The sequence below is a fragment of the Harmonia axyridis genome, chromosome 7, assembly GCF_914767665.1.
Source record: "Harmonia axyridis chromosome 7, icHarAxyr1.1, whole genome shotgun sequence".
In the NCBI taxonomy this organism is placed as follows: domain Eukaryota; kingdom Metazoa; phylum Arthropoda; class Insecta; order Coleoptera; family Coccinellidae; genus Harmonia; species Harmonia axyridis.
In genome coordinates, this window is record NC_059507.1 from 11,741,152 (window position 1) to 11,997,783 (window position 256,632).

General features: G+C 34.2%; 18 protein-coding genes across 37 annotated transcripts; 9 read left to right on the forward strand and 9 right to left on the reverse strand.

Annotated features, from left to right (window-relative positions):
* Positions 1 to 4,048: 4,048 nt before the first annotated feature.
* LOC123685245 (galectin-8-like) lies at positions 4,049 to 11,446 on the reverse strand. 5 transcript variants are annotated; one of them, XM_045624884.1, is made up of 5 exons: positions 11,293 to 11,446; positions 8,812 to 8,918; positions 8,155 to 8,563; positions 7,853 to 8,018; positions 4,049 to 4,434 (listed from the first exon to the last, which is right to left on the reverse strand). In XM_045624884.1, exons 1-5 carry the CDS (start codon positions 11,305 to 11,307, stop codon positions 4,169 to 4,171), a joined length of 963 nt encoding a protein of 320 aa, XP_045480840.1. In that variant the 5' UTR covers positions 11,308 to 11,446; the 3' UTR covers positions 4,049 to 4,168. The 5 variants fall into 5 exon arrangements, with proteins under 5 accessions (XP_045480840.1, XP_045480836.1, XP_045480838.1 ...); XM_045624880.1 differs by lacking the exon at positions 11,293 to 11,446 and adding an exon at positions 11,108 to 11,263; XM_045624882.1 differs by lacking the exon at positions 11,293 to 11,446 and adding an exon at positions 9,330 to 11,240.
* A 1,913-nt stretch (positions 11,447 to 13,359) lies between these two features.
* LOC123685244 (signal-induced proliferation-associated 1-like protein 1) lies at positions 13,360 to 62,021 on the reverse strand. Of its 3 annotated transcripts, none has more exons than XM_045624877.1 (12): positions 61,666 to 62,021; positions 27,407 to 27,708; positions 22,567 to 22,918; positions 21,823 to 22,399; positions 19,976 to 20,479; positions 19,588 to 19,850; positions 19,287 to 19,527; positions 18,974 to 19,231; positions 18,638 to 18,882; positions 17,611 to 17,958; positions 15,151 to 16,328; positions 13,360 to 14,859 (listed from the first exon to the last, which is right to left on the reverse strand). In XM_045624877.1, the coding sequence occupies exons 2-12, from the start codon at positions 27,697 to 27,699 to the stop codon at positions 14,646 to 14,648; spliced, it is 4,473 nt and encodes a 1,490-aa protein (XP_045480833.1). In that variant the 5' UTR covers positions 27,700 to 27,708; positions 61,666 to 62,021; the 3' UTR covers positions 13,360 to 14,645. The 3 variants fall into 3 exon arrangements, with proteins under 3 accessions (XP_045480833.1, XP_045480834.1, XP_045480835.1); XM_045624878.1 differs by lacking the exon at positions 61,666 to 62,021 and adding an exon at positions 57,782 to 57,937; XM_045624879.1 differs by lacking the exons at positions 27,407 to 27,708; positions 61,666 to 62,021 and adding an exon at positions 24,249 to 24,885.
* Positions 62,022 to 62,330: 309 nt separating this feature from the next.
* Positions 62,331 to 62,920, forward strand: LOC123685247 (mitochondrial import inner membrane translocase subunit Tim8). Its single transcript, XM_045624885.1, has 2 exons — positions 62,331 to 62,576; positions 62,633 to 62,920. The coding sequence occupies exons 1-2, from the start codon at positions 62,475 to 62,477 to the stop codon at positions 62,804 to 62,806; spliced, it is 276 nt and encodes a 91-aa protein (XP_045480841.1). The 5' UTR covers positions 62,331 to 62,474; the 3' UTR covers positions 62,807 to 62,920.
* Positions 62,921 to 63,860: 940 nt separating this feature from the next.
* On the forward strand, positions 63,861 to 65,852 carry LOC123684182 (insulin-like). The gene is made up of 4 exons (XM_045623350.1): positions 63,861 to 64,080; positions 64,496 to 64,571; positions 65,305 to 65,473; positions 65,578 to 65,852. The coding sequence occupies exons 2-4, from the start codon at positions 64,569 to 64,571 to the stop codon at positions 65,775 to 65,777; spliced, it is 372 nt and encodes a 123-aa protein (XP_045479306.1). The 5' UTR covers positions 63,861 to 64,080; positions 64,496 to 64,568; the 3' UTR covers positions 65,778 to 65,852.
* Positions 65,853 to 69,349: 3,497 nt separating this feature from the next.
* Positions 69,350 to 70,828, forward strand: LOC123684457 (probable insulin-like peptide 5). Its single transcript, XM_045623729.1, has 3 exons — positions 69,350 to 69,398; positions 69,632 to 69,797; positions 70,548 to 70,828. The coding sequence occupies exons 1-3, from the start codon at positions 69,396 to 69,398 to the stop codon at positions 70,739 to 70,741; spliced, it is 363 nt and encodes a 120-aa protein (XP_045479685.1). The 5' UTR covers positions 69,350 to 69,395; the 3' UTR covers positions 70,742 to 70,828.
* A 9,638-nt stretch (positions 70,829 to 80,466) lies between these two features.
* On the forward strand, positions 80,467 to 86,311 carry LOC123684530 (LIRP-like). Its single transcript, XM_045623823.1, has 3 exons — positions 80,467 to 80,682; positions 85,050 to 85,221; positions 85,533 to 86,311. Exons 1-3 carry the CDS (start codon positions 80,668 to 80,670, stop codon positions 85,724 to 85,726), a joined length of 381 nt encoding a protein of 126 aa, XP_045479779.1. The 5' UTR covers positions 80,467 to 80,667; the 3' UTR covers positions 85,727 to 86,311.
* Positions 86,312 to 87,807: 1,496 nt separating this feature from the next.
* On the forward strand, positions 87,808 to 91,183 carry LOC123684616 (iodotyrosine deiodinase 1). The gene is made up of 4 exons (XM_045623937.1): positions 87,808 to 88,011; positions 88,076 to 88,291; positions 89,936 to 90,252; positions 90,904 to 91,183. The coding sequence occupies exons 1-4, from the start codon at positions 87,816 to 87,818 to the stop codon at positions 91,084 to 91,086; spliced, it is 912 nt and encodes a 303-aa protein (XP_045479893.1). The 5' UTR covers positions 87,808 to 87,815; the 3' UTR covers positions 91,087 to 91,183.
* Positions 91,184 to 91,328: 145 nt separating this feature from the next.
* Positions 91,329 to 94,796, reverse strand: LOC123684617. The gene is made up of 4 exons (XM_045623938.1): positions 94,551 to 94,796; positions 93,540 to 93,686; positions 92,532 to 92,655; positions 91,329 to 92,417 (listed from the first exon to the last, which is right to left on the reverse strand). The coding sequence occupies exons 1-4, from the start codon at positions 94,617 to 94,619 to the stop codon at positions 92,257 to 92,259; spliced, it is 501 nt and encodes a 166-aa protein (XP_045479894.1). The 5' UTR covers positions 94,620 to 94,796; the 3' UTR covers positions 91,329 to 92,256.
* Positions 94,797 to 96,639: 1,843 nt separating this feature from the next.
* Positions 96,640 to 130,257, reverse strand: LOC123684578. 7 transcript variants are annotated; one of them, XM_045623880.1, is made up of 11 exons: positions 130,106 to 130,257; positions 123,752 to 123,864; positions 122,806 to 122,956; positions 106,616 to 106,848; positions 105,514 to 105,675; positions 99,408 to 100,151; positions 98,674 to 99,349; positions 98,399 to 98,621; positions 97,983 to 98,137; positions 97,247 to 97,899; positions 96,640 to 97,166 (listed from the first exon to the last, which is right to left on the reverse strand). In XM_045623880.1, exons 2-11 carry the CDS (start codon positions 123,827 to 123,829, stop codon positions 97,002 to 97,004), a joined length of 3,240 nt encoding a protein of 1,079 aa, XP_045479836.1. In that variant the 5' UTR covers positions 123,830 to 123,864; positions 130,106 to 130,257; the 3' UTR covers positions 96,640 to 97,001. The 7 variants fall into 7 exon arrangements, with proteins under 7 accessions (XP_045479836.1, XP_045479833.1, XP_045479834.1 ...); XM_045623877.1 differs by having other exon boundaries at positions 122,806 to 122,959; XM_045623878.1 differs by lacking the exon at positions 130,106 to 130,257 and adding an exon at positions 127,014 to 127,084 and having other exon boundaries at positions 122,806 to 122,959.
* An 891-nt stretch (positions 130,258 to 131,148) lies between these two features.
* Positions 131,149 to 131,789, reverse strand: LOC123684579. Its single transcript, XM_045623884.1, has 2 exons — positions 131,727 to 131,789; positions 131,149 to 131,669 (listed from the first exon to the last, which is right to left on the reverse strand). The coding sequence occupies exons 1-2, from the start codon at positions 131,736 to 131,738 to the stop codon at positions 131,205 to 131,207; spliced, it is 477 nt and encodes a 158-aa protein (XP_045479840.1). The 5' UTR covers positions 131,739 to 131,789; the 3' UTR covers positions 131,149 to 131,204.
* A 6,971-nt stretch (positions 131,790 to 138,760) lies between these two features.
* LOC123684582 (zinc finger protein 502-like) lies at positions 138,761 to 143,436 on the forward strand. The gene is made up of 8 exons (XM_045623891.1): positions 138,761 to 139,637; positions 139,885 to 140,218; positions 140,340 to 140,590; positions 140,771 to 140,922; positions 141,458 to 141,673; positions 141,751 to 142,005; positions 142,697 to 142,955; positions 143,219 to 143,436. Exons 1-8 carry the CDS (start codon positions 139,063 to 139,065, stop codon positions 143,304 to 143,306), a joined length of 2,130 nt encoding a protein of 709 aa, XP_045479847.1. The 5' UTR covers positions 138,761 to 139,062; the 3' UTR covers positions 143,307 to 143,436.
* An 841-nt stretch (positions 143,437 to 144,277) lies between these two features.
* LOC123684585 (39S ribosomal protein L53, mitochondrial) lies at positions 144,278 to 145,249 on the reverse strand. The gene is made up of 3 exons (XM_045623897.1): positions 145,018 to 145,249; positions 144,783 to 144,905; positions 144,278 to 144,721 (listed from the first exon to the last, which is right to left on the reverse strand). The coding sequence occupies exons 1-3, from the start codon at positions 145,161 to 145,163 to the stop codon at positions 144,577 to 144,579; spliced, it is 414 nt and encodes a 137-aa protein (XP_045479853.1). The 5' UTR covers positions 145,164 to 145,249; the 3' UTR covers positions 144,278 to 144,576.
* An 813-nt stretch (positions 145,250 to 146,062) lies between these two features.
* LOC123684580 (adenylate cyclase type 9) lies at positions 146,063 to 188,565 on the reverse strand. 5 transcript variants are annotated; one of them, XM_045623887.1, is made up of 7 exons: positions 188,109 to 188,565; positions 187,700 to 188,055; positions 156,184 to 157,430; positions 154,312 to 154,803; positions 152,220 to 152,562; positions 150,903 to 150,999; positions 146,063 to 150,064 (listed from the first exon to the last, which is right to left on the reverse strand). In XM_045623887.1, exons 2-7 carry the CDS (start codon positions 187,993 to 187,995, stop codon positions 148,367 to 148,369), a joined length of 4,173 nt encoding a protein of 1,390 aa, XP_045479843.1. In that variant the 5' UTR covers positions 187,996 to 188,055; positions 188,109 to 188,565; the 3' UTR covers positions 146,063 to 148,366. The 5 variants fall into 5 exon arrangements, with proteins under 5 accessions (XP_045479843.1, XP_045479844.1, XP_045479842.1 ...); XM_045623888.1 differs by having other exon boundaries at positions 146,063 to 150,043; positions 188,109 to 188,564; XM_045623886.1 differs by having other exon boundaries at positions 146,063 to 150,043; positions 150,903 to 151,080; positions 188,109 to 188,564.
* Positions 188,566 to 188,835: 270 nt separating this feature from the next.
* Positions 188,836 to 200,732, forward strand: LOC123684583 (bestrophin-2). Of its 4 annotated transcripts, none has more exons than XM_045623894.1 (12): positions 188,836 to 189,188; positions 191,118 to 191,228; positions 191,282 to 191,453; positions 191,769 to 191,971; positions 192,074 to 192,242; positions 192,345 to 192,569; positions 192,858 to 193,170; positions 193,366 to 193,535; positions 193,709 to 193,821; positions 194,505 to 194,675; positions 194,742 to 194,813; positions 198,813 to 198,895. In XM_045623894.1, the coding sequence occupies exons 1-11, from the start codon at positions 189,118 to 189,120 to the stop codon at positions 194,779 to 194,781; spliced, it is 1,758 nt and encodes a 585-aa protein (XP_045479850.1). In that variant the 5' UTR covers positions 188,836 to 189,117; the 3' UTR covers positions 194,782 to 194,813; positions 198,813 to 198,895. The 4 variants fall into 4 exon arrangements, with proteins under 4 accessions (XP_045479850.1, XP_045479849.1, XP_045479848.1 ...); XM_045623893.1 differs by having other exon boundaries at positions 188,837 to 189,188; positions 194,742 to 194,786; positions 198,813 to 200,732; XM_045623892.1 differs by lacking the exon at positions 194,742 to 194,813 and having other exon boundaries at positions 188,837 to 189,188; positions 198,813 to 200,732.
* A 314-nt stretch (positions 200,733 to 201,046) lies between these two features.
* LOC123684584 (39S ribosomal protein L22, mitochondrial) lies at positions 201,047 to 201,832 on the reverse strand. Its single transcript, XM_045623896.1, has 2 exons — positions 201,564 to 201,832; positions 201,047 to 201,508 (listed from the first exon to the last, which is right to left on the reverse strand). The coding sequence occupies exons 1-2, from the start codon at positions 201,738 to 201,740 to the stop codon at positions 201,074 to 201,076; spliced, it is 612 nt and encodes a 203-aa protein (XP_045479852.1). The 5' UTR covers positions 201,741 to 201,832; the 3' UTR covers positions 201,047 to 201,073.
* A 257-nt stretch (positions 201,833 to 202,089) lies between these two features.
* Positions 202,090 to 241,583, reverse strand: LOC123684474. Its single transcript, XM_045623756.1, has 12 exons — positions 241,051 to 241,583; positions 236,581 to 238,859; positions 228,283 to 228,586; positions 227,117 to 227,408; positions 225,378 to 225,540; positions 221,408 to 221,489; positions 219,666 to 219,956; positions 213,846 to 213,960; positions 205,053 to 205,311; positions 204,135 to 204,619; positions 203,561 to 203,882; positions 202,090 to 202,793 (listed from the first exon to the last, which is right to left on the reverse strand). The coding sequence occupies exons 1-12, from the start codon at positions 241,160 to 241,162 to the stop codon at positions 202,353 to 202,355; spliced, it is 5,145 nt and encodes a 1,714-aa protein (XP_045479712.1). The 5' UTR covers positions 241,163 to 241,583; the 3' UTR covers positions 202,090 to 202,352.
* A 1,807-nt stretch (positions 241,584 to 243,390) lies between these two features.
* On the forward strand, positions 243,391 to 246,661 carry LOC123684320. The gene is made up of 3 exons (XM_045623537.1): positions 243,391 to 243,578; positions 245,057 to 245,187; positions 246,364 to 246,661. Exons 1-3 carry the CDS (start codon positions 243,512 to 243,514, stop codon positions 246,610 to 246,612), a joined length of 447 nt encoding a protein of 148 aa, XP_045479493.1. The 5' UTR covers positions 243,391 to 243,511; the 3' UTR covers positions 246,613 to 246,661.
* Positions 246,662 to 248,586: 1,925 nt separating this feature from the next.
* On the forward strand, positions 248,587 to 252,166 carry LOC123684289. Its single transcript, XM_045623484.1, has 2 exons — positions 248,587 to 248,755; positions 249,418 to 252,166. The coding sequence occupies exons 1-2, from the start codon at positions 248,696 to 248,698 to the stop codon at positions 251,872 to 251,874; spliced, it is 2,517 nt and encodes an 838-aa protein (XP_045479440.1). The 5' UTR covers positions 248,587 to 248,695; the 3' UTR covers positions 251,875 to 252,166.
* Positions 252,167 to 256,632: the final 4,466 nt, after the last annotated feature.

Genomic DNA, 256,632 nt, shown 5'->3' on the forward strand with positions numbered 1-256,632 from the left:
TAGGGCTTTTCTAGATATCCTACAGCACAATGACGGACGAATACCTATCAACTTACAATCTGATCAAGGAAAGGAATTTTTCAATCACCAATTTCAAGAACTAGTTATTAGAAAACATCACATAAATCATTATAATACGTATAGTGATAAGAAAGCAGCAATAGTGGAGCGAGTCATAAGAACGTTGAAAGAAGCGCTTTTCAAACAATTTAGTTTGAGAGGAACTTATCGATGGATCGACATCCTTCAAGATGTGGTAAATGCATATAATAATAAAAGGCATCGGACAATTAGAATGAAACCATGTGATGTTAATACGAAAAATGAGAGTGACATATATAAATTTGCATACAACCACATCAAAATAGCAGGACCTCATAGATTTCAGAAGGGTGATATTGTACGTATAAGTAAATACAGACATGTTTTTACAAAGGGATATCTCCCACAATGGACTACTGAACTATTTAAAATCACAAAAGTTCAACTGACCAACCCAGTAAGTTACCTTCTTGAAGATTTTACCGGTAGACCTATAAGTGGAGCTTTCTACCAAGAAGAGTTGCAAAAGACAAAGCAGCCCGATGTTTACTTGGTTGAAAAAGTATTGCGCAGACGTGCAGACAAGGTTTTGGTGCGATGGTTGGGGATGAGTGAAGAACATGATTCCTGGATTCAGTCAGAAAACAAACTTTGAGCAATCATGCAACCACAACAATACAATGAGCCATCGCTAAGCGATGTTGAATCAAAGCATAATGATGATGAATCATATAATGCTGCAGTGAAAAACGAGAAGCACTACCTGTTGAACCAACAATTTCGTCTGGAAATAGAATGTAGATTGGGATCTGCTTCTCTATACATTGATTGTGGCATAAGTCCAGCAAGGCAATTTGCCCCTGCCGTCAAGCTGAGCTGCAATAATTGTGTAATATCGTTTGATGATTGGGAATGGGAGTTGTTTATGTCACAAATCGAAAATGATTACCAAAGAGAATGTGGAGCAACAGTTGTACGATGTGATTGTGAATGTATGATGACTAGAGTTAAAAAATGGGGGGACTGCATATATTTCAGTACATCTGACTTGAATAAAATATCTGAATTGAATCAACTGCTAATTATCAATCGTCTTGAGATGCTGAAAAATCTACGAATATCTCTGTATTACTTCAAATTCGTGGACACCATCAAAGGATTAACATCACAGAACAAACAAAATTCTGTTGAAGATTATATAAATGCTTTCTGTAGAATTAATCCATGTGTTCAGAGTTATGCAATTTTAGAATGTATGTACTTCTATAAGAATAAATTATTGAACGATTTAGATAACATAACGTTGTGTCAATAAAAAATCATCTTCCTCTGATATTATTTTTCAATAACCAAACCAATTCCCACCCCTCCTCAAAACGATCACATGCTTGTTGACAAAAATTCCTTCAACAAAATCGCTTTCAGACAATTTGGCTAAAATATTTTCCCACAGCGAAAAGCTACCTAGTTAAAAAGTGTAATTTGCATATCACATTGAATGCCAAAATGTATCATCCCCCAGTACATTCAGACCCTATAAATGTGAATGCAACACACCAAATAAAACACGCTCAACATAGTATGGAAAATTCCACTGCGGATAAATCCAATCTACCATCTATTTGTACCACTAATTTACTTCTTTACAGCATCTCTCCCCTATAGCTTAACCGTTAAGAGTCTGGATCCCAATCCAACGTCCCGGGTTCGAATCCAACTCAGATTTTTTATCGATGGTAAAACAGTTTCCACCACCCAAACTATCCACCACAAGATGGCGCCGCGAACGGTAAAACAGTTCCCACCACTAGCTTCCAAAAGCCACCACAAGATGGCGCCAATATTCCGAACCCAACTAATATCCAAAAGTGAGGTTATGCTCGGATTTGAGCTAGAACCCGCTTACCCCTAACTACTTACGTTACTCCGTTTTTCGTCACACATGGTTTTCGACTCGAGAAAAAAACAAGTTCATTTCAAATCGCTACTGCACAAATACAATAATAGTGACGAGGACGTGTTTTGGTATGTGCATAGACAAGATATATTTCTTTTCCCCACCTCTTTTAATAGCCAGACCTCGTATATCTCAATAAAAAAGCGCTTGTGGACCCATATTTATAGAATACTTTTCTTAATTTATATTTTGTATCTTCAATTCAGGATTACCCTGTGTTCTTCATGTTTTTTCTTTTGTATATCTATATTTGTATTTTTTTTCCTTCTGGACCTATTTAGGAAGATAATCCTTCATTATACATTAAAATTTACTGGAAAAAGAATTTTACGGCAATGCGAAGTAATTTTGACATTCAAAAATTGCGAAAATTACTTTGTTCCATTATTTTATCTATAATGATTGATTGATTTTCCATCGAATGCATTAAATATGGATATTTTAGCAATTTTATGCATATTTTAATCATTTTGTTATATTGCAACGATTTTGGACGCTTCAATTTATTTTACGCTACTAGAATTCTCAAAGACGCAGTAATTTGTCGATTCGTCGTGTGTGATTGGTCGCTAATGAAACGCCAACGGATCTGCGTATCTAGAGAAAGAAACAGAGAGAATTTTCTGAAAGACTTTCAATAATTACCGAGACTTCAGGAAAGATATGTACCTTGTTTTCTATTTCAGCCATTTATTCACCAAGTTTCTGGGCATCCATATTGACGAAAATTTGGGGTGGGGTTTGCACGTTGATGTTTTGTGCAAACAACTGAATAGTTCATTTTATGCAATTTGTAGGGTCAGAGATTCAGTACCTCTGGGGTCACTGCTTAATATTTATTATAGCCTGGTCTATTCCCACTTGTCTTACAATATTCTTCTGTGGGGGAGCTCTTCATCTGGAGCCAGTAGAGTTTTTATATTGCAGAAGAGAATCTTGCGCATGATCTTCAGGGTGGGTCCACGTACTTCTTGCAAGAGTTTGTTCTTGGAAAATGACATTCTCACATTGCCTTCTATTTTCATTCTCAAATGTCTTATCTATACTAAGGAGAACGAAAACAAAATAAAAAAACTTTCTAGTTTTCATGGTTATAATACAAGAAATGAGGGAACATTATTTATACCTAAGCATAAAACTAGTAAATTTGAAAAATCTCCATTATATCAATGTATAAAATTGTATAACCATGTGCCAGATTATATAAAATCTCTTAATGTAAATAAATTTAAGAAAGTTGTTAAAGCATTGATGTTGAAAAAATGTTATTATTGTGTAAATGATTATCTTTGTGACTCATTTGAAACTGGTTAATTATGTTTTTCACTGACTTGTCCTATGCACTTGTTTGTTTTACAGGATTAATAAACTATTATTATTATTATTATTATTATAGTTCAATTTGAGATTCAGAATTTAATTTATCGGAGATAATTCTGTCGGGATTGTCGCACCTCCCGTGGGATTGGGACAACAGAAACCACTCTTGGGACTGAAAAATATCAAGAAGTACAACCTTCCTTGGGATTAAAGAATAGAAATATCTATTGGGATTGAAATATCGTAAAGAGGAACTTCCTTGAGATATAAAAGTTGGAATAATACGTACATTAAATCACTTTAGTTCCTGAAACTGGGAGAATACCTGTGTAATACCTGGCGTTATTACATCAACTTCGCTGAATGGGAATTGGAGTACAATAGTTTCCTGCTAAGATCTGGTGTTTAGAAGGCTGAAAATAATTTACAGAAGAGGTTCCATCCTAATAGCACAGTAATTCATTAAAAATTGCTTTAAATTAAGTTTTTATTTCAATATTATTGGTTTAGAATGAAAAGGATCGATCTTTGTATATTTCAATTTTATTAAATTTGTAAAAACTTGGGTAGAAGTTTTGTTGCCAAATAAGCCAAACCACCCCTAGAAATCAGTCTTAGAATCTCATGGGCAATTGTAACGTTACAATATATCTATCTCTTTTATGCTGCATATAATTCGGTTTCCATATATAATTATCTTGGAAACAATACAAAATACTAAAGCATTAGTTAATGAGTAAAAAGTATACTTTATTAGTGAATCGATTAAACTTTATATACGATCATAAGAAAATATCCATAACAAAAATAAAAAATATTAAACGACACATTAAACAACCACATATAACTTCAAAAATACATCTCAGGATTCTTATTGACGTAGATTCCACTTATAATAACATCTCCTTCTATATGGACCGCTTTCACTCCTTCCGTCTCACCTCTACAAGCAAATTCGGCCTGCAACTTTTCGTTCACCCAAATACTGAATTTCCTAGAACTCCGCCTTATCCACAGCGAGAAGGGGGTGAAAGGGAGAAACTTGAAACCTCCAGCTCGCTCCTCCATACCCCATTTATTATCGATAAAGGCATTCCTCACCAATATATTGTTGCCTGTAACAGTAATATCAGCTTTTATATTGGCCTTCAGGAATGTGTATCCTCGAAAAACAATTGTTCGATATAAAATCGAATTGTCGTGGAAAATGGCTTCGACTTGGTATGGATGGAAAGTTTTTCGATAAAGGGGCGAACGTTTCAGAAATTACGGAACGTTAGAGCCGTTATTCTCCTCGTCCGAAAACAGCGAAATGATGTCAACATCAGAGGCAATCAGTTAATGCAGTTTTTCAGATGAACAGGTGGTCCAACGAAAACAGGGATATAGATTAGTTGGAGATTCGTGCAGCGCCAGACGTTACTTATTTTCTGATTAACAAAATGTGTCGAACTGGGCAATACATATTAATTTTACTATATCATTATGAATGTATATTATCTTGAATGAAATACACTGATCAACAATTTCTAGGGATCACTTATGAACTTCTCTTCATTTGTATTTTTTTCAAGTTATCTCGTGAATATCTGTACATTATATGTTCTCTAAGGAAAAAGTAAGATGTTTTGAGTTGATTATATCAAAGTCTTCCTCACTTCATCGGCTCTTGTTCACAAAATCGATTATTATCTGTAGGCTGTTACAGGTGGAGTGAAAAGCAATGTGGTATTTGTTATTAAATCTGTTTTTTTCTCTCGTTCAAACACATAAGGTGACAATAATTGAAGAAATGAGAACAATATCAGCTTATCAGTCATGCCGAGAAGACGTTTGGCTCCTGTGCAACTGAACCAAATCATACGGTGGATACAGGAAGGTTTGTCCCAGCGAGAAGTGTCCCGGCGGTTGAATGTTTCGCAAAGTGTCGTGAGTCGGGCTTGGAATAGGTTCCTCCAAAACGACTCAGTAGCTTATGTTCATGGGGGAGGTCGGCAGCGCAGTACAACGGCTGCCCAAGATCGTCTTTTGATCCTCAATGCTAGGAGAAATCCCACTTACCCGGCGTCGCGGCTCAATAGATCACTGAGAGTTGCAACAGGAGTTCTAATTTCGAACCAAACTGTAAGACGACGACTACATGTTCGTGGTCTGAGAGCACGTACAACATCCCCGTTTGAATAGGGAACACCGGGCTCATCGACGGCAATGGGCTGAGGAGCACCGCAATTGGACACTTGAAGATTGGAGCCGATGTTTATTTACGGATGAGTCTAGATTTCGTTTGGTTAACTCCGAAGGACGTATTCTTGCTTGGAGGGAAAGAGGTCGAAGGTATGCAGAACAGTTTATGGTACCCACAACAGCTTTTATCGGAGGTTCTATATGTGTATGGGGAGGCATTTGTTTGAACCAACGCATAGAGTTGGTTGTTCTGCAGAACACCACCATGACCAGCCAGAGATATCACGATATGATTATTGAACCCATAATTGTTCCGTTTGCGGCTGCCGTGGGCGAGAATTTCATTTTAATTGACGATAATGCCCGTCCACACCGTAGTCGTCTGGTTAATGAAGCGCTAGAAACTCATGCTATTGATAGGATGGACTGGCCAGCTCGCTCTCCAGACATGAATTGCATCGAACATGTCTGGTCTGAGATGTCTAGACAATTGTCAACCTTAGAACAACCGATCAATAACCTGGAGGACCTTTCTAACGCTTTACGGGATATTTGGACGAATTTGCACCAAAATTTTATAAATCGTTTGATCGAAAGTATGCCTCGTAGGGTAGAATGCTTGAGACGAGCTCGTGGGGGACCAACTAGGTACTAGCTTAACCGAAACTTCAGCCTTCTTGTGGTTTCATTATAAAATTTTTATGTTATTCAAACACAGAATTTTAAGTGTTCCTAATAAAGTCTTTTTTTCTCTCCAACTTTCCATTTTTTCATTCTTTTCTCAAGTGAACCATATTATCAACTGAAAATACTCTGATATCTGACCAAATTTATAATCTTGGAGCGAATATTTCAGAAATAAATTTAGAACAAGTAAGTGATCCCTATCAATTGTTGAGCAGTGTATATTTATTTGAGTGATTCCTGATTAAATATGCGAATTTAAATATTTGTAATCCGATATTTTTCCTAATCTTCGAATTTATAATAAGCAGAATATTTATTATTTATTGTATCTACTTGCTGACATCCACGGTTTGGCAACTTTTGCTCTCCTAATGTCATAGATTGTTTCACGTCGTTTGGCGCGCTTGAAGTTTGTTTTCTGAATTTCAGATGTATTCAGTTATTCATTTATATATTTTGAGTTGATATGTAACGTTGATTTACTATGGGATACAAAAAGTGCGTTCGTTGTGGAGAAACTCGCGAATTGAGTGAAATATCGTATCACTAATATGTTTTCATTTGATAGTTCATGTTGGGGAGAAAATTTGCAAACTGAAAATTACTTATGCCCTCCCTTTATCTATGTTTATTACTCTGAGGAATGGCCACATGCAGCAGACAGAACAGTTGTCAATATTCTATGGGTTTTTTGCTAAAAGTATTCTATCAATATTGGTTTCCGCTCCGTAGCGGTCGCCATCTTTGGTAGCGAATTTATCTTATGCTACTTTTTGGTAACATGTTGAGTAACCGACAAGTGACAGTGGTGACAGTGGTTTTGGGACGAAATTTCAAATATAGCAATAACGGAAATGAAACATTTACCTTTAATAACATTCTGAAATATTTTCTGAATGAATCTCCTATAACAGAGGAATTGTATTTGCATAAAAATGTTCATTTCTGTGAATAGGTTATAGGTAACTGCTCTATTTTCATTTTCCAAATTACATTTTGGCAATTATTTTGCTCTTCTCTATTCAAAACCATCAATGAGACAAAGAAATGTGCGTACCGAAGAGAATATTACTGCTGTAGCACGAAGTGTTGACGAAGAAATGTCGATACGTCACCGTTCTCAACTTGTTGGTCTTTGTCATTCGACTACGTAAAAATTTTTAGGTGAAGATCTTGGTTTTCGTGCCTATAAAATACAGCTCATGCAAGAATTACGCCTCTCAATTACTTTTTATGGGGCTTTGTTAAGTCTTTGTTTTATGCCGACAAACCAGCAACTCTTGAAGCATTGGAAGCCAATACGCTCAGATTTATTGGAAAAATAGTGAACAATTGGAGTGATCGATTGGTATGTAACTCATAGCCGCAGCGGATATATGAAGGAATCCATATTTAAAAAATAAATGCCATAAAATTATCTACCAGGTTATAATAATGAAAATTAATATCAAGAATATTTCTGTCTTGTATTACGTTTATGATAGAGTTTAAAATTGTTACCAATGAACTCGTCTCGTCTGATATAGTCTTAAGGCGTCGCAAGTGGCCTACCTCGAAAGCTAAACAATAGATTGAAATAAATTATATGTTGTGTTTCATTAATCCCGATATTTTTTCGTCAAAGTTCATCCACTTACAAATAAAAGCGATTCGAATACTCACCAAAATTTGCAGTTAACTTCAATGGAATAGTACATAAAGGCCATAAATAATTCTCATTCCTCAAGCTTACTGAAAAGGACTGCGGCAGAATTTTTGGTATTCCTAAAATTTCAATTTGCCAATCTTCTTGAAAACCATCAGGCAATTTTGATCTTATTGGTGTTTTCTGTAAATTAAAGAAGTTATCACTACTAAACATGACAACAAAAATAAATATAGAGAAGTATGTCCACTATATATAATAGTGACACAAAAAAACACAAAGAAACAAATAGTAAAAAATAATAACAAGCGAAACTCACCATAATTTTATCATTTGAATTATCATGATGCCTATGGATTACTTCGGCAACATGCAAATCATCCCCATTTGCAGGATAAGACTGAAAATCCTCCATTTCGATCTTATACAAATCTATCATGCCACAAATCTCGACGTGTGTGATGGTACTAGTAGGTATACGGAATGCAAAACTGCAAATGTGATGACCATTGTAAGAAACAAAGAACTGATTATCAGCCACATGAATTTTGAGATTAAATTCCTCCCCATGTTTCATTTGATATCCTCCCGTTGTAAGCAACTCTTCTTGTCCCCATTGACCTTTTATTCGAGCATTTCTCACCACAGTGTGCTGAAGAAGACGTGGATTGAAGTGGAAAGCTATATCGGAATCGTGGGTACTTCCACACAAGAGGTTGATGGCCCATCTAGAAATAAAATTCCCTGGAGAAGCAATAAAAAGGTGAATAAGAAATTATATTGCTACACTATGCCTTTTTTAGTCCCGAGTTACAGCACAGAAAAAGGAACGAAAAAAAGCATAGTGTCAGAGCCCCTCGCGAAATGAATCAAAATATAATGTTACGCCTCTGACTTTCGAGGATTTATACCGGTTTTTATAGTTTTTAGAACACCTAAAGCCATCTGTACCAAATAAGCTGAACTATAATCTTACCTTTGACAATTTGGTGTGGTGGATGCGATTATACACAGTACTCTCCCTCTGCTTAATCTGTTTGGTAGGCTTTCAATTCTAGTTATGTTCAGTCCAGATATTGACCTCTGTTCAACAACGGAAAGAACGTCAAAACCATATTCAATAGCATCGTCGCAATCATCAATACAGAAATCTGCACACATATTTACATAAATATTCGACGTTGGTCAGATGTGTGAATTCTTCGATAAAATACGAATATTAATAGATATTAGTGCTCATTATATCAAAAAAAAAAAAAATAAGAGTCCCATAAAATGAGTGATTGGAACCAAATACTTATGGTTAATTAGTTACATATTCACACGAAAAAGGAATTTACTTTACTGACTCAAATTCTCCATGAACAACGAAATGAAAACATAACCACCCACGATATCACAGATACAGCAGACTCATTCACTATTTGCTTATATACATTCAATGTAATAATTTGATTCAACTCTTACATACAACAATGCATGTCAGTGACGTACCCTGAGGGGTTTGTCTTTGTCTCCTTCAACTTCAAGATAACTGCAACACTGAAAGCAGCTCTGGAACAGACCTCTACCCATTCTTCCCTTATCACCACCGTTCTCACATGCACTGTACTATTACGAGGACATCCCAGCGGCGTAACACGCAACCCTTTTCGCTCCGAATTTAAAGGTAACTGGTTGACTTGTACCGAGTTACTCAATTACTACCTATTTTGTTGAATTTATTTTGTAGATAATGAAGTGTGAGTCACTTGTGTATGTGGAATATCACGTAATCAATGAGGAATTTAATATAGGTATGGTCTCATATTCTGTGCGTGTCGAACATCTTAATTTATTTGGAAAGTATTATTGTTTTGATAAAGAAATAACATCACTGACATATATAGTTTAACGCAACTTTAATTTTATCAGTTTATTTATCTCTATACTGAAATTTATATGCTGCAAGAATTTATCTACAGACATTATGAAATTCACCTTGAGACTGTTTTTCTTTCTCTAATATAAATGTCTCAATTCAATTCTTCAACTAGAAGAGTCTATTTGAACAGTTTATGTTAAAATATTCTGAAAATATTGAAAAATGCCTGGATTGCTCCTCAAAACTCTCAACATTTTAGATTCTGGAATATATTTCGCTGTTCCAAATGCATCCAATTATTTTGTTCCTTTCTTAAAATAATCTCAATTATCGTTTTTTTCGATGGAAAAAGAACAAAGACCTCAATCTGAAGTAAATAAAACATTCGAATAGAGGTGACTCACTACATTGAGTCATATACCTATTTATTAACATCGTCTATATTATGATTTTCTCATTCAAAAGTTGAAATGGAAAGTGAACATTATATTTACGTTTTTTTTAGTGTATAGGGTTGCCCACAAAAGCCTATTTCGCTCACAGCATTTGACTAGTAAATGGTTTGGAAAGGCTCATCAAATGACTTTTTGGGTAAATTATTTATTTCAGTTCATATCTCGTAAAAATATATTCTGAGGGAAACAAAAATGCCTTCCTCACAAAAAAATTGTACTCATCTGCCATCCATGCTTACAAACCTACTTTTCAACGAGTCGAATATAAATAAATGCTCAAAGAAAATTTTCAATCAAGAGGACGAAAAACAAAAGATATCACAGTTGAAGGAGAAAATAACGAGGGTGGTTTTTCAGATGGCAGAAAAGAGCATTAGCATCAGAGATATTCCAAATTCAAACTTTAAATTAAGAGGGAGGATTGAGTATTCTTATTTTGTGAAGGTGTCCAGTACACAGAAGAGAATCAAAATATTTGACTGTTTCAAAATTTCAATCAAATTTGCTGCAAAATTCATTTGACACTAAAACAGCTACCACATCAGTAATTTATGAATGAGATAGACAAGTCATAAGATTAAGGAAACGGGAACATGCAACTCAAAGTGATGGCATATTGAATAAGTGACTTGAAAAAGGAGTTCTAAACTTATTTGTGTATCCTAAGTATTGAATATCACAAGGGGTAGGTATGCCAAAAGCTCATTGAAGAAATGGGAAATCAAATAAAGAAAAGATGCAGGTAAAAGCCAAAAAAATCTATTTCAGACATAATGGAATGGAATCGGATGAAAGTATTCAAATACAAAAAACATACCGCATATGCTAATTCTTTCTTCTTCTGTTTCTTATTCATAATGTATAGGTAATTGACAACAAATAAGTACTCAGAATCACCAATCGTTGTTAAAACATAGAATTAATTGAAAAAACATGAATTGAAAAAATCTTACATGTTCTATAGGGCACAGATCGGAGACAATTTTTTTTCGTTTTTTCCTACCAAAACATCCACTGTGGTGTTTTTTCGTTTTTTCTGAAGTCATTGATAAGTATAACGAATTCGATAACTATTTGATTCTGAGTGCTGAGATTTGAAAGAATGCCACGAGTTAAAAATAGAGATGCTCCACATTACCTTGTAGCACACCATTGAAAATCCTAGATGCCAATTTTTCGGTTTTAGTTGTAGAATAAACCTTCAGATAGGATACAGAGGCTTGATATTTCACGGACTAGACGACAGTCTTATCAGCGAATAGGTTTTAATGAATGGAAAGGTTATTTGCTTAGGTATTGTTATATTCCAAAGGATAACTTTTCGACCTCAAATAACAGGAAATATTTGGCGATCCAGGACACATATGTATAATCTCTTTTGGAAGAAAGTCGTACTCGATCAGGGAAGGAAACAACAGTTACCCAATTTTCCTTATCAAACTATCAATAAAGCCGAATACGACAGAACCGGACTAGTCAACTTCAATTATCGTTTTTTTTTAATTATTCGACATAAAAAGTTATTGCCCATTTGATTTGGTGAATTGCACTTGGAATAATAGAAACGTGATATAGCAACCTAACCTTACCAATAGTATGATTGGAGTAGCTCAAGTATCTATTATTTCATGAATTATTTACTAAATGGAAGAAACAAATAATTTCTGAAAATTGTTGATAGTAACAACTTACAGAAGGGGAATAAAACTTTAAATTTTAAGTAGAACTTGGTGATTAGGTATCACATTACATATATGGAGGTATAACATTAAGTGTAACATCTCTTAAAATTCTTACAAGTATTAAAAGATCTCTCTCAAAAAAAGACATTAAGTCGGGAGCTTTTGCATACTTGTTTGAATTAGTGTTCTTCAAACAGAAATTCCTCAATGAAAACAAATAATGACGTCATATTCAACACATAATATCTTTTTTGGAATAATTTTTTCTGGAAATCATGAAGCTATTTTATTGGAGGTAGAACTATTGAGAGAATATTTGTTGTCAAGGATCTGCATATGAGAGCGAGTTGACTTTCAAACCAGGTATCCAGGCCATTTCTGCAGCAGATGGGATTTATTCCAAGGTGCCCAAGATAATTCAACAGACACTACACTATCACTATATCTGCAAAACAAATTCCTTAAATATATTGCAATCAAAATAGAAACATTTTCTTTCAAGTCTAATGGGTGACCCGCTTGGATTGTCTTCCTAAAGAGAAAAATTCCATACAGATGTCATCTTCGTCTTCAAACTTTTATGTGTTCTCTATAACTGTTATTATTATTTGAACTGGGGTAGTTGTGGCTCGGTAAGCCTTCCGGGAACTGCGACCATGTAGATCTTTTATTCTCTGCCCTACTCATTTATAGAAACCCAAGGAGGTCGTCAATGGCGTTGATGAAACTGACAACCTTCTTAGAGGCCTTGGCCGTAACCTCACGGGAATCCAGGACTGGCTTCCCCATATGAATGGTTCTTAGGCCAGCCAGCTCTGGACCCTTGCATACCATGTGTTCAGCTGTTTCTGCTTCTGATGCACAGAGCCTGCAAATCTCATCTCCTGTCTTTCCCATATGGTACAAATGATGTTTGAACGGACAGTGCCCCATCAGCAGGCCCACTATCATCTAAAGCTCATCTCGTAACAGCTTCAAGAGCTTTCTGGCGAATTTCTTGGCCTGAGTGAGTCCAGGAGAGTTTGTCCAGTGGGTTATTCAACGACCATTGCTGGATTGCTGCCTTATATCAGTCTTTTCCTAGCCCACAGAGAGGCTCAGGTCCAGCAGGTGTTAACCTTGATGCACTTTTTGCAAGTTCATCGGCTTTTTCGTTTCCTCCATAACTGTTATATCTAATCAATTTATAGGTTCCTCCAAGATTTATCTGGAGATTCGATTCATTTAGACCTGCTTTATTCAGAACAAATTACTGCTAACATTCTCCAGTTTTTTGGATGATGTGGAATGGAAATTGATTCTTTTTATTTAATGTGTCGAGTTCGAAGTTGAGAGGAGGAGATTTGAGGCATCTGATAGAACTACGATATTTTTGTATAGCTTTTTTATATGTATTTTTTTTCACATTGACTTTGTATGCTTGATAATTTTATGATATTCTTTTTTTGTAAAAAGCCAGACGAAAAAAAAGAATGTTCACTTCCTTGAAATCCAAAATTGGAAAGGAATAAAATAAATCAATGGAACTTGTCGATTTCTATAATCTCAAAAACAATGGAAATTATACTCTTAACTCTTATGATTTGTATTTAATCAGTATAATATTTCAAGTTCAATAAACTTACAGAATACTTAAATACATAAGTCCCTCTTGAAATACATTGCTGAAGCATTGATTAATGTAAATTTGGCTGTTGGGTGTCAAAATACTTCAGAAATGGATTGTAAGTGCTAACAATTAAGTTACAATATTCATTTCAATAACTATAATAATTTTATCAAATTTGGTGTTCATCCTCTTTATTTTTGTTGTAAATATTAACTCGCTTATAATAAGTTTATGTATAAAATTATGCAACAATGATAGACTTGATAAATTACAAAGAACAATGAGAAAATTTCAGAATTATTCCTGAAAATGACCCCTGATAAACAAGTGAATTCATCATTCTCAAGTAAATTATTGCTGTTCTACAATTCGATTTGTCTTGTTATGAAAAGAACTCATCTTCAAATGTTTTTGGTTAGAGTTTTTTATTGATAAAATGAAGTAAAACGTGATGAAAAAGAAAATTGGTAACCATTGATACAAAAGCTGAATCCATTACCTAATATTGGGAAATCAGGAAAATTCAAGAAAATACTGAGGTATGAATAAAATTTACAGATTTAAGTGATAATGTAGATATTGGAACAGATACAAGAAAACAATTTTTAAATGTCATAACATGGTCCATTATAAACAGAAAAAATAATAAATACATACATTATACTACATAACAATTTTGTACTGTATATAAAAATAAAGTATAAAATTACACTAAGACAACTAAGAAGTAAAAATTCAAAACATAAATATAGTCACAGTCAGATGGAGTGATATTTCAAAGGAAGATATTAGCTGTAGAGGTTCCTATTTACAAATTCTAAAATTACAAAAAGAAAAATTCATAACAATTATAATGCACATAAAAACATAACTGTTTTCAATTATCATCTTAAACTCTCTACATCAGGCTATCAAATTCTCTTTGGAGAATTCTTCCCAACACTGCCTTGAGATTTTTTTTAAATACTGCATAGGATTGTAAATCTTTGGTACTAATTTCTGAATCTAAACCAGAAATATTGAAAAATCAAAGTTTCTTATGCTTGACTTAATCTGATGTAGAGAAAACATCATGAAGTAATTTATAAACAATGTTTATCACATTTGCAAAACGATATATACTGGAAAATTGAGAAGATATTCGTTAATATATAATTTATCAACTATATGTTTGGTGTTCAGATACCTGTTTCGCACTTGTTATTGTCTTTGGACGTTTTTAAAAAACCATTCGGTGAATTTTCGTAGTTGCGCTAGAGCAGCCTGTGCCTGATCTTGCAGTTTACGATTCTCATCTTTCAAACGTTGTACTTCATTTTCCAGTGATAATCTTCTACGGGTTTCTCTGTTGACTTTAGCCTCAAGCTCAGAAACTGTGTTTTGAAGTTCTGGAACACTGGTGCTTGATCCAACACTACAAAAACATATATATACTGATATTTCAATTTATATTTACAGTATCATTTTTGAAGGTAAGAAATCTGATTTTGATGATAGTTAGAACCTAATTTCTAGAGGGCGCTTTTCCATTTTTTTTTAATCATAAATTGAATTTTTTGTATAAAAAAGCTGGAGTCAGAAGTGACAAAATCGAATTTAAGTTTGAGATTTCATCTGATAATGAAGATTATTACCACTACAAATGTAGTGTATTTCATGAAGAGTTTCTATGAAAAAAAAACTTCAATAAAATAAAGGAACTTACGAAGATGTTAAAGAAGCATCTATCATCCCGTCCAATTCCCAATGTCTTCTATCCCCATCGTAATTCCCACTGGTAGCTTCCTTTGGAGATATCAAACTTCTCACTCCACCTTCGATCAAACTTGTCCAATCCATCTCTTCGGGAAGTGTGAATTCTTCAGCCACAGCTGAGGGTTTTTCTTTCATCAAGTTATTCCTCCTAACTATCCCCAAAGAATCGTCTTTGTTCCTGAATTCGTTGAGAAGAGGACTGGAAGTTGTACTAGCATTTGAAATAACTGTAGCAGGTCGTGCCGTCGTTAAAATAACTTCTGCTTGAGTTTTATCGTGCACAGATAGTTTTTCTCTAGACAAATTTTCCCTAGAGTGATTTTTATCTTTGGTTTTTGGAGAGTCAGTCATAACATTCGAAGCTTCAATATTATCTGGATTAATAAGTCTCATAAGTTCTTCTTGAAAGTTACTAGAAGACAGGTTGGCACTGTTCCTGTTCGATGACCTGGAATTAACTCCAGGCCTCAGTTTAGTGTCGCTGTTTACAGATCGGGGACTTTGATTTCTACTGGTACTAGTTAAACTGTTGGTACTCGCGAAGGATTTAGCTTTTCTCTGAGGTCTAGGAGAAAGATTACCTCCACTACCATTAGATACTTCATCCTCACTGCCTAATATACATAACCTCTCACTAATCGAACTGTCAGTGGAGTGTCCGTCATTGAGATTCATTCTACTCAGTTCGTTATTTAAATGCTGCAATGAAGTATAATCCGTATTTACTCTACTAGCAGAATACTCTCCGTCTTGTCTAGATTTTTCGCTCTGTTGTTTGAGTATATTGTTTTTGTACCCCAAATCGTAATCCATGTTGTTCAAAGTAGAAATAGATGGAGTACTCAAAGGTTGCGTGAAATTGACGTGTTGCAAAGGAAGGGAATGGCTAACAGACACTTTGCTGTGTTGCAGTTGAGGTTGGATGAAATGGTTGTGTGACTGAGACAGCTGTAGTTGTGACGTTTGGAGGTGATGATTGTTGCGTTTTGGGGTTGATGGAAATGTGTTATTTGCGTGAACAGTACGATAGGTGGATTTCGTTGGAATCGGTGGAGGATCAAAATCATGAACCGCATCGTACCATTTTTCTTCTGTAGAATTGGCACTAGACGAGCCGGTTGTAATGCCCTATAAAAAAAACATGGTAGAAATAACCAAGTTTGTGATCTGGAGCACATTTTTTTTTCATGCATATTTCTCTATCATTTAGTATTATTGCCTAAATTTCCACCAATGTACACCTTCCTACGAATATAACTTATTAATCCCAACTCAAAAAATTTATACATGCTCTGAAGAAATTGAATATTTAAAAATTAAACCCTCACAATCATAATTTCTCAATTAATACGCAAGTTGTATACCATAAAAACATAGAATTATGTGGAACTTTCAACACAATATCATTCAACACCATTTTGGAAGCATATAAAAAGAATAAATGCATGCTTAAAAGATTAGATTTTCTTCTTTAGATATATAACAGCATATATTTGCACCAAATTATCAATTTATTCCTTATTGAATTTTTTTTATTACAGATTGAATCAATCTCTTTATTTGAATTTACAAGTTTTTGTAAAATGATTGATACTTCTTTCCAAGAACTTGACACCCAACAAAGATTCCTTCCTTTTTGTATCTTCTTATATCTTGGCTTTTCTTGGACCCTCCTCGTAAAAAAATTGAATCCGTTCTCTAAAAAATATTCTGTACTAAAAAGGGTTATCTGAACATAAAGACTCAATTATTGCAAAGGTTATGAAGTTAAATTTCTGGATAACTTTATAGATGAACTTTATACACAAACAAAATTTCAGTGAAATCTAATGGGATTTATTGAAATATCAAAATATTACAATAATATTTTTTGAAACTTTTTTTAATCATATGATTGATAATTTTTTAATTATTGCGAAAATGAACCCAAGGATTTGGCCTATTATAAACACAACCCTGATATTCGCTAACCAATTATTTAAGATCACATTTGATTTAAAATTCGACATTTGGGACGGTTCTTAGCCCGCTGTTCCCCTGGAAACAAGAGCCTAAAAAGGAAGTGTATAAATACTTTGTTTCCTAACTTATCACAGATGTCCTCTATACACACTCATAATATCCACCAAAATACACAAGTCTATATGTTGCTCTATAAGTGTAGTTGTTTACTATTGTCTTAATTTTCTTCAGAAAAAGAAATAAAAAGCAAGCAAAGAAAAATTCAAACAAACAAGTAACTCAAACAAAACTCCAAACTTGGGGATACAAAATAATATATAAAAAAAACCGTTATTACATGCACATTCACATCTGCAAACTCACCTATTCTAATCTGTTCCATTAGTAACGAATCAAAAAGAACAATCGAGTTAGTATAGCATTATAATATTCAAGTGGGCCAACTTACCTCTATGTTCATATTATATTTCGAATCTGGCCCGTGAAACGACTTGCTACTGCTGCCAGTGCCATACCCAGAACTGTTGCTAGAACGGGGGGGGCTAAAACTCCTCTCGTACACTCTTTTATGGTTGCCGGCTTGTTGAATTTGCGGAGCTTTTCTGTATTTCCCTTCGTCGGTACCAGTATTTTCGTAATCACCCTCATAATTGTTTTCGTTGTATTTACAGTTAGGCAGGGTGCAACCTCTACGGGGTGAACCGTCTGGCAACGGAGGAATGACAGTCAGCGTCACAAGTTGTGATGTCTTCAGCAAATCCACCATTTGATCGTAAGTCAGAGTAGAAACGGCAACCTTCAATCAAAATAAAAACATGTTTAAATAAAAATTGGCACTTCAATTACATATTATATTCTTTTAACATAATAATATTATGGCTAACATAAACTAATCTGTCAACTAATAAAGAATAAAGAAATATAATAAAACTGTCGTTACTAAATTATTTTTTTAATATTTTACTTCCTTGTCTCTTCAAGCAAATTATTTAAATTGGACGCCTTATTGGATGTCATGACAAATGGATTATGTTACGAAAGATAGTTGGTGAATATGGTGTGACACTTGAACACCGCCGTCTTTATAAGGTAGCCTGGAAGGAGAGGAAGTCTGGCAACGTTGTACTGAGGTATAGGGCAGAGGGTAGAGTTCACCCACAGCTGCCTGACCGAGAAATTCAGTTCAACAAGTTATATGTAAGTTACGCACGGGTTTTTATTTGTGTTGTGATTTTATGAATGAAATGAGTGCAATAAATTACAAAATGAAGTGCAATATTGTTTCAAAGTGAAATAAAATATAATTTTCACTAATTTTTGAAAGTATATTTGAGATCATCTAACAAAAAGAAGGTGTGAACGATTCAAGTTCGTTTCTCATCATTTATATATAGCATTTTCAAAAGTCTAATCTATGATACCAGATGAAATTTTTTTTGACCTGAGAATTATTGAGGGAAAATAGTTGAACCAACCTTACAAATTTCAACAAGCCTCGAATTTTGCCTCAGACCAGCTTGCCAAGCTTGCCCTACACTCTCAACTAATGTCACAATACCATCCGGTTGAACGTGAAATCCCAATTGTCCCATGATATTCCTTTTTAGAGGAAGCTCTTGTGCGAAGACCCCCTGAGTAACAGCCTTCAGACGTTCCATAATCTCCATAAGTTCGTCTCGGTCACCATGCGAATCTCGCATATGTATCGTCATGCATTCACCTAGAAATAAAGATCAAAATAAATTCAACTGACCTATTGAGCTAAACTTGATTTTTATAAATAACCTCAAAAATTCATTATTATTTTATACCTTGATGGTGATAAATTCTGAGGCTGTTACTCTGCGGTGACCATCCTAATACTGATTTACAAGGAGTTACAAAAACAATCTGTTTTGTATGTTCGTCAATAAGTACTAAGCTATCTGTGGATATCCCCAAAAAACATTCGATCTGTTGTGAGAGGCCACTGTCGTCTAAAAGAACCTGCCAAAGTATGGCTCCCCTTTGACAAGCATCTGGAATGAAACGTGGACGGATCTTCTCTTTCTTTTTACTACTGAAAATGGCTGGAAAATAACTTATCGTCAGTGAAAAAAATTAAATACTTCTTCAAGTACTCACAGAACTTCTGTCCAGTGTCAATAGTTGTGTGAGTGGAAAAGTTTTCTACAAGGTCTTTAAGATATTCTTGCCGCGTTCTAGTAGCCATCAAGACGAATTTTTCACTTCGATGGGCTGCATTTTCCGCATTCACTACCTTAGCAAGCAGAAATTCTGCAAAAGCTTTTCCTTTAGGAAAGACAGCGCCTTCCTTTATAGGCGGTCCAAAAACTTGTACATCTTTAGACCTACTTACAGCTACCTGAAACCAAAAATTTAAATTAGCATTTATCAGAAGTTAAAATCTTAAGAAGTGGTTTACCTTATAATGTGTATTTTCTGTACACGCATTTATTGCTTGCACTATGATAAAAACATGCTGGAACTGGGATCGAATCCCTTTTGGTGTGAAAGGTAAGGCACCAGGTTCTTGAAAAACAATAGTAACAATGTCATTTCCAATGTGTCGTTTTCTCAGCAATTGCTGTCGATTGTTTGGTGTGAAAGGCAGCATGGTAGAAACATGGAACATTATTTCACAATTTTGGTAATCAGCATACACAGAAAATAATCCTGTCGAATCAGCTAGAAAAGAAATTGAAATTTATTAATATTAATTCGATCAAAGGTAAATTTTGTAAATTTCCATTGAGCTATTCCATAATTGCAATTTCTAAGGGAAAGTTAATAGAATCTCATTGCATACTTACATTTGTTATCAAGCCCTGCTTTGTACTTCTGAAACCCATTTAACCTCACTTTCTTGCCGATTGTCTCTAGAAACTCGTTAAAAGCAGGTCCAGCTTCTTCGTTATTATACATCTCTTCTTCAGAGCTCTGTCCCGCTTTGCAGTACATTACACCAACTTTATAATTCGTCATGAGGCCCTGTTCGTCCAACTTGAGCAGTTGATCTTCAGTCTGGGATGTTTGAATGCCCATTCTCAAACTGCTGAGCTGTATTTCTGGAGCCACATATTCAAGTACCTCTTTGACATTCATAGTTTTACTACTATTCGATGTTTTTATGTTAGGTATGGCGTCTTCCAAGATGGCGCCTCGTAACGTTTGTAATTCAGATGTTCTTATGACTAGTCTATACTGGTATTGCATTATGGAAGATGATTGATTTTCTTTGTGTATCACTTTTTCTCTTCGTATGGATATTGCAATAGGACCTAGCTGCTCGTCCATACCAAACCAATTTTGGTGTTCTGGAAAATGCATGACATATAATATTAGTTTTGCTCACTACTACATCTGCTTGAAAAAGCTTCAAATGTCAATATTTTTTTTCCTTTTCATGAAACAAAACCAAATTAAGATCCATACAGAGCTTAATCTACAAGAAAATCTGTTGATTAGTTTTGGAGTTATTCGGATAGACATTTTTTAAGTTCTGTCATACATGGCCCACTCATGATTTGATGAGTTTTAACTGCTTAATTAATAATTAACCACTTTTTACATATTCAGAATTTCGATAATATATAAATTATGATATTATGAATTTTTTTCTTGAAAAATTGCAATTGGTGGGTTTGAAATTCAAGAAACAGAGGGCAAAAATATGATAATCAAACAAATCATCATGAATTTTCACACATCTGTATCTAAGTTAAACAATAATCTTAGTCATTATATTTTCTAATGCATTTAGAAATAACACTCCCTTCAAATATTATTAGAAGTAGGAGTTAGTTAGTCAATAACTAAATATTTGAAGTAAATATTGAATGATTCATTTGTCTAACAGAGTTAGAAAATTTCAGGGTGTTCTTGTCATTGTTTTTTCATCTGACATTTCCCTTACAACTGCGATAATCATTTTCAGGGATGTTGCAATCTTCGAGTGAGAAATAGAGTAATAAACATAGATAGAGGGAGTATACGGAATTTTTACATGGCCCCAACATGGTTACATTACGTTGTCGTCGGATTGTGATATATTTTCAAAGCCACAATTTTACTATATCCTTATGAATGTATATTATCTTGAATGAAATATATTTATTTGAGTGATTCCCGATTAAATAAGCAAATTTGAATATTTGGAATCCGATATTTTTCCTATTTGTCGAGTGTAGCTATAATAGGCAGAATATTTATTATTTTCTGTATCTACCTGCTGAAATCCAAGGTTTGGCAACTTTTGCTCTCCTAGTATCATCGGTTGTTTCACGTCGTTTGGCACACTTGAAGTTTATTTTCTGAATTTCTAATATATTTATGTATTTATTTCAATATATTCTGAGATAATATAAAACATTGATTCACTATGAGACATAAGAAGTGCGTTCTTTATGGAGAAACTCGCGAATTGAGGGAAATATCATCACTTATATGTTTTCATTTCCACGCGCTTCATGTCAAATTTGATAGTTTATGTTGGGGACAAAATTTGCTTTCTGAGAACGACATAAGCTCCCTCTGTCTATGTTTCTCATTACTTTTGAAATTTTCAAATATTTTTCAATTAAGTGTCGTTTATCTAACAATATTTGTAAACTGAAAGTATTCCTTAGAAAAAATTCTTTCATTCTATTCATTCACCAACCTTTTCCTGAGAAATATTTTCTAAAGTATAAAGCTCCTTGGTCCACACTCTCAATAGGCCTCGGCAATCTCTGGTAGGGGCACGTCGAATGCCGCCAATGCGTCTCACCCAACGGAAACTCCAGCACAGCCACCCCATAGGCCAACGGGGGCCTATGTAACGGTCTCTTGTTACCACCCGAACTACCACTTTGCACTCGAGTCAAACTCACTATTCTCTCTTCTTCACCGCCTATCTCGTTCCTGAAGAAAGGACAACTTTCCACCAAACCGTTGCTCTGGCCATCTCCAATGTCTTCGTCACCATTCTCTGCATCTGGTGTAGAAGATCTGGCCAGCATAGATGCAGCAGATGCTCCGGTGGCTGTGTTCCGCCTTTTGGCTAGAAGATTCCTCCTAATGCGGACCACGTAGCTCAAATTTGTGGTTAAAGACTGGCAATCGAAATGGGTGAAGGCCCTCCTTCGTGCTATCTCCTCAGACTCTGAGTTGACGTTTACACTTGTGCTACTGCCGGACACTATCGAACTGTCATCCATTGCTTGTTTTTGGTTCTTGCTGCTGCTACTGCTGTTGACCTGTAACATATGGAATTTAGAATATGTTTCACATCTGTCGAAGTGCAACCATAAGCTACAAAGCCTGCTTGCACCCACCAGAAGAGACTGGCTATTTACATATACTTTTTAGAGCTCTTTGGCTATACAACTCTTGTGAATCAAATAAAGAAAATAGTTTCACTCACATTACCACTTCCCCAAAACCTCGGCAGCTTAACCCTCAATTTGGGACTTTGAGGATTAGAATGGTACGAAGAATTAGCGTTGGTGTCGCCAGCGTAGCTGCTGCTACTTATACCGTCTGCCTGATCTACAGATTTCCCCCTCAAGTATTCCGAAGGCCCCGGAGATCTCTGGTCTGTTCCAATAGCTCCCAAAACGGCGGGTCTGTAATCTTGCAGCATAGCAAAAAACGACTCGCCAGTTGTTAGGTGTGTCCCATTTGAGGTCTGACTGGAAGATGGTCTGTCTATGATGTGATCTATGGACCCGTGGGAGCCGTATTCTCTCTTGAGGCCGGGCGGAGAACCATTCGTCCTAAAACAGGTGTTAGAATTAGTGTGAAGATTTGAGAAATGGCAACTAAGCAACACCGACAGCATGAAATGTGAATCAAAGGAACTTATGTTGAGATAGACTACATCATAATATTTACTATGTGGAAAAAGTACCAGGAATTGATCGTTTGAAAAAGCCCTGCTTAAAGTAATTGTCGTTTTAGCGTAACAATGTCTGTAATTTTCGAATTTTGAGCCGGAAATGGTCTTAAACAATAAAGTGCAACTTGGTGATGACGAATATGTCTGCAAATTCAAGTATAGGGTTTTACAATAAGATGTGTGTCATTTTGAATAGCTAGCTATCTGGACAGCTGTCAGTTTTGAAATTTGGCAAGTAAAAACCACGCCATTACATTATTAACATAATAATTTCATCCAAAATTGCGTCATCGGAGTTATAAAATACTCAATCAAGAATATCGAAAAAAAAGAGGAAGGCGCTGATGTGAAGTCAGAGGCTTTTTGAGCGCTCGATCCTTCATGTGCACTAAGCCCTTGGAAATCACAAATACCTTATACAGTTGTGCGGTCTCCAAGGGCGCAATTGGGTCATGAATGAACCAACACTCATACTACATATTTTGTAAACAATTCCCTGTACTTTTTCACATAATAGTGTTACATAAGTATTGTTAATATTTAGATAGTGGATGAATATTTTATTCCAATTTAATAATAATCTACTAATGTGATAATTTAGTCCAATTTAATAATAATCTACTTAGGTGATTCCATTTGATTTGATTTATCGAATCCTGAAAATGTAAAAAATTGAAAATTCATCTTAAAACATCATTGGACTTAATCAATCATGCTTTATCCTCTTCCCAACAAAATAATGTATATCATTTTTTAAATTGACTCGCACTGAGCTAACCTAACATAACCTCAAAATCTGAATGTTTACAATTTTGACAGCTGAATCACTCCTCAGTAAGTATGAAATTTGATCAGTAAAATGTAGAATTGTATTAGTAACGATATGTATAAAATAGAAATATTTATTCTAATAAACAAAAATACATTATTTCATCCATTCAGGGTCATAACTTATTAGGTATTCTCTGATCTTTTTTGACGTCTAGGACGCTAGGATGTTTTCGAACACTAAATGAATTACTTTATAAAGGTTATTTTAAATAGTCAATCTAAACATATGCTACTTTAAAATGACGACGATAAATCAAATGGAATAAATCAAATAAATACACAACAAACTTAACGATACAATCAAAACTAATATAATGAATTCGATGGATGGTTTTATTCTACTGATGCTATATAATTTAATAACGTCTTATATTAACCTGCTACTCTGAATAGTTCTTCTTCTTCGGCACCTCACGAATAGGCAATGCATACTTCACAATGAAAAAATCAACACGATAATTTAAGATTTGGACAGAATATTTCAAGGTAGGAAATCAAAATCAAGATCGCTTGCTGGAACTGAACAAAACAACATGATTCGAGTCGACGGTGGGTATTAACTTATTGAGGCAGGATGCTAGAAGGTTATTAATTGTGTATTTGTTAAATAATGCGGCAATTTCTTGAATGTATTCAACAGTGGTCATTGGCAACGATGAAATTCTCAGGTTATTAAAACACGCGCATTCAACAGGTTAAATGTTCTTCTCGGGAATGGTAACACTGGAACTATAACTGAAACTTTTTCAACATTCTGCAGACCCCTTCAACACCAAAACTACTAAGAATGATAAGGTGGAGTCAGTTCATTTCAAAACACGCTGAAGAGCAGTTTAGTATTTTCATTCATACTTGTGGCGCCAGTAGATAACGTAGTCTATGTACCTTCTTGGAAATTGGGTGCGAAATGAAAGTTGAGTATATTCATCTATTATTAGTCGACCACCTAGGAACACTTTAGGACATAACAGAAATTTTAATACATAACTGACAGTTCCAACTCTAGGTATTCGAACACTGAACTATCTAGAAAGTTAAAAGTTTATCAACTAGTCTATGTAAAAATCAACGAAGCGATTTATCTGAATGTCTATGAGGACCTTAACTACAGAAACGGAAGTAAGCTCGAGTCTTCACTCTAATTGGAAATAAATTTGTCTCGGATTCATAAGTTGTCAGTGAGACTAAAATACAAATAGATGAATTAGGTGTACACTTTAGAGTTTGTTGTACTTATAAACATCATTTCAACGCTGAATTGATCAGAAAGGAACATTAAAAATAAGCGAAAAGCTAATCCATATATTTGGGCTAATTGAAACTCTATTTTTGTTTTTTTTATGATTTAATATGTATCTGTCTTTGAATTTTATGGCCGTCGGAAGTAATATTTTCAACTGGATCTTTGGATTATCATATTAATCAAATAAATAAAACCCAAGGAATTAATAATAATTCCAATTGATGACCACAAAAAAAGAATTGCAACCGACAAACCTCAAAGGATGCAGATAATAGCCCGCTCCAAGAACGTTGAGTCACAATAAACTATATCAGTGAGATTGAGCGGGAATTTTTTAAATCACGTCCATCCGTGGATCTAACCACTGAATTCCAGATACATTTCTTATGAATTTATAGAATACGCGAATTCCTCCTTTGTTTCAAGATTCTTTGGCAAAGTTCCTTAATATTTGAAACAGATCAAGTTCTGCTTTCATATTTCTACTGTGTTCTCCCACTATGTAGTACTTTACGTAAGTATTTTCGCATAGAGAATTAAGCTTCATTTCTGTTGACACATATTTCTTATTCCTACTGCGTCATCCGAATATGCAGTCTTTATACAAGGTGTCTAAAAAAAGTTTATATTTGATAGCTTGAAACTGGCCCTTACTGTGATATTCTACTATGTAGTCCTTACACAATCTTAATATGGCCCACAAGAAAGTTTAGATCCTTTTGTATTGAAACAGATTTAGTATTCCTGCTTTATCCTATTATGTGTACAACTTTCCTTCCGCCGTTTTGCATTAGATGGCAGTAGTGGTAAGAGGCAGTCGAAATAAATAGATCGTAGATGTCCTCTAATAAGCTTAGGTATTTGTAAACATAACGCCATAGAAATATTAGTCGATTTGTGTCTGCATCATACAGTTATTCTCGATTAAACATGTCAGCTTACGAGCCAAATTCTCGTTATTTGCGGGAGGTTTTAATTTTGTGCTTTAATATGAAGAAATCTGCCACTGAGGCTCATCGAATGCTCTCAAATACCTATGGTGAGGCGCTATTAGCGAAAGACGGTGCCGCGAGTGGTTTTAACGCTTCGAGAACGGTGGTTTTGACGTTGAAAACCGGTGAAAGAGAGAAGTTTTTCGAAGATGCGGAATTAATGTCATTACTTGATCAAGACTCGTGTCAAACGCAACAAGAATTGGCAGGATCATTGGGGGTGACGCAACAAGTAATTTCAAAACGCCTGAAAGTCATGGGAATGATTTAGAAACAAGGAAATTGGGTGCCGTACGAGTTGAAGCCGAGAGATGTTGAGCGGCGTTTGTTTGCTTGTGAACAGCTGCTTGCAAGGCAAAGACGAAAGGTATTTCTGCATCGCATTGTGACTGGAGACGAAAAATGGGTTCATTACGATAATCTCAAGCGCAGAAAATCATGAGGATATCCCGGCCATTCTTCCACGTCGACGGTCAAACCGAATATTCACGGTTCCAAGGTCATGCTCAGTATTTGGTGGGACCAGCTCGCCGTAAATGTATAATGAGATGTTTAAACCGACTGAAACAATCACAGGCGATCGTTCTCGAACGAAATTAATGCGTTTGAGCCGAGCATTGAAAGACAAACGGCCGCAATACAACGAGAGACATGATAAAGTGATTTTACAGCATGACAATGCTCGACCCCATGTTGCGAAAGTGGTCAAGACATACTTGGAAACGTTCAAATGGGAAGTCCTACCCCACCCGCCGTATTCTCTAGACGTTGCTCCATCGGACTATCACTTGTTGCGATCAATGGCATACAGCCTGGCTGACCAGCACTTCCTTTCTTATGTAGAAGCAAAAAATTGTATCGATTCGTGGATCGCTGCAAAAGATGACCAGTTTTTCGGACGCTGCCCGAAAAATGGGTGAAAGTAGTAGTGGTCAGCGATGGACAATACTTTGAATCATAAATGTATAACCAGTTTTTTACAATAGAGCCTCGAATTTCGGAAAAAAAAAACAGTGGAAGCAAAGTTGTACGCCAATGTACTATGTAGTCTTCATACAATCATGGTCTACAGGAAAGTTGAGATCATTTTCTGTTGAGAAAGTTTCATCAGTTATTCTACTACTAGTCTTTATACAATCTCAATATGGTCTGCAGGAAAGTTAAGATCCTTTTGTATTGAAACAGATTCAGTATTCCTTCTACGTTATCCTACTTTGTAGTCTTTAGAGATTATTATTATTAATATGGTCCACATGTATCTCCCGTCTAACGAATAATTCGCTTCGAGAAATAGACTCACCTTCTTGAATGACCGTGATGGTGATCCAGCAGTTCCAAGCTCGAATTGCTGCGATACAAGAGGTCAGGAGTGCCGATGTTCTGAGGTCTGCCAGACGCGTTCTTCCCTACGGGACAGTTGTGGCTGTGACGGTCGCTGAAAGAGGCCCTTGCGGCTGAGGCCGACAGGCCCGCTGAGGCCCAGGCCCTATGCACGTGAGTGTTGTAGTACTCCACCGCCTGAGCCGTCCTGGCTCGGCTCTGGGATATAGGCGCCCTGGGTGGCGCTGGCCCGCATTCCTGCAGTCCAATCATCCCATCACGCTGGAAAAAATATTTATCTATCAATTGAAGTCCTTTAAAATAAATTCGACTCTTCCAGAAGAGATGTTTTGTCTGATGACTCATAACCTAACCTAACCTCAGAGTAATAATCATAGATAGAGGGAGCATATGTCGTTTTCAGTAGGCAAATTTTGTCCCCAACATGAACTATCAAATTTGACATAAGGGGCGCGGAAATGAAAACATATCAGTGATGCGATATTTCACTCGATTCGCGAGTTTCTCCACAAAGAACGCACTTCTTATGTCCCATAGTGAATCAACGTTCCATATTAACTCAAAATATATCGAAATAAATACCTAAATATATCAGAAATTCACAAAATAAACTTCAAGCGCGCCAAACGACGTGAACAACCGATGACAATAGAAGAGCAAAAGTTGCCAAACCTTGGATTTCAGCAGGTAGATACAGAAAATAATAAATATTCTGCTTATTATAAATTCGACAATTAGGAAAAATATTGGATTTCAACTATTCAAATCTGCATTTTCAATCGGGAAGCACTGAAATAAATATATTTCATTCAATATAATATACACTCATAACTGTAGGCTGTTTTTTTCGAGGTATATAACTTTAAGTTGGCATTACTGTTCGAGATGGCGACCGATTCAACAGCTGTCAAGTGATTTATTCTCAGTTTGGTTTGGCAATTCATCATTAATAGACTCACGCCTGAACAACGCTTGCAAATAGTGCAATTTCATTTTGAAAATAATGGTTCTGTGCGGAATACGTATCGCGCACTACGCCCATTTCATTTTGTTTAGCGATGAAGCGCACTTCTGGTTGAATGGCTACGTCAACAAACAAAAGTGCCGCATTTGGAGTGAAGCTAATCCTCAAGTGTATGTCGAAACACCGTTACATCCAGAAAAACTGACTGTTTGGTGCGCTTTATGGGCTGGTGGAATCATTGGTCCGTACTTCTCCAAAAACGATGATGGCCAGAACGTTACAGTCAATGGTGATCGGTAAAGAGCCATGATTACTAACTTTTTCATTCCTGAATTGAACAACCATGATGTCCAGGAGCTGTGGTTCCAACAAGACGGCGCAACATGTCACGCAGCTCGTGCCACAATCGATTTATTGAAAGACACGTTTGGTGACCGCCTAATTTCACGATTTGGACCTGTGAATTGGCCTCCAAGATCTTGTGATTTAACACCGCTAGACTACTTTCTGTGGGGCTATGTAAAGTCATTGGTCTATGCGGATAAGCCACAAACCCTTGACCATTTGGAAGACAACATTCGCTGTGTTATTGCCGATATACGGCCACAAATGTTGGAAAAAGTCATCGAAAATTGGACGTCCAGATTGGACTACATCCGAGCCAGCCGTGGCGGTCATTTGCCAGAAATTATATTTAAAATGTAATGCCACAATTTATCTTGCAGATAAATAAAATTCATATCAATCGAATAATCCATCGTTGTTTTATTGCAATTTAAAGTTCTATATCTCTAAAAAAAACATCCTTTATATAGTAAAATTGTGGATTTGAAAATATTTCACAATCCGACAACATAACCTAACCATGTTGGGGTCATGTAAAAATGTTGTAAACTTTCTCTATGTTAATTACTCTATGACACAAACCAATCACTACACTTATATGGGGAGACAGAGTTTTTGCTGAGGTTTTTATTTGGATTCTTATATCATATGCTGAATCGTATGATGCCGGTTTACAATTCCTCTGCTAATACTGAGATTCCATCTACACAAATGTAGATTTATAAATTTATAATTTCGAATCTACCAGCTACCGCGCTGAAATTTTGTTGAAGTATGAAACAACAAGCTCTACAAGACCATTTTGTTACCATGCATCAAATTATATATTGTTACATTTGTTTACCACTTCTAATGTCATTGATTGGATAAAAACCCAGTGATTAACCTCTCGAATACTAGAAAGATAAATGTTTCACAAACTCACATGTTGGTTTCCCCTAGATCTAACAATTTATCTTAAATTTATCACTGAAACTTATCTGGGGTGACAGTTATAAATATCACCAAATTAAGTAAATGTCAACGGCATCTTTAGATATCGTCAATTAAAAATGTTTCTCATGTCTTCGTTTCCCAAGTACATTTTTATTGTTCCTGATTAGGATATCCTCATGATTGTGCATCCGAGATAATTATCTGTTGTGGTACCGCCCAACGTAGATACGTGTAACAACTTGACCTTCCAAAAAACATCGTCATCTCGGTGATTCACTCACAGGTGTCGTCAAGATCATCGCTGCGGTAACAACGTGCGCATAATATTCGAAAAAAAAATTGATGATGGTGTGTATAACTTGCGAGGTGTAATTACTTGTCTATTAGAGGCGGGGTGGGGGTATATTTCTACGCAAGCCTGCATTTGCACTTTTCGTAATCCTCAGACCGAATGATTCGTTAGTTTTGATCACAATTTTTTTGTGCGTTAAAGGCGAAGACGAAGCGAATTTGATGATTGTGAGTTGTTCCGCTAGATGTTTTGTTGGGTTGTTCAGATGAACAGTTAACATTTATTATACGGAAAGTTTGGGCTCCGTTGAGCAACTACAAATGATTCAAATTTCATGAGATATCGCTATGAAAATATTTTTTCAAATGGGACACCCCGTAAATTACTACATACTTCTATAGAGCTGAAAATTACCACTCCATATAGTATACTTGATATTTTCTCCCACAGGTGGCCGGCAAAGTCGCCTGACCTAACGTCTATGGACTTTTAACTTTGGGGAAAATAAAAAGATACAATCTTCCCAATAGACGTTTATTCAGGCGACCTGGGACCGTATTCTCGACAAGTGATCTTTCAAAACGTATACGGGAGTCCCATTTGAAAAAAAAATCTTCATTTTTCATAGATTTAAATTTAATATGATTGAGAAACGTCAAAGTCAATAGGTAACATATGAAAATTACACATAAACAAACATAGCAAAGAACAACATGGACAAACAGAGTTACTTTGAGAACGCAAGTAGATAGTGCGTTTCACGGCCTCCGTGATTCACTTATCTAATCTCAATCGATTACTCATACAATCTATGTGAACTTGAAAATAGAAATAGATATGGCAGACGATATACCTCTCTTACCTACATATATTATCAGGAATCCCCGTACATACATATTCATAGTAAAGTAGGTTTGATATTTCAGAGGATCATTGGTCCCATATCATCTTGTTCAGAGTAGAAGTAACAAGGATGTCAACAAACAACTACACTAAGCTACACTCGTTCAGTTTAGTCAGTTTAGTGTAATAGGAACCCTAGTCGTTGATTTTTATTGTTTCATGTTATAAAATCGTTTAGCACTAAAAAATTCAAAATTAAAGTATTCAATAAATGTTTGAAACCTTTAATTTATAATCATTGTGGAAGCTTGATCATTATCTCAATCCTTTTTTCCGAATCCCGATCAGAATTTGGAGGCGTTAAAAAAAAATTCTGCCCTTCAGAACTCCCTATTTTTAACAAGAACAATAGATTCCTCTGTTGTATACCTAACATATGAAAATAGAGTAATCTATAGCTATACCCATACCATACATTCCCAGTGCTCCAACATTGAAACAAATAATAACTAGGTACTGATAAGCAGAAAGATATTTTTTTAATAACGAATTATCAGAAAATGATAAGTTCCTTTAAAAAATTCATGTGATAAGAAAGAAATACGATATTACTTTCAAATTATTATTTGACGTTTTTAATTTAGGTTATTTATAATTTATAACCATAAACATATAAACTGTAATATTGACATGTACTGAGCAGAGTGAACAGTGTGGTGTGTTTCAATGTAGCGTAGTATATTCCAAACTCTGCGTTTGGATCTCAGAGTAATAACATAGAGGGAGCATATGTCATTTTCAGTAAGCAGATTATGTCCCCAACAAGAACTATCAAATTTGACATGAAGCGCGGAAATTAAAACATATTAGTGATACGATATTTCACACAATTCGCGAGTTTCTCCACAAAGAACGCACTTCTTATGTCCCATAGTGAATCAACGTTTCATATTAACTCAAAATATATTGAACTAAATACCTAAATATATCAGAAATTCAGAAAATAAACTTCAAGCGCGACAAACGACGTGAACAACCGATGACACTAGGAGAGCAAAAGTTGCCAAACCTTTGATTTCAGCAGGTAGATACAGAAAATAATAAATATTCTGCTTATTATAAATTCGACAAATAGGAAAAATATCGGATTTCAAATAATCAAATTCGCATATTTAATCAGGGATCACTCAAATAAATATATTTCCTTCAATATAATATACACATTCATAACGATATAGTAAACTTGTGGATTTGAAAATATATCACAATCCGACAACGTAATCCAACCATGTTGGGGACATGTAAAAATTGCGTATACTCCCCCTATCTATGTTTATTAATTTATGACTATATTGTAAACTCTGCGTGTGGATACATCGATCATATATCCATAATTTTAGTGGCCTCAAGTATTTTCCGCCATTAAACTTATCAAATGTGGACATAACCTTTACAAATAATTTTTTCCGAATTTCCAGATTTAACGCCTAAATAATGACAATAGATTCTTAATCTGGTGTCAATAGAAACGAATCAGATAACCACTATGAATGATCAATTACTTTCTCACACTAACCTGACAAATGCAGAACGTTTTTAAAGATAGCTTTATCGAAGATTGAATTCAATCAGTTCGTTATGTCTTGGTTCTTTTGTTGATGTAATAATTCTTGAAACGGATATTGATTCACGTTACTGTATAACAATGGCGTTCAATATATGGGAAATGTTATTATCGCTTCATTCCGCAAATAATATAGATTTTCCGAGCATATCTTCAGCAACGGTGTTCTCAGACCATTACGAAACTGTAGAAGAAACTAGAGCAAATATGAGATAATATCGTCTCGATTATCGACGTCAGCAGTATCATTAAATTGTAAATGATTTCGCAAGCGTCGATGGAAATTCGAATTTTCTGGAAAGTGGAACGAATACTGCTAATGTTATTGGAAGACATTAACAGTGTACATAATTGACGAGAAACACGATACACTGCTTGCAGAAGGATGATTATCAAGGTTTAATGAACCAAGGAGATGTGTGCACGTCATTTTGGGTTTAATAACTTCCTTGGTTGTCAAATTTACAGCGGCAACACGTTTGAAGGAAAATGCGTGATATATAGCGAAGTGAAAAAGTTGATCAATTTACTTAAAAACGAACAAAAATAATTCGAGGATTTTCTGAATTGGTGAGTAACACGTCTATAGGAAGTTTGGTTGAGAAATTATCAGCTCCAACGTGAATGAAATATGTAGTAGAGATTAGAGATTCAACAAGCCAAGTAGCTTGACATTTTAACCAACTACTTGACTTGAAAATCAAGCTCGTGAAAACTTACATACTTTGGCTTGACTTGATTTTAGATATTTATTGCTTGACTTGATATCAAACTACTTGATATTACTTGAGCTTTATATGCACGCATCGCAAGGCATATATTTCTGCAATCTCTTGCGCGCTTAGACTAAATAAAGGGATTCCTTGAGCGCCGAGAGACTGAAGCATTCGCCAGTGTGACTTTATTAGTAGTTTTTTCACATTTCTATGAAATCTATTGGTATATTTTGATAGTTTCAGAAATATCTTCAAAAAACTTGGCCAAAATGGCGAAGGATTTTTTTATGAACGCCAGCATCTTCAGTTCCTGTTGAAAGACAATTTTCCAGAGCTGCTCTTACAGTAACAAAAACCCGCAATAGGTTAGGAGACAAATCTATAAAATGCCTTATGTGTCTTAGATCCTGGATGGAAAATTATGAAATCAAACAACGAAACCTGGAGGTTTCTCAATATCAAGAAACTTTGTTTTTTTATTATTTTTTATTATTTATTTGTTATTGTTATTCTTCATAGTGTTTTAATTCATGTTTCTATTTGAAAAAAGTTGATATTTTTGGTTGTTTTATACAATAAGTTCAATAAATAAAAGTGTTTTTTGCAAGGTTCCTTCTCATTTCATCCTTTTTTTTTTATTGATGTGACACTACACAATGAAACTGCTTAAAATCAAGTAGCTTGATATGATTCAAGTACTTGATAAATAACTTCTTGACTTGAGCTTTACTTCAAATCAAGTCGAGCTCTCATAGCTACTTCGCTTCACAAGATATTTAACTTAAGTTTGGCATAGATTTTCCAATTTCAAGTTTTAATCATGTGATATGCTAATTTTGATCGCAAATAGTGTGATTTTTTTTTCTGGAACAGTACCCGCTTCTTTTCTCCAGAACTTTTTTGTGGATCACTAGTAGAGAGTTTAGAGAAATGTAAACAAAATCTTCAAATTCAAATTATTATAAAATGCAGTAGGCTATGATGAATAAAATTAATTATAAATTTTGGTACTTATTTACCCAACTGTAGAGAAGATTTAAATGAAGATTCGATAAACTGGTATAATCATCACAAAAAAAAAGAGGACTACAAGAAACAACCTGTATCTCGAGCACCATGCTTTTGTATCGGACTTTTTTTCTTAAAATTATTCAAGGATTCTCATTTTCCTTTGTACCTCATAAACTACGAACACCATGTATATAAAAATAGATTTCTATATTTCCTCTCCAACTATGTTGCAGGACGCTGTATATGGCATTGTACAACATCCATAGATGCATTAAATAGATTAAATTATTTCAGCCATAGATAAGGAAATACATTTCAGTATTCAAATTCTGAGAATTTGATAAAATAGATTGTTTTATTTCAATAACCAGAATCGTTCCACCACACAGTACTTTTATCAGGTTTACGTTCAACTGATACTGATACCTATTCTACCCATTCACAGTTAAAACCAACCCCCTTAAAATAGCAAATCTCTAAAAAAGCTTCTTGTGCATAAAATGGCGGTCTCCCATCCAGATACTGACCCCGTCAAAAGCTGAACATATTTTCATTTAATATTCTAAAGGAATAAAAGTAAAAATCCTTTTTTTTTTCAGGACACATCCGCAAATTAGACTTTATGTCAAAAAAGACAGCGCCCAGATCCTAAGAACAATCGAGCAAAAAATCAAGTCGCAGTGTAGAAATAATAGGACAATATGCAATCTGCTGGTTCAACTACCATCACATCCTTGAGTTTGAGGAGGACGAAGGTGGAGGGAAAACAGCACCGGAAACAACATAATCCGCTCAGGCATATCTCCGCCTGCGTGGTCGGTGTACCTACTGCAAATACACATTATTGCACGTTTCGCCTCGTGTTTACGGATCTTCAGTGTGTTGTTGAGGGCAAGTCGCCAAACTAGTATCGTGGTTCGCTGATTGATTGGCTAAGTTCAGTGTTAAGGGGATACCTAGAGCCAGGGCGGGATTAAACATAAATTCGAGATGAGTTATTATTAGCTTGAAGTCGTTTCAAGATTTGAAAAGGTCGTCATTTACCTAATATCTTACGATATGGATCCTGAAGAAATGCATTATTTTTAATCTAGCGAAAAGCCGAGTATTTTTTTTTCTCAATTTCTCAATTTCCAAATTACGAAAGTGACAACTTTGAACGCTCGATAAATGGCTAAAACTGATTCAACTTTAGAAAAATCACCTGGTATACAGGTGATTGAAGGTACAAAGGAAAATGAGAGTTTCCTTGGATAATTTCAAGAAAAAAAGTCCTATAAACATGGGCCCGCAAACGTTGTTTTAAATATATGTAACAGACCAATTGAAAACTCCCGGTCTACCATAGTAAACCACAATTTTTTTTGGCAAAATTCGATTTTATTATTCAACAAAGTTGCCTTCGAAGGCGATACAGCGATTATAGAGATCTTCCAAGTATTCAATACCATTTTTGTAGTACGATTTGTCTTTCGCTTCGAAATAGGCCTCAGGCCTTCATTGGCGCTAAATTTCTTTTCAGCGAGCATTCTTTTCAGGTCTGAGAACAGAATAAACTCGCTGGGGGCCAGATCTGGCGAATACGATGAATGTAGAAGCAATTCAAAACCCAATTCATGCAATTTTGCCATGGTTTCATTGATTTGTGAATTGATCTGGCGAATACGGTGGAAGCAGAAGCAATTCGAAGCCCAATTCATGCAATTTTTTCCATTGTCCTCATTGATTTGTGACACGGCGCATTGTTTTGATGAAACAGCACCTTTTTTTCTTCAAATGGGGCCGTTTTCAACGATATCATCCTTCAACCTATCCAATAACGCTATATAATAATCGCTGTTTATGGTCTGGCCCTTTTGGAGGTCATCAATGAATATTATACCTTGCGCATCCCAGAATACTGATGCCATAACGTTGCCAGCTGACTATTGTGTTTTTCCTCGCTTTGGATTTGATCCATCGTGTGCAGTCCACTCAGCTGACTGTCGATTGGACTCCGGTGTGAAATGATTGTCACATATCGATGCAAAAATTCAGGTTAATTGCACTTAAACAGCTTCAAACACTGCTCAGAATCATCAACACGTTGTTGCTTTTGATCGATTGTGTGCTCGCGAGGCACCCATTTTGCACACAGTTTTCTCATGTACAAAATATTCCTGAATGATATAATGTACACATTGAGATGATATCTTCACAATGTCTGTTATCTCGATCAACTTCAATTTACGGTCATTCAAAATTATTTTGTGTACTTTTTGATTTTTTCGTCGGTGACTGCCTCTTGTGGGCGTCCACTGCGTTCGCCGTTTTCGGTGCTCATTTCACCACGTTTAAACTTAGCATACCATTCAATGATGGTTGATTTTCCTGGTGCAGACCCCGGAAACTCTTCATCAAGCTAAGATTGTGCTTCAACTGTATTTTTTCCTTTCAAAGAGCAATATTTTATCAGCACACGAAATTCGTTTTTTTCCCATCTTTTTTCAAATAACAAAACTAGCTACACTCACAACGCAATATATCACAAACTAATGGTCGGACTGCTTTCAAATTTTGACACGTATCGTTTGAAGGTTGATACTTACTAAAAATCATATGGATTCAATACTACCACCGCCATCTGTGCATCAGACCGGGGAGTTTTCAATTGGCCTAATAGAGTTTGATTTTTTTCGAGGTTTTTCTCAAAGCTTATTCCCTTCACAATTCAACATAATTTTGGCATAGATAAATTCTATCCTCATGCATTGAAGACTTGTATAAATTTCAGAAAGTTTTCTACAGTTTCTATGGTAACACACTGGTTACAAAAAAGACGAAGTCTAGCTAAGCTATACAAACTCAACCAAATCAGAGCAGGAAATTACACCAAATTTATAATCCCGTATCTCACAAGTATGGAAATTGACGACATTCACTAATATGGAATTCGGAACACCCTGCAGTATAGAAGTGCAATCAACAAAGAAAAAAGTTAGATCTAAGACATGAATAGCAACAGGAAATGTTTTTCCTGTTCCAAACGTTTTTGATTGTAATAAAAAAGTTGCGTTAAAATCAGTGACTCATTCTTGACATTTGCTACGATCGACTTCCTTTAGGTTCATATTCGATGAAGGTCGTAACGTAAGATATTCGCTAACGAATTGCATTTGGGTTAATAACAAGCGAAAATTTGCAATTGTAATTTTTTCGATATTTTGCGGTTACTCCGGTACTTAGCTTCGGTATTTTCCATTTTGTTTTTATCGTTAAACTTGGAAGACATAAGGTTTAATTTTATGCGAGTATATTCGCTCTGATAAATAAACAGAGTGTTATTTCTTCGCGTAAAGTTGAATAATAAGTAGTGGAAAAAACTTTTTTTTTTAATTCCGATTTCAGTTGTTGTATTCCGTATATTTCTTTGTCGATTTCGCATTGAGAAACGTATTTTTAATATATGTATATTGAATATATTCAACACCTGTGGTAACAATGATCTCATTTCACTTGCCATTTTTGAAAATTCAATGGGATAGTGAAATAACAACTTCCAAATTGTAACAATGTAATGTGGGAGGAAACATGATATAAATATGCAAAATATCGAGTGTAACTCAATACATGAAAGTGAATTTTTAATGATGCTCTGAATAATAGCGAGTGATATCACAAGAGTATTATGATTATCTTCGTCCGTGACTTTTATAATGAAGATTATTTGCAGAAACATGAAAACACAATTCGAATGTACAGGGTCCGGCAAAAAAACCTCCCTGATTTCAATAGGCATTTGCAAAAAGAATAAGAAACATATAGAACAATTACTTATATTTGTGAATAGCCTATATGATGCCATTTTACATCACTTAGTACACTTTACTTGGTTTTGAAAATTATGTCTGATAAATGATATCCCCCATTGTTAAGACATTCACGAAGTCGTTCCCTGAAGTTGTCCATAGTTCTTCGTGTAACTTCCCTTGGAATGGCTGCCACTTCCTGCCTAATGGCATCTTTTAGTTCTTGCAGAGTTCTGGGACGATGTTTGTACACTTCAGCCTTTAGGTACCCCCACAGAAAGAAATCACAAGGTGATAAGTCGGGTGACCTTGGGGGCCAGGAAATGTCTCCTCTTAAAGAAACAAGACGTCCAGGGAACAACTCTCTTAACATTTCCATGGAACGCCGAGCAGTGTGAGCTGTGGCTCCGTCCTGTTAGAACCAAACTTCTTATTCCTGATGGTCTAAAACAAACTGGTTTATCTTGGGTCGGAGAAATGTCTCTATCATGTGACAATAGCGATCGGTATTGACCGTTACTGTTTGTCCATCTTCTTCAAAAAAGTACGGTCCCCACACACCAAATTCCGCAACTGCGCACCAAACTGTGACTTTTGGGCTGTGTAGTGGTTGTTGGAGCAGTTCCCTAGGATTTTCTGTAGCCCAGTAGCGTAAATTCTGTTTGTTAACAGTTCCACATAAGTGGAAGTAGGCTTCATCAGAAGAAATGAAGACAGCATCTGGGGGAATGTTTTGCAAAATGTCATCACATGCAGCCGTGCGAGTTGCATAATCTAAGTGATGTAAAATGGCATCATATAGGCTATTCACAAATATATATAAGTAATTGTTCTATATGTTTCTCATTCTTTTTGCAAATGCCTATTGAAATCAGGGAGGTTTTTTTGCCGGACCCTGTATTAGATTAGGTATTCGAATGAAATATCAAACGACTATTCGATTTGTACATTTCAAAAATTCCGAGCCCTTCTTGTAATGGATGAGTCGATAGGGCGTTGGATCGATAACCTATCAGTTAAAATGTGACATTACTTGACGAAACCACAACTGTCTAAATTTAAATTGATATATTTTATTTCATTTGTAGTTGAATTGATATCAAGTAAGAACCGAATCCACCTAAATTAGATACAATGCAGATATACAGGGTGTTCCTAATTGGAGGTATTAGGCCATTGGAAAAGTCCCCGGTCTGATGCACAGATGGCAGTGCTAGTATTAAATCCTTATGATTTTTAGTTAGTACCAACCTTCAAACGATACGTGTCAAAATTTGAAAGCAGTGCGACCATTAGTTTGTGAGATATTGCTATGTGAGTGTAACTACTTTTGATTTTTGAAAAAAGATGGAAAAAAACTTCATGTGAAGATAAAATATTGCTTTTTGACGGAAAAAATACAGTTGAAGCAAACTCTTGGCCTGATGAAGAGTTTCCGGGTTCTGCACCAGGTAAGTTAACCATCATTGATTGGTATGCTAAGTTCAAACGTGGTGGAATGAGCACCAAAGACGGCGAACGCAATGGACGCCCAAAAGAGGCTGTTACCAGTGTTACCGACGAAAGAAATCAAAAAAGTTCACAAAATAATTTTGAATGACCGTAAAGTGAAGTTGTTCGAGATAGAGAACATTGAGAAGATAACATCTGAACGTGTACTTCATACTCGAATCATTCACGAATATTTGTACATGAGGAAGCTGATGTTTGCAAAATGGGTGCCTCGCGAGATCACAATCGATCGCAAGCAACAACTTGTTAATGATTCTGAGCAGTGTTGAAGCTGTTTAAGTGCAATAAACCTGAATTTTTGCGTCGATATGTCACAATGGATGGAACTTAGCGCCATAATTTCACTCCGGAGTCCAATCGACAGTCAGCTCTGAGTACTGCACACGAAGAACCAAATCCAAGAGGAGGAAAAACACAACAGTCAGCTGGCAAGGTTATGGCACCAGTATTCTGGGATGCACAAGGTATTATATTCATTGATTACCTCCAAAAGTGCCAGACCATCAACAGCGATTATTATATAGCGTTAGGATGAAATCGTTAAAAAACGGGCCCCAGGTGATATTTCATCAAGACAATGCACCGTGTCACAAATCAATGAAAACCATGGCAAAATTGCATGAATTGGGCTTCGAATTGCTTCAGCATCCATCGTATTCGCCAGATCTGGCCCCCAGCGAGTTTATTCTGTTCTCAGACCTGAAAAGAATGCTCGCTGAAAAGAAATTTAGAGCCAATGAAAAAGTAACTGCAGAAATTGAGGCCTATTTTGATGCGAAGGACAAATGGTACTACAAAAATGGTATCGAATAGTTGGAAGATCGCTATAATCGCTGTATCGCCCTTTAAGGCAACTAATTGAATAATTTTGCCAAAAAAATGTATTTTACTATGGTAGATCGGGGACTTTTCAATTGACCTGTTACAAATAATAATAATTTCAAGAAAAGTACTATAAACATATGCCCACAAACGCTTTGTTTTCGAGATATGTACAGCGTAGTAGAGTTTGATTTTTTTCAGGTGTGGAATTTCAATAGCAATCTGTTGAACGGACAGCTTCCTGTCGGAAGTAAATTCGATGCCATGCATTCGGACACCATTCAGGCCTGAGCCACGTTGCCAGGTTTGGGAGTTTTCCCCATTACAAGGGAAATCTGCGAACAACTTGATCTATGAAAATCATCTGGTAAAATGAAATCAATATTTTTTTCATTGGGCAAAAACTTGTTGAATCAGATTTGATATCTAGTTTCTACCTTTTTCAAGGAATTGTGCCAATTTGGCACCAAAAACTATAATATACGACAATAAGTCCCGTTTTCATTTCTTTCGTATTTCTATGAATAAAACATAGAGAAGAAAACAGGAGATTTAATTTAAGAATTTCAACTTCTGGTAGACTCTGGGCAAAAAAATTGTTTGCACCTGGCAACACCGGACCTGAGACAACTCCCTATCAGCGCGGTCCTCGACCACACATATCCGAGCCCTTTAAACTATTCACCAGAGAAGAATGACGGTCCTCCTAACCGCACTTCTCGAATACAAAGAAACAAATCGCCGCTAGTGTGCTCACCCACATTCCTCCGATCTTAGTCATCTTCTCTCGGCGAGCAACAGGGTTCTATGCGCTCGGAAAAGAGCTAACCGAAGAGTGGAACCGGCTGCGGTACCGTTTTGCCCGCGTCGACCGATTTCGGGCGCAATACCACCTATCAATTTTTTTGTTTTCATTTCGGCCGATGATGACTCAACCGGTACGAAACGTCGGTCAATGCGGTGTATCTTAAGATTTATGTTTCGCATGGGCTTAGTGGGTTTGTGAATGGGATCGTCGATAAATTATATGGTACGAAATATGCACTGTAGTAGGCTTATTTATTTTAGCAATAGAACGACGTCACTGATGACGAATCGTGGATGCCAAATCGATTCACATTGAAAGCGCGCATAGACCGGGCAATTTCTAAATTATTGTCAATTCTTCGCCATGTTGCCGAAGAACTTATTTTGATTGTGCGTATTCAACAGGCCCATGGAAAAGTCCCCGGTCTACCATAGCAAAACACATTTTTTTGGCAAAGTTCGATTTTATAATTCAACATAGTTGCCTCCGGGGGCGATACAGCGATTATAGCGATCTTCCAACTTTTCGATACCATTTTTGTAGTACGATTTGTCCTTCGCTTCAAAATAGGCCTCAGTTTAGGCGACTACTTCTTCAATGGTGCTTAATTTCTTTCCAGCGAGCGTTCTTTTGAGGTCTGAGAATAGAAAAAAGTCGCTGTGGGTCAGATCTGGCGAATACGGTGGATGCAGAAGCAATTCGAAGCCCAATTCATGCAATTTTGCTATTTTTTCATTGATTTGTTACACGACGCATTGTATTGATGAAACAGCACCTTTTTTTTCCATCCTTCAAACGATCCAATACTATATAATAATCGCTGATTTGATAGTATGGCCCCTTTGGAGGTAATCAAGGAATATTATACCTTGCACATCCCAAAATAATGATGCCATAAACTTGCCAGCTGACTGTTGTGTTTTCCTCGCTTTGGATTCAGTTCATCGTGTGCAGTCCACTCAGCTGACTGTCTATTGGACTCCGGAGTGAAATGATGGAGCCATGTTTAATCCATTGTCACATATCGACGCAAAAATTCAGGTTTATTGCTCTTAGGCCCAGTTTCACCAAACAGCACTTGATCCCAGATTGATTAAACTCCGCTTGTTACTAAAGCAGGCTTAACAGTGTTTTCTGTTTCACCATGCATCAACCCGTCCGAAGATGATCGCGATTAACCAAATCGCGTTTAAATAGTCAAACCATTTGGCAACGTTGTGAACAAAAAGTTATATAGTGTTCTGTATCGTATTAGCAGTGATGACCACCATTGGCGCTAGGTGTCAGGTGTCATTCATTCATAACTCATAATATTTCAAAACATTTGTCATCTTGTAAACAAAAAACAAAGTTAATTTTTGCCGAAAATGTCGAGTGATGTGCTTCGAAATGTCGGAAACCTGCAGAAGTTAAAAAGAAATTATCCCATTTCACAAAACCACATATTCTGGAAAAAAAACTTTATAAGTAATTTTATTAACTTATTTATTTTTATTAACAAGTTTAACTGCTTCTGAAATAATATTTCAATCAAACATATCAATAAATTATTCTTTGCAATAAATTTCATAAAACACAAAAACAAAGTTTACGTGTACTTATTTTAAATGGGAAATATTGAGCCTATACATATAGTCATATTTTGATAAAATTGACCCAAAAATTAGAAATTTCCGGAAAAATAATTACATAGACAAGAGTTCCATACTGATAAATAATTATTAATCTCAACTTGAAAGGTTGTAATCCTCCAAAAATGGCCGATTAGTGCTAAATCGCGATTGGTCGATTAAATGGCGCTTTGGAATGTGGTGAAACGCTACATTACATTAATCGTGATCTAAGGCCTCACTTAAGAGCCAAGTCAAGATTAAAGCATTTGGTGAAACTGGGCCTTAAACAGCTTTAAACACTGCTCAGGATCAATACCACGTTGTTGCTTTTGATCGATTGTGAGCTCGCGTTTTATCAGCACACGAAATTCTCTCACAATATCTCACAAACTAATGGTCAAACTGCTGTCAAATTTTGACACGTATTTCATTCGTAATGACAATTTGTAAGGATCATATTTCATATTCATATACAATGGAACGCGCGGAGAAGAGTTTTTTCAAACTTTAACATCCTGTATCTCGAAAACTAAGCTTGTTAGGATATATGTTTGTATGAACTCTTCTTCATGCTTCTTCATTCTATCCGACGCCAAATTATTTGAAATGAAATCTGGACCACCCTGTATATACTTCGAAATAAAAGATAAAATCAACCATAAAATAAAATCTTATTTGATCGAACTTTATTCTTCGAACGGCGGGATATCCTGTATATCCACTAACTATTCCTCACAAAAGAACAATAATACATTATGCCCAATTTTCCACCATACGCTCCAAATATTCTCCTCATGAATATTTTCGTACTTATACTTTCTCACACCGTAAACATCCAACACACACCTTTCTCCAAAAAAACCCACCGTGCTGTGGAATTTGATGCCATAGACATTCTTTGCGATCATTCTCCAACGATTGACTATAATGGAACCAACAATTAACCATGTGGTTCTGTTCTGAACTTGGTAATAAAACGATGAGTAAGACTTTTAATTGAGAATCCTATTGGCAATAATTACGGAGTGTCATGTGAATATAACTCTCAAATGAAAATAAGATTCATGAGATCGTCACAATCCGCCAATTTCTACTATACAGGGTGGAAGAGAGAGTAGTGTTGGTAATGGATTTTAAATGTACTATCTATCCAACTATATTAAATTTTTTCTCTATTTCAGTATCGTAATGAGGTCATTACAGTACTAAAAACAATGCTGTAATGAACTCATTACAGCATTGTTTTCAGTTATATTCTTCGTGTTGTGGTTGTCTACACTGACTTCCGATCCTATCAAATTTCAAGACATTTCAATCAATATAATATAATTTAGATATAGTGAAATGATTTGCAACATTATTCGCAATTTCTCTTAATTCTGGTGATATTAAATCGATTTCGTCAGACGTAATTCACCAATTTAATGCATAATTATAAATTATTTCAAAATTCTAAACGTACTATTCAAATTCCGTAATCTGTCAATTTTCGTAACAGTCACACCAACTGCCAAGATACAATACAAAAGTCACTACGATGTATATAATCTGAATTTTTCATTGAATTTCGACAATATTTCACAAAACTTGACTGAAATAGAGAAAATATCGTCTAATACTCGTTGCAGAACGCAATTCCAACACACATGCATTCGTGTTGGAATAGGAGCCCATTTTGCAACTTGTTTTAGAATATACTATTTCAAATCTTAAATCATTACGAACATTTTGAAGTACAACGTTGTCGAAAATGCACATCTTCCTCAGTAGGTTATTTTCGATAAGTACTTTTTTCCTTATTTATTGTTGTGAACCGTTATCACCACGAAATCCAGATATAAACTATAAAGAGTCTGCATTACAACAAGTATGTTTGTTACAGAGTTTCATTTGCACACCACCAACGCTCAATTTAAGGAACTCTTTATAGAGTTCCTTCAAATTGCTAGTCCTCTTGTGAAGTGTTGAGACAGGAATCTACCTGGGAATTTCTTCGCTTATCAAGAATTCAAGAGTGTACATCGGGTTTTTGGTCGTCTTCGTAGGTGTAAGGTTGAAAAATGTGTAATTTATTACCACCACAGTTACCACCTGTCCTATGGATCTGAATTGACTGTCCGTTTTTGAATGGATTTCAGGATTTTTCAGGTAGTTCCCCTAAGAAGAGCGGTCTTTCAGTTTACAAGTTGATTCTTTAGGGCCCATTGTTTTAGGGATAGACAACATTAGTGAATCCGACCAAAGGTTCGAAATTTTGTGATCCTGTAAATTTCAAAACGCCAATATCCATCGAGATGAAAATTTGCATTTGGATGTAAAATGGTAATTTTGAACCTCATACGAAATTTCATAATGATCGCGTAGGGAGAACATTCCTTCAACTTCAAGAAAAAATTAGCCAATATTTCAGTGACCAAAAAACTGATGCAGAGTTTTTGGGTTTCTTATGAAATGCCTATAATTTTAAGCTTCAATGAGAAATTTCAAGATAGTCACATCATCGGAGCCATAGAAAATGCAACACAAATTTTGGTAAAGAAATACCCAATATTTTTTAGATTGATGTTCCGATTGGGTTGAGATTTTGCTTGTTAATATAAAATGATCATTTAAGCTTTGTTCAACTCTAAAAAAGTTTTTCCCACTTTCAAAATCCTGTATCTCAGAAGTGAAAGTAGTTAGGACCATGTTAGCAGGGATTTTTTTTCTATATTCTATCCTACCTTCTACTATATTAGTTTGTTACACCTACTCTTAAACATCCGTATCAAATTCTTGTGTTTAAAACTTTCAATATGAATCGTCGACCAAAAGATTGAGTTTAACCTCTGTAACGTTGTCTATAATTTTTCAACTTTTTGTTATAAAGGTGTTGATTTCTTGAACGAGACGTATAAATTAAAATAACGAATAGTACCTTTCTGCAAGATCGATCATTGAAAACGATTCTTCTGTACCAATGCCATTTGTAATTATTTCGAGATTACACGGTTTGGGGAAAAAACGAAACCATTCAAGACCACTTCTTGTTTTTCTGGATCTATTCAGTTGTTAATGCGTGACTGAACTATCGTTGATACTTGATCCGACTTTCGATTTGTAGAGATTTGAAGGCTCATCCAAATGGGAAACCTAGATGTCAGGATCGTACAACGTTCTCAAATATAACTTTATAATTTGAGTAGTTATTCATTATCAATGTATTTCATTCATTTATACCAAATTGTTTAATTATACATAATAATATTATAACGGAAATTATATTTCCGTTTTTTGTTCGGTCAATTGAAATAGTATTTCTAGACGATATTGCTAAATTTTCTTTGAATACATGGTTCATCAAAGGAACATCAATGGAACCAGGAAAAACAATGCGGCATAGCAAATAAGTTTTCATTCAATGTAGTTTTTAAGAAACTCTCTTGAGATAATTTTTAAATCGTTTAAGACTTTAGGTAGAAATTGCAAAGCGTAACGTATGAACATTTCGAGTGGGATTAGAAACAACTTTTACCAAAAAGATTGAAAAGATTTGTAACGGATACTATACAGGTGTTCCTAAATTGGAGGTAGAAAGGAAAATGAGAGATTCCTTGGATAATTTAAAGAAAAGAACCCCGCAAACGCTTTGTTTTCGAGATGCAGAGTGTTAAAATTTGATTTTTTTAAGTTTCTTTCCTTCACAAAATATTCAACTCAAATTTGGTGTTTATTGTAGTATGTACATACTACTTTTTTGTAATGATTATACCAGTTTATCGAATCTTGGCTACACATTGGGAGTACAAAAAAATGTAATTAAGTTATCAATCACAGCTTTTTAACTGGATCTTTTTAATAATTTGGATTTTCCTGGTGATTACTAGAGAATTGTTTGACATTTTTTCTTGAAATCGGTAGCAGATACGACCAAACTACAAGAAACCAAAAGGTAGAGTATTGGACCAGTTTCTTTTTTTCTTTTTACGTTTTTCTAAACTACCAGTGGTCCACCAAAAAAAGTTCTGGAGGAAAGAAGAGGGCATTATTCCAAAAAATTTCAACCTGTAGATTTGCAATAAAAATTACCATATCAAAACTTTAAATTGGAAGATCTATGTCAAATGTAAATTAAATTTCTTGTGGAGGGAAGGTGCTTACCATGAGAAAAAAAATCAAACTTTACATCTTGTCCTTGGGCCATTGTTTATAGGACTTTTTTCTTAAAATGGTCTGTGGAATCTGTCATTTTTGTTTGTTCCTCAAATTTACCACCTTTCGACGAACCAAAAGTAATTCCAAAGGTATAAATTTGAGTAGAGGTGAGAAATGTTGTATTTCTTCAATATTAAATAATAACCTTTAATAAGTGGCACATAGTTGAATGTCACAGCAATAGTCCAGTCCACAGTGCTACGCTGAGCTTGAACCAGATCCTACTTATCCAGTGGCGTACCTCACACATTCGCCTCTATTTTATCGCAATATCAACACCAATTGCGCAATAATATTCAATTATATATTTACCAAACCCGCCTCAACGCCATATATGGCATATTTGAGGCAAGTCAATGAGCTGTACCGGTTGGCATTCCAGTTATTTAAGCGCACTTCTTTCTTTTAACACACATCTAAGCATTTTCAAGGTTCTGTTTGCCCTCGAGGTACTTTATAGACTCTTTTAAACGTCTTTAGAATCCAAGTTCAGCGGAGAAAGGTGAGAGATGCCTCGTTGTTTGTAGTACGATGGTCATGGTAATCGATATTGCTAGTTGGCGACTTCAAATCGAGTTCTGTTGGGTATTCCGGTAAATGTTACATAAGGCGCCTTGTAGATGTTTATCTACTCTGCACGATACCGGTACATTGGTCCTTGATTATCGTCAAGTTAGTGGGAGGATATTGGAACTGCTCTCAATTTGTAATACTTTCTATTCGATGCTATTAGTCGCCAGACATTTTTGCATTCGGCTAACTGGTTTATTTTTTACATTGAGTTGGCAAATTCTATACTCATTTAATAGTATTAGGAAAAATCGGAAAACAACTAACTTACTTATCTCATATATTTAACACTTTAACGTGAAGTCTACCCCTAAAATACAAAAACATAGTTTTTTTTATGCAGAACAAAAAACGCTAGTACTTTAAAAAACAGCGGAGGCATGTGGCCTAATTAACAGATAGAGGCAGTACTGCAGAACTTAATAATGAAAACTGTAATATTGGACGAAGAGAATAAATAAAAAAAATTACTCGCCAAATTTCAGAAAATTTCACTAATATAGGTATGAACCTAATAATTTTTTATTAATTGATATTAATGTATTAGGTTTTCACTAATTTTCACTTGTTATGTATGAATTCTGTTCAAACCACTTTTTGATTGATTTTTTTTTGAACAAATTTTTTTTGGATTAAGTACCTACATAGATTTTTTTTTCCAAATTTCGGAATAAAATACATTTTATTAGTCATTATATTCGTAACAAAGAGTACGTTGATAAAACAACTACGGATATTTTCGTGCTCAAAATAATGGACAATAATAGATCCCAAAATTAAAAAAAAATCTCAGAAGTTCCCTGTAAAATTTTCGAATGTTTTTAGCATTCCATTATTCGTCTTCAACTATCCTTAATTACGGAGGATCACAATAAAAAAATTTTACCGACAAGTATGTTATTACCTTTCATTGTAAGAAAATTTGGGCAGAACAAAAGTAAAACCAGCAGTACCATTTCAAAGCGATAATCCTACAATTTCCGGAAGACGTTAGCAATTTGTTCGTACGGTACTCGTATATACCGAAGTCATAATAATCATAGACAACCAGGAAATGGGAGGCACTAACCGATTAATATTACAGGGCCGTTTCAGAAAAATTTAGCCTTCGAAGACTACTGGATTGCCTACTGAAGATGAACTTAATTACGAAGAAATGAAACAAAGATGTACCTATGTAACTAGATTGTAAGGACCCAAAAACGGTACCTTGGGGAACCCCTGAAGTAAAGTCACTGAAGCTTCATTATATTTATCAAAGTAAAGGTTGTACCAATCTTCAAATTATAATTATTAGAACTCTTTATCACTGTACTCATGTTTTTACAGTAGCAAATACATTATGCAATGGATGAGCAACTCTTATATTTCAATAAAAACATATTTCAGTTTTTGAAACTTATTTGAAAAAGTTATAACAGAAGTCTCTTCTGCTAGAGATATGGGAAGATGAATCGAAAGAATAAGGTAGAAAGAGGAACAACTTCATGATCATGTCTATTAACCAAATTCAAATATTTTTTCGTAACAATGATGATAGATTCTGTTTTGTTAGTGTTTATCACAAGACCTATTTAAGGATTGAATACAATGTGCAACTTCTAAACTCGGATACGAATGTGGATTTGTAAATAATTATCCGCGCAAAAAATCTATATGGAAAGGATGTAGAGAGAGAAAAGAAGCAGCCCCAAAACACTGCCCTGCGGTACACCCGCTACCATCTTTATCCGCCCAGAGCACCTCCACTCCTCTCCCATCGATATTTCACGTTGAAAAAATCAATAGAATCAATTGCATCGAAAGCTACAATCCAAAAGTACCATGTTTGTTTTGTGTTTTACTGAATAGAAGTGATAGACGTGTGTTGATTCTTATTATGAAATGGATCATAAGTATACATTAGTTACATTATTAAGAGTTTCTCCAAAAACTAGCTCAATTTGAGTGATCAAGTAAAGATAGTTGAAATTTTACATAACTATTTTGGTTTATAATTTTCAAAACAAACTGCTATTACTTCGAATACTTAATATAGTCACTAAATTTTTTTACTTATATCCTGAGAATGGTTTAGTAGTTTTGTAATTCTAAATCAACGTGAGATTAATGAAGATATATGTATAAACCTTGGTGTAATCAAAACATAATTAACCACAATGGTATCTCGAGTGATCCAGTCCATCTCTGAATAAATAAAAACCATAATCATGAAAATAGCCAATATTTCACTTTTGACCAAATAACTCAATCAATCAAAGATGCCGCAAGCTGTCGATGGCATAACAACGACAAGAATCCTAATGCGAACGGTAAATCCAACATAATTTCAGCGACGCTCAAAGCGTGACAATATGATTAAAGATTTTTACAGTTAAATCATACATCGAGATAATTTCTGACATATATGGCAACCGGGCGATGCAAATAAAAAATTGAGGCTTCCGACAGCTGAACGCTTCATGAATATTCAGTAGGACCTTCGATTTTCAGAAATAATAACATCCTGCATGTCGACTTTTTTTATATGAAACAACTTCAACTTTAAGTTTTTAATTCCTATCCAAATAAGGTTACATTCCGACTGATTTTGACGTATTGGTTTATTATTTCTTGTGGTGAAATATGCACGCAAGGTGATAATGGGTTTTAATAGCACCTGTCAAAAAGATCATTATTATTATTTTCAAAGGAATTTTTGGAAATTGAAACACAAAAACGGCGAGGGAATTAGTTAAACAAAGAAAGTGTGATGAGATTATTTGAACAACCCCCTTTCCAACATCGCTTTGAGGGCAGGGGGTACACTAGGCGTGTTCAAAATGATTCAGTCTAGTTGATCTGAATTCTGATTTGCAGAGAGAGAGACAGATGTACTCTTCCTTCTAATTGGACGTTCATTGCTTGTGGAAGGGAAAAATGTTGTCGGTCTCTGTTTGACTTTCGGCATTCTTTATGCATTTCTTTCTAACACGTAGATATGATATCCCAAGATACTAACTTGCCAGCACTGAAGATTCCTACAAAACTTCGTTTTGATGGAAAAGTCGAGCATAATATCGAAAAGAGATTAGGAGAAAATCTCTGATGTGAAGTGATGAGCATTTGAGCGTTCTTTCATTCATGCATAAACATGATGGCCCACATAAAACAGTCTAGTCGAATATTTCCGGCGTATGATCCACTCAAAAGGGGTGGAAAAAAACACCAGCTTAAAATTTATATCCTATTAAAAGGTTTATTAAACGAAACGAAACGAAATATTAAAATTGAAGCATCTATCATTGAATTCAATTCACGTTGAAGTTTTTATGACCATAAAGATACAAACTCGGATGCAATATTAAATCGTAATAATGATGAATGCAACTCACCTACTTTCACTCTGAGATAAGATCAGACTCGGTTTTAACATTCATTTGTCGATCTGTGAAGATATCACCCAACCATGCGGTGCAATAACAATAAAATTTTTGTATTTTGCCCAGACAAACTTTCAATATACAACAACTATACAGGGCGTTACCAAAAAGTGCGAAATATTTTAGGGGGCATATCGTTGTCGAATTCATATCAAAGGGGATTCATCTAAACAAAAGCTCTTGAAAAATAAGAGAAAAATAAATTTACTTCATCAGTAAAATGCTGAGGAGTAGAAGAAATGTTTCGCTCATTTAAAAGATCACAACAAAATTGAGAAAATAGTCATAGGTAGCCTCTTCATCGGTAAAATATAAAAATCATAATTTTTTCTCATTTTTGGATCGTGTATCTCTTGAAAAAAGGCACAAGAGCTTTATTTTATATGAGAGACCCCTTAAAATTTCGACAAAGATTCAACTTCCACGTTCATTTGATAACACCCTGTATAGGACAAATATATGAAACAAATTAATTATAAAAATGAATGAAATTGGTCATTGAATGAAAATATCCATTACACCAGATGATTATAAATATTATGGTGAGCACCAATGAATCATCTGAAAATACATAATATGTTAGATGTCCTGTTTCATTGATTGATGAGAGCTGAAAATTCCGATTCAAATCTCTAGCTCCTTTTACGCATTGTTTCACTGCACACTATAAAATGAACTTTTGTAAATTGATAATTATATAATGCTTCAAAGAAATCAGAGCCTTTTTCAGAAACTTAATGGAATTTCCAACAGAAACATGAATATAGATAGAGGATCACTGCTGTTATTTCCAAAAGTTTTACCTATGCGAGGGCTGAAATGTCACCGAAAGGTTAATTATTCTTTTATCCTCTTCTTTATTAGGATTTCACGCACATTATTTGACCTGAATTCAATGTGTCACAATCTTTTTATTCGAATATCACTCGCATTATATTCAAAATAATATTCCAGAAAGCTTTTGAGCGATCGAAATGTGCCATTTCTGTTGTCACTGTAATATTTGTTTCTTTTTTATTTTCTGTTTAGAGGTTCTTTGGTTTCGATGGAAAAGTTCATACAAAATATTGCTTGAAATATTGATAATTCTTTTTCGGATATTTTTCTCGAATTTTGTCTGGTTGCCAAGAAGCAATGAACATTTCATTTGGATCGTATCTGTATTTTTTTAATTATTATAACCAAAAAATTTCGAAATTGTACATTTAGGGAACCTCTAGTTGTATTAATGAATTAGATCGCGGCTTTTGTGATTACCAAGTTCGAAATTTCACGTTTTTTTTTCGATATCGTCATTTTTCTAATTTTCGCTTACAACTCGAAAACAAAAAAGGTGACCCAAAATGAATACTATTCTTGTAAGTTTCTCAGAAAAGGAGAACGAGAATGGGGTATCAAAATTTGTCTATCTCCTCTGGTTTGAAAGTAATAGTGCTAAAACATCGAAACTTGCCCACCCTGTACAAACGAGAAAAAAACATTGAACAATCATCTCGATGTCCATTGTCGAATCAACTTCTCCCATTCAACCCCATTTGACCTCCTGATTCGCACCCCTCCCTAAAACACCAAAAAAACTCCCAAAAATCCTACAGACATAATTATAAAAAAAAAAAAATCTGGACAAGTAAAAGACCAACTACCATTCAATTCCGACCCTAAATGTCCAGTCTAACCCGTCCACATTGTTAAGGCCTAATCGCATTGATCACGCAAGAGCCAAACAATAAACGCATCGAAAGGATGGGAACCCTCAGCAACACATGAAAAGATTAATAAACATTTCATTGCACATCGAATACGTAATTATCTGACGGTATAGGCCAGAGTGAATTCATCGGGGTATTATTCATGCATGAGTACTGACTGTGTTTCTCTTTGTGAAACGCTTCTAGTCGGAAAACGGTTTACGTATTTGTTCAACAAGTTTTACCCATTTATTATACGGTACAGAACAGTAGATCAAAGTGAAGCTTAATTGAGATGTGCTTCAGCAAGTAAAGGGTTTAAGAGTATTTACTACTACTAGGAATTAATAATAATGTTTATTTGTACCAAAATAAAATTACCACATAATGTTTCAAACAATCAGTACATACAGTATAAAGTATCAAAAATAAACATTTTGTTGTCCACAAAGTTCAAAACATGTATTAGGCCAATTGAAAAGTTCCCGGTCTGATGCACAGATGGCGGTGTGAGTATTAAATCCATATGATTTTTAGTTAGTACCAACCTTCAAACGATACGTGTCAAAATTTGAAGTCCGACCATTATTTACTGAGATATTGCGTTGTGAGTGTAGATAGTTTTGTTATTTGAAAAAAAATGGAAAAAAAGAATTGCTTTTTGAAGGGAAAAATACAGTTGATTCAAAATGTTGACTTGATGAAGAGTTTCCGGGGTCTGCACCAGGAAAATCAACCATCATTGAATGGTATGCTGAGTTTAAACGTGGTGAAATGAGCACCGAAAACGGCGAACGCAGTGGACGCCCAAAAGAGGCTGTCACCGACGAAAAAATCGAAAAGTTCACAAAATAATTTGGAATGACCGTAAATTGAAGTTGATCGAGATAGCAGACATTGTGAAAATATCATCTCAATGTGTACATCATATCATTCAGGAATATTTGTACATGAGAAAACTGTGAGCAAAATGGGTGCCGCGCGAGCTCACATTCGATCAAAAGCAACAACGTGTTAATGATTCTGAGCAGTGTTTGAAGCTGTTTAAGAGCAATAAACCTGGATTTTTGCGTCGACATGTGGTAATCGATGAAACATGGTTCCATCATTTCACTCCGGAGTCCAATCAACAGTCAGTTGAGTGGACTGCACACGATGAACCGAATCCAAAGCGAGGAAAAACACAACAGCCAGCTGGCAAGGTTATGACATCAGTATTCTGGGATGCGCAAGGTATAATATTCATTGATTACCTCCAAAAGGGCCAGACCATCAACAGCGATTATTATATAGCGTTATTGGATCGTTAAAAGGATGAAATCGTTAAAAAACAGTCCCATTTGAAGAAAAAAAGGTGCTGTTTCATCAAGACAATGCGCTGTGTGACAAATCAATGCAAACAATGACAGACTGGCATAAATTGGGCTTCGAATTGCTTCTGCATCCACCGTATTAGCCAGATCTGGCCCCCAGCGACTTTTTCCTGTTCTCAGACCTCAAAAGAATGCTCGCTGTAAAGGAATTTAGCGCCAATGAAGAAGTAATCGCCAAAATTTTGAAGCGAAAGACAAATCGTATCACAAAAATGGTATCGAAAAGTTGGAAGATCGCTATAATCGCTGTATCGCCCTCGAAGACAACTATGTTGAATAATAAAATCGAATTTTGCCAAAAAAATTTGTTTTACTATTATGGTAGACCGGGGACTTTTCAATTGGCCTTTTACTACCTATGTGAATTTCTCTTTGTTTAGTAGATGAGCAACATTTGCAGAGGGCATTCACCTCTTGCTTTAGGGTGAAGTCTAATAGCATCAACATTTATATGAGGGTCGAGAAGACCTGTCCAATCTGGTATCATCGCATCATTTTCATAAAGGGGGAATACCAGTTTACGAAAACTTTAATTTTGTTAGAGGAACGGATGTTTATCTCTCCCAACAGATGATGTTACGAACCTGGGAAAAACTTTCCTCAAAATAATAATGAAAGTTGCACTGCGTCACACGGAATGGGAAAAGTTAAACATCATATCTTTGTTTATTATTTCAATAAGGTACAATTCAGGGTTGCCAGATTCGTTATTTCTTCAGAATAACACCTATGAAACTGATCAAGTTTTTCTAAAATAAAGGTATAGAAGAATTAAAAGAGCTTAATCCAACGCTGGTTTTAAGAAAATGAGTTAATAATAAGAAACTTCCAACTATGTAATTTCAGGCAAAATTATTCAGAAACTTGAGTACCCACTTTTTACTAAATTCTCTCTTAATATCAATAAAAGTGAAATCTACTGGCTACAATCTACAAGCATAGAGCTACTTACCCAATCGCTAAAGATCAGTGGTTAATTTAAAAGAAAGTAAATAAATTAATCAACATGTTTTCGAATGAAGGTTAAATTAACGCAATGGTCGTTTAACTTAAGTGTCTTAATGCCATATAGCCATTTCCGAGATAAAACTAATCTGAATGGTTTCCTCAGCGAATAAAGTGAAGAAGCGATCTATTCTATTACACCGTTCCATAACGACAAAAATGTGATATGGACTTTATCACGCAAGATGGAAATAATATCCAAGAAATAAACTAATTAACAAAACGGTTTTTGAACATAATATACCATTACAGAAAACGGTTGCCTCGATGTGATAATTCGAGTTTGTGTATAGAAGTTGAAAAAAGTCGACCGGAGCCATATCAGGGTAATATGATGGTTTTGCGATAAGATTTAATATCGTGGTGCTTAATATGGACTGGGTGTTTACCATTGACGCAACACTCTATTGCATTTAAGCGGTGATATTTTTTTCTGACTCAGTGCCATTATAGGCTGCATTCAAGCTACATTCAAACATTATTTTGGGAATGCACATTACACAGATTGTACCACAACAGTGTAAATGACTAAACATGTGTTTTTCTTTTTTGGAATGTTATTTATTGAATTTTCAAAATTGTATCGAATAAATGAACCAGAGATTCATATTCTCGAAACTTACATTTTTTGAATATTTCGATTTTTCTTCAATTGGAGCATCTTCTAACTGCGAAAATAATGGATTTATTCGATTGAGATTTTGAATCTAATTACAAGAAGAACGGAGCTCAGTACTGACTTCTTGATAATCGTTGAGAACTCTACAGGGTGTTCAAAATGATACTTTTCTTTGATAACTTATTCGAACGTTAAGAAGTAACACCACCACGTGACTGCTCAGTTACAAGTAGAAAAGTATCTTTACAAAAGGGGTAAAACTATTATTTTGCGAAAAAAATTATCGACTGTCGTATAATGCTGCCCTCTACTTCTACGTTTCGTAAAGAGAAAGAAGATAAAGTGAATGTACACCGTACAAAGTTTAGTCGTCGCAGGAGCGCCAGAAAGGAAATGAATGGACACCTAATGTTTGACTGATACGCTGAAAGCCGCGTGGTGGTAATCCCTCTCAATATCGGGCTCACTCCAAATGGCATACGCTATATTTTATTTGCTCGTCTGGTAGAGACATTTTCAAGAAGATGATAAAATGTGTTACCTAATTAAAACATAGAATACAGGGTGTGCTATTTGGAATAAGCCCGATATTGATGTTTTGTATGTATTGTCTCGTTTTGAACACCCAGTAGAGTTCTCAATGATTATCAAGAAGTCAGTACTCACCTCCGTTCTTTTAGTGTTCATTCATTTCGATATGTATGTATGAATTAGGTTTCTCCAAAGGCTCTCCAATATGATAAATCGAAATACCTCAAAAGTTTTAAGCATATAAAACTTTGATTAAACCAATTTCATTCCATGCAATCTGAACAGTGAAAAAAAATATGTTCCATAAAAAAAAATATTCTTCATAGATCTCCCGGTTTTGAAGAAATTTGAACTCGAAATTTGGGAAAAAATTGAATTTGCCTCTTAAAATCGTTATATCTCCTGAATTATTCGTCACAGACCCCTTAAATAGAAACGTTTTTCAAACTTCAAGTTCCGCTCTAAAACATAGTGAGGTTTCAAGTGCGTAGCCCACGTCCAGAAGAAATGGCAGCTTCGGAAAAATTATCAATTTTTCTTTGAAAATTTCAAATTTTTTCCTATAATTTATAAAATAATGTACTGATCGCCCAACTGCAAGCATTTTCGTAATCTACTTAGTCGAATCAATCAATAAAATGATACAACTTTTATTTTTTTTTAATTTTCTAAAGGTATGGAAAATTTCACGAAAATTTTCGGAAAAAAATTTTTTCAGGTTAGATCGAAATTCGGCTAATCAGAGATCGTCAATTATGGCACCGCTCACCGATTCTTCGTAGAGCTCCCGGTTTCGAGGAAATTTGAACTCGAAATTTGGGAAAAAATTGAATTTGCCTGTAAAAATCGTTATATCTCCTGAATTAGTCGGCACAGACCCCTCAAATACAAACGTTTTTCAAACTTCAAGTTCCGATCTAAAACATGGTGAGGTTTCAAGTGCGTCGCACACGTCCAGAAGAAGTGGCAGCTTCGGTCCTTTACACTTTTTTGGTTTATCCTGGATATTTTCAAACAATTTGATCAGTAGATACCGTAAGTAATCCAGAAAAGTATGAGTATGTAATTGAAAGTTCCCTTTGAAATATGAGAACATTTCAAAAGCCACTACGATATTCCAATTATTTATGGAGACCATGTTGTAGATACTGTAGTAAAAAAAATTGAATAAGAATTGATGATACTTTCTTAGATGATGGCCAATTTTGGAATTCTATGTTATACCTAAAATACGTTTCCATTATTAATAAAAAGAGGTAAAGATACCTCTACCTCAAATTCAGAAATTGGCAATCATATGATAAACTAAGTATGTGTTATCAATTCATATTCAAATTTCGTGAACTCCCCATTTTCCAAACCTTTGATAAGGATGAATGAGATTTCAGATGCCACTATGATGTTTCAATAGTTCATAAAGACCCAGTATTCATTGAATGTGTTGAGATTTAATATGATTAAAACAATAATAAAGCTTAAAACTCTTTTTGGTGTTATGATTTCCAACCTTCAGGTAAATTATAAACCAAACAAAAAATTAAACACTGCAACGCAAAGCACAAAGACAAAATTACATAATGACAACTTCAACATCCCAGTTACACAAATCGAAACATCGTCTCAAAGACGTCACGTGAACGTCATTATTACCAACTCACCGGCGAGAAAAATTTCCTGGAAACCTCTCGACTCAATCCACCCAAGTCATCGTACAATCTCGAAAAACGCGCGTTCAGCACTTCCGTACCACTTCACGCACAACTTACGGATATATGTGTCGGCTGGTCGTGCGAACCTAACCTTTACAGATTTGTCCCGTCTCGTCTGCTTGTAGGTAGGCCTTCGACGATATTATCAGGGCCTTCTTATCGTTCTGTAATAGCAGCGGGACGTGATAGGAACAAACGCCTAGGCTCGAAGCCTGGCTACGGATACACTCCAGTTGTCGTCCCACCATCCTTATCGCATCGGATTTCTGTAGTGCCGAACATCTGGTCCTGTGTTGTACGAGATGCCATGTTTGTTTTCGCGTGCGATACGGGGAAGAATTCACACCCGACATAATTTTATAGCTGTCGCTTGGTTCGCTACGGATTACACGAAAAATCTCAATCTGCAGATGTTAAGGCTTATACGGGAAAAAGAAGAATTTATCTGTGGTTCAACTCTACATCCTCGTCTATGTCTTACTCTATGCACCATAATATCTCCTGTATCGAGTGCTCTGCTCTCACAATAATTACATAGACGTACAACTTTGCGTCCGCCGTTTTATTCCGAAATTCGAGGCTTTATTGTAAAAAAACTGGTTATACATTTAGGATTCAAAGTATTGTCCATTGCTGGTCACTACTTTTTCCCATCTTTCGGGCAGCGTACGAATCCCGTGTTGAAAAAACTGGTCATCTTTTGAAGCGATCCACGAATCGATCCATCTTTTTACTTCTTCACAAGACCAGAAGTGCTGGTCAGCCAGGCCGTGTGCCATTGATCGAAACAAGTTATAGTCCGAGGGAGCAACGTCTGGAGAATACGCCGGTTGGGTAGGACTTCCCATTTCAACGTTTCCAAGTATGTCTTGACCACTTCCGCAACGTGGGGTCGAGCATTGTCATGCTGTAAAATCACTTTATCATCTCGTTGCATTGCTCGGCTCAAACACATTAATTGCGTTCAATAACAATCGCCTGGGATTGTTTCAGTCGTTTTTAACAACGCATATTACACTACGCCGAGCTGGTCACAACAAATAATGAGCATGACCTTGGAACGGTGAATATTCGGTTTGGCCGTCGATGTGGAAGCATGGCCGGGATATCCCCATAATTTTCTGCGATTGGAATTATCGTAATGAATCCATTTTTCGTCTCTAGTCACAATGCGATGCAGAAATCCTTTTCGTCTTTGCCTTGCAAGCAGCTGCTGATAAGCTAACAAACGCCGTTGAACATATCTCGGCTTCAACTCGTTCGGCACCCAATTTATTTTTTTCTGAATCGTTCTCATGACTTTCAGACGTTTTGGCTTGTTGCGTCACTCTCAATGATCCTGCCAATTCTTGTTGCGTTTGACACGAGTCTTGATCAAGTAATGCCTCCAATTCTGCATCTTCGACAACCTTTTCTCTTCCACCGCCATGCTGCATGCACCATTCTTGAAGCTTTGAAACCACTCTCGGCACGTTCCTTCACTAATAGCGCTCACCAAATTTTCATCTGGATCGAACCTACAATTTCGAAATTAACACGAAGACATTTCGAACAACCATACTTAAGGAACCCTGAGGTTCTTCTGTAAGTTTGTAACCATTTCTTGTTCAAAATTCGAAAATTACAGACATTGGCGCGAAATGGAACAATCTGTTTGGAAAAGGAGTGCTCAAAAAATGCCGTGATTTTCTTTAAAACTTGTATTCATGGCCGAAATAAGGCTTTTTTTCTTTTTGAAAAAAAGGAAATCTTTCAACAGTAGAAATTAAATTTGCGGATTTCATTTAAGCATATAAAACTGCCAGTTTAAATTCTCTCTATCCTAATTTGACCCTTGTAGCATAGAGTTAATAGTTAACCCAGTTTTCGACAAATGTTTACTACTAACGAAATCGACGAACGATAAAATTAAATGCATGATTAACATATGGCTGATAAACTTTGGTATGCAACGGAATCCTATTACAACATTTGAAGAATTCCAGATAGCATTCGTTCTCACTGGTTTTTGAAGTACAGTAACTAGCATGATTTATATGTGAATTTGACAATAATTTTATAAGATCAATGATATTATGAATTATGTATAGAACTCGGTAAAGAGTGCTCAAAAAGATCACTACAGAATGAATAGCATTCATGCTAATTCCATACCTCTAATCACCTTCAATTCTCATCCGACATTTCATCAAATGAGATGTTGATGCTTTCTCGACCTGCCCAAACCTTCAATCGACACAATGGCTATTGAAACATTTCAATATGTTCAATTGCAACATCCGGAAGTAGGTAGGTACCCTGTCAAGATATAAGCGATAACAGCACAATGTTGCATTTTCCTCCATGAGTGCTGGAAATGTCATCCATTTAAGCAACAAGTTATCTTTTCCAATTTACTTTCACGCCCATATGGGTTACTTCAACAATGGTGAAATTTTTCACTGTATTGTAGATTTATGATTTACTTTCGCTTCGTGAATTAATGTTTGAAAATGTTCGCCAAAGGATTAGTGCTATTTCATTGAAATTTCGAAAATATGATCATCCGAAACTATTGGGTTTGTTATAAAAAAGAAGTATGCATTTGATTGCATTGTACCTCATCATAATATCTGTAATTTCCAAAGTCAGAGCCAGGAACAAGAAATGAGGAAAACTCTGAACTGAAGTCAGGAGCTTTTGGGAGATAGCCATTCATTCGGGCGCCAATCTATAGCTGTATCACTTCGCCTCAAACTCCTTCTGAATTAAGTCTGATTCTCATGAACGTTTTGAACGATCAAAGACATTTAAATAATGAATACGCTCCCTTTGAGTGAATTAATCCGAAGAGATAAGATAAAAGGAATTCCAAACGATGAAATTTCTCAGTTAGGTCTACCAACAGTCTGGAAAACTAATTACTTAACAAATAGTCCATCATTCAAACCATAATTTCTCAACAGCATATCGCATTCATCCACAAGTTGCGCCTCAATTAAATATTACAAAGCACTGTGTGAAGATAATGAAACCATTGGTAAAGATCACTTATTTAATAACAAATTTCATCACTTGCACTCTTAACGGTGCGGAAAAAAAGGATCTTCAAGATTAGGTACTCAGGATTCTGAATTGTAACTGATCAGAAATCCCTCATTCTTGAATATGGACACCGCAAATTTTACGTATTGTTATGCTGTTCATCTTCAGAAAATCTTTGACAAAAATCAGATAATAATCAATGATTTTTGATCAAAAGATCTTTTTCCTTCGAAGGTATATATGAGGCAATAATCAAAGATTATTTAACAGTCAATAATATGAAACGGCTGAAACAACTCAAGTGTCTTATGTTATGACCCCCACAGTAGTATTCAAATCAGTCTGTAAGTAGGGCAGTTCAAATGGTGGTATTTACCGTTACTCAAGAACATAAACAATTTATTTTTGCGATTAAAATAATTATTTCTGAACATAGTCTTGAGAATGAAACTGCATAATGATGAATATAATTAATGAAAGATGAAACGATATAATTATTATTATATGTATATGTAATTCAATAAGCGCTAAAGTATGGAATATAAACATACGTTCTATGAAGTAATTTAAAATGCAGAAATAACTAAATAATATGAAAAATTAAAGCTTCACTGAATACATAACAGTCACGATTCTTCGAAAACACGATTTGTATGCTGAATATTTAATACCTCGGAATCTACCCTCACTATTCACAGAATGCCATAATACAAGATAGTGAACGTAGCTATTCCATCACCTTGGTCATCGATTACATCCGTTGGTCGAAAAAAAAATAAATTGAATGGAATACAATGAACTCAACTTACACTGTCGCTCTGTGAAGACTTCCGTTGGCGAGGCACACAAAATAACGTCACTTTAAAGCCTTTGCGATACTTTAATTGAGTTTCAATGATCCAAACAAGAGCTACACTTCACTTATTCCAACCAGTATTTTATTAGGGATGTATCACAACATAGTACACGTTATTGGTCCACAGCACAGAATTCCAAATTAAAATTTACACTTCACTAGTAAACAAATAAAATAAAAACAAATAAACCCAGCTCCTCACTAGTGTATCACTGCATTGTCAAAATACCTAAATCTCAATTGACAATTGAGACTTCGACTGCGAGTGCGTGGAGCGTTCATTGTGTTCAGTGATTCATGCCTTGTCTCGTCATGAAGCCCCTACCATTCAAAAAACGAAGCTTCTCAGCCTGCAGCACAACAGGAAATTAATAAATAAACGCTTCTGCCACCTAGTGTCAAGGTTTATAACTACCTTATTATAAACTACGAAACCTTTTTGAGAAGGATGGAAATACATACCTTTGGATTAATTAATGCTAAATATTATCTAGAAAGTATACCTCATTGCCATGAGATAATGATTTATAGAAAATGCATGGAAAATAAAAGAATCAAATGAGATTATGGAACTTAGTCTTATTGAACATAGAAAAAGTGAACAGTGTACACAGAAAAATTATAATATTTGGAGGTTAGAAATCAGTTTTTGGGAATCTGAAAGCATTTTCCGACAGTTTCAACTTTTTTTAATAATAATTGTCGAAAATCACTTTTGCAGATTTTTGTAAATTCTAGTTTTACCTTCAGCATAATACAAAAATGAGCTTCGATTCCTTCGACACAACCTTACCCAAAGGGGGAGATAAAGACCTGCAGGACTTTTTAATGATTGAGAAACAAAAAGCACAATTCAATGCACAGGTAATTGCATTATCGTTCTGTTTTTTACGAAAAATTTCAACTTAATTTATTTCCAGATCCACGAATTCAACGAATTCTGTTGGGAAAAATGTGTGGATAAGCCAGGAAACAAATTAGATGGAAAAACTGAAACTTGTTTAACAAATTGTGTTGATAGATTCATAGATGTGTCTCTTCTAATCACAAATAGATTTGCTCAACTACTACAGAAAAGTGGAGGAGCAATGTAACTGGAAATGTTAAAGATTGTTTTTAGTAGAAATGTGAGCTCAGGGTGATATTATTATGAGTTCGGTGTATTATGAGTAAAAGGAATTATTTATATTAAACTTTTTCCACAGTTACATATGCATCCTGATTTATACTTTCCATTGTAATTTGAACTCATGAATGAATAAAAAAGAAAAACAAAGCCTCCAATAAGAACCATTATAATTAGATATATTCCACATTTAGTTTGAGCTCATTCTTTCTTTTTTGATCAAGTGTAGGTATTTCAATAATCGCTACCTTATTTGACAATTGTTTTATAATATATGTACATTCATTGATGTGGTGGATGCGCTGGCACACCCATTTCTTAGTTTCAGTACAATTTATTAAATTTTTTATATGATTTTATAAAACCAGGTTCCTTTCCTGAGTGGAACAAAAGAAAAATATTCAAATTCACTCTTAATTTTGCTGAAAATATAAACATTTTTAAGAGCAATTAATTGGATATAATTCTAATTATTAGTAAAATATACATATAGCATCATAATTGATATGTTCAATTATTTACAATCAAGTCCCCTCCAAGGCCCAATTTGTTGTTTTCTGTGAATAAAAATAGTGGCAACTTTTTCTCTTTCCTATGTATATAAATATAAAGATGGAACTCTTATAGGAATAAAAAATTTTAGATTGCTTTTAACACATTTTATTATTTAATTCAAATAGTGATTAAGATAGAGGCATCTTTACTCTCCTCAACTTCTACACTCCTGTCCATATATTTTTTTAATATCAACGTGAAAATTTTTTTCGTCCTAATGCGATAGATAAGAAATATTGTAGCGTTTTTAAGAAAAATGCAAAATTTAAATTTTGTTGTACTCGCAGCATTACACGTATCAATCTAAAAAATGAGATGATTCATCCAAATAATTGAAACAATATTATATTAAGGTAAGTTGTTGTTTAAATGAAATTTTCTAAGACCAAGTTAATTATATAATTGCACACATAATGTTCAGTCAAAATAAGGGAATACCAAGAAATGTTTCCCAATCGGCGATATTCGTCGACTAAGCATTATACCATACCTATCTAGTTCTTTCTTTCATCCTGGTTTGGTTATTGACAACATGTGTATTTATTAATTTATTATTATTTATATTTGAACGGTATCATAGTGCTATCATTAATTCCCACAAGATTAGTAGGACGAATATTATCTATAAATGATGAAAAATATAAATTCTTAATTGAAGAAAATGGTTCACGTGTGTACTTAAGAGCGGTGAGTACTCCTTCTATCATAGCATTAATAATGAGAGATTATATGTATGCACATATCTTGCAGATATCGCCAAATCATAAGTTTTTTACAGCCGAAAAACAAGACATGTAATATTTATATCCACATATTTGAGCATTTTTGTATTTCATTTTCTTTCACTATATTTCAAAATATATATCTAGTTTCGGCGAGGATTGTAGCTATTTTCTTAGGCCACCCCTATATGCCGTTCTAAGCAACCCTCAAGATGAGTGCATTATGAATATTGAAGTGTCATGATGTATTATGGTAAGGTACACAAGACAGTGAATATTAATTAATTAAATGCTCATTCCAATTGACCTGAGATGTTGAGAAGGATTTAAATATTAGAAATATATTTGCATAATATGTGCCAAAAATATCCCCTCTGTAGGTGTTTCTTGGGGGCTCTTTTCCATATAAATGATGATGAGGATACCTAAGCCACCATTCCACAAACGTTCAACATGGTGAGTAAATCTTAAGAACAACTTCATTATTAAACTTATAATTATGGAAGTATCATACATATATTGACTTCATCAAATTTTCAAAATTTGGTGTATTTTTACTCAAATTGAATTGAATCCAGATTCTCTGTGGTGCCTACTTAGGTACTAGAAATCCTAGTATCACCTCAATCACTAATTGTCGAGTAGTAGTTTTTCTTTAATTAAGAAACCACAGAAAACTTTTAAATCTTCTTCTTCTTCTTAAGAATAGTAGGTCTAGATTATTGATCAGTCTTTTCCCAGTTAGATCGCTCTAGCTATCATTTCCCTACAATGCCAGTTTTATTCTGTGGTGCGGGCCTTCCGTCCAGCCGTAAACACGAAACTCTCGAACGGAACTACTTAGAAACTTGAAATCAGCAGGGTAAATTTAGGGGGGCTCCGTGAAAAAGGCTATTCAAAATATTGTTTTACTGTTTATTTCAAAACTACGGATTGGATAGAAATGAAATTTTGAGTTTAGATGTTAACTAACATGCTTCAAGCCCCATGCAAAATTACAGGTTGATAGCATTATCAGTACCACAGAAAATTCAAAGTTGTTTAATAATGTATAAAATATTGAATTCACGTAAAATTAAAATTACAAACTGAAGACTATCTATACCTAACTATGTATGAGGTTCGGTTATTTTTTTCAAGATATTCTATTTTGTTTGAGCACCTATACCATTCAATTTTTACTTTTCAGATCTCCCAACTCTTCTTCATGTTAGCTGCTTCTTCCATCTTTATATCTTACTCATCTGGTAGTCCATTCTACAAACACGAAAATAGAGGATTATGTGGATCACGATTGGTGGACACCTTGGCAATTGTTTGCAATTACCATTACAATTCACCAGTAAACAAGAAATCAGGTATTTTTTTGTTTTGTATTCTTATACAGATATTTTCTGATGTTTCCTTTATATTTTGATTTGAAAATTACAAAAAATTTTATATTTATCCACTACTTTTGCAGTGAAATGGAATCTTGAGGAAGCTTCTGACTACTCAGATGATTATAATACAAATGCCCTAACAGCTCCTGGTTATCATTGGTTAGATAATGATTTGAACTTATTCATCCCAGTCAGGCATCAGAGAGGAATTGTGGAAGAATGCTGTAAAAAGCCATGCTCACTAAGTGAGCTCAAATCCTACTGTTCGGCGGTCTTATAAATTCATACCAATATTTATATTATATTAACATAAACTCTGGACACCACTCTTATTAAATATAAAACTGTTTTTGAATTGAAATTTTTCTTTATCAACGACCAACTATTTGGTACCTACCCCTTAACATTATTAACGATTTCTATAAATCTAATAGCATTCAGCAAAATTTTTCGAAGGAAATACCGAACGAAAACAAGAGAGCTGAACAAAAAAAACGAATGAATTAGTTCATCAAGGCCTCTTGAGCGCTTGTTCTTTCATGCGTCATTTTCACATGTTTTATAGTTAGCTAAATTATATTAGATGTGATCCGAAGGCCAATTCACCGGATTTTTATAGGGTTTTCATATTATTTCCTCAAACAATAAACTTCATGGAAGATAATATAGATATTGTATATTTTGAATTTGCGAATGAAAAAAAAATTAAAATTTTGATAACTTTTCGTTTTCCGCAAAAAAAATTGATGATATGTACTATGTACAAGGCACTGATATAGTTTTAAAATATTCATGAAAAAAATCATTACAGAAGATAAAATGACAATTTCGTGAAAGTCGTCGCCCTCTTTTTATTTGCATCGAAAAAAGAATGAAGAGGGAGTGACAACGATGTACAACTTAGTACACCGTACAAAGTTTAGTCATCGCAAGAGCGCCAGAGAAGAAATGAATGGGTAGGTACCAAAAGTTTGATATGCGAAAAAACCACGTGGTGGTAATCCCTCTTCAAGTAAATATGTACTCCGTTCTCTTGCCATGAACTTGAGATTCCACAAAAAAGTCTATACTTTTTGCTTCTTATTTCATCTCGGCATCCGTTTAAACCTTCACAGCAAATAATTTCGAAGCAGTCCGTCTTCAGAATATACTCTTCAGAGTGTTATTAGATCCGAAAAACTAGATTATTTTCCCACGTCAGAAAACTACATAACTAAATTTTGGGATAACACATATTATGAAATCTGATGGAAATATTCTGAAATTCGTTTCAGTGATTTCGAATCCCCCCTGTAAGAAACGCGCAAAAACAAATAAAGATTAATAATTGATATCGGGAATTATCGGCTGTTTTTGAATAACATTGAATTTTTTTTTTGTGGATGGCAAACTGCATTTGTTTTTGATTACTGTTTAAAAATGATTTAATTCTGCCACTTGAATGTAATAAAAAAATCAATATTCTTGATTTCATTGCTAGAAAAAAAAATAAATGGAACCGGCTCTGCCCAAACTCCTGAATCAATTGGGAGGAAACTATATGTCTCTATGGCAACCAGAGAATTATGTCATATTAGAAAAGACATAATGGGTCAACTTCTATCAACTAGTGATTGATGTGTCGACTTGCAGGCTTAGAATAGGCCTATTAATAAATAGTTATTAGACGGTATTAGATGACTTACATTTTGAGGCCTGATTTTAGACACTGCTCGACAGCCTTATACCAAAAGGTCAAGTCTGCTCCGAACTGTCTTTTTATTAAATGTGGGAGAAGCCCAACACTTTTAATATTGCAGTATTAGAATGCAGATGTCATCAATGAACGTAAATTTTTATTACATGGATGGATTGAGGCTCTCGAAGTATCCACAAAATTTAGTGGAAAACTCCAAAAAATCATTCAATAGAATTATAATGAAATATCCCAGAAATTTACTATAACTAAAGTATTGAATAAACACTGCAAATTTCACACTATGATTTATTATATATTTTTTTCCTAAAATATCTCAAATCATCGCGTCAATACCTTAATCTCGAGCTATCACTCTTCACCGATAATAATATCGGAAAATAATATAGGTATTTAAAAACTCATGATTTCGAATAACAGGCCAATTGAAAAATCTCCGGTCTATTATAATAAAACACATTTTTTTTTATCAAAATTCGATTTTAAAATTCAACATATAGTTGCCTTCGAGGGCGATACAGCGATTATAGGGATCTTCCAACTTTTCGATACCATTTTTGTGGTACGATTTGTCCTTCGCTTCAAAATAAGCCTCTGTTTCGGCAATTACTTCTTCATTGGCGCTAAATTCCTTTCCAGCGAGCAATCTTTTGAGGTCTGAGAACAAGAAAAAATCGCTGGGAGTCAGATCTGGCGAATACGATGGATGCTGAAGCAAATTGGAAACCCAATTCATGCAATTTTGCCATTGTTTTCATTGATTTGTCGCACATTGTCTTGATGAAACAGCACCTTTTTTTCTCCAAATTCTCCGTTTTTTAACGATTTCATCCTTTAAACGATCCAATAACGCTATATAATAATCGCTGTTGATGGTCTGGCCCTTTTGGTGGTAATCAATGAATATTATACCTTGCGCATCCCATAATACTGATGTCATAACCTTGCCAGCTGACTGTTGTGTTTTTCCTCGCTTTGTATTCGGTTAATCGTGTGCAGTCCACTCAGCTGACTGTCGATTGGACTCCGGAGTGAAATGATGGAGCCTTGTTTCATCCATTGTCACATATAGACGCAAAAATTCAGGTTTATTGCACTTAAACAGCTTCAAACACTTCTCAGAATCATCAACACGTTGTTGCTTTTGATCGATTGTGAGCTCGCGCGGCACCCATTTTGCACACAGCTTTGTCATGTACAAATATTTCTGAATGATATGATGTAAACGTTGAGATGATATCTTCACAATGTCTACTTTCTCGATCAACTTTACTTTACGGCCATTCAAAATTATTTTGTGAACCTTTTGATTTTTTCGTCGGTGACAGCCTCTTTTGGGCGTCCACTGCGTTCGGCGTTTTCGCTGCTCATTTCAGCACGTTTAAACCTAGCATACCAATCAATGATGTTTGATTTTCCTGGTGCAGACCCCGGAAACTCTTCATCAAGCCAAGATTGTGCTTCAACTGTATTTTTTCCTTTCAAAAATCAATATTTTATCAGCACACGAAATTCTTTTTTTCCCACCTTTTTTCAAATAACAAAAGTAGCTACACTCACAACGCAATAACTCACAAACTAATGGTCGCACATCTGTAAAATTTTGACACTTATCGTTTGAAGGTTGGTACTAACTAAAAATCATATGGATTTAATACTAGCTCCGCCATCTGTGCATCAGACCGGGGACTTTTCAATTGGCCAAATATGAGCCTACTACATCAGCAATCATGCGTAGCTCTATCTCTTCGTAAGTGTTTGATTTTGGATCGAACTAAATTGAAAATTTATATATTTGATTTCACTCACGCTTTGCAGCACTGTCTACTAATCTCAAATAGTTTACGATCTGCCATTGCTATTTATGCCAGATAATATATTTATATTTTTACATTATATTTTCTTTCAATTGTTATAACGAAGACTTACTACGATTCAATATCATTTCTTAAAACATCCCCTATGTTGGCCGAAATACGAAAACTATGAATATTTGGTGTCAACTTACATCTACCCTTGATAGTGAAAATCATCTAATGGATGCACATTTCAATTGATTTGAGGTGTTGTGAACGATTAAGAGCTTTGGAATATATTTGCATAATATGTGCCAAAAATATATTCCCCTGTAGGTGTTTACAAGGGGTTTACTATATAAGAGAAGTCTAGAACATCTAAGATACCATTCCAGAAAGATTCAACATGGTGAGTACCTACAAGATATTATCCCTCAAGATGAATAGTTATAAATGTCATGGTAGCACTTAACTTATGAAATTATAAAAATAGTAAATTGATATTATACAAAAACAAAAAGATTATAGATATTAGATTAAAAGGGAAAATCATTTCAATATACATAATTACATAATATGTACATTCTGCCAAGAATTTACCAGGAAAACTAATTATATTAACAGTTATTATCTATGTTTCAGATTTCCCAACTCTTCTTTGCCTTAGCAATCTCTTCAGTATTAGTTTCGGAATCTTCTTGTGCTGCGTACGAACATGGGAGCATGAGAGTTTGTGGTTCACGATTAGTGACTATCATGTCTTTAGTTTGTGATGACCTAAACAATTCGCAAGGCAACAAAAGATCAGGTGAGAAACATTCCTTTCATAGTTCAAAAATTGTTCTGGTACTTTTTCAACGGAGTAGTTGGACTCTATATTTCTTCGTTGGAGTCATGTTTCTTCAATTTGATTGTTGTCTTATACCAAAAATAAAACGATAACTTAAAAAAAACTAATCCTAAAAAAATAATCTTTTTTATTACACCATAACTATAGGTATCTACCGAGTTATGGTATTCATGGTTAAGTTTTTCACACGTAGAAGCAATACTGTCTTGTAGAGCTAGTTGTTCTAACTCAGCCTGTTATACGGCACCGTTGATCAGTTGGCCATTTTTCTCCTGTATTTTAAACCTTACCCATGAATTTTTATCCTAATTTCAACGCTGCATGAAGGAAAAAGGTATATGACTTGAATGCAATGCGCCAAGGGGGTCATCATACAAGATTAAGACACTAGCCTCAAGGAAAGGGATAATGTTAAAACGATAGAAACAAAGCATGGCAAGTTATTCTCAGTCAATTTTTAAGATTCGTCCTTTATAATCATCCCGGGAACACTGATGAAATCCCTGCCATATACACCTCTCTTGACCAAGCGGAGCATGGTGAATTATACGTGAAACGGTTGGGTTTATGTCTCAAGAAGTGCTGTTCTACCAAGAGATATGCAGCCTATGATGCCATTTCTTTGGCAAGCAAAGAGCAACTACAAAAAGATAAATCCAAAGTATTCGATGATAACATAATCGATGAATAACCTCCTTTCTCTTGCAGTTAACTGGAGTCCAGAGGCCTCTTTTCAGTATCCAGACTTCAGATCTAATGCCTTGTCTGCTGCTGGTTATCATTGGATGGACAGTGATGTCAACTCCTTCATCCCAATGAGACACCAGAGAGGAATCATTGAAGCCTGCTGTGATAAAGCTTGTTCCATAGATAAGTTAAGATCTTTTTGTCCAATTTATTGAGTATTTAATTGATATAAATTTTAATCCGTATAATGCATTTAGGTTGATGAAATCACTTTGATGTACACAAATAAAATATGAAACTTTCTTAACTGATTATTTTTCTTTGATAACCTATTCCCAGTTTAACATCGTACTCATATTTCCAAATTAGACTTACATTTAGGGAATGAAATTTTTCAATCGGATCACTTAATCTTCCATACAAAGATGCATAGCTTTCATTTTGTAGCTACGATGAGGCACCCAAAAAATATATGAGATTATTCGCACCTCGTTTTTCAACCATCTTTTTACGTATATTTGGATATGAAAGTGCCTCAAAAGAAAGTTTGTATACATTGATGAGTTAAAAAGAAACACTTCGAATAACCGCACAGGAAAATGGTAATAGGGTTTAAATCAGGACTGCATGGAGGCCGATAGTGTTGTTTGTAGATGTAGACTACCAAACTTTCCTTAGTATGACCTCACATGTTCAATAATAATAATAATAATAATTCTTTATTGATCCCTTTGACATTACAAAGAATGTATGGAACAAGTCATATATAATGAAGTACAAATTAATAAGCTATTTAAGAGAAAATTAACACAAACATATAATATAATCTTAAAACATAATGAGTGAACAAAGATTATCTGAATTGACCATCTGTCATGTATTCCCCCACACTGTAATAAGCTTTTTCAATTGATATACGCTTTATGGCATCCTTGAATCTGAACTCATTCAAAATCTTAATTTTGTCAGGTAGATTATTGAACATTTTAATGCCCTTATAAGATGGGAACAGTTCAAATTTTGTTGTCATATGTTGAGGAAAACACAATGTTCTTTGGTTTCTCGTGAAATAATTGTGATAGTTCGACAATCCAACCAAGTTTCTCAGATTACGTCTTGTATTCATAAGACATTTGTATATATAAACACAAGGAACCGTCAGGATGCAATGTTCAATAAAGAGCGGCGTGCAGGAGGAAAGTGGGCTGACATTGAAAATCATACGCATTATTCTTTTTTGAGCTATAAATATTCTGTTTACGTCGATAGAAGCTCCCCATAATAAGATGTTATATTGTAAATGACTGTAAACTAAACTGTAATATACATCTAGAATAGAATTCAATGGCAGACATAGTTTTAATTTATTTATAGCGTAATAGGATGTATTGAGTTTTTTACTCAATACATCAATGTGTTAACACCATTTCAAATCACTATCGAGATGTACACCTAAAAATTTTACACTTTCTGTAGAAGAAATTTGTACATCTCCCAACTGAAGGGTCAATGGGACAGAACCCTTTATGCCAAAAGATAAAAGAATTGTTTTTTCAATATTTACAATAAGCGCATTTGCTCCACACCAATCAATGAAGCCCCTCAGTAGACTGGTACAGCATAATTGGAGCTCATTGATATCTCTAGATGCTACGGCAATAGAGGTGTCATCCGCAAATAAAACTAATTTAATTAATTTATAGCCATAAAGATATTCAGGCATATCATTCACGTATAAAATAAACAAGAGAGGCCCCAACACCGATCCCTGAGGAACACCGATATTGACACCATATCCTAAATTATATAATTTATCCATTATAAACGGTATAGTTATAATGGATATATAGTCTTTGAATTTTCTTAACCAAATTGATTTCCAGAATACTAATATACTCATTTGCCAATAAATAAATATAAGAATAAGTAGATAAGTACTTTGACACTCGATGAATATTCGATAAGAGTTTTCGAATCGATCCACTGAACTTTTTCTTGAGACGCCTTGTAGAGCGTACTTCTAGTGATTCCAAGATAGCTCCCGTACTATCACAGAACATTAATCTTCGTTGTATCATTTTAATGAGCATTTTGGAAATTATTTTGACTGAGATTCAGATTAAAGAGGTGGTACGTTGACTCCTTTCCATTTTTGATAACGATACGTTGAACGTTTAGTCTTAAAGGTTATGATTTCGAAAACACGGATTCATCCGTGTCCTCCAAGAAAATTTGTTGATTTATATAGAAAAACTGAAGATTACGTAGCATTCTTGTTCGAATATTCGACATTATGAGATTTGCTCAGTTCAAAGTCAATTTTCACCCAAAGAATTTGATAGGTATTTAGATTATAACGAAGAGGATGAGCACTAATCTTGTCTAGATGAAATTTCATATATCTAGTCATTTGACAACTCTTCAGATCTAAATATTATATAAAATGTTTTGAAATTTTAGCTGGATATATCTTCAAGAACTAACCAACCTGATTATGTAAGTGAGAAAGTTGTACCATGTTTGTATGTTTTTATTTTTATACAATTTTGGAAATAAAATAGTTACTCATTTTTTTTCTAGTTGAAAGGAAATTTGAGATGGGAATTTATATTCGTTCAGGAAAGTAGGAAGTAAAATTCTTTTTGTCTCTAAGTTGGAATAATTAGCCCTTTACTTAGGTGGGGGTTGATCGACGGCTGTCTTAGTTTATTATAGATAATTCTCTATTTCTCAAATCAATGTCTAGAGCATTTTTTTTGCAATTTCTATAAAGCACAAAATATTGAGGAAAGAACCTGCTTTAAATTTTGCATACATTTACATATAATATTTTACGTACCAGAGCGCTATAAATATAACATACTTTGGTACTTTGAAAAAGAGAAAGAGAACTTATATGCATCACGAATTTATTTCCACCTCATTTCTTTGATGCGACTCCAGCCGATTTTTTTTTGTAAAACTAAAAGGACGTTATCGAGTCAACCGTTTTCAGTAGAAAAATTAGTTGACTAAAAGAGAACTGCAGGTGAGTATAGAAGTCGCGTTCTGAAAATATGTTCAAAAATGTTTTGATGATTGAATTATTCGAATTTTGAGTCGAAAATGGTCTCAAACGATAAGGTGCGATTTGTTGATGACGAATTCGTTTTCAAATTTGATTATGTTCCTCCGTATACACGATCACTTTCGAACGAAAGGAACTAAAGACTTGAAATTTTCAGTGTAAGTTTGGATCTGAATCTGAATATGGTATGTTTGAACATTTTTTTCTCCTGTTAATTTCAGAACTTTAGATTCGATGTTCCGAGATTGACATTTAGGTCTCTTCGAAAATTTCATATAGATGGCGTAATCAGAATCATAGAAAATTCAAGAAGAATAATGAAAATAAACCAACTAACTTTTAGAGTCCACAAAATCGACAGAGTTGAGATTTTGGTTGGTGATATGAGTTAACTATTTCAATCTGTGATAATTATTTATGCACAATACAGGATGCAATGAAAAACTTTCATTTTTATATCAGATCATTATTTATGATAAGTCCTTACATTGAATTGTGCATGCAATTTTTCAATGTCGAAATACAGAAGCTCATATCTTAATTTTAATGTTTATCTTTTTCAATGCATAACAACTTTTCTTGTCAGATTGTAACACTACCCCGTTTTATGATCGACAGCAGAATGCCTGTCAAATTGACGTAATCTGCAACATCGATTGTCAAAGTCTCATATAATTTTTTTTTTTAATTTTCAATTTGGTACTTTTCGATAGTTCGGTCGTCAACGAATCCAACAAATCAGAGATCATAACAATCGGTCCATCCGTTCTTGAGTTATAAATGAAGTAACTAACCCAACTTTGTTGAATATAAATAGATTTTAACTAATCAATCATTTTTAGATTGACCTTTTTCGGATCTGAAGTATTCGATTCCTACCTCCTCTTCCCTCAAGTACGGCCTAAATTAATTTTTTTTTCAATTTTCAGTTTGGTACCTACTTTTCGATGATTCGGTCGTCGACGAATCCAACAAATCATAGATCATAACAATCGGTCCATCCGTTCTTGAGTTATAAATGTAGTAACTAACCCAACTTTGTTGAATATAAATAGATTTGAACTAATCAATCATTTTTAGATTGACCTTTCTCGGATCTGAAGTATTGGATTCGTCATAGGAGGTTTGAGGAGATGAAGCTGCAACTGCAGTTATCAATTTGAGATAAGAACAAACGAAACACGTGTCGGGAAATAATAATCATAGAAGACACATTCCTAAGTTCTTCTTTTTTATTTCAATACATTCCCACCTTGTTGTTGTCTCGAAATGTCAGTTTCAGAATCGATGTCCAAGAAAATATCTGTTGAAATTTGTCCTCTACATTGTGAAGCTATTGGCATCTACAATAACAATGCTTCGGTTTCTCCTTCACAAAATAAAGGTTATCTCAGTTCATGGCATGTAGATAAATTGGGTTTTTGATTACATCCACGAATATCTGTGTGATCTGATTACATAATTTTCCACTGTAATAGGGAACATACCCTACTGTATCCTGGAATGTGAGCCATACATGGTGTTGATGAATAAAAGTAACAAAATTCAGGTAGAGGTTCTGCATGAAAAAATAATACAGTTGTTCACAAATACTTCGTATTCTGGGTACAGGTTGTTGAAGTTTTTTTTTTTTTGAAAACTAACTCTTTAACTATTGCTTTCAATATTTTTAAAAGAAAAAACTCCACAGAGCTATTTCAAGCTAAAAATCATATATTGATAATGTATCAAAGAAATTGATGCTATTTTCTTAAATACTCACCTAAGTTGGAATATATGAAAACCTTGATATTTATTACTCTCTGGGTTTCATTTATATTTATAATCGTAAAAATAATGTTAGTGACGGTTGTTATGCAAAAAACAGATTCGGCAAATATGAATCGTTAATGTCCTTGATAGCTGTCGCTAGCTTTATAAATGCAGCCGAGCATGGTGACAGAAATTGAGGCTTTGACCAATGAAGATGTCTTCTTTCTTTGTCCTACAAATTCTGGTTTCTGATATCTTATTATTTCGAAAAAAAGAAATCAGGGGTCCTTGAAGATTTATTCTTTAACACCCAGTTGAAGGAACGTTCATTAAAATTTGATGTTACATTTGAATTTTAATCCTCCGTTAAACGGCGCAGGTAGCCAATAAGCTTCTCGTATTGCGGGATTAAAGTTTTAATGACGGTATTAAATTTTGATGAACGATCCTGCAAATGGGTGTAAAGTCTTATAGTTCTTGAGATGCCCTCAATTAGCATCAAATTTGTACAATGTACAAACGCCAACGTGTCTCTTACCATTTCTCTTTAGTAAATTTTCATTGTAGTTTTGACAACTTTTGTTATAACGATCATCCCTCTCAATATCATCCTGTGTATCTCAAAAACTGGTGATAGCAAAGCCATTACTATTTGACTTTATAATATTGCACTCGAACTAAGAGTGATGACAAAAATTGAGAAATTCCAAGGAAGCCTTTTTTAATTACGTGTTTAATTATGATTTTAAAATGAATGAAATAAATGAAAGAAAAATGAACTGAGCTAATTTCATTTTCAATCATGTTTGACTCACCCCGCCTCTAACAATAATTTTCATTGAAAACCAGTCTAAAATTTTCACCTTATGGGTAAGAAATATTTGTCGCCCAAAAGTGTTTCATTCAAGATGAGTTTCCAACGAGAAATGTTAAACTGCCGATGAAATCTTCTTTGCGACATACTCAATTTGATATTTCCAATTCAATTCACAGTCAATGTAAACTCCAAGAAACTTTACACATTTATCAACTCCATATGTTTGGTCATTCAATTTTATGCTACTTGGGTTCTCTATGCCTGATCTGATGTGGTGAAACATTAAAACATTTTTCTTTTCATCTGTGTTGATCTAAATGTTTCTCCATTCGCTTGTATCTCAATCATTTGTGTCCTATTCTCAAAATATGATTTTACCCATTCTAGAGCTTGTCCTCTAATCCCGCTTCTTTCCAGTAGTTTTTCAAGAAGAATGTCAGCATGAATGCTGGCAAAAGCTTTGGATAAGTCCAGAAACAAACCCTCAAAAGCATCTTATATTTTTTTGATAAACTGGTATACTGCTGTTTGTATTGATCTTCCCTTTAGATAACCATGCTGATTTTTGGATATTACATTGTTATCCAGCATAAAGTTCACTAGCTGTCTACAGAAAGCCATCTCAAATATTTTGGAAAAAGATGTTGGTATGCTTATAGGACGGTAATTTTAATTAGACTGCTACTAGTTCCTTTCATGTAGCTCTTATAATTCCCGATAAAATCTTTCTGGATATCAATTGAGAAAATATCGAAAAAAATATTTCGAATCTTTTTCCCAAAATTTATTGAAATTCTATCGGGAAGTTTGATCTCCCGAACAATTCAGAAATGGAATATGTAGCACGCGTTGACAATATGCTAGTAATGGGACAATTGCAAATTTTATTAGGTAACTAGCTTATAATTTACTTTTAGGTAGAGTGGACACAGTACTAGGAAATAAATTGGTGTCCATTAGACATCGGCGTCTTGTCTTCAACATCACTTAATTTCTATTGGGTGCAAGTGCACGCTGCTCAAATAGCTTAGACTAAAATAATTCCTTGTTTCATTTCATCTCATGGTCACGAAAATATACAGTGAATCAAATAAGTGTCTTACAAGAGGTGAGTTTTTTTTATTCATTGATTTTTACTGATATATTCAATTCGATTTATTAATTTCGACTATAAATTTCTGATATTGTTAACCACTTAATATTTGACAGTTTTTGAGGGTACAGAATCCGTGAATATAATGAAGAAAAATCGGTTATTCTTATTAAATTTGGTAGAAAAATCGGTTGGTTCACATCACATTTTACGAAAAATTATATGAGATAGGAGATCATGAAATGAAAACACTTATACTTGATTCGTTATAGTACAGAATGTAATTTTTTGGGAGAATTTTGAATAGAAATTTAAATGAAATAACTCTGGATATAAATCATGAAAGCATGAAATTAATTCTTGAATTTCTCGAGATATGTATTCTCAGCGAAATTAGAGTGATATGTATATTAATTTTTCAAGGCATTGAAGATGAAATGATAATTAAGTATAGTAGTTCTATTTAGAATTCAATTGGAAGAAAATTTATTTCAGAAGGTTTTTATATATTTTCATGAAGAAAATTCATAGAGGCAGAAAAATCTATTTTTTTGATGTCCAGAATACTTGTTTTTTCTCATTATTTCTTGAGAAAATTGCACAGGTTTGAATCAAATGAAATCATTTTTCATATAATAAGATTATGTGAAAGAGGTAAAAAAAATGAACTTTTGTCATTCATCAAATTTCATTCTTTCAAATTCTTGAATAGTGTTTAAAACTGAGAATTTTACGATGTGTCTCGTAAAATTATCAGTTTATGTTAAAATTTGTTGAAATACTGGAAATTTTACTTTTGATTATTCTCAACGGCAAACCTTTATCTGACAAAGCTTTTTTTGGGACCATCTACTGCTCAAACTGAATGCTATACTAAATTTCATTAAAATCGGATGAGAATTGTAGGAATTATGGCTGTTACAAGGATCTCTGTACACACAGACCGACAGATAGACATACAGACTGACGGAGAGACAGAAACGAAATCAATGTTGTTTGGGATGGTATGAAATGTATTTTTCGAGTGAAAATTTGTAAAATCGTAAAGTAAATATTATTTTAATCCCAAAAATGATCACAATGCACAATCTTCGGTAGATTCGCAGACAAAATCTATGTTCACCGGATTTTGGATATATAATATACAAATTTTAAAATCTAGATCGAATATTCGAAGAGAAACATCGGAACCCTTTTGATTATTTTCAATTGGATGTAGGTGTTCTGATTATGGAATGGGATACCTACTTATTCAAATAGTATCCAAGAATGTGATGCAATCATGACTTCATCGAATTGACCAGGAACTGTCTATCAAATTCTTTTTGTACATTTTCATATTCGATCTCTACTTCTCATAGAATAGAAGATTTTTATAAATAATTTTATAACGAGAAAAAAAAATATTAAAAGTTTCCGACCAAATCATTAATGAAATATTGGAATGAATAATGAATAATAATAATTTTATATTGATGATTTGTAGAATTAATGTATTAAATAAATAAATCAGTGCTACAGTTGCAGCCTCATATCCTTTTCATAAAGTTTTCCATGGCCAATTCCCATTTTGGCGGCAGTATGTCCTCAATAACTTCACACGATCTAGGTGGCCAATTGTAATCACCTCTTCAAGAAATAACTCGGCCAGGAAACTCTTCCTGCAAAATTGCGATTGTTTCGTTGCTTGTGTGGCACGTAGTGCAGTATTGTTGAAAATGATTGACGATTGACGATAGCCTTATTCTCAAGATGGACGAGGAATCGACAAACCCGGTTTTTCGTCAACACTACGAGCTACAGCTGCAATATTCTAACTTTTTTTTGAACAACTCACACGGTTTAGATTCTTCACAACACTTAGTTGACCCAACATCTCAAATTTTTCCAGCAGTTTCACTATTACCGGCCGAGAATGTGCTTCACGACGACCCAAAAATTCTTTAGTTTTGCGAACAATTTTCACCATTTTGTAGTGAATTTTAACAGTTTTTACTTTTTTAGCTGATAAGATTTCCAGCTAATGAAATATAATATTAATTTATGTTGCCAAATTTTATTCAGCACAGCCTATATTTCATTACATTCCCAAGATTATCATATCTGATTAACATGAGCTAACTTGGTGCATTAAACGTATGGAGTTCATCACATTAGAAAGATTAAATTGTATAATTTGATTTATTTCATGAGTTAACACGTGTATAACCTTTTCTGTCCAAGTATGATGATTACGGTGCATACAAACAAGTTATTATTGATCCCACATCTGTTCAAAATCCAAAAGAACATATCAAATTGATAGTTTTCTGGTATAACCTCTATTATACAAGTCGTCAATTATATGAAAAAGAATAATTACTAATATGATAACCAATTCCTGCTATTGTCAAAACAATTCATTTAGAGCTCCTTACATCCACAATTGTTATTCCGATAACAAATTGAATACCTAGATTAAAATAATTATATTTATGTATGTTGTAGTTATAAACAGTTATAATGAGTACAAGAGGTCATTGTTTCTTTGCTTGTCGTCTATATTTAGAACTTGAGTGTTACTAGACATGCATCAGACAATTTTTGTCATTCGAAAGGAATGACTCTTATTCTCATTTGATTAGTTAGAAATACAGGTTGTTTCCTAACTAGGGTAATAAAACTTCAGACGATGATTCGTTAGATCATCTTTAATAAGAGTTCCTATCCTATGAAGCTGCTTCGTTTCTGAGATAAAGGGCGATGAATTTAAAAGAAAATAATATTTATAAACTATCATAAATATTGTTTAATTTTTTCTTTAAGTTTCTTATTTTGATTTCCATGAATTATATTATTCAAAATGAGTTGAAGTGATATTTTTTTCCTCAAAAATGAAGCTTGATGTGAATAAAAAACAAGAGAACAAAAACAATTTTTCAAAAGTGAGTGGTAGTATTTTTTCTCAATATTGTTGGCTATGGTGCACACTGAGGAGCGAATGGATTCACTGAACATCCTGTACAAATCATCTGAATATTGTGGCTTAAAAACTATATTAGGCATATTAATAACAGAATTCACTCGCAATGGAAATAATCGAAGGAACAAAAATTTAGGTATAATTTCGTGTATTCCACAGCATATTGAAATTTTGTTGAAAACTCCAGTACACAAATTGGGAATTGTAGAACATATACATATTGACTTGAATATTGATTGTTGACATTCTAGTTGAATCTCTCAGAGAGATTTTATTTTTTAAAAAAAGTTGGAACCAAGATGCGTAGATTACATGGTGTTGGCATATGCTTATTAAAATTTTCGAGTATAAAAATCGTTCCTGTAACTGTCATTCAGGTGTCTCTTTCACTCTGTAAACTGTGGTGTCGCTAAATTAAACTTAATCAATTTTTCCATTTCTGACAAGTGAATGATAATTGTAACGGTAAGAATATTTCAACAAATTTATAAATTATTAGATGAAATCCTGTGATTCGAATTAAATAAATAAATAATAATAAGTAAATGAATTGGAGTTCTCGAATAACTAACATTGAATTGTTAAATTGAGTTTTCATACGTCTCAATTTTTTCTCTTCTCAAAACTGTTTTTCTTGGAGTTGTCACATCAACAATGTTATTGTATGATAAGACTGACCTGGTTTAAAAATATCTAACTGACCACGTGATCTCGAAGCATATACTTATTTATGGATCGAATACAACGATTTCTTATTATCGAGGGTAACTTTAGACTGTATGACATTGATCGCAAGAATGCTGCAAATTCTGCTCAGAGATGTGTTATCTCTTCTATATATCAACCAAAAAATACAAAACAAATATAAATGTATATATAGTTCTGCGTAGTTTGAAATCAAATCCATTTTATTATTCCTTAACTGTTGAATAGTGTGCGATAAAAAATATTTTATTCAGAATCGTTGATTTTGTTGGTTATAGACTTCATGTTAGATAGTTCCCAAGAAAAAGTATTTTAAGACTTGGAACTAGAAGACTTTAGTCTCAATCTAGGAAGTGTCGCATTTGTTTTTTAAATATAATTTCAAGCATCTTGGCCTTATCATTCCTGAAAGAAAGTTACGATTTTTATATTTTACAATTTCCAAATTTTCAGTGGAAGGGTGATTTTTTCCTTGAAATTTTTAAGAGCCTATAATGGGAAATAATGAACTACAATTTGATTTTCATGAAATTCAGAAAAGCAGCGCCTATTACTCCTTTGGAGGAAATAAAACTAGGCAATGAGATGTGCTTTAATATGTCATTATTGTTTTCAGTTTATCTAGATAATTCTCTTCTATAAATTTAGTGTTGCGATCAACATGACATCTTGAGTAAAGCTTGAAATTACGCGTGAAATTTCAAAACCAGATTTTTTTTCGATATTCTGCTTGAACTTTCTTCGATATTCTACTTGAATTTTCTCCGATACTAGAGACGCGATTGAAATAGTAATTTTGAAATCATCAGGATAATAAAATTTCGAACGGACATATTTACGGGGTTCCGTAAATAATAAGATTCTGCATAATAACGACCCTGATTGCGGCATTCGAGATCAAAATATAACCTGAAAATTTCAAATTCCTGCGTTCTGTTTGAAATTTATCGTGTTTCGGAACCGGACGGACATAATTGAATTTGATCACCGATTCATCATCAGTTAATCTATGTTCGGGGAACGAGTTCTCATAAAGGAAGGTGTTCTTTTGAATTTTTGGGCAATCGTTTACATTTCAATTAGCACTCTCTCACTCTGTACGGTGTTGCCAAAAAATATGACGTTGTATTATTGACGTACCTGAAGGATTTGTACATAAAAAGAGCTTATACTATATGTATATACATATTATAGCATTGTTTCAGTGAAAGAGTGTAAATCATGTTATAAAGAAACGAAAAGAAGCAGAATATTTTTGAAAAATTTCTAGTTATATCATCTCATTTGAATCACCCAAAATTCTTGAAGATCATCAAAAATAAGCATGATTGAATGCAGACAGGAATTTTGAAACCTATCCCTACCAAGGGTTCAACATATGATGATAAAAACCATTAGTCGAACAAATGGTCCTACATACTTCAAGAGCCAGACTTTGATTTATTTAATTGGGAATTGTGTAGTACTCGACTAATGAAGATTATTTCGCTTATCTCGTAAAGTATGGAGTTGGGTTTAGACTTTCAATAAATGATAAAGTTTCCATACGTTCAGTAGCACAGTACTTGACGTATCTGTGTTCAGTTCAAGTGCCGTATTGTTAAGGTGCGTTCGAAGTGTTTTTGATAGAAGGACAATGCATAATCGTTCTGGTTAGGACTGAAAGGAATACAAATAAAAGGTTAGGTTGTTAAAAAATTTAAATTTTGTATTAATTTATCATATTTCATCCAAGCAAATTATGATACGGTAATGGTAGTTTTTTCAAACTTCCAACATCCTGTACCTCAGAAGCATTTAAACAAATATCAATTTTTTTTAAATGAATGGGATCTCAAAATAACGGATCTATTCTGAAACCCCCTGCATCTAAAATAATGACAAAAAACGTTGAATTCAAAATTGGGGAAGTTTACATTTATTTGGGAAATATATCTAATACACGAAAAATGAAATATTTCTTTTTTTGTGTATTGCATTTCCCCAATAAATGTAAAGTTTTCAACTCATTCTAAGTAAATATAGATTCAACGGTTGCACATTTTTTTGAGATATATGGTTCTACTGGCATTACATATAAAAAGAAAAATTTCCAATTGAAGAACATTTAAATTTTATCAATAACTTGAAAATCAACAATAGCTATGTGAATTAAGAATATCAAATTGTGCGTATCTTCAAATGTCAAGAAGCTATCGAGTGTACTTGACACGTATTCAAATAAAAAAAAAAAAACAATTTGCGTCTCGGATCTTGAAAACTTATGCGTAGGATAGAACAACGATGCTAAGTGCCGAAAAAGCTAATGAATTGACAAAAATAGAAATAAATAGAATTAAGAAAATATTTTTCGAACAATAGAGATTCTTCATCGATATACATAATGATAAAGTTTTTAAAAGAATGTACTCCTCAAAATTGATACAGCAATGAGAGGAAGCCTTTGAAAGTAACTGTAACTTTACACGAATATGGGATTTCTTAATTGAAAATCAATAAAACTGAATAGCAACAAACACATAGATACCTATATTTCTTCCCTTATAAAGAAATTCATTTTAACCAAAATAAAACTTCGTGAACGATTTATATAATATTTGATTACTGGCCTCTCAGTATTTTACAAGAACAGATAAATTTCACACAATATTTTATCATTCTCTCCTACCTTCAAAAAATATTCCAAATCCAAAGATTTTTCAATGAGAGTGAAAAAAGTATCCAACCTATTCAGAATAGCGTCTTCATATATTTTAAGGGGTCTATTGAAAAAAAAAATGCTAAGAGTTTACGGTAAAGGATATTGTAAATTGCATATAGATAATATGAATTCTCCAATATTTGATTTCCTGATTATATGCTTCGAAAGTGGCATTAAAATTTTTTGAATAATCAATGCAGCTGAACAGCTGATATTTCCACCTAATTTCATGTGAATAGCTCTCATAGTTTCAGAAAAAAATCTATGGCGGATGAAAGGTTTTATAGTTTATTTATTTCCAAAAATAAACATTTGGGATAGATCGACGAAACAAAATTTTAATCTCTCGGAACTTTCTACAGTTTACTCACGAATTGGAATGTATAGAATTCAAAAATTGAATTTTCTTTTTGATACCAAGAATTGGGTGGAACAAATCAAAGAAATTATAGATATCTACAATCGTTATTGCAATCCAAAAGGAGGTGGCATAGAGAGTAGAGACCAGCGTCCCTATGGATCATTGAATCCAGCACAGCCGTCTTCAACTTGTTGAAGTTGAAGAAGGCTATGAATCCAGGTTTAAATTTACGAGATCCATTATATTTTTCTTTCTCGTTAACTTTTTTGTAGTTTTTTGAATCTTTGCATTCCAAAACATGAATATTTCGTTTTATTTATAAAAAATTATATATTTTAAAAATGTATAGTTAGCACATTGTATTAATGAAATTGGTATTCAAGGAAATTGACGCAACAGAAATATCACTTATACAGGGTGTTTCATTGGTGAATTGTACAAATGTTAACCTTAGGTATAGCTACCCTAGACGATGTCAAAAAACCTATTTGTTTTGGATCTCTCTACCTCAGGTTAACGTATGTACATTTACCAATGAAACACCCTGTATAAATAAACGTCACTTTGGCTCATGACAATTAATCTATTCAAATCTAGAAAAAAAAATGGGATCATAGAAAAAAACTCTATAAATTTTCAATTCCCGATATTTAATATACCGATCCGTCTGATGATTTCAGACAAATCTTAAATACAAAGTAAAATTTAGACAGGGTTACAAAACTTCTCGAGATAAATGAAGGTCGGCAATCGGCAGAAATATAAATACCAGCCCACATTATATAACAGATATTAATTGCTAATGAACCAAACAAATTGAATATAATTAGATAATAATTAGTGGAATCGTGAAAAATGCAAGTGCATATGAGATAAAGTTTGCGAATTGCGTAACTACAATACGATAGACAATGGAACATGCTATTTTGCAGAGTTCGACGAAAATACTGCCGAAATTGAATTTTTTGTTTATCTTTCTAATCTGAAGAAATTATTTACTTTTTGTTGATTTATTTAATAGTTTAGTAATTGAGATTACTTGCTCATATTGTTATTTTTTTTCAGATGAATTTCCTCAGACTGATCTTCTCTATAGTTATTATGTTTATAAGTGCTTCATATTGCCAAACAGACATGCTGAAGTATACAAAGAGAAAATATTGTGGAGATAACTTATCAAAAACACTATCCATAGTTTGTAAAGGAAATTACAACACATTAACAAAGAAATCAGATGGTATGTATAAATTTTATTTCCTATATTTGTTTTTAATCTATAATGCTGCATGGTTGAAGTCTGAAGAGGACAATTTTCGGCAAAATGTTATTACAAAATAAATAAACCTTTTGTTTGAGCATGGCCATGAGGATAAAAAACCTTTGCTTGCAAATTTAGTTTATCGTAGAGAGAAAAGAATAGATTATATATGTTTAATTTCTACGTTTCATTCCCGAATATATTTGCCTATATATAATATAAAATTCGAATAACTAATTGAAAATATATTAGGGAACGCTGAATCTTATTCTGTTTTTTTTTCTTTTCAGTTATAGAGAAAAAAGGCTATTGGTCTCCAATTTTCAATCCCGAATACGAGGAAACCAGGTTTCCATTCACAAGAAAATCGAGAGCTGTTTCAATGATGAAATTCTATCAAAGAAGAAGAAAAAGGGGTGTATTCAATGAATGTTGCGAAAAGGCCTGTTCACATAGAGAACTCTCATATTATTGCGGTCACTGAGAAAACTTTAGAACAACTTGAAAGGATAACTGGACATAGAGAAGGATTATGTGGACAATCTAATTAATTTTCTTGAGAACATGAAAAATGTGTATTTTCATGTTATTATGAAATAACGGAAGAGATATTCAGAAATGAGAAAACAAGATAAATGATTTCCTAAACGTTTCCTAAATGGAAGGACACAGACATCGAAATGAAACTTCAAATAGAACGAAGAATTATAAGAAGTAGTTTCAAATAATTTTTAATAAATGCAACATACCATTTCATCCGACTTGAATAGGTTGAAATCGAATGAATTGATATATGTTTGATTGAAAACTGCTTTTGTGAACCAGTGGAATATGTATATTATTGTTCCCAATAAGAGAACTTGAACTTGTTCTTTTGATGGGAACAACAACAAAAATTTTATGAGATATGGAAAATGATGGAGCAGAATCTAGATTAATCTATTAGAAAGAATATATTGACTTACCGAAATTGACTAAATTTCATGAGTTTGAAAATATATTCTTAGTATTATTGTCGTTCATTGAAATGTGTGATTTGACCACTTCGATGGGATCATCATCTTTCTGTGTTTATTCGAAAAAAAACCGAATTATTTAAAACTTTTTATTTCGATTACTTCCTTCTTTTCATGAAGATCTATTCGTTTCAAAAATATCGCGTCTAAAACGGTATTTATTATTGAAATGGATTATGATAAATAATTTTTAATCAAATTGATTCTTCTTCGATAAAGATTGCGCTGTCAATCTGTGCATTTACGCTTTAGATAGTTATAATTATAGTTAGTTTTAATTTCCATTTGTGGTCATTTTGAACTATCTGTGTTAATAACTTTTTTTATATTCGAAATGGCCTTGTGATAATTGCTTAATATTATTCTGTAAGTGAGTAAATATAGTGTGAATAAATATGTGTAAGTTAATAAATTGAATTATTCGTACTTTTTTATTTTTATTGTAAGTAAATAAGAGATCAAACTTCTTTCTAGAGCTAAATTCATATAGATTTTCTCTATTTCTTGAAAGCTTTACATTTATATTTGTTACATTGTTGACTAATCTGAGGTATCTTTCGGACCACTTATAGAGTGATCCTTAAATTTGCAGAACACTTGCAAACTTTTCGGGAATTCAATAAAATTATCTCGAACGGTTTTCAAGATATGATCTTTAGTTTAAACCATTATATCTAAAAAAGATGTCAAAAAAAGTTGCCTACGTCAAAAAATACCACAGTGGGGTATTTTTGAATCAGAATTTCATGGAGATTATATAAGTATGACATGACAATCGGGCATTCTCGTTTGAAAAACAGAATGGTATCTGGTTTCACCATTTTTGGACCAGCCTCTAGAATTAAAAATAATTAATCTCATGCTATAAGTAATGTCGATTCCTTCAAAATTTGAATCATTATCCTAGCCCAAAATTTCCAGAGGTGATCGACCAATCGAGCACTATTGACTCACCCTGTATATACAGGTTCATACAAAATATCTATATGATCGAATTTCTGATTCTGATTATGTGATCGGCTTGAAATTTGGTACGGAACTTGAAATTGTTATTTCAAATAAACTGTCAAAATATCAACTCCGTCGGTTTTGTGGTCATGGAAATATTGTGGAATTTTTTCAAGATAATCTTCTTCAATTTTCTATGGTTCAGCTCACGCAATAAACATGAAATTATGCACGAGACTTGAAATTATCATTATATACCCAAATGCCTATTTTTACTTCGATCGAATCCACAGTTTTGAAATTAACAGAAAAACAACATTACGAACAGCCTCATTTTGCCCAAAAGAACTTAAGTTCTCGGTCTTAAAATTAAAAATTATAGACATTGTGATGAAATGAACGAATCGTAGAACGAGCGCCCAAAAAGATTTTGAAGCAACTCATAGAAAAAAGTAACCACTAAAAACAGGAATAATTTCCAATTTTTCATATTGTCAAAAAAAAAAACATCTCATTTCAAGCATACCAGAATCACTACGACTGAATGATCATCATGTGATCATATCTGCAGTGTGCTAGTTTCGTGGCTGACTATCCCATGAGAAGTGAATGACCATAAGATGTTGTTACAGTCTCATATCATTGTTGATATTCCATACTCGATTGAACCTCATAATGATCGAGAAGTATTGGGAGTATTTAGCAGCGGCAATCTCTTTGTATTTTGTTATTCATTTCGTGTACCCTAGATTTCAAAAGAAAAAATCTGCTACCGAAAGATCCAGAGAAAACGATGTTTCTAATGGTAAGTTAGTGGAAAATTCATCATCAGCTTATTCTCATGTTCTCTTTCTTGATTGTTGTCGTAGATAATTATTCTGACGTCGAAGAGGATGATGGTGTAGCCCCGGCCTTACCAGAAGATTTGGAACATGTTCCTCTGAAATTTGATATTCTTTCTACAGATGTGATGATCAAAAATTCGAGAGATTTCTATGAAAAAATGAATCGACGTCGAACGATCAGAACCTTCAGTTCCAAGTCGTTTCCAAAAGAAGTGATTTATAACATAATCAAAACTGCAGGTAGGAATTTACATTTACAATTTTTACATGTCCCCAACATGGTTAGATTACGTTGTCGGATTGTGATATATTTTCAAATCCACAATTTCACTATATCGTTATGAATGTGTATATTATAGAATTGAAGGAAATATATTTATTTGAGTGATTCCTGATTAAATATGCAAATTTGAATATTTGGAATCCGATATTTCTCCTGATTGTTGAATATATAATAAGCAGAATATTTATTACTTTCTGTATCTACCTGCTGAAATCCAAGGTTTGGCAACTTTTGCTCTCCTAGTGTCATCGGTTGTTTCACGTCGTTTGTCGCGCGCTTGAAGTTTGCTTTCTGAATTTCTGATATATTTAGGTATTCATTTCATTATATTTTGAGTTAATATGAAACGTTGATTCACAATGGGACATAAGAAGTGAGTTCTTTGTGGAGAAACTCGCGAATTGAGTGAAATATCGTCTCACTAATGTTTTCATTTCCGCGCGCTTCATGCCAAATTTCATAGTTCATGTCGGGGACAAAATTTGCTTACTGAAAATGACATATGCTCCCTTTATCTATGTTTATTGCTCTGAGATGCCTAGTAACAACATGTTCGACTAACTAACTTGCTAAAACTAAAATTATAATCTTTTTGAGCGCTCGTTTAATGCAAGATCGATCATTTCTTCACAAAAATCTGCATTTTTCAAATTTTGAGCCGGCAGTGGTATAAACGATAAGGGTCGACTCACTGATGGAGAATTGGTGTTCAAATTCAGTCCTTGAAAGCTCCCCACTTCATGTCAGTGTTTTTTAATTGTATGTATGTTTGTAAAAGGTTTTACTCTAAATGGATGAGTTAGTTTTCTTGAAACACTAATAATTCCTCAAAACACTCCACAGAAAAGGTTTTAAGCTATAACTTTTATCTTCAGAATGTCTGTCCGTTCAGGGTAATCTATCCTTTTAAGGTTTCAAAACGGTTGGGATATATTTGTTTCCTAAATCACGCACTTATAAGATTTAATTCCATTAGGATTCTTTGCCATCTCATTTGTTCGACTATTAACACCTGTACCTGTATTTTGCTAAAAAAAAATTAAATGAAACATAAGTAAATTAAAAATAGATATATTTGTTATCTACTATCCAGCTCTAAATGAGTAAAATAGGAACAATGTTTCATTTCCGAGATATTTCTCACAATGAACCACTAAATTTACCACAAGCTACCACACTATTGCAACTGATACACTTATCATAGATGCATATTGCAGAATTCACTCATTAAAGTTTCTTAAACATGAAAATTTATTTGACCTTCAATCAATAACGAGATAGGTTTACTGCACGTGTCTTGTTTTACACGTGGATGTTGGGCTTAATAATTGAACAAACCTTCTTTAGAATGAGTTACTATACTGATGAATTCTTCTTCGGCTTCGATAACTACATCAATGAAAAATTTAACAATAGGAAAGTCACATAAATTAACATAATATTGCTACTTTTCATTCACAGCATACCAGAATTATCGATTGAAATGTTGATTACACATTTAAATAACTGAATGTACCTATACAAAGGTACAAGTAATAGATTTATATCTTAATTAAATTATTTTTAACGAACTCTATATGGCATAGTTGAATCATTTTTAGGAACTGCACCTAGTGGAGCTCATACAGAACCATGGACTTTTGTGGTGGTCGAAAGTATGGATATCAAAAGAGAAATACGTGAAATAATAGAGACAGAAGAAGAAACTAACTATAAGAAGAGAATGGGAAAAAAGTGGACTACGGATTTGAAACCTTTGAGAACAAACTGGATCAAGGAATATCTGACAGAAGCCCCTTATCTTATTCTAGTTTTCAAACAATCTTATGGCTTGAAACCTGATGGAACCAAGAAAAATCATTATTATAACGAACAGAGCTTGTCAATAGCTGTTGGATTCCTTCTGGCTGCCATTCATGTGAGTATAAATGCTGAAGAAGTCAGGAGCTCGTGTTCATGCGCTTTTGCCAATATTCCTTACTGTGGACTCCAATTGGCACATTAATGAACAAATGTTCAAAAGCTCTTGACTTCACGTCAGTGTTTTCCTAATATGCAGTATTTCTTCTCCAATATTCCTATTTAATTTTCTATGGTCCTGATGATGCTATGGACAAAATCTGCAAGGAGCTTGAAATGATTATTCTATACGTAAAATCTAAACTCCATCTGTTTTATAGTCACTGATATATTGAGTCTTTTTTTTCGTAATTCTTCTTGAATTTTTTATACCTAGTTCTGGTAAGAGGCTATAATTTGCCATTCTACAAACAAAGGCAAATTTTCCTCTTGATGGAATCTGCAGTTTTCAAATTAAGAAGAAAACAAAATTTCGAACGACCATATTAAAGGAACCCCTGATTGGTTTTGACCATTAAGAAAATTTTATTTTTCACCACAAATTACTAGCGCCTATAGTTCCGAAGATATAAATTTTTGCAATTTTCGTCACGTGTCGAGATATTTTGCTTTGAAAGAAGAAAAACCATAGTTTTAAATTTGCAGTGTTCTTAGATTGAAATATAATGGAATCATATTGTATTAATTCAAAAGAAATCATAATTTTCAGAATGCTGGACTATTCTCTCTAACATCAACTCCCTTGAATTGTGGACCAGCCATAAGACTTCTTCTCAATAGACCATCATCTGAAAAATTGGCTTTCCTCCTACCTGTTGGGTATCCTTCTGAAGGATGTTTGGTGCCTGATTTGCATAGAAAACCTCTCTACGAAATAATGATTGAATACTGAACTAACAACATTAGTCATACACATGAATTTATTCAAACACAAACATTTTTATACATTTTATATCAGATACTTGTAATATAACAACCCTTATCTTTTTTACAGTCATCATTCCTTAGACATTGATCAGTACTCCTTTCTTTGTTTTAACTATCATGACTTTTGCATTCCTCTCAATCTTTAATATCAATCGACATGATGGCCATTTAACTATTTCAAAAATAACCTATAAGTTGAAATATTTGAACCTTGAGAATTGCCCAAAAATCAAAACAAATCTCTTGAAGATCATATGAGAATTAGATTGAGAGGAAATATAAGTACATACCACAAAGATTATTTCGATATGATTTTCAATTCAAACAATCGCAATTACAATTCAACAAATCCAAATTTTGATATTTGAACACAGGACCATTTCAGTCGAATATTATATAAAAATATGAAAAATTCTCAAACCTGCCTAAATTCACAGCACAAAAATTAAATGGATAATTTTATTGTCAATATAGGAGTTGGAACCATTTATATAATAAGCAAAAACAACTTTTAGGCTATCCCTCATCGAATGATTTTAAAAATAGGTATAATATAGATACTGAATAATAATGAAATAACTGAAACTCAAAATAGTATTGAAGTCGTTTGAATATAAAACTATATTTACCTATTTCAACGAGATTTCTTAAATTACTTCAAAAATTACTTTAATCCAATAATTATAAGAAATCCTACTACATGGACGGTGTAGCTATACAGGGTGTTAGGCAAAAATTATGTGAAAAATGCAGAGATTTATTGATGAAAACTTAAGTCTGTTTTTCCCAAAATTTTTCTTCGATTTCGCTTTCCTTTTCCTCGCTTTTCAAGGAAATGCGAAAAGAGTTGTCAATTTGCACACCATAATATTAGCAAATCATAAAACATTGACCTGTATCAATGGGCACAATCTATCGAATTTGGTTTCCATTCGATTAAACATAATCAAGAAAAATTCAAACGTAAAAATGAGTTCGTATCTAATTGTAAAAAACACAGACCTTAATTTCAAACAAGGTATCACCTTCAGAATATTTGAGATATCTTCACCAAACACCCTACATATTGGATGTGTTCCATATGAGTAATCCGAAAATTCACAAAAAAATAATTATCTCGAGTGATATCAAGGTTCTAAACTGCTGTTATATCATCAATTTGACCACTTGGTGTAGCAGTCATATAACCTCCTTGGTCAGAATAAGACACTTCATATGCTCCTGGTATCGAAGAATTGTATTGAGCTATTTCTGTGTAAAAACCATAAATTCCAACTATGCCAAACCACATCAAACCTAAAATAATATTTAAAAGTTATCAACATGCATTCAAATGGGAAAATATATCTACTAAATGGATGAAAATCAACCAAATATCAAACTGAAAATGTTCAAGTGATGTGTACTCACCGCAAACAATCAGTACTAATAAGAAAGCTGCATTTGTGAAAACAAACATTCCTGCGTAGATCGTAACAATCAGAAGTAGTACTGATTCCAACAGCATGTAAAGAAGAATGAATTTTTCTTTTGCCTGAAAATTTCAACTCAATTAATTACTTAATATAACATGAATAGGAGCAATTCCTCAGAAAAACACGAGAAAAGTACTGATTTGGTTTTAAGCGCTCGTTCTTTCATGCGCCTATGGCATATCAGACCACAAACTGTCATATGTATCATATGAAATATAATTCATAATGATGTCAATGGTTATATAATTTGATTGGAAGACAAATTCGTCATCGGTAGGCAGAAGAACCTTATTTATCGTTAAAGACCAATCCATGATCAAAATTCGAAAAGTATATCTACTTATATGTAAATCATCATGAATTGTTCAGGGAACGACCGCTAAAAAAAAAATTCAGTTTCTGTAACCGAGCACTCTTGAATTGATATTAAATTCTTCTAACAAAATCAAAAGAAAACATAAATTTTGGATCCTAAAATCAGCTGAAATATCTGCAGTTAATACCCATACCAAATTTTATAAATATTGGACAAGTAGAAAGCAAATATTGAGATCCTGGGAATTTCAGGTTTACGCATGAACAAGACGAAAAAGCTTTTGACCCTACCCTACCTGAACATGCAGAACAAGTGATATACTGAATTTTACATTTGCGCATGCTCTACCTCTACGACTCCCCGTCATTCAATAATACTTATTATGGGACCAACTACAACCAACACCAAATTCAATTCAAATCGGATAAGAATTACAAAATAATATTAAGGCTGTTACAAAAATTTGCGGATACCAAGACCTAAGAGCAGAAACAATATCAAGGTGGTTCTGAACAGTTTTTAATTAATTTTGCGGGTAGAAATGTTGAAATTTCTCCACCTTCAGCAGACTCAAAACCAAAAAATCATTTTCACTAGCAAATGCAAAATAATATATTCACATTTTACCTTCAATATAGCTATAGAAAGAATTCCACCTGCTGTCAAACTTGTTATTCCCATGAATATACCAACAACAATGAAAGAATTATACTTTTTAGCATTTCCTTTATCAATATTCATTATACAATCTAGAATCAGAGCCACTCCTGTTAGCTAAAAAAAAATGAAAGTATTGATGGTTATACACTTTCAAAAATCCATCAAAATATTATCCATGCACTGTAGTAATGAATGAATCATAATAATATAGATATTAAACGATGATCTTGAAATCTCAATTCTTGATGAGGGCAATTTTTAGAAATGGGATTTGGTTTCTAATCAATAGTAGGTATAGGTAATGAGAGTAATTATGTTAATAGTGTACTAGTCTCTGAAAAAATATTATTGCTTTTTTTCTTTCTGAACGTTCGAATACAAAATAACCTAATAATCATGAACGTATACATATATGAATAATATGCACTGAACTAATTTGTATATTTTTCAAAGAAAAAAAAAATTAAAACCTCTCATCAAAACATTTTACAGCAAATTTCATTGAATACAGATTCAGTTTCAGTACACAAAATGGTCATATGAACATTGATTAATTTAACAAAACACTGTGTTGAATGTTTTAAGATAAAATGAAAGCCTAAATTATGTAATCAATCAATTAATAAACTTGACAATTAATTACTATATAAAAATTTTTCCTAGTATGATTTTTATAATCACAATTTCACGTTTCAAGCAGGAGCCAGATTAACATCCTGTATATCACTCTTTCCTCCCGAAATATTTCTCTTATCAGTCATGTGATCATCCTTGCTGAACTATCATTAACTCATATTCGAGTGAGAAAGAAAATGAGGTACACTAAGAATTTTAAACAGTCTTCCCCTACTTATGGATTGAAATCAATTCATTTTTGCATCGATTGTAAAACAATCCAAATGTAGATATACCTTTTCTAAGTATAAAAATGAAAGTAAAAGTCGTAAAAGATGCCAAACAGTTTTAAAAAATACTCACAAGACTAACAAGACTCATTATAACGGCCCCATTCCGAAAACCGAAAATGAAACAGAATTTTTTCACCATTTTTATTTGATTTTCCTGACTGTATTCTAACTAGGCCGAAAGCGAACACATAGCTGCTGGTGGATTACTCTATACTCAGAGGGATGCTGTGAAAATTATTCCCCTCCCGAAGGACACCAGACTTTTCGGCGCCCTAGTATGGATCCTGGAACGCTGCTTCCCCCAGTGTACATTTACGCACACTGATCACGAATTCAATAAGCATTGTGGAGATAAGTTTATTCTCCTCCTTTGAGCGCTCGTATACACAGCGCTTCATCATTTTCCATCTCTGTTTTGAGCTGAATATGATGTTAAACGATAAGGTTGTTTTCATGACGAATACGTGGTTAAATTCAGTTCTGTTCGTCCGGAAATCGGAAATCTCGAACGGACAAACCTATAAACGTTAGATTTTTAGAATAGGTTCGAATTTTGAATGCCGCGATTGAGTTCGTTTACGTTAAATCCAACAAGGAGTTTCGTAAACATTGTCTCTCAAAAAATTGTTCTCCTAATCGTTCCGAAACTGCGTATTTGATCGAGACAATATTTTGCATTTAGATGTAAAATATTAGGTGTACAACTATGCTTCCGCCGTTTTGTAATAGATGGCTATAGCGGTGAGTGGTAGCTGAAATGAATAGATCGTAGATGTCATACAATAAGCTTAGGTATTCGTAAACATAACGCCATAGAAATATTAGTCAATTTGTGTTTGCATCATAAAGTTATTCTCGATTGAACATGTCAGCTTAAGAGCCAAATTCTCGCCATTTGCGGGAGGTCTCAATTTTCTAATTTAATATGAAGAAATCTGCGGCTGAGGCTCATCGAATGCACTCAAATGCCCATGGTGAGGCCGCTATTAGTGAAAGAACGTACCGAGAGTGGTTTCAACGTTTCAAGAACGGTGATTTTGTGTCGAAGACCAACATGGCGGTGGAAGAGAGAAGGTGTTTTAAGATGCAGAATTCAAGGCATTACTTGGTCAAGACTCGTGTCAAACGCAACAAGAATTGGCGAAGGCATTTGGACTGACGCAACAAGACATTCAGAAACGCTGAAAGTCTTGGGAATGATTCAGAAACAAGAAAATTGGGTACATTTGTTCGCTAGTGAACAGGTGCTTGTAAGGCAAGGACGAAAGGGATTTCTGCATCGCATTGTGACTGTAGATGAAAAATGGGTTAATTACGAGAGAGAAGGTTTTCGAAGATGCAGAATTGGAGGCATTACTTGATCAAGACTCGTGTCAAACGCAACAAGAATTGGCAGGATCATTGGGAGAGACGCAACAAGCCATTTCAAAATGCCTGAAAGTTATGGGAATAATTCAGAAACAAGAAAATTGGGTGCTGTTCGAGTTGAAGCCGAGAGATGTTGAACGGCGTTTCTTTGCTTTTGAACAGCAGCTTGCAAAGTAAATACGGAAAGGATTTCTGACTCGTATTGTGACTGGAGACGAAAAATGGGTTCATTACGATAATCCCAAGCGCAGAAAATCATGGGGATTTCCCGGCCATGCATCCACGTCGACGGCCAAACCGAATATTCACAGTTCCACAGCGAATGATTGTCCGGCCCCCTTAAACAGAAAATTTCTTACCAGGTCGAGACTTGGCTTATATTAGGAGTACGTGTCCTACCCACTGAACCATCCTGTCCATATTCTAAGAAGGTGAAGGATTCTAAGTGAAAAATATGAAGCTTTTCGCTTTCAAATTCATTTTCAATTTATTTGACCAGTATTAGGAGTGCGTGTCCTACCCACTGAACCATCCTGTCCAGATTCTAAGAAGGTGAAGGATTTTAAGTGAAAAATATGAAGCTTTTCGCTTCCAAATGAACTACAACAAATGGCTTACCGTATGAAATTTTGTTTTCTTAATGATTGAAACAGAAATAATCTTCTGATCGAACTGAAATTTAGATATTACTCATAGATACAATATAGTGAGATGGCTATTGATAAAATCAATAGTATACGTATCCAATGCATCGTATATTCAATAGAATAGAAATAAATGAAACTGCGTCCTGAATTAGGTATATAATTTATTGTTCTTAACAGCTCAATCTCTTTTTCACGAAGAAAAAAGAATCGGTGAAATTATTTCAGAAATGTTGAGTTCAAACTTATCAGTTATACAAATGATATTTCTTTGGCATGATTGGCAATACATGAACGATACTATGCATAACACTCACTCATCTATGAAATATAAGTAAAAAAATCATAAATAAATTCGGGAATAAAAATATTGTTAACTATACTACAATTAAAACTTATATCTTAAAATTGTTAAATATGTTATTATCATCCGAAGTCTTTCAATTGAGCCGCCATCATCATCTGAGAAAATTACACGAAATATATACAATATATAATTTACAAAAATCTCATACTATGCACAAAGTGTTATCTTTACAAACTGAGATTTGGGCTTCTTGCATTATCCTCAACCTTGGACCTAGAGGAACTCCCATTTTCTGCAGTCTTTCCTCGCTTAGGTAAGGCAGTTCTACCATACCAACACGCTCGTTCTCGAAAACATTAGCGTATTTCTGAAAAAAAAAAAGTTGATTCTCTAAACCTATTTCTTTAAGCCAACATGAACAAGAATTTATTGTTTGTATCTACTCACTTCGTAGCCCAATTTCCTCAAAAACATTCTCAATAATGGCGGCTCATCTCCAAAAAACTTAGTAAGCTTTTTAACTCTAGTTGGATTGGCCAAATTCGGCAATTCTTTGGAACTGTTTGTGGGCCTGGATGAAGACTGCGATCTAACATTCAACATATTGGTCTGAGTTCTTAAGGCAGCGATTTCTCCTCTTATATTCTCCATTTCCTGGATCATGATATGCTGCGTCCTCATCTCCGAAGAAAGATGAGCAACAGATCTAGCTAAGGTCACCACGTGTGATTCTAATCTCTGAAAACGCTTGTTGATGCCTCTAAGGTCTCTAACTTTCTTCCTGTCCTCGTGTGCTTTCCTTTTATCCCTAATTGGTCTGCTGCTCACGGAACTGGATGGTAGGGATGACATACTGCCATACCTCCTCTTGCTGAATCTTGGATCGGAAGGCTGGTATCTTCCGACATTCTTCTTAACTCCTAATAATTTCAGAACCTCAGAGTACATACTCTCTAGACCTTCAAGTTGCTTCCTGATAGTTCTAGCATCTGCGGTACTAATGTTGTCTTCTTCTGAATCACTTTGGCCATCTAGCATTGATTCTAGATCGAGCGACCTTGTGGTTGTAGATGTTATATCTGTGTTGTCTAAGCCAAAAACTGTAATAAGAGATTCAAATATTACATAGGTATTGAAATAATTGATGAGAAATGAAAGAAATAAAGAAAAATTAGTGTCCCACCTGGTTTTCCTCTAAATAAAGCATTATGATCCATTTTCTTCATATATCTGTTTTTCTGTGAGGAGTTTCCATTCCATCTTGAGTTTCCTGTTGATTCTCGATGATGGGATTTCATTTGATAGCCTTCGTAATCAGGTTTACTTCCATAGGGCAGACTGAAAGAAAATATTCTATCAATACAAATTATACGACAAAATTATTGAAGCCATCAGGCAAAGATCAAATTTGAGGACACCTGAATTACTCGATTCACAATAAGTACAAAACACTGTGTATTCATTGGTATCCATCAAATATAAATAATTGACATTATATAAAATTAATCTCATTAAAGTTGTAAATCTGCTCAGTAGATCATATAGAGGAACATTGAAATAGTTTAGTCTTGTTCGTCACAACAAAGAAATTGTTCTCACCTGCTATGTTTAAATCTTGTTGAATTCCTTGGTGTTGGAGTCGCAGAAGACTGTTCTCCTGGTGATAAAGGTGGCAACGGAGGAGTCATTGAAGAAATACTCTCACTGATAGTTGAATTCGCGATATTACTAGAATTGACATGTAGAGATAATTCATGAAGCTTCGGTTCAAGTATATTTCGTAGTTCATTTTCTACAACATCTACCCATTCAGAATCATGACCTAGAAAAGAATTGTCAGTGATGGTGGCTCAATCGATTAACGTACTCATTACCTGATGATATGTCTTTGTAAGCATTTCTTGTCATTTCTCCTATGTCACTGCTGATATCCGTCTGTCTTCTCCCACTGCTATATGCTGCACTTCCTCTTCCTGAATCAACGTTAGATGAAGACTGACCTCCTGTTTTATCATAGTCTGAACTTGCCCCAGAACTTGCGGTATTCCTCTTGGTATTCTTCTGGTCATCATCAGGTTTAGTTCTTTGACCAACGTTATACACCCCTTCGATTTTTCCTATTTCCCCTTCTAGTTTCTTGCGTGGAGTACCCTGAAGCACCTCTGATAGGCTGTCCTTCTCTCTGCTTCCCGTCAAGTCCATAGTAGAACTCTCCATTGTTTGATTCTTGTCTGCAAGTTGTCTCTCTCTAGAATTGTTTCGTTTTAGGAAACCACCATCATCACTCTCTTTTCCAGCATCATTTGGAGATACCTGCATATCTACAAGATTACCATAAGAACCTCTACGACTAGATACAGCTGCTTGGGGTTGAGGTCTGCTGTCAGTAAGGTCGGTTTTGATTTCATCCAATAGAAGCTGGGGTTGTGATGCAGCTCTTCTAGCTTCGAAGGTTTTCACTTGTTGATCCCTCTCTATTTGTTGAATGCTTCTCCTATCAGGAGAAAGTTGAGAATTTCTATCATCTTTCATTCCTTCTTTACTGAAAGCCTAGAAGCAAGAATGTAAAATTCATCATGAGGTGAATAAGCTTGTGAAAAATACTAACCTGTTGCTGCATCTGTACAAAGTTTTGAGGCCTATTGACAATTCGATTTGAAGAACTTCCACCATAAGCGGTTTGGTAGTAAATTTGTTCATCTGCTCTCCCAGCCAGCATTTCTTGCGACCTGGCTTGAGCTAACTGTTGCTGATAAATCGAATGCTGTTGAAGTTTGATATGCTGGTTAGCTTGGAACTGATGTTGGGCTTGTTGCGCCAAGAGATGCTGTTGAAGAAAATGCTGATTATATTGTTGTTGTTGTTGCATAGACTCCATTCTCGATTTCTGTATGTTTCCTTGTTCTTGTGCTCTTTTTACCTCGTTCTGTTCTTCATTCAAATTCCTCTGACTTTTTCTCAGTTCGTCCGCCACATTATTAAGTCCTACTTCTTCGTTTTTCTCTTCTTGTTCCTTACTACTTTTGAATTTACTTGAAATCATATCTTTTATAGTGTAATATGTCTTGGTCATACCTTTTGAGGATTTGGGAGTGTCTTTCTGAGTGTTATCTTTGTTGTTAGGTTCTATTTGTACTGATACCGACTGGTTATTGTTAGCATATTCTTCTGATTGTACATAAGGTCTTGGAGCTGGTTTCGTCGGATCTCCTCCTTGCCAAGTTTGCCTAGGGACGGCACCTGTAGATGGAGGAGTTTGGGCATTGTAACAGTCTTGTGGGGGTATGTAAGTTGGACGAAAAAATGAGTTGGTATCACCTGAGTGGCAGGTTTGTGCCATATTTGGATGGGTCTGAAATATAAATGAATTTTGTTACTTGTCGTCGAGTTGACTTATTTAAAGCAAAATGAAGGAGAGCTCCGAAAAACTTTGATGTTCAAAAAAATCTTATTTAAAAAGATATATAGTTGTAAGGTAAAATTTGATTTCAGGGTTATCACTGAATATATTTATTGCTCACGATAGAACTGTCATTTGATGGGCAACGTTTAGGGCAGTGACCTTTTTCAAGCCTTCTTATTTATTCATATATAACTCTATTTTCTTTCACCAACTCATCTCATTGAAAAAATTTTCGGCTGAGTTCGACATTCGGCTTATTAGGGATCGTCAATTTTGACACCTCTCACCGATTTATCGTAGACCTCACAGTTTTGAGGAAATCTGAACTCGAAATTTGGGAAAAACATTAAAAATTGGATCTCTATCCAAAAATCGTTATATCTCCCAAAATATTATTCACAGACCCCTTAAATGAAAACGTTTTTCAGAGATCGAGTTTTGATCTAAAACATAGTGAGGTTTCAAGTGTGTAGCTCATGTCCAGAAGAAGTGGCAGCGTCGAAAAAATTATCGATTTTTTTTTTTTTAATTTCTGATTTATACCTATAATTTATCAAGTAATGGACTTATCGCCTAACTGCAAGCATTTTCGTGATCTAAGTAATTGAATCAATCAATAAAAAGGTACAATATTCCCACGAAGGAACTTTTAATTATTTTAAATTTTCTAAGGGGTATCACGTTGTTATTTTCCCGAATGATAATAAGTCTATTATTATACTTTTATTTCATTCCATAGGTTTTTTCACATTTTTATTATTTTCATAAAAAACTATAAAATTTCTGAAGGCAAGAAGACCTTTTACATAAATAGCTACTTTATGTTCGAACATATTCAATTTAATTCATTGATATTCTTGTACAGACGTACAGTACATGTCCAAACACATTCAGTATTATATTAGGTACACCTAGGCATTAATGTATGGAATAGTACGTTCTGAGGCCTCATAGTTACAAAGTGTACGATATTAATATTATTCTGTCTACCAAGAAAAAAATAAAACAATAGTCGACATTAAAACGGGGAATCAAGGATATAATGAAAAATTATTAATTTTGAGCAGGGAATGGTCTCAAAAGATATTGATCCAATGCTGAGATGTCCGTCTATAAACTGCTGAACGATAAGAGCTAGGCACTTGAAATTTTCAGGGTAGATTCAGATCTCGAATGCCGCGGTTGAGTTCGTTAATGAACAAATTCCTAGAGAAATTCCGTCTAAGGGTTCCGTATATTTGGCCGTTCGAAATATTGTTTTAATTTCAGAACTACACATTCGATTGAGATTAAAATCGCATTTGGATGTAGAATTATAATTCAAAAACTGGTGCAAACTTTCATGGAATGTTGGAAGTCATTTCAAACATAATTGATTTTGTACTGAAATTTTGAGTTTGATTGCAATTAAAAAATATTCAATTCATTATTTCCCTTCATTCACTACTTTTCCCTATTAAAACAAAATCTGCTGAAACAAAAGTAGTGCTTGCATTCTAAGGACAACTGCAATTGCCAATTATTTCAAAATAATTTAGTCATATAAAAATTGTGGAATTCGAAAGTTGCAGGCAAATTTATATTAGAAATTTACTATTCTTTCAAATCATAATAATTCTTATTCAACATCTAATACAGTATTGTTTTGCCTTTTTCCTACTTATCATATTATCCATTTCTAATGAAAATAATCGAAAATTTAAATCAATCTTGGCCAACGTAGAAAAAATCAAATAAGGTGAGAAATATTTAAAAATAACACGAGAACTCAAATATCTCGAAATCTGTTGATTTTCGGTTATCAATAAATATGGCTCAATCGACAGCAAATGAGTGACACTAACACCTCCTTCAAGTTTCACGTCAATTTGGATTAGGTATATATGTGTTCTTGACTTCACTTCAGTGCTTTTCTCATATATTGTTCAAACATGCTAATTTTTATAGTTCCGGGTAGCATATTATACAGTTACAAGTAGGTACATAAGTACAAAGTAGAAGGGCGTTCTTGAAAAATGATGTTTTGGACATTGATTACATTTTACTAAAGATGAATTTCAAAAATTAATGCTTAGGTACTCGTTTCATCTATAGAAATACGATTGAAATGTCCTTTTCATCTGTCAACAATAATGCCGACCATAGAATAAGTGAAATAAATACGGAAAACTTGTCAACATTAACAAGAATCTTCGTATATAAGGTTATATAAATGTGGAAAACTTACAGTATCATTACTGTTCAAAGCAAACTCGACCATGTTATTCTGAATAAATATAATCCTCTAACAGACCAACTACCGTAACAAAGGCCGAATACATACTGCGTGCGCTCATGAAACCAACATGAAGAAGCAACAGTGTTTGCTCCTATCCAAGTAGAATATAAATTATACCCAAGATTATAATCGAAGTTTTCCGTGAAGTAGCAATCAAACAATTGTATAGTTCAAGTCATACCTGAAGAATGAAACAGTGCTCTTTAATTGTACTCCTCCATTAACTTCTTCATTATGCATTCTGTGTAGGATACTTAGCATTTACCTTGCGCATGTGATCACAGTGATTTTCCCGTTCCTGAACGTATTTTCATTATTTTCTTAGATTCGGCAGGAAGTTCGGGGAAATTTCAGTGCTGTTTAGTGTCGACGACCTTATTTGTTGTCTACAAGGTGGAGAAATTTCGAATGCACAAAAATGTTTGCGTCTACCATCTCGACAATGTTGTTATTATTTACTTTAAGTTTCAAAAAATTTTGAGCTATGACTGTGCCGAATGAGTTCGTTAGTTTAGCCAAATAAGAAGAGAAAAATGAAAAATTTCACGTTTCATTTGGCTAAACCTCAAAGTAATAGACTTAGATAGAGGTAGCATATGTCATTTTCAGTAAGCAAATTTTGTCCCCAACATGAACTATCAAATTTGACATGAAGCGCGCGGAAATGAAAACATATCAGTGATACGATATTTCACTCAATTCGCGAGTTTCTCCATAAAAAACGCACTTCTTATGTCCCATAGTGAATCAACGTTTCATATTAACTCAAAATATATTGAAATAAATACCTAAATATATTAGAAATTTATAAAACAAACTTCAAGCGCGCCAAACGACGTGAAGCAACCAATGACACTAGGAGAGCAAAAGTTGCCAAACCTTGGATTTCAGCAGGTATATACAGAAAATAATAAATATTCCACTTATTATAAATTCGACAATTGTAAAAAATATCGGATTCCAAATATTATTCAAACTTGCATATTTAATCGGGAATCACTCAAATAAAAAAGAGAGTTAATTCAATATACTATAAATTAATAATGATATAGTAAAATTGTGGATTTGAAAATATATCACAAATCGACAACGTAATCTAACCAAGTTGAGGACATGTAGAGATTGCGTATACTCCCTCTATCTATGTTTATTACTCTATGGGCTAAACTAACGAACTTAATCGGCACAGTCATAGCTCAAAATCTTTGTGAAATAATTGTAAATTATAACAACATTGTGTCGAGATGGTAGACGCCCAGGCAAAGCGAGAAAAATTTAAAAAAAAAACTTCGTGTGTTTTTTTTAAATCATCCGAGAAATTTGTCATTTTCGTTTGAACATCCAATTTAGGAACATCCTGTACATGTTGGTAGTGTTGTTTATTGTTTCAGAAAGGAAATCTTCGAATTCTGGGAATTTGTTCTTTCAAAGGGTTGCTTATGCATTCAACCTAACTCTCATTCAAGTTGTTAGACAAAATAATATGGCACAAGAAAACAAATTACGATAAACACTTGAATAACCGTTGGAGTATTGCATAGAATCATTCATTCCACGTATTATCAGATAGGGTTTGTTTATCGTTTTTGACGTATTTCAGATTCTAACAACGTCTGTAGATCAAGTAATCAATTACAAACATTTTTGGCACAAATTCAATTTGTAATTCCAAACGTATCGTCTACAGGAACTTAAGGTAACTGCAGGCAATTGCTTTTTTCATTTGAGAATTTAAAGTATCTCGAAATGATGAAATATATATCAGAAACAATGATGCCAGTCAAACTTCCATGAATAATTTTGTTCAGAGGGTTTGGTTCGAAATATTAAACTTGAAATATCCCAAGTTGTATAAATCCGGCTTGTGTTATAGAGATGGGCACTAGAGCTAGCAAATACTCATCTACATCTCTCACAGAAAAAATTCGCATACTAACGGTTTCAATAGCATCAACCAGTTTTCGAATGAATATTCACGATGAGATCTTCTATTTTCTGAACTAATAAGTAATGTTGAAGTTGTTGTAATTTACCTCATTACCTGTGAAGTTTTTATGAAAAAGAAATTCATTTAATCAACGATGTGATATCAATCATGAATATCTCAAGTTGGAATTTTTATTCGTTGCCATGATTTATATTTTCCTCACTTGATCTCGACTTCCTTAATGAGTATTTAATAATATATCATGCGTAGAATATCTGTTGTCAACACTTCCCCACCCTCGCCTACTGATATATTTGTCCAAAAAAATTAAATTGTCAAGGACTCTACTTTGTGAACGTTGTTGGTGTCGCTAAAGACGATTTCTAAGTATGTGATGATAAAATGTCAAACTAAATAAGAACAGCGGACCAATGGAATTGAAAGAAATGAAATTATTTCAATCGATTGAATATATGGAAAAATTAGCACTGACATCTAGTGAAGAAATGAAAAACAATGTAGTAATCTTCAGGTGAGAAAGTGTACTTTTTATCTATGTTAAAGATGTCCAAAAAAAAAGGATTGCTTGTACTGGCAAATTACTTTTTTCGGCAACCGTCCGGGAAGTGCTTACTTCCCGGACGCTTTTTCTCTGAGAAAGTAACATTTCCCGGCCTAGTCCGGAAAGTACGTACTTCCCGGACTAGGCCGGAAAAGAATCATAGAATCCATAGCACCCGAGATAACGGCTGACAGTTCATATGAAATTAGTTGTCAAAAATTTGCATGTTTTTTTATCGCAATCGCAATAAAATATGGAAAGCAGCAGCGATAGTGTTATTTTACATGGTTGCCGAAAAAATATTGTACGCAACACGCCCGAAAATGGTTTTTTCGGACTCACAGACTTCCAGGACTCGCTTACGCTCGTCCTGGAATTTTGTCTATTCGTCCAAAAAAACCTTATTTTCCGGACTTGTTACGTAAATTACTATTTGGCAACTTGTAATGCGTAGATATATTTTACAAATAGAAACAATTTCATTTTCCGGTGAAAACTAACAAGAAATTATTTCATACAAAATCTGATATTTAGCTAGCCTTACCTGATCAGGAGATAAAGTTTGACCGTTTGAAAGAGTCCAGGCAGCCATTTGTTTAGGTGGTACGTCTGGCGCTACTACAGCCTTCGTTCTCTTCTTGTAATCGTGCAAAATTGGTATTTTGGAATTTTTATCTGTACTAGAAAGGATCACTTCTCTCTCAATCTGAAACAGAATAGGAATTCATGGTTTGTTTTGTTGACCCATAGTTATTCTTCAGAAGATGCAGATAAGTTGAAGAGATTCCTTGTAGATTCAATATTATAGATATCTGTGAGGCTTAGGATTGAGAAAAGAACTGTCTCTGAAGCCCAAAAATTCAAAACATATCAGTTCGCTTTTCGAAAGATATTGTGTAGTTCAGAGGGTTTATTCTTGGATATCTCTTTTAATCGGTTACCAATTTTTTATACAGGCTGCGGCAGAGCCGATTGTCGAGTTCCTTCTGCAAACCCAATCAAAACTTAGGCTCGTCAACAGTTTGATGTGGTGTGTCTCAATTTGGAATGACAGACCCTTATTTTTTCGAGAATGAAAATGTTACCGTCATAGTAACTTCCCAGCGTTATGTGTCAATGTTGGAAACCTTCCTACAGCCTGAATTGGATGAACACGATGAGCAGGATGGCGCCAAGCACACACAGCTCGAACTTCATTTGCTGTTCAGAGACAGATTTTCCTAAGAAGACTGGTTTCACCGAGATGTGACGTGGGTTGGACAGCGCGCTTACCAAATTTGAGCTTCTGCGACTCCTTTCTTTGGGGTCACCTTAAAGATAAGGTCTTCAAACATCGTCCACACACCCTGCCAAAACTCAAGCAGCGAATACCCGAAGAAATCCGGGCCATACCGCTTTAGATATGCCAAAAAGCGTTCGAAAACTTACAAAATCGACTACATCAGGGTGTCGCTGCTGACGGCCGCCATCTTGATGATATCGTTTTCAAAACTAGAGCAAAAAAACTATAGTTCCTACTTCTTCGAATGAAAAAAACCATTTTTCTCTAACTTCTACCATTTTTTTTAAATAGCCCTTTGAAACTCGTCAGTCGGCTCTGCCGCACCCTGCATGTACAAATAAAATTTAATTGATTCAAGACTCACCGGAAATTTGCTGGAATGCGTCTGAAGTCCTTGCTGTGAATTGGAATGAGGAGTGCTCAATTGACCATCGTTACCAGCTGCTCCTGGGATGGTTGCTTCATTGTAAAGGGGGTAAGGGGGCATTCTGTAGGGAGGTGGAGTGGATGAACCTGATTGCTGAGAACCTGAAGGTAACTGGGGGAGTGGTTTTGGGGGTGGCACTGGTTTGTATGGCCCATAACCATCGACCTCAACTGGAATAAAGTGAATGTTTAGTATGTAGAGATAACGAAATGAATTTATTTCACAAGATCTGAAGTGGTGATCCAAAATTTAATTTCACTATAGATTGGTGGTGTAGGATCAGAGAAACAGGAAAATGATACTCTGTTAGTTCGCCGACGTTTCGGAAAAATTTATTTCCATCCTCAGGGCTCTACAAAATTTACGGAAAACATCATTTGCAACATTGATGAAGGTGTTTACAAAATAAAGGAAAGATGAGCATTACTAAAAGTTATTGACTAGAAAATATCACAGAAAGGATGGTCTGGTATAATTTAAAACATTTTTAGTTTAAAATAAGAGTAAAAATAAAAAGTAATATAACACATATAGGTACAAACAAAGTACTTACAAGCTAGACAAATGTATCTTCCCAAAATCATCTTATTAAAATCTAAATCAATTCTCCAATATTTTACGTGTAAAGAAATCATAATATGTATATCAAAAACCGGGGACAAACAATGCGACCGATGCATAGATAGTATGCCGACAGACGGAGGTGAAATCAAAGGAACAGCGGACTCGAAACAATTAGGGTAAAAAACGTATGTATGTGATGCGCTGAAGTAATGAAGTCGATAGGGGCTAGAAATCTTTATTTTGTTTTATTATTATCACATACATACGTTTTTTACCCTAATTGTTTCGAGTCCGCTGTTCCTTTGATTTCACCTCCGTCTGTCGGCATACTATCTATGCATCGGTCGCATTGTTTGTCCCCGGTTTTTGATATACATATTATGATTTCTTTACACGTAAAATATTGGAGAATTGATTTAGATTTTAATAAGATGATTTTGGGAAGATACATTTGTCTAGCTTGTAAGTACTTTGTTTGTACCTATATGTGTTATATTACTTTTTATTTTTACTCTTATTTTAAACTAAAAATGTTTTAAATTATACCAGACCATCCTTTCTGTGATATTTTTTAGTCAATAACTTTTAGTAATGCTCATCTTTCCTTAATTTTGTAAACACCTTCATCAATGTTGCAAATGATGTTTTCCGTAAATTTTGTAGAGCCCTGAGGATGGAAATAAATTTTTCCGAAACGTCGGCGAACTAACAGAGTATCATTTTCCTGTTTCTCTGATCCTACACCACCAATCTATAGTGAAATGAATTTATGTTTATTTTTATTTTATGATGCAACATTCAAAGCACATAGGCGTACAATTTTGCTTCCGCCGTTTTCTTCCGAAATTCGAGGCTTTATCGTGAAAAACTGGTTATACATTTATGATTCAAAGTACTTTTCTAACTTTCTCCCTTCTTCCGGCAGCATACGAATCCCGCGTTGAAAAAACTGGTCATCTTTTGAAGCGATCCACGAATCGATCCAATTTTTCACTTCTTCATAAGACCGGAAGTGATGGTCAGCCAGGCCGTGTGCCATTGATCGAAACAAGTGATAGTCCGAGGGAGCATTTAAACGTTTCCAAGTATGTCTTTTAACCACTTTCGCAAACATTGTCATGCTGTAAAATCACTTTATCATGTCTCTCGTTGTATTGTGGCCGTTTGTCTTTCAATGCTCAGCTCAAACGCATTTATTGCGTTCGATAACGATCAGTTGTGATTGTTTCAGTCGGTTTTAACAACTCATAATGCACTACGCCGAGATGGTCTCGCCAAATACTGAGCATGACCTTGGAACCGTGAATATTCGGTTTGGTCGTCGACGTTTCCGGGATATCCCCATGATTTTTTGCGCTTGGGATTATCGTATGGAACGTATTTTACATCTCCAGTCACTATGCGATGCAGATATCCCTTCCATCTTTTCCTCACAAGCAGCTATTCACAAGCAAACAAACGCCGTTCAACCTCTCTCGGCTTAAACTCGTACGGCACCCAATTTCCCTGTTTCCAAGCAGAACATCGAAAAAAATCAGCGACCAGTTTGAGATTTCGCAAGTAAAAATAAAATAACGATTTCAAATTTATTCAAAACTTCATATTGACCGCGTCATCACTACCTTAAAAAAATTCAAGGGGAATATTGGAAGAGAAAGACCCAATATTTCCGTTATATTGAGTAACCGTCCATTCATGCGCCGATTGCGCCCTTGTAGATCACATATAGGTACCTATAGACAGTTCTGTGGTCTCCAAGAGTGCAATTGGAGCATGAATGAAAGAACGCTCGAAAGCTCCTGACTGAACGTCATTGTTTTCTTCGGTTTTTATTTTTCATACCGACTCTTGAAATTTTAGTTGTTCATTATCAGTCAAGCGGTGGTACATAACCTCAACAGTGGAATACTGTTAAGCGTCCCTGAGAAATTCTCATTGTTGTCAGTAATAGGTGATTATGAAGAGGTTTTCTTTTCTCTCACGACAAATAGAAATTTCTACGATATCAATCAAATTAATATATTTAATTTGAGAGAATATCAATTCATTGAGTATTCTTCATCGCAAGCTTCTTCTATTGGAAATTAGAATAAGATATCGCGAGCTGACACTGAATAGAAATTTTCTCTATAAATTAGTTCGAATTCTACGGAACTTTTCTATGGTGTAATCAAAGCATATTCATTTTCCTTAGGAATTACTGAAAACATTGATATTTTTTGAGAACTTCTCATAAGACACAATCGAATTCGTTATTTTAATGAATACATTTGCTCTATTCGGTGAGATTGGAGTTTATCCTAAAAATTTCAAGTTTCTAGGCTAGATTATTCCGATCATGTTTAAGGATGGACGGACAGAATTGTGTTTGACCATCAGTTCGCTTATCGTTCAAGACCATTACTGCTCAAAATGCGTTCTGATTTCAGTTTTGAAAAATTCGAATATGATCCATGACTTCTTAAAAGATGTATAATTAATAATCGAATGTATAGTAGTATGTAGTATATTTGAAACATTGAATGTTCTTGATTTTCCAATAGTCAATAATTTTGTATTTTCTTTAACAGACATGTTAGAGTTAACTAATACTGTAATTATGTCGTATATTTCTCTTATACCTTCATAACATCTCTTGTTTTAAACTTTTGAAAAGGTAGGGTATTAGAATATTTCTTTTTAATGTTTGGTGAAATATTATTCAACCAATCATAATTGAAGCGTTGGCAGCGCTTCTCCATGCATTCTACTTGAAGTTAAGGTTACTTATTTTGAAGCGATCTATCCGGCTTTAAGAACAAGATACGTCTTAAACATTAGGAGACAATCATTTGGAAAAATCTCTGTATTCATTAATCCACTAATGGGCACATTTTAAAGGCTTTTTTGCATGAACCATTCTACCAATGCCTTGTCAGTTCCAATACTGACAAGCTTTCTATTCTTCATTCTGGATATGTTCAAACTCATCATATTTTGGATTTCGGTTATATTTTCCAGATAGAGAATAGTAGAACTGAACAAACCATATAGTCGAAAAACATCAGCATTTGATTCAACATTTATATATTTGAAGCAATGAGTGCGATGAAGACAAACCCAGCCTCGACAAGCGTGTAAAAAGCTGTCGATTGAATACAGATCTTGCTATAATTGAACTCGTTATATCCTACTTGGAAAAACGTTGAATTCAAAGGATGCTCCCCGATTTCAGCCACTTTAAATGCTGGTAAAAGAATCACAATAAACCAATGTTACTCTGCGACTCACCCAGCTTGAGCAGCTTTGCCTCCTTGCCATGTTGAACCGTAGTCTCAGGAGATGAGATAGGATTCAAAGAGTTCTGAGACCTTCTCAACTTCTCCCCATGTTTCACCTGCCGAACAGTACGACCAGATGCCATAACATGACGACATTTCACCAACTTCAACCCCGAATACACAGAACTGACATAACACACCACCCAGTCACATCACCATATCCCAACGCAATAAAAACTCGAGAAACTTCACAATGCATCGTTTGAGAACCATAAACAATTATTTTGTAACTGTTGTTCACCTACTGTATTCCGAATTAACCAAGAGGTTTTTAAACTTTCCTACATGATGTAACAATAACGGCTCGAATAGAACAATTGATAGACGTTCGCACAAAATCGGAATAGCAGTACCAGTAGTACCGACTTTCACGGTGGTACCATGTTAGGAACCATAACTCATACACGCATTTCGAAGGGGGGATTGTCAATTTGTGACATTCTGGTACTCATTAGTGGCATTTGGACTAGGCCATCGCGAATAATACAAAAAAGTGCTCTGGAAGAAGTTGTACTCGCTTCGTTGGAACTAAAAAGTGGGGAGTGTAGAGATTGAAAGATATTAAGCTAGATTCGTTCCACCTACGGTACTACGTCTTAGCTTCTCTGATGCGTGCAGTGCTGTTCTGCTGGATGGACGTAAGAAGATCTAAATCGAACACGCATCAGTGTCATTAACTATTCAAAATGGCACTGCGTACATGATTAATTCCATCATCGATATGAACGTCTGGAGAATTGGTTTCGAAATATTTTTCGCGGAATTTGATGTGAGGAGTTATTGAACCCGCTCACATAATAAAAGTTTATGTTCTTTATTTCTTTATACGATTGTAGGATGCTTATGTGTTTTCGACTCCTACGGCACGAGTTGCACAATTCATGTCTAGACTTTCGTATGGTCCTTCGAAGAGGATTTATGGATTTTACTCAGGTGGTCATATGAAAGTTTGCAATAAAATTATTGTTGAATATTTTATGAAATTGTTGGAATTTGAGTTCAGAAAGGTCTAAAATAATAAGGTTAGACTTATAAGTGAAGACGAAAGACTCGGTATAGACACTTCAAAACGTCAATGAGTTTTAAAAAGTATCACACTTGTATATCAAAATTAGAAAAGACTTTTGTAAAACTATGAAGCTAGCTTCTTGAGTCATTTTGTGACTGCTCTCCTCGACTCCAAAAGTATAGCTTTTTACTACTTGTTGTATAAATACTATTACTAATTTGGTTATTCGTTTTTATAGGAGTATTATTTGAAAATGAGCCTACTTTGATGACGATAAAGTAAATATTTAATGGATTTGGACTCTACTTGATGGAAATTTATTATCAAATTAAATTTAAAAAAAAGTACCAATATACAGGGCCTTTATAAATGATTGTAATATCGCAGTTGGCTGTGTGAACTCTATGTACGTGTTCACATTTATGGTAGATGTGGAATTTATCATAGAGTAATATACATAAATAGAAGTAGTATACGCAATTTTCACATGTCCCCCAACATGGTTGGATTACGTTGTCGGATTGTGATATATTTTCACATCCACAATTTTCCTATACCGTTATGAATATAGGTATATTATATTGAATGAAATATATTTATTTGAGTGATTCCCGATGAAATATGCATATTTTAATATTTGGAATCCGATATTTTTCCTAATTGTCGAATTTATGATGAGCAGAATATTTATTATTTTCTGTATCTACCTGCTGAAATTCAAGGTTTGGCAACTTTTGCTCTCCTATTGTCATCGGTTGTTTCACGTCGTTTGGCGCGCTTGAAGTTTGTTTTCTGAATTTCTGATATATTTAGGTTTTTATTTCAATATATTTTGAGTTGATATGAAACGTTGATTCACTATGAGACATAAGAAGTGCGTTCTTTGTGGAGAAACTCGCGAATTGAGTGAAATATCGTATCACTGATATGTTTTCATTTCTGGCCGTCAAAATTGATAGTTCATGTTGGGGTCAAAATTTGCCTACTGAAAATAACATATATGCTTCCTCTATCTATGTGTATACACTGAGGAATTTATAAATGTGTACTCTATGCATATGGAGCATAGTGTATACATTTATGAAGACCATGTTTTTGTGGAAAGTACTTTTTTTGATACAGTAAATGACACTTTCGCGTTTCATGATTTTTTCAAGGAACTTTTTCGCCAAATTGAAATTTGAATAAGTCGCGGTTCCACAAAACTTCAGTCGAACTGACTGATTTCTATGTTTTAGTAATATGATAGATCAAAAATGAATTGAAATCAAGACCAGAAACAATTTGACGATGTCAATCGCCTCAATTAGTGTTTTGCGAACTCGTAAAATAATGAGCATAGATAAGAATCAAAAAACAATAAACATTCGTGTGAATAGTTCAGCTTTATCACGGTCGCCTGTGCACTTTCACAGATCGAGTTCAAGTGAAGTGAAACCAGTTTGGAAATTAAATCGTTTTATAGAAATTGGACCACCTAGATCTCGTGAAAGGATTCTCCGGTTGATGTCGAAGAAAATGAGCATAAATCACCACTACATACCGATTTTTTGACAACTTGACGAGGTGTTGCGATGAAAGAAATCAGAAGTCGACAATGAGTTCCTGTCTGGCAATTCGTTTGTTCTAAGAACAATTCCATCGTGAAGGAAGAACAAACATTCGGTATTGGGAGGTTTCCTTGAGATAGTTTAGCCGAGTCAGCCAAGCGTGTTTCCTTTTTTTGTATTCATGATTCACACGTATTTTTGTGAGACGATGTTGCCGAAACGAGGGGGACTTTAATAGAGAAAATATAATATTTGTTGAAGCTGGTGTTTTTTATGCCTTTGAAAAAGTCATGTTGATTTGTGAAAGGTGCATTTCTAGTCCATCCACATGCATGTTTTATAAAATTTATATTGATTTGCCGGTATTATGTACACACCGGTCCCCAAAACGTTGGTACCATAGCTGGACGTCAACGTCGCAAGAGGGCAGATGACAGAATGGACAGGACTCCATCCTATTACAATTACAAAAGGAAGAAGAAGAATATACACACCGGCAAAATCAGGGGAACAGATAAAATCTCAACAAAGCTTGTAGTTCATTTCATAGGAACACCAAGAAATTTACCAAATTATTATTAGAAATTATTCAATAAACAATAACTTGGAGTCAGGAGCTTTTGCACACTCTTTTATTTATGCGCCTTTTTCGTTTGTTTCAACGAGTATCTCTTCCAACTATTGAATTAATTATAAATTTCAAAATATCAATAAAAAAAGTTGAAAAAATAAAAAACCGTATAGTCAGCATTTTATTCATTGCTTTTTTTCTCAATATCCTAAACGTGAACCGTCTTCACATTTTCAAAGTGGGAGAATGTGAAAATGTCGTGCAAATATTGAAACATAATCTCTGAGTCTTCAAAATATTGTGTCGAAAATTGTGAAGAAGAATCGACTTTTGTTTTTCAAATTAGAATCCTATTTTTTTTATGATTGCGTTGAATTCTGAATAATGAGAATGTTCTAACATCTTTGTATATTGTTTTACTATATTCAAGACAAAAGAATCGAGTTCAGTACTTCTTTGGCAAAGATTTTCATTAATCCACATATTCAAAGCACTATTTCCCACTATCACCTATATTTATCAGTAAGTCCACTTACATCTTCAACAATTTTTTTCCTTATATACAGATTGAATGCCTGCTTGATATTCACACGAACATTTTTCAAAGAAAATGTTGAATAAACGTATTTTCCTCATGGATATCAGAAATAGACATTTCTAATAATAGGGAAATAGTGCTAATTAGATATAATTCTATTATGGGCAGCAAATCAAGAACAAATTCATATGTAATTTCTAACAGTTTATCATATCATTAACCCATAATGATGGCACGAATGCAGAAACAGTGCAGAAACGGTGCAGCTAACGGCAAGGTTAAAATATAAGATGAATAAAAGATCTCAGCCAATAGGTCTCAATACTCCACACTAAGGTATTTTCGGTCTTTCTACACAATTATCTTCCGAAAGGATTTTTACACATGCTCAACACAAAGCTTGTAATGGAAAAAGTCAATATTCCTTTGAAATATGCAATATTGGGATTGTAGATAGGTTTCATTGCACTGTGACCTTAATTATGGTCCATTGTGACCCCATCAGAGCTGTTCATGCCAATAGTCGTCTTAGTCTACAGCTCGGCTTTCAGTTCCAGAGTTCTAATGAACTCCAGTATCTGGTATGACTTTAAGGAGGTTACATCCTCACTTCTATACAAATCTCTGGTATTTTTTGCGTTGGCTAACGATGGCGAGGTAGTCTGTCACCAAGTGATCTAGAGTTTCTTCCTCCTTCCTCTCAGAATCTGCACTCATCGTTTTGTGTTAGACTCATTCTCATGAGATACTTCCTGAGGCTGCAATGCTATGTGAGGAATCCAGTGAGGAGGTGTAGCATATTCTTGCTGAGCTTCAAATACTGCTTAGATCTCGCAATGGGACAGCGCACAAGAAATAAAATTCGCATAGGGAAGGCTAGGACGGTTTTCAACAAAATGAGTGCCATCTTCAAGAACCACAACTTATCTCTGGAATCGAAGATAAGACAACTAGATGCTATGTCTTTTCCGTATTACTGTATGGCGTAAAATCTTCGACAATAACAGAAGTCACCACGAAAAAACTGGAAACTTTCGTAATGTGGCTATATAGAAGAATGCGTAGGATACCTTGGATAGCTCACATAACAAATAAAGAAGTTCTAGAGAGAATGAGAAAAGACCTGGAAATAGTTGATATAGTTAAAAGAATAAATCTCAAATACCTGGGGCATATTATGAGAAATAAAGAGAGATACTCCCTACTCCAGAATATAATTCAAAGGAAAGTAGTAGATAAGAAGGGAACCGAAAGAAGAAGAATATCATGGTTGTAGAAACTGAGAACCTGGTTGGGAAAAGCTCAGCAGAAATATTCCACCCGAATGTTTCTCTTTCTTCTTTCTCCTAAACTCTATCTTGTAGATAAATTTACCTATACCACAGAAAAGTTCTGGGCCAATGAAAGGAGTTTATTCTTCTTTACTGGAAAGTGTGTTGGTCCCTTCATAATTATTTTTCGAACGAAAAACTCTGTTATAAGTTTTTCACACCTGTTAAAGTATAAGTATACTTATGATCCACAAAATAAGGGTAGTCAACAAAAGAAACCATAAGCCATATAGCAGTTAAAAACACAAACAACATGAATGTTGTGTATTAAAATATTAAAAATTTTTTTTGTATTAAAAATTGTTTATTATTCAAGTGAGTGTTTTTGAGGTCGCGTTAATAACAATATGTCATAACAAATGGACTAATTTATCAATAATGAATGCTCATTATTTTGTACATTCTGTCATAATTCAAAATTGAATGTTATATTGGCCGCTACTCGATGCAAACCCATAAATGAACCAATATAATTTCATTAAATCACCCTGAAAAAAAAATACAAAGACCTAGTTGTGACATAAGTCATTCTTTGAACCATTCTACCAGTTGAACAAATTGAAATATGTACAGGACTTCATCGTGATAAGTGTCATAAATTGATTAAACGTATGCTTAGAATATAGAAACAGGTTGGATTCTTATCAGCATTGGCGTAGCTAGAGGACTTGCCATAAGAGACACCTGGCAACTCTTCATCAGCACCTTCAATTTGGTAAACCAACTAGTATCGAATTGAATTGAAAACTATTGAAATCAAGTTATTCACTCACTCTGTAGTTCATTTACAATTTTGAAAGTGGGAAAATTTATAATCTATAATGCGTTAGTACGTATGTACTTTACTACATTAGATATCATTCTGAGGTATACATATACTTATATAGTTCACTTATTTTAGATATGGCATAACGTCAGTGGTCGATTGAAAATGTTGCAAATAAGTACATCTTCAGCATAGTTTGACAATACAAAGATTAGAAATTGCTCAGTTTTGTATTCTTTTTCAATGTGGGTATAGTCATGCCATTGCTAAACTATACTAAAGTAGTTTTTTTTTTTCATATTGCCTCATTCGTTATCCACCCTTGTCGCCTCTCTTTTGATACGTCCATGGTTATCAGTTATCACTATGGCTTGCGTGTTGTCGAAGCTATCTTACCTAAGATCATGCTATACTAATTGGTGATAGCCTATCATATCAATTTGAACAACCAATCTACTATATTTAACAAAAGGAATGCAGAACAGTCAAAGTTTCCGGTTTTATAGATTTGCATGGTTCGGCCATGTCAAGTTCAACTACTTCTGAATCTACAATCTTCATCTTGTATTGCGTGCAATTCGCTCTTAAAGATCGCTCTTGTTATTGTAAAGTAGGACTCACGTAATCAATAGAGCATTAATCCTGATTTCAAGTACACATGACCAAATGAGAGATAATTAGATGTTCAGAATAAATAAGTAGAGATTTCGAAAACCTATTTCATACAGAGTGTCTATTTTTAAAGGGGCCAAACTTCAAGGGGAGATCATTCAAGTTATTTGCAACAAAAAATGTCATATAGCACATGGTCGAAATGTTGATGGTTATTCTTCAATTTGATATTGATTGATTTTACGAACTATTTCAAGTTTTTCCATGGAATCAATTTCAAAAGGACAACTTTGAAATGATCCTTCTATTTTGAATTTCAAAGGATTTACTCAAATCCTATGGAAATGGAATGCAGTATCCCACAATCATTGTGACATTTTTGCCATTGCATATAAATAGGTAAATTTATTCTTATAAATTATACAAAATCAATCAAGGATCACCATTACTTTAAACGCAATTAGGTTGTTTGATTTCGTAAATAGCTGTTCTATGTACAAATTCTGAAATAAAAAAGATAATTCGAAGGTTTTTAAGATTTGAACATCGCTTTCTTTATCATTACAACTAGTGAATGCTTCAAAACAATTGATTGCATTATTTTATTGTTCTCATCGTGTTATAACCTCTTGGTTAAAAGTTTCAAATGGAATTTTGCAAGTTGTTGACCTGAATACCTATAGCGTAGTGTTAAAATTTCATTCGGCATATAAAACATGAAAATAATCAGTTTATATTTGATGTTTTATAGGAACATGAATGTTAGGTCAAATGAAAAATTCCAAAAAATAACATTGGAAAGATCTATGATCTGAACGGTTGACCTCAATACAGTCAATACTCCGCAAATTCTGGTATACGAGTGACGCAAGAATTCAGGGATAGGTCAGTATCTCTATTAGAGCATCCACCAATCTGTAACTTCAAGCTTATAGGCAGGGAAATTATCAATATTTCTTCGTATTCATTCCTAAGATCTATATTGGCTGCATTCCAAGAAGAAAAAGTGTAAAATTATCCTCATAAATTTGCATTTATCGAGCCAAATCCGTCTTGTTAATATGGTAGGTTATCTTGGTACCATCTAAAGCCTCTGCTGTTCCAGATGACACTGAACTTTCTCATTTAAAGGTATGGCAAATGATAAAATTTTACGATAATATTTAAATAGCCATACCCGCATCCACAAAGATATATCGACACAAAAATAATGAAATGTTATTCTTAAAACGACCATTCTACGTCAAAGCATCGTATCGGTAACCGTCACCAAAGATATCATCTCCCTCATTAGACATCTGCACATCAATGTACCGCATCTAGCACTTCGTGCAAGTCAAGCTAAAACGTCAATTATTGCACTCACCGGTACCACTGTTTGCAGGCTTTTGATCCAGTTTATTCCAATTTTCTCGCAATCACTAAAACAAAGTCTTCAGACAGCACTATTCTTTTGTTTTATACGGCGTTAGCTTCGATCCTACACCATCATGCATAAAAAATTTCTGACTGAAAAACGGTCAATAGCACCTGCCGTCTACGAAAGCTGACAGGTTGCGGTGTAAAGAAGAAACAACAACACGAACTTGCGAAGACCATTTATCCGTAGAAATAGTTTCGTGTATGATCGGCTCTATTCGTTATTTAACCGTAGATAAGTGAAGAACGTCGAGGTGGATGAAGATGAGATGAAAGGTGGTTCAATGAAACGTGGAAAGAGGCTTATTTGATTGTTATCCAGGTGACTGATAGTCTTGAGGTCGACCGAAAATACAGCAAGTTTTATACAATAGGTTATTTCGACTATCTGAAGTTTCAAAAAAATTTAATGATCGATAATAATTATTATGTTACTCACATCTCGTCCTTGCAAAAAAATCAACAACAGGTAATCACAGCTTGAGGACCGGTGAAACAAAAAAAGTACAAAAACCATTATTAAATTTGCTAACTTTTCTAATCTTACAAAAATCTACAAAAGATAAAAAAATCACTAAAATTGATGCCACCTCATTAGCGAAACAAAATACAACCACAAACAAGTATCATGAAGTATCTTTTAAAATGAAAATGACACAATATAAAGACTGAAAAACTCACTAAGCCAGATGAAAGCTGCCTAAGAAGTCAAAATAATAAAAATTCAAAGTATAATATTTCGGTGATATAAGTCAATAATTTATTGTTTTCTTTTTTTACAAAACGGGCATTCTTCCTTCTCAATACAAATTTAAGCATTACCTCTGTAATGAGTTTTATAGATTTCTTCTTGAAAACTGTCTCTGAAATTAAAGGTTAAAAAACACTGTATATTTATGCAATGCTCTTCTTTTATCCTGAATAATATTCCAACGCCAAAGATATTTCGATATAAAGCAATTTATGATAAAAAAAATTCTATCTCTATAGGGACTGGAACCTGTGTCCGCAAAATGACAGGCATAGCGTTTAACCCACTAGGGCCTAGGTTAATTGAAAGGTCATAGATATTGTTGATAATATCTGCATTATATTCAGAGAGGAATATCGATAATCATATTCAAAACTCTGAATCTAATAATCTAATTGAATGCGGTACAATAACATTACTACCTACATTAGACTGCAACGAGCAGTTAGGCGAGAAACATCAATGTATCGGGTGTCCCAAATTCTATTCAATTTGTTACAAAAATTTAAATGGTTTACATTTGAGAAACACAAGTTTGTATTATAATGTCAAAATTAATTGAAATAAACATATGATTACACCAATGGATTCTACTGAAAAATTTGCCTGTAGAATGTTTTTGTTTCATGTTTATAGCACCACTAATAATGAAGTTATGAGAACTTTTCATTTCACGCCAATTTTCCCTTATAGCTTGAAAACTGTTGAACGTATGTATATAAGGTTGCTATTAATTTTCTCAAAAATCCAGCCCGAAAATGTGGCTTCCATTTTTTCTAGCTCAAAGGGATTTTGAGATCCCCGCACAACGAATTTGGGACTCCCTCTAGAAATTTGCATTTTGAAATTGATTCCTGCACCACGTTGATGCATGCTAACTTGATTATCTTATCCATCAATGTTGAAGGTATCAAGAAATAAAATTTAAAAAATATAAGACTAAATAATCTGTAGATACAATATAAAATAATGAGGCAACAATATCTATTCATCCAAATGATTTTCACTATAAGTCGCAATTTTAATATATGTTAGGTTCAGCATTGAAAGTTTGAATTTTCAATCTAAATATTCACTAAAACTGGGCTTATGCTAAAACCTCGAATGAAATATTCTGTAGATATTCTCATCCTAGCTCCCTACTTATTGAATAGATATAGATATCTAGTAAAATTTTAAAAATCTCCAAAATAGCAAATACTGCTTATGCCTTTATGGAGTAAAGAAAAAACGACAGTATTATAGTCTGGACATATTTTGGTGAAGTAGGCGCATTAGTCATCGTTGAAAAAGTTGAGACATGTATCAATTTTCACAAGTTGGAATATGGTGGATGCGCTTAAAGTTTGGCTACCTCATGCATTGCATCTTTGGAGACTACAGAACTGTATACGGGATGGGAATTTTCAATCTGAAATCTCTGAATTGCAAAATCTAGACTTCAAAATAATATGATGATTCTGCCCAACATACTCCATACAAATTTTGCTGGTTTCAAACACTGATTTTTCAGGTTTTTCCAATTTCTATTTGAAAATTGGCATCTTACAAGAATTACTAGAGGATTTCTCCTTCTTAAAACAAATCATGTGGTATTTGCTCAACTACCTAACTATTCTGGTCGTGAAAATGAGTTTATTGGCCATCGTGAAGTCCTGATTTCAATCCTTTGGATTTTTTCAATTTGGTTGCAAATTGTTATTATTCAAGTATCCAACAACTCAAATCCGTCTGTTTTGTAATCACGAAAATATTGGATAAGTTTTTTGTCAGTGCTCTCCTCATTTTCGATTTTAAATTACATAACATATAAGATACGTAGGTAGATATTTCTGTGGGTGGACGCTTATCATCATACGGCTTTATAGTCAACTTGACAACATCTCAAGAGCAGATCATCTGAACTAATTACAGTGTTACCTGAATTGACAAGTATCTCGTGACTATAAATTTCCTGGATTATTCCGTTTCTCATCTATAATTATTTTCGAAATTAAGTAGCACGTCTTAACGACAACACCGAAGATAATAAACGAAAAATAAAACAAGAAAGAAGAAGGAAGAGAACACAAATAATCTCAGTTGCAAAGCTGCGATGATCTGTCTTAAGAAGCTCTAGATATTAATGAGTTGAAGTAAGTAAAATGTCAGAGCTCATTACCGGAAATCATTTAAAAAAAAATCGGCATCGATAATAAGCCCCATCATTTCAATTGCATTCGAGCTGGCCTAATTGAATGAATAAGCATGAACATGTTTGTGTGATCCTGTAAGGAAATGTCAGACACGAAAATTTTAAACGCAAGGTGTTTATGGCATCGTGCAGCCTGTGACTTGGCAATGTATCAAGCACTTGTTTTTGCTTGGATTGACGTGCAATAAAATTGACTACAAACTGGAATTTCAGTATTAATCAATTGCTTTATGAAGGAGTGAAGTTTGCAAATTGATGCGGTTGTTTTTTTAAATAAATTGGCACAATTATCATAAGTAATTGCACAAGTGCATCAAAATTACCGATAATTTTGCATGAAAGCGTGTTGTCATGAAAACTGCATGAGTTCATTTTCATTTTTGGAGAAAGAGCCCGACACCGAAGGTGGAGGGCGAATAAACTGTTAACTTGTCAAAGTGACATAGATTCCATAGATGCCATAGATTCGAACTGTGAAAGATGCATAGAAACTATGCATCTATGAACAGAACAATTATCGCAGTGCAGTTTCGCTTCCTACAATGCAATTATCGTAAGTAATTGCACAAGTGCATCAAAATTACCGATAATTTTGCATGACAGCGTGTTGTCATAAAAACTGCATGAGTTCATTTTCATTTTTGGAGAAAGAGCCCGACACCGAAGGTGGAGGGCTCTTTCTCCAAAAATGAAAATGACCGAATGCAGTTTTTCAAAGAAAACACGCTGGAATGCGAAATTATCAGGTCATTTTGATGCACGAGTGTAATTCGGGGGAATATTTCCCGAAAAAACTGCTACATCACTTGTCAAACTGATGTAGAATGGAATTGCCATAGATTCGATTTGTGTAAGATGCATAGAAACTATGCCTCTATGAACAGAACAATTATCGCAGTGCAGTTTCGCTTCCTACAATGCAATTATCGCTGTAATTTTCGATAATTGTTCTCCAGATACATAGAATTTTTGACAGGAGGGAAATATTCGCTGTAATTTTCGATAATAGTTCTCCATATACATAGAATTTTTGACAGGAGGGAAATATTCGCTGTAATTTTCGATAATTGTTCTTCATATACATAGAATTTTTGACAGGAGGGAAATATTCTATATAATGAACAAGAGTGCTTTTAAAAAAACCTGGAAAGTAGCTTTGAACTGTTAAAATCTTTCAAAATAATGAATATGTATTTTTAACAGCGATAAGGCCTCATATTCAAGTTGTACACATAATTTTTTCCAATACTTTTTTGATATAAAAATTTAATTTTATATGTAACAAATTTTCAAATTTGTTACATTGCGAATATTTCAAATAATAACACAATGGCTGATAATAAATCAAGAAAAATTCAAATTATAAATTTTTCTGTCATAATTTTATTAGTAAGCTGCAAAAACTAATAACTAGATTCATGGTGGTCCAATCAATTCCATAGATCATGATTCGATCATTTAATAGAGCAGAGAAAATAATTCCATTACAAATCAACACTCACCCTGTAATTTTGTGGAATCAGGTATAGGGGTGAATATAAGGGCTGATCTAGGAGGCAAAGGTGGTGCCCCTTGGTCAATAATTGCTTTCTTTGGTGTATGATAAACCGATGTCCCATTTTGTACTAGATATGTTTGGAACCGTTGGATGTTCTTCTGAAAGATAACAATAATTCATTATTAAAGACATTTTACTCTTATTGAAATGAAGGAATTTAATAGGCTTCACAAAACTTTTATAGTTATGTTTCACACATAGAGTAATTAACAAAGATAGAGTAAGTATACGCAATTTCTACATGTCCCCAACATGGTTAGATTACGTTGTCGGATTGTGATATATTTTCAAATCCACAATTTTGCAATATCGTTATGAATGTATATTATATTGAATGAAATATATTTATTTGAGTGATTAACTATACAAATTTGAATATTTGGAATCCGATATTTTCGAATTTATAATAAGCAGAATATTTATTATTTTTTGTATCTACCTGCTGAAATCCAAGGTTTGGCAACTTTTGCTCTCCTAGCGTCATCGGTTGTTTCACATCGTTTGGCGCGCTTGAAGTTTGTTTTCCGAATTTCTGATATTTTCAGGTATTAATTTCAATATATTTTGAGTTATTATGAAATGTCGATTCACAATGGGAAATAAGAAGTGCGTCCTTTGTGGAGAAACTCGCGAATTGAGTGAAATATCGTATCACTGATATGTTTTCTTTTCCGCGCGCTCCTTGTAAAATTTGATAGTTCATGTTGGGGACAAAATTTGTTTACTGAAAATGACCTCTCCCTCTATCCATGTTTATTACTCTGAGGTTTGTTCAATCGAAATACATTTTGATAACACCATAGAATATGAACTAAAAACATCAAGTTGATTTTTGTTAAACCCGGAGTAAATCTTATGAAAAATGAAATATTTAAAAAACAAAAACTTACCTCGTGTAGTTTCACTGCTGTTTCGTCAATAACTTCTCCATCAGGTATACGATCTACATTAATATTCTTGGTTTGCATTTCTTGAACTTACATCAGACGAACTTCCATGAACTCTGAATAAAAAGAAATCATAGAATTTTACAGCTACAGAAAAGAGGTAAGCAATCATATAACAACACGAGGAACATATCGAATATTGGTTTGGTTTCGACATCAAAACTGAACAGAAAGATGAAGGTAAATGCCGGAATCATCTGCAGATGATGGATAACAACGAAAAAGCAAACAATCTAGCTGGAACCACTGATTCGTGAAAAAACACGAAGTCGGGTTACCGCAAATGTGCTCTTGACTTTTCTGAAATTGAATGTTGTGAAGGAAAAATCATTCGGTCGATAATTGGTTTGAATGGAGGCTTTATGGAACCGTTGATAGAAAACTGTACACTATACTCATTTCAATACGCAATTTATCTAGATTCTAGATCAACAAAGTAGTATTTGGTATTGGTGAATTGATCTTGAGAAAAAACACAAATTTCTCACAATAATTTTATTACCTCATAGAATATCTCAAATTATTCTAAAAAAAACGGGTAACAATATGAAAAATTGGGTTACCGTGGACTTAATCCTAAGTCATGCCAAAGGCATGAGCCTAAAACTGAACCATGCCTTCAAGTGGTTTTTCAACATTAACTATACAATTTAAAATAGATTTAATGGCAAGACTGTGTACTATTTTTAGACATTTCTTATATTATTTCCATGCAGCAGGGTATGCTATTTAATTATAAAAAATATACGCTTCAGCAACGTTTAGTTGAATCGTTTTATTAAAAAGTGCTTATTTGTGAATACTCAGATAAATTTTCGAAGAATATATGGGCGACATTATTCATTTTATCGACTCACAATTCGTCGTATCGTAGACGCTTTTGAAAGTGAATTTTTTTAAGCTATACTTGAGTATTTGAGAATTAGTACCAAGAACTGAACCGTACTTGGTACCTACTAGTTTCAAATTTGTCAATTAACTGAATAATATTGCCCTGAATTACCTATTGCAAAATTTCTCTCGGTATTCACAAATGAGCACTGATTTTGTTAAAACAATTAACCAATTTTTTGATGTTGAAGCGTGCATCTTTCCATGATTATATGACATAACCTACAGAACACAAATGAAATGAAAAAAAATATTACTTCCACAACAGCAGTGCAGTTATAACCATTTTGAAGATATCTCCAAAAAGAAATAGGAAAATCTCGATTTTCAGTTTTTTCGAGATATCTCGGGAACCAATGGAGATATGTCGGATCTATACACACCAACACACTCATCCCTAAATAACGCAACTTTCTTGTAATTTAAGTCTTTTAAACCCTGTATACTATTATTTACTATAAGTGCTAGGATTTGTCAGTAAAAAATGATGTATTCACTATTGCTGCATATGCTTTCAATTGCATGATTCTTCATTGAATTTTGCGTAACTAGATCTTATAGTTTTCGAAATAATGTCTGGACAGCGAATGGATGGATTTTTTCGATATTTAGATTCTAACATTTCGAAACTATAAAAATTTTAGACGGGTTCTAAAACTTCAATCAATGGAAATAAAAAAATAAACTAACCAAATGCAGCACTGAGAACAAACTACATGGTGCTCAAACTCCACGTGAGGACAGTTGTACATACCAATTTAGTTTCAAATCCCGTGCATTTCAAATTTTTAATATCTGTACTTCATCCACTATATTCATGACATAGATTAATACTGACTTTACCAACTTAATAATCTGAAAAAATAATTTCAAATCTGTATAGAAAATCTTAATAGTTAGATAACTAATATTGTCGATGCTCTGTATGTGTACAGGGTGGGCAAATTTCGATGTTTTAGCACTACAACTTTTGAACCAGAGGAGATAGACAAAATCTGATACCCACTTCTCGATCTCTTTTTCTGAGAACTAACAAGGGTAGTATTCATTTTTGGCCACCTTCTTTTGTTTTCGAGTTATAAGCGAAAATTGGAAAAATGGCGATATCGAAAAACATTTATATCTCCGCTAATACTGATGATAGAGCTCTGAAATCAAAACATCATACAGGCACTTCTTTATGTAGAATCCAGTGGCGTGCTCGTATTTTCAAAAGGGGTTTTAAATACGAAGCTATGACCCAAAGTTATGTTTTTTCAAATGGGAACACTAGATTTTTGTGCCATTTTCTGAAAGCTTAATTTTTCCTGATTTCAAAAATATATAACATCGTATGATTCGTATCAAAATAAATAACAGAAAATGGTCAAAAACCTTTTTTTACTTAAGAGTCTCAATATTTCTATGGTTTCAACTGTTGATGAGTCTTTCTATAACGAGAGCAGTGTCCTTCTGTCAATCTGATTATTTCTATGCTTTTCACTTATTTCTACAAAATTCGAATCTAGATATGTTTTATAAATTTTTTATCTAAAAATTGATTTGGAAATAACGGAGGAACCACAAGGACACTGCTCTTGTTATAGAAAGCTCAATTTTTCTGTGTTCATCAACAGTTGAAACCATAGAAATATTGAGACTCTTAGGTGAAGAGAGGTTTTTGGCCATTTTCTATTATTTATATTGATCCGAATCATACGATGTTATATATTTTTGAAATGAGGAAAAATCAAGCTTTCAGAAAATGACACAAAAATCTAGTGTTCCCATTTAAAAAAACATAACTTTGGGTCATAGCTTCGTAATTAAAAACCCTTTGGAAATACAAGCACGCCACTGGATTCTACGTAAAAAAGTGCCTATATAATGTTTTAATTTCAGAGCTCTATCATCAGTATTAGCGGAGATATAAATGTTTTTCGATATCGCCATTTTTCCAATTTTTGCTTATAACTCGAAAACAAAAGAAGGTGGCCAAAAATGAATACTATACCCATGTTAGTTTCTCAGAAAAAGAGATCGAGAAGTGGGTATCAGATTTTGTCTATCTCCTCTGGTTCAAAAGTTGTAGTGCTAAAACATCGAAATTTGCCCACCCTGTACACAAAATGTGAACAAAATGAAACGAATGAGTTCAGAATTCTCGTAATATGTGTTGTGACACTCCTAACTTGATAATTTCATCAGGAAAATCTGAAAGCTAAAAGACTGAAGAAGATTTTGACAATACTTCATCACTATATCAACTCAGATGAATTAAATTTCTAAAATCCCAATTCGTACCTTTAACGTTAAAATATACTCAGAAACTCACGTTAAAATCATAATAACAAATTTTATTTTCATCTCGCGCACTATAACACCACATATTCCTATTGTACCTAACTAAAATTCACTATAGAAGCACTCCAACCTTTCGATAACCACCTCTCATTCATAAATGTTCAATTTATTCCCGATGCAAATAAAGTCATTCAAAGCCTGAGGATGTTACCCGCCCGAAGACAACAATCCACTCGAAGATCCTAATGATATCCAGTGACAGGTTTTTGTTACAACCGACCAACCCACTGACCGGAAGTCAGCTTCCGCAACTTACCGCAAGTCAATTCTTGAGACTCTCAATGCAGTTAAAAAAAATCCTGTTCCAATTGTCGGTTAATACATATTTAAATTGGATATCCTCCGATATAAAGGGTGGATAATCGTTATAATTCACTGTATTATTATGAATAATGATTCAGTGAATCTAGCTTTTCATTACATGATATTGAATGTTTTATATTGAAATTTTCTTACCGGTGTTTAAGCGAAAGGAAGGATATGGGGTTGTTTTTTGTTTTAGTCGTTTTGTGGTGTATAGGCAAAGAATTAATGATGGGATTTTGATTTCTAAGATTCCAATGGGTTATTTCACTATTTCCGATATAACCTAATGAAGCTCAGGTCATCTGAATTCACTGAACTTCCTTTTATTCAATTTGAGGAATTCTTAACTCATTATATTGTAAGACTCAAATTGAAATTAACTTCATTTATAATATTTATACATGATCTAAATGAATATTCAAAATCCATAAGTTAACAGGCCAATTGAAAAGTACCCGGTCTACCATAGTAAAACACATTTTTTTTGGCAAAATTCGATTTTATTATTCAACATAGTTGCCTTCGAGGACGATAAAGCGATTATAGCGATCTTCCAACTTTTCGATACCATTTTTGTAGTACGATTTGTCTTTGGCTTCAAAATAGGCCTCAGTTTCATATATTACTTCTTCATTGCCGCTAAATTTCTTTCCAGCGAGCATTCTTTTGAGGTCTGAGAACAGGAAAAAGTCGCTGGGGGCCAGATCTGGCGAATACGGTGGATGCAGAAGCAATTCGAAGCCCTATTCATGCAATTTTGCCATTGTTTTCATTGATTTTTGACACGGCGCATTGTCTTGATGAAACAGCACCTTTTTTCTTCAAATGGGGCCGTTTTTAACGATTTCATCCTTTAAACGATCTAATAACGCTATATAAAAATCGCTGTTGATGGTCTAGCCCTTTTTGGAGGTAATCAATGAATATTATACCTTGCGCATCCCAGAATACTGATGCCATAACCTTGCCGGCTGACTGTTGTGTTTTCCTCGCTTTTGATTCGGTTCATCGTGTTCAGTTCATGGCAAAAAGACGCAGTAATATTTTTTTTTAAACTTGTAAATTTCAATATGGCAATTGTTAACTGCAAACTCCTTTAAAATTCCTGAAGAGAATATTTCAGGGTTGACTTTTCATTCTCTTGTATTATCATTTTTGATTAACAAAACTGACAAGAACTGTCGTTTTACTAAGAGAGTTAACTTACAATTATCATAATGTTAAGTTTCGCAATATCAAAACAATAAATTGAATGAAAACTATTTTTTTCTATAAGGGTAGAAAATTGAAAAATTCTATTTCCTCTTATTTGAATCACGTCTTGAAATTTTTTCCATCAGTACTGTCAACATCCGAAAATAATTTCAAACTATATTCCCACAATACAAATACAAAAGTCCAATCAGAAATAGATACAGATTTTATGAGGAGTAAAAAATTATGGTCGGCAACTTTCAAACCAATTCAACTGATCGATAAATATGAAGTTGTCAATGAGCTTCCTCTAGTAAGCTACTTCACCATAAAAACGTGTGTGAGATGATAGGTCGACTTGATTCATCGAAGCCGATAAGCCAATTAGATATTAAAAGAAAATAAGGAAGTAAACAACTGTATTCCTTGAAACTTGCTCCAGAAAATAAACACATTTCCTCTATGTAAATAAATAATATTCTATGGTGGTTAAAATACCGTTACTGAATTCAAATGAGTTTTCTGTCATTTACATACATATATGTATAGACATACTAGATCATTTTTGGTGAGTTATTTGAGAACTATCTATCAAAGAATCATTATTGGAAATTTGTGTTGTCTTTCACTTTCTTTTGTCCATTATAACAAATACTCATAATATTTTCGATCTCACATTTACTATATAGGCAAATTCTAATTGCTGGATATTTATTTTTTCAAGTCATTAGCATCTAATTCATCATTAGGAAAATGCACAACAAGCTGTATTGTTTCGAATTATTTTTTACTGATTCTTTCTTGGGAAGGTAGATGTCTTCGACCTTTTCTCACAATACCTGATTAATTAAAATTGCATTGCATGTTGAGCACAAAGGAGCTTTTGTAAGATAAGTGCAGAATATTAGGCATTTGGAACGGTATCTATTACAAAGGAACAAAAGAAAACACTCAGAAAGGAGTATTAGATCCAGTTTTATATATTTTATAGTTTTTAAGTCAAATATTCAAAATTCATTAATGTCATACTAATATCTTCAGTTTTCAAAAAAAAAAATATAAAAGTTTCAATAATCAAAATTTGATATATCGGAAACTATAAGATAGACATCAGGAAATATTGTATGGAGCCTCATTGTACCAATTTCATTGTTTCCAATTTCATGTTGTATTATTTTGAAGAAGTGTTTTCTTTAGCTCTTTAGTTTTGATCTTCAGAAATCAGATTTTCGAGCTTGAGGAGGTATTGTGGTATAGCAATTGATTTTGTACCGAATTTTATGAGAGAAGGATTTATAGAGTCCAAGTAAAGCATTAAACTGACGAATTTCTTTTTAATTTCTCTCTTATAATAAATAAATAATAATAATAAATTTATTCTTTACAGTACTAATCAATCAATTGCTAAAAATAAGTGGAATTAACGAACTGAGATCTACCGATAAAAATCTTTCATTTTAAGGGTGCAAACATTTTATTGTGTGCAGCTTTCAGTGTTTTCATTTTCCATAAACCAATAGTTCCGCAAAAACGGTCCTCATTGATGTAAATAAAAATTCTCACCTGCATTTTGTGCTTTATTCCAATTGAATCCTAATCGCAAAACATCAATCACAGCACATTCGAAGTGCGCGCTTATTCAAAAATTCGTTCGAAGTCGAACAACGCAACTCTAGCTCGCTCCACCGAAAGAACATTTGTAAACGTATAGCATGCGAATCCTAGCATGAACACGGGCATAAGAATGAGAGAATGGAAGAAAGACGTGGTTGTGAAGATCCGACAAATTACCAGAGCCGTACTGACTGAAGCAAGCCCATAACATCCTCTATATATCGTAAAAGAAGGAAATAATAATAATAATGGCTCTAGAACTGATACCTGAGGAACACCAAATTATTAACATACTATCAGACGTTTTCCTGTCAGAAATTAGTTTTTTATTTCGATGGCAAAATGGATTTCGAAAATATGAAGAACATTAGATCACCACATATTATATTCTAATGGCTCCCATTTGCACTTTTCGAACAAATTACATAATATTCATTTTCAGCTAAAATCTCAAACTTACATATAATTCCGACTTTTGAATGTCGGAATTTCATATAAATTATAACATTTTACTCCTTTCGAAGACAAAACAAACTTTGTTGGCTAATTGTAATCCCATCCCATTCTATATGATCGGCAACCTTCAAAATGTCAAATAAACGTCAACCTATATCCACTCCCGATTGTCAGTCCCATATCATTTGAAAAATTACTTATACTAGAGATAATATTACGTAACTTGGGTCGACTATAGAGCTGCAAATACTCTAATTTCTAGAATTATCAGAATTCCACGAAAATGTGGTATCTCCTTTATAGTTTCCTTATTTTTTAATTATGAATTTTTTTCCTATGAATTTGGAGTCACTAACCCGTTTCTGTATAAATAAATAAGCACATTTCTGATGTGAATTTAGCTCATTCAATCAATAAAAAATTTTTGCTAGGTACATAATATCAAAACAATAATAATATTGAAAACATATACTTAGCATACGGAAATTAAATATTGTTCTGAATCACAAGATACAAAAGAATTAAAATAAAACAATTTCCAGAACAATATCCAAAAGTATTAATATACAGAGTCAAAAAACATTCAGTCTTATTACCAGCTGTTCACAACTGAGTTTCCAAGGATACCTGGAGCTCCAATGAGCCCTGAAGACCTGAGAATAGGTTGTCCAATAATACCAGAGGAACCAATCAAAGGAGAACCAATCAATCCATGTCCAGCAATAGTTCTGGATAAGACTGGGCTTCCAACAATGGTCGAGCCAACCAATGGAGAACCAATGATGCCAGGAGCTGCAATAGTTCTGGAGAGAATTGAGTTTTCCAATAGGGAAGAAGAAGAAAGCAATGGAGAGCCGATGATCTGTGGTTCAACGATGGATCTGGAAAGGATTGGGCCTGAGGAAATAGCTGGACTACCGATGATTGTGGAGGAAAGAGGGGAGGCTAATAATCCAGATGAAATTCTTGTTTCTACAAGGGGAGCTGAAGCAATTGCTCCACCCAAGATAGCCCCAGCGTTAGCAAGGGAAGCCATGGAAATGGCAACGAAGGCAACCTATAGAATATGAAAATATTAGAACGGTGAATAATCGAAGAAAAAACTCATACTTACGATGAATTTCATTGTGGTAAGTTCGAAGAATAGTTCGATATCGACTTAACTGGACGATCTGCAGTATTTATATGCATCGCGAACTTTTTTTCAATGAAAACAAGTCTAAATATCCAAAATGAAAGGATTACGAAATTCTTCATTTGGTTTCAAACGTTACAGAAAAGAACGTGAGTTTTGGATGATGAAATTTGAGTTTTGTTTAAAGAAGACTCTGGGTGTGGTATCAAAAACAGGAAATAAATGTTATCAACTTATTTCGACAAAAACCCTGAACAGTGCTCTCACCTGCTTGTAATTCAATATTGATGTTTTTTTTCTGAAATGTATTCTTGATCGAATTATAGATATACAATTTTGTTGACGTTATTTTTATCAATTCATTTGAATCAATTCCTTGAAATTTTTGAGCTGAATAGTTTTTTGATGCTATTTCAAGTTTCCACTATTGTTTTCATTTTATTGATGCATATTATGTTATGAGTTGCATCTTAACTCAATTTCAATTTTTTCATTTCTCCTTCCTCTTTCATTTAGTTCGTAACCTGTTCTTCTTCTTATTTTATTTATTTTTTCATTTCAAAATAAAAAGTATAAAATTGAGTTAATATAAAAAAATTATCTTGTCCTACTTCGGACCTGTAAAAAGTATTAAGTTTCAAGTACCATCAAACAGGCACAGGGGTTCTGGTCTTCGTATTCTGTAACGCCCCCGTTTTAGGTAACTTTATGAAATAAATGATAGAGTGAGGCTGGATAAACTAAAAGGAAGCTGATAATATTTCATCTTCATATGGGTGTATCTGACCTTTCTCGTTCAATTCGAGCACGAATTGAAAAAAGGTTGGTTCGAATAAATCCGCTGGTCCGACAGAAGTGTGTTTCAATTTAAGTTAGTAGCTATATGCTTTTTCATTCTTTCAGTAAAATCTATTAAAAAATTTACTGATTCGATTCATCTGAAGAAAATAATTTCAGTTATTTACACGTCAAAACCTTAATGAACAAAAAAATTTGAAAAGAACACGACTCACAGCTTCAGTGGATAGCTCATAACGCACTGCCTAGCAATCGCCCTACAGTTATCTTAAAAAACGCACAGTTTGAATTAATTAAATGTTACACTTTTTGAGCACACAGTATATGATCATAGGTGATGAATAGAACATGTAAATCAATTACCTATACAGTCTCAGTAAATAGCTCGGTAAACAAATAGCAAATTTATTATTTGGAATTTGCACTTTTTTAACACGCTAAATATATGGTCCTAGTTCATGATGACCTTATGAACATCCTGTACATTTTTGGTCCAAGCCGGTAACAGTCTTATAATACTACGTATCTTCAGAATCGAAAAAGAAAAAAATTTTTTCGAAAAGAGCTTTATCTGCTAAAGAATTCAAAACAATATGAGTCCTTATCGCCACCATTTTTTTCATAAAAATCCCATTAACTCATGAACCGTGTAGTTTTTACCCAAGGTATGGCATATTGCAGAAGTCGTCATCAAAAAAAGCTACATATTGCATCATTATGCAATAATATACTGGGTGTGCTATTTGAAATAAGGAAGTAGTAGTCTGTTTCCGGTAATACCGGAAGTTGAAGAGATTTGAAAATATTTTAGGGAAAAGGATCATTGTCTCAAACCCCAATATGCTAATTTTTAGCTCAAAATCATGATTAGTTTTCCATGAACGTCTAATATGCCATCCCGGTGAATCACCCTGTATTTCAGGAAGTGATTTTGACGGTCGAAACATGAAAAAAATCCATCATAAAATGCATCCCTGAAAATTTATAGGGTCCCTTCATTATGATCTCCAAAAATCTCTATTTTGGACTTATTTTGTCGAAAATTTGAAAGATAGGAATACAATTCAAATAAAAAAATTGATGATGAATTTCCATCAAGTGAGAACCTAATCCTCAAAAAAAAAATTAATAAAATTCATGAATTTTCGTGATGTTTTTTAGTTGCGATCCAATTATCAACTTGGTGGGAAATCGAAGAGTAGAAAAATTCGAACGCGATATTCAATTTTAAACTAGTTTTCTCATGCCCACTAATTTTGTTCGAGCTAACTATATCCGATCACGCTATCTTTCAAATTCCCAATCTTGTATACGTCTAGACGTACAGTGGTCAGTTTGAAATCGAAGTTACTCCTGAATCATCATTACATTATACACTCCAGTTGTTTTCACACGCTTTTAGCTTTTTTTGGTCAGAAATAATACTTCTTTCCTACTGTTTTGAGCTACCCTTAGGTGATATTAGTCGATGCGTTACATCCAGGGGGTGGTGGAACCACATGTTCTGCTTTATATAGGGTGTGTCATAAGTAATCGGAAATATTTCGCCTATAGCATCTTTAACAAAAAAAAAAAGATTTAACCCAAATCACCTGGATAAAATGTCTGAGATACAGGATGTTTTATTTCTAAATGTATAAATTATAGTATTTTCCAAAAATCTGCCGACAAGTGCTGTCTCCTCGGCTGTCTCACAGTTTTTCCGAATAGAACCCATTTGTTACTCAGAATTGAGCGTTCAGAGTTGTTCACAGCTTCCAAGTATGTATACCCATACCCCTATTTAGTCTGCAACTCTGCAATTGCATTCAAAAAGGCTCATTTCATGTTTTAATAACTGGTCAAGTGTTGTTCGTACTCGTGCTCGTAAAGCCAAAGAAGAAGCCTTTGATTCTGGTACCCACGCAGTACGAATACTATGATTCGATTCCTCTTCTAAATTTAAAGGTACTGGTTCACGTTTCGTTGCTAGATTAGATAAAGGTATGTACTAATCGCCAAATCGCAAGCATTTTCGTTTTCTACATAGTCGAATCAATCAATTGAATGGTACAGTAGGTCCATGAAGGAACTGATATTTATTTTTCAATTTTTTTGGGAAAAAATTGAATTTCCCTCTAAAAATCGTTATATCTCCTGAATTATTCGTCAAAGACCCCTCAATTAAAAACGTTTTTCAAACTTCAAGTTCCGCTCTGAAACATAGTGAGGTTTCAAGTGCGTAGCCCACGTCCAGAAGAAGTGGCAGCTTCGGGAAAATTATCAATTTTGTCTTTGAAAATTTCAGATTTTTACCTATAATTTCTGAAATAATGTACTGATCGCCAAACTGCAAGCATTTTCGTAATCCACATACTCGAATCAACCAATAAAATGATACAATAATATTCCCATGAAGGAACTTTTATTTTTCAAAAAATTTTCTAAGGGTTAGGTATAGAAAATTTTACGAAAATTTTTGGACAAAAAATTTTTCAGCTGAGATCGAAATTCGACTGGTCAGAGATCGTCAATTCTGGCATCGCTCTCCGATTCTTCGTAGAGCTCACGATTTTGAGGAAATTTCAACTAGAAATTTGAATTTCCCTCTAAAAATCGTTATATCTCCTGACTTATTCGTCACAGACCCCTCAAATAAAAACGTTTTTCGAACTTCAAGTTCCGCTCTAAAACACAGTGAGGTTTTAAGTGCGTAGCCCATGTCCAGTAGAAGTGGCAGCTTCGGGAAAATTATCAATTTTTTCATTGAAAATTCCAGATTTTTACCTATAATTTCTGAAATAATGTACTGATCGCCAAACTGAAAGCATTTTCGAAAACTATATAGTCGAATCAATCAATAAAATGATACAATATTCCCATGAAGGAACTTTTATTTTTCAAAATATTTTCCAAGGGTTAGGTATAGAAAATTTTACGAAAATTTTTGGACACAATATTTTTCAGCTGAGATCGAAATTCGGCTAATCAGAGATCGTCAATTCTGGCACCGCTCACCGATTCTTCGTAGAGCTCACGGTTTCGAGGAAATTTGAATTCAAAATTTGGGAAAAAATTTAATTTCCCTCTAAAAATCGTTATATCTCCTGAATTATTCTTCACAGACTCCTCAAATAAAAACGTTCTCAAACTTCAAGTTCCCCTCTAAAACATAGTGAGGTTTCAAGTGCGTAGCCCACGCCCAGCAGAAGTGGCAGCTTCGGGAAAATTATAAATTTTGTCTTTGAAAATTTCAGGTTTTTGCCTATAATTTATGAAATAATGTACTGATCGCCCAACTGCGAGCATTTTCGTAATCTATATTGTCGAGTCAATCAATAAAATGATACAATATTCCCATGAAGGAACTTTTATTTTTCAAAAAATTTTTTAGGGGTTAGGTATAGAAAATTTTACGAAAATTTTTGGATAAAAAATTCTTCAGGTGGGATCGAAATTCGGCTAATCAGAGATCGTCAATTATGGCACAGCTCACCGATTCTTCGTAGAGCTCCCGATTTTGAGGAAATTTGAACTCGAAATTTGGGAAAAATTGAATTTCCATCCAAAAATCGTTATATCTCCTAAATTATTCGTCACAGACCCCTCTAATAAGAACGCTTTTTGAACATCGGGTTCTGATCTGAAACATAGTGAGGTTTCAAGGACGTAGCTAGCTTACGTCCAGGAAAAGCTGCAGCCTTGGGACCTTCATCCATTTTTTTTCGAAAATTTCAGATTTTTACCTATAATTTCTGAAATAATGTACTTATCACCAAACTATATAGTCGAAGCAATCAATAAAATGGTACAATAGTCCCATGAAGGAACCCCTAATTGAATTTTGCCTGTAAGCGAACCCTTAGCAATCGAGATCACAAGCTACCTTGAAAATTTCAAATTTCTAGGTTTTCTGTTCAGTACAGGCTTAAAATTCTAAAAATACAGATATCATGAGGAAATAATGTTACACTCTGTTTGGGGAACGAGCGCTTAAAAACCAACTCCTTCACACCTGCTAAAACAAAGTGGTGGACTAAGGCACTATTGAATTACGAACCCCCCAGATTGCTCATTTCACAGAGGCTAAACCGAGATCACATCACAGGTATTGTGTGCACATTATCGTTCAGTTTACACATTCAACATCCGATATTGCTTATCCTGAGAGGGCTGTATATTATGCAAACCGGATGTGGCAGCCCGTGGGAAAAGAAGACGAGAACACTCCAGAATGCTTCGTTTCAACGAAATGCTTTATGACGTCCTAGGAAGAATATTAAGAGAATAGGAAGAGACGTTCTTGTCTTTGCCAAGTGATTATTACCGATCGCGGCGTTGCCTTTGTGATTTGTCGTAAAATATTTATATAGCTACTGAAATTGAAGTGTTAACAGAATTCTCAATTGCAGGTGCTTGATCGTAGGTACTCCTGAGACCTGAATTGATATTCAATAAAACCACGTTTTGAGGCGTGAGGTAATTTTTCGAAAAATCTATGCTCATCTACAGAGTGTCCCGTAAAACGACGTCAACCCGGCGCATGCTGATAGCTTAGATCATGCCCGTCCAGAATATCAATATTTGATTTTCGTAAAAGTGTCTCAGTTTTCGAGAATCGACAGTTTTATGAAAATCTTCAAAATCTACACCTTGGTCATTGTTCTGAGTGCCACAGATACAAATGTTGGTATTTTGACATTTTGTAGTTCTTCTTCGGTCGAAAATTACAGACGGATCAGCCTACCCAACATGAACAAAGATTTTTCCAAGGTACCAACGGTATACTCAGAAAAATGGAATGATTCTCACTTTGTTATTTTTTCAAATTTCGTCATTCGACATTTTACCTTTTGTGAAGAAAATGATAATTTCAAAAAACAAGCTCTGAAAAAATCATCAACGAAATTATAACATAGATTTATACCGACAATATAGAAATTCAGTGAATCAAATTAGAGAAATAATCAGCTCTCTCAAATCAAATCAATGGAAAGATTTTACGAAAAATTTAAAAGTATCGAATGAAATGTGGAAAATAACTCGTTACTTGAAGAAGGTGGCCGACACACCTCTAGAAAAACATTAAAATTGCATAAAAACAATAATGAACAATCTGAAAATATATGCCATTAGATATGACCAAGAGAATTAGGTGCTAATTGTGAATTATATTAATTTAAATGAATATGTTCTGTATATTTCCCCTTGTAAATAAACTTGAATATATAATTTGAGTAAATAAATAATAAAAAGATGCTGTAAAGCAATATGTGTTTTATTTAGAATTTGTAGAACAACGCATGGGCGTACCCAGCGAGGGACAGAAGGGAACAGCTGCTCCCTCTGAAAGCAAAAAAAAAATAATTGTTTTAAATTGTGTTGCAGAATTTCATTACAATTCTTGAAATCACTATTTCAACAATGAAAAAAAAAATTAAAACTATTGAAAATTATGAAATTAGGGTAATTTATTGTTATTTCATAAGATTTCACAACCAAAACGACCATGGTTTGCCCACCCAACCTAATATTGATCCTGGGTACGCCCTTGGAAAGACGTCCCTTAAGTCTACTAATAAATCATATTAAGTCAACAATTATCCTTATCACATTAGACCTATTATAGCCACCTCCCACCTGCAATCGCACATTTTAGAAGTCAAATTAGTTAAAATTCATAATTATTAACAAAATATTGAAAGAAAGATACATGTGTATGAACAAGAGCAAATCATACTGAGGATTTGTTTTTTATCAGTTTTAAAAAATATTTAAAATATTTTTAACGCATATCTATATTCGGCTTTAATAGATACGCAAAGAAATAACTTATGGAAAATTAAGAATTTTATGATATATTGAGTATTCGTTCCTATCGCTATCTTATCAAACTTCATTCGAATGCTTAATTCGTATATTGATTACCTATTAACTTTTGTTGGAGCACGCCTCAACTCAAATCATGGAGTATAGAATTATTCTATGTTCTAAGACTCAAATATATAAAGTGGCTCCCCCTTTGATATAGTATAATTTAAAAATTCAGACATTTCATACTGCAACAATCATGAACGTTTTCATATTAGTAAGATGTAGAGTATATTTGATAGAAGTTATCAGCATTTCATCTTTCTCATTATAAATTATATTTATCCATATAGTTCTTTTCGGAACACTTATAACATCACAAATTTAAATTTCCCGCCATGCGCAACGCAAGCATGATCTTACAAATGGTTTCTCTTCCGGTTTACCTACGAGTAATGGTCCACTGTTGTCAGTTCTCAAAATAATCGTTCATAACAATAGTTTATACTTTTAGAAAATTGTGTTTAGTTGTGAATTATTTTAGTATATGCGCTTGTGATTATTTTGAAAGTATTGTTTTATTGGTATTGTGCTCTATTAGTTGGTTTTCCGATTCTTTAAGGTGCTACAAATAAAATGGATATGTCCTATTGAAACGTCGTGTCAACAAACTAAGTTTCCGGTTGGGCGGCAGATTCAAAATTGAAAGAAAATTAAATTATGAACAATGGAATCCCAGACTGAATCAACTGAGCTTCTAGAGACAGTGGTAATAGCTGGACAACAACAACCTCAATACTTACTACATAGAATACCAGAAAATCCCCAATTAATTACTCCAGAACTTCTACAAAATCATGGAGGACTTGTTGTGGATATTGGTGGAGGAGATTACATTCCTGTAAACTATTCATCAGAGGATCTCCTCTCACAAGATCTAACTGATGAAGATAGAAGATTGGCTGCTGCTTTGGTGGCTGTACAATTCAATCAGCAACAAAAACAGCAGCAACAGATACAAGATGCCAATGCTCTGTCCCAACTCGATCATAATTCAACATTAGAAAATAAAATTTTGGAAGAGCAAGTAATAATAGACAAAAACGGAGGTTTGAATAGTGGTTATTTGCAAATTGTTGGTTCCGATAGTATTTATGTTGAAAAAGAAGCTTTACCAAAGTTTGTTGCTGCCAGGAAAGATGCATCTCCAAGATACATTGAAGAAGTTCAGACGAATCATTTACCTACCAAAAATGAAGGAGACTTGGATAAACGAGAATCTGATGGTTTAGAAGGAGAGAAGTTAGTATTTCATTGAAATTTTTCCAACAATCATTACATAATTCCATACTAAATTTTAATATACTTCTTGCTTTAAAATTGTAAAACATCATGTATGTTTTAAATTAATACTTGTAGCTTCAGATCAACTGATGTGTCTATATAAGAATAACTATTAATGTAGGCTGGTTCTTGATTATAAACACTTATTAATTTTTTTCTGTACAATTCATTTCAAAGGAATAATTTGGAATACTTTTTTTTTCAGAAATGAGAACCGTTCTTCTAAAAAGACACTTCCTCACAAGAAAAGAATCACCAAGAAGTTGAAACGAACATCTACATCAAATAAAAAAATTAAATGCAACTTATGCGAACAATTCTTTGCATCCAGTGATGAATTTGCTCAGCATGAGTTGCTTTGTCAAACCACCATCACTCCGATATCGTCTAATCTTTTCAATTGTCAGATTTGTAATGCATCTCTGACTGATCAGCTGCAATTTTTCGAACATTTGAAAGCCCATTATGAGCCTTCAGCTACTATTACAAATGTTTCCAAGAATCCTCCTCCCGTTGAACCAGAAGTTGAAACGGAAAAGGTGAGTTAACTAAAATATATATTTCATAAAAATTACTGATAACAATCAAATTAACTGTCAATCTACTCATGATAAGGATCATTTCTTTTTTTATGAATTCAGTATATGCTTTCAATTCCAGCCTGCCGTTAAGAGTGAAATTATTTCGGAACCAAGCGTCAAAGATAGTATTATATCAGTGCTCAACCTTACCTGTACCGTTTGTAGTAAAACATTCCGAAAACAAAAAACCTATGATGCGCACATGAAAGAAGTCCATGAAAAATATGAACTCAATGAGTTTAGCGAACCAGAAGATCTTATGGAGGGTATAGAGGTATCTGTTAATTCCAATCATAATTCAGATGCAGAAGAAGTGGATTCTAAAGCTTGGTAAGTATAAACATGAGTTGTCCTCAATCAAGTTTTTCTTCATGTAACTGTTGCGAAAATCAATTATTACCCACCCTTATTATAAGTGCGTTTTTCTTCGGTTGTCTAACAAAAAAAGCAGGAAATTTGTTTCCTTCGATCATGCTGACAGCAATATTCATTAATTGAAATGATTTTCAGGTATAAGGAAGAGGAACTGCAACAAACTGAAGAAGATCTCAAAGAACTAGAAGCAGAAGATCATGTCTGTCACATTTGTAATCAACCTTTTCCATTGAGAGCTATTCTATTACAACATTTAATTTCATGTCGAGCAATTACGGGAAATACAAGTAAGTTTTGGTTCAAACAAAAAAAAATGAGGAAATCACTGATCTGAAGCCAGGAGCATTTGAACGCTCTTTCATTCGCTAATTCTAACCTTGAAGACCACATAAGTGTATATAGGTTTTTATGTGGGCTCCAAGGGTACAATTGGCAAATGAATGAACCAGCGCTCAAAAGCTCCTGACTTCACGTCATTGCTTTCCTCAACATCAAATTTCACAAGAAGCTTGAAATTAGTATTCTATATATAAACGCAAAATCTCATCTGATCGGATCTATTATCTATGATTTTTTCTAATATATTTTTATTTAAGCTAGAAATGGTTATTTCAGATCATGACCTAAAATTTTTACTCTATTGAAATTGAATTTAATAAACCGACTTTATTCAACAAATGTACATACATTTGCCCCGAAAAGGCGAAGATTAGCTGAAGCTACTCTTAAACTCTTAACCTTTTCAGTTTACAAGATAAAAAAAAAATTACAATTTAGAATCTAGGAAAACAACATATAACAAAATATATAATTATCTTGCAGAACCAACTTCTCCCGAGATTGTCAAGAAAAAGAATAAGAAGACTACAAAAGCCAAAATTTCATGCAATTTATGTGAAAGGTCCTTCACCCATAGAAATTCACTGATGTACCACTTGCACAGTCATCACACTAGAGTGAGACCACATCAATGTGAAACTTGCGGAAAGAGATTTTTTGCTTCGAGTGCTTTGAAAGTCCATAGGAGATTACATTCAGGTGATTATTTAGCTTTGATTTGTTATTATTTCAGTTGTTATTATAACTCAAATAAAATAAAACTACCAATTTTTTAGGAGAAAGGCCGTACCATTGTACAGAATGTGGTAGGACCTTTAGACAGTGGGGAGACTTGAAGTATCACATGACCTCTCTACATTCAACAGAGAAACAATTTCAGTGCGAATACTGTGGCAAGGAATTTGCTAGAAAGTATTCCCTTGTTGTACATCGAAGGATACACACTGGGGAGAAAAATTACAAATGTGAATTTTGTGAGAAAACATTCAGAGCATCATCTTATCTCCAAAACCACAGAAGAATTCATACTGGTAAGTGAAAATGACTGAGGAGGTTTTGAAAGAGTGAAAAACATTGTAGAATCTCTGTCAATTGCAGTTGCCCATCCTCCCTTGTTCTTCGCACATTCCATACTAATATTTCCCAAGAAGTTTCAATTTATGCATAAGCAACAAGCATCGTATATTCAAAAAAGCTTATTTTCTCATGGAATTTTCAATAAGTACCAAATTTCATCAGAATCAGACTACTAGAACGAGGAATATAGAGATCTTGGGTATTTTACGTTGCACAAAAAAAAAATCCATATCAATTTTCATTAACATTGAACAAGTAGAACGCAAGATATAGAAATACTGGAAGTTCACACTTTCACTTGTTGAACTTCATCTGGAAAAGCTGAATTTAGTATGGGACCATCAACGGCCCAAACAGAATAGCCATACCAAATTTCAGATAAGAATTGTAGAAGTTAAAGCTGTGGACACAGATCGACATGAAATCAAAGATGTTCAGGATGGTCTGAAACACATTTTGCAAGTGAAAATCTGGAAATCGTAGACCAAACTATTTTTTCACTCCAAAATTTCCTCTACTTTCAGTAGATTCTGAAGCAAGAATATATTTTTTCTCTAATTATGATCAACAACCAAATACTAACGGCTTGAACAATTCATCATTTCATTTTATTCTTCTTTTAGTTTATTTATTGATTTTTTTCAGGCGAGAAACCTCATGAGTGTGATATTTGTGGAAAACCATTTAGAGTGAGATCAGACATGAAAAGACATCAAAAGTCTCATAATAAGAAACCAACTACCAAGAAAGTATATAAAATTGATAATTTAGATATTGCAGTTGAAACTAAAGCAAAAGAAGAAATTGATCATGGTTCGAATGATACTGCTGAACTTCACATTAATGACCCAGAACAAGAAACGGAAATATTATATGAAGATCCTTTGGCACCTAGGGATGGAATGTAAGTTGCAAAAATAATTTCTAATATACTTTTTAACTATTTAGTGACTGGACAGTTTCATTATAGAGCAAGTTTCCAGGGTTAGTTATTTTTGAATTTACAATGTAAAATAACATTTTTAAGCTTCCCGCAAAAGTTTATGTTGGTTGCGTAACCAAAAACAAAAAATCCAAAATGAATTTTGAAAAAGAAATTCAATATTATCAAAAAAAAATCCAATCTTGGACTATGATCTTCTCATTTCTAATCATCACTTATTTCAGGTATACCAATGGACATCAACTATTTTTGGTAACATATTCAGGAGATGTAACAAAAATGGATTCTACTTGGATTCAAACTACAACATAAAAACTTGATGTAATATATATTTATTATGTTGAAAAAAAACATTGACTATTGAAATTACTTTGGAGCTATACTTAAGATGAATTATTATTGTTGCTAATAAATTGAAAATATAAATTTTTTTAAGCATTCATGTAAGTTTTTTATTCAAGAATGATAAAACCAACTGCCATTTTTAGTTCAATTCTCTCTGAATTAGTTAATATTCAGTGGATCTACAGATTGAGTTGACTGAATCAAAAATTGTTTCCAAATTTATATTCTATAGATGTTTCTCTGAAACTATTGTTTTCAAACAACTTTTTTGCGTATTTATCCCGAGAGAATGAATGTTCATGTAAAATTTCTAATCTCAGATTCTATCAGTCAAATTCCACTGAAATTTTGTATATATTTAAAGTTCATCAATAAAGTGAGTTATTGAAAAACTCAGCTATGTAACTTTTACATGGAAAAAATAATCAAATTTTTCGATTCTATAATTTTCCAAAGCATAGGATTCTTCAGAGTTTTGGTTTCAGTTTTTTGCAAGAACTTTTACCCAGAAATAAGATATTTCAAGTTTAAGTGGACTTAATAAATTCAACCTAACCACACTCTCATCGACAAATTTCTATTGAAATCTAACAAAAGTTGAAAATGCTCTATCTTTACTTATTTACTATTCAAAATTCTGGTGAATATTTCTACATCAAAATTTTCTTCTACTATTTTAGAAATATCGCCAATTGTTTGTCTAAAATTTTGAAAAATTATTTTTTCTTGGGTATAATTTGTATTTGTCTTTGTAATAAATAATATTTTGCTCTATGGATAACAAAATAGTTATCGAAATATTCTTAAAAGAGTATTGAACTGGAGAACCAGTCTTTCAGAGACTGGAAATTAGCTCATTGTTGTCGAAAAGTGAGGTTGTTATTCCAAGCTAAAGCCTACTCAAAAGAAAAACATCCCCCCCAATAATAAATTATCACTGAAAAGTGTTTCATTTGTATTTACAACATTGAAAACCAGACTGTGAACAATTATTTCTGGGAAAAACATTATTGAATATAAAATATAATTTATTGAAGACCAATAATTTAAATATTTGCTTCCTTCAAAGTTATAAATCTAGACAAAATGAAAACTACAACAAATGTGCTAAGAACTACTGCCACAACAGTAACATAAAATGTATCCTCATTGAATACATCTGTAAATGGTGGAATCTGGTCATATACATGTTCCACTACTTTGATTAGATAATCTCCTTTCTTTGCTTTAAGACCCATTACTTCCTCCTTTGTTTTTTAGAAACTAATTTTGCAATAGGTGTACTCAATGTTTCTTCTGGTACCACTTTGGAACTAATGTGTTTGTTTATATGTTGCAAAATTTCCAGAACATTTAAATTATTTGCTAGGAACTTAACACTCCTAAAATAAGGATTCGATCATTAGAATGAAGAAATAGATTGCAGTCTTAATAATGATTTACCCAGATTCTACTAGATCCAACTGTATCTCTGGTTCACTTCTATCACAAACAACTACAGGTTTGATCAAACAATTCAAATTAGTTTCAACAACTTTTGGTGTAGAAATATGATAAAGGAATTCCCTGCAATGAAATTCTTGGATTATTTTTCTCCTATTACTGGAAAATACGCTTGCGTACTCAGAAATCTAATAATAGAGAAAAATCAATAAAGATTGTATGGTACTCAGATTACCTTGCCGTTACGGCATTCGGATGAAATGGATCAAATTTTATTTGAATCTTTTTAACAGGCTTTAAATTCACCAAATTGAGCTGTTTTATTATTGCACTGATTACTCCAGCCGATTTCGAGAAACTTCCACTAAAATAAATCGACATTTTATATCAACTATTTATTTTTTCTTGAATAAAAAAAATAAACGGAATTGAGGTTAACTTTGTGGATATCACTGACACCACAGAATACTATAATAGTATAGAAAAGGAATCAAACTCAAAAAATATATTTCAAGGTCATCAAAAACCAAATTTAAAAACGGAAATAAAACTATAGTTCCCTTCGTTTCAACCACGATGTCTAGAAATAAATATTTTCAGACATCTAATTTTAACAAGCTGTCGGAGATAACATCTCTGTCTCTGAAGCGGTTATAGATTTTCGCTTTTTTTTTGGTTGGTTCTTCTTTGTGCATATTGGATTGATCAATGATTTATCTGTTGTTTCATTTTCAGGTTTTGTATGCATATATAACACATGATATACTCAGAAAATAATGAAACCATTCTGTTACACAGTTTCTTTAGGTGAAATGAACCCATTTTGAACTCGCCTGAAAAAAAAAACAGTAAGGATAAAAATACAGTGGAGCGGAGTAGTAGAAGCACGCGTCGATGTAAGAGGGCGAATATATAATTTTATCTTAAGTGAAAATGCACATATGTACTTCCACGTTAAAAACATTAAAATATTTACCTCGACGCGTATCTCTACCACTTCGCTCCACTATATTTATACCCTAAGAAGTTATAAAAGATGGTATTTTGACGCGGACTGAGTCAATGGTCCAAACTAGTTTGAAATTAAAATGAATTGAATTTTTTAAATCATTTATTATATTCAGTTTCAATTGAAACTCGTAGAATTGAATGTTCAAATCTGACATTCATAAACTAGTTTCAATTTACAACTTATACTATATAGAGACAATATAAGGAAGTTTTTGGTCTCAAAAAAATAACTGAAAATCATTTAAAAGAAGGGAAATTAAACAAAATGCTTGGTATATATAGATTTAATTATATAATACATAAAGGACGGTGCACATAGGTTTCCATGTTGAAATTGTGTATTATTGTGAAATGAATATCAACAATGAAGTTAAGGATACAAGAAGGCACTTTCATAATATTTATAAATAAATACATTTTTAAAATGAGGAGAATCAAAGAAGAAACCAGGCAGTTATATTAAATTTTTCAATAAATTATTGATGATTGCACAAAAGCTATAAATCTGGTCTTATTTTAAAATTCAATTTCAATTATTTCGTTGAACAAGGTTATTTAATATAAAAATGGATACTTGGAATAAGATATCGCTTCAAATGCAGGAGAAGTATTAGTAAACTTACCAAGTTAAATATGAATGATGTATGATCTTTGTTCATTAGATGATTTTTTGTCCTACACTATGCAATGTATTATATTTTTATTATTAAAAGAGTTAGATAACTGGGTTAGCTTAGAATTGTGCCAAATAGTAGATTTGGCTGTTACTGAATACTAAATTCAAAACAAAATATCTTTTACTTTGAATTAGGTATAAGTATTAAAAAAAATCGCAACTTCTCCTGCAAAAAAATATTTACTAATATAAAAATCTTTGGTTCACCATATTATATTACGATATATATGGAATGAGGCCTTTCTCTGATCCACTCATCTAACTTCAAAATTTAGTCAGTTGTAAAATAATTATGATATTTGAGTATAAAATGTTAAAAAGTCGAATTAGTATAAAGTTACTCAAGTGTATAAAAAAGTATTGTTAGCCAATTGTGATCACTTCAAGAAAATATGAGTCTATTCAAAAGATTTCACAAATTGATAGGTATTATTTCATTTTTGAATAAATTAAATAAAGATAGTTCAACTTATAATTTATACATTTATATTAATTTCACTGATTTATAATCAAATTGAAGAAATAATTTTCTTTAAGTAACCACATTACATATTGGAAGATATCATTAATTTTAATTTAGTGCAAATAAAAATTTAAAAACATCACAATGATAATTACAAATGATTTCATTATTTTCTGTATTTTCACATAATCATGTTTGAGATTCTGTAGATTCCCACAATAGGTACTTTAATATCTTTTGTACTATTTGGCAAGAAATGAGTGACACCATTTTCGAAGGATTTCCATAATTTGTAATTCTTATTAAGAAAATATGTTCGAGCATATCTTTTGAGTTACTGTAGAAATCTAAATTTATCACAGATTCTAAAATATCCTAACTGTTATTAGTTCATGGAAAATATAATTGGTGCCTATAATTTACTCTCAGAACAGCTGAGGTAGGCTTGGGAATGGGTGAAATATAATCTACTTGATTCTGATGACTACTCAATGAAAAAATTGAATAAAATTCTCAATGATTGAGAAAAATGTTAGTGATTCTAAAAAATATTTAGAAATTGAGATTTTTCTCAAGGTGTCAGAAATTTTGACTAATTCAATTTATAATGTCAATTCATGAGTAACAAAAACTCAACAATTCATAATAATTTGCATCACTTATTTACATAGTAAAAATAAACAACAATAAATAATAAAACAATAAATGTGTATACATATTGAATTATCCAAAAAGTAATACACAGTGATCTGAACATTTAATTCATTTTCATTAAATAACTTGTGAAAAATAATATTGAATGATCTCGATATGATGTAATAAAAAACATTTTGTTCGATAAAGAGTATTCTTGTTCGACAAAACTTTCCTTATAACAGACCTTTATGGAAATATTCTGATCAGAACTGATCTCTTATTTCATACTTCTAGAATTTCGAATAATTCTTTGACTAGAAAATTTTGTCTTCATTTAGATCATGGTTATTTCTGATGGTCAACATATTTACATAAAACATATAATTACTGATGTAGAAGCTTGAAAAGATATTGAGCATTTATGTCATTTAAGATTAAACCTGGAAAGTAGTATAATAGAAGATGATATAATAGAAAATATCAAAAATTAGAATATTTTGACAGATATTTCACTGCGTCAGAATTCTAGGAATATTGTGGTTCATTTTGTAAAAAGTATTTACAGTATCAATCTATTCTTCACACACAACCAAATAAACTTGTTTCATGATTTTGACCAGTATTTCCAAGTATTTATATAGAGATATATCAATATATATATAATGTGTATAACAATCATATTCATTATCAGAGCGTTTAATAAACTAAGGCTACACATTTGGTCAAGTATTCTTACACCAGTTCAAGCAACATTTGGAATGCATAAAATTTTTTGGCAGAGGCACAATAAATATATATTCATTGGTATATTTCGGCGTGACTTTTCTTATGTTCTAAAAGATAAACATTCATATTGTCTTTTCCTTTTACAAAAATCGAACCTCTAGGTTTGAAGGCGTACCGCTGTTGCAACACGGATAGGCAGTTTTCCCCAATTTGTATATGACCATTTACACCTGTGGTATCCATACGTGATGCGATATTCACAGCATCTCCCCAAATATCGTAATAAAGTTTTGTGTTTCCGATAACTGCTGCAGTAACATCTCCAAAATTATATCCTATACGAATTATCAAGTTGAATTCCAAGAGGTCCCTATTGAAATCTTCAACAACCTTCTGAAGTTCCAGAGCAAAATCCATCAAAGCGAACAAATGATCGTTAGGATCCACCTGCTCCCTTCTCAATTCAGAGTTTAAGCCACTTGCAGCCATAAAAGTGCTACCTATTGTCTTTATTTTCTCTATTGACTGAAATTCAGGCCTATCTAACAATTCATCGAAATCCCCAATAAGTTCATTCAATACTCTTAGAAATTCTTTACCTCCTAAATAACTTTCGTCGTACATTTCATTGAAATTAACGATACTTGCAAAAATTATACCCACGTTATTAAAATTTTCCGAATATTTGGCATTTTTCTTAAGTTGTTCAGCTACATGTTCAGGAACAATATTATAAATAAGATAATCCGCTTGGTTTTTCAAACTTTGTACATGAATTTTGTCACGATTTGCTATGTAACCTGTATGAAAACTTAAACGGTAAGTTATTTCAAATTCCCTATTCAACAACCAAACTAAAAAAAGAATGAGAAAGAGATCCATTACTATTTCATGTTTGTATAAATAATGACAATGTTGTGCAACTGGGTTAGTTGATAATCCCAAGATATTCTCTAAAGAAGGAGTGGGGCAAGATTCTGTAAGAAATAGAGAAATGAATACGCCACTACAAATTGTTGCTAAAATATTTTTCATCCAACAATTCAACTGGGTAAAATTACAAAAATGAACTAATCCAACAAGCAATAGAAAAGTATAAAGATAATCTGAAGATAGAGGAAGAATAACTTTGGTACAGAAGTTGATCATCACTGTAATAACAGGCAAACTCACCAAGACTCCACCAAATAAATTCCATCTATAAAATCTGGATAAACACGAACATACCCTTTCCATGGCATTCAGTACATACGTCAGGCAAAAAATAAATCCACATAATTGAATTACAATAAATATAAGGAACATAATCAACCACAATTCTGTGAAACCGTGAAGTATTAACAGAGTTATAGCAGTCACAAAAAGTACTACAAAAGAAACGAAAATGTCAAAGTAAGTGTTGAATCTCGAATTTGCTAATGTCACAATTGACTCGTTTTGATCGTTCAAAGAATGTACATTTGTCCTGTAATCTTGCTCCATTTGTTCGTCGTTGAAAAACAGTGTAAGTTTCGATAAAGGGGGTTTTATAAAATAGGAACTTCTAGATTTGACATTTTCTTGTACGCATTTGATCAACTGTCGGTCTGATTGCTTACGTAAGTTTTGAATGCAAGTCCCGAATTTGTCGAAAAAAGGACTCGTCCGCATTCTCACATTGGCGTTTTGAGGGGAGCTGATACTGCTTTGACTGGAAGTGTAATATCCCGATACCCTCTGTTGTAGGATATCCCCACATGATACATCGATCTGAAAAATAGAAATGGCATCCTAGACCATTCGAAAACCCTTCATTACTTTAGAGAATTATTCATTTCACATTCATATAGATACTTCAGAGGTTACTTCATCATTTTTTTCTTACAAATTCTACTTAATTTCAAAAATTTCGCTTTGGGTATACATACTGTCAAAAGAGTATCAGGAATTAATTATTTAAAAAGCTTGCTCCAAGGAATAGGGTATTTGATACATTTCTCAAAACCTTTCAAATTATTCAATGGTTTATCGAAGACATATGAAGTGGATATTTTCGCTATATATAAATAGTTCTCAAAAATAGCAAACAAATAACATAAGTATAATTCAAAGAAATTGTTAATACTCAATTTCACCCAACATCCGTTATGTCATTTCGTTTCATCATTGATTCAACAGTTCTCTTTAGTGACGATCATTTCGAATTAAGTAATGAACTTATTATTTATTAGTACCTATTTCATTGCAAAGATTAATTTGATTCATTACATTCTTACTATTAGGTAGTCTAGATCACGTGACAAAAACAGCTTTGGATTGTCTAATAGCAATCTGTTTGAGGTTAGAATTCCATGTTGTTTTAAATGCCTTGAATTTCAAATAATCTTTCTATAGAAAAACCGAATCTGTGCAAACTCTCGAAATAACTTGCATATTCTATTGTAGGAAATGTTGAAATTATTGACCAATTCCTGTTACTTTTTTGAATTGAGTATCCATGAGAAGTAATTATTGATTGAGTTATAATCTCTAGCTCATTTCAAGGTCGAATTTACTTTTTGTTAGTAGAGATGAAGAATCCTACTCGTTAATTTCTTAGTATCCTTGAAAAGAATAGAAAAGTACTTACTTGCTGAATGCTACTCCTTCTGCTGTTACTTTTTATACCCGAGTCTTTTCTGCTGTTGGCATAATGGTGATCATCCAAGTTCGCCACGCTTGTTAGTCTAGATGGCACATCAAGGGAAAATTTAGTTGAGAGTCTTTTAAAATTCGATGATGGAGCTGCTACAGTTGCACTCCTTGATCTGAATCGATAAATGCAAAAATTTTAAGAAATATTATGGTACAAAAAATGAGAAAGGACTGACGTGAGTTTTTGCGCATTTGTTCAAATTCGTTTGATGCATAGAGTAATAAAAATAGATAGAAGTATACGCAATTTTTACATGTTCCCAACATGGTTGGATTACGTTGTCGGATTGGGATTTACTTTCAAATCCACAATTTTACTATATCATTATAAATGTATATTATATTGAATGTGATATATTTATATGGGTGATTTCCGATTGAATATGCAAATTTGAATATTTGAAATCTGATATTTTTCCTAATTATCGAATTTATAATAAGCAGAATATTTATTATTTTCTGCATCTACCTGTAGAAATTTCTGCAAAAGTTTTTGCTCGCCTAGTGTCATCGGTTGTTTCACGTCGTTTGGCACACTAGAAGTTTGTTTTCTGAATTTCTGATATATTTAGGTATTTATTTCAATATATTTTGGGTTATTATGAAACGTTGATTCACTATGGGATATAAGAAGTGAGTTCTTTGTGAAGAAATTCGCGAATCGAGTGAAATATCGTATAACTGATATGTTTTCATTTCAGCGCGCTTCATGTCAAATTTGATAGTTCATGTTGGGGACAAAATTTGCTTACTGAAAATCACACATGCTCCCTCTATCTATGTTTTTTACTCTGAGGTTTAATGTAACGAAAATTCAGCAACTATCAAACATACAATGTCATTTATCACTTATCTATCAATTTTCTTAGAGGAAACATATAAAAAATCATAAATGCAAAGGATTGATTTTCTTCTTTTGATATATGCCATTATACTGATTGGGTTTTTGAAGTTGAATTAGTCAAAAATCTTGAAAAGGAAACATTTTACGGCAGAATGTTTCAAATCTATCAATTTTCTTACAGGAAACTTTCAAGCATATGAAAAAAAAAATAAATCCAAATGCTTGATTTTTCTTTTTCGATATATGCCATTATAGCTTTTAAGCAGAATCAATTTGGAAGAAATGGAGAAGGTTGTAGCATAAGTGGATTCCCCCTAAAAACCATTTACAACTTTTTATATGAATCATTTTTCCATTAGACGTTTCCTTTTCGAGATAATAGAGCAAATCCTCTACCAAAAAACCTACCTTTCAGTAGGAACTATATCCAAATTCGGAGACCTTCCACGTCTTGACCTACTACTTCCAGCTCTCTGAAGTAAATCCAAAGATTCCCTGGGTGATCTGCTGTATTGGGATCTGTAACTACCTCCCCTAACAAAGTTGGTCAATTCGTTTGGTGCTAACTCATACTGGCCCATATCACTCCTAGATTGACTTATGTAAGATTTAACGTCGATAGACTCCTTTTGATCTTCCAAATACGGATTACTCGCGTTGAAAACAACATCAAGCCAGGAATCTTTGCGTCTACCGTTCAGCACTGGGGTTCCATTCGAAGTTTCGATTATCGTAGGAACTTGTTTATAACCTATAATAGAATCTTTTAATGACTTCTTACTGATCTTTTTGGAACGACAATAGACTATTTGACTGATTTTTCAAACCCTTTCAAATTATTCAGTGATGTTTATTGAGCATATAAAAAGTGAAGATTTTCATTCATCGTTATCAAAAAAGTTGATATTAATAAAAGGAAAGAAATACGTATTGTCAAGTGTCTTATTTCTTCTGTTTCATTTATATTGAATTTTGTTTAACCAAGTGATGAGCGAGGATCTGATCAATTTCAAAAAAAGGATATTCAAAAAAGTGGCACTAGCGATGTCACTTGGAGTATTAGCCATATACGAAAGCGTTTGTGTTTATAATCGATTCAATCGTTTTAATTTATGAAGATTCGTTTGATGTAAGTAATAAACATGTTATTTTTTACTGTTAGAATCAATGAAATACATGAGCGTACAACTTTACTTCCGCCGTTTTTTTCCGAAATTCGAGGCTTGTAGAAAACTGGTTATACATTTATGTATAATCAAAGTATTGTCCATCGCTGGCCACTACTTTCTCCCATATTTCGGACGAAACCCACGTTGAAAAACTGGTCATCTTTTGAAGCGATCCTCGAATCGATCCAATTTTTTACTTCTTCATAAGACCGGAAGTGCTGGTCAGCCAGGCCGTGTGCCATTCGAAACAAGTGATTGTCCGAGGGAGCAACGTTTCCAAGTATGTCTTGACCACTTTCGCAACATTGGGTCGAGCAACAAAAACGCATTAATTGCATTCGATAACGATCGCCTATGATTGTTTCAGTCGGTTTTAACAACTCATAACACACTACGTTGAGCTGGTCCCATCAAATATGACCATGGAACCATCAATATTAGGTTTGTCGTCGACGTGAAAGCATGGCTGGGATATTCCCATGATTTTCTGCGCTTTGGATTATCGTAATGAACCCATTTTTGTCTCCAGTCACAATGCGATGCAGAAATCCCTTCCGTCTTTGCCTTGCAAGTAACTGCTCACAAGCAAACAAACGCCATTCAACACCTCTCGGCTTCAACTCGCACGGCACCCAATTTTCTTGTTTCTGAATCATTCCCAAGACTTTCAGGCGTTTTGAAATGGCTTGTTGTGTCACTCCCAATGATCCTGCCAATTCTTGTTGCGTTTGACACGAGTCTTGATCAAGTAATGCCCCCAATTCTGCATCTTCGAAAACCTTTTCTCATCCAACGCCAAAATCACCGTTCTTGAAGCGTTGAAACCACTCTCGGCACGTTCTTTCACTAACAGCGGCCTCACCATAGGTATTTGAGAGCATTCCGATGTGCCTCAGTCGCATATTTCTTCATATTAAAGCAGAAAATTGAAACCTCCCGCAAATGACGAGAATTTGGCTCGTAAGCTGACATGTTTAATAGAGAATAACTTTATGATACAGATACAAATCGACTAATATTTCGATGGCGTTATGTTAACAAATACCTAAGCTAATTGTATGACATTTACAATCTATTCATTTACCACTTACCGCTCAGCCATCTATTGCAAAACGGCGGAAGCAAAGTTGTACACCTAATACATTTGAAGTGACTCGATTTAAATTACATGAAAGCGACTTATGCAGTGCACCTGTTATTCTTGTTGTTTTTTTTTTTTTTTGGCTATTAGTTACTTGATAATTTTTATTTGATGTTGCATAAATTCCCACTCAGATGTGGTCGCAGTTTAAATCTAATTCATATTATTTCTCTACAAGAATCTTACCAACCTGATTGTGTAGCCGTACTAGAAGTACTGTCCGCTTGATTGACGTCCAACAAATCCTGATTATCTTTTCTCAATTGATCGGATTTCCTGAGAAGCTTCGATAACCGCCACGATTTTCCTTTTGGCGTTGTATACTTCTCTTCGCTAGCCGTGGAAGTTGGGGTTTTGATTTGTTCTCCGGCCATCTCTTTCATATCAGTCTCTTGCTCGTTTTCGGAATCCAATATACTGGGAAGACTACTGGCCTTTATTTTGCACACGTCCGGAGACAACATGTTCGGATTGTAGGAGGTCTGCTTCAGGAAGTTGGATGTTGTATCACAGGATAAAACACGTGGTCTGCTTTGTGGTGACAGCGTGGGTGATGATATTGGTGGTGAGACGAAAAGGCGCAGGGAGTTGCAGTATCTCTGTCGACCTTCCGCTCTAAAGCTCCCTGAGTAAGATGGCGTCTTGTCACCCATTTTACCAAGGATGAAATACGTCTTTAATCCTGAAAAACAAAGCGCAAAATGATGTATGGTTTTTGGAAATTATCAATAAGAGGGACATATTTGATTTTAGTTTCGTATTGAAGCATTGATTACGCCATGACGAGTGATACATATTAGGCCAATTGAAAAGTTCCCGGTACGATGAACAGATGGCGTTGCAGTACCAACCGTATAATATGCATTAATTACCTCCAAAAGGGCCAGACCATCAACAGCGATTATTATATAGTGCTATTGGATCGTTTCAAGGATGAAATCGTTAAAAAACGGCCATTTGAAGAAAAAAAGTGCTGTTTCAATTCAACGAGACAATGCGCCGTGTCACAAATCAATGAAAACAATGACAAAATTGCATGAATTGAGCTTCAAATTGCTTTTGTATCCACCGTATTCGCCAGATCTTGCCCCCAGTGACTTTTTCCTGTTCTCAGACCTCAAAAGAATGCTCGCTGGAAAGAAATTTAGCGCCAATGAAGAAGTAATCGCCCTCGAAGGCAACTATGTTGAATAATAAAATTGAATTTTACCAAATAAATGTGTATTTCTATGGTAGACCGGGGGACTTTTCAATTGGCCTGTTGTATGTAGTCTCCAAGGGTGCAATTGGTGTATGATCGAGTGTTCTGCGACATATAAATATAAGGGCCAATTTTATGTAAGATAGAGATGATCTTAAATTTTTCGAAAGATATAGATTTGAGAAGGAAATTGATATTCACAGCTCCTCGCAGCACTTCCATTTCAGTCTTGTGGAAGTCACCAAACAAACAACGCTAATATTATGCATAATATGAATCAAAACATCCGAGAACAATTAAAAAGTAACTACATCCGCTGCATCCTTCTATAATAACTTTGATGAAATGAATTATGCCGATTCATGTCAACATATTTTCTATCAAATAAGACATAACAATAATTATCGAGTACTTTCCACATTAAGAATGAAAAATTTCCTATAACAAGCCATGCTGCCAAATCATATTAAGCAACAAATTTCACATGACATCCTACTTTTCCTCTATACTATCATAAAAACATATCGCAATATGTACTGGAAATAAAAATAAATCGAAATTGACCGACTTGTTGAAATAGCCATCAACGTTAACAGAAATCCAAGTTGTGGGTAGAAACCAACGAAGTGATGGTGAGAACTTCATATTGGTTCGACGATCATTTTTACGATTTATAGCCATTCCACATAAAACAAGCCATGCTGCCATATCATAATATTCATTTGTTGGGCTTAGCTAAGCTCTTCTCAATTTACAGTGGAGCATAGTGAAATAGTTATTGAACTAGCTTTGAATAAAAACGTTGCATATGTGTTGTAACTTCACCTGGAAGTCAGTTGGAATAAAAGACGTTCAACTCACCATGAATAGACTCCGTTTCTTCAGTCAAATAAGCCCCATCCAAGTATTCCAGCGTGGTTTCCGATATGTGCACCATCCCAGGCTTACCAGTCGACTCCATCCTATTGGCCAAGGTGACATCGTTGCTCCACACATCGAATTTGAATCTCTTGGTACCAACTATACCGCACAAAACGGTCCCAGTATGTATCCCCACCCTCATATTGACCCCTTCGTTCTTCTCCTCGTCGAACTGTTTGATCGCCTGAATCATGCTAAGGCCCATCTCCACGCAACACTTGGCGTGATCAGGCCTAGGTTCAGGACAACCAGAGACGCAATAATAGCAATCCCCCAGGGTGGAGATCTTCTCGCAGTTGTGGTACTCGCACAGATGATCGAACCTCTGGAACAGGTTGTTCAATATTTCGACCAGCTCTTCTGCGCTCTTATTCGAAGACATCTTCGTGAAACCCACGATGTCCGCAAACAGTATGCTGACCTTCTCCATCCTGTTCATGTTGAAAGGCCGGAAGATCCTGCCTAGATCGTTGGTAGCCGGATCGGAGTTTCTTTGTTCCATGCCGTTCTTGGTGAAGTTCTCGTCGTCGTCCAACAACCAAGTGGCGACACTGGGCGGCATCAGCGAGTGGATCATGTTCTCTTTCAGCTTCTTTTCCGATTCTAACTGTCTCCTCACCAACAGACTCTGACCGACCTTCATGAAGGTGTTCCGGAACCTCACGTTGGTCATGATTAAAATATGTAAGCCTATCAAATGTATACAAAAGTGTGACATAAACCTCACTATCAAAATGTAAATATGGAACGAGGTCTCCTCGAAGGTGAGGGTTAGAGTTTCGAAGAGAACGGAGTATGAGATGCCGGCTATTATGCACATGTAAAACTTCATCGGTATCAAGGTATATATCAGTAACAAAATTTCTATACAAATCGAAAAATGGCCGACGGGACTTATTTCCGAGGTCAGGTTCGAATTGGTCTCGTCCACCGTTATTGGGACCAGGTAGACAACCAACAGGCTAACGGCGCACATGAAGAACGTTGCGGCCATGGATAGTTTGAGTAGATGACGTCTGTGCCATTTTGTGTAAGTGAGTAAAGCTATGAGGATTGCGTACATTATGGCCGTGAAGCCGAATATACAACATATGCTTATCCAATTTTGTGATTCTTTTTGGTATCCCATTACCAAGAAGTAGATTGACCAACATGACGATGTCAGCAGGATGTACCAGGATGATACTCTGAAAAATCAAATTAACTTTATTGGCAACTGATAAGCATGTTATTATTTATGATTATTTAGATGATATCAATGTTTTCTGGGATTTCACAGCATATATAGAGGTTATTATTCCCATCTGGAATTGATTGTTCAATAGAAGTTATGAAGGTTGATGATGAGTTGAACTTCAAAAGAGAAATAACTGAATGTAAATATGATTTTCATTTACTAGGTAAGATTAATACAATTAACATCAGAGAACAAATAATAATATATTAGAACGTCAATTAAAAAGATACTGTTATTTTCACTCAACAAAAATAGATCATAGGTACTTGCTAACATTTTTGTAATGAGAGCAATTTTTGGTCTCTTATTGGAAAATGCACTTCAAGTCATTCTGAACATCTATGATTTCGTTTGTCTGACGGTCAGTGTATGTACAATGGTATGAATATTTGGATTGGGTAGTACATGGTTTCAAAGGAGTCACTTCTTCAAACCAAACATATCCAAATTTTTTGAGATTCCCATCGAAATATTTGTGTATAAATATAGGACAACGATAGAATGACTATCAGCTTTATATCTCCTCTATTTATAATATAGAAATGAAAGAACGTTGGATTAGTTCAATATTTGAATGGATGACCTCTGATATATACAGGTGCCCCAGAAGTCGACGTCAATCCGGAATTGGGTAACATGCTAAGTCATAATAGTTTTTTTTGCCCGATCTAAGAAATAATGTAGTAAGAATTTTTTTTTTCAGTAGAGTTAGTTATAAAGCTGGGCAGTTGCCGTAGAAATAAAGGTTACAGGTTAGCAAAGCGTTATTCAGAATAACATATGAAAAATAAAATTGAAAAAAAAGGAGAGATTTGTAGCAACAATTTTCTCTTGACGTGGACTTCTGGGACACCTGTATATTGTAGCTTCAGAACGACGATTCAGAGTTGTTTTGGGTTATTTTATGCATAAATGAAAAGAGAAGCGCTTCAAAGCTCCTGATTATTATTCCATTTATGATGCTTTATTCTAGTCTGCAAATAAATAAATATTTGACCATTATCATGATAGAAACAGATAAATATTATGCGATTAATGTGTTTTTTAACAACGATCGTAATGTTGGATCACCCTCTACATCCAATTATTCCCAGATAATTCAACTCGAGAATTTATAGTTTGTTTCATAACGGGAATTTATGTTCGAAAGGCCCATAAATTGAAGGCTTTTCAAAATAAACTTTCTATATATATATTTTGGAATCGCGATATATCCCAAAGTCGTTATAAACAGATAATCTAGTTTTTAATAGTTTCCACGTGTGAAAGCGATCCAGCTACAAAACGATGGACGTTTCCTTAAAAGATGGCATGGCGTAAGCTGCTATAATTTATCATGCGAAATTGTTTGGAAAAGAATCTGTCTGGCCGATGATAATGCTCCACCATACACTCTAGACAGTGATTAATCTTGGCAATTTTGGTGTGTTATTTTCACCATTAACAATGTTAGGAAAAACCCCTTTGGAACTCACAGTGTTTACAATTTACGATATGATATTAGTCTGAATTATATTTCCAGAAATCGTGACGATTCTATGGTTTTCGCTCCATTTCTGTGTTGGGTGTCAAACTGATTAAGATATACTTTTCTCTATTTCAGTATCGTAATGAGTCTATTACAGTTCTAAAAACAGTGCTGTAATGAACTCATTACAGCATCGTTTTCAGTTATATTTTTCGTTTTGTGGTTGTCTACACTTACAATCCTATCGAATTTCAACAAACGTCATTAATTGTCAATATAATATAATTTGGATATAATGAAATGATTTGCAACATTATTCGCAATTTCTCTCTGGTGGTGTTAAATCGACTTCGTTAGATATAATTCACCCATTTAATGCGTAATTGTAAATTATTCCAAAATTCGAAAGGTACGATTAAAATTCAAAATCCGTAATCTGACACACCAACTGCCAAGATACAATACAAAAGTCACTATGAGATAATGTCTGAATTTTTCATTGAATTTCGACAATATTTCATAAAATTTGACTGTAATAGAGAAAATATCGTCTAATACTCGTTGCAGAAGACAATTCCAACACTCATGCGTTCGAAAACTCGCTCATTCGTCGCTCGTTTTCTAATTTCGCATTCGTGTTGGAATAGGAGCCCATTCTGCAACTTGTTTTAGAATATACAATTATGAATATCTATGTTTTGATTGGGTGTTTTACAGAGCGGTTCCCAATGAAGTCCTGTATTAACGGGGCTTATAACTTTTAATAGGAGAGCCATAGAGTGCTCAAACTTTTTTTATAATATTCCTTATAGGTACCCTCAAGTTTTTTTCTCAACTAAGATATAAGTTACATGTTACCAATTCTGAATTACAATTTTGTATTTCTGAATTCCAAATTAGGAAATCCCAATTCCAATTTATACTTTCTGAAATTTCAGAGTAATAGACATAGATAGAGGAAGCATATGTCATTTTCAGAAAGCAAATTTTGCCCCCAACATGAACTATCAAATATGACATGAAGCGCCCGGAAATTAAAACATATCAGTGATACGATATTTCACTCAATTCGCGAGTTTCTTCACGAAGAACGCACTTTTTATGTCCCATAGTGAATCAATGTTTCATATTAACTGAAAATATATTGAAATAAATATCTTAATATATCAGAAATTCAGAAAAAAAACTTTGAGCGCGCCAAACGACGTGAAACAGCCGATGACACTAGGAGAGCAAAAGTTGGCAAACCTTGGATTTCAGCAGGTATATACAGAAAATAATAAATATTCTGCATACCATCGACAATTAGGAAAAATATGGGATTCCAAATATTCAAATTTGTATATTCAATCAGGAATCACTCAAATAAATATATTTCATTAAATATAATATACATAATGATATAGTAAAATTGTGGATTTGAAAATATATCACAATCCGACAACATAATCTAACCATGTTGGGGACATGTAAACATTGCGTATACTCCCTCTATCTATGTTTATTACTCTAAGTCTGAAATTAATTTGTCTTTTTCTGAATAACATATAATTGCTATTCTGAAACACAAATTACCGTTTCTGAATATAAAGTTCTTTATCTGAATTTCAAATTCCTTAGTCCTAAATTACAATTTCAATCTTCTGAAATTCAAGTTTCTTTCTGAAATACATTTTAGGCTTTCTGAATTGGAATCGGAAAAGGTGTAGAACGAACCCGCAAAAACAAGCCAAGAAAATATTATTAAAAATATTCCCTAAATGGCTGTCATTATTTCCTACCACTCAGCAGATGATAACATAGTCGAACGAACAATTAAAAGGATATCAGCAGCAAATTTCACACGAGACCCTATTTTACCTCTATCCTATCATAAACACATATCGCAATATGTACTGGAAATAAAAATAAACCGAAATTGAACGAGTCGTAGAAATGGCCATCAACGTTAACAGAAATCCAAGTTGTCGGTAGAAACCTATGAAGTGATGGTGAGAACTTCATATTGGTTTGACGATCATTTTTACGGTTTATAGGGTATTCCAAATGTTGGATTATACGAAAATCAAAATTGAAGTGCTCACGCGTTGAACATGTGGATAAAGCACCCTCTAAAGGTCGTATCACGGGTAGTCTTTCATACTCCTTCGTCCTGTTCTTCTGTTTGTCTCAGAATTAGTATGATTCTTGTTATTTGGGAGAACTAACTACTGCTCTGAACTTACTATGAAAATGAGCTTAAAGAGAAAATTGCACCAGAAAAATTTTCGTACCTCAATATTTTGTAATTTTGAGGCATTTTTCGAAAAAAAAATTTTTTTAACAATCTCCCAATATTTTTAATCGTAGAATACGGTGATGAATTATTAACAACTAATTATGGAACACCTTGTATATGACTTTTTGCCCTGAATCTACTATTATGTCTATTATTTCGGTATACGTAAAAAAATGAAATAATAATATAATAATAATAAAGAGTTTATTCAGAACATTACATAAATAAACTAATAAAATATATTTATTTGAGTGATTCCCGATTAAATATGCAAATTTGAATACTTGGAATCCGTTATGTTTCCTAATTGTCGAATTCATAATAAGCAGAATATTTATTAATTTCTGTATCTACGTACCATAAATCGTACAAAAAGTCAGTTTTTCTGGATGTAACGGTGTTTCGACATACACTTGAGGATTACCTTCACTCCAAATGCGGCAGTTTCGTTTGTTGACGTAGCCATTCAACCAGAAGTGCGCTTCATCGCTAAACAAAATAAAATGGACGTAGTGCGCGATACGTATTCCGCACAGAACCATTATTTTCGAAATGAAATTGCACTATTTGCAAGCGTTGTTCAGGCTGTGAGTCTATTCATGATAAATTGCCAAACCAAACTGACACTTGACAGCTATTAAATCGGTCGCCAACTTGAACAGCAATGCCAACTTAAAGTTATATAGCTCGAAAAAAAACACCCGTTATTTTCAAATCCCCAATTTTACTATATCGTTATGAATGTATATTTTATTGAATGAAATATATTTATTTGAGTAATTCCTGATTAAATATGTAAATTTGAATATTTGGAATCCGATATTTCTCCTAATTGACGAATTTATTATAAGTAGAATATTTATTATTTTCTGTATCTACTTGCTGAAATCAAAGTTTTGGCAACTTTTGCTCTCCTAGTGTCATCGGTTGTTTCACGTCGTTAGGCGCGCTTGAAGATTTTTTTCTGAATTTTTGATATATTTAAGTATTTATTTCAATATATTTTGGGTTAATATGAAACGTTGATTCACTATGGGACATTAGAAGTGCGTTCTTTGTGGAGAAACTCGCGAATTGAGTGAAATATCGTATCACTGATATGTATTCATTTCCGCGCGCTTCATGTCAAATTTGATAGTCCATGTTGGAGACAAAATTTCCTTACTGAAAATGACATCCACTCCCTCTATCTATGTGTATTACTCTGAGGCGCATGAGCATACCCCACATCATAACCTAAAACAGATGAAATTTCTATATCATCTACGTCCCAAACTGGATACGAATTTCAGAAGTGGATGATGCTAGAAGTATTTGCCTACACACAGACAGACACGAAACTAATGTTGTTCAGAATGGCCATTTTGCCAGCGAAAATTTGGAAATAGTAGACCAAAAGCACAAAAAGATTACCAGATAACATTTCAACGAAACCGTTCGACTTTCCCTAAGACTAGATATAATTTTATTTTTGTCGCGCTCGTTGCTTCCTGGAAGCACGTGTTTGTTTTAATTTAATTTGCTTGTTCTGAAAATATTTGAAAAGGCGCATTTTTATTGGAAACGGATATCAAACATTACCCATCCTGTCGCGCAGGTAGGTACTGTTTACCGTCGAGGTGTCACAGGAATAATTATGTCATTATTTGCCCTACGTCATGTAAGGATAGTCAGGTCCTTGAGTCACGACTATTTTCGTAGGTCGATTGCACAAAATCAGCGCCGTATAACGATCAGATCCGGAGGTAAAGGACCAGACAATGCACGGCGATGCGGACTGGAATAATGGATGGATAATAATTGATTATTTATTGACCGATAGTGGAAGATGTGCATGTAGTAATACGATTATTATCTTTTATGGATGTCCAATATCCGTTCAAGTCGATCACTTATGCCCTCTGTGAAATTATTATCTCGGATCAATAAAAACCGAAAACATCTCCCCGAACCTCCGCAAAATTGCAGAAACTGTTGCGAATTTAGTCACACAATGCACAATGCCTGTTTCACATGTAACTGTAAAATGTAGGCACATGATCCATCCATCGTTTTCGAGGTCTCCCTGGACTTCGTTTTCCCATCGGAGATCTAAGCCAAGCGATCTTCACGATTCCTCTGCTATTCGGGTGATATGATCATTCCACTGTTAATGTTGCCTGCCTGGCAAGTCCTCCTGAGGGTCTCGTTTCTCAGCCTACACCACATACTCTTTGGTATAGGCTGAGAAATGAGGCCGGTTATTCTTTGGACTATTCTCATCTCCGGTGCCTCCATTATCTGGCGTGTTTCAGGTTTGTTTCTGCCGCATATGTAAGAATGGGTCTTATAGTGCTTTTGTACATAGGCGTAAAATTGTGCTTTCGACATTTTTTTTTCTTCGAAATTCGAGGCTTTATTGTCAAAAACTGGTTATACATTTAGGATTCGAAGTATTGTCCATCGCTGGCCACTACTTTCTCTCATCTTTCGGACAGCGTACGAATCCCGCGATGAAAAAACTGGTCATCTTTTGAAGCGATCCACGAATCGATCCAATTTTTTACTTCTTCATAAGATCGGAAGTGCTGGTCAGCCAGGCCATGCCATGCAAAATATTGAAGACATTATTTGATCAAGACTCGTGTCAAACGCAACAAGCCATTTCAAAACGCCTGAAAGTCGTGGGAATGATTCAGAAACAAGGAAATTGGGTGCCCTACGAGTTGAAGCCAAGATATGTTGAACGGTGTTTGTTTGCTTGTGAACAGATCTGCTTGCAAGGCAAAGACGGAAGGGATTTCTGCATCGTATTGTGACTTGGGACTAAAAATGAGTTCATTACGATAATACCAAGCGCAGGAAAACATGGCGATATTCCGGCCATGCTTCCACATCGACGGCCAAACCGAATATTCACGGTTCCAAGGTCATGCATCAGAATTTGATGGGACCTGATCGGCGTAGTGTATTCTGAGTTGTTGAAACCGACATAAAAAATCACAGGCGATCGTTATCGATAGCAATTAATGCGTTTGAGCCGAGCATTGAAAGACAAACGGTCGCAATACAAGTGATTTTAGAGCATGGCAATGGTCCGAGTGGTCAAGACATACTTGGAAATGTTGAAATGGGAAGCCCTACCCCACCTGCCTTATTCTCCAGACGTTGCTTTCTCGGACTATCACTTGTTTCGAATAATGGCTTATAGCCTGGCTGACCAGCACTTCCGGTCTGATGAAGAAGTAAAAAATTGGATCAATTCGTGGATCGCTTCAAAAGATGACAAGTTTTTTCAACACGGGATTCGTACGCTGCCAGAAAGATAGGAGAAAGTAGTGGCCAGCGATGGACAATACTTTGAATCACCAATGTAAAGGGTGTTTTTTTAGAGCTATAGAACTTTAAATTGCAATCAAACAACGATGGATTATTCGATTGACATGAATTTCATTTATCCGCAAGATAATCTTGTGGCATTACATTTTAAATATGATTTCTGGCATATGATCGCCACGGCTGGCTCGGATGAAGTCCAATCTGGACGTCCAATTTTCGATTACTTTTTCCAACATTTGTGGCCGTATATCGGCAATAACACGGCGAATGTTGTCTTCCAAATGGTCAAGGGTTTGTGGCTTATCCGCATAGACCAATGACTTTACATAGCTCCACAGAAAGTAGTCTAGCGGTGTTAAATCACAAGATCTTGAAGGCCAATTCACAGGTCCAAAACGTGAAATTAGGCGGTCACCAAACGTGTCTTTCAATAAATCGATTGTGGCACGAGCTGTGTGACATTTTGCACCGTCTTGTTGGAACCACAGCTCCTGGACATCATGGTTGTTCAATTCAGGAATGAAAAAGTTAGCAATCATGGCTCTATACCGATCACCATTGACTGTAACGTACTGGTCATCATCGTTTTTGAAGAAGTACGGACCAATGATCCCACCAGTCCATAAAGCGTACCAAAGAGTCAGTTTTTCTGGATGTAACGGTGTTTCGACATACACTTGAGGATTAGCTTCACCCCAAATGCGGCAGTTTTGTTTGTTGACGTAGCCATTCAACCAGAAGTGCGCTTCATCGCTAAACAAAATTCGCTTATGAAAATCGCGATACGTATATTCCGCACAGAACCATTATTTTCGAAATAAAATTGCACTATTTGCAAGAGTTGTTCAGGCGTGAGTCTATTCATGATGAATCGCCAAACCAAACTGAGAATAAATCACTTGACAGCTGTTAAATCGGTCGCCATCTTGAACAGTAATGCCAACTTAAAGTTATATACCTCGAAAAAAACACCCTTTATAACCAGTTTTTTACAATAAAGCCTCGGATTTCGGAAAAAAACGGCCGGAAACAAAGTTCTACGCTTAGATATATTACATAGATCTTTCAGTTATCTGTCTTGCAAAAATTATTACATTCAGTCTAATCCTGAATCCTTGTTGTTCGTCATCTAGTTGTAGCTAAGATTTGTCATTACAAAGTATACCTACTCGAATTATCAATGGAGTGGATACGTTAAGGTCGTTCAGACGGCCAAGCGATCTTCACGATTCCTCTGCTATTCGGGTGATATGATCATTCCACTGTTAATGTTGCCTGCCTGGCAAGTCCTCCTGAGGGTCTCGTTTCTCAGCCTACACCACATACTCTATGGTATAGGCTGAGAAATGAGGCCGGTTATTCTTTGGACTATTCTCATCTCCGGTGCCTCCATTATCTGGCGTGTTTCAGGTTTGTTTCTGCCGCATATGTAAGAATGGGTCTTATAGTGCTTTTGTACATAGGCGTAAAATTGTGCTTTCGACATTTTTTTTCTTCGAAATTCGAGGCTTTATTGTCAAAAACTGGTTATACATTTAGGATTCGAAGTATTGTCCATCGCTGGCCACTACTTTCTCTCATCTTTCGGACAGCGTACGAATCCCGCGATGAAAAAACTGGTCATCTTTTGAAGCGATCCACGAATCGATCCAATTTTTTACTTCTTCATAAGATCGGAAGTGCTGGTCAGCCAGGCCATGCCATGCAAAATATTGAAGACATTATTTGATCAAGACTCGTGTCAAACGCAACAAGCCATTTCAAAACGCCTGAAAGTCGTGGGAATGATTCAGAAACAAGGAAATTGGGTGCCCTACGAGTTGAAGCCAAGATATGTTGAACGGTGTTTGTTTGCTTGTGAACAGATCTGCTTGCAAGGCAAAGACGGAAGGGATTTCTGCATCGTATTGTGACTTGGGACTAAAAATGAGTTCATTACGATAATACCAAGCGCAGGAAAACATGGCGATATTCCGGCCATGCTTCCACATCGACGGCCAAACCGAATATTCACGGTTCCAAGGTCATGCATCAGAATTTGATGGGACCTGATCGGCATAGTGTATTCTGAGTTGTTGAAACCGACATAAACAATCACAGGCGATCGTTATCGATAGCAATTAATGCGTTTGAGCCGAGCATTGAAAGACAAACGGCCGCAATACAAGTGATTTTAGAGCATGGCAATGGTCCGAGTGGTCAAGACATACTCGGAAATGTAGAAATGGGAAGCCCTACCCCACCTGCCTTATTCTCCAGACGTTGCTTTCTCGGACTATCACTTGTTTCGAATAATGGCTTATAGCCTGGCTGACCAGCACTTCCGGTCTGATGAAGAAGTAAAAAATTGGATCAATTCGTGGATCGCTTCAAAAGATGACAAGTTTTTTCAACACGGGATTCGTACGCTGCCAGAAAGATAGGAGAAAGTAGTGGCCAGCGATGGACAATACTTTGAATCACCAATGTAAAGGGTGTTTTTTTAGAGCTATAGAACTTTAAATTGCAATCAAACAACGATGGATTATTCGATTGACATGAATTTCATTTATCCGCAAGATAATCTTGTGGCATTACATTTTAAATATGATTTCTGGCATATGATCGCCACGGCTGGCTCGGATGAAGTCCAATCTGGACGTCCAATTTTCGATTACTTTTTCCAACATTTGTGGCCGTAAATCGGCAATAACACGGCGAATGTTGTCTTCCAAATGGTCAAGGGTTTGTGGCTTATCCGCATAGACCAATGACTTTACATAGCCCCACAGAAAGTAGTCTAGCGGTGTTAAATCACAAGATCTTGAAGGCCAATTCACAGGTCCAAAACGTGAAATTAGGCGGTCACCAAACGTGTCTTTCAATAAATCGATTGTGGCACGAGCTGTGTGACATTTTGCACCGTCTTGTTGGAACCACAGCTCCTGGACATCATGGTTGTTCAATTCAGGAATGAAAAAGTTAGCAATCATGGCTCTATACCGATCACCATTGACTGTAACGTTCTGGTCATCATCGTTTTTGAAGAAGTACGGACCAATGATCCCACCAGTCCATAAAGCGTACCAAAGAGTCAGTTTTTCTGGATGTAACGGTGTTTCGACATACACTTGAGGATTAGCTTCACCCCAAATGCGGCAGTTTTGTTTGTTGACGTAGCCATTCAACCAGAAGTGCGCTTCATCGCTAAACAAAATTCGCTTATGAAAATCGCGATACGTATATTTCGCACAGAACCATTATTTTCGAAATAAAATTGCACTATTTGCAAGCGTTGTTCAGGCGTGAGTCTATTCATGATGAATCGCCAAACCAAACTGAGAATAAATCACTTGACAGCTGTTGAATCGGTCGCCATCTTGAACAGTAATGCCAACTTAAAGTTATATACCTCGAAAAAAACACCCTTTATAACCAGTTTTTTACAATAAAGCCTCGAATTTCGGAAAAAAACGGCCGGAAACAAAGTTCTACGCTTAGATATATTACATAGATCTTTCAGTTATCTGTCTTGCTATAATTATTACATTTAGTCTAGTCCTGAATCCTTTTTGTTCGTCATCTAGTTGTAGCTAAGATTTGTCATTACAAAGTATACCTACTCGAATTATCAATGGAGTGGATACGTTAAGGTCGTTCAGACGGAATATTCAGACTTGAATACACGCGCACCTTTAATATCAAAATAAAATCAAAATTGAAAACCCTTCACTATAAAAATTTCAAACTCCATATACGAAATTTTCAAATACAACAAATTCGTTTTTTCGAAACGATAAATCATAAACTGAAAAACTCAGACCTTTGCCCGACAACAACAAAGGTTAATGAGGTATCGGAAATTGATAACCGTGTAAGAAACACACGATTAATGGATTCGGTGATGAAATACCTACACATGCATATCGAAATACGAGCGATAACGCCGAATCGAGGCGGCTAAAACAACGCTATAGGTAGGTACTCTCGACTGCGTTAGTTTGAATTGCCCACAGGATTCCCCGATTCGAAAACCGATAATTAGATTCCGATTTGCGCGCGGGCTAACCTCCATCGAATTGATTCGAATCCCATCCGAATATTCGTTGCACTTCATTAACTTTAACAGCCCTCTGGATGGAAGTAACGTGGGACGGGTTTCCGACAGATTTCATCCGAGTCTCTTCGACAGTCGTGTTTTTTGTTCGTTCTGATCGGTAAACTGGAGGATAACTGCTTGATTGAATGCTCAAAGGGATAAGAAAAGGAATATTCGTTTCGCTACGTAACGTCGACTAGTCTTATCGGGTTATTTTCAATGGCAAGTTGAGGATAAAGCTGATTCTAGATAAAGGTTTATTATTTCCCTTTCGAATATTTATAAATTGTTCTATTCCACATGATTTCTACTTCATTTAATATAGGAAAAGTGCCCAAGAGTGCCTCAAAAGAATCTTCTAATGGGCGCGTGTTTTATTATTATTATTTAAAAGTGACAAGAGTTCAGGCAGTGAATATAAACTAAGAAAAAAACAATCTCTTAAGATTAGGGAATTCAATTCCGCAAAAGCGGGATCCCTTTGAAATTCTGCGGGATTTCAATATTAAAATTGCATATTGCACAATAAAAGCGCAAACGTCTTTTGAAACGTCCCAATAAACCACTCATAAGTTACGGACGAAGATACAACACTAGATACTGCTGAAACTACTCTACGATTCATGATCAGCAAATTGGAAAGTCATTATAACTCGACATTAAGGAAAGAAATGGTTAAAGCTTTATTTTCTAGGATACAAGAGCGCCGTTCATTAATAACAAGTATGGTACCGTATTGAGAAAACCCAGGCAAATATCTGGAATTTCTGGGATAACAGTCAATGTCTACAAATGGCCAAGAAGATACTCTGCGCAAAAAAATTAACGCACATTCTGATAATCTCAATTTTAATGAAAGTTACTTCTACATTGACTTTATAACTTATTTTTTATGTTTTCTCGGCAAGGTTTTGAACGAAACAAGACACATTAAATGGAAGAAAAATTCAGGATTTCACTGAATCTTATGTGAAAGAAGAGAAATAAACAGTTTTCAAAATACTGGAATGCTGATAAGTGATTCAATACTTGGTATTTCCACCCCTTGCGTTAATTACAGCTCGGCAACGACGGTTCATACTCAAAATGAGTGATCTTAAAATGTTCTGATCTAATCCTTCCCAGATTTCTCTGAGTTGGATTCCTAAGTCATTAAGAGTAGATGGATGATTTTCTGAACTTTTTATGAACATGTTCAATAGGTTGAGTACAAATTTATTGTTAACATTCTTGCGGATTGGATTCCCTACTTAAGATATGTAAGAAAATCAAAAGGGTTCGAATAGTAGAAGTAGAAGCAAACCCCAATTATTTTTCAGCTTTATACCTACCATAGAGACAAATTTATTAACATATAAGATTTCTAAGAAGATTTAGTTTTGGTAATTTTGCCACCTTCCCTGAATCCATTCTTGAAACGCCTGCGGACAACTTTAAGATAACGCATTCTACCGGTACCAGTGGTCTTCCTCCTTTTAGCTTTGATCGACCAATTGTATGATCGCATTTTAGCGGCTGGATATCCACATTGTGCAAGGTAACCTTTTTTTGAAACACCCTGTATAAAGCAGAAATAAGAAAATGAGAAACGCACTGAGGTGAACTCAGGAGTATTAGCAGTATCGACAAGGCAATGCCATTCGATTACGTTGATTACGTTTTTTTTTTTTTCGAAAGTAATCATGTTCGTAGAAGATGAAATGCTGGAAGCATAGGAATGAAAGCACAAAAAACGAAAAGTTAATTACGTCGCTTAATTAAAGAGTTAAATCTTCACATTTCGATCAAAAGCCGCGCGAACTTTTCTGGTTATGCGACAGAGCCAACCCTCATCGTCGGATAAATCCAATCGTGTAGTTCACCTTTAGCCGAAATACTTTTCGGTGTCTTCGTTTTCTTTCCACTTTGCGACGGATATTTTCCGGGCCGTCATTTCCCGGAAACTCGATCGGAAAATTGAGCGGGAAACCTTTTCATTAGCGCCCGAAGACAACGCGTCGAAAATTGAATAGTGTGTGGAGGCCCACCGGCAAAATCGATGCCCGTCTCGCCGCCCCCGGGACCTAGCGTCAAATTTTGTTTTTCTTGCAAAGTCCCCCGAGCGGATAATACGGTTTCGCGTTAATTTGGACGCAATAGGCGTTCCTCCGACGTTTCCGATGACACTTTCATCTAAGGGGGAACATGCGACGCCGCCCCCACGTTTAATTTCTATTGGCGGCTGATGATTTGCCGCTAGGTACGAATATTTCCGAGAATAATAATGAAAAGCGCTTATTTTGTACGGGGTGGGCAAAATAAGCGAGGTAAGCGGCTATATCTCAGGATCCACTCATCGTAGAGACTTGCGGTAAAAAATTTTACTAAAGTGTACAAGACAACACACTGGAAATTGTTTTGAAGTTCATACCTTTACCGCTAGGGGGCGTAATAGCTACCGTCGAGTAGAAAAATTAATTTTACTCGAAATTGTTTCATATGAAGTTGAAGAAAAAATATCATCACTGTAATCCTTGTAAAATTCTCTATCTTTTTGAATTGTCACATTCGATTTTACGACATCAAATAAGGGTAGGTGAAAGGGAGAAATCTGACTGATTGAAACGCCTGTAACTTCAGTTTGGCTCTACATTTATGAGCAAATCTCGTCTGAAAGATAATATCTTGTTGATTGAGGACAAAATATAGTCATAATAAATTTGTTTTTGCTGCTTTTGATAGGGGGCGCTAAGTCAGAAGTTCATTGTTTTGTTCATTTTACTGCGAAATTTCAAATGTAATGATAGGATTATCTTAACAGAAACAGAAATTCCATTAAATTTGATTGAAAACACCTGAAGGTCGCAATATTATCTTTCAGACGAGATCTAATTTGCTCAAAATGTTGAGCCAAACTGAAGTTACAGGCGTTTCAATCAGTCAGATTTCTCCCTTTCACCCACCCTTAATTGATGTCGTAAAATCGAAAGTGATAATTCAAAAAGATAGAGAATTTTTCAAGGATTACATTGATGATATTTTTTCTTCAACTTCGTATGAAACATTTTCCAGTAAAATTCATTTTTCTACTCGACGGTAGCTATTACGCCCCCTAGCGGTAGAGGTATGAACTTCAAAACAATTTCCAGTGTGTTTTCTTGTACACTTTAGTGTTAAATTTTTCTACCGCAAGTCTCTACGATGAGTGGATCCTGAGATATAGCCGCTTACCTCGCTTATTTGCCCACCCTGTACTGTTATACAGAGAAAAGTTCGATTTAGAAAAGCTCGCTATCTGGTCAGCTGTCACTTTTGACATTTGAAAAGTAAAAACTACGACATTACTCTACATGGAACGATACACGCTTCAAGAACTCATTTCAATCGTTAAAATTCTCTACATAAATGCAGTCAAAGTTCGCAAAACTAAAGCTTTTGGAGCAACTTAGTGATGTGAAGAGTCGAAACCGTGTGCGTTAAAGAATAATTGGTTTGTCGATTCCTCGTCGATCTTAGGAATTAGGCATTCCACAACTGACATAACACCGTACTTATGCATACAAAGGTCTTGAAGCTTTTAAATTTCAGTAAACAAAAGATCACCTGCAACGTCGTATTGATTGGGTCCTTGAATGCATCAAAAGCATAAACAGTAATGAGGCCCATTTTCCCTTCGAGGCTACGTTAATAATTAAAATTGTCGCATTTGAGGGTCGGAAAATCCAAGAAGGATTGTTGAAAAGCTTCTCCATTCTCAACGTGTAACTCTTTTGTGCGGTTTTTGGCCTGGTGGTGTTATTGGAACTTACTCATTCGAAAATGAGGCTAGTGATTCAAGGATGTTTTTTTCATAATACGTATCTCATATCATTTGTGACTAGGCTGAAATTTGGTTTCTATATGTAAAGCAATCAATCGAAAGTTCATAAGAATCTCTCATCTACATGAACTAAACGACAACAATGACATAACAAATCACAAGGCTATATACATTTGTAGGTGTGAATGAACGAGCACACAAAGCTCCTCACACCACTCAGTGCTTTTCTCGAATGTTTTAGGGCCAGTTCCGTATAATTGAAAATAAAGTCTCCTTTTCCGTCAGAAAGTACCTTCTTTAAGGTTAAAGAAAGCTTAGAAGTGACCTTCATCATAAAGTTCGATGGTCTTTGATGGCAATAAAAAGGATGCTTTTTGTTCGCATATGCTCTATGACTACGAAACATAACCTATATGTTGTGGTAGGAATCATAGAGTAATAAACATAGATAGAGGGAGTATACGCAATTTTTACATGTCCCCAACATGATTACGTTGTCGGGTTGTGATATATTTTCAAGTCCACAATTTTACTATATCGTTATGAATGTATATTAATTTGATTGAAATATATTTATTTGTGTGATTCCCGATTGAATATGCAAATTTGAATATTTGGAATCCGATATTTTTCCTAATTGTCGAGTTTATAATAAGCAGAATATTTATTATTTTCTGTATCTACCTGCTGAAATCCTAGGTTTGACAACTTTTGCTCTCCTAGTGTCATCGGTTTTTTCACGTCGTTTGGCGCGTTTGAAGTTTGTTTTCTGAATTTCTGATATATTTGAGTATTCATTTCAATATATTTTGACTTAATATGAAACGTTGATTCACAATGGGACATAAGAAGTGAGTTCTTTGTGGAGAAACTCGCGAGTTGGGTGAAATATCGTCTCACTGATGTTCTCATTTCCGCGCGCTTCATGTCAATCATGATAGTTCATGTTGGGGACAAAATTGGCTTACTGAATATGACATATGCTCCCTCTATCTATGTATATTACTCTGAGGCACCTAGGAAACTTGACAGTTACGAATAAAAGGAAGCTTTCTCTAAAAAACGGTCGGATTAAGTTTATGGAACCGGAGCCACTCTCAAGCTCTCTTTGAAGGCGACTTTCTAATAAAGCGGTCTTTGCCAAAATGACTCTTTTCGCATGGATTATAGAACTGGCCCTTAGTAAAGAACATTCAGCGTTGTAGGTATGTTGTTTTATCTGCCGGTGAGTGAAACCTTCGCAATTCTGCTCTCGCACGTCTTTTTTCTGCAATTAGAATCTCTATTTCAAGAGGTATTTTTTTTGCCTGCATATTTATTTTCCGTAGTCGGTAGTTCCAACCCCGCCGAGACGAGCTCGGTCGGGGGGGTCCCTCAGGGGGCGGTTCAAACGAAGCGGATCGAACTTGGGTGGGGGTGAATTGGAAGAGTTAACTCGAGCAAGTGGGGTCGTAATTATCAGTTTGCCGTCTCGGTGCAACTTCATCAAATGTTATTCGACTTGCGGTGCGGCGCTTTCGTCCCGTATTGCTTTTAGGCGGAGAGCTCGGCTGAGACCGCAACAGGGGCGCACAAAGCGTCGGTACACTCCTTCAACCGGAACTGGCGGAATTGCCGTTTAGTGTGAAAACACTGCAAGTTCCGCAGGAGGGTTTGATGTTTACCTTTTTGGAAAGTATAACAGATGTTCGCTTGATGAAGCTCGGGATTTTTATTGTTTGGGTAATAGGTTGGAAAGCTAAATGAGGTTTCAATTACGTAACGTCTGTGAATTTAGGTGGAAAGAGTTTTTTGTAAAATGGCGTATTCGACTGCTTGCACCATTCGAATACGCTATTAGGTGTACTATTGTGCTTCCGCCGTTTTGCAATAGATAGCTGTAGCCTCAGAGGAAAGAAAAGATAGAGGTACCCTTAGAAGTAAATAGCGTTGTATTGTAATCAATTGCAACAGTATGATGATGAAATGAGATAGGACAACAACAAACCAGCAAAATTGACAACTAGAGGGTCGGCAAACATTTCAGTGGCGTAGTCAGTGGTTCTCTTACTGCCTCTTATTAAGTTTTCGGTGCTGAAATGTTTGGAACAAACATATGCATATTTCGGCAAATTGTTCATTTGCAATCTTAACGCGTGGCACCATATTTTGCTGAATTCGAAGGAAACCTACAAATGTTAGCATTGAATTAAGTTTTCGATATCTCACATATACTACGCCATAGACGAGATATATTCTACGCCTATGGACTCAAAACGTGAACTTACCTATGATAGGTTAGGTTTTCATTTCCGATGTTTTACATACAATACATGTTTTTCGAGGTTTTACCATGATTAAAATTACCAATATGTAACTTAAAATTCACAAACTTGTAAAAAATAACGCCGATTACAAACGTGAAATTAAAATGAACAGTTAACCCTCAACGTCGCTCTAGTTGTCACGTGCAATAACAACAACAGAACCGTGTTGCCAAATCCAAAGAATATTCGCAAAACATCTATGCCACAGAACGAAGAAAAGTTTACTTCTTCCTCAGAATGGCAACGCAGTACATTATAAGTGTTTGTAAACAAAAATGTTATAGCGATGTCAACAAATGCTATAAGGCACCTCTATCTTTTCTTTCCTCTGAGGCTGTAGCCATCATTGTGAATAGATCGTAGATGCCACACGATAATCTTAGGTATTTGTAAACATAACGCCATCGAAATATTAGTCGATTTGTGTCAGCATCATAAAGTTATTCTCGTAGGTAATTGCACAAGTGCATCAAAATTACCGATAATTTTGCATGACAGCGTGTTGTCATAAAAACTGCATGAGTTCATTTTCATTTTTGGAGAAAGAGCCCGACACCGAAGGTGGAGGGCTCTTTCTCCAAAAATGAAAATGACCGAATGCAGTTTTTCAAAGAAAACACGCTGGAATGCGAAATTATCCGGTCATTTTGATGCACGAGTGTAATTCGGGGGAATATTTCCCGAATAAACTGTTACATCACTTGTCAAACTGATGTAGAATGGAATTGCCATAGATTCGAACTGTGTAAGATGCATAGAAACTATGCATCTATGAACAGAACAATTATCGCAGTGCAGTTTCGCTTCCTACAATGCAATTATCGCTGTAATTTTCGATAATTGTTCTCCAGATACATAGAATTTTTGACAGGAGGGAAATATTCGTAGGTAATTGCACAAGTGCATCAAAATTACCGATAATTTTGCATGACAGCGTGTTGTCATAAAAACTGCATGAGTTCACCTCATGACACCTTCGGTGTCGGGCTCTTTCTCCAAAAATGAAAATGACCGAAAGCAGTTTCTCAAAGAAAACACGCTGGAATGCGAAATTATCCGGTCATTTTGATGCACATTGCACGAGTGTAATTCGGGGGAATATTTCCCGAATAAACTGTTACATTACTTGTCAAACTGATTTTGAATGGAATTGCCATAGATTCGAACTGTGTAAGATGCATAGAAACTATGCATCTATGAACAGAACAATTATCGCAGTGCTGTTTCGCTTCCTACAATGCAATTATCGCTGTAATTTCCGATAATTGTTCTCGATATACATAGAATTTTTGACAGGAGGGAAATATTCGTAAGTAATTGCACAAGTGCATCAAAATTACCTATAATTTTGCATGACAGCGTGTTGTCATAAAAACTGCATGAGTTCATTTTCATTTTTGGAGAAAGAGCCCGACACCGAAGGTGGAGGGCTCTTTCTCCAAAAATGAAAATGACCGAATGCAGTTTTTCAAGGAAAACACGCTGGAATGCAAAATTATCCGGTCATTTTGATGCACGAGTGTAATTCGGGGGAATATTTCCCGAATAAACTGTTACATCACTTGTCAAACTGATGTAGAATGGAATTGCCATAGATTCGAACTGTGTAAGATGCATAGAAACTATGCATCTATGAACAGAACAATTATCGCAGTGCAGTTTCGCTTCCTACAATGCAATTATCGCTGTAATTTTCGATAATTGTTCTCCAGATACATAGAATTTTTGACAGGAGGGAAATATTCGATTAAACATGTCAGCTTATGAGCCAAATTCTCGTCATTTTCGGGAGGTTTTAATTTTCTGCTTCAATATGAAGAAATCTACGGCTGAGGCTCACGAATGCTCTAAAATACCTAGGGTGAGGCCGCTATTAGTGAAAGAACGTGCTGAGAGTGGTTTAAACGCTTCAAGAACAGTGATTTTGACGTCGAAGACCAACATGGCGGTGAAAGAGATAAGGTTTGCAAAGATGCAGAATTAGACGAATTACTTGAACAAGACTCGTTTCAAACGCAACAAGAATTGGCAGAATCATTGGGAGTGAATTAACAAGTCATTTCAAAACGCCTGAAAGTCATGGGAATGATTCAGCAACAAGGAAATTGGGTGCCGTACGAGTTGAAGCCAAGATATGTTCAACGGCGTTTGTTTGTTTGTGAACAGCTACTTGCAAGGCGGAGACAGAAGGGATTTCTGCATCGCGTGTGACTGGAGACGTAAAATGGCATCATCACGATAATCCTAAGTGCAGAACATCATGGGGATATCCCCAAGGTCATGCTCAGTAATTGGTGAAACTAGCTCGGCGCAGTGGTCTTCTGAACAAAACATTCAAACGAATTTTTTGGCGGTCTCGACTAGTTTCGGAGATATGGCCTCTCAAATTCAGAAATACGGGGTTTTTCTCTATCAAATTTGGTTCAAATTTCTTCCTCTATCAGCATAATACATTTACACATCCTAATTGAACAATTTTCACCAAAGAATCACCTGTAAATAAACAAAAAATCTTCTCCTTATTAACCTCATAAAAACAACTTCTCACACTCGGCTGTGTTGTCTGACAAAAGTTATATTTTAGTGGGGTTGGTAAGAAGAATGATTTTTTGTTAATTTAGAGGTGATTTTCATGTGAAAATGTGTTGACACAAAAGCTATGTTCCGAGAATTCAAGCAATTTTGAGTGTCACATGTATAATGACACTAAGTCCGGCCAAAACATAATATCATCTTGGGCATAATTCTGTAGGATGAAATTAACCAGTTTAGTTGAGAAGTTGTGAGTGTTAATTTGACTGTCCACAGCTTTGCCGCTAACTTATCCCACATAATGGAAATCCCACCAGTTGATATCACGCACCAAACTAAGACTTTATCAGCAAATTTGACCTTTTGCTTCAATTTCACATTGTCTAGACAATTTTCGATATTGTTGATATGGAATCCTTTCCTCAATCACATCACAATTGACATTGAAATCCCACGAAATATCTGAAAACGAATGAAATTCTACTGCTCTATTTTTTGGAAATCACTGAAGAACTTAATATCTTTAGTCTCGCCCTGTATATCTTCTGTGCATGCAGGAATAATTTTTCTCTATGATCAGCTGTATGACCAATCGAAGCACACTTGATTTGTTTTGTATATTCGAAAAAGATTACACAATGACCATTTGAAAGGTGATTTAAAAGTATTTTGACAGACTTCAGGAGGTGATTCCTCACAATATTCTAATATGAATTGTCGAAATAAATATATGTCTGGAAACGCCGCTTTTCTAAGATGGCTGTAGCGGTCAATGGTAGTCGAAATAAAGGGATCATAGATTTCATACAATAAGCTGAGGTTACGTTAGGTTGTAAACATAACACCATCGAAATATTAGTCGATTTGTGTCTGCATCATAAAGTCATTCTCGATCAAACATGTCAGTTTACGAGCCAAATTCTCTTCATTTGCGGGAGGTTTTAATTTTCTGCTTTAATATGAAGAAATCTGCGGCTGAGGCTCATCGAATGCTCTCAAATACTTATGGCGAGGGCGCTATCAGTCAAAGAACGTGCCGAGAGTGATTTCAGCGTTTCAAGAACAGGAACAGTAGTGGTCAGCGATGGACAATACTTTGAATCATAAATAAATAACCAGTTTTTAACAATAAAGCCTCGAGTTTCGGAAAAAAACGGCGGAAGCAAAGTTGAACGTCTATGTATTCAAAAAATTCTCGTTAACTTCGACAAAGGATCGATTCTGACAAATTTTCCCCACAATTTCGAAAAACCCTGTAGGTATTAGCTTCATACGACTCTGAAGCCCCGAATGATCCGACTATATTGAAAAGCTTTGAGGTATAAAACGGCCGACGGAACGTTTTTAATACATCGATAAAACAGGCTCTAAACAACGCTCGGATTATAAAAAATTCATTCGATACACAATGGCGGTCCGTTTACGTTTTACACGGTAATACCCTTAGATTGAATCCCTCTCAAAGGGAAGTATGGAGATGTTAGCTTCGATTCTCGGCCTAACTTTTCCTGGCAAAGCGCAAAATCCTTCAATGTCTGGCTAACAGGCTTCATTCCTCGTTATTTTCTTTGTTTGTGAGATAAATTATGGTCCTTAATCTGAGTCGATTTTTCTTCGTTCGGCCGCTTGCTGTCTCGACAATAGACGGCAAAATTAAATTCCCGATATAAATTCTGTAATGGCGCGACAAGGACGAGAGGACTGCTGGTTTTAGTGACGAGACGAATTATCGCCAAACTGTCCCGTTCTGAAAAAAGGCCAGAACGCGTCACGGCGCGCTCAAATATTACTAATAATCGTTTTATTGGCCAATTCGGTTTAACGCATCAGAACCCTCGGGCGCCAAAGCGTTTTCGATATTATTGAAGGCGAATGGGATTCAGTCGAACCTGGGTAAGAGAGAATCATCGAATATCGCATCGCTCAATAATTCTCGGGCGGCAAATAACAACATTTAGGCAAAATTCAACTTTATTAATCGAGATTCACTCGTTCAAGAGTGAAACATTCAGTCTAGCTCTCCTTAATGATGAGTTAGGTCGCTGGTGAAGAATCCGTTTTTAAATTCAACCACGTTTCGACCACGACCGTTTTCGCTTGACGTTGTCGTCGGTGACTCACTCTTCATCACCAGTCACCAACTGCTTCCAAAATGGGTTGATTTTGTTGCGATTCGCAGATTTGAAATTTCGGTTAATGAGATTTTTTGCGTGAACTCGTGCGATACCCATACATCGAGCTTCTTCTTGAGACCAGCCTTATGCAAATGGTTCCAAACGTTTTTTTTTGCAATCTTTAGCTCTTGGCCAATCGAAACAGTGCTTACATGACGGTCGGACTCGACAATGTCCATGATTTTATCGAAATTTTCGACAATTTGCCTTCCAGTGCCTGGTGCACCTTTAACATCGAAATTTCCGGAAAGGAATTGACGGAACCAAAATTGCGCGTGATTGGCTGTTACAGTATCAGGATTAATTACATTTTCAGTCGCCTGGCTTGCATTTTCACCTTTATCGAAGAAAAACTGTAAAATATAGCGTATTTTCTCTTTTCCAGTATCTATCTTTGACGCGCGCTCAAACTAAACTGATCAACAAATCACAAAACTGTCAGAAAAGTTTTCGTAGAAAGAAATCTCATGTGTCTGAAGTCATCTAGTGGAACCCGATCGGACCAATAGAACGAGAGATACAGATAACTAAAGCCATCTATTGGAAAAATGATAGACTTCTTTTTACTCCACCTTATACAGTAACTTTCTAATGGAAAGTCCTAGGAACTTGAAATTTGGAAGAGAAAGGATCTCGAATGCCGTGGTTGAATTCGTAATAGACGAAATACGTCTAGAGTTTCCGAAAACTGCAGATTTGATCTGCATGAAAATGATTATTATGAAGAATAATTGTGCAAAATGTCGTGTTGATAGCGTCTTCAGAACCATAGAATATTAAAGAATAATATCGAAAAATTTCCGTGACCACAAAACCGACTAAGTTGAGATTTTGGGTGTTGATATGGAATACCAATTTCAAGCTCAGTGCAAGATTTTGAATTGATAATATTATCAAAACCGTAGAAAACTCGAGAGGATTATTGCAAAAGAAATACCCAAATGTTCGTGGTATCAGATAGAGGTTGAGATTTTGCATATACGTATAGAGTATACATACACTGTGTCCGTAAAGTATGGAACAAATTCATTTTTAGCTGAACAGACCATTTTAAGAAATAATCCTGAAACACGTCGATTTTTTATTTTAATTTACCGTATTTCAAAATAATAATCTAATATACAGGGTGAATCGGAAAATTGAGACAAAATGGGGGTGAACCATTTTAAAAAAATTACGGTGACGTCATTACTCGAAAGTAATTCACCCTGTATATTAGATTATTTCAAAATACGGTAAATTAAAATAAAAAATCGACGTGTTTCAGGATTATTTCTTAAAATGGCCTGTTAAGCTAAAAATGAATTTGTTCCATACTTTACGGACACAGTGTATAGTTTAACTGTCTCCAAGAGCGCATAAAAAATGAACGCTCAAAATTTCCTCATTTTTAACTGTTTTAATTGATAAACAATCAGGTTTCTAAGGAAATCGACGACCATACTAAAAAAAATCCCATTATATCATTCTACCACTTATTGGATTGCAACAAAAATATTCCTTCATAACTGACGCATAACAAATATCATGCCACTAACGAAGCTCGTTACGGTCTTCGAAGAAATAACAATTTACATTCGTTAATCCCGCTTCTGTCCGATCAATTCAGGCCGTTAATATGTCAGTTTGTAACGCCTTTGACCTCTTTTGTGGAAACTGGGGTCGAAAAACACATTGTCCTAGGGCATGTGCAATTACACCCAACAAAGAAAGAGTTCTGCCCTTATACTCCCTGGATCTGAACCATTTCCAAGTGGAATCGAGGTTAGTTGTGCAATTCGCGAACGAGAATGCTGCAGTGCCACATTTCGTTGGATTCGATTAAATTCGAGCATAATTATACCAATATATACTAACTGATAAAGAAACTGCAACACCCAGAAGGAGCTGTTTAAATAAAAATTTTTTTTTTTGGTAAAACATAAATAGTATAGCAAGGAGTAAATGATTGAAATTTGAAGAAAAAACGAAAGGTTTACAATTTTTTTTGATAAATTTGTTAATAAAGTGTTTGTCCACCGCGATTATCTATACACTCCCCAACTGTCTCGGAATCGATGCAATAAGATCTCTATTTCTTCTTGAGGGATACTATCCCAAGCTACCTGTACTTCATGTCTCAGAGCCGCCACAGTCCGTGAGGGCTGGGGTACATTTCCAAGCCTTCTACCCATGATGTCCCAAACATGCTCTATGGCGGAAGATCGGGGGATCTGGGCGGCCATGGCAAAAGATTCACTTGGATCGCTTCGAAAAAGTTTAAACTAGCTCTGGCAACATGAGGTCGTGCATTATCTTGCTGAAATATTGCATTCTCGAGCGGGTTAAAGTAAGGGAGAACATATGGCTCCACTGTTTCTTGAAGGAACTCAGTGCTGTCATGTAACCTCGAATAAAGACTTAAGGTGACCTACTTGCATGTGAAATAGCACCCCGAACCATAACGCCTACTGTCTAGTTTACAAGACGCTCAACATCAAACTGAGGTTCACGTCTTTCTCCCCGACGTCGTCTAACCCTTCTTCGGCCATCATGTGCACCCAAGGAGAATCGAGATTCATCAGAAAAGATGTGGAATGGCATAAGATCGATGCCATTCCACATTCCAATGTTGACGTTGTCCACTCATCAGCCAAAGATCGAGTTGTCGCAAATCGGTCTTTAGGCCCGGTGCACACATCCGACTTTTGCAGTTACGACACCCGTTGCGGTGTCGTACCTATTCAATGCACACTACATACGACACCGTCGTGGTTGCGGAGACGGATCAATTCACTTCAATGAAGAGCTCAGTATCCAATTCCCTCTCTGCCATTGTGCGAACTCACGACAAACGTCGTATGTGTGCGCAGGCCAATTTGGAATAGAGTACTGAGAGATCGCATGTACGACTGCGGCACAGTTGCGGCCTAGAGGGACATGCTACACAAAAACGACCGTAGGCTGGCAGTTACGACGTCGCAACTGCACGGCGGGTAGTGTGCATGCTCCCATTTGATTCTTTGTACCACAGGCCGCAAGTACGACACAGCAACGGTGTCGTAACTGCAACGTAACTGGGAGCATGCACACTACCCGCCGTGCCGTTGCGACGTCGTAACTGCCATCATGCGGGCTGTGGTACAAAGAACCAAATGGGAGCATGCCATGCACACTAGCGTACGACACCGCAACGGTGTCGCAACTGCAAATGTCGGATGTGTGCACCGGGGCTTAATGGCCATAAGTCTTAAACGTCGGTCTTGAACTTCATTTGTGCCCCTTCGACGTCCGGTGCCTATTCTTCTTCGATTTTGGGCATTATCAAACCACGCTTGACAACATCTCATAAAAGTAGTTGGATTTTTGTTCGTACGGTTAGCGATTTCTCGAAATGACAACCCCGTTCCCGTAGTCTAATAATTTGACTCCTTTCAAATTCACTTAGTTGGCGATAAATTCCGCATACACGTGATCTAGGCATTTTAAAAACAACTAAAAATCGACTTTGGATCTCCTCGAATAGCTGTTTTGTTGTAAAATTTAAAAACTTTTAAAGAACGACTACAATATTTAAGTAACAAAAATTTTTTACATGAAAAAACCTTCACGATTTTTTCCTCCAAATTCAATCATTTAATCCTTGCTTCACTATCTATGTTTTACCGAAAAAATTTTTAAATTTAAACAGCTCCTTCTGGGTGTTGCAGTTTCTTTGTCAGTGAGTGTATATACAATAATTACGTTCTGCCGAAAAATTGGTGCGATTTAAACGGTTCTAAATTGGAAATTGACGAATTCGTCGAATACTGGGATAATTCCAACACAATCGGTATCGGACAGCCAAGCTCGAGTATGTCCGAAAATGGACATAACTTCTTACGGTTAATTGGGCTCCGGTGTGTCTGAATAACAGCGTACATTCCAGTTAAGAATAGATACAAACAGATGTAATCGTCAGATTTTATTGGTATATTATATGAGATGTTGAAATTTGCTCAAGGTTTTTGATTTTTTGAAACAGCCCAGTGAAATCCATTCTGAACTTATATAACTCAACAACAAAGAGTAACACTTCACTCAGTAAGTCGAAATAACTGGCCAATTCAAAAGTCCCCGGTCTACCATAGTATAGGGAGTTTTTTTTTTCGAGGTATATAACTTTAAGTTGGCATTACTGTTCAAGATGGCGACCGATTTAACAGCTGTCAAGTGATTTATTCTCAGTTTGGTTTGGCAATTCATCATGAATAGACTCACGCCTGAACAACGCTTGCAAATAGTGGATTTTTATTTCGAAAATAATGGTTCTGTGCGGAATACGTATCGCGCACTACGTCCATTTTATTTTTTTTAGCGATGAAGCGCACTTCTGATTGAATGGCTACGTCAACAAACAAAACTGCCGCATTTGGAGGGAAGCTAACCCTCAAGTGTATGTCGGAACACCGTTACATCCAAAAAAACTGACTGTTTGGGGCGCTTTATGGGCTGGTGGAATCATTGGTCCGTACTTCTTCAAAAACGATGATGGCCAGAACGTTACAGTCAATGGTGATCGGTATAGAGCCATGATTACTAACTTTTTCATTCCCGAATTGAACAACCATGATGTCCAGGAGCTGTGGTTCCAACAAGAAGGCACAACATGTCACACAGCTCGTGCCGCAATCGATTTATTGAAAGACACGTTTGGTGACCGCCTAATTTCACGTTTTGGACCTGTGAATTGGCCTCCAAGATCTTGTGATTTAACACCGCTAGACTACTTTCTGTGGGGCTATGTAAAGTCATTGGTCTATGCGGATAAGCCACAAACCCTTGACCATTTGGAAGACAACATTCGCCGCGTTATTGCCGATATACGGCCTCAAATGTTGGAAAAAGTCATCGAAAATTGGACGTCCAGATTGGACTATATCCGAGCCAGCCGTGGCGGTCATATGCCAGAAATCATATTTAAAATGTAATGCCACAAGATTATCTTAAATAAAATTCATGTCAATTGAATAATCCATCGTTGTTTTATTGCAATTTAAAGTTCTATAGCCCCAAAAAAAACACCCTTTACAGCACATTTTTTTGGCGAAATTCGATTTTATTATTCAACATAGTTAGTTGCCTTCGAGGGCGATACAGCGATCTTCCAACTTTTCTATACCATTTTTGTAGTACGATTTGTCTTTCGCTTCAAAATGAACTTCAGTTTCGGCGGTTACTTCTTCATTGGCTCTAAATGTCTTTCCAGCGAGCATTCTTTTGTAGTCTGAGAACAGAAAAAAAGACAGCTGACTTTTGTTTTTTCTCGTTTTGAATTCGGTTCATCGTGTTCACGTTCAAACTTAGCATTCCAATCAATGATGGTTGATTTTCCTGGTGCAGGCCCCGGAAACTCTTCATCAGGCCAAGATTTTGCTTCAACTGTATTTTTTTCCCTTCAAAAAGCAATATTTTATCAGCACACAAAATTTTTTCTTCTTGTTGCAAATAACAAAAGTAGCTACACTCCCAACGCAATATCTCACAAACTAATGGTCGGACTGCTGTCATATTTTGACACGTTACGTTTTAAGGTTGGTACTAACTAAAAATCATATGGATTTGATATTAGCACCGCCATCTGTGCATCAGACCGGAACTTTTCAATTGGCCTAATACACGAAAATATTTTCTGGTTAAAAACAATGTTAAGGAAAAGCATCTGACCTCACGAACGTGCTTAAATCATTTTTATTCACTTCAGAAGTGTTTTATTCTTAATGTAAGACTACCACGTTGTAAACTAATCGAGTTGGACGAATCTCACTGGGTATATTTGGATCCTTTGCGATCAATATAAGAAAAAAAAAAGCGTTGAAGTGTCCAATTTCAAAGCTCAGCGATTATTAGCGGCATATCGCGCTTATTAATGCAGAATTTATTGATTGGGAGATGAATTGTATGGCTGATAAAATGAAGGTGGAAATTTAATCTGCTCCTACTAGACGATAATGAAAATGAAGAGGAAATGGGCCTCGCGATAAATGTGGAACTATACTACTTCCTTCAATTGTATGAAACAGATTGCAATTAATTGCGAAATCGATCAATCAGGATATTCTTCTCAGTTTATAATTCTCTCAAAGACCTTCGCTGAATTCTATTCAGCTGGATTTGAATATGGATTTCTCTTTCCTTAGAAAAAAATCAGGAAAGCACTGACGTGAAGTCAGAATCGAATTTGAGAACGGATTTGTTATCAGTGATTTGGACCTTATCGTTTGAGACCAATCCCGGCTCAGAATTCGAAAATTACAGACTTCGTTGAAATTATAGAGCGATCTGTTCAGGTGAGCTTAAAACTTTAGACACAACTTTTTTTGAGCGTTCGTCTCTCAATAGAATACATAGAGTAATAAACATAGAAAAAGGGAGTATACGCAATTTTTACGTGTCCCCAACATGGTTAGATTACGTTGTCGGATTGTGAAATATTTTCAAATCCACAATTTTACTATATCGTTATGGATGTATATTATATTGAAATATATTCATTTGAGTTATTCCCGATTAAATAAGCAAATTTGAATATTTGGAATCCAATATTCTTCCTAATTGTCGAATTTATAATAAGCAGAATATTTATTATTTTCTGTATCTACCTGCTGAAATCCAAGGTTTGGCAACTTTTGCTCTCCTTGTGTCATCGGTTGTTTCACGTCGTTTGGCGCGCTTGAAGTTTGCTTTCTGAATTTCTGATATATATAGGTATTCCTCTCAATATATTTTGGGTTAATATGGCACATTGATTCACTATGGGACATAAGAAGTGCGTCCTTTGTAGAGAAACTCGCGAATTGAGTGAAATATCACTGATACGTTTTCATTTCCGCGCGCTTCATGTCAAATTTGATAGTTAATCTTGGGGACAAAATTTGCTTACTGAAAATGACATATGCTCCCTCTATCTACGTTATTATTATTATTATATTGTTGGAAACTGAGTTGGAAATTGATGAATGATATGGAAAAATATATTTCATTCTTGAAATCTCCCTATTCACACAAAGAGAAATCCTAATTTGAAAATTTTTGATTAGGTATATCAAAAAAGGAAATATTTATGGCTGAACAAAAAATTCTCCCCCACTTAGATAGCAACATCAATTAGTTATTCTTTGGTGAAAACCTCAAATCACAATGAATTTTACATTATGTTATTATGCTTTTGTGTCCGAGGTAATGTAATGTATTGCAAATGACACTCAAGTGCATAACTGTGTAATCCACTTTCATATAATAAGTTGAAAACCTATTTTCCCCACTGGAAGTCTAGGGTTTCCACAAGTTACACGGTTCTATGTACACACTTCTCCCTCTTTGACATAATAAACAACGCCTTTGTCTCTGAGATCTCACATAACTCATCTTCTAATTACAAAGGGTATTACTGAGGATGAACTATATAGGAAAATCATTATATTTAATTAAAAGCATACATTACACACGACCGGTAGTTCATTTTCAGAGACCGCATTGAATAATTGCAAGCATTTCCACTATTCAGACAGGGCGTGATTTGTTCAATGGGTAAATTTCTAACGCATTTTGATCTATATGTAGGTTTAGTTTATTGTAAATGAGTAGTTTCCACTTGCTGTACCGCGTTACAAACAATTAAAAAAATAGCATTCAACAATTAAATTTCAATAATTTCAATCAAGACTTAATATTAGAAGTTTGGCCATGAAGAATTCAATTATTATTTATTACTTGAATTTGAAGAACAGATCTATTAATAAATCATCACTAAATTTTTGGAGAGTTAATAAATATTCCTTAAAGTAACAAACAACTATTTATATGATGCATTGAAAGTTCAACATTAGTGATTGATCTCATTTATCATATTTCATTAACTGTAGGTTTGTTAGTAGATATTTGACTAGGACTTTCATGAACAAATAAAAATAACTATTTTTTTCTGGAATAATCTAAGCAAATGATTCATTTTCATTATAATGTTCAGATTATGACCTATAAATTTGAGAAGATAAATTTCTATGATATGTGGGGTGCTTTTTATTAATACATTACATTCCAATCAACCAAGTTCCTTTAATGAATTCAAAAATCTTTTATTTTAGTTCAGAATACTTTCTGCATTGTTTTTCAAAGAATAAACCAGTATTGTCATATGGTCATCAAATATATCAATGTTCAGAGCAATTTTCTGCCAAGGTGTTCGAATTATTTTGACTTGAATATTTCTTATATCAAATTTGTTATATTTATTCTGATCACTCACCTGAATTTGAATATCCAATGTCGATAAGAACTCCTTTTGTATTGTTCTTCTAAAATATCAGAGTCAAAAGAAGGATCCCACCATGATTTTTGAGAGGCCCTTTCGAAAGGTATGGGAAAAAATCTACCCCAACAACCAGAACGTTGAGATACTTCAGCCAAATATGTTTGAAGAGTAGGATCAAGGCTCAGCTGTTGATGATCCTCATCCACAACTTCTGAAGGATGATCTTCATGAATTGTTTGTGTATCAGACTTGCTGAAACTAACTGAAGAACCCCTCTTGTCAAACCTCATTTCACCTGAATTTTTGAAATCCTTCAGGTGTTATAGAGGACAAACTTCATATTGAGATTTCTGAAATATATAATTCTTTTAAATCAGATATGAGAAAAATTAATTGTGCTCACCTGTTTCGTCTCTTATCATTCGTAGCGTCTACATTTCAAAAAAGTGAGTTATTGGAAGTTAGAGCATATTCATCATAATCTAAACCAAACAAACCAGTAGTATGTGTCAACAAAAATGTTTGCACTGTCCTCTTTTCTGATTTATTGAAGTACTTCATTATTAATTAATTGAATGATACTATTTAATTCCACAGTAATATAAAAAATTGTTTCATTTTCTATCCATAAGAGAACATTCTCTGCACTCGAAGATATTAAATAGCAATCAAAATAACGTTCAAAATTTTCAAATTATAACCTCATCTTCAAAGTAGTAGGCACTAAAATTCACGATCAACACATCAACATTGGTTGGTGGTTGCGCACACTGCAAACTAATAAGTAACTTGCGGGAATGGGAACTGAAAACTCGATGGAAAATAGAGGAAAATCTGACATACGACAAATGATAACGCATGCTATTTGAAATTTGATTGCACTCAAACAGGTGACTTTGACAGTTCAGAAGTGATGTGTTCCAAGACATTGAGAATGATATTTAGTTCATATTTTTTCATTATGTGTTTGAATTTTCCGAAGAACAATTTTGATCATTTTTATTCTGAGATATCAATGAGGGTTAGAAATGTGATGTCACGAAGAATTGCTGAATTTAATGCTATGATTGAATAAAATGTTTATAATTTACCAAATTTCTATGAATTGTATGGAGTCATAGAGTGTTTGTTTATTTGTTGTCAGTCGTTCTACTTGTCAAAACTACACAAAATTCAAATGTTGTCATGTCTTAATTTTATTTCATCTTTCACTCAATGATTGTTTAAACTGTGATGAATCACAAAGCTTTCTTAGATTCGATGAGAGTTAATTTAGTTAAGCTCTAAATATAGAAAACATGTGTGATTTTAATTGAAAAAGTAAATTTTTCATTCATAACCTCGATTTCATAGTATCATTATTGTGCCTTTTTTCGTTTTCATGAAGTAATAAAATTCTCTGTATAAATAAAATGACCGTAACATATACAGCAGAAGTTGCTACAGTGAGAGGGCTCGGATGTTTCTTACAATTATTGAAGAGGTAGGTGCTAACTGAGCATTTTGCCAACTTTGAGTATTAATGAGTGTATATTGCCAAATAATTGTGGATATTTCAAGTTTTTAACAAGAACGAATTTGTATTCATACATCTAACAAAATAGTTATTGTCCTTAAAATAATTGTGTAAATGTGAAGCAATTGCGCCCACATCATTCAAAATTGAGGGGAGATATGTAACTGGTTTATGGTTATCTATTTGGTAACCAGACTCTGTTATGGATATAGGAAAAAATGGACAAATATGATATAGAACTAGTTGCATCAATAATCTAAAAAAACGTTCATGAATAAATTTGTAATTCATTAACGAATTAATTAATATAGGAGCTTATCCATTTACCTGTATTATTTGTATATCATTCTCACTTTGCAAAATTGTTGACTTTGATATTCTTGAAAGATAAAAGCGTATCAAAATGCAAATAAAATCTGATTTTTTTTATTCTCAAGGTACTTCAACAATTTCAAGAATATAATTATTTTCCTAGAAATGCTTAATTTCCTCGTTCAAGTTAATAGAACATCACAAAGTAATGAAATATTTGATTGAAAATGACAAAATTACCGACTACTGATATCAAGTCAGGAAGTTTCGTGCGATTGTTCAAATTTTTATTCATGTAATTTTTTCACGGAATTTCGCACGTAGATTTTTGCGTCAATGTACTAAATTCAATATTATTATGATTTATTATTATAAAAAACACAAATCTGATTGTAAACATAGAATGACGACTTCATAATACATATTGCCAAAATATTTCTTTGGAACAATTTTCTTGAGGAATCAAAAAACAAGTCCGTAGCCAGAAAAAAAAATCCGTTGACTCTATAGAAAAATATTGCGGAGTTTGCGATCAATTAAAATAAAAAAATTATAATAAAATAGAAAAAGTTGAGACTATTTTCGGTGAAATTAGAATCCTGTATTTCGGATAAAATTTCATCGGACATCAATTTAACTAAAAAGTTAAATTTTCTATGGTTTTGGCATGGGCGTAGTCAGGGAGAGGGTTAGGGGGTTTAAACTATTTCGATTGAAATCTATTTGTTTATCGAAATTCAGGTACACTCGACACTATGCTCTACGCTTTGAAAATTCCGTCCTTGTTGCCCTTCTTTAGATCAATTTGATTTCGCTCATTAACGAACTTAACCGCGATATTCAGACCCTGGATCTACCCTGAAAATTGTCTCTAGCACATTCAGTTCGAGAAATATCGTGTACAAGGCGAACTGCCAGAATCTCGATTTTGATCTGTAATTATTCATTATATGAGTCAAACCCTATAATTTATTAACATTTTTTCATGGGACAAGCGCTAAAAATAAAAAGAAAAATGGTTCCTCGCAAATTAGAAACATGTAATCAACATCAAAATTTTATAACTAGAAATGAATATTACAAAAAAGTCTATAATGTGTAATATATTCGTGTATGACTTTTTTGAACACAATTCCTTGATTTTCAACTTTTAAAATTCTTGGGTTCGATTTTCAAGCCAGGCTAATCCATACGGTGTATATTTCGCATTCTTTTTGAATTTTACGAATCGTATTCTACGAATTTCCAAATAAAACTTGGAGCACCAGACTTTTTGTTCAATTTTTACTGCACACAATTCAAATAATGCACCTGAGCTCTCATAATTTATGTAATATCAGGGTCGAATTTACGTGGTGATTTTTTTTCATTTATTGACTTGATATCAATGGATTGTAATGCTGGATAAATCTTACACGAAATTTTTCATTTTTTTTTCTACTAACTATTCCAAACTTTTCTATAGAAATTATATTATTTCTTAATGTTGTCTCCTTTACAATATTCACTGGTTACATCTATGAGCCTGAAGAACAATTATATTCTGTTCTGGGAAATGGAAATCTGTATTTGTTTTCATTTCAGATGGAAGGGAAGTATTTACAAATTAGTATGGATGGACCTAGCAGTATATTTAACTCTTTATTATTGCCTTAACGGCTTGTACAGATTTGTTTTGGACGAGGATGGCAAGGAGTGAGTAGATTCTTTATACATTAATATTTTCAATTGAATCCCAATTTTTTCAGATTATTCCAAGCTATAGTACAATATTGCAAAATATATATTGATCTTATACCGTTGTCTTTTGTATTAGGTTTTTATGTATCAATTGTTATGACTAGATGGTGGGGACAGTATACTACTATTCCTTTTCCTGACAATTTAGCAGTATATGTTAGTACAACAGTTCATGGTCAGGTAATATATTGAATTTTCTTGAAAAGTCGAAAAAAATCATTGTTATTCTTCCTTCAAATATTTTTGTAGAATAAAAATGAGCTTCTGAAAGGCATCAGACAGCTGAGAAAATTTGATTGATAATATTAAACATTGTTGAAGATAATTTTTTCGGAGTAAATTTATTATTTACTCCTTAGGAATCATAATATTAATGGAAATATCATTTTATCATGTGCGAATGAAATATAAAAAAAAACGCTATGAGCTATGGAGATGATAATATAGTCCTTGAGGTTTAGAAAAGGCGGGATTTTAAAAATTCAATCATTCTAGGATGAAAGAGGTAGGGTGATGAGACGAACCATAATGAGATATGTTTGTACTTGCATCACAATGACCTTTACCATGATTTCACCAAAAGTAAAAAAAAGATTTCCTACTTTGGATTATTTTATTGATGCAGGTCTACTTCAGCAGAATGAAAAAGAAATCATAGAGGATTTGAATAAAAAATCACCCGCCTACTCAAAACAATGGTAACTAGATTAATGTAAAATTGTTGTTTTGTTGTTTGATGGTATTAATTCTTTTTTGATGGTATTAATTCTTTGTTTGATAGCATTGAATTTTGTTTTTAGGTTACCAATTGTTTGGGCTGCAAGTATTATAACAAGAGCTAGAAAAGAAGGTAGGATAAGGGATGATTTTGCAGTTAAGACAATCATTGATGAATTGAATAAGATTCGAGGACAGTGTGGAATGTTGCTCAATTATGACCATATAAGTGTACCTCTTGTATATACTCAGGTAAATAAATCATAATACAAAGAGTTCATCAAAAATCACCTTATTTAAGTTTTATTAATGAACCAGAAAATATTTCAAATAATTTCTTTTAACTTTTTTTAGGTAGTAACAATAGCTGTATATAGTTACTTTTTAACTACTCTAATGGGTCACCAATGGATTGACGACGGTAATAATTACACATTTGATGTATATATGCCAATTTTCACACTTCTGCAGTTTTTCTTTTATATGGGTTGGTTGAAAGTAGCAGAATCTCTGATAAACCCTTTCGGGGAAGATGATGATGACTTTGAAGTCAACTGGATGGTAGATAGAAACATGCAAGTATGTATATTATCAAAAATACAAGATTTCAAACATAATTCTAGGCCACTTAAAAAAATTACCCAAATAAACTGTGTTGCTCTAGAGAAAATTCTAAGAACTTCTATTTTTTTAATATCTTCCACACTCTCTTTTGACAAAGACCTGAAATATGGAATAAAACAAAATTCTTTCGCATCATGTTCACATTCTATTTTGTACCTTTATGAGTTTAATGAACACTTATAGAAAACTAAGGAATAAAGATACAATAAAATATATTTGATCAAAATTATGGATTGATTTCAGGTTTCCTATCTAATAGTAGATGAAATGCACCATGAGCACCCCCAACTTTTGAAGGATCAATACTGGGATCAAATGGCCCCAGTAGAATTACCTTACACTGCTAACACCATAAGGGAGACTCATCCTTTGCCTTCTACGGCTAACATAGCCACTAAAGTGGACACGATAGATTTGACACCTTCTTCCATAAAAATTGACGATTTTCAGAGTAACGACATGAATTCAGGCCCAATCACATTTACAGCTACTGGGAACAGAAATTTTTCATCTTCTATGAGATCTAGGGGTGGCTCCTTTTCCACCTCTGTACCAGGTGAGTTGGGTTAGGTTACCTGTTATTTTATAAATAGACACTATCCTTGTAAATTAGACTTTTATGAACAATATACAGTAATTAAAAAAAGAGAAAGTTTTTTGAGAAATATTTATGTGAATTGAAAATATTCACTCTATATCAATTAATTTCTTATTATTTGTGGTGAAAGTTGACATTATTGTATAATTTCAGATGGAAGTATGACAAGAGTAAACTCTGTAAGTAGTATGCTGAAGAGGTTTTTCAGTAGAGATGAGAGTAAACCTGACAATAGACCTGATAGTCGAATGGGATCTACTCAAGAATTAATCAATCTTACTCAAAAGCCAAAACCCAAATTGGCACCAGATGTTATTGAGGAGGTAGGTGAAAATTTTAAATATTTGAAAAATTATTTTTGTCAAAAATTTGTTGTTTCATTCGTCCTCCCAATTATAAAAAGAGATTAGCTTATAAATACCAGAATTACCTCATTTGTTGAACATTCCTCATTTACCAAGATTACTTTAATGATATAATCAATTGTTCATTTCAGGTGGATGAACAACTTACGATTACTTCTCAAAGGAGTGTCAAAGAATCTCGTCCAAGTGTAATTGGACATTTTTCTTCACCTTCCGACCCTATTGATATACCTTCATCCTACAGGTAGGGTTCAATCCTAATTCGACCATTTCTTCCATAAAATTTTTGATATTAACCTATACATATATATATATAATCTATATATTATAGTTAGTTAGAATTTTTTTGGACTTTGATTTATCAGCACAAAAACTATAAAGACTTCAGGAAAATTAAAAAATAGGCAAACCATTCGAAATTCTAGAACCCTTATAATAAACATGGCCAGCCCAGCTGCCATAATATTATCTGACAGTAAATATCAAGATAGGTAAATATTTAAAGGTTATGAGACTGACAATCGATGCCATGTTAGAGAACATAGGGTGATGTCAGTTTGACAGAAATTATTTTGGCGTCTGATTACAGAAAGGGGTAGGATAGCAATCGACCATAATGGTTCTTCTGCATTGAAGAGGAGGTGAAAATCATAATTTTGATATGAAATTCTAGGAATTCGACATGCAAAAGTCATATCCATCAGAATTCAATATAAGTTTGAGATTTCAACTGAAAATTACCATCAAGTTAATATAAATTCAATAATGCAAATGTAATTAAGGGAATACATTGGAAATTTATTTGTGATGATTAAAATTTCTTCATATTTTTGGAATCGGTTTTGCCACAGAAATGAAAAATCTGCTCACTACTATCATAATGAAAATTTACTTATAGCAAGTATTCATTAATTATTTCACTAACAGGAGTGGTGAAACAAGGGGAAGTCAATCACCACTTTCGAAATCTGCACCGGTGGCTGGCGAAGAAGACGAGCATGACCATATAAGTATTGGTGGATCAGAAACTGATCCATCAGATAACGACGACGAATTTGTTAAACTCAAGAAGAAACGTAGTGAAGAGCGAATCAATAGGTATGTTAGAAAATAATAATCATTATTCATCATTGACATCTTCTTCATATCATATGAATTTTACAGGTTAGAAATGTTTGCTCGTTTCTTTAAGAAGCTTAGTTGAAGCAGGTTACATTTTTTTGATATTTTATATATGTACGTGGCGTTTTGTTTGGAGCATGGAATTTGGATACTAATTGTATAAACTCATAACCTTATAATATTTTTATTTTAACATTCAGTCTTCTCTAGTCAAAACTGTCTGGTCTGACAAGTCATGACAGCATGGAGTGACGTTATAACTTTTTGATTGATAATAATAACTTGATCTATATATTTTTGTGACATGTTAATCACATGAAGAATTATGGTACATAAAATTCTCATATAATTTACCAAGACAGATACAAAAATGACGTGAAGTCAGGATTTTCTAAGCCCTCATTCATTAATGCGCCAATCGAGCCCTTGGAGTGCAATTTCACTTGAAGCTTGCAATTTTTATTGTATATGATTCACTTACACTTTCAAACATCAACGTCATCCAAGACCACTCTTATGCCCGCCACCCACGAAGCGTTTCTTCCAGCGTTTGGTAGCTAGCGTCGAAGAGATTCCAGTCAGACAGCTCGGGACACGGCCGTACGACTGTAAATCAGAGTATGAATTGACTGCCCGACTGGAATCTCTTCGACGCTAGCTACCAAACGCTGGAAGAAACGCTTCGTGAGTGGCGGGCATTACTGATATTTCAGCAAAATGATAACACGCTCTTCTTCAGAAAAAAGTGCATGAAAACTTACTCTTTCTGAAGTCGTGGCCGCTGGATTAAAAAGGTCTTTCAATTCAAATTCAATAAACGTTTTGATAAGTGTCGTAGCAGTAGCTTCCTAATGTGGGCTGCATGTTAGTAAGGGGTTGTCCATTAATCACGTGATCTTTTTTTAGCATTATTTAACCCCCCCTCCCCCATTGGTGATAAGTAGTGAGGTTTAAGACCACCCCCCCTCCCCCTTCTCAACATCACGTGTATTTTTAGTACCTACAACGAATCTTAAAATTTTTTGAATATTATCTTAATTTAAATACAGGTATAAACTATAATCTTTCTTCTGAAATTAAGGACCATAATAAAAATGTCTACACTAGGTTGCCAGTTTTTTTTGATTGCCATAACAATAATAATAAACGAAGAGTGTAATCATAGGAAAAACATGTATTGTACTAGTACATGAATGTATTAAATGTAGTCAAGGTCACTACACGCCGCGCCGTGCCGCTTAATATTTGTTTAAAAATCGCGCGTTTGACGAAAAAATAAATACACGTGATATCTTACTACACCCCCCCTCCCACTTGTGATATTTTCGTGATTTTTATCAAACCCCTCCCCCCCCCCCCTTTCAAGCCTCACGTGATTAATGGACAACCCCTATTCAATTTAATAAAGGTTATCTAGGGTGAGGGCAAAGATTAAGGAGAGAAAGATAGGAAACGCCGTACTAACCCTAGTGCTAAATGGCGACCCACTTTTAGGCTCGTAGTTTACATCTAAAGGAACAGGTGGCGCTGAAATCATCTAACGAAAAAGAAATCTATATCTGGCGCGAATTTCAAATCTTCACAGTATTCCACATTCACTAGTAGCTTCTATTTTTTATACCATATTATAATATATTTTTTTATACGGGGAGACAGAGTTTTTTATCTGTTCTCTTGTATCATACGCTGAAATGTATGATGCCCCGTTACATTTCCTTTGCTAGTACTGAGATTCATCGACACATATTATGCTTGATTGTTTGAAATTAATAATTGTTATTGCTCTTTCTCGAAAGAATATGTATATCGGGTGTCCCAAGGTGAGTGGCCTATTAGATTATTATGGAAACTATTGATGGTAAAGATTTCAAATTTTGTGGATAGATATTTGGCCATGTAAGGTACATTTTTGAAATAATTTCACATTTCCAGTGTTGCCGGATGTACGACAATTTGGCAACAACTTTGTTATTTTAAATGGGACATCCGGTATTTCTATTTTTTTTATGATACTCCATAACATATTAAATCTATTCACTCCTACTTTTCCATCCCTATCTTTAACGGTTTTCGAGTTATTAATTATTTTTCGAAATTTTAGATCAAATTGGCGTATTACAAAAATGACTCTAGTTCGCTCAATATTTGAGATTTAAGTCAGAAATTTTGCAAGTCGCTAGATATTGATCTGATCTGTGTCACTGCTTTTGAATTATGGTTGTCAATAATACAGGACGGACCAAAAAAATCATCATTTGCCAAGTTACAAAATTGTAAAAAAGTCTATTTTTTCAAATTAGACACCTAGTATATTTTTCAATTTTTGGAATCAGTACAACACACTCTACAATTTTTCTATTCACGTCCCTATACCTATCTCAACTGGAGTCCGAGTTATATGCGTTATATGTGTATATCTTTCTTGAGCCATTATTTATAGAAAAACCTCGGAACAAAACACCTGTTAGGCAATAATTGTTTATTTTGACACTTATGGATTGAACTGATTCATTGATTTATCCATCTATGAACGACATAGAGAAAATAACAATACAAAAGAAATTAACTTATTGAATCAATGTGAAATCTAATAAACGCATATAACTCGGAATCCAGTTGAGATAGGTATAGGGACGTGAATAGAAAAAATGTAGAGTGTGTTGTACTGATTCCAAAAATTGAAAAATATACTAGGTGTCTAATTTGAAAAAATAGACTTTTTTACAATTTTGTAACTTGGCAAATGATGATTTTTTTTGGTCCGTCCTGTATTATTGACAACCATAATTCAAAAGCAGTGACACAGATCAGATCAATATCTAGCGACTTGCAAAATTTCTGACTTAAATCTCAAATATTGAGCGAACTAGAGTCATTTTTGTAATACGCCAATTTGATCTAAAATTTCGAAAAATAATTAATAACTCGAAAACCGTTAAAGATAGGGATGGAAAAGTAGGAGTGAATAGATTTAATATGTTATGGAGTATCATAAAAAAAATAGAAATACCGGATGTCCCATTTAAAATAACAAAGTTGTTGCCAAATTGTCGTACATCCGGCAACACTGGAAATGTGAAATTATTTCAAAAATGTACCTTACATGGCCAAATATCTATCCACAAAATTTGAAATCTTTACCATCAATAGTTTCCATAATAATCTAATAGGCCACTCACCTTGGGACACCCGATATATATATATATATTATAAAATTAACATATTAAGAGATTATTTAAATAAAAATGCTTTGTCAAATTAGTGGAATTTTTAATTCAATTGAATAAACATAATAAAATGTACAGAAGAATATATACATAAAAATAAGTAATAATCTTAAATGTGAATCATTATTCATTGCATACATTTCTTAGTTTTTGATTTTTTGTATTAACTTTTTTTATTTTATTTTGATTTTCAAACCGAACACCCCAAAGACAACGTGTAGTCATAAACATCTTGAGGAAATGGCCAGAGGCTTCTGGTGTACACACATCAAATGAAATTTCATTTTTTCCTCTGACTATTTCCACTAGATGTTCGAGCAGGTTAATACCATACAATATGAACCACGACTCATCTTGACAAGAACAGCAAATTAATATTAATCTTTGATAAACAGGTTCAATAACACGTGTGCTTAATAACCACAACACTAATCTTTGCACAGCACGTTCACAAACAAAAATATAACCCTAATCTTTGATTTAACTCAAAAGCAAAGATTAGGTTAGATTAGATTAATCTAATCTTATATAGTTTATAAATAGCCTCCGTAATAATGTTTTAACCAATTTAGTTCACAACTGACGCACCAGATGTCGCTGGCGTCGTCTGGGTCGCTTCGTTTCCTATCTTTCTCTCCCTAATCTTTGGGTGAGGGTAAGCACTTGGTTAATGTCAGTCACTTGGACTGCCTATTCAATTTAAGGTTATCTTTTCAGTTTAGGACTACCAAAAAAAATCCAAATATTTTTGTAACAGGAATTATTGCATGCTGGGATAAAACCGATCATAATAATCCTAATTAAGTATTTGATCTTTGTTGCATTGTTTGAAGAACTGCTCTGTGTTGTGTGAAATATTCATTAAGATTATGATTTGTACTTTCAGATTGAAACTTAATCTTGCCAGGTCAGTGAGTGTATGTGGACAAGGAGAAAGTGATATTCTCCTTTATCCAACATCACCGGATACTCCAGTCTCTTCGCTTAACATTTGAAGGTTTATGGTTGATAGTAAAGATTGATTTTTCTTCAAGATTGTAGAATTTTGATGGAATAATTTTTTTGGTTTTTCCGCCCTGAAGCAGACTAAATCATTTTTCTTTCTAATGGTATTCAATTTATTGATTGTCTACTTCATTGGAAATATGGATTTTTTTTCTCCATCCTGACACCTATCCAAAGATTCTTCAATGATATTTCAATGGATTTATTTTGATCATTAGCTTCAAGATAGCTAATATATTTTTTTTGTTTTTATTTTAGTTGAATAATCAATAGTGCCTTCATTAAAAGTATTTTGCGATCTTGAGAAGAATAATTTTAAGAAATTCCGGAGGTTGAAATATTAATAATAATAAAAGATGATGAATATGTAATTAAATCTTTGTCGTTTATAGGTTACCACTGATATGATTCCAGTTATTTTTATTGAAATTACCACTTTTTTCAACAAAAATTAGTTTAATCCAATTGGTTATGCTTCTTCCAATATATTAGCTAGTAGTTAGAAATTGATTTGATGGTATTCACTTGTATTTAAATGCGAATAATTTTCTTTTTCGAACCATCTTAACAAGAAGTACAATTTTACAACTTATTTATATATTTATTAATTGGATAGTTTGTCATTTATACTAATATTACCACTGAAAACCCTCTTGAGTTTACAAAATAATCTCTTCGTGTTAATTTGAAAAATATTCTACTTATTGAACAATAGATATAATATTTTATGTATACATTACCATTATTATATAAGTTTTGTAATTGTATTTTCATAAATTAAACGTAAATTGAATTTAATTCTGCAGTATTTTGAAAAATTGTTGAAATGTCAATTATGATCAATTGAAAATATTTCTGTTTATTTTCATTCAAGTCTTCAATTAATTCTAATTTCAGTTGTGATATATTGCTATTTTTATTATAGCCTAATCTAATCAAAATAAAATATAACATAGACATATTAATTCCATAAGTTTATGATTATATGTTTATTTCACACTTTTTTTTTATTATTTTATTTAGCCAGTTAAACATTTTTCTTAATTTTTGAATTTAAGAAGATTTAGCATATACTTATTTTTGAAGAAAGTTCATTTTATGATAATACAAAACTTCTAACATATCTGACAATAAAAATAATAAGGTTATAATTGATTTGAAATCATGCACGAAATGAATTATGTATTATTCTATTTTAACAAATGATTTATTCAATTCTCATGATATAATTAAGCAATAACTACTTTTTAGATTCATTGCAATATCTTTTCAATATTTGAATTCCATAAACAACATTATTTCAATATATGGTGCTTTTTTATTATTATTATTAAACAATAATAGAATAGTTTCATTTCAGTTGATAATGATTTATGATATTTATTTTAAAAGACAATAAATTGTACATGTTCAGTGCCATTAAACTTACTTTTTCCTAGTAATTCAAAAATTAAGGGTTCAAGAGAATAGCATTATAAAAAAGTACAAAGTTGACAGTATTGTAGATTATAATCCAGAAGTAATTTTTTTGATCTCACAAGCATTGATAACATAATAAATCTTCATTACTTCTGAAATAATGCTCTAAATATTAGTTACTATCAAACTGTCTATGAAATTGTAAGTTTCATGGTATTATATCTTCAATTAATATTAGTAAAACTAGATTTAATTTCATTGCAATGTGTGATATTTTTACAAGTAGTTTTACTCAAATTTGAGCTAATAAACTGTTCTATAATGAAGAAAAATTTTATTTTCCAAATTGTTGAGCATAAGACACCTTTTTTTAAATCATGTCAAAATATTCAGTGAAGTATTGAGCACCTAAATGGATATTTTGAAACAAATTGTTTTTAACTAAATTACAAGGATGGTACTAAATAGCATATTTTTTGTACTATCCAATACCTTAGGTCTATTGAAATGTTGATCAATATCCAAGTAAACATAAATAAAATAGCTCAACTGAAAAAAGAATCTGGTATGACCTACAGTTACAATTAGAAATGGAATTTTCTGACTTCATTTTTAATGTTATTGAATCTGTCGACTATAATTCATTGATTAGGAAATGTTCCATAAATAATTTTTTGTATATAAGAAAACAAAGAATATCCTTTATTTTTATTTTATACAATTTTATAATGAGCCATTTATCTTCCTACTCCTCATTTCTTCTACCCAATCTTCCAACATTTCATGAGGTTTTCTTTCCATAGTTTGGTAGTACTCCTTAGGAGGTTCACCTTCCTCCAATCTTATAAAATAATGACAATGCATGTAACGAACTTCTCCTGCCCTCTGTCTAGCGTGTCTTCTCATTCCTTTTATAACTATTCCTTTACCAACAAACGATTCTGCAACCCATAAATTGGAAGGAAATTCAACATTATGTTCTTTCACAGCTAATTCCTTGGCTTCTTCTATTACTTCACGAACATCTTTAGCACCTTTTTGAGATAAAAACTTGAGTTGCTCAACAGCTTTATCAACGCTCATTCCTCTCACTAGGCAAGCTATATACCACATCTTTTTTGGGCTGTATTTTATATTTGTTCTTTGATGACAAACGAACTGAAAATTGCAACATAAGTGAATTGTGATTTATTTTAATAAAGAATATTTTTACAGCAGGTCTCCTTTCCTCATCTGGAGTTTGTGGAGGATAGACAACTTTATTATATTCTAACCAATGTTTGGGTTCATGAAACTTTCCTTTGGCAGCTAATGTAGGGGTAACATGTAGACATCTGATTTGAATCTTGTGAATTGAATTCAAAAGAGATCCTAATTTTATCGTACTCATTATGAATGAGGTCTGAATTGTTTCTTTGGAAATAAATCAAGTTTATTTTGAATTGTACCTCAGATGATATTTTAAGGTTAGATTAGAATGCATTTCTGTGGTTTATGCTCACAGAATAGTATCGTTGAAGTCCGTTTTTCTTTCTACAAAGAATAATGGGATCAAATGTATACCTAGTCATAGATTAATCGATATTGATGGAATGGGATATAGCTCCAAGACTAATAAAATAGTGGAATACTGGTTTGAGAATCGATTTTTCTTGATAAATAATTAGGCATTAGGTGTTTTTTGAAATTTGTTCTGCCGAGGTACGAAATACTTATAAAAAAAATTATGTTATTGAACATTGTACTATTTATTTATTTCTTCACAGTATAAACAGCTTACATAACACTATAATATAAATGAAAGATATACGAAACAACCAATAAAATAACAAAATATAGGTAATGTTAACGTTAAACTTATGACAAAACTTTTCTATAACAATAATCAATAACGGAATGCAAAGAATAACTAGAGCATAATAAATACATTTTCTACTACGAAATTAATAGCACCAACTTTTGTAAAATGTAGTAAATATTCCAGTTTTATTTTGGTGCGAAATCACTGGGAACTTTTTAGAGAATTTAGAGTCTTGGCGATATGTCTGATCGTGTGTGGAGGAACGGCTTCAAGTAGAGCTTTCTGGAAATTAGGATACGATATCATCTGTTTTAGTAAGGCCTTAGCGTGCTTCCTTGTCTCTAAACTGCCTTCTGTTAGAGCATTGGCTCCTGCCAATATAGCTCTATCTCTCACGTCTTTGCCAAGAGAGAACAATTTTTCTGTGCCATGCATCCTGAACAGCAACTCCAAAAGTCTTGTGGTTGTACTACGAACGATGGCATTTTGGTGCGTCGTACCTTTAGAGGTCAAAACGAGGACGACCTTTGCAGGATGTATTTTTTCTGTCATCACGTTTAAAGCGTTATTCGCATCTTCTCGAAGAAACTTGTTAGTGTCCGCTGTTCGGTGAAGAAGTGGACCAACAATTTCCTCGAGCTCCTAGAAGTGATAAAACATACATATTACCTAATTAACAATTCAATAAAGCTAGATCTAAGATGCCTAAAATACAGGTATGTTCATTGATTGGCTTGTAGTGACTCTGTATGCCCTAGAGGTGGCGTTGCTGGTTTCACGTCACCCTCTATCGAGGCATCGGTGGATTCATAAAGAATCCCCGAATTTGTGCAGACTCACCTCTCCACCATGGTGTGAGAAGGTGTGTCTTGGTCAGAGATCATTGGATAGCCCAACTGATGTGTCCACCAGCGATTCTATAGAACCTGCTGGTTCTATAGAAATAATTAACCAATCATCATTTAGAAATTTTCATTTGTTTTGTCAAAAGTAGTTTATAATTGTTTTAACCTCAAAACGGCATTGACAGAAAGATAGAGGGCACATCAGTGTTTTAGACATCTTAGCTAGTTCATAATGACTGCAAGTGGAAGTATCGAATACAAATCGGTTTCTGGATTGTTATCCCTGAATGTTTGACATTATAGTATCAGGTTTGAGTTATATATTCAGTAGAAATATAACTGTTGGCTTTTCAGTAATTAGGTGGGAGTTAATTTCTCACTGAATGGGTTGAGCATGAACTACGAAGAGAACAAAAATGTATATGTGAACCTAAGAAATACAGAGAACTACTCGGTTAAGTTTCTTGGTTTATATGTATGGGGTTTCTCGTCTTACATGATGTGTTCATCTTAACCATCATGATATTTAACATACTACTTCGAACTCTAAGATTTTTTCCTTACCGCTTCCAAACCTTTCTGGGGGCAAGATATAAACATCTCTTTGGAGGCCTGACAAGCAGCCCTTGCCACCTGAGACCTCAGATTCTTGATCTGGTTGGAAAGCGACAAACATATCGTATGCATATGCGGCTCCATGATCTCATTGTTCGTCTTGGCAAGTTTTCCCAAATTCCTCAAACCCGACATCACCACTTCCCATTCAGGACTGGCCATCTGCTGGAGGATATTTCGCAAAACGTCCGATTTTGATTTGGAACTACCTCGAGCGCTGTCTGTCTTTGATTTGGCTGCAGGCTTTTTAGGAACTGGCACTTGACTGTATCTAGAAATAGAACATGCATATTATTTAATTTACAGTTCATACATTAAAAGGTTTTGCTGTGTATTTGATGTGATTGCCAGGGAATTATCTACTATGAGCTGTTCCCCTACGGCAAAACTGTTAACTCAGAACTGTACTGTCAACAATTGGACCGTCTGAAGGAAGCAATCGCCCAGAAGCGGCCAGCTTTGGCCTCGATATCAGTGAGTATATTTACTTCCGTTATCTACTTCTGGAGCGAAAAACACAAACCTTTTGGAGAGTCTCCTCACAAGAGTCGGCTCTGGAGGCACGTCTTCTTCTTCTTCTTGTATCAATGTTCCTGGCAAGGGTATCGTGATGTTGATATTCGTGTTGTTGCAGATATGTGTTGGTCCTGTTAGAACCTTTTCCTCTACCTCAGTCGTGATATTGTTGTTTGATATGTCTTTTATCAACGGAGCCGAGTTGATATTCTTCCTGTCAACGATTATTGGCAAACTCTTCTCCAAGTTCACTTCGGACTTGGACCACTTTCTGTTTTCAACAATAGGCCTAGTGGTTTCCAGATCGAACTCACTTAAGCTGGGATAAGAAGCATTTCTGTCAACTTCATCAAGCCCTTCATGAGAGACGTGGTGCTTTGGTTGATCCTCGGTATGAATATCTTGTGAGGCTGGGTTATCTTCTTGCTTTGTCTGGATTGGTTCAGTTTCTATCTTCTCCGTTTTAGGTTCTAGTGGAATGCTGTTGATTACCTGTAAGGAAAAAAAAATGAGAAACCCTAAACTGGTAAACGCACTAGCTAAACTTGTTAAAAAAACCCTGAGCAGAGCTTATAGACGTTTTGTACATCTACCTCAAAATGGAATTTTCTTATTCGAAATTGAAATTTATTACGAAATAACTTTCAGATATTGTAGATTCACAATTTGTGGAAAAAATGGGCATGGAATTAGCTGAACACATAATGTGCAATTTGAGAACTGGCCAACCTAAGAAGCACACTTCCAGGCAGGCCAGTTTCAAATTCTCACAATTTGATAGCTCTCATGGAAAATCCTCAGATTTAGCAATTTGGTAGAACTAAGACGATCGCTTTGGTAATGTTGGGCAGAATATAGAGTAAAAATTTAAACTGGTCGCAGTTGAGTTTCTATCCATGTCATCTAGTTATTTAACTTCATTTACCTCGATGTATTCTACAGCTTCTTCTCCAGGTGGTTCATCAGTACTAGTTTGGGTCTCGATTGCATCATTATTGGAACTTCCGATCCTCTGGGGACTTTCCAAAGGAGTGACAGCCTTGATGACAGATTCCGGTCTTTGTATAGGACTAGCAGCTGCACTTTGTCTTTCGGCATGTGGTGGTGTGAAGTACCCAGAAGATTCTGACCCAGATGACTGCCTTTGGATACTTCTAAGAGATGAAGGGCTTTCATGAGGAGCTCTGAAAAAAAAGGAGAAAAATATGAAAAATGGCATGGTAGAGAATGAGCTTTTTTTTATTTTAATGTGTTAATTAAATCATATTGGATACCCTCTAGGTATACCACAGGGTTCGGTTTGGCGCTCTTTAAATTTACACAACTCACATGAATAAAGACCGAATGTTACTCACTTTGTCTCTTTCTCAGGATATATCGATGTTTGTGAAATAGGCGTGGCAATTTTTGTGACATCTCCAATTTTGGATTTTCTTTTTAAACACGAACATAGATTGAAAATGTTTGGAAATTTGAAATTGGTGTCTTCTCTTAGTCCCCAGAGATTTTCTATATTTGAATTCTTCATTGTTTCTTATCATGTCGTTTGGTTTTTTTTTCAACGGTGTTTTTGTAGTTGCACTAATTCACTGTTAAACTTTACTATTTGCACGGAAAATTTCGTGTCGAACATTTATTTTTGTTACTAATAACTTTTAAGGACTATGTGAAGAGTAATACCTACTTCAATCTAGAAAAAATGTGTTGTATGTGAAATTGTATTCTATTTATTATTTCCCGACAAATTATCGCAATTGCACTTTGAGATATTCAACCTATTCTTGATAATTTCGATTTTGCTCAATGACATTGGTACCCTTTTTTTTTATGATGAGCTTGTTTGAATTTTAGGAGAGGGCAATTATATTTGAAGCGATCAAAAGTGGCATCAAAAGTTGACGTAAATTATAGTACCTACTAATAAAAGATGAACTTTCTGAATTCCATCATGGTTAATATAGAAAAATGTTGAATTATATCAACATTTTCTACACTAACACTATATTTCAGATTTCATTGAAAATTTGTGTTTATATACCTAAAATACATTATTGAAGTGGATTACCAAAAGATCTACGACATGAAAAGTTGCGAGGTGGAAAAAAAACACGGAAAGGAGAAAAACACAGCATCTAAAGGCGAACATTGTGAAAAAAATCTTATAAATTTCATTGCCTGTCTAAAATATTCAAGAAACTATGCCGCATATTTGCCTTGTGAATATTTCATCTAAACGAATCAATACCTTTTTACATTTATAAATGAAAAACACCTAGAAAACGTGGAGATCATTATTATTGTGATCAATTCGAAACTGATGCAGAATTTTCCTAAAAATTATCTACTTTATTACTCTGATTTGAATATTCACGTTGTGTGGGTTGAAAAACCCTTATATTCTGGACATTCTGACCCCTTGCGAGATCGATTCTCGGAAGCTGACCTCTGTCTGACCTCAAGTGTCAGAATTTAACCTTCCACTGACCTATTCCACGAAGTATTTTCGATTCTTGCTAATAAGATCTCAATCACGTTACTGACGTAACCTTTTCAGTTTTTTGTGAAGTGAAACAGCATTTTGCCATTCATGGAGACTGACAGGGTAATAATGAGTTCTTAAATTGTATTGAGGAATATTATGTTCGGCTGAGCGATGAAAGGAATAGAAATAGAAGGTTTTTGGTTTGATTTTGATTGAATGATCGAAACAAAGATGTAAATTTTACAATTGTATTATGTTTGAAGTCAATTACTCGCTAAAAAAAAGTGAAGAAAGGACTTACGCGAAGTCAGGATATTGATTGCGCTATTCAAATTCTTATACATGTAATTTTTCACCAAATTTCGCATGAAATTGGGAAAAATGATGATACAAGTGCAGTTTTTATTCGAAAAATAAAAATTTATCAAAAAGAAATACATCTCAATTCAGCAAAATAAACAATGCGAAATAAAAAACATGGTTGTAAGTAAAAACGAGAAAAGAAAAAAAATACTCAAGAAAGAGATGCTCCAGATCAAAAAACGAAAAAAGAAGCCATCTAAAAGAAAAATATTTTATAAAGACACGATAGATGCAATTTCAATTTGGATAATTGGATCATTGAAGAAATCTAGCTTAGTTAGAGCCTTATTAGGTGGATTTGGATTTCAAGTCTCTAGGACTTTCAATTAGAAAGTTTTCATGTTTGCGGGCATGAAAATGATACATTTCTAGATGACATAGTACCAAATTATGATCGATCTACGATAGCTGAATTATTTGATGGATTTGATCCTTAGCTGAATTATGTTCAGAAGAAGTTGATAAAGAGTAGCAATACTACTCATATATTATGAATATCTACTTATTTTAGAAGGATAATGGTTGATTGAAATTTTTATGATTCAATTTATGAACTTTTCATGTTGGAATGATGAGCTTCTTCGAGAGATAATTTGTTGAGCCAATTCATTCTCATTAGGCCACGTTTCTACAGTTTGAAAATGGGGTAATTTCATTCAGTATAGTTTTCTCAGAACATTATTAAATTTTCATGGTGATTCAATCGATACAACATGGTGAACCAAATAACGAATTTCCAATGAAGAGGCTTTTATCTAACGATGAACTACCTACAATTATTTTGTTAGGAAACTAGCGGTTCATCTGACTCATTAACCACGAAGTTAGAATTTTTTTAATAATGTTTTATTATCAGTCGATTATAAAAATACTATTCACTCAGGAATTTAGCATTTACGTCATATAATTTAAAATTTTTGAAAATAATGAGAAATATTTTTAACCTAGGTAAACAAAGGAAAATTTCAATACATTATAATCTACATAATATGTTAAAATTGTAATATGTAAAAAAAAATGATAACTTATTTTGATGATCGGAATTATTTCCAGAAGATAGAAAAATTGTCATAGACAATTTATAACTTATCTCACATAAAGCTGAAATTTCAAGAAAGATGAAATTTTTAATAGGTTAAAAAGATATGACTGGCTTATGCTGCAAGTGTCTTAAAAAATATATATATCGGGTGTCCCAAGGTGAGTGGCCTATTAGATTATTATGGAAACTATTGATGGTAAAGATTTCAAATTTTGTGGATAGATATTTGGCCAAGTAAGGTACATTTTTGAAATAATTTCACATTTCCAGTGTTGCCGGATGTACGACAATTTGGCAACAACTTTGTTATTTTAAGAAGGACATCCGGTATTTCTATTTTTTTTATGATACTCCATAAAATATTAAATCTATTCACTTTTACTTTTCCATCCCTATCTTCAACGGTTTTTGAGTTATTAATTATTTTTCGAAATTTTAGATCAAATTGGCGTATTACGAAAATGACTCTAGTTCGCTCAATATTTGAGATTTGAGTCAGAAATTTTGCAAGTCGTTAGATATTGATCTGATCTGTGTCACTGCTTTTAAATTATGGTTGTCAATAATACAGGACGGACCAAAAAAAATCATCATTTGCCAAGTTACAAAATTGTAAAAGAGTCAATTTTTTCAAATTAGACACCTAGTTTATTTTTCAATTTTTGGAATCAGTACAACACACTCTACAATTTTTCTATTCACGTCCCTATACCTATCTCAACTGGATTCCGAGTTATATGCGTTTATTAGATTTCACATTGATTCAATAAGCGTTAATTTCTTTTGTATTGTTATTTTCTCTATGTCGTTCATAGATCGATATATCAATGAATCAGTTCAATCCATATATGTCAAAATAAACAATTATTGCCTAACAGGTGTTTTGTTCCGAGGTTTTTCTATAAATAATGGGTCAAGAAAGATATACACATATAACGCATATAACTCGGAATCCAGTTGAGATAGGTATAGGGACGTGAATAGAAAAATTGTAGAGTGTGTTGTACTGATTCCAAAAATTGAAAAATATACTAGGTGTCTAATTTGAAAAAAATTGACTTTTTTACAATTTTGTAACTTTGCAAATGATGATTTTTTTTTGGTCCGTCCTGTATTATTGACAACCATAATTCAAAAGCAGTGACACAGATCAGATCAATATCTAACGACTTGCAAAATTTCTGACTCAAATCTCAAATATTGAGCGAACTAGAGTCATTTTCGTAATACACCAATTTGATCTAAAATTTCGAAAAATAATTAATAACTCAAAAACCGTTGAAGATAGGGATGGAAAAGTAAGAGTGAATAGATTTAATATTTTATGGAGTATCATAAAAAAATAGAAATACCTGATGTCCCATTTAAAATAACAAAGTTGTTGCCAAATTGTCGTACATCCGGCAACACTGTAAATGTGAAATTATTTCAAAAATGTACCTTATATGGCCAAATATCTATCCACAGAATTTGAAATCTTTACCATCAATAGTTTCCAAAATAATCTAATAGGCCACTCACCTTGGGACACCCGATATAACCAATAACGCCATTTGGAATTGAATTGTCTATGGTTCTGGTGAAGTTATCATTATGATATTTTTCAAGCTTGAAATTGTTTTTCTTAATATACACGCTGGCTAAAGAGATGCCTACCAGAACAGTATAGGTACTTTCTTAATCGATAATAAGCATCATTTAAATTTTTTTAGCTTTGTGGTAAATGGGTTAGGTAGGTAGATGAACTTGAGTTAGCCAAGTATAATAGTCAGTAAAGATGTTATTTGCAATTCTATAGCTCAATAAAAAAACATGTATTGATAAGAACCCCTATGTATCTACCTACCTTTTGATGATTATTTAAATATACCCTTAGGATAAAAATTATTTATAGAATTGAGCACGAAATTGATCCACAAGAAATTTACTGCAAGTAGGTAGGGACTTTAGATGAAGATACATGCAGTGAGAATATTTTCAGGAAATTTCTATTTCCATGAAATTTAAAACAAGAAATAAAACGATGAGGTCAGAAAATAGCTGATTTTTTGCCCAAATGTCTGTAATTTTTGGCATTTGAAATTTTGTCTTCCTAATAATCCTAAAAAAAACCGATCTGATTGAAATGAAATAATTTTTGTCGGTTGCTAGACAGTGCGATTATAATGAATGTTTTGTGAAATTTTGTCAGAATCACAAAGTTTCTAATTTAATATCAGTGCTTTCTACATTCAATTCAATTTAGAATTTTGTTCGCGGGTTCAATATTTCGAACTAATCATTAATTTCAAAATTAATCGAATGAAATTATCACATGCTGAAATATTTATATGTTAAATTACAATTCTAGAAAAAAATTCTTTTTTCAATAGTTCCAGCTTCACATTCAAGAAATTCAAACTGAAATATCTGAAATGATATCGCATGTCAAACATTCATTTGGTAAGGTAGGTTAGTATCATGAAATTATATACGATAGTAAAGTTGACATGATAATTTTTAGATGTATGTACTAAAAACCTATGTTTGGAAGTAAATGAATACCTATAGAGATGAAATATGTGGAAAAAATTAACGTTGAATATGAAATCTTTTCTCGATGTATGTGGTTGAAATATTTCCTTGTTAAATATTGTTTATTTGAATTTTCTGAAAAAATTTGAAAGAACTTTTTTCGAAATAATATACCCTCATGTTTATTTATTTCTTCTGTTCCCATTAAGATCGATGATTTTCATGATTCAGTTTAAACTCAAATTTGATCCTGAGGCGTTTTCTCTAAAGTAAAATTCAAAATAATTCGAATTACCTAGCATATGAAAACCAACCAAGAAAGAAAAATTCTTTAAACAAATTATGAGTATTTCTTGAAATCAAATTTGTGTTGAAATTCAACGTGAATATACTTTGTGCAAAAATTTATTTTGGAAGCAGAAAAAACATATTGTGCAAATATGAATTGAAATAGAAATAAAAAGCTATAAATGAATAAAAACCACCTTATTTTCGAAAATATTTCAGCAACAATTTGTTTTCAAATTCAGAATTCTGGAATTCATTATCAAGATTCACTTCAATATTGGCAATGCCCTCTCCTAAAATACAGAAGGAAAACCACAAGAAATCTAAATTCTGAATGAAAGTAAACATTGAAAAAACTGAAAACTAAATAAGCAAACGCTGATAATACACTGAACAATCAAAAAAACGAAACCATCTCGAAAAATCACATTCTCATTCATACCACACTCCAACATTTCACCTTAACCGATACGTTAATTGCAAATTCACCTATCACTACTGATATGAAACACTGCACTGTTTATTTATGTAGTTTTCGTTACTGTGGAAACTCGATACAAACAAAATGGCGCAGGTTCTTGGGGTATAAACGGGAATCCCAGAAGTGACCGTCTTTGTCGAAAGGCGTTTGGAAGAAATGAGATATGAGATCGCATACATTAACCTCGTTTCCATTCAGAATATGGCCTATTTTATTTTGCTTTTTATTAGTAGGCGGTGAGGGTTGAAAGCGTTGGCTATGAATGATCGTAAAATTTATCGTTTGGTGGTTGTTTCAATTTGGAGTAATTAAAGCGGGTATATTCATTTTGAATTCGATTGGGTTTGGGTTTATTGTTGGAGAATTTAACGATGTGCTTTTCGAGCATTTTTGCGTGCTCTGTTTCTATACGATTTCGATGAAATGTTTGTAAAGGGTGCTTTTTTTAGAGCTATAGAACTTCAAATGGCAATAAAACAACGATGGATTATTCGATTGACATGAATTTTATTTATCCGCAAGATAATCTTGTGGCATTACATTTTAAATATGATTTCTGGCATATGACCGCCACGGCTGGCTCGGATGTAGTCCAAACTGGACGTCCAATTTTCGATGACTTTTTCCAACATTTGTGGCCGTATATCGGCAATAACACGGCGAATGTTGTCTTCCAAATGGTCAAGGGTTTGTGGCTTATCCTGGACATGATGGTTGTTCAATTCAGGAATGAAAAAGTTAGTAATCATGGCTCTATACCAATCACCATTGACTGTAACGTTCTAGCCATCATCGTTTTTGAAGAAGTACGGACCAATGATTCCACCAGCTCATAAAGCGCACCAAAAAGTCAGTTTTTCTGGATGTAACGGTGTTTCGACATACACTTGAGGATTAGCTTCACTCCAAATGCGGCAGTTTTGTTTGTTGACGTAGCCATTCAACCAGAAGTGCGCTTCATCGCTAAACAAAATTAAATGGACGTAGTGCGCGATACGTATTCCGCATAGAACCATCATTTTCGAAATGAAATTGCACTATTTGCAAGAGTTGTTCAGGCGTGAGTCTATTCATGATGAATTGCCAAACCAAACTGAGAATAAATCACTTGACAGCTGTTGAATCGGTCGCCATCTTGAACAGTAATGCCAACTTAAAGTTATATACCTCGAAAGAAAAACACCCGTTAGTTTCCGAATTTCGAGATTAAAAAGAACTTCAACGATTTCACTGATGTATGATGCGTTTTAAAATCGATTATATTCATTCGAGCTGTCGTTAACACGATAACTTTCGAAAAAAATGAAATGGAGACTTGTAATTTTTACACAGTGGAATAGCAGGAATCGAGACGCTCTAGAGCACAATGAATTTTGGAGCACCCTAATGAATTGATCACAGCAAGTGAAAATATCTAGGTATCATATTGAAGAATGAACTTAATGGAGAAAATAGATAAACAAGACTGTTTCCAGAGCCATGTAGGTCTTCACAAGACTCTTTGGAAAGACACGGGGCTTAAGACCGGAAATGGTAGCGTGGTTGTCCATAACAGTAGTTCGCCCCATTGTCACCTATGCGTCTATAGCATGGTGGACAAAACCGAAGGGATCACTACACACAATGCAATAAACTTCGTTAATCGTCTGGACAAAAAGTTCCCCATATGGAATAACGATCAAAATCAGAGGGAAGCAGAGGTATTGGGTTATAAGGACCTAAAATGAGGATCTCCAAAGCCCTGTAAGTGGGCCTTCTATTTGAGTATTTAACAAACCAACACACTAGCTGGCTGTCTATACGTGCGCTCAAGAGTGTCTTAAAAGGAACCTCAAAGAGGCGCAAGGTTACGCTGAAGTCTCTGAAATGATACAGCTATGAGAGGGAAGAGTAATACAATAAAGCAACTGGCCAGAGGCAATAAAGTTACTCTACTGGCGCATTGTGGTATTGAAGGAAATGAAAAAGCCGATGAACTGACGAAAAGAGCACCAAGGTTAACACCTGTCGGTCCTGAGCCTTTCTGTGGGTTTGGAAAAGACCAATATAAGGCAGGTATATATAGATTAATCATTTCAAGCTTCGTGAATAGTTTTGTGTGGATAACTTAATCAGAACCTCAGAAGGAGGAGAAGAAGAATGTTTTATTTGGATTTTGGATCGAATAACCTTGAATTCTAATCACGTATAGACATTCATTCAATTTTCTTATTGAAACATAATAAGTTAATAACGAAATGCAGCAAAAAGACCTTTCACAGCAAGTTGAACGTGGAACGAATGAAAAAAATCTTAAGCATTTCGCTTATTATTGTATGGTATATCCAAAGTCACTTGGAGGAAGCCAGAATATTTCGATTAGGTATACCTACAAGGGTTGTCCAAGTTTCCAGAAATTCCATTGGGTCCAGTGATTTTATTGCCTAAAAATACTTTCAAATAAACCTCGGTACTTAGCAGATCGCGGTATCCACTTCAAAGGGACATCTATGGACTAGTTCAAGTGACTTTGGATATACTATAACAGTATAGTTTGTATGATTCATACCTTGATTTATCGGAATAGGATCCCCAATATCCTTTTGGTCGCAGAATTGGTATTCCAGATCCTTGCCATCTATTTCCTTTACTTTGGCTACCATTACTACTGCTATAATCTGAACCTGAAACAGTTTTTTTCGAAAATATATATTGTTAGCTTGAATTTGACACATAAATAGATTTTTCCTACAACTGCTATGGAAACTATCGTATTCTTCACAGCTTACTCAATTTCAAAACTATGTATTGCTCATACTGTGGGAAATATTATTCCCCACGGCACTTTGCCCACACCTCGCTTGGTAGACCAATGAAATTGGGCTTTGAAGTCGTTTCTATGGAAACGCAATAAATTAGCACATACTGTCAACGAAGGTCATTTTGATTTGAATCAAGTCCATTACTTGAATTATTGAAATTTGTGCAGTTGTAGGAAAAGTATAGTGTACAACATGTGGAGAAAGTCCTTTTCTAGCTCGTGTGTTTGCGGCCCTCGCCTTTCAGGCTCGTGCCACAAACTTCCACACTCGCGAGAAAAGTTGGACTTTCCCCACTTGTTGCACAATATACTATTTCTTTTGAACGAATGAAAAGTGATGGAAATAAATCAATAAATTTTTTTACCCTCTGTTTTTTCCCTCTGAACATATTCTAAATTCAGTGGAATTAATAGAATCGTTGAATTATATGATTCCTTAATCTTCATTATGATAATGAAAAAGGATCTACCCTTAAATTTTCTAATTTCATATTATTATTTAATTCAGAATACAATTTCATATCGTTGATTGAAATGACTTAAGTGCAACGCTATTTTAAGAGAATCTTTGAAGAAAATTTATACGAAAATATAAAGAGAATGAGAGACATAGAAATAACCATATTACATTCAAACCAAAAAAGGCAAAAAAACACTTAGTACCTAACAAAAGAAAATAATATTCAATGAAAAATTACTATTTCATATTTGGGTTAATTACTTAGAAGGTACAAAAATGTTTTCAATTCTACATTTTCAATTAATTCACCAGAATGTACGTTTAATGAATGATTTGGGTGATAATGAATTTTTACTTAGTGTATTATTGATTTCTGTCATGGAGAGCAATTATAAATGAGAGTTGATTGACCAGAAGAATTCTTATCTGGCACATACCGAACAACTAACTAAATATTGATATTACATCCGGAAATACATGGCAGCGTTTATTGTTACATATGTAACGTATGCCACGCGAGATAATAATTATGAATGTCGGTATGCTACTTGTAGATCCTTATTTTAACCATAATCAATGTATCATCGCACTTTTTCAGGAATAATACTGGGAAATCAGAAAAGTTTAATGTTTTATCTTCTTGTTCCGAATCGATAAATACATAGGTATAAGTACCCACTAAATTTCAACTTGTTAAGATCTTTTATCTCTGAAATTGATTAACTTTATTTATTCTAATTTATATAACTTTCAGCAGAATACTCTTGTAAAATATCAGCCTTGTCGGAGGTGGGTTATGAATAACTATTCCTTACAAAACTTTGCTGTCTAAAGGGTGTATATATACGAGAAAGTATTATTTAAACATTTTCTTGTATTATGGTTAATGGGTTATTCAGATGGAGAGCTTACTCTCAGTCTAATATGAATGATACAGTTATTTCTAGTAAGGTACCAAAATGCATTGAAGTTAGTCAATAGAAATGTTATATATTTGCAAGTCTATATCGCAATGAAAAAAGATATTGATAAGAACCCCCATGTGCCGACATATATTTTGATGACTTTTTAAATATACCCTTTGAATCACTCATTTATAAAATTGAGCAGGAAATTAAACCGGTAAATTAGAAACTAGAAATTTACTGCAAGTAGAAGTACCTACTGATGTCTTTGGTTGAAGATGCATACAATGATAATTTCTTCAGGAAATCAAGAGACCTTTTTTTTCCATGCAAATTTGAACAAAAAATATGTATAGGGATCAGGTAAAAATATAATTACTCTTTCTGATTAAATGTCTCCAATTTTCCAATTTCAAGAATTCGAGACCAAAATCAATTTGCGGTGCCAATAACCCTGTGCAAGACAATTCTCGAAATAAATGTGCTTAAAACTTCGAATTTAAAAGATATATTCAAAGTTTTTATATATCGACTAAGTTCGTTAATCGGCAAACATTGGTTAAATTTCAAAAATATGGAAATAAATCAATAAATTATATTTTACCAATCAAATATAATTCCTCCTGAATTTCAATTTGAACAGATATAAATCTCTAATTTCTAAATCTCTATACTCGTATGAAACAATGAAAAATGATATCTCTTTGAGTTTTCTGATTTCAAACTATCACTTTTATTGATTAAAATGACTGCAATGCAATGAGAATGAGAGTCATTGAAATAAACATATGTACAACCCAAAAACACACTGAATACAGTAAATATAGTATATGATGAGAGATTTTTGAGTTCATGACTTCGAAGTACAAATAATTTTTTCAATTCTTCAATTTTCATATATTTAAAGTATGATTTGAGTAGAAGGTATAATAGAGGATGAAGTGCCGATAGAGAAAATTACATTTTTTAAAAGTGAATTGATGATATATGTAATGACAATTATTTGAAATTTTTTCTTCGTGTATTTTCAATTTCTGTCATGAAGAACAATTATAAATGGGAGTTGATTGACCAGAAGGATTCTTATCTGACACAATATATCGAACAACTAATTAAATATTGATTCGTACAACCGGAAATACATGGCAGAGTTTATTGTTACATATGTATCGTGTGCCACGCAAGATAATGATTATGAATGTGGGTAGGTATATCACTTGTAGATCCTTATTTTATCCATTATCAAAGTATCGTCCTTTTAAAGGTTGTTCACTAGGAAAACAGAAATGTTTTATCCCCTTGTTCCGATTCGATAAAATGGTTCCAACATTTTTGGTACTTTTGGGAGGATCTTACCATCAGAACTTATCTAAATTGTATCATTTTCTTTTCGAGATTATGCTGGAATTTTCTGAGATTCTTGGAGCTTGATTTTGTTTTTCTAAATTTAAATTCAAAATCTCATCCCGACAGGATCTGTTGTTATTCTTCTTGAATTTTCTCTGGTTTTGATTATGTGAACAGATGGAAATTCCAATTTTAAATAAACATCCAAAATCGTTGGTTTTGTGGGCACAGAAACATTGGGTAATTTTTTTTATATTTCTTCTCAATTTTTTATGATTTTGGACACGCGATCAACATTAAGCGTTGCACGAAGCTTTGAATTGTTATTTTATATATACCATCTGACAAAGAAACTGCAACACCCAGAAGGAGATGATCAAATTTAAATTTTTTTTTGGTTATAATAGATAGCATAACAAGGAGTGAAAGATTGAAATTTGGAGAAAAAAACGAAGTGTTCAGAATTTTTTTTGATAAATTTGTTAATAATGTGTTTGTCTACCGCGATTATCTATACACTCCCCAACACATTGATGCAATAAGATGATCTATTTCTTCTTGAGGGATACTGGGACATCAACGCCCGCGTGCGGAACATATTTTGGCGCCCCTTAAAGGGGGGAGGTGGAGAAAAGTACTACTGTATAATCGGAAATTTTTTTTTTGAAGTTTTGTTGAGAATTTAGTATAGAATGGTTGAAAATCTATCAGCAACCTTCATCGCCTTAAGAACTTTATGGTGTTATTTGTAACATAATACATTTCAAATGTGTTTCAAAACTTAAGCTGTATTCTTCTATAAATTATTCATAAAGGCATAAACGTTTAATTAGGATCAATCCAGAAATTGAATGGAAGGTTTTCTAGATTTGGCTGCTGCAAATTCTTTTATATTATCAATCAATCAATTTTATCGAGTATCTCTTGCTCTATATCTAAGATTGCCAATCCAGAAAATCTTTCTTGAGACATGGTAGACTTCATATAGTTTTTAAAAATTTTTGATTCAGTGAATGATCTCTCGCCAGAAGCAACAGACACAGGACACAGGTAAAGTGAGAAGCATTCTTGAGGCAATCTAAGAAGTTAGATTATTTTCAATAATATATTGTAGAATTTCAAGAGGATTTTCGCTTCAGATAATGAAAACAATCTTAGGGCTTCTATCTCGTTGAATAAATCATTTTCTTTCACGTCAGTCTCTTTTTTTCCTGTCATCAGTTAGCTTTTGTTGAAGAGCATGACAGCATTTCAATAGATATTTGTCATTTAATTTAACGTTATCTACTATTTAAGGAACTTAGTGTTTGATCAATTATTTTCTAAAAGAAATTTATTTTAAAAGCGATTTTTGGATCTTCCGTCTGTTCATAATCGAACAATTTTGGTTTATACTTTCGTCTTACAGTATATAATGGAGAAAAACCTTGATCTTTCTCAAGAACAGCCGCTAGTTTTCCAGCTCCCGCAAATTTTTCCTCGAGAACATTATCATCCCTATAATTTTTGAAATGATCAACTAAATTCTTCGAATGGTTTTGGCACACTTTAATGTCAATCGCTACACTTTGCATCATGTTGCTTATAATATAAATCTGGAATGAAACATCATAAGAAATTATGATACTTTAAATAAATTTAAAAGAATGAATATTTAATAAAAGAGAACTTGCTTTATGTCTAGTTTTTATGTTAAAAGTATCATTTTCTGCTATTTCTAAAAGGCTATCACATATTTGAATAAAATGAAACTTTAGCATCAATTCTATTTGACCATCTAATATCACTTAGGGGTTTTAGACGTAACTAAGGATTATGCTTTTTATAACATTCCAATCTCTCTGTGGATGAAGAGAAATATATATATAAAGTTCTTTTACAATATCAAAAGAGTCCACTGTTTTATTTGAAACCTTAGCAGCATCATTTTCAGTTAAATTTAAGCTGTGTGCAGCACATAGCGCAAAAAATGCCCTAGGATTAGCATCGAGTATGCGTTTTTGAAAACCAATATCTGGCTATTTCATGCCGATTGTGACGTTCGGAAACTTGTATGAATTGCAAGAAAGAAGTTTTGAAAAAAAAATTGTTGAAAAATTTGAAAGAATCTTTTTCGAAAACCTTTGGTCCATCGGTTCTTCATGCGGTCTATAAGAGGTTTTGGCGCCCTTTAAGAGTGACGCCCGCGTGCGGTGCACGCGTTGCACGCACGGTTGCGGGGGCCCTGATCTCCAGCTACCTGTACTTCATGTCTCAGAGCCGCCAAAGTCCGTGGGGGCTGGGGTAAATTTCCAAGCCTTCTACCCATGGCGGCACAAACATGCTCTATGGGCGAAAAATCGGTTGATCTTGGCGGCCATGTCAAAATATTCACATGGGTCGCTTCGAAAAAGTTTAAACTTACTCTGAGTCTGGCAACATGAGGTAGGACATTATCTTGCTGATATATTGGATTCTCGAGCCTATTAAGGTAAGGGAGAACATATGGCTCCACTATTTCTTGAAGGTAACGCATGTTACCTCGAATAAAGACTAAAGGTGACGTAGTCTAACCCTTCTTCGGCCATCATGTACACCCAAGGAGAATCGAGATTCATCAGAAAAGATGTGGAATGGCATCAGGTCGATGCCTACAACATTTAAGTAACAAAAATTGTTTACATGAAAAAATCTTCACAATTTTTTTCTCCAAATTCAATCATTTACTCCTTGCTGTACTATCTATGTTTTGCCAAAAAAAACTAAAAATTTAAACAGACTTTGGGAAGAAATTGTAGAGCGATCTGTAGATCTGTTCAGGGAACGAGCGCTTAAAATTCTTATACTACTAATTATTACGTAACTAAAAAAATTCACCTGAGGATATCGAAGAGGTGGAAGTCACATTATTCCTATAATCTAAACTAACTGGCTGACTGTGATATAGTTGATCTGAGGAGAAGCTTTTCCGCATGTCATATCTGGAGGGAAATCTTCTTCTGGGTCCACCAGATTTCCACTTTGAACGATCCTGTGATTCGCTTCTATTTTTTTCCGTGGGAGGAAGGATAGATCTGCCCCGGATGTAATCTTCTGGATAGTAAAATGGAGGTCCTTCATCGCTTTCTTCTGGGGAAGGTAGGATACAGTAGACTGGACGGAGAATTCCTGAAAAAAGAATAATATGTTGAATATAGAAGGTGATTCAGCGACACTAAAGAAGTAATGAGTTTTCCAATAGTAATTATATATTTTAAAATGGTTATAATGGCAACACTCTGTATTATTTCTTGACATTTATGTTCAGTAGGTTATGTAATTTAATTATGGATAGATATATGTTTACAAACGTTTAGAAATTGTTAATTCTCATATCAAAATTCTCGTGAAAAAAATTCACGTGTCCCAAATTCGAAAATGGCGAAAAAACGTTTTAGAATTGATTGAATATCTCGAACAGAGACCAAGATACTTATAGCGAAATGTTTGAAACAGTTTTTTTTTTCAGAAACGCCCTGTAACTCGAGAACGAATCAAGATATCTATGATCTGCTTTCTGATGTCTTATTATAAAGAGATCGTGGGTCCTTGAAGATTTTTTCTCTAAGACTCATAGTCCTCGAAATACTTTCAGTGAGCATCGAATTTGGGACACCCTGTACTTATTCTGATTGTTCGTATTTATTTAATTCATAATGAAAATTGGTTGTTTTCAATATAATTCTCATCCGAAATGATAGTTTTTCACAATAGAAATTGAAGTTTCGGTGTAGAATCTCAAAATTTGCAGAAAAATAAATGAATTATATCCGCTAAAATTTTTATCTATGAAAGAAAAGTTAAGAAAATCAAATTCAGAGGATAACCAAAGACACCCTTGAAATGTCGAATTCATTCGGGAATGCTCTGGAGTTAATTTAATTAACATATATTTTTCAACGATTTCCTTAATCCACAATAGATGTCATTGACGTTAGTTTCAATCAGAATTTCAGGATACGATTCTTAATGATTTGCACAGATGCATCATCATTATAAGGAGTATTTTTCAAAGTATCTTTGAAAAGGAATTCATCAATTATAATAAAGAAAATAATTTCAATATCAGCTTGGAAAAATGATTGCATGACTTTGTCCCTATTGAACAAAAATTTCAAATCGATAGTTTATATAACTCGGCAGAGTATTTGCAAGATTGATCAATTTATAATATATGAATAAATAGTTGTATTTGTCTGTTTTTTCAGGAATAATTATGTTTTTTGACTAGAAATACTGAGTGTCTCTCAAATAAATAAAAAATTATTGTTTTACGCGATGAAGAAAACAGTAATGCATAAAAAGTTTTTCGGATTCCCAGTATTTTACTGTAGTTGTAGTAACAACACTCTAATACACAGAATCTTCACAAGAGCTTACTTAATCGCTTGAAAAGATTCTGTTGATGAGAGTGTGGTTGCTTCAACTTCAGTCTATAAATAATATTCTACTGAGTTTTTAGCAATAAACGAATTCCAATCATCTCTTGTCGACTAAATGAAAAACTCATCGTCAAATCAGACTTCAATTTCGCAAACTATAACAAGAAAAAAGACACACCCTCAATAATATATACTTACCTCTTCTATGCGCTAACTTTTTCTGTTGAAGATCAAGAGGAATAATAGCAGCATTGCTATTCTTCAGAGGTATGAGATCATCCTGGAACAAATAAATGACAAATGGAAATCCTCGTAAGTAAAAACTCAGCAGCTTACAACACTAACAAAACCGTTCTCATCAGCTTCTGATCTTAGAGTAAACAGATGACACAATAACATCTCAACACAATAAACACACCCCGGTAATAAGACAACTCGTAATATCTGCGGAAACCGACTTTTTGTCAAGTTGCTTCTGACCGGCAATAGTTTGATAAAATACTGAATTGGTTTAGAAAGAATGTGGTGTGGATCGAGATCACCCATGGTAATGACGTTTGGTCGATATTTCTAAGCGTATACGAGACTAACGTTCGTGCTCATATAAATAATACTGAAAATGTCACCGAAAGTCGATTAAGCTCTACACAGTGTTCCAACCCCTCAAAATTGGCGTGGGCTGATCTTAATCGATAAACAAAAGGGTTGGCTACATAATTGAATGTTAATTAGGCGAATTTTCCACTTGGATCTATCGCATTGTTCAAATAAATAGAATTTCAGTAGTTCGATAGATATTTATGTTTCCAAAATGAAAACTGTAGAGTAGTAGTGATCCTTAAATGGATATGACAGGTGACGCTGGTGAGGATATATACTCTAAACTACGCAGCTGTTGATTCCGATATTGACTAAAATTGATTTATTGTCAGATTAATTATTTGTCAGATTGACAAAAATATTCAACCTTTGTTAGTTTGCAAAATTGTATATTGTAGGATTAGAAGTACTACAAGTGTGGAGATTAATGGGAGTCTGAGAATTTCAATTGTACTCGCTTTGTTCGCCGTGGACTTCGTCACTATGCCGGTAGATCTCTCATTGGGTATACGTCAAGAAAAAAAAAATTTTTCGGACACCCAGGATCTTGAGCTAATTCTAGATGATCCACCTGGTATAGCCGTTTGATTTTAGGAGGGGTACTTCATATGAACTTTTTTCCTAGGACCTACCGTTTGGCCCCTGTCCATATGAAAATATTTGATTGAGTATCAAAATTTCTAGCATTAAAGAAAACATCAAACCTCAAATATCGAGATAATAACTAATCAAATATAAGATTGTGACCCTCAGTAGATTTTTCGTCGTGGTACTTTCAAATTTCCCACAGAGGAATGAGACTTGAATGTAAAAATAATCTGCAATACCCCGCATACTCGAAAACCACGAGGAAAATCGAACGTTTGTAAGTTCTCAAAGAAGATTGCAGCACTGTTCACTGATTTTGGAAAATGTAAATCTAGATGTCTGTGGTTTAACAATAGGATTGTACAATCATTCGAAGGCTAACTAACTATTCTCAAAACATGCTACTAGCCTGTTTTTGTGAATTGCCACCCAATGGTTCAACTGTGTATAATGCATACATTAGAAATAAGTCAATATGTGAAGCTATGATCTTGTTTGGAAAAGCAGAATGAACTCTATATCACCAAGAAAAAATTAAAAATTTTCAAGTCAAAGTTCTCCATCACTGAATTTGAATGATGAATTTGAGTAGTGAAATTCTTTTGACGTAAGGAGCAAAGCAAATTTCGTTGACAAACTATTTAAATGAAAGTAAATCAGAAATTATAGATATTGAATTTGTGCAGTGAACCATGAAATAATCGAAATTTGTTAAAATTATTTTTATGAAAAAAGGTTCTAGAAGGTCTTAAGTAGATTCGAGAAGTAGTAGATCATCCAAAATTCTGTGATGAATGGGATAAAATATAAATCGAAAAGGGTAAAAATTTTCTTCACATTTTCTAGAGATCTGATCAGAATGACCGTAGAAACGACCTGTACCTATACATGGATATACATCCATTCTAGGACAGGAAAATCGAAAGTGAAGGATTGTGTAGAGGATTGTTAGGGTTGGTTCTTGAATTGCAAATTTACGATAGGAACATATAGCTCGGCAACAGCTTGCGTGCTCATATCCTATTCTCATTATTCTATCAAGTAAATCTCTCGTATTATGTATTTTTACAGGCAAAAATTCAGCAGTATTTATAAGTGTAATTGCTTGGAATACGACGTTGAAATATTTTTATGTTCAATGTTTGTGATTATAACTGGACAGGATACTAAAATAGACTTTTCAATTACGTATTATGAATCAGTGTTTATATTTCATTTTTTCGAGGTACGATTATTTCATAAATTGTTTTTTTATTACCTTGACAAAAGTATGAACGTAACAGATAGTGTAATTTTGAAAGAACAAACTCTGTGATAACATAGTAATATTATGTCTTCTATAAACTAACATAAAAAGTAAACTCATTTATCTTGCTATCCACACACAGAATCAGACTATACTTTTTTCAAGGGTAATTCAGAAAGCGTAAAATGTAATTCAGAAAAGCCAATTGAATTTCAGAAGATCGAAATTGTAATTTAGAATTAATAATATAATCATAATAATAATATTTTATTTACCATTTCAATTTTAAATACACAAAAGTCTTTTAGCTATTGAAAAACATGAATTGACAGTTGTTTTTCAAAAAAAAGTATATGAAATTCAGAAAAAACTCTATATGCAGAAATGGTAATTTGTATTACAAAATAACAAGATGTAATCTTGTGACAAACATCATATGAAATTGAATTAACTATTGTTGAATCCAATTGTTATTTTCTATTCTGAAATACATGTTTCCTTTTCTGAAATTGAACTCTCATTTTCCGAACTCAATTGGAAGAAGTGGAGTCAAATTATAACGATCACAACGTATAGAAATAAAAAATACCTGACTTTTCAGAGTATGTACAACATTAAAAAAAAAAAATAATAATAATAAAATAATAATTATTAATGTATCTCCCTCAAAAACAAGTTTCTGAATTTCAATATTAAGGATGTGATTGATTGACAACTATTATTTCTTCTGGATTTTGGGAATGAAAGAAGAAACAAAAAATATGAAAATGAAAAGAATATATGAATAAATAAAGACTTAATCATACGGCTATACATTTATGAGCATTGGTCTCTTTGATATTATTCCATTGAGATAGTTCGAACTTATGGGAAATTACTTTATAAAACTTAAAAATATTGTATTTAATTTTTTTTGAAATATGGATTTTCTGCGATAAAATTATTACAAACATGTTCAAATATAAACGCGTTCTTCCAAATATATAATATACTTTAAATGATCGGCGCATTCGCCATTTTGTTATCACTAACAACTGAAACTAAAACTGGATCTTAACAAATAATGACTCCGGCAGTTTTAGGGATTGAATCCTTGTCAAAAAAAAAAAGGTTTAGTATGAGTGCTACCTTATAAATTATACAATTTGAGAACCATAAAAGTTTAATAATTTTTCGTCTTGATGTATTTGGCTGCTTTTGTAGAATATTTTAAAGTATACAGTATATTTTATGTTTTAGTTTCGTTCTTAAAGTATTATATTTTCGTTCGTAAAGTACTATATTTTGTGTTGCTTGTGTTCTTGTACACTGATGTTTTGCTCGTAATGTGTATGTTAAAGACATGTTGGGATCGAAACGTCGACGATTCTGTAAAGATTTGTTTGATTTGCCCTGATGTCCTCAATCTACAAACCAATCAATCAAAATTAAAAAAGTTTTACCGTTAAAATAGCATGATCAGTTATCAAAACTCTATAACAACCGCAGAATCAAATCAAGCAGCCATAACAGCCATCTAATTTCAAACTGGAAAAACTCCTCCATCGAAAAGAATATCCGATAAGAGAATCCAGACCAGCTTAATTCACCATTTCCTCGACCATCTTATCGCGAAAATGGTTCGATATTTCGATTTTGCATGCAAAGTTCAGCCGTGCCCAGTCACAATGCGCATATTCTGACCTTGTAACGGAACTTTTTAATAACACATAAATTGAATATGACGATGCTTACCTCTTGACGTAATCCGTTTCTTTGGAGGGAATGAAGAAGGGAGGGGGCTGAATGATTGGACGTTCCTCCGGGGCAAAGCCATTCCACCTCAATCTGTTCCCTTGGTATGGTGTATCTGATGTTACCGTCGAAGTCCACCATGGGCAGTTGTCTACGTGACAATCTGCAGAAAAAATTCATTAGTTCATATTTTTTTTTCATTTCTCGAATGAAGAATTCGATATTTTGGTAATAGATGTACGTTAAATGTTGTCTCAAGGTTAAAAACCCGCATCATCAATTTAACTTCTATATGTACTCATATTCAACAAAAAAAAAAGTTCAGTCAAAGCGAAAAACTCAGATCTTAAATTGAAAACCTAGTTCCAGACGTTCCCCAAGGATCAGATCATGGGCCAATCCTTTTTAACATTTTTGAACACAATATCCCAGTAACCGAAAATTCGCTCTTTATGCTTACGATACAGCGAAATACTTCTACTTACGCCATATCCAAAAAATGTATTTCCTCAACAGACCTCGACCTCCAGACTTTTGATTTGGGAGAACGAGACAAGACAAGACAAAAATAATCATTTAGAAAATTTTGTACAAATATAGGCTAAAATAGGCAAGGTTGTCTTTACAGTGTTGGATATACAGATCCTGAAAAAATGCTTACACCGTTGTTACAGTTGAGAGTACTTAGTTCGAATGATCCTTACAATAATTTCACTAATTAATTGATTGTTTTCACAGAGAGGTGTAGTCCTTATTTATGCGTGATTGAGAGATCTATAGAAAAAAAGAATGAGAATTATTGAAATATGCTGTTTTTTTGTTTTTAGAAAAATTGGTAGATTTTGGTTGGTATGGTCATTTATGTCTGAAATTGGATTCCATGTTGTTGAACCTCAGGTGAGTGATTTGTTTCTGTTGTTGAGATTCTGTTAATGTTAATATATAGGTATTGCTTCTATTTCGAATCATAGTGTAGATCCTTTTACGGAAATATCTATTTCTACTTTGTTTCGACAAATTTGGGGTGGATGAATTTTTCAGATGGAAAAATCTTGTGCTGTGTATGTTATAACTGGTCTGAGTATGGCAGTGTATAGAACCTTTTTGTATTCAATGCTTAATGCTGTATTTAATGACTTATTTCAATCAAAATAGGATATACAGGTTTGCGTCTGCTTTGCAGACAGTACTCACAAGATGGGTTTCATAAAACTTTTATCGTGACGATATCCTAGTTCAAATCATTTCTGTATTCAATTTCAGTTAATTTTTAACACTTTCATAGATTTAAAGCAGCAATCAATGAGTTGAACGGTCAATTAAAGTTTCATGAAACCCGTCGTTAATATATTTGTGAAAATTAGGTCTACTCTCTAACTCAACACCTAGGTATAACATTTCACAGAATTTTTGGGGTAATTATAGGGGTAAGTCACTCGAAAGAGCGATACTTATGTTTGCAGATACTGTAATATCTGAAAGGATTAGTTCGAGAACTGATCCTTGTGGTACTTCGACAACTATATTTTTGAAATTTTGCACGAGGCTTCAAATAGTCTTTCTACATCCAAATGAAACTTTTCATTTGTATCGAATCTTATCGTTTTAGACTATTTCCGTTTCAAAATTAGAAAAATACATATGCCTAATGATAAAATTATAGAGTGGACTGTTCGGTGAACGAGTGCTCCAAAACAAACATCAATCGTTAATGCTACGAAGGTGTAATATAAATATACCTAGCTCGAATAACATTCAATAAGTTGTCCTTATTCTCCTCATCTTTGAGCACCTGCCTAGCGGTCTCAAGAACTGTTGTGTTACCACCAACTTGAGCCAAACACGCCAAAGCTTCTAGAGAAGCATGACGTACTTTTCGTTTTCTATCTTTCATAGTCGATACCGCTGTTTTAATTGCGTTGTCAATTTTTAATTCAGTGCTTGGAAACAGGCGACAAGCTGCTATCAAGATCTGTAATGAGCCTTCTCTTCCTCTACTGCTTTGAAATGGTAGGTGATCCAGAAGTTCTCCTGAAAAAAAATTACCATTAGGTTTCTGTATTGAGTTCGATATTTTCTAGAAGGTTAAGAAGGTCTTTTGAGCTTATACTGAAGTTTTTAAGCAGAAATCTACTACTTAGTTGTTATATGATTATTTGGAAGTTCATAAGATATCTTTTGAAAAAAATAGATTAATATGAATTTGAACCAACATGCAGAAGCTTTTGACTTTAGATCAGAGCTTTCCTCATTCGTTTCTACATTGATATTAATCATATGATTTCATCTTTAGAAACTGAAAGAAATGACTCTATGAAGAAATGTATCGAGTACCTACTTATAGTTAATAATTACTAGAGGAATGTGATTAGTGTTGGGTTTAAGCTATAATAATGGTTGAGTAGTGAGAGTAGTTTGAGACTCAGCTGTAGATATTTTACAGATTTAGTTGAAAGGAAAACAATGGAGGAGAACGGCAAATGATAGAGAAGCATGGAAGAAACTGGAAAAGACCTATGTCAGGATGAGTGAAGGCTGAAGAAGAAGTTATTACTTTTCAGTTACTTAAGATGACACCAACCTTGTCGAAAAGTTTTTCAAACGCTTGTAGAGATTTGTGGATTAGATTGTATGGTTACTACAATTTGAGTAGAAATTACAAGCTTTAAAAAATGAAAATAAGAATGATGTCTTTGAAGTGAGATATTGAAAGGTACAACTTACTTACAACGCTGCTTTCAACTGACTAGTTTGAAAATTTCCAGATATTCCGTTATGATAAAATGAATTTTCATCGATATGCCAATCACTGGGATACTCCGAATGATAAATGGGTTTTTTCTGCGTGCCAAACTTCCAAAACGAATCTACTTAGAATGCCATTAACCTACTTTTCGTTCTTTACCTGCAAGATGAGTTTTCTTCATAACGATGATAGCCAATTTTATCCCGTGAGGTGCGCCCATTTTTGCGATTCCTTTGGCTATTTGGGGCAGACACTCCTTCAGAACATTCTCTGGAATGTGCTCCAAAATATGGGAGAGGGCTTCCCTTGAACCTTTCCGATACCTGGCCTGCGTTTCGAAGAGAAACAGAAGTTGGAGAAGTTGTTTCAGATTTTCTGCATCAAAACTTTTTATGAAATCGATGTTCTGGAGAGAGGACATAGATGAGTCGAATGTGTATGGGTTTTTTGTGAGATCCTGTTCCTGCAAACAAAATATGGATCTTTATTTTGAACCTGGAGGATATGTTCTATAATAGTTTTCTTTTAATTAGTGTACTTTGTTTATATTCATGATTTGTGGACAGGTTTCATTAAACAGTTTTTATTTCGTCTCAATGTCTGTTATTCACGAATTTCTCCAGTACGGATATAGAGAGACAGCAATCGCAACAGATAGTTACATATCGTCTCTTACTCTTCTGTGAAATAAATATACAAATCAACATTTACATTTGAAATAACATTTTAGAGAGTTTGTAACCTGTTTGTTACAACTCAAAATGCCCGACTGAAAAATCAGATATAATTTCCGAGAGATGATCCGAAGAATAATGATTTGAACCACCGGAACGAAGATAATGATCAATCCCGAATTACTTGTCACCCCCACCAGGAAAACTGAGAGATCTAGTGAACGAATTGCCAGAAAGACCTAGGCGGCCCCACGTTGGGACAAAAACCCAGGTCGATCAAACACCTTTCATATTCACGCAAATATTTTACAATCTGAATTTTTTAAATATCTGATACCAGAAACATTCACATACAATATTTTAAAAAAGGAAAATATATATAAGTGAATCCGAAATTTATATATGTATAAGAATAAAGAACGTAATTTTTCAAATTCACAAAGAGATAAAAGTCCTAGCTCTATACTGAGCCAATCTTCCTCCACCGAAGTTGATAAGAACTTAGGTCCGACAATTCTTCAATAGCAAGGAGAGTAAAATACTTCGGCTTGAAAGCTGAGAATTGATAATGATGTTGGGCTATCTTTTTACTAAGGACTCTCAATGCTATAATCAAACTTTTAGCTTTTATCAGGAACTCCAATCAGGAATTTAGTAAAGAAAAAATACCAAAAAAAACCTTTGTTGGGGGTTTTATGAATATAATAGAGGAAATAACTTTATGAATTTCGCTGCAATAATTATCAATAACGTTCATTCAAGGAAACCAGGAAAAGAAATGATATGACAATTTCACTATATTGGGTACACACACACATTATATACGCACTGGCGTACGCCCAGATTTTCATCAACTTTCTTGTTCAGTTGAATATATTTAATTTGCAATGTAGCATGCTTCAAGTTTAATTTCATATTTTGGTTGATGCTGACTCTGATAAATCAATGATTACTTTAAATTATAAACATTAATGATTTATAACTGACAAAGTTTAAGCCAAATGTCTTCTATACCATCCCTTCCATTGAGTTTCATATTCCTACAGGTATCTGCAAGATAAACCGAGAAAAATATAAAGTCGACCTTGATTCAATCATGCAGAACAATCAAGAAACGAGAACGTGCTACATATTGTTTATCACCCTTAATACCACCCTTATGTTGCAGGGTCTAACGGAACTCATTCCATATGCATTTCTTTTACCGTTAGGTACATTGTTTCACTGTTGACTGAATTCCATAATAGTAGACGTTGAAGGAAGTTGAGGATCGATATTTAGATACTATGTATATTTCCGTTATAACAACCTATTTATAAATTATGTTTTTGGCTTTACTACTTGAAGAAATGGGCTGTTTCTACTTTTGTACTGCAGAATGAAGTTTTGCAACAATATGATACATATCCGGTTACCAAAAAAGTTAATGCAATTTTTTTCACACATACATACATATTAGGTAGGTTGAGAAGTTAATGAAAAAATTTTGAACTCCAATATTTATTATTATAGCTCTCTGAAATGTTATGTTTCTCATAATACCTTGATCGAATAAGAAGTTCAGTAAGTTAATAAATAATGACAAGATCGTTCCACTGAAGTATTAATAGTAAATTAGGAATCGAATTCAGGAATGTGCTTTTATTAGGAGGTATACAAATTTACAATAGCAATCGATTAAAATCTAATTGCTTATGAAATCGTTTTCTTGGCAAATGATTCGTCGAACGTTGTGACAAAGTCAGATAATTATCAATTATTTCTATGTAATATAAATATTCATCTTACTATTCATCACAAAATATTTGAAATGGACAGTGATGATGACGATTAGACGTGCAGGATACCACCAGAGTTGGTAAATGTTGCTCAAAATATAATCTTGTCGCCGAAGTTACCTAGATGAGAGCATTGTTCATATCCATTTCTATTAACGTTAGTGAAATATTGGCTAAATTGGCCTATTATGGGATAGGTGAATGAAACCCAGATGAACCTTTTGGACATTTATTATCTTGAATCTAATCGAAATCGAAATATTAGTTGATTCGTGTCTGCATCATTATGTTCTTCTCGATTAAACATATCTGCTTACGAGCAAAATTCTCGTCATTTGCGGGAGGTTCCAATATTCTGCTTTAATATGAAGAAATCTGCTGAGGCTCATCGAATGCTCTCGCATACCTATGGTGAGGCCAGTATTAGTGAAAGAACGTGCCAAGAGTGGTTCCAACGCTACAAGAACGGTGATTTCGATACAGCATGGCGGTGGAAGAGAGAAGGTTTTCGAAGATGCAGAATTGGAAGCATTACTCGATCAAGACTCGTGTCAAACGCAACAGGAATTTTCAGGATCATTGGAAGTGACGCAACAAGCCATTTCAAAAGGCCTGAAAGTCATGGGAATGATTGATAGACAAGGAAATTGGGTGCCGTACGAGTTGAAGCCGAGATATGTTGAACGGCGTTAGTATGCTTGTGAACAGCTGCTTGCAAAGAAAAGACGTAAGCGATTTCTGCATCGCATTGTGACTGGAGACGAAAAATGGGTTCATTACGAAAATCCCAATCGCAATTCAAGGTCGTGCACAGTAGGTATTTGGTGGGACCAGCTAAGTATTATGAGTTGTTAAAAACGCCTAAAACAACCACAGGCGATCATTATCGAAGGCAATTAATGTGAGCTGAGCATTCAGAGACAAACGGCAGCAATAATACGAGAGACATGATACAGTGATTTTACAGCATGACAATGCTCGACCCCATGTTGCGAAATTGGTCAAGACATACTTGGAAACGTTGATATGGGAAGTTGCTTCGATGGACCATCACTTGTTTCTATAATTGGCGAATGACCTGGCTGACCAGCACTTCCGGTCTTATGAAGAAGTGAAAAATTGGATCGATTCGTGGATCGCTTCAAAAGATGACCAATTTTTTCAACGCGGGATTCGTGCACTGCCCGAAAGATGGGAGAAAGTATAGTGGCCAGCGATGGACAACACTTTGAATCATAAATGTATAGCCAGTTTTTTACAATAAGGCCTCGAATATCGGAAAAAAACCGGCGGAAGCAAAGTTGTATTTAAAGTTCTGAAGCTCTTGAAAAAAAACACCCATTATAACCTTTTCAATCACATCGAAAGGAAATCGAGAATAACGGGACCGTTTTCTCTTTGTTTTCTATAATTTTCAATTTGATCATATCGGCGAAATTGTGGCACACGCAGCACCGCCCGGTGGCCGGCAAGTGCAGGCACCCCAACCATAAGAATGGGGTCAACATATCCGCTCTGGTAACCCTCGTCTACCCCCTCAGCGGCAAGTCAAATAGAAAGAACGGTCGCTCTATGCAAATCGGCTTTTTGGACACTGACCGGCCAGACGGGTGGGGAGACGAACCCGATTTATTTCTGTTGGAAAAATATCGAGAGCAATTAACCTAGATTTCACTGGATTTTCCTGTGCATAATTTCAGGACGCGGACACGCTATATCCTTGGTGAGCTACGTCGACTTAATGAGGTATTACTGGTCCTTCGACATGACGACTTTGACAAAATTTCAGAGGGGGTAATTACGAATGTGTCAGTTATGCGGAAAATTCGACTTTGTGTTTTTTTTGATTTTGCGAGATATGGTTGGGTGTAATTGATGTTAACCTTGGAGTTTCCACGATTGTTTGGAGGAAGTTTTATGAAATATATAAACGGTTTGTCAATGAGAGGATTAGTTTGATTCAAAAGAGTATATTTTGAAAGAAATCAATGGATATTTATTTCATTGTAAAGAGTAAAGTATGCCATTAACGATGGAAAACGACATCAGTTGAATGGCCCGCCACGTCTATGGTTGTTGCAGCACCAAATTCTCTTCATGACCATTTCGCACATTTGCGGCATGTGAAGGGTGTTTTTTTTTAGAGCTATAGAACTTTAAATTGCAATAAAACAACGATGGATTATTCGATTGACATGAATTTTATTTATCCGCAAGATAATCTTGTGGCAATACATTTTAAATATGATTTCTGGCAAATGACCGCCACGGCTGGTTCGGATGTAGTCCAATCTGGACGTCCAATTTTCTATGACTTTTTCCAACATTTGTGGCCGTATATCGGCAATAACACGGCGAATGTTGTCTTCCAAATGGTCAAGGGTTTGTGGCTTATCCGCATAGATTAATGACTTTACATAGCCCCACAGAAAGTAGTCTAGCGGTGTTAAATCACAAGATCTTGGAGGCCAATTCACAGGTCCAAAACGTGAAATTAGGCGGTCACCAAACGTGTCTTTCAATAAATCGATTGTGGCACGAGCTGTGTGACATGTTGCGCCGTCTTGTTGGTGCCACAGCTCCTGGACATCATGGTTGTTCAATTCAGGAATGAAAAAGTTAGTAATCATGGCTCTATACCGATCGCCATTGACTGTAACGTTCTGGCCATCATCGTTTTTGAAGAAGTACGGACCAATGATTCCACCAACCCATAAAGCGCACCAAACAGTCAGTTTTCTGTTTGTAACGGTGTTTCGACATACACTTGAGGATTAGCTCCACTCCAAATGCGGCAGTTTTGTTTGTTGACGTAGCCATTCAACCAGAAGTGCGCTTCATCGCCAAACAGAATAAAATGGACGTAGTGCGCGATACGCATTCCGCACAGAACCATTATTTTCGAAATGAAATTGAACTATTTGTAAGCGTTATTCAGGCGTGAGTCTATTTATGATGGATTGCCAAACCAAACTGAGAATAAATCACTTGCCAGCTTTTGAATCGATCGCTATCTTGAACAGTAATGCTAACTTAAAGTTATATACCTCGAAAAAAAACACCCTATAGGTATGTCCTCACGAATTCCTTCTTTAAGGTCTTGAAATTATTGTGGAGCATTGGCATAGAATAGACCTTATTTTTCACGTGGCTCAATTGTGATCACCTCTCCAAGAAATAACATGGTTAGGAAACATTTTCATTAACTGATGTCTTCTTTTGCGCGGTTTTAGTTGGCTTGATAACATTCTTGAGGGGTTAGAGATTGAGGCATTGGAAGTTGAAGATCCTGCATCTGTATGGCTAGTTCGAACAATTTGTCTAGCGTTAATTTCTGAAAACTTATAGTGTATTTGTTCAATAATCTCTCTTGAATTCTTTAACATTTCAGATGTTATATTGACTGAAAAAGAAACTGCGACATCCAGAAGGAGCTGTTTGATTTGAAAATTTTTTTGGTAAAACATAGATAGTATAGCAAGGAGTAAATGATTGAAATTCGGAGAAAAAAACGAAGGGTTTACAATTAATTTCAATACATTTGTTAACAATTTGTTTGTTCACCGCGATTATCTATACACTCTCCAACACGTCTCAGCATTGATGCAATAAGTTTGTCTATTTCTTCTTGGGGGATACTATCCCAAGCTACCTCATGTCTCAGAATAGGCAAAGTCCATGGGGACTGGGGTAAATTTCCAAGCTTTCTACCCATGATGTCCCAAACATGCTCTATGGGCGAAAGATCGAAGGATCTGGGCGGCCATGGCAAAAGATTCCCATGCGTAGCTTCGAAAAAGTTCAAACTAACTCTGGTAACATGAGGTCGGGCATTATCTTACGGAAATATTGGATTCTCGAGCCGTTTGAGGTAAGGGAGAACATATGGCTCCACTATTTCTTGAAGGTAACACAGCGCTGTCATGTTACCTCGAATAAAGACTAAAGCTGACCTACTTGCATGTGCAAAAGCACTCCATACCCTATTGCTTACTGTCCGGTGTACATGACGCTCAACATCAAACTGAGGTTCACGTCTTTCTCCCCGACTTCGTCTAACCCTTCTTCGGCCATCATGTGCACCCAAAGAGAATCGGGATTAATAAGAAAAGACGACATGATGCCATTCATGTTGATGTTCTCTGCACGAGTGTAATCAGAGATAACACAAAATGGAGTCGATAATGCTGCAGTCAAAAGACCTTATCCGGCGGTAAACCATTCTTATACACAGTACCTACTACCACAGAAATATTCGGCCCCATTATTCATTGAAGTTTTTTTCTCACAACGGTGAATTTATGACGTATTAAATGTGACATGACGACTTTGGCAGAGTTTTACAGTGTTGATTAGAAATTTTTCCCCAATGCAGAAATTTTCAATTTGTTCTCTTGAATTTCCGTGGAAGTTTTAGGTGTAATTGAAGTTCACCTTGTAATTTTCACTCTTGTTCGTAAGAAGTTTCTTCACGTAATGCTTCACCGTAATTATGGAAAATTTCTTCAGTCCTTGAAATCGAACATTGAGATTTTGGGAGATTTGCTACTCTACAATATTAAATTAATTTTAGTATGTAAAAGTTTCGACATAACTTCTAAGCAAGGTTGAAAGTAATGTCCACCAACATACAATAAAACTGTAATTTCGTAACAGAGGTGCCACAATCTTCAGAGTTGGAACTGATGTGATCTAGGGCTCTAGAAAATTATAGAAAATCACTTTAAAAGTTTCTGCGCGCATATTTAATGATAGCTAAATCTTTTTTTATAGATATTGATTGAAGAAGTAAATAAAACAAATTGAAACATTAAATTTGTTTGAATTAAGTTTTGTTTCATTTCATTTCATTTGATAATCCTTTGAATAACTAGGTTTTCAGAAAATGTGTTAGTTATTTTATTTCAATTGGACTGTTTTTCACTCGATTTATGAGTTAGATGATATACAGACATACTATGTGTTATCATATTTACAGAAATGCTTAAATTCGTATGGGCCCTATTTATCTGGAGCCTATAAGTTGACTTGTAATGTTCATAAGTCAGAAGATTTTTGAAGTGTTTACAAACTTTATTTTGAACAAGTTTTTTTCTTTTTGTCAGAACGAAAAATCGATTTTTATGATGCCAAAGACTCAAAGCTGATTTCTTTGGTACTGACGTTAAATATAGGAAAAATGTATAACCATTGTTCAAAAAAGTATTTGTAATGAACGCACAAAGTTCGTTTTCACCTTGAATTTATTTTTCTATCAAAATTATTTTTAGAATGTAATTTTCAGTTGAATGTCAGTATATTCAGTGCACTTTCTTTCTCATGGATGAAATTCATTATTGAAAGCCCTGAGGAAGTTAATAGAATTTCTGATTACATTGTCGCTGTGAGTAATGGAACATTTCCAATTGAATATATCCGAAAAATAAACAGCTCATTAAAATTTAAGGGTATTGATGTTTTTCGATTATCCATATTTTTCCACTGCATATATATTTTTGTCGATCACATGTCGATTATGAAAAGGCCTCTGGTTCATCGTGAAGCAATAAGTTTTTGTCAAATTAATTTTTTTTTTCATGTTTTTAATTATTTCGTTTTTAGTAAAATCAAGCGGTTCTTCGCAATTAACAATAGAATTTTCATTTTATCAAGTTTTATCCCATGACGATGTCAACGGAGCCCTTTGGATGCTTCGAGCTGGTCGAACACAGCGCAAGTGACCAATTTCTTTAATGCTAGCCAATGTTAGATTTTGACGTCTCAGATTCATGTTGATAAAGTAATTAACGGAGTTGGCGAAAATTTCATTTTTATATGACAAATAAATAATACCTCATTTATAGCTATACTCGTATACATTACCGTGGTTCCCAAGGGCGCAATAGGTGCATGAATAACGATCGTTCAAGTACTTTTTATGTCTTACTTAATGAGTTCATTTTAACAGGAACGATTTTCAAACTGCAGTTATAAACTAATTGTTCAAGAAGATGAATCAAACTTACTCTTAATCTCTCAATAATATCTGGCAAAGAATATTTTCCATTTGTAGTGGGGGCTGAGGTTTGCACTGGAAAAGCTTCTATTATCTTCATTTCTTCTTTCAACGGCACTTCACCTTCAGTAGACGATACGGATTGTTGTTGTTCAATTTTTGTTTCAATGGTTTCTGATGTTTGCTCCATATCTTCCGATTTTTCGACTTCCTTTGAAACATTGTTATTGGCCACATCTTCAGGAAACACCCTGAAGCTTTCGTAAGCTTTCTGAATGGTGGCAGTGCCTGGTCTACTTAACTGTTGTGGTCTTATGGTAGCTGTTGAGGGTCTGCTCTTATTTTTTCGGGAATGTTCCGGGCTTCTTGCTAAATTGTGGAGAATTTGTATTTCGTTATGAACAGGGACCGGACTGAGTAAATCCTCTGCTCTGCTGTATCTTCTTGGCTGTTTAACACACTCGAGAAGAACATTTTCATCAATCAGTGGAGAAGAAGATTTTTTATCTTCTTCAGTGTTTTTGGCAATGTGGAGTTTTAGAGGTGGTTTATCTTTTTTAGTTGATTTGGGGTCGTTTTCTTGTTTTTTAGGAGGTTTTTGATCAATTGGACTAGGTTTTTCAAGTGGAGTTGTAGTTGGAGGTTCATTCAGAATAGATTTACTTTTTGCAGAATCTTGAATAGATTTTGTCTTCTCTTTCGTTTCAGTATTTTCTTTTTTATCCTTGTTATTACTTTTTGTAGTGTTATTATCATCACTTTTATCAACTTGAGACTCAGATATTTTCCGTTTTTCTTCTTTAGTTACTGTGCTGTTTGTGTTTTTCGTTGCTTTTGTATCGAGTGGTGATGAATCCAACCCCTTTTCTACTTTCGGTTCACCATCAGGAGGTAATTCTGTTATTTTGACAGCAGTTTCAGTTTTACCATCTGAAGTTTCATTTCCATTTGTGAATAGAATTTGTAGAGCAATATTATTTTTGATATTGAGTTCTATCATTTTCATGTTCTCTTTGATCATGAATACAGTGCTATCTTGCGTGAATTGTTTGTTGGTATTAGAATTAGAAATGATGTGTTTATTACCATTGTTTTGTTGAACCTTACTTTCTGAAGTCAATGTTGTTTTTATGTTTCCTTTCGTTTTATCATTTGGTAGTTTTTTTGGAATTTTGGAAGTTCTTGACAGGTTAGGTGCCGAGTTATGGAGTCTAGGTTTTTTTATTTCTGGAACTGGGTCCTTTATTGGAGAGTTAGGAGCAGAATTTTTAGTTATGGGAATTTTAGTTTTTGTTTGGTTTTTACTTTCATCAGAAGTTGTTGCAAGATTTTCCAAAGATTTGCTCATCCTCTTCTTGACCTTCGTTGGCTCTTTTTTGGTGGGTTTTCCAGGTTTATCTTTTATTTTAACAAAACTTTGTACAGGAGTTAGAGTAGATTTCCTCACTTTCTTCTCAGAATCACTAGTCTGTGTACTATCACTTTCCGGAGTTCTCATTTTCACAATTTCACCGCCAAAATGAACTCTTCTTGGTGTTCTTGGAGTATTCCTTGCAGATTCGTAGAATTCAAGATCACTGTCATCTTCTAAAATACGAAGAATTCCTTGGTTCCGAGCGTCAGAGTTATCTGAACTTTCTTCGTGTATCTGTAACTTCAAAGATGATCCAGATTCGAGTTGAATCTCAGTTTCTAGGATTAATTTGTCTTCTGAAGTACTTGACGAATAATCTTCGTCTGGGTTATCGAAGAGACCATACTTTTCTGATAAGTTCTTGAATGATTTCAGTCGATCTGCATGAAGAATTCTGTTGAATGCTTCCGATCCCAATTTCCATCTAATTCTCGCCAGAGATCTCATACATATTTCTTCGTTTACACAGTGCTGACTAAAAGCCCACAAAGTATCTACAGCTCTTTCCATTGATTCTAGACTAAGAATCTCAGGTTTTACTAATGAAGGTATAAAGGCAAGTAGACCGTTCAATACAGGTTGTGGGGTTTCTTCCTTGGTTCTTATAATTTCTAGGAAGTCATCATTTGGAGTGGGAGTGTGTTTGATATACACCTTCAGGCAATCCAACATACTCTTTCTTACTGCTAAGGAACTGTGGCCCAAGTTTGTCACTATGCTTGGAAGAAGTGGTCTTATATGTTGCTTGAAGGAATTTTTTGGAAGAGCTAGGATGAGGTCAGCTAGTACTCTGGCTGCGTGCTGTCGAACTTCTTTTTCTGGGTCGTGGAGTCTATCTCTCAATGAGGAAACCAGTGGTTGGATATCTGTGCCCTCTGAAAAATTCGATTGATTACAAAACACAAAATGTATCATTGGGCTACAAACGAAAGAAGCAGAAAAAGTTGAAGGAATAAAGATTATATAATTGAATAAAAGCAGAAAAGATGAAAGGCGAAATAGAAAAGGAGTAAGGTCATTTTTCTTAATGTATTTATAATAAAAATGAAAAATAATAAAAGAACGTATACTAATTGGTCCTTGACTGAGTTTGCGACATTTTGCAAATGAACCTAATTTGTATCACGATAAGCCTACAGTTCTTGAAGGACATATCGAAAGGCTAGACGAGGTTATCAGCTGAAACAGAATATATAACCTGCCCATAAAAGTCCATGCTGTGAATAATGCGTGTGAGTCATAGACTCTGGATAACTTTGCTCTTTGAGAAAATTTATGTGCATGAATATTAGTGAAGATTATAATCAGACCTTTGGGTGAAGTAGATATTGCAACCTGATCGATTAACCTTATTTCCTTATCAAACAATCAATTGGTGAGTATAATTTGCAGAATATTGAGTCGAGAAAGAACAATAGTAGGATTTAGCTTTTATCGCGTACCGGAGAATGAGGTCAATGGTGTCACATCAATTTAAGGGTAGAAGAATTCCAAGATTGAATAGTTGAATAGTTTTCACTCCACAAGACTCATGAGGGCTTCTTATTCTTAATGTGAAACGAAATGGTATTTTCTCTGAAAGATATTATATTGTTCAGAGGGTTAGAAAGACTCAATCATTTTTATCTGTGAGAAAGCTACATGTGTTTTTGGGTAAGTATTTTTATTCTGAACTTTATATAAATACGTAATGTTTAGAAATCTGATGGATCAGAACCGAGATAAGAAATTTTCACAAAAAAAATTGTTTTCAATTTTGCATGAACATTGGTTTCATTATATTGCAACTAATTTCTAAATTCCAGTTCGTTCGTATGGGTGTTTTTCCATTATCGAGAAAATGAACACTTATATTATTATAACACCGGAACCATCGGACATAATTGAGCAATGACAATATTCATACTTCCGGAATTGAATTTGAGCTCTCGAATTCTTCATATTTGCTTCGAATTCAACCGTTGGATATCAATCTCTCCTTAAAATTTGAAAATCCTAGAGATTTTGAAACATGATGGTCTATTGTTCACCTGGAAGTAGGGAGGAAACAACTGAAAGCTTTAAAATTCAACATACTGAAGACAAAATGATGTAACATCTTTCATCCTTGTTGAAAAAAAAACAGTAGGAATTTTATCTTAATTCACCCTCAATAAGTAATAAAAAAAGAAAGAATAAAAGAAGATGACAGTGAAAATCAGCTGTAAATGAAATAGTATAATATATCAAGAATACATTGTAACCTGTGTATTGTTCGAGGGAACTCCCCAGCGGCATCATTTCAGTTACTGCGTCGATCTTCAATGAAGATACAAAAAAAGATGTAATTCAAAGAAGGGCTGACACTGTTGAATCTAACCTCTCTGATAATGACCTTCAAATCTCTGCTTTCAAGATTCTTTATATCCGATATCAATAAATCAAGAGCAAAAGCAGGTGAATCTATTCTACATTCAACTGAATGATAAAGTTTTCTTCATCAGAAACCACGTGAAATCTTCTCGTCATTCTGCTGAAGCAAGCTAGAATTCAAAACTATCGAAAGTCTTTCCAAAAGATGTCCATTAAAGAATAAGTATCTATAGACAATTCATTTGATTCTACCCTTAACCGATAACAAAAGATTTATTCACCAGAAGATAACGTAGGTGATATTTCATCTAGAAATTATAGGTATGGACTAGATATTTAGAGATTTACTATTCAAGATGGATCTTCAAGAAGAATTTCATAAAGCTGGATTTATCTGTGGAGTAGGCACATCAGTGGACCATAAAGATCTATCGGCAAGATAGATCTGCTAGTTGATTGAATCTACCTTGCCGGTAGGTCTTTATAATTGATAGATTGAAGCTAGTAGACTAATTTACCTACTTGAATTCTTCTGAAAGATATATCATGAATAGTAAATCCTTAAACAATTAGTTCGTATCTATAATTTCCACGTTATCTTTTGGTGAATAAATCTTCTGCTAGCTTATTAGATCTACCCTTAATAAATAAAAAAAGCTTTCTCTAACAAATCAATAAGGCAAAAAAGAAGCAGCAAAAACAATTTAAATATACCTGGAAGACGATGCGTCCTTACAAGAGTCTGCCAAACACCACTCAGCGACATCTTCTCTTGGCTCGGAGGTGGTCTTCCAGTAGAAGCCTGGGCTTGTTGACAATCCAACATCCTAACCTCGGAACGCACGTTAGACTCAGCCTGATCGTAAAACCGACGTCCTTAGGCTCATTCTTCGACGGCGTCGCTTTGCCGACTGAAGCGTCGCCATCGGCTGGAGTTCCTGAATCGCAGTTGTGTCCGAAGGTTCGTGAGACATGCCACCTGAGGACCTTTACGGCCGGTCGGATTGCAACACTTTCTCACGCGAAAAGTTAAGGAGCACCCTGTTGAAGCGCACTTTCCATATTCGTTGTGCGTGTGTCGGGCGGTTGACACACTTTTTTTTCTGTGTTTCTTGCGTTGGTAGGGTCGGGGTGGAGGGAGGTACTTTCTATTTTTGTGTAGGAATAATTTTTCTTGATATGAGACGTTGATAAATACGAGATTGTATATGTTCGTTTTTGGTTATGATTGTGAATTTGTGGAAATGGGTGGAATAGGGAAGAAAAAAATTAATTTACTCTTTATGATTTTATTTGAGAATTTGAAATGATTGCAGTAAGTGGTAGTCGAAATAAATATATCGTAGATGTCATAAAAATAAGCTTAGGTATTTGTGAACATAAAGCCATCGAAGTATAAGTCGATTTGTGTCTGCATCATACAGATTTTCTCGATTAAGAATGTCAGCTTACGAGCCAAATTCTCTTCATTTGCGAGAGGTTTTGATTTTCTGAAGAAATCTGCGGCTGAGGCTCATTGAATGCTTTCATATACCTATGGTGAGGTCGCTATTAGTGAAAGAACGTGCCCAGAGTGGTTTCAACGCTTCAAGAACGGTGATTTTGAAGTCGAAGAGCAGCATGACGGCGGAAGAGAGAAGGTTTCCTAAGATGCAGAATTGGAGGTATTACTTCATCAAGACTTGCGTCAAACGCATTAAGAATTGGCAGGATCATTGAGAGTGACGCAACAAGCCAATTTAGAACGCCTGAAAGTCATGGGAAAGATTCAGAAACAAGGAAATTGGGTGCCATATGAGTTCAGGCCGAGAGATGCTGAACGGAGTTTGTTTTCTTGCGAATAGCTGCTTGCAAGGCTAAGACGGAAGAGATTTCTGCATAGCATTGTGACTGGAGATGAAAAAAAAACGAGTGACATGATAAAGTGATTTTACAGCATGACAATGCTGGACCCCATGTTGCGAAAGTGGTTAGAACATACTTGGAAACGTTGAAATGGGAAGTCCTAGCCATCCGCTGTATTCTCCGGACGTTGCTCGGAATATCACTTGTTTTGATCAATGGCACAAGGCCTGGCTGACCAGCACTTCTGATCTTATGAAGAAGTGAAAAATTGAATAGATTCGTAGAGAGCTTCAAAAGATACCAGTTTTTTTAACGCGGGATTCGTACGCTGCTTGAAATATGGGAGAAGAGGCTAAGATTCACTCAAGAAAAAAAAGTTTGCCATCAAATATGTATTTATTTGAATGAAAAATTTAAAACATTTCATCTGAACTTGTGGTTGAAGTGATATTTTATCTACAGATGTGATGTTACCACATTTTTAGTTACACATTTGTAGAAACCATTAAGAAATAAAATGAAAAGTCCTCCTGTTTGTTGTCTAACCCTTGGATGGAACCTTTGAGATGAAGTCTGGTACAAAAATCAATTGTTTTACTGCATTGATTTCTCTATCAATAGAACACGATTTATGAATATTGAAGAAGAAATTAAAGAATAAAATTCTGAAGAATTCATATCTCAGAAAACTGACTACACAAAATCACTTCTGTTCTTAACGAATTATTCTTCACATAAAAACTATTGCTCCAATAGTTTGTGAGATGTGATATTTTGAATGAACTAGTACTTGTCAGTACCGTATGGGTACAGTACTGACAAGTCGGTATCTTAGGATGTCATATCAATGTATTAGAAAAAAATTGTGTATAGAGAATGCCGAAAGTAAAACGAAGAGGTACAATGTTTTCTTCTCTTTTTTTTAGGTCTTTCCGTTCGAGAGTTATTGTCGTTACGGACGGACATACATAATTGAATTTGGATCACGGATTGGTTATTAGTGGCCCAGCTCGGAAAACGCGTGCTCCCAAAACAATTCTGAAAAGTATCATTCTGAATCATTAATTCGATTCAGCCCGCATATTTATCCCATATATGGGGAAAGACATTTCTCGGTAAGCCTATATCATACAATCAAATGGAAATTGTTGATTAAACTACAATTCATCAGGTAAAAATGTTTATAAAAGCATATTACTTTATTTTATTCGATGATAGTGTTTGAACTCAAATGCGTGCATAATTTATTGCTTAATGGACAAATAATTAATGTAACTTCTGTGTTGATACAACAATCAGTTTGATGCAAAGCGATTGATAGTCGGTTGAAATGAAGGAAATATTTATATTCGTTTTCATTATTTTGATCGAGAGCAGTTCTTCCCTTTTCGATAATGGTAAGTAGGTAATTCACATGGTTTTATTTGTTTCTCTCTCAATATGAAAAACGTTAGAAAATATTAAATTTCCACAGTTTTTCTCAATAACCATTAGAAATACATACTAGAAAGAAGCTTGTGTTTTTAAGTCTATTTTTATTTTGTGCTCTTGCAACACTGCAAATTCGATCTACAGGTGTCCCGTAAAGACCACGTCAAACCGAGGGAGAATGTAGTTTTTTTGAAAATGATGAATTTTTGCCTCATTTCAATAGTCTTGCCCTTACGGTTAGTACAATTTTACATCTTTCTGATTAATTTTTTCTGTAAAATATTGCTGAAGAATGATTTTAACGTTTACATTAAAAACATCCTGCGAAAATTTTAAAGGGGGGCTATGAGAAATATTTTTATTCGAAATTTTGGTAGTGGATTATTTTGTTCATGAAGTTTAGCCCATCGTAGTGGAAAAAAAAGTACCGAGCTACTGCTGCACATTACACCGATAAATTGTCTATTTTATAGTGATTTCAAAGAGGTATCACACAAGTCATTTGTCATTCAAAGGAAAAAGATATGGCGGTTTTTATCCAAATGGGTACGTTTCTAACAAAATCAAGTTTGTCAATTCTGTTAAGAAATCTTCGATGTTGCATTACTTAGTGAACAATGGCAATTGTTTACGTGCGAAAATATTACTCGCATAATTATTCACCTCAACGAAATTCAATTTTGCCGGCAAATTTTGGAAAACATCATGCAGATCCAGATTATTTTAATAAGATCATTTGGAGCGACGAGTCTTCCTGTACCTGTAGTGTGTGATACCTCTTTGAAATCACTATAAAATAGACAATTTATTGGTGTAATGTGCAGCAGTAGCTCGGTACATTTTTTCCCACTACGATGGGCTAAACATCATGAACAAAATAATTCACTACCAAAATTTCCAATAAAAATATTTCTAATAGCCCCCCTTTAAAATTTTCGCAGAATGTTTTCAATGTAAACGTTAAAATCATTCTTCAGCAATATTTTACAGAAAAAATTAACCAGAAAGATGTGAAATTGTACCAACCGTAAGGGCAAAACTAAAATGGCCTAAAATTATTTTCATTATTTTCAAAAAAAAAAATATCTCGAAAACGGTAAGACTTTTATAATGGGAATTTTGTCATAGCAGGTGGGTTATCCTTTGATCTACATTCTCCCTCGGTTTGACGTGGTTTTTATGGGACACCCTGTAGATGAAAATTTTCATTTGTATATTGTACAATGAATCATATATTTGAGAAGAATAACGAGAAAAATTACCCAGTATTGTCGTGACTACAAAACCGACCATAGAGAAATTGATGAAGTTTGGTAACAGATTCGATCGAATGAAAATTTTAGAGTTCAAAAAATCGCTGGTGAGAAACCAGGAAGTTTGAGGCTTCTGATTACCAAAGAGGACCATTATGTGTTTTTTTCTGATATTAATATGACATTTTCAGAGCTCAACTTGAAATGTACAGGAAGGAAGTTTGAGAATGTTTCATTGACAGCTTATTATCCTGATTACGATGATGAAGATAACCAGAAGGGCTATCAAGATTCAAAAGGACATAAGTTACGCACACTTCAGGTAAAAAAACCTAGCATCTTTTAAATTTTGTGTACAATATTATTTTATACTTATTATAAAATTAACGTCATGAATGAAAATAAATATCATCCCTATTTGGAATTATGCAATAGCTGAAACAGAGAATCGTTGAGAACTATACACTTAATCACATAAGAGAAGAAAAAATTTAAAAAAAATTTCCAGAAAAATTTTCGTTTGCTCAGGTCGCAGAAATATTTCACCTTAGTTAGAGAATACCGAATAATATCATAATCCGACTTTTGCCTATACGCGTAGGATTTTTCCTCGCCGTCGGCTTCTCACTCCTCGCTAAGAGGAACATTCACTCAATCCCAGATATTTAAAATATCAGAAGGGCTGAGCTCGGTCGTGTCCGGTCCTGGTTCTCGTCGAACTTCTGGTCCTCTTACACGCGATCCTTGGACCTGTCCTTCGCTTCCTAGGAATTTTCTCACCGTCCTTGCAGTACCTAAAAGAACAGCTTTTTGCATTATATTACATATATACTCACTAAGTCCTAGTTGCTTGATATTTCTCTTGAGATTTTTGGGTACTATTCCTGTTGTTGAGATGATAATTGGAATAGTTCTCGTTGATATCATTCCCCACTGGCGCTTTATCTGAAATTCGAGGTCCCTATATTTTGAAATTTTTTCGACCTCTTTTTGACGCATGTTGTTGTTATTAGGTATTGCTACGTCGATGAGTATTGCTGCCCTTTGTTGTTTATCAACTAGCAATATATCTGGCCTGTTGTGAGGGACTGTTTTATCAGTCAAAACTGTACGAATATCATAATTATTATTATTATTATTATTATTATTTAAATCTTTTTTGATGTAATATTGACTACTTTCAATGTGATCTTGTGTCAATGACCATAGCTGTCGAGACACGTTAATTTAAATAAATAAATAAATAATTGGTAGAATTAGAATCAAATAGGTCTACTTCTCCAGAATGACAAATAGGCACTCAAATCTCGGGACACGATGTATAACTCCAAAAATAATCTAAATGGGAAAATACATGTTCATCACAGTTCACTCTATTTTTTCATAGCATTTTAGCAAATTTCAATGCGAGAATGGTCTTCCACTAAAGAGAAAAGATTGATACACATGAATTGGAATCGAGTGAATTAATTAATCTTTTTTTTTTGTAACATTTTAGGACTACATCGATGATAGGACCAACTATGTCACTCTGGCTATGGACGAGACCCTAAATATACCATACGGTACAAAAGCTTGCATTCCAGAATTGAATCAACATTTTGGCCACAGGGTAATTTTCGAAGTCAGAGATACTTCAAGTGATTCAAAGGGAAGCAGATATAAAAGAGCTGAAATTTGTGTTCGTACAGAAATTGACAGTTATGACATAAGTGTGAACAGAATGGCTACGTTATATTTAATGTGAATTAAAGAAAAATCTAATTAATTTTGTTTTTTTTTTTGTTTTACTGAGATGAATATATGGTCAATCTAGAGATAACATAGAGATCTTTCAAAAAAGATGTCTATTCTATTCGTATTTGGTAGTTTAATTATTATACTATTTCATACAAAAATTCTATACTATATCATTGGGACAATATGAAGATTAGAAATAAGAATCATTTTACCAACCAACAAAAAAAATCATGAAAATAATATGTTTTGTGTTAGTTACATTAAAATATTGTTGGTTTCAATCAGTTATAACAATCGATGAATTAATTACAAAAATACTAATATTCTGGTTTAGAACCGAACGCCTGAAAAGTTATGGACAGGCACAATATAACTTCGCACTCTGTATATTTCTGTTTCAATTATCAAATAATTTCTCCGGTTTATTGCTGCAATAAATACCATTACACATATATTTTCAACAAAACATTCACTCAATTATTTACCATTTGATACTATCATAAATCTGAAATAATTCAGAGATGAAATATTCTGTTTTAAATTACACTTATTAAAAAGATTGCATCCATTTCGGATTGCTTGAGGAATGATACGGGGTTTTCTCCTCCAAGGAATTTTTGGGAACGATCAATTTCGTCTTCAAAATTGTTTTCCTTTTCACAAACAAGGAACTCTACGATCGATTGATTGATTAATTTATTTTGGAATTTCAATAATATTTAGACAAGAATGATTTGACATCCATGTAATGAATGAATTCGCAAAAAATGATAGTTTTTCATAGAATAATAATAAAAGTTTTGCATAAGAAGTCTTCTGATTGTTTTGACTGTCACATTAACATTTAGAAAAATTATTAGTCAATAGCAATACGTACCTTTTTTCCAGAAAAAAAATTAGAAAAAATATGTATTAGGTTTCCAGGGTACATAATAATAATTTTGGGACCTATCGAAAATTTGATATTTGTGATGTAAATATTGTAAAAAATATTTTGTTGATTGTAGCATTAAAGTGTTTTATTTCGAAAAGGACTTTGAAGGCAATATTTCAAGAGGTATATATTCAGATGAATATTTTGTGCGTCATTTACCAATTCCCGATCATTTTTTTGACATGGAAACATGACATATTATACTAGGTGGTCCAACGAAAACTTAACACCTCGAATTTCTGACTTTGAAATGAAAATGTAGAAAATCGCTTGGATCCGTCAATTTCATATTCGAGGGGGAACAATTTTTCCACTTTTTTCAACCACGTGACGGAGGTGAGCACAAACCCTTGATTTTGAATAGGGAAGAGGGGTGTTGCGATAACTAATTTTGAAGAATGTATTGAGCACTATCTGACTCTAATATTTGGCTTCATGTGAAGAGCGGAATCAGAAATCGACAAGTTCGAGCAATTTTCCATGTTTCATTTCAAAGCCGGAAAATCGAAGTCTTAAGTTTTTATTGGACCACCTATGTAGTATGTGATCAATATTGAAAGCAGCTGGAATTTCATCTGAGGTTAAATGAAATTTTTTTTGATCATCTCATGCAAGGGATCTGTGTTAATTATCTTTTTCTTGAAAGGTTCAGTTTAAAATATTTCTCATTTTTATGAAGTATTTCGAGTTCACAGAGGATACAGTATTCTACAAAAGTTATAGTGACCAGTTTCTAATTCGCAGAATCTTCATTAGCTCTCAACGAACGTTTTGACAACGTTGTTGTTATCTTCAGGAACTAAAAGTTGGAATTCTTTTTTTTTTCTTCAACATCCTACGAATTGTAGAAAAAAAAAGTAAATTTATCATAAAATATCTCAATTCTAATTGACATCAATTCATGAAGTTCATATTGGTTTTTTTCTCGATCAATATATCCTCACATTTCATGATGTAATCTTTTAATTCACAAAGTCTCAGAAAGAATGAATTTAATAGCCTTAAATATAGTTCAACGTGTCGATTATGAAGATATGCGCAGCTTCCAATCTGAATCAATGAGGAAGTCAGTGGGGTGTGAGGATTTAAAATCTGTAATTATCGTGAAAATGAAAGTGTACTCATATAATTCGGAAGTGCTATATATAAAACGTGCATGATTTTTTTCCACCATTTTGTGGGTTTTCTTCTGCGTGTGAACATGCTCCTGAAAACGGTAAGTACATTTTATTTGGGATTGACCCCCCTCTTATGGGTTTGATAGTGGTATTGATGACCTATCGAAATTTTGTGATCAGAATTTGTGGAAATTTTTTTTCGAATATTTTGTCCTTACTGTTAATGCACAGATATTTCATATATTTTTTTGAATTTATGAATTAGATCTTTATTATTAATAATTTCATCCATTTTTTCATCATTTTTTTTTCATTCTTTTTTTTTTAAATATTGAATTTAAATTTATTTACATCTTGTTGGTGAATTAATGATCTAAATTTTCATCATCACATCTACTTACTTTCCTTAAAGAAGTTGAAATGTTTCTTTCGATTTATTTCTGTCAGATATCAATTCGTTTCTTCCTTTTCAAATTCATTTTACATGCCCCTAGCTGAAGACAATACTATTATGTGTTTTTCAAATAATTTTCAAGAACTCAAATATGTTGAAGTTGTAATTGAGTCATAAAAATTTGCAGCAAGATATAGTAATTATTACTGTACAAACATGAGTCCAGCATTAAAAAACAATTAAAATAAATAGAAGGTCGAAAAATATCTTGATGGTCTAGTTTTCTATATCAAGGCATCGAAGAACTACACTTCAAGCTGAATATTTTAAGAAATATTGGAAATAATGTGTTTTTTTTTATTTTAGATACTTCTCCTTTGCCTTTTTGGCTACTACAACTGTGCTCCATCCAAAGAGCAGGACATGGAACCTGCCTCAACTAATGTAAAGGAAATAACGGTTTCAATTGAGCACAATTCAGATGACAGCAACCCAAAATCTACTGATGATTCCAAGAAGAACCCTCTCTCCAAAAGAACAAGGGCCAATCTTCTTTTAAACTCTAAAGTAGTTTATCCACCAGGTGCCAAGAGTGCTTCTGCGTTCAATCAAGGAATACTCAAGTTTCAGCAACTGTTGGAACTTCCACTGAACGAAACCAATAGCGATCTGATGGAAATAACAAATAACAAGTTCGAAGAAGCATTCAACAAAAGCTCAGATATGGAGTCGGAAATCAAAAATTCTACTATTACTGATGAAATGGAGACGAAGAAGACCTCGAATTGTGGCAACTCTACAATACATAAAGAAGACGGAGATTCATCACTCAAGATTTTGAAGAATAAGTTCATTGAAGATTTTGGAACTACTGGCGAAAATATTTTAGACATAATAAGCAAGAATGGAGAAAACCAAAGTGACAGTAAGGTGAATAGCACCGAAAAAACCAGTGGAAAAACATCAAACAAAACAGCAGATGTTGAATTCATTGAACCAGTGACTTTGAAACCCAGCAACGTATCTGTAAACCAGACTGAAAGCAAAAAGAGTTCTTCTATTGAGATCTTGGATGACGATATGGAGGACGAATCCAATAGTACAGATACTAAAACCCAAACTTCTAGAACCAATCAGACTTCTTCTTATTTACCAGCAGAAAGAAAATCATCAGATTCGAAGATTATCGAGGTCAAACCACAAGAAGTGCAAGAAATCCCGTTGAACCCATCATTCAGGAATTCAGCTAGGAAAGAAGATAGGAGTGACGAAGACGATATCTCTCAAAACATCAAGAGAGACATACTACTTGGCAACTTGAATCCTTTCTTCTCCAACCCATCTACTAATAGTATCCGTAACACGAATAGCATCTTTTTCGATGACATGCTCAAAAAATCTGGAGGACTGATTGGTCCCATGAATCCCTTTGTGATAAATTCAATTTCCTTCGATGGTTCCAAGTCCAAGTCCAGTACGTCCAGTTCATTTGGTAGACTCAAGAATGCACCTAAGAAATCATCTGGATCTGTTAAAACCCTCAAGAGTATAGCTCTAAGTGAAGATAATTCCTCATCCTCATTTGGTTCAAAGTTGGGAGGGCATTCTGCTACTCTTGGTGGATTTTCTTCCAACTTAGGAAGCTCCCCCAGCTTTTCTAGTTTAGGCAGTCATTCTTCGAAGAAAGCAAATCAACCGGCTAGACTAGGAACTTCAACAGTGCGTGGCAGACGTCCTAACTTCTCAAGATTCCGTAATAAACCAGCGAAGGCATCTAAGGGTACTGTAGTAGAGACAGTTTCGAGTATTCCTCTGGGTGATGGAAAAGAAGATACATCATCATCATTCAATTTCGCATCAACTCCGTCTTTTAGCTCTCACAAATCTTCAGTGAAAACTGTACCGTCACTTCTTTTGAGACAGGAAGATGAAAGTCCAAAATTCAGCAGCACATATAGAAGTAACAAACCCACTGCTGTCTCATCAGCTTCGTTCTCCTTCACACCTAGTGGAACAAAAAGTCGATCTCATGGTAGATCTAAAAGTTTTCCAAGTTTCTCAAAACCAAGATCTCATTCCAAACCTGTAAATTCTTACAGCAAACCTCCACCTGCTTCTAAAAGCAGCGACTCAGCTGAAGAAGTTGAAATCTTGAAGTCAGTAGACTATTCTTTACCGGAAGAAGTTGGAAAGAGTCTTGCAAAAACTGGACCAGCTAAATTCAAGAGAACGGCAGGATTCGAACCCAGAAAAGTTCAGGATTACAGCATGCAAGCATCTGTTTCCGTTGATCCAATGTTATTAAATTTCGATATGTCTCATAAATCTCAAGATCATACCTTTAATCCGTACTTGGTTAATGCACACATGAAACCAGTGAAGAGAACTACTGAAAGATCTAGAAGTTTTGAATTCAGACCCAGCCAACCTGATAGCAAAACCAGGAAAGTTAAGGAGTTCAGTCTGGACCAGCAGAAAAAAACATATTTCCAACCTTCTCTACGATTTAAAACAATCACAGAAATACCGCTCATAGATACAGATATGTTCGATGGGTCTGATTACGGTTCAGAAGAAGACGGTGCTGAAAATCTACAGACCTTGGAAAATTTCGAAAATGATATGATTTTCAAGCCATATTTTGCCACCAACTCCCCTAAGAGTTTCCATATGAGCCCAACAGAAAAGAGTGGAAGATCTCCTAGGAGTTTCAATATTCCAGAAGTCAACTTTTTCGTTACACAGTCACCCAGGAGTTTTCAGATGCCAGAACCATCTACCTACAAGTATTTCGGTAATGTCCATATGATAGATTTGTCGTAATTTCGGCTCAAATAGTTAGTTTTAATTGTATTCATACGTCGACGAAAGTGAACCGCAGATAAGTAACGATTATAAAACCAAAGAGTAAAATTGATGTGAGGTTTGTCGATAGGAATCATTTTTACTGTTGGTTTTTCAGGAGGAATGTGTTTCCTTGAACTTTCATAGCAGAGATGAAGTTTATGTTGGATGATATGTCGCTTAGGTTGCAAGAATTTTAAGATATTTGTGAGAATACCATGTATAGCTTCTGTACAAGAATGATATTTTAATAAAATCATGAAAATATTAATGTTTTTTCATTATTCATCTCACCACGAATTAAATGAATAACTGGACCAATAACTAATAGTGGATCCTCAGCTTTCAACAGAATTATTCTTGAATATGAAATTGATAATTCCATATTTTTCCTATATGACCACAAAGCATGATTCACTTACATAAAAGATTTAATGTCCGTTATTATATTCTCTTCTGTTCCATGAAGATTATTCGAACATTTGTGTTATGTGCAGAAAATTAATTGTTGTACGTCGAAGTTTTTCAATTATTGTTATATACTATTTCATTGTGTAACTTCCTATGCATACTTCTAGTAACCATGAAGCTGATCTTTTTAATAGTGGCTTCTAGAAATTCTTTTTTATCCAAAGACTCAACGGAAGATGGAAATGACATAAGCTGTCCCTTTTAAATTTGGATTATTGAGATATTTTCCAAAATAAAAATCAGATTGAATGGATCTTGTCCTTCTACAATTTTTCATGACAAATAGGGATGTTGTGATAACACACAGAAATAGGTGTGAATTAGGTAAAACTAGGAATCACGGAAAAAAATATCCAATCTATTCCACTTATTGTAAAATCATGCTTAGTAAGGCCAATATCATCAAATAGTAGCAATCGATTTGATAAAAAGGGAACAGTATGATTATAAATCCAAAACTGTATGTGGGGAAGTAATATCAAATATCTAGACCTAAGAGATTTTCTCCCAAGTTCATCAAAGAACATTAAAATGAAAGAAGAAATACGTCATTTATTTTATATCTGCAATACTTCGTTTGATTTTGTAGCAAGGTATCCCTTGATACAGTAATCTTTTCATTTCGATACAGTTATTGTCATGTCTAATTTTTGTTTAATATGGAAACTATTCGAGAATACCTATAAGACAACTTGGTGTGACCACTATTGAAATAAATCACTTAATAGAAGAATGTTGTTACATATTTTCAACGAGAATAAGGAATCTTTTTTGAGCTTTTATTATTATTATTATTCATTTATTCGCAATGTCTATAATTTCTGAATTTTGAACCTGGAATGATCTCAACCTATAAGTTTTGACTCGCTCATGATCAATCCATTCTCTAATTCTAATCTGTTCGTACTACCGGCCGTTAAAACTATAACCTAGGACCGAAAAGAACTAAATATTGAATGTAAGGTTCGGATTTCTAATACCAAGAACTTTTATAAGTATTATCATCAAAAAACTAATATGGAATTTTCAATTCTGAAAGGATCCCTAATGTTAGATTGCTGGCATCAAACATGGATTTATTTTTGATTGCCTGGCTATCTACTTTCTGTAAAGAAAAACCAGTCGCAGAGATATCCTTGTAACCTAATTTTTTGAAGATATATCAACAGACTTACTCTTACAACTATCCTGATGTTTCAGCATAGTCATACTTTGTCCAGTTTTTGCCAGAAGAGTTGCTGATGTTCGACGCATACAGTGACCTGTATATGTTTTAGGATCGCACACACCCAGATATTTTGCAATGATAGGTACTTGGGATTTTGCCAAATGTATTTTTCAAATTAAATATATAGTTCAAAGACCTCGTCTATGGATCAGTAACACCCTTTTTTCTGATAATTCTGAGGGCACGAAGACATATTTTCTGTTTTATCAGCATCGAACTGATAACAACAATTATGAATATGTGCTTCTCATCGGTTCTTGTCTTTGGTACATTCACCAGAGGAACTGACTTTTTATCTTATACGTGTATAACTAGCTTATTCACAAGTTCTTGCCATTCAGTATCCATCAAATAGGTTCAAATTCACTTGTGAACATTAAAAACTTCTCAATCGGTGAATAAATTTCAAAACATCTTCTCTAGCCAGAACTTTCGAAATTATTGGCTGACATCTTTTCGATTCTTGCTTCAACTATAAGACGATCTCATGGTTATCATGTTAATTTCATTATTCACCATCAAAGTCTTCTTTACCATTGAATATTTGGACCAAAAGTACCTAATTCAGAGAAAATGTTTCAGATGAATCTTTGAATCATCCAAGCAGCATATTTTCATCATTAAATTCCATACACTTTTACTTTATGTAATTTGTCATCATTACTATTATAGAGACAATTTGTTATCTTTTATTTAAATAGCCTAAGAAGATCCCAAATGAATTGGAACAGATTAATCACGTATTCTGAAACCATATTTTAGATCATTATATTTTTCATCAGTGTTTCTGACTCAAATTAAATATTTCAACCCAAAATATTTTTGAGAATTTTTGTTTCATGTGATTTACACTATTTTTAAACTCATACCATTTAGCACACGATATACAGGGTGTTTCCTAAACATGCGGCAAAAATTCAGGGGGTTGTTCCTTGGACTATTCTAAGAATATTTTGTCCTTTGATGATTTTTGAAAAACCTATTTGTTTCGAAGATATAGGGGAAACAAAATTTCAAATAATAACATTTTATTATGAAAAATTACATGAAAATTCAACTCAACCTACAAAAACTGTTGAAAATGACCACATGACCACAAAATGAAATGCATGTCAGTCATCTCGGTGTTTGTATAGCGATTCATAATAGTCAAAGATAAAATGTTAATTGCTAATACATCACAAAACGAATTCAAATGAAAACCGTGTTTAATCTGTATTCCTTTAGGTACCATCTGCACTTATCAATTTTTAGTCAAAAAACTGGCCGTTTTTAGTAATTGGAATGTTGTTAAACAAATTTAAAAATAAATTGTACCTACTTAGTAAACACAGTGCGGTACGCATTTTCATTTAAACTATTATTAATTTTAAAAATATGAAAAATGTTGTTCGCCCTGTATCTTCGAAACAAAGAGGTTTTTCAAAAATCATCCAAGGACAAAACATGCTTAAAATAGTCCAAGGAACAACCCCCTGAATTTTTGCCGCATGTTTAGGAAACACCCTGTATAATTCTTTAAACTGAAAGTAGGTATTGAGGTTCAGAAAAAAATTCCTAAATAAGTTTTGGTGAGTTAACTCAGAAATGGGCTATTCAATATTTATGAATTTTTAACACAAATGTGTTCGACTACATTGCTTAGAAGAATTGAGAAGCAAGCAATCCAAGCGAAAATAGGGTCATCTCTAGTTACATCCTTGAGTATAAACGAATTAATAAATATTAACAAGGAATGTAAAGTTTGACCATTACACGATGTGAAATGGTCTGGAACGAATCATAGAAGTACTAATCATCATAGAATGTGATTGTTATTGAGAAATCGAAACCACAAACTTGATAGTTTTCCGTATAATATGTTAAAGCCTGCTTTCTCGATATATAAAATGCTCCATCATTTTTTATTGCCTTGAATTGGTGAATCTGGTAGATTTTTTCGATCAACGTCTTGTTTGGTAATGAAAATGAATAACACAAATAATAATCACACTTTCACTTCACAATTGTTAAAATATTGATATAATATAAAATATTGTTCTTTTTGAAAAATAGTTTTGCAAAAGTTTATTCTAGTTCTACTCCCTACCAATAAATAAGTGAAATAAACGATGCTGCGTCACAAAAAGGCAACAAACAAATGAGCACTGGAAATAGGTAGACTGATTTATCGAAAAATAGGATTTCAAGGGTACATCCTTGAAATTATTTATTCTATACATTGGATTTACCTGAGGAAAATATAAAAGTTTATTTCTGTCCTACGAAAAATGACATTCTGAGTTACGTATTTCCTCATCAGTAAGTCATTAAATAATTATGATGTGTTGACGTGAGGTATATCCAATAAATATACACTCTTCTTAATCAGCCGATAGAGTCAACAAGAGATTAATATCTGTTCAAATTATCAACATGTTCATTATTCTTCATGTTTCGTTATCGTTATAAATTTTCTATCTGGAGTCACCTGTTTTGAGGTAGCATAAATTTGAACTTATTATATTCGATACGAATACGAAAATTCGAAAATAAATTAGAATTGACCCCTCAAATAAAGACGTTTTTTCTTTTTGAACATCGGGTTCTGATCTGAAACATAAGTGAGGTTTCAAGGGCAAAGGTTACGTCCAGAAGAAGTTGCAGCCTCGGAAATTTCATCCATTTTATTTTCGAAAATTTCGAATTTAATTCATAATTTCTGAAATAATGTGTTAATCGCCAAACTGCAAGCATTTTCGTGATCTACGTAGTCAAATCAATCAATAAAATGGTACAATAGTCCCATTGAGGAACTTTTGATTTTTTTCAATTTTATAAGTTAGGTAAGGAAAATTTTTCGACAAAAAATTTTTCAGGTGAGATCGAAATTCGGCTAATCAGGGATCGTCAATTTTGGCACCGCTCACCGATTTTGCGTAGAACTCACAGTTTTGAAGTAATTCGAACTCGAAATTATGGAAAAAATTGAATTTCCATCAAAAATCGTTATATCTCCTGATGTATTCGTCACAGACCCCTCAAATAAAAACGTTCTT

Bases quoted from the DNA above. Each gene is read 5' to 3' on its own strand.
- LOC123685244 (XM_045624877.1), bottom strand. From the start codon at position 27,699: ATGATTGGACTGCAGGAATGCGGGCCAGCGCCACCCAGGGCGCCTATA. The intron at 19,851-19,975 runs GTAAGTATGCAA...TTTCTTTTCTAG, and splicing joins AGCAGGGCTTGATAACAAAT to CTGATTCGACAGGATTATTT. The intron at 16,329-17,610 runs GTAAGTTGGCCC...TTTTTTTTATAG, and splicing joins AATATAATATGAACATAGAG to GGCATTACAACCGGCTCGTC.
- LOC123684582 (XM_045623891.1), top strand. From the start codon at position 139,063: ATGGAATCCCAGACTGAATCAACTGAGCTTCTAGAGACAGTGGTAATA. The intron at 140,923-141,457 runs GTAAGTTTTGGT...ATTATCTTGCAG, and splicing joins AGCAATTACGGGAAATACAA to AACCAACTTCTCCCGAGATT. The intron at 142,956-143,218 runs GTAAGTTGCAAA...CACTTATTTCAG, and splicing joins TTGGCACCTAGGGATGGAAT to GTATACCAATGGACATCAAC.
- LOC123684578 (XM_045623877.1), bottom strand. From the start codon at position 123,829: ATGCAAACCAAGAATATTAATGTAGATCGTATACCTGATGGAGAAGTT. The intron at 106,849-122,805 runs GTGAGTGTTGAT...ACTTTATTCCAG, and splicing joins TGATTCCACAAAATTACAGG to TTGAGGTCGATGGTTATGGG. The intron at 99,350-99,407 runs GTTAGTATTTTT...TCTTGCTTCTAG, and splicing joins TTGTACAGATGCAGCAACAG to GCTTTCAGTAAAGAAGGAAT.
- LOC123685245 (XM_045624880.1), bottom strand. From the start codon at position 11,200: ATGACTTCAGAAAAAACGAAAAAACACCACAGTGGATGTTTTGGTAGG. The intron at 8,019-8,154 runs GTGAGTTTCGCT...TTTAATTTACAG, and splicing joins ATTCAAATGATAAAATTATG to AAAACACCAATAAGATCAAA. The intron at 4,435-7,852 runs GTGAGTATTCGA...TTACTGTTACAG, and splicing joins GAAGTTAACTGCAAATTTTG to GCAACAATATATTGGTGAGG.
- LOC123684182 (XM_045623350.1), top strand. The intron at 65,474-65,577 runs GTATTTTTTTGT...CTACTTTTGCAG, and splicing joins ACCAGTAAACAAGAAATCAG to TGAAATGGAATCTTGAGGAA.
- LOC123684616 (XM_045623937.1), top strand. From the start codon at position 87,816: ATGACCATAAGATGTTGTTACAGTCTCATATCATTGTTGATATTCCAT. The intron at 88,012-88,075 runs GTAAGTTAGTGG...TTGTTGTCGTAG, and splicing joins AGAAAACGATGTTTCTAATG to ATAATTATTCTGACGTCGAA. The intron at 88,292-89,935 runs GTAGGAATTTAC...AATCATTTTTAG, and splicing joins TAACATAATCAAAACTGCAG to GAACTGCACCTAGTGGAGCT.
- LOC123684583 (XM_045623892.1), top strand. From the start codon at position 189,118: ATGACCGTAACATATACAGCAGAAGTTGCTACAGTGAGAGGGCTCGGA. The intron at 191,972-192,073 runs GTAACTAGATTA...TTTTGTTTTTAG, and splicing joins CCCGCCTACTCAAAACAATG to GTTACCAATTGTTTGGGCTG. The intron at 193,822-194,504 runs GTAGGGTTCAAT...TTTCACTAACAG, and splicing joins GATATACCTTCATCCTACAG to GAGTGGTGAAACAAGGGGAA.
- LOC123684584 (XM_045623896.1), bottom strand. From the start codon at position 201,740: ATGAGTACGATAAAATTAGGATCTCTTTTGAATTCAATTCACAAGATT. The intron at 201,509-201,563 runs GTAAAAATATTC...TGCAATTTTCAG, and splicing joins ATGAGGAAAGGAGACCTGCT to TTCGTTTGTCATCAAAGAAC.
- LOC123684320 (XM_045623537.1), top strand. From the start codon at position 243,512: ATGAAGGAAATATTTATATTCGTTTTCATTATTTTGATCGAGAGCAGT. The intron at 243,579-245,056 runs GTAAGTAGGTAA...TGACATTTTCAG, and splicing joins TTCTTCCCTTTTCGATAATG to AGCTCAACTTGAAATGTACA. The intron at 245,188-246,363 runs GTAAAAAAACCT...GTAACATTTTAG, and splicing joins ATAAGTTACGCACACTTCAG to GACTACATCGATGATAGGAC.
- LOC123684580 (XM_045623885.1), bottom strand. From the start codon at position 187,995: ATGAGGTTTGACAAGAGGGGTTCTTCAGTTAGTTTCAGCAAGTCTGAT. The intron at 157,431-187,699 runs GTGAGTGATCAG...TTGATTTTTCAG, and splicing joins CATTGGATATTCAAATTCAG to AGTATCATCCTGGTACATCC. The intron at 151,081-152,219 runs GTAGGTTTTTTG...TTATCGATTCAG, and splicing joins GATATAGTTCCTACTGAAAG to ATCAAGGAGTGCAACTGTAG.
- LOC123684457 (XM_045623729.1), top strand. The intron at 69,798-70,547 runs GTGAGAAACATT...TTTCTCTTGCAG, and splicing joins GCAAGGCAACAAAAGATCAG to TTAACTGGAGTCCAGAGGCC.
- LOC123685247 (XM_045624885.1), top strand. From the start codon at position 62,475: ATGAGCTTCGATTCCTTCGACACAACCTTACCCAAAGGGGGAGATAAA. The intron at 62,577-62,632 runs GTAATTGCATTA...ATTTATTTCCAG, and splicing joins AAGCACAATTCAATGCACAG to ATCCACGAATTCAACGAATT.
- LOC123684585 (XM_045623897.1), bottom strand. From the start codon at position 145,163: ATGTCGATTTATTTTAGTGGAAGTTTCTCGAAATCGGCTGGAGTAATC. The intron at 144,906-145,017 runs GTAATCTGAGTA...ATTTCATTGCAG, and splicing joins CCGAATGCCGTAACGGCAAG to GGAATTCCTTTATCATATTT. The intron at 144,722-144,782 runs GTAAATCATTAT...TCCTTATTTTAG, and splicing joins TTGGATCTAGTAGAATCTGG to GAGTGTTAAGTTCCTAGCAA.
- LOC123684289 (XM_045623484.1), top strand. From the start codon at position 248,696: ATGATTTTTTTCCACCATTTTGTGGGTTTTCTTCTGCGTGTGAACATG. The intron at 248,756-249,417 runs GTAAGTACATTT...TTTTTATTTTAG, and splicing joins TGAACATGCTCCTGAAAACG to ATACTTCTCCTTTGCCTTTT.
- LOC123684474 (XM_045623756.1), bottom strand. From the start codon at position 241,162: ATGTTGGATTGTCAACAAGCCCAGGCTTCTACTGGAAGACCACCTCCG. The intron at 221,490-225,377 runs GTAAGCATCGTC...TATTTGTTCCAG, and splicing joins GAAACGGATTACGTCAAGAG to GATGATCTCATACCTCTGAA. The intron at 202,794-203,560 runs GTAAGGAAAAAA...TATCACTTCTAG, and splicing joins CCCAGAAAGGTTTGGAAGCG to GAGCTCGAGGAAATTGTTGG.
- LOC123684617 (XM_045623938.1), bottom strand. From the start codon at position 94,619: ATGGTGAAAAAATTCTGTTTCATTTTCGGTTTTCGGAATGGGGCCGTT. The intron at 93,687-94,550 runs GTGAGTATTTTT...ATTTTTTTTTAG, and splicing joins TAATGAGTCTTGTTAGTCTT to CTAACAGGAGTGGCTCTGAT. The intron at 92,418-92,531 runs GTGAGTACACAT...ATATTATTTTAG, and splicing joins ATTAGTACTGATTGTTTGCG to GTTTGATGTGGTTTGGCATA.
- LOC123684530 (XM_045623823.1), top strand. The intron at 85,222-85,532 runs GTATGTATAAAT...TTTTCTTTTCAG, and splicing joins ATTAACAAAGAAATCAGATG to TTATAGAGAAAAAAGGCTAT.